General features: G+C 38.3%; 5 protein-coding genes, 2 long non-coding RNA genes and 1 other non-coding gene across 10 annotated transcripts; 4 read left to right on the top strand and 4 right to left on the bottom strand.

Moving 5' to 3' along the window:
- Nucleotides 1-35,336: 35,336 nt before the first annotated feature.
- Nucleotides 35,337-40,166, bottom strand: LOC132141902 (uncharacterized). Its single transcript, XR_009433960.1, has 3 exons — nt 40,028-40,166; nt 36,382-36,462; nt 35,337-35,812 (listed from the first exon to the last, which is right to left on the bottom strand). It is a non-coding gene; the product is annotated as an uncharacterized LOC132141902 (long non-coding RNA).
- Nucleotides 40,167-43,605: 3,439 nt separating this feature from the next.
- Nucleotides 43,606-45,454, top strand: LOC132141901 (uncharacterized). Its single transcript, XR_009433959.1, has 3 exons — nt 43,606-43,743; nt 44,961-44,997; nt 45,319-45,454. It is a non-coding gene; the product is annotated as an uncharacterized LOC132141901 (long non-coding RNA).
- A 4,052-nt stretch (nt 45,455-49,506) lies between these two features.
- LOC132142466 (uncharacterized) lies at nt 49,507-110,888 on the bottom strand. Its single transcript, XM_059552357.1, has 2 exons — nt 110,062-110,888; nt 49,507-49,627 (listed from the first exon to the last, which is right to left on the bottom strand). Exon 1 carries the CDS (start codon nt 110,713-110,715, stop codon nt 110,065-110,067), a length of 651 nt encoding a protein of 216 aa, XP_059408340.1. The 5' UTR covers nt 110,716-110,888; the 3' UTR covers nt 49,507-49,627; nt 110,062-110,064.
- dnajb14 (DnaJ heat shock protein family (Hsp40) member B14) lies at nt 105,339-206,274 on the top strand. The gene is made up of 8 exons (XM_059552361.1): nt 105,339-105,517; nt 164,241-164,421; nt 183,579-183,724; nt 183,808-183,996; nt 192,942-193,027; nt 197,318-197,427; nt 201,896-202,068; nt 206,085-206,274. The coding sequence occupies exons 1-8, from the start codon at nt 105,382-105,384 to the stop codon at nt 206,207-206,209; spliced, it is 1,146 nt and encodes a 381-aa protein (XP_059408344.1). The 5' UTR covers nt 105,339-105,381; the 3' UTR covers nt 206,210-206,274.
- Nucleotides 206,275-230,606: 24,332 nt separating this feature from the next.
- LOC132142467 (large ribosomal subunit protein eL24) lies at nt 230,607-239,513 on the bottom strand. The gene is made up of 6 exons (XM_059552359.1): nt 239,435-239,513; nt 239,234-239,309; nt 238,188-238,298; nt 232,825-232,961; nt 231,013-231,076; nt 230,607-230,742 (listed from the first exon to the last, which is right to left on the bottom strand). Exons 1-6 carry the CDS (start codon nt 239,437-239,439, stop codon nt 230,662-230,664), a joined length of 474 nt encoding a protein of 157 aa, XP_059408342.1. The 5' UTR covers nt 239,440-239,513; the 3' UTR covers nt 230,607-230,661.
- On the bottom strand, nt 230,815-230,949 carry LOC132142939 (small nucleolar RNA SNORA17). The gene has a single exon (XR_009434131.1). It is a non-coding gene; the product is annotated as a small nucleolar RNA SNORA17 (small nucleolar RNA).
- Nucleotides 239,354-277,886, top strand: LOC132142468 (centrosomal protein of 97 kDa-like). Its single transcript, XM_059552360.1, has 12 exons — nt 239,354-239,478; nt 239,603-239,721; nt 243,960-244,105; nt 244,204-244,362; nt 244,470-244,571; nt 244,732-244,845; nt 264,267-264,433; nt 265,886-266,050; nt 266,135-266,253; nt 272,621-273,248; nt 273,466-273,541; nt 277,111-277,886. The coding sequence occupies exons 1-12, from the start codon at nt 239,414-239,416 to the stop codon at nt 277,537-277,539; spliced, it is 2,289 nt and encodes a 762-aa protein (XP_059408343.1). The 5' UTR covers nt 239,354-239,413; the 3' UTR covers nt 277,540-277,886.
- Nucleotides 277,887-279,487: 1,601 nt separating this feature from the next.
- Nucleotides 279,488-287,004, top strand: LOC132142464 (NF-kappa-B inhibitor zeta-like). Of its 3 annotated transcripts, none has more exons than XM_059552353.1 (12): nt 279,488-279,749; nt 280,000-280,097; nt 280,225-280,258; nt 280,349-280,443; nt 280,942-281,303; nt 281,466-281,571; nt 281,746-281,892; nt 284,415-284,478; nt 284,593-284,762; nt 284,841-284,951; nt 285,037-285,204; nt 285,939-287,004. In XM_059552353.1, exons 1-12 carry the CDS (start codon nt 279,554-279,556, stop codon nt 285,981-285,983), a joined length of 1,596 nt encoding a protein of 531 aa, XP_059408336.1. In that variant the 5' UTR covers nt 279,488-279,553; the 3' UTR covers nt 285,984-287,004. The 3 variants fall into 3 exon arrangements, with proteins under 3 accessions (XP_059408336.1, XP_059408337.1, XP_059408338.1); XM_059552354.1 differs by having other exon boundaries at nt 279,614-279,749; nt 279,985-280,097; XM_059552355.1 differs by lacking the exons at nt 280,225-280,258; nt 280,349-280,443 and having other exon boundaries at nt 279,614-279,749; nt 279,985-280,097.
- The last annotated feature ends 1,354 nt before the right edge of the window (nt 287,005-288,358 follow it).

Below are 288,358 nucleotides of genomic sequence, written 5' to 3'. Positions count from 1 at the left end.
GATCTGACCCGGTAATAATAACATATGTTGGTTTAGCTTGTCAGTGTGAATGAAATGTGTATTTATTTGTCCGATCGCGCCCTGAAACGCGGCTGTCTTGTGACTTTTTTTCCCTTTGCGATGTCAAATATTGCATTTTGCACACATACACGGCTCAAAAACCCCTGGATTTTGCTTTTGTTGTGTTCTAATGGGTGTATTGTGTGCATTCGGAGTAAAATTGTATTTTAAGAAGCTCTTAAAAAATATATATTAATGACTTAACCATGTTATCCAGCGCCGAGCAATCGATGTGACGTTCAGCTTAGTCTGACAGAGAAAATCTCACAAGCATATATAAACACTCATTTTCATGTGTATAATATATTCTTCTAATTGTTTTGTCCCGTTTCGCTGCAGTGTTTTAATGTGAAAGGCTGTAAATTCTCTATGTGGACTTCAAGTGTTCAGAGAAATACATGGCGAGCTCGCGGCCAGTTGGCTGCCGCGAATATATCATGTTTCTACTTTAAACAGTTCAGAAACATCTGAATTTTGCTTTTGGTGTGTTCTAACGTGTGGATTGCGTGCAATCGCCGTTTTAAAAGGTCTTAAATAAGAATAAATTCGCTCGTTGTGAGCTCCGTGGAGACAATGCATGAGCTGACCAGCCGTGATTCTTCTCTCGTCTTTCTGACTGCTCTCTGCCCAGAAATCAATTATTAATGAGCCCTGACCCCTGTAATAATCAGATATGTTGGTTTAGCTTGTCAGTTTGAGGGAAATTGTATTATTTACTTGTATTTTTAACCGGTTTAAAAGTGAAACGAAACCGGACTCCTCCCCTTAATCTGGGGATCCGGGTATTGCAACTGTAGGGGCGCAATTTTTCTCAGACAATGTAAGTCTATGGGTAAAGTATTTTTACATTAAAAAATTAATTTAAAAAAAACTTTAAGTCTGATCAGTCTGAAAAGATATAGCAACAAGCACTGCTCTATCCCGCAGGTGTCTGCCGAGTTTGGGGCTTGTGGCTTTAAAGCCCTAGGAGGAGAAGCGTTTAGAATTTTTAGTCTCAGAAAAATAAGAAGAAGAAGAAGGAGAAGTTTAAATAGCATAACAGTATGTTGGCTTTGCCAAGCCAACATAATAACTAGAATTAAAAGTTAGTGAACTAACATTGATGTTGGCTTGGCCATCTTGGCCATGGGGCAAAAGAGCCACAGTACTTGTGTGCCCAACATTCTTGAGTTGCCCCGCTGCCAAAAAAAATAATAATAATACCATAAAAAAATACAACTGCAACAGTCGTTTTCCATGGTCCCTTGCTGTTTTCCTTTTTAATAAAAAGCCTAGGCTATGATAACAGCTAGGACAGGGTTGTCTAGCTGAATGCGAAATAAGTCATGCAAAAACTATAATCTCCTAAATACCATTCAATTTGATCTTATTTTAATAGTACTGACAACATATTTAAGTTATCACACAGTACTGAAAAATTAAAGAAGGGACATTATATATAGTATACTTCGGCGAGTCAAGAGCTAAACAAAAAGTCCTGTTTCATTACAAAATACTGTACCTTTTATAAACTTTATACTATCACCACAAAATTTTAATTTATATTTATTAAAAAAATAAATATTTCATAAAACTGAAACTTAAATATATTATTTCTATAGGCTATACAAAAAAGAAAAGAAAAAAGACTAAATAATAAGGCTGAATAAGCTGATCTATAGCATGTTAAATGGTTGTTGCCTGTCTATGAATGGTACACCCCTCTAAGCTCACAGAAGTGGTTTGACCCAAGTCCTCAGCAGCCAATGACATTGACCCGTTCAAACTGATTTTTAATGCGTACTTCACGTGTATTGCACGTGTATTTAACGTGTATTTAACATGTGAAATACACGTTAAATACGCGCTGATTTTTCACGTGTTGTCTACGCGTGAAATACACGTATTTAATACACGTGTATTTGACCCTCTTGGCCTTCCATACACATTAGATATAATGAAGGGAGACGTGAAAAAAGGACATCGCGTTGTTTTGATATGGATTACTTTATCACAGAATATTTGTTCGGCAGCACTTGTTTAGTTTAAAAGTAGACATGTCAAGCTTTCTATAGGTATATCTCTCATGTCTCTTCGTTGAGTATTCATGGAGTTACAGTTCATTTTAATGACGTGTTTGTAAATGAAGATCAGCGCAGACAAAGGCTGCAGACAGCACACCTTGTTTGTTATCTTTATTTTATAAGTGCACAAAGTTTTGTTATTATGTTTGTATCCAAAAAAAAGTAGACCCTTTACAGATTCGATTGATGTATTTCTCTTATCTGTACGATTAAAACCGAAGGTGTAATTTAAGTAATTAAATTAAAAATTAATTTAAGAAGCTCTTAAAAAATATAAAAATGCTTTTATTCTGAGCTCGTAGTGATAACTGGGCTGGCTGATGAAGCGCTCATTTCTCTCTCGTCTTTCTCTCTGTTCTTTGGCCAGAGACATAATTTATTAATGAGATCTGACCAATCAGTGTCAGTGTGAATGAAATGTGTATTTATTTGTCCGATCTCGCCCTGAAACGCGGCTGTCATGTGACTTTTTTCCCTTTGCGATGTCAAATATTGCATTTTGCACACATACACGGCTCAAAAAACCCTGGATTTTGCTCTTGTTGTTTTCTAATGGGTGGATTGTGTGCATTCGGAGTAATACTGTATTTTAAGAAGCTCTTAAAAATATATATAAATGACTTTACCATGTTGTGCAGCGCCGATCAATCTATGTGACTTTCAGTCTGACAGAGAAAATCTCACAAGCACATATAAACACTCATTTCCATGTGTATAATATATTCTTCTAATTGTTTTGTGCCGTTTCGCTGGAGTGTTTTAATGTGAAAGGCTGTAAATTCTCTATGTGGACTTCAAGTGTTCAGAGAAATACATCGCGAGCTCGCGGCCAGTTGGCTGCCGGGAATATATCATGTTATTACTTTAAACAGTTCAGAAACATCTGAATTTAGCTCTTGGTGTGTTCTAACGGGTAGATTGCGTGCAATCGCCGATATAATTTAATTTAAAAAGGTCTTAAATAAGAATAAATTCGCTCGTTGTGAGCTCCGTGGAGACAATGCCTGAGCTGACCAGCCGTGATTCTTCTCTCGTCTTTCTGACTGCTCTCTGCCCAGAAATCAATTATTAATGAGCCCTGACCCCTGTAATAATCAGATATGTTGGTTAAGCTTGTCAGTTTGAGGGAAATTGTATTATTTACTTGTATTGACCGATTTAAAAGTGAAATGAAACCTTAGACCGGGTATTGCAACTGTAGGGGCGCAATTTTTCTCAGACAATGTAAGTCTATGGGTAATGTATTAAACATTTAAAAATTAATTTAAAAAAAAACTTTATGTCTGATCACTCTGAAAAGATATAGCACACACCACCGCTCTATTCCCGCAGGTGTCTGCCGAGTTTGGGGCTTGTGGCTTTAAAGGCCTAGGAGGAGAAGCGTTTAGAATTTTTTAGTCTGCAACAGTCTTTTTCCATGGCCCGTTGCTGTTTTCTTTTTTAATAAAAAGCCTAGGCTATGATAACAGCTACGACAGGGTTGTCTAGCTGGATGCGAAATAAGTCATGCCTATTTTTCTCGTGTTTGCTATTTCACAGTCCTGTCACTGTTGCGTTGTGGGCAATGACACACATGATAACTGAGACAATGCAGTTTAAATCAAGGTGATCATAAGGGGTCCAAGCACAATGATTTGTATAGATGATGCAGTTACACAATTATATTTTCAAGGAAATTATGAGTCCTTTTGTGAGTACTATTATATGCACAACATGTCCCTTCTTCACTTTTTCAGTAATGTGTGATAACTTGATAAAAATATTGGCAATACTATTAAAATATGATCAAATTTAATGGTGTCTAGGAGATTATTGTTTTTGCATAATTACTATATTGGGTTTTATGAAAGTTTATAAAAAATTATGAATATTTATTCTTTTTTTATTTATGCACATAAATGAAGCATTTTCAAGTCTTTGAACAGATGAGGTGTGCTTTATCTTTTCTAACTTATTGGACTTACGGTTTTTATAAAAATAAATATTAAAAATCATAAAAATCCCATAGACTTTAATTGACAGGATGTTCAGATGAGCCAAGCTCCAAATCCCATTAGACTCAATCAAACTTTGCTTCTATGAACTATTTCTAATCAATTTAAACTCATTCAAACTCATGTAATATTTCTAATTTATTTATGTGCATAAATAAAACATTTATAAATATTCATAATTTTTTAAATAAACTTCAACAAGGCCCAATATAGTAATAATGCAAAAACTATAATCTCCTAAATACCATTCAATTTTATTTTATTTTAATAGTACTGACAACATATTTCTCAAGTTATCACACATTACTGAAAAATTAAAGAAGGGACACTAACATAAGTTATCTATTTTCATGTTGTGTATATAAAAGTACACACCGAAGGAATCATAATTTACTTGAAAAAAGGATATTTATGTATTCACTTGCAGTGTTTGGAATAACGGCGTTTAAAAGAACGGCGTTAGGTAACTACGTTATTTTTTCAGTAACGTGCAGAGGTGGGTAGAGTACCCAAAAACTGTACTCAAGTAAAAGTAAAAGTACTTCTAGAAATATTTACTCAAGTAAAAGTTAAAGTACTAGTCTTGAATAGTTACTTGAGTAAGAGTAAAAGAGTATCGGATAAAAAATCTACTCAAGTAGTTAGTTACTAGTTACTTTGGGTCATATATACTGAGCCTATTTTTATTTAGATAGATAAATTATATAGATAAAATGTATGTAATGTATGTGTGCATGTATAAATTTATATATTTCATCAGCCTTTACTCCAATTTATGTAATTTATTATAAAACCCTGTCTGTTTACTTAAGTAACAGATATAGGTGTCATGCCATAACATATTTTTAATACGACTGACTTTATATTAAATGTGAATTTAACATTGAAAGTTAATGTGATATAAATATTGCTACTAATCTTTCATTGTTCAGAAAGAGAGCAAATAACATTTACAATATCAAAGATCATTTTCACTGACAGTCTAGATTTCAAACACTCTCAGAAACTCCCATTAAAATCACTGAAACTGTTAACACTGTGAAATCAATATCTTATTTACAGATTCGTACACACATCTGCACTTTGTTGTTTCTGACGAGAGAATTCGCCAGAAAGAGGTATTCAGTCAGCGAGCGAGTGAAGGAAGGACCGGCATTTTAGCGATGACTCATCGGAACGCCTCTGACTGGCCAATGCTTTAATCAGCTCAAAAGAATCATGTGTGATTTGTTATAATGCGCAGTGCTGTAAAAACGCGTCTGTCTCTGGCTCAGCACCAGCAAACAATCACAGATCTGAATTTAGCAGCTGGACTTGCTGAACGTATTCGCACCGGTGTGATTGTATTAAAATTAATAAAATCTTAATCGGCTATTTTCTGTCTTTTGGAAGCTGCATTCAACTTGACTCCCCTCTGTTATAAGCCACACACGTACAATAAAATAATGTCACAGTGGTGAACTGTAATCGAATGTAGCCCAAGTTATTACCTGTTGAACAGTAGACAGCACACGCGGTGTTCATCTAATAAGGATCTCCATCGCTAGCAAATAATAGCCTTTGCAGATTTGCTTTCAATTCAATGCAGTTCCAGCCACGTTTTCAACGCTGCTAATGTTCTTAAACGTTAGAACTCTGAGTGAACCGCTTCAGACGCTCAGCGCGCGTGGCAGCGAACTGAACGACTCATTCAAACTGATTCATGAACCAATTCACTCGTTTGCCAATTGGTTTGATCAAGCCTTTGAAGAGAATTGACTCAAAAGAATGAATAATTCGCGAATGGGAATCGCTCATTGCCCAGAGAAAAGTAGACGGCGCGTTTGGAATAAACTGAAGCATTTATAACATTTATTGCATTAAGATAAAGTAACAAGAGGAGCGTCGCCCACAGTAACGAAGTAAAAGTACAGATTTTTCCCCAAAAATTTACTCAAGTAAGAGTATAAAGTACCCATTTTTAAATATACTCCGAAAAGTATTAGTTACCCCAAAAAATTACTCAAGTAAATGTAACGAAGTAAATGTAACTCGTTACTACCCACCTCTGGTAACGGGGTAATCTAACTAATTACTTTTCCCGTCGTTACAACGCCGTTAACGTTACTGAGCGTTAAATGCGGTGCGTTACTATGCATTGATTTAATATGCAATCCGAACGCACCCCTGGCTCACACAGCGAGTGAGCAGGTGGGTTAATAACGAGATAAGCGATTATGATTGGCTAAGGCAGAGTCATGTGTTTCATGGTAGCCAATCAGAGCCATTTTTTTTTACACACGCGCCAGCGGCGCCAAACACACACAGTCACACACACCTAACAGCTACACAGAGATTCGCAGCAGCAGGAGAAATGGCGAGTCAGGAGCAATCCGATGAAAAGTTAGCATTTTCAAGGTGGAGATATAAGCACTACTTCAAATTCATTGTAGTCAAAGGCAAGAACGTGCATGAAATGTGTGACACACGCATCTACAAAGCTAGTGGCCAAAAACACTTTTCTTACAAAGAGTGCAGGATAAAACTCTTGCTGTCTGTTGACGTGCAATAAATCTCGAAATTTATGTACGAACACCTGTCTGTTCTACTTATTTCAACTGACTTGTGAAAACTGCTAAAAAAAAAAAAAAACATTCTTTGACATATAGCAACCTTTTTTTTTTTTTTTTTTTTTTTTTTTTTACAGTAACGCAAATAGTTACTTTCCCTGGTAACGAGTTACTTTTACTTTTAGAGTAATTCAGTTACTAACTCAGTTACTTTTTGGAAAAAGTAGTGAGTAACTATAACTAATTACTTTTTTAAAGTAACGTTCCCAACAGTGTTCACTTGTATGAACTGCTTTGTCTCTGAATATAGCTTGAAGTATTTAGTATTTATCCTGTGGCGCCATCGTGTGGACAACATACTGAAAGCAGCTGGTAAATGCAGCCTCTTTTAATATTCAATCCATCATATTTAATAATCGATTTTTTTCTCAACAGTTTATGTTCACGTGGCTGTTTTCGTTTATATTCGCCAAGCTATTATGAATTTTGAAATAATCGTGTACTTGATTTGTCTGATCTACCGATGAAAAGCCAGAATCACTGTCCTCTGAAGCTGGGGAGATGGATGTTATTTTCACCTAAGACAAAAAGATCACACAAGCACTCATTTTGATCTCTATAATATATTCTTCTAATTGTTTTGTGTTGATTCGCTGCACTGTTTTAATTTAAAAGGCTGTCGTGACTTTTTTTCCTTCCAGTATTCATAAGCTGTGTTGCGCTGATATTTCATTTTGCACACATACACAGCTCAAAAACACCTGAATTCTGCTCTTGTTATGTTCTAATGGGTGGATTGTGTGAGACATAATTTATTAATGAGATCTGACCCGATAATAATAACATATGTTGGTTTAGCTTGTCAGTGTGAATGAAATGTGTATTTATTTGTTCGATCTCGCCCCGAAACGCGGCTGTCATGTGACTTTTTTTCCCTTCACAATGTCAAATATTGCATTTTGCACACATATACGGCACAAAAAACCCTGGATTTTGCTCTTGTTGTGTTCTAAAGGGTGGATTGTGTGCATTCGGAGTATATATTTTATTTTAAGAAGCTCTTAAAAAATATATAAATGACTTTACCACAGGGAACTACACTAACTTTTTCCACTGGTGGCTCTTGTGCTAATAACTTTTTCAGTTACTGGCGCATAACATGATTTGGTCGCACAAATTATTTATAGTAATTATTGGATAATAATGAACAATAATGAAACTGTATTGCATACAGATGTGCTTTTTGTTTTACTTTGTCATCTTTTAAACCACATGCCTTGTTCTATTTCTTACAGTACAAACAGTGCATTGCTCCGTCTTGTAGCTGGGGTTAGAGGGGCCCTGGTGCAGGTTGTACAGTGGGCCCTGTTTAAAATTGTTTAATTTGTACTGTATGTTCATTCTATTTATTTATTTGTGCTATTTACATAATGTTTACTTTTTTTAAGTTTGTTTTTGTTAATTTAAAATAGCACTGCATAGTCTTCACTGTAAAATAAAATACACAATCAAACCAAAATGTATTCAGACACCTTCAACATTTCTCACATTATCACAGTTTATTTGCTGTAGTTTAGAAATTGGTAATAAAATATGACAATAACTCAGAACAAATTCATCTTGATCATTTCGGATAACTTTGATAAAAAGATATGTAATGGAATCAACCAAAACTTCAGACAACTGTCAGTATGACAATATTTACACAACTATCAGTACTTTGTTGAACAGTTACCAAGCAAGCAATGCTTAATTTGGTTCAGTCTGTGGTGTGAAAAGGTTGCATTAGCAATTAAAGAAAGAAACACTTAAGCAAAACATGGTCAGGTCCCCAATTATTTATTTATTTTTAATCAATTTCACTGGTAGCCTACAGTATGAAGAATTTTTGGGTATAATATTTCACAGATCACTATTTTGCCATACTCACTTACATAAATGAACTAGTGGCCTGCACCCACTAGTAAAACAATTCTATCTGATTTTTGGATTGACTTTGGATAAATTCTTGTTAAAACTACAAAGTAATTCAATCAAGAGCAGTGAGTGATTTACTTTCATTTTCATACATTAAAGACACCGACAGCAGAGCTAGTAAATTAGGCGCGGTCCCCTTAAGAGACAAACGCATCCATTATAATGATACACATCCGATTTTTTTTGCAACTCTTTACTTTCACTTAAGACATAACCACATACTTTTTCGAACACACTTTCCAAGATGGGTATTTCAACATATTTTGTATGTATTTGTTGTCGGTACAAATGCAAGAAGACTTTAAGACGCGTCTTTGCTTGCTCGCTCTGAACACCAGAACACCGCGGTGCTGAATTGAGCTCTTTCGCTTTTCGCTCTTTTTTTCTGTTTATTTAAACTGCGATTTGTATTTGTTCATTCAGGTCCAGGAGGACGTGAACGTCCTGAACGAGAGCTCGGTTCAGTGTTGCTGTCCGTGAGACGCGGCTCTGTCTCTCGCACGAACACAGCGCGAGTCACCAGCTGCTCAGTTCAGCTTTCCCGCAACGCGGGGCTGAAGCCAACTTGATGTTGTGTTGAATGCTCGGAGCACGTTATAAAACGTATTCTTAAAATACACATTTCTGTTTTAATAAATGCTCATATTAAATCATAGCATAACACATAAGCAGGTACAAAAATAATCAGTGATGCATATGCGACCATTTTTGTCGCAGTGTAGTTCCCCGCTTTACCATGTTATGCAGCGCTGAGCAATCGCTGTGACGTTCAGTCTGACAGAGAAAATCTCACAAGCACATATAAACACTCATTTTAATGTGTATAATATATTCTTCTACTTGTTTTGTGCCTTTTTGCTGCAGTGTTTTAATGTGAAAGGCTGTGAATTTTCTATGTGGACTTCAAGTGTTCAGAGAAATCACGAGCTCGCGGGCAGATATATCATGTTATTACTTTAAACAGTTCAGAAACATCTGAATTTAGCTCTTGGTGTGTTCTAACGGGTAGGTTGCGTGCGATCGCCGTAAAAAATATTTTTAAAAGGTCTCTTTAAAATAAGAATAAATTCGCTCGTTGTGAGCTCCGTGGAGACAGCTAACCAGCAGTGATTCTTGTCTCGTCTTTCTGACTGCTCTCTGCCCAGAAATAAATTATTAATGAGCCCTAACCTCTGTAATAATCAGATATGTTGGTTTAACTTGTCGGTTTGAAGGAAATTGTATTATTTGTGGTGTGATCTATAATATTGTTACATTGCCTGGACTCCAGGGGGCGGTAGAGGGGGTCACAATGTTGTTATGGGGGGGAGAGTTCATGGGTGAATAAACGAGAAGCCATGTGAAAGATATTCGGCTCTGTCTTGATTCGAGGCAAAAGAACCCAACGCGACATGGTGTCAGAAGTGGTGCTACACTGAGAGAAAGGATAGTGGGTATTATATGAGAAATAACTTAAGTGGAGAATAACTTAAGTGGAGAAGCTTAAGCAAACTTTGCAAGCATGTCACTCTCGCAACGAGGACAGCACGCTGAACAGAACGACCCTCCGCAGCTTCCTGCTAAAGCATCTGCGACGTTCTCAATAAACCCGCCGGAATCCTTCGACTTTTCGAAGCCACAAGATTGGGAAAAGTGGATAAGACGGTTCGAGCGCTTCAGAGTGGCTAGCGACCTGGATAAGTCATCAGACGCTAATCAGGTGAATACGCTGATATATTGCATGGGGGACGAGGCAGATGACGTGCTAAAAGGGCTAACATTAACCGCTGAACAGAAACTGATATACAGCTCCGTCAAAGACGGCTTCACAAACTTTTTCGTGCCGAAGAAAAATGTGATTTACCAACGAGCTAAATTTAACCAGCGAGCTCAGGGGCCGTCTGAATCTGCAGACTCGTTTATAACTGCTTTATATGCACTGGCTGAAGATTGCGAGTATGGGACACTGCGCGATGAACTGTTGAGAGACAGGATCGTAGTAGGCATTAGAGACAGTGTGCTTTCGCAGAAAATGCAGATGGAGAGCAGGCTGGATCTGGCAAAAGCCATTAACATGGTCAGACAAGCAGAGGATATGAAACGGCAACAAACAGATCTGAGAGGTGATGCTTCACATGCTACAAAAACAACAGTGGATGCTCTACACACTTAGAAAGCAAAACAGCAGGCATGGAAAAATAAAAGACTGCCATTTAAACAGCATAAAGACAAATACGAAGCACAATCAGGAGCAGAGCATAGGTCATGCCCTAAATGTGGTAAGCTGCACGCTAAATTCCAGTGCCCTGCAAAGAATGCAGACTGCCACAATTGTGGTAAGAGAGGGCATTATGGCAAAGTGTGCAAGTCTGCTAAAAGCGTGAGTGCTGTCAGGGAAGATGATGATATATTCCTGGGAACCATTGATGCAGGAGAACATGCATGGACAGTAGACTTACAAGTTAGACATACTAATGTGAGGTTCAAGATTGATACAGGGGCAGACGTTACTGTCATACCAGAGCAGGTGTACAGACAGATATGCAGAGGCACCGCATACAACCTTACCCCAGGTAATAAAACGCTGTTCGGGCCAGGGCATGTACCTCTCTCAGTAGTCGGTGTAGCCAGAGAAATACTGAAATGTGGTGACAAATGCACCACAGAGGACATTTATGTAGTGGAGCACCTGAACACAGCTCTGCTGAGTCGACCCGCCTCAGTTAGCCTCAGACTGGTAGCCAGAGTAGATAGCATCGACCTGGACTCCGTAAAACAGCAATACCCAAAGCTGTGCGGGGGGCTAGGTCTAGTACAGCAGCAGTACACAATTAAGCTCAGACCAGATGCCAGGCCCGTGTCTTTGAAAGTACCTCGCCGTGTCCCACTGCCCTTGATGGGAAAAGTAAAGCAGGAACTACAGCGCATGGAGCAGCTAGGAGTCATCAGCCGGATTGAACAGCCGACAGAGTGGTGCTCTGGCATGGTGGTCGCACAAAAGAAATCTAAGGATGAAATCCGTATTTGTGTAGACCTCTCTCCCCTCAACGAAGCGGTGTGCAGGGAAAAGTTTATCCTCCCGTCTGTGGACCAGACACTAGGCATGTTGTCTGGTGCAAAAATATTCACAAAACTGGACGCCAATATGGGGTTTTGGCAGATCCCATTATCAAGAGACTGTGCCCATTACACCACTTTTATCACCCCATTCGAGCGTTATTTCTTTAACCGCTTACCTTTTGGTATTGCCTCAGCTCCAGAACATTTTCAGAACCGGATGGTGACGGAAGTGACAGGAGGCTTAGAAGGAGTCGTCTGCCACATGGACGACGTCCTTATATGGGGTTCCACACAGGCAGAGCACGACACACGGTTGCATGCGGTTCTGCAGAGGGCACAGGCGGCTGGCATCACATTGAATTTAGCCAAGTGCGAGTTCAGCAAAACCCAGGTGAAATTTCTCGGGTACATCATTGCGGCAGAGGGGATAAGCCCAGATCCAGAAAAGACACGTGCTGTACGTGAGATGGATCCGCCACACAACATCAGTGAGCTCAGGAGCTTTCTGGGCATGGTAAATCAACTAGGCAAGTTTGTGCCCAACCTAGCTGAAAAAGATAAAGCTCTCAGAGACCTGCTTTCAAAAAAGAACCTGTGGTATTGGGGGCCTGATCAGCAGAGGGCGTTCACCAGCCTCAAACAAGAGTTAGCGTCCACTCCAGACCTGCAGTTGTATGACCCAAACAAAGAGCTTAAAATATCAGCCGATGCCTCGTCATATGGGTTAGGCAGCGTACTTCTGCAGAAATGCCAGGGAACCTGGGCGCCGGTGGCATATGCGTCCAGGGCACTCACAAGCACGGAGCAGCGCTATGCTCAAGTGGAGAAAGAAGCACTGGCCCTCACTTGGGCATGCGAAAGATTCAGTGACTTCATTACTGGTCTCCATTTTGAGCTGGAGACAGACCACAAACCCCTCGTGAGCCTGCTGGGTGGACAAGCGCTGGACTCCCTCCCACCTAGAATACAGCGATTTAGAATGAGACTCATGAGGTACAGATACACAATCATGCACTTCCCAGGGAAAAGCCTCACCACAGCAGACACACTGTCACGGGCGCCGCTGAAGAATGGCGTGACCGATGGAGACGGTTTGATGGAGGAAACTAACATATATGTTGACTCTATAATCTCAAATTTACCAGCAAGTGAGACTTACCTGTCCGAGCTGCGAAAACAGCTGAGTGCAGACAGCGTGTGCGCGGAAGTGATGAAGTACTGCATCGAGGGCTGGCCAGATCGCGGCAGACTGGATGTGCTGGTAAGACCCTACTGGACTGAAAAAGCTGTTCTCAGCACTCACAATGGACTGTTATTGCGGGGTACTAGGCTAGTTATCCCTTCAGTAATGAGGAATAGAGTGCTAGAGAAAATTCATGAAGGGTACCAGGGAATTGTCAAATGCCGTGAAAGAGCCAAACAGTCAGTGTGGTGGCCTGGATTAAGTAGCCAAATTGGAGAGCTGGTGTTGAAATGCACGGCGTGCGTTAAAGAACGTGCCAATGTGACTGAGCCTCTTATGCCTTCCAAGCTACCTGAGAGGCCATGGCAGAAGCTAGGGGCTGATTTGTTTACTTTGAAAAACAAAGACTACTTGCTTGTTGTAGACTATTTTTCCAGGTATGTGGAGGTGGCCCAGCTGAGCCCGACAAGAAGTGTGGATGTGATAAAGCACCTCAAGTCAATTTTTGCCAGGCACGGCATACCGGAGATTCTAGTCACAGACAACAGGCCCCAGTTCGCAGGGGCTCACATGGCAGCTTTCGCCACTGAGTATGAATTCGAGCATGTAACGAGCAACCCGAGATACCCTCAAAGCAACGGCGAGGCCGAGCGTGCCGTCCAAACCATCAAAAATCTGCTAAAGAAAGCAACAGACCCCTACCGTGCGCTGCTGGCTTACAGAACCACTCCTTTGAGCAATGGCTTCAGTCCGGCCCAGCTGCTCATGGGTCGCCGCTTGCGCACAACTGTGCCATCTTTCCCAGCGGTGTTGAAGCCAGCCATCCCAGACCTTCGGTCGGTGCAGTGCAAAGAAAGGGAGAGGAGATGGATGGACGCATGCAATTATGACCGCAGACACAGAGTGAGAAATCTCTCTGACCTGTCACCAGGAGATCAAGTGTGGATCACAGATACAAGGTCTACAGGTACTGTGTCATCTGCACATGAAACACCTAGATCTTACTTGGTCAGTGGATCACAGGGTACCGTAAGGAGGAATCGCCGCCACCTTGTGCCCATGTCAGCAGACAACAGCAGTAAAACATTAGAGCATGCTGCAGGGGTTGACCTGCAGGATACTTCGACAGACTCTGGTCAGGTGTCTCCGGAGGGGCCTGAGGGCACTCCCCAAACTGTGAGAACCAGGTCTGGCAGGTCTATCAAAAAGCCGGATCGACTGGACCTGTGAGAACTCAAATGCAAAAAAAAAAAATGAATGAAAGAAATGCAAATGTGAAAAGGAAAAAAAAAGAAAGAAATGGAAATGTGAAAAAAAAAGAAATAAAAAATGTATTGGGGGCAAAGCAGGGTGGTTTGTTAATGTGGTCTTATAAGGGTTTAATAGGGGTTGAATCCTGTTGTGGGTTAACTGTTTATTGTGGCTACGGTGTGTTCATTTGTAGCTTAAAGAAGCCTCTATGAGTTCATATTCTTTAGTGTAAGCCGGTTTAAATAAGAGTTCTCCGGAAGGAACAGGTTAAATAAGCACTGTTAAGGGAAGTGTTATAGTAGACCAAATGTTTCACAGTGATACAAAAGTGAGATTTAGAGTTTGATGCAACTAGGTGATAAATAATGTAGGTCACAGTCTATTGCTTTTCAGAAAGGGAGATGTGGTGTGATCTATAATATTGTTACATTGCCTGGACTCCAGGGGGCGGTAGAGGGGGTCACAATGTTGTTATGGGGGGGAGAGTTCATGGGTGAATAAACGAGAAGCCATGTGAAAGATATTCGGCTCTGTCTTGATTCGAGGCAAAAGAACCCAACGCGACATTATTTACTTTATTTTTAACAGATTTTAAAGTGAAACCAAGCCAGACTCCTCCTCCTGTCACGGGTATTAAAACAGTAGGGGCGCGATTTTTCTCAGACAATGTTTATGGAAGATTGATGTTTAAAAATTAATAAAACAAAAACTTTAAGTCTGATCAGTCTGAAAAGATATAGCATAAAGCACCCCCCTATGCTGCAGGTGTCTGCCGAGTTTGGGGCTTGTAGCTTTAAAGCCCTAGGAGGAGAAGCGTTTAGTCAGTAAAATAATAATAATAAAAAGAAGTTTAAATAGCATAACAGTATGTTGGCTTGTTGCCAAGCCAACATAATAATAACAATAATAAAAACTAGAATTAAAAGTTAGTGAACTAACTTTGATGTTGGCTTGGCCATCTTGGCCATGGGGCAAAAGAGCCACAGTACTTGTGTGCCCAACATTCTTGAGTTGCCCCGCTGCAAAAAAGATAAAAATAATACCATAAAAAAATACACCTGCAACAGTCGTTTTCCATGGTCCCTTGCTGTTTTCCTTTTTAATAAAAAGCCTAGGCTATGATAACAGCTAGGACAGGGTTGTCTAGCTGAATGCGAAATAAGTCATGCAAAAACTATAATCTCCTAAATACCATTCAATTTGATCTTATTTTAATAGTACTGACAACATATTTAAGTTATCACACAGTACTGAAAAATTAAAGAAGGGACACTATATATAGTATACTTCGGCGAGTCAAGAGCTAAACAAAAAGTCCTGTTTCATTACAAAATACTGTACCTTTTATAAACTTTATACTATCACCACAAAATTTTAATTTATATTTATTAAAAAATAAATATTTCATAAAACTGAAACTTAAATATATTATTTCTATAGGCTATACAAAAAAGAAAAGAAAAAAGACTAAATAAGGCTGAATAAGCTGATCTATAGCATGTTAAATGGTGGTTGCCTGTCTATGAATGGTACACCCCTCTAAGCTCACAGAAGTGGTCTGACCCAAGTCCTCAGCAACCAATGACATTGACCCGTTCAAACTGATTTTTAACGCGTACTTCATGTGTATTTCACGTGTATTTAACATGTGAAATACACTTTAAATACGCGCTGATTTTTCACTTGTAGACAACACGTATTTAACTCGTTAAATACGTGTTGTCTACGCGTTAAAATACACGTATTTACCGTGTTGTTGACGCGTTAAAATTCACGTGTATATGACCCTCTTGGCCTTCCATACACATTAGATATAATGAAGGGAGACGTGAAAAAAGGACATCGCGTTGTTTTGATATGGATTACTTTATCACAGAATATTTGTTCGGCAGCACTTGTTTAGTTTAAAAGTAGACATGTCAAGCTTTCTATAGATATATCTCTCATGTCTCTTCGTTGAGTATTCATGGAGTTACAGTTCATTTTAATGACGTGTTTGTAAATGAAGATCAGCGCAGACAAAGGCTGCAGACAGCACACCTTGTTTGTTATCTTTATTTTATAAGTGCACAAAGTTTTGTTGTTATTATGTTTGTATCCAAAAAAAAGTAGACCCTTTACAGATTCGATTGATGTATTTCTCTTATCTGTACGATTAAAACTGAAGGTGTAATTTAAGTAATTTTCGGGTATATCAGGAGAAAATGACTCAAAACGCATATATGCGTTAATCACTGCAGTCAAGCCAGCCGCGCTTTGAAAATACACGGTCAAGCCAGCCGCACTTTTTTTCGCTTGCGCGTTTAATCATGCACTTACGGTACGGGTGCTGAGGGCAGTCAAAATGCATGAAAAGAAGCTGTCGTACACAGGTTTCCTTTTATACTTTTGATTATTTTAAATAATTTGAACATTTTCGTTTTTAAATACTTAATTTTTGTATATAAACGTTTGTATTGTACATTAATTATTATAAATCGTTTATTAATGATTATAAATGATAAGATTAATGATTTTCATTCATTGTTTTCTTATTTAATGTTTAAGTGTGTGTGTATATATATATATATATATATATATATATATATATATATATATATATATATATATATATATATATATATATATATATATATATATATGTGTGTGTTTAACAAAATAAAATTCATCATAGCAATTGCACTGTCCCAGTTTCCTACATACATAAGTGTTCCTTTATATGTTAGCTAATTCTTTCAAATCATATGTATTCAGAGTGACCCTGACTTTCACTGTATTCATTTTCAAGGCATTTTACTGTATAGTTTTGGGAAAAAAATAAAAGCAGAATCACCCAAAACATCAAACTCAATTGTTGTACTTGTACTTTTTCACAATTCCAACATTCATAAAAAGGGTTCCTTTATAGGTTAGCTCATTCTATCAAGTTATATGTATTCAGAGTGGCACTGACAATCACTGTATTCATTTTTAAGGTATTTTACTCTATGGTTTTTGAGAAATTTAAAAGCAAACTCACCCAAAACATCAAACTCAATTGTTGAACTTGCTCTTTTTCCCATATTCCTGCATTCATAAAAAGGGTTCCTTTATAGGTTTGCTCATGCTTCCAAGTCATATGTATTCAGAGTGACCATGACTATCACTGTATTAATTTTCAAGGCATTTTACTTTATAGTTTTTGAGAAAACTAAAAGCAAAATCACCGAAAACATTGAACTCAATTGTTGCACTTGCACTTTTTTCCATTTTCCAACATTCATAAAAAGGGTTCCTTTATAGGTTTGCTCATACTTTCAAGTCATATGTATTCAGAGTGACCCTGACTACCACTGTATTAATCTTCAATGCCTTTTACTCTATAGTTTTTGAAAAAACCAAAAGCAAACTCACCCAAAACATCAAACTCAATTGTTGCACTTGCACCTTTTCCCATTTTCCATCATTCATAAGAAACGTTCCTTTATAGGTTTGCTCATTCTTTTAAGTCATATGTATTTTGCGTGACCCTGATTATCACTGTATTAATTGTCAAGGCATTTTACTGTATAGTTTTGGAAAAAAATAAATGCAAACTCACCCGAAACATTAAACTCAATTGTTGCACTTGCACTTTTTCCCATTTTCCAACATTCATAAAAAACATTACTTTATAGGTTTGCTCATTCTTTTAAGTCATATGTATTCGGAGTGACCGTGACTATCTCTGTATTAATTTTCAAGGCATTTTACTGTATAGTTTTTGAAAAATCCAAAAGCAAACTCATCCAAAACATCAAACTCAATTGTTGCACTTGCACTTTTTCCCATTTTCCAACATTCATAAAAAGGGTTCCTTAATAGGTTTGCTCATCCTTCCAAGTCATATGTATTCGGAGTGACACTGACTATCTCTGTATTAATTTTCAAGGCATTTTACTGTATAGTTTTTGAAAAAACTAAAAGCAAACTCACCCGAAACATCAAACTCAATTGTTGCACTTGCACTTTTTCCCATTTTCCAACATTCATAAAAAAAAGTTCCTTTATAGGTTTGCTCATTCTTTCAAGTCATATGTATTCAGAGTGACCCAGATTATCACTTAAAAAAATCAAATATTTTTATTGTATAATTGTGGAGAAAATTAAAGGCAAATTCACAATTTCCAAGTGTCTAAGTGAGTAAACACTTATACACTATGTCCTTGTTGCAATGAGAGTCAGAGACGTTCGGATCCATATGCAGAACTTTATTATAAGAACTGTCGGACAGGCAGTAATCAGGAACGGTGTCAGGTATGTCAGGGATATCCAGAATCAGTAACAGTCACAAGCAGAGGTCGGGGCAGGCTTCATAGAATCAGAGTCGGTATAAACAATCCAAGATCAGACACGGAAGGAACAAACAAAGGGAAATCGCTCGGAAATGCAAGACAGAACTAAACACGACTTCCCTAGACTGAGATTGATTGTGCTGCTTATATTTGTGTCTGTATATTAGCTGCAGGTGTGTGTGTGTGCAATCAGTCCCAGGAATGAGGCAGGATAGGAAATGGAGTTCGAAAAAGGGGATGGACACAAAAATGCCTGAGTGGAGTGCCCTCTATTGGAGTTTATTGACACTCCAGCTAATGATCGTGACAGTCCTATTTTCAAACACTCATATAAATCTTTCCTTTATAGGTTTGCTTGTTCTTTTAATTTTAACTCTGTTCAGTCACCCTAACTATTATTACTGTATTAATTCAAATAATAATAAGTAATTAAGAGCACAAAAGAAGTCAGGAAAGTTCTATTTGATGACATTTAAAATAAGACCTGGCTAAACTAATTTAGCTCTTGTATCCTGTTAAATGCCCTAATTTGAAACATATACATTATCTTTCGATACACATTGTAAGTGTAACACTATTAAATCTTCACAATCCCGGGAAGGAGGAGGCGGGAACCGTCAGACATTCAAATTAAGCTTTAATAATGAAATAAACACAAAACAGCACGATAGCCCCTCGCGGACGACTGCCGTGCACAAACAAAAACTAAACACAAAATAATGCCCAGGCCTGGTCCTCTCTCGTCCTTCACTATCATCGCTCCTCTTTTGTATCCTTCCGATGTCGAGACCGGTGAGTGGAGCAGGTGTCGCTCATTTCCCAATCACTCCACCGGCCTCGCTCTGTTCCAACGGCTTTCGGCACCCTTCGCACTCGTCACAGTAAGTATTATATAACAAACATTATTTGCTATTATTATTATTATTGTTTCAGTGTGAATTGTAGAAAACAGTCGTGTTAATGTTTTGATGGGAAAAATTGTTGAGGTTTCCTTTCCTTTATTTTTATTTGTTGTTGTTGTTTTTATTGTACAAAAAGCTAAAAACAAATTATAGTCCTCATGCCTCTGCAGAACTCCCTGTCATTCTTCCACAGCTTCTGTTGCCGCTTACTCCTATGATAATTTAATGCTAATAATAATAATACAATTTATTAGGCACCTTTTAATTCTCGATGACACCTTGAAATAACAGTAGGCTATTGACTGATCGACTGCAATACAACCTAATGGAATTTAAACAAGAGTTTTATTAAGACTGAAATACAGAAATAAGATGTGATAGGAATTATGTAACCTGTGTTATGACATTTCACAGATACAAGTGCAAATATGTAATTTTTTTATGCAATGAAACAAAAGCCTAATATAAGAAGATGATTTAAGGTGTATGCATCAGTGTGCAGAAGACAATCAATAATTGTTCACAGGTGTTGAAGCCACATTAGGCACTGTTGTGCAGTCTGATGGTATATACAACAGTATGCCCAAAGTGCTATTATTCCTTAAGATGCACAAATTTGTTTTCTGAAACAAGAAGGCAAAAAAAAAAAAAAAAACACACAAATAAAATAAAGGTATAATATATATAAATAGTATGTATTTATATAAAATGCATAATGTTTTTAAAAGTACATAGAATACGATATAATAAAGTTTAGTAAAGTCAAAATAAAAGTTTGATCATTTTCAATCAAGGGCACTCATACTATTTTACTTATTTTTAATTTGTGTTGTCAACCATCTTACCATGTGTAATCTTGTTGTACAGTATCTGGATTTTAATTGAGATTGATTATTCTAAAATCCGTTTTAATACAATTGTAATTGATCAGTTACAGGTAAGGAAACAAGAAATTGCAGCTAAGCAAACCTATTCAACAGACTTATGATTATGGTAAACTAACACAGCAAAACAAATAATAGCATTTCAAGCATAACAGCCTGATCTCACAATCAAAACGTACATATTTAGACGTAAATTAAAACTGTCCAATACGTATGTGCCTTTACGTATTTACAGTGTCATTTACGTATTATCTGGACGTAATTACAGGTTCGATACGTATCGAAATTTACGTAAAAACAACCTCAAATACGTACAGATAGAACGTGTTCTCTGACCAGTCAGTTATCCATAGAAATTTGCTCATGAAGCTGCTTTTCAATGAGTATCGAATAATTTTTTTTATATTTATGTATATTTTCCCTTTTTATAATTTTTTTTTGATAAATGTAAGATCCCTATACCTCACCCGGACCTAAACCTACCCATTTTATACAAAATGTTAAAAGAATAAAACATAATAAAACACCATTTTAGTAAAAATATAACATTAAAACGTTATTTTGAGCCACTAACGTTAATCTTACACCTACCCCTAAACCTACCCATAACCATTTCTTAAAACTACATAACGTTATTGTTATAAATAAACAAATAACAGACAAACAAACATAATGTTAATCATTTATTTTTTGCGAAAAAATATCAAAAGTGGTACCAAAAGTAGTTCAAATGATAATGAGTTCCAGTCGCAGTCCTCTCTGGAGGTAATAGTTTTTATAGGGTACAGAGCAGAATTTAATTTATTAATCCGTGAAATTATGAATCTGTCTTCTCTCCGTGAAGGCGCACTGGCGCAGTAGCAGTACTGATTTCAAATGTCTATCAACTGAAACACGACATGTCGCAATCTGTGACGAATTATGTGAGAACCAATGAGAGTTCGATATTAGTGCCGTAAACCATGTCGTAACGTTCCTGTGGCGCACTGGCGCTATTTTCAAATTCGAATCATAACGAGCGCGGGCTTTGACTGTGACGGACGCTGTTGCTGAGAATGAAGATGAAGATCGATTGATATGGATATGTTCCTTGCAAACATCTGGATTCTAATGATATGGAGTACAACAAACAAATAAAATGGATGTGATTTGAAATTTTATGCTGTGCTTTTGTGTATCTATGGTTTGCAGCATGCACAGAAATGTTATTTCCTATTAAGTAGATGAGTAAACTGCTTTCAATGAATTCAATAAAAACATTTATTGATATGACAATTAAATACAACAGATTTAAATCATTAAAGCCACGATTTTAATATTAATACATGGGAATTCATATAAATTCACACTTTACGTTAGATTATTTACGTTTTTTTAGCTGCTAACACGTAAGTATTTGTACGTTTTACTGCTATAAATACGTCTAAGTTGTACGTTTTTATGTGCATGAAAACGTAAGTAAATGTACCTGTGGTAGAACCACATTTAACGTAAAAATACACACGTATTCTCATGAGATCACGTTGAGCATAATCACCATTAACAAATACATCAATCTCAGGGCAATAAAAGCAGAGACATAAGAAATGTAACTAAAATTATAATCCATGGACACAAATAAGGACTGATCAAAGAGTTAATTAACCTGATAATTTCCTACGGTTAAAATTAAGATTTTAACTTAATTAAATGTGACACACAATTAAAATGTAAGAAGAGGTTGAGTCTATGACGTCAGAACGGTATTTCCTAGCAATTTTGACCAATACTATTTATGAAATAAGAGTCAGTTTCATGTGGTTATAAGCATGTTATATTTGCATAATAATTCCTTCAGAAACTGAAACTTTACGTTGGAAAATGGGATATGAGTGCAAAAATACACTCTATAAAAACATTTTTGAAGTGATTTTGCGTTTTCTCGAAACTGTAAAGTAAAATGACATGAAAATGAATGCAGTAATAGTCAGGGTCACTGTAAACCGGAATCAATAAAAAAATGAGCAAACCTATAAAGGAAAGAATTTTATGAGTATTTGAAAATGAGACGTGATGTAATAATGCAAAGGTGCACATAGATACTTGGGGTGAATTTGCCATAAGTTGTCACCCAAACTTTACAGTAAAAATATTTGAAAATGACCACAGTAATAGTCAGGATCACCATGAACAGTAATCAATTGAAAGAACGAGCAAAGTTACAAAGAAAATATTTTTATGGGTGTTTGAAAATGGGTAATGGTGCAACTGGTAGAATGCACAGTTTTTTTTTAAGTGATTTTGCCATAAATCTTATTCAAAACCATAGTCAAAAAAAAGAAGAAGAAAAAAAAGAAAAAAACGATCTTCCCACCCCTATCAGGAATGCTGAATCCCTGACAATTTTCAAGTGACAGCTGAAAACTCATGTACTTATTTGAACAATGTCTAAAACTTGGTATTACAAGCACTTACTGTGTCTGTTGTGCCTCTAAGAAGAATCAGTTTATGTATCCCACAATTGTAAGTCGCTTCGGATAAAATGCATCTGCAAAATGACTATATGTAAATGTTAAATAATAATAATGATAATAAAGTAATAGTCAGGGTGACTGTAAACAGGAATCAATCAAAAGAACAAGCAAACCTGTAAATGTGTAAATGTGTACATTTATAAGTGTTTGAAAATGGGACATGGTGTATAAAGGGTGAATTTGCCAGTAATTTTCTAAAAAACCATACAGTAAAAAGACTTGAAAAAAGAATGAGCAAACCTATAAATGAAAGATTTTTATGAGTGAAAATGGGGCGTGATGTAAAAGTGCTTACGCACTCAGATGCTTGGAGAGAATTTGCATTACATTTTCTCCGAAACTGACTTGTAAATGAAGAAAGTGATAGTCTGGATCACTCTGGATACATATGATGTGAAAGAATGAGATAACCTATAAAGGAACCCTTTTTATGAGTGTTGGAACATGGGACAGTGCAATTGATAGGATGCATTTTGTTATTTAGAGTGATTTTGCTTTTCATTTTCTCAAAAACTTTATAGTAAAAGGCCTTGACAATTAATACAGTGATAGTCAGGGTGACTTCAAATACATATGACTTAAAAGAATGAGCAAACCTATAAAGGAACGTTTTTTATGAATGTTGGAAAATGGGAAGAAGTGCAAGGGCAACAACTGAGATTGATGTTTTGGGTGTTTGCTTTTAGTTTTTTCAAAAATTATACAGTAAAATGCATTGAAAATGAATACAGTGATAGTCAGTGTCACTCTGAATACATATGACTTGGAAGCATGAGCAAACCTATAAAGGAACCCTTTTTATGTATGTTGGAAAATGGGAAAAAGTGCAAGTGCAACAATTGAGATTGATGTTTTGGGTGAGTTTGCTTTTGGTTTTTTCAAATATTATACAGTAAAATGCCTTGACAATTAATACAGTGATAATCAGGGTCACGCAAAATACATATGACTCAAAAGAATGAGCAAACCTATAAAGGAACCCTTTTTATGAATGTTGGAAAATGGGAAAAAGTGCAAGTGCAACAATTGAGATTGATGTTTTGGGTGAGTTTGCTTTTGGTTTTTTCAAAAACTATACAGTAAAATGCCTTGAAAATTAATACAGCGATAGTCAGAGTCACTCTGAATACATATGACTTGAAAGTATGAGCAAACCTATAAAGGAACCCTTTTTATGAATGTTGGAAAATGGGACAAGTGCAACAACTGAGATTGATGTTTTGGGTGAGTTTGCTTTTAGTTTTTTAAAAAACTATACAGTAAAATGCCTTGAAAATTAATACAGAGATAGTCAGGGTCATTCTGAATACACATGACTTGAATGTATGAGCAAACCTATAAAGGAACCCTTTTTATGAATGTTGGAAAATGGGAAAACGTGCAAGTGCAACAATTGAGATGGATGTTTTGGGTGAGTTTGCTTTTGGTTTTTTCAAAAACTATACAGTAAAATGCCTTGAAAATTAATACAGTGATAGTCAGGGTCAGTCTCCGAATACATATTACTCAAAATAATGAGCAAACCTATAAAGGAACCCTTTTTATGAATGTTGGAAAATGGGAAAAAGTGCAAGTGCAACAACTGAGATTGATGTTTTGCGTGATTTTGCTTTTTTGTTTTTTCAAGAACTATACAGTAAAAGGCATTGAAGATTAATACAGTGGTAGTCATAGTCACTCTGAATACATATGACTCAAAAGAATGAGCAAACCTATAAAGGAACCCTTTTTAAGAATGTAGGAAAATGGGGAAAAGTGAAAGTGCAACAATTGAGTTTGATGTTTTGGGTGATTTTGCTTTTGGTTTTTTCAAAAACTATACAGTAAAATACCTTGAAAATAAATACAGAGATAATCTGGATCACGCAAAATACATATGACTTAAAAGAATGAGCAAACCTATAAAGGAACGTTTTTTAAGAATTTTTGAAAATGGGAAAAAGTGCAAGTGCAACAACTGAGATTGATGTTTTGGGTGAGTTTGCTTTTAGTTTTTTAAAAAACTATACAGTAAAATGCCTTGACAATAAATACAGAGATAGTCAGTGTCACTCCGAATACATATGGCTCAAAATAATGAGAAAACCTATAAAGGAACGTTTTTTATGAATGTTGGAAAATGGGAAAAAGTGCAAGTGCAACAATTGAGATTGATGTTTTGGGTGAGTTTGCTTTTGGTTTTTTCAAAGATTATACAGTAAAATGCCTTGACAATTCATACAGTGATAATCAGGGTCACGCAAAATACATATGACTCAAAAGAATGAGCAAACCTATAAAGGAACCCCTTTTTCATGAATGTTGGAAAATGGGAAAAAGTGCAAGTGCAACAATTGAGATTGATGTTTTGGGTGAGTTTGCTTTTGGTTTTTTCAAAAACTATACAGTAAAATGCCTTGAAAATTAATACAGAGATAGTCAGAGTCACTCTGAATACATATGACTTGAAAGTATGAGCAAACCTATAAAGGAACCCTTTTTATGAATGTTGGAAAATGGGACAAGTGCAACAACTGAGATTGATGTTTTGGGTGAGTTTGCTTTTAGTTTTTTAAAAAACTATACAGTAAAATTCCTTGAAAATAATACAGAGATAGTCAGGGTCATTCTGAATACATATGACTTGAATGTATGAGCAAACCTATAAAGGAACCCTTTTTATGAATGTTGGAAAATGGGAAAACGTGCAAGTGCAACAATTGAGATTGATGTTTTGGGTGAGTTTGCTTTTGGTTTTTTCAAAAACTATACAGTAAAATCCTTGAAAATTAATACAGTGATAGTCAGGGTCAGTCTCCGAATACATATTACTCAAAATAATGAGCAAACCTATAAAGGAACCCTTTTTATGAATGTTGGAAAATGGGAAAAAGTGCAAGTGCAACAACTGAGATTGATGTTTTGCGGGATTTTGCTTTTTTGTTTTTTTCAAGAACTATACAGTAAAATGCCTTGAAAATTAATACAGTGATAGTCAGGGTCACGCAAAATACATATGACTTAAAAGAATGAGCAAACCTATAAAGGAATGTTTTTTATGAATGATGGAAAATGGGAAAAAGTGCAAGTGCAACAATTGAGATTGATGTTTTGGGTGCGTTTGCTTTTGGTTTTTTCAAATATTATACAGTAAAATGCCTTGACAATTAATACAGTGATAATCAGGGTCACGCAAAATACATATGACTCAAAAGAATGAGCAAACCTATAAAGGAACCCTTTTTATGAATGTTGGAAAATGGGAAAAAGTGCAAGTGCAACAATTGAGATTGATGTTTTGGGTGAGTTTGCTTTTGGTTTTTTCAAATATTATACAGTAAAATGCCTTGACAATTAATACAGTGATAATCAGGGTCACGCAAAATACATATGACTCAAAAGAATGAGCAAACCTATTAAGGAACCCTTTTTATGAATGTTGGAAAATGGGAAAAAGTGCAAGTGCAACAATTGAGATTGATGTTTTGGGTGAGTTTGCTTTTGGTTTTTTCAAAAACTATACAGTAAAATGCCTTGAAAATTAATGCAAAGATAGTCAGAGTCACTCTGAATACATATGACTTGAAAGTATGAGCAAACCTATAAAGGAACCCTTTTTATGAATGTTGGAAAATGGGACAAGTGCAACAACTGAGATTGATGTTTTGGGTGAGTTTGCTTTTAGTTTTTTAAAAAACTATACAGTAAAATGCCTTGAAAATTAATACAGAGATAGTCAGGGTCATTCTGAATACATATGACTTGAATGTATGAGCAAACCTATAAAGGAACCCTTTTTATGAATGTTGGAAAATGGGAAAACGTGCAAGTGCAACAATTGAGATTGATGTTTTGGGTGAGTTTGCTTTTGGTTTTTTCAAAAACTATACAGTAAAATGCCTTGAAAATTAATACATTGATAGTCAGGGTCAGTCTCCGAATACATATTACTCAAAATAATGAGCGAACCTATAAAGGAACCCTTTTTATGAATGTTAGAAAATGGGAAAAAGTGCAAGTGCAACAACTGAGATTGATGTTTTGCGGGATTTTGCTTTTTTTGTTTTTTTTCAAGAACTATACAGTAAAATGCCTTGAGAATTAATACAGAGATAGTCAGCGTCACTCTGAATAGATATGACTTGAAAGTATGAGCAAACCTATAAAGGAACCCTTTTTGTGAATGTTGGGAAATGGGAAAAAGTGTAAGTGCAACAATTGAGATTGATGTTTTGGGTCAGTTTGCTTTTGGTTTTTTCAAAAATTATACAGTAAAATGCCTTGAAAATTAATACAGTGATAGTCAGGGTCACGCAAAATACATATGACTTAAAAGAATGAGCAAACCTATAAAGGAATGTTTTTTATGAATGATGGAAAATGGGAAAAGGTGCAAGTGCAACAATTGAGTTTAATGTTTTGGGTGAGTTTGCTTTTGTTTTTTTCAAAAACTATACAGTAAAATGCCTTGACAATTAATACAGAGATAGTCAGGGTCACTCCGAATACATATGACTCAAAAGAATGAGCAAACCTATAAAGGAACCCTTTTTAAGAATGTTGGAATATGGGAAAAAGTGCAAGTGCAACAATTGAGGTTGATGTTTTGGGTGAGTTTGCTTTTGTTTTTTTTCAAAAATTATACAGTAAAATGCCTTGACAATTAATACAGTGATAATCAGGGCCACGGAAAATACATATGACTCAAAATAATGAGCAAACCTATAAAGGAACGTTTTTTATGAATGATGGAAAATGGGAAAAGGTGCAAGTGCAACAATTGAGTTGTTTGCTTTTGGTTTTTTCAAAAAACTATACAGTAAAATGCCTTGAAAATTAATACAGAGATAGTCAGGGTCACTCCGAATACATATGACTCAAAAGAATGAGCAAACCTATAAAGGAACCCTTTTTAAGAATGTTGGAATATGGGGAAAAGTGCAAGTGCAACAATTGAGTTTGATGTTTTGGGTTATTTTGCTTTTAGTTTATTCAAAAACTATACAGTAAAATGCCTTGAAAATAAATACAGAGATAGTCAGTGTCACTCCGAATACATATGGCTCAAAATAATGAGCAAACCTATAAAGGAACATTTTTTATGAATGTTAGAAAATGGGAATAAGTGCAAGTGCAACAATTGAGATAGATGTTTTGGGTGAGTTTGCTTTTAGTTTTTTCAAAAACTATACAGTAAAATGCCTTGAAAATGAATACAGTGATAGTCAGTGTCACTTCGAATACATATGACTTGGAAGCATGAGCAAACCTATAAAGGAACCCTTTTTATGAATGTTGGAAAATGGGAAAAAGTGCAAGTGCAACAACTGAGATTGATGTTTTGCTGGATTTTGCTTTTTTGTTTTTTTCAAGAACTATACAGTAAAATGCCTTGAGAATTAATACAGAGATAGTCAGGGTCACTCTGAATAGATATGACTTGGAAGTATGAGCAAACCTATAAAGGAACCCTTTTTATGAATGTTGGAAAATGGGAAAAAGTGCAACAATTGAGATTGATGTTTTGGGTGAGTTTGCTTTTGTTTTTTTTCAAAAATTATACAGTAAAATGCCTTGAAAATTAATACAGTGATAGTCAGGGTCACGCAAAATACATATGACTCAAAGGAATGAGCAAACCTATAAAGGAACCCTTTTTAAGAATGTTGGAATATGGGAAAAAGTGCAAGTGCAACAATTGAGATTGATGTTTTGGGTGAGTTTGCTTTTGGTTTTTTCAAATATTATACAGTAAAATGCCTTGACAATTAATACAGTGATAATCAGGGTCACGGAAAATACATATGACTCAAAATAATGAGCAAACCTATAAAGGAACGTTTTTTTATGAATGATGGAAAATGGGAAAAGGTGCAAGTGCAACAATTGAGTTGTTTGGTTTTTTCAAAAAACTATACAGTAAAATGCCTTGAAAATTAATACAGAGATAGTCAGGGTCACTCCGAATACATATGACTCAAAAGAATGAGCAAACCTATAAAGGAACCCTTTTTAAGAATGTTGGAATATGGGGAAAAGTGCAAGTGCAACAATTGAGTTTGATGTTTTGGGTTATTTTGCTTTTAGTTTTTTCAAAAACTATACAGTAAAATGCCTTGAAAATAAATACAGAGATAGTCAGTGTCACTCCGAACACATATGGCTCAAAATAATGAGCAAACCTATAAAGGAACATTTTTTATGAATGTTAGAAAATGGGAATAAGTGCAAGTGCAACAATTGAGATAGATGTTTTGGGTGAGTTTGCTTTTAGTTTTTTCAAAAACTATACAGTAAAATGCCTTGAAAATGAATACAGTGATAGTCAGTGTCACTTCGAATACATATGACTTGGAAGCATGAGCAAACCTATAAAGGAACCCTTTTTATGAATGTTGGAAAATGGGAAAAAGTGCAAGTGCAACAACTGAGATTGATGTTTTGCGTGATTTTGCTTTTTTGTTTTTTCAAGAACTATACAGTAAAAGGCATTGAAGATTAATACAGTGATAGTCATGGTCACTCTGAATACATATGACTTGGAAGCATGAGCAAACCTATAAAGGAACCCTTTTCATGAATGTTGGAAAATGGGACACCGTGCAATTGCTAGGATGCATTTTGTCGTTTTAGGTGATTTTGCTTTTAAATTTCTCAAAAACCATACAGTAAAATGCCTGAAAAATGAATAAAGTGATGGGCAGACTAACTCTGAATACATTTGATTTGAAAGAATGAGCTAACCTATAAAGGTTGATATATATATACACACACACACGCTTAAACATTAAATAAGAAAACAATGAATGAAAATAATTAATCTTATCATTTATAATCATTAATAAACGATTTATAATAATTAATGTAAAAAAAGTGCGGCTGGCTTGACCGTGTATTTTCAAAGCGCGGCTGGCTTGACCGCAGTCGTTAATCGACTCCAGAGTGTTTTAAAAGGCTGTCGTGACTTTTTTTCCTTTCAGTATTCATAAGATGTATCACGCTGTCAAATTATATTTCATTTTGCACACATAAACAGCTCAAAAACACCTGAAATCTGCTCTTGTTGTGTTCTAATGGGTGGATTAGTGCATTCGCTGTGATATTATTTTTGGAAGCTCTTAAAAAATATAAAAATGCTTTAATTCTGAGCTCGTAGTGATAACTGGGCTGGCTGATGAAGCGCTCATTTCTCTCTCGTCTTTCTCTCTGTTCTTTGGCCAGAGACATAATTTGTTAATGAGATCTGACCCGGTAATAATAACATATGTTGGGTTATCTTGTCAGTGTGAATGAAATGTGTATTTATTTGTCCGATCTCGCCCCGAAACGCGGCTGTCATGTGACTTTTTTTTTCCCTTCGCGATGTCAAATATTGCATTTTGCACACATACACGGCTCAAAAAACCCTGGATTTTGCTCTTGTTGTGTTCTAATGGGTGGATTGTGTGCATTCGGAGTAATATTGTATTTTAAGAAGCTCTTAAAAAAATATATAAATGACTTTACCATGTTGTGCAGCGCCGATCAATCTATGTGACTTTCAGTCTGACAGAGAAAATCTCACAAGCACATATAAACACTCATTTCCATGTGTATAATATATTCTTCTAATTGTTTTGTGCTGTTTCGCTGCAGTGTTTTAATGTGAAAGGCTGTAAATTCTCTATGTGGACTTCAAGTGTTCAGAGAAAAACATCGCGAGCTCGCGGGCTGGCGGCCGCGAATATGTTATTACTTTAAACAGTTCAGAAACATCTGAATTTAGCTCTTGGTGTGTTCTAACTGGTAGATTGCCTGCAATCGCCGTAATATTGTATTTTTAAAAGGTCTTAAATAAGAATAAATTCGCTCGTTGTGAGCTCCGTGGAGACAATGCCTCCAGCAGCTGACCAGCAGTGATTCTTCTCTCGTCTTTCTGACTGCTCTCTGCCCAGAAATAAATTATTAATGAGCCCTAACCCCTGTACTAATCAGATATGTTGGTTTAGCTTGTCAGTTTGAAGGAAATTGTATTATTTACTTGTATTTTTAACCGGTTTAAAAGTGAAACGAAATCCGACTCCTCCCCTAAATCTCTCTCGGCTATTGCAACTGTAGGGGCGCAATTTTTCTCAGACAATGTAAGTCTATGGGTAACGTATTTTTACATTAAAAAATTAATTAAAAAAAACTTTAAGTCTGATCAGTCTGAAAAGATATAGCACACACCACCGCTCTATCCCGCAGGTGTCTGCCGAGTTTGGGGCTTGTGGCTTTAAAGCCCTAGGAGGAGATACGTTTAGAATTTTTAGTCTCAGAAAAATAAGAAGAGGAAGAAGAAGGAGAAGTTTAAATAGCATAACAGTATGTTGGCTTTGCCAAGCCAACATAATTAAAAGTTAGTGAACTAACTTTGATGTTGGCTTGGCCATCTTGGCCATGGGGCAAAAGAGCCACGTGTGCCCAACATTCTTGAGTTGCCCCGCTAAAAAATAAAAATAAATAATACCATAAAAAAATACACCTGTTTTCTTTTCTGATAAAAAGCCTAGGCCATGATAACAGCTACGACAGGATTGTCTAGCTGGATGCGAAATAAGTCATGCCTATTTTTCTCGTGTATGTATTTCACAGTCCTGTCACCATCGCGTTGTGGGCAACGACACACAAGATACCCGAAACAATGCGGTTTAAATCAATGTGACCATAAGGGGTCCAAGCACAATGATTTGTATAGATGATGCAGTTACACAATTATCTTTTCAAGTAAATGATGTCCTTTTGTGAGTACTATTATATGCACAACATGAAAATAAATAACTATCATAGTCCCTTCTTCACTTTTTCAGTAATGTGTGATAACTTGATAAAAATATTGGCAATACTATTAAAATATGTTCAAATTAATGGTATCTAGGAGATAATCATTTTTGCATAATTACTATATTGGGTTTTATGAAAGTTTATAAAAAATTATGAATATTTATTCTTTTTTTATTTATGCACATAAATGAAGCATTTTCAAGTCTTTGAACAGATGAGGTGTGCTATATCTTTTCTAACTGATTGGACTTACGGTTTTCATAAAAATAAATATTAAAAATCATAAAAATCCCATAGACTTTAATTGACAGGATGTTCAGATGAGCCAAGCTCCAAATCCCATTAGACTCAATCAAACTTTGCTTATATGAACTATTTCTAATCAATTTAAACTCATTCAAACTCATGTAATATTTCAAATTTATGTGCATAAATAAAACATTTTTTTTAATAGTACTGACAACATATTTCTCAAGTTATCACACATTACTGACAAATTAAAGAGGGGACACTATATAAGTTATCTATTTTCATGTTGTGCATATAATAGTACTCACAGAAGGACTCACAATTTATGTATGTAATGGAATCAACCAAAACTTCAGACAACTGTCAGTATGACAATATTTACACAACTATCAATACTTTGTTGAACAGTTACCAAGCAAGCAATGCTTAATTTGGTTCAGTCTGTGGTGTGAAAAGGTTGCATTAGCAATTAAAGAAAGAAACACTTAAGCAAAACATGGTCAGGTCCCTAATTATTTATTTATTTTTAATCAATTTCACTGGTAGCCTACAGTATGAAGAATTTTTGGGTATATATTTCACAGATCACTTTTTTGCCATACTCACTTACATAAATGAACAAGTGGCCTGCACCCACTAGTAAAACAATTCTATCTGATTTTTGGATTGACTTTGGATAAATTCTTGTTAAAACTACAAAGTAATTCAATCAAGAGCAGTGAGTGATTTACTTTCATTTTCATACATTAAAGACACTGACAGCAGAGCTAGTAAATTAGGCGCGGTCACCTTAAGAGACAAATGCATCTATTATAATGATACACATCCGATTTTTTTGCAACTCTGTGCTGAATTAATCTCTTTCACATCCTTTTCTGCATGTTTAAACTGCGATTTGTATTTGTTCGTTCAGGTGCAGGAGGACGTGAACGTCCTGAAGGAGAGCTCGGTTCAGTGTTGCTGTTCGCGAGACGCGTCTCTCTCCGCACAGCGAGTCACCAGCTGCACAGTTCAGCTTTTCAGCTGAAGCCAACTTGATGTGTTGAATGCTCGGAGCACGTTATAAAAGGTATTCTTAAAATACACATTTCTGTTTTAATAAATGCTCATATTAAATCATAGCATAACACATAAGTAGGTACAAAAATAATCAGTGATGCATATGTGACCATTTTGGTCGCAGTGTAGTTCTCTGCTTTGTTGTGCAGCGCCGATCAATCGCTGTGACCTTCAGCCTGACAGAGAAAATCTCACAAGCACATATAAACACTCATTTTCATGTGTATAATATATTCTTCTAATTGGTTTGTGCCGTTTCGCTGCAGTGTTTTAATGTGAAAGGCTGTAAATTCTCTATGTGGACTTCAAGTGTTCAGAGAAATACATTGCGAGCTCACGGGTATAGTTGGCTGCCGCGAATATATCATGTTATTACTTTAAACAGTTCAGAAACATCTGAATTTAGCTCTTGGTGTGTTCTAACGGGTAGATTGCATGCAATCGCCGATATAACTTAATTTAAAAAGGTCTTAAATAAGAATAAATTCGCTCGTTGTGAGCTCCGTGGAGACAATGCTTGAGCTGACCAGCCGTGATTCTTCTCTCGTCTATCTGACTGATCTCTGCCCAGAAATAAATTATTAATGAGCCCTGACCCCTGTAATAATCAGATATGTTGGTTTAGCTTGTCAGTTTGAGGGAAATTGTATTATTTACTTGTATTGACCGATTTAAAAGTGAAATAAAACCTTAGAACGGGTATTGCAACTGTAGGGGCGCGATTTTTCTCAGACAATGTAAGTCTATGGGTAATGTATTAAACATTTAAAAATTAATAAAAAAAAAAAAAAAGGTCTGATCACTCTGAAAAGATATAGCACACACCACCGCTCTATCCCGCAGGTGTCTGCCGAGTTTGGGGCTTGTGGCTTTAAAGCCCTAGGAGGAGATACGTTTTGAATTTTTATTCTCAGAAAAATAATAATAAAATGAAGAAGTTTAAATAGCATAACAGTATGTTGGCTTGTATAATAATAATAACTAGAATTAAAAGTTAGTGAACTAACTTTGATGTTGGCTTGGCCATCTTGGCCATGGGGCAAAAGAGCCACAGTACTTGTGTGCCCAACATTCTTGAGTTGCCCCGCTGCCAAAAAAAAAAATAATAATACCATAAAAAATACACCTGCAACAGTCGTTTTCCATGGTCCCTTGCTGTTTTCCTTTTTAATAAAAAGCCTAGGCTATGATAACAGCTAGGACAGGGTTGTCTAGCTGAATGCGAAATAAGTCATGCAAAAACTATAATCTCCTAAATACCATTCAATTTGATCTTATTTTAATAGTGCTGACAACATATTTAGGTTATCACACAGTACAGAAAAATTAAAGAAGGGACACTATATATAGTATACTTCGGCGAGTCAAGAGCTAAACAAAAAGTCCTGTTTCATTACAAAATACTGTACCTTTTATAAACTTTATACTATCACCACAAAATTTTAATTTATATTTATTAAAAAATAAATATTTCATAAAACTGAAACTTAAATATATTATTTCTATAGGCTATACAAAAAAGAAAAGAAAAAAGACTAAATAATAAGGCTGAATAAGCTGATCTATAGCATGTTAAATGGTGGTTGCCTGTCTATGAATGGTACACCCCTCTAAGCTCACAGAAGTGGTTTGACCCAAGTCCTCAGCAGCCAATGACATTGACCCGTTCAAACTGATTTTTAATGCGTACTTCACGTGTATTTCACGTGTATTTAACGTGTATTTAACGTGAAGTACACGTGAAATACACGCTGATTTTTCACGTGTAAACAACACGTATTTAATTCGTTAAATACGTGTTTTCTACACGTGAAATACACGTATTTAACGTGTTGTTGACACGTTAAAATTCACGTGTATTTGACCCTCTTGGCCTTCCATATACATTAGATATAATGAAGGGAGACGTGAAAAAAGGAAATCGCGTTGTTTTAATATGGATTACTTTATCACAGAATATTTGTTCGGCAGCACTTTTTTAGTTTAAAAGTAGACATGTCAAGCTTTCTATAGATATATCTCTCATGTCTCTTCGTTGAGTATTCATGGAGTTACAGTTCATTTTAATGACGTGTTTGTAAATGAAGATCAGCGCAGACAAAGGCTGCAGACAGCACACCTTGTTTGTTATCTTTATTTTATAAGTGTACAAAGTTTTGTTGTTATTATGTTTGTATCCAAAAAAAAAGTAGACCCTTTACAGATTCGATTGATGTATTGCTTTTATCTGTACGATTAAAACTGAAGGTGTAATTTAAGTAACCCATACAGAAATGTAATATATGTCAATATATGTAAATTACATATATAATATCAGTGCCCATGTATGTCTGCTGCATATATGAGAATATATGCAAAATTCATATATGTAAAACACATAGACATATATGAAACATATATTTCAAAATATATCAAAAATGGCCGTTTTCATGTAAGTGCCATATATTTTCGCATATATGCACATATATGTGAAATATATGCAAGACGCATATATGTATATATGCATATATGTATTTATTTCCAGAGTACATACTTTCACTTATATTAGGGATACAAATATGCTTCTAATATGATGACACCATGTACTTTCACTTATATTAGGGATACAAATATGCTTCTTATATGATGACACCATGTACTTTCACTTATATTAGGGATACAAATATGCTTCCTATATGATGACACCATGTACTTTCACTTATATTAGTGGTACAACTATGTTTTTTATATATCCTGCACATATATTTATACTCATTCCACAGAACACACAATTCCAGGTCTTTTCAAATACAAACTTTAATGCATTTTGTTCAGTACACAAACTTTTCAAGTAAAAACTTTAATTTCAACTTCAGATTTTTTTAGACTCACTCGGGAAACACTCATTTTTAATGAACATTTTTCCTGGACATTGCCAGTCTTAGTTCTGCCATCTTCCCATTCAGGGCTGCTCCGATCTGGCCAGTCGAAACTGAGTGTCTTGACATAACAGCATCTGAAAAGGTAGATTTTAAAGAAAAAAAGTTTTAGGTATAAAGCAGACAAAACACTGGTCAAAAATCAAAAACAAAAATCTTTATCGCAGTTTCTTCTAGTGCAACACACTGCAAACAGTGTGTAAGCATGGCAGCCAGTTTTGCACCAATTTAATTTGCAGGCGAGATAGGATCATAGTGCCAAACACCACCACCACCTCTCATCGAAACTAATTTTTTTTTTTTTGCAACGCCGAATGTTAATTTGAACAAATACATTGAAAATTCTGGGATGCAGTACCTGCAGCCCCATGAATGATTGTCCATTTTTTTGCAAATATTTCTATGGGTGTGGTTCGGACGCAGGCACGAAGCCAAAAGGGGTGGTGGTAGCACAGCAGTAAAGGAACCTGGCTAGTATGCTAGTAGCCTGGAATTTGGAGTTCGAATCCCGGTCACCACCGTTGTGCCTTTGAGCAAGGCACTTAACCCCAAGTTGTTCTTGAGGAGATTTGACTGAGTCAAGGCTCACAACACTTTACATACAGACCTGTGGCAAATGATCTCAAATAGCAAAATCATAACTTACCCATTATAGCTTTCACTTTTATTTCATCCAGGGCGCTTCTTTTCTCCCCATCTCCCCCCTTTGAAACATTGGATTCCCCTCCTGAGGAAAAAAGATGTTTTTCAGTATGAAAAATAACCAGTATATAGTTTACGTTTTCATTATCAGCAGAATGACAATCAAAATGGCTGAATTCAGACACATACTGTCGGTCCATTTACATGCACAGCTTAAAGGTGATCTAAGTAACTTTTTTACCTTAAAGCTATGGTCTACGATTTCAAAGATTGTTCATTATTAATAACCTCATTTAGATGCTGGTTATGGTTCTACAGTACAATCCTAACAATATGAAGAGAAAGAATGAAAAAAATCCATTCACTCTATTGGGTGTACACCCGCAGAGAAATTGACCAATGTAAGCTGTCCGGCCGGACAGCTTACATTGGTCAACTGCTCTCATCCAATCCCCCGCTCCGCTTGAAACTCCACGTGGCGCTCGCGTCTCCACCCCACCGCACCCCACCCCGCCCCCCTCCTGCGACATGAAATTTCGCGGGCAAGCAGCTGACAGTCTATGGTAGCTAGCAAAGTAGCATCAGCTCAACAATGGAGAAAAAACAAACCGAAAGCAGCAAGCGGCCCCTGCTTGCCCTTACAGTCACGGCTGACTTTTTGTTGAGCAGGAAAGCATTTATTTATACTTTTATGGTGTGAGGTGTTACATAAATAGCTTTTTATCAGTCTGACAACATGCTCATGCTGCCGGTCGGCATTGGAATGTTAGCCGTTTAGCATCGCCTATCACGGGTCAAAGTAATTATATTTCTTGAAGTGCTTGAATATATCTTAGTAGGCCTAGCGGGTTCTGTTCGAGCCGATCGGAATTTGAACAAGATGAGCTGTGTGCTGCTATAACAATTACTCAACCTTAGCAACACTAACTAATAATTATTGTGCAATTAATGTGCGCTAGGTAGCACTTTTGACCAGGGTAAACGAGGCTCAGGAGGGGAAACGTTTGCCAAACGTACCCTCCTAAGACGCCAGCTGTAATACAGTATTATTTATTTTATTTATTTATTATTGTTTGTGTTTCGGGGGGTGGTGGTGGTAGGGGGTTTAGAACATTGCATGTGTTGCTAATCTTGTGTGAGCGTGAAATCAAACGTGTGCCTCTGAGCTATTTTGACATTGCACATGGTAAATCTCTGTTCCGATGTTTACTACTGGTGATCACAGCTTGACAGACTGAGTGACGTTGTTCAGGTCGTTTCCCGGTAGGAGGGATCAGGTAGCACAGAGGGGAGGGGTGTGTGTGTGGAGGGGTGGGATGAGTTTTTTTAAAAATTCCCAACCGTCTCAGGCTTTCTCGACCGATTTTCCAAACATCGTAGACTACAGCTTTAACTGAACAGCTTTGGAGTCATTGGAATGGTTATATTACTTATTTCTGGTTGAATGGTGGTCGTTTTGCACCCCCCTGCTGCCCGTGAGCGGAAAATCCGCACTTGCAACTTTGAGCCGACGGGTCGGGAAGTCTCGCAATGTAAACAATTGCTTTATGCCCAAAAGAAATTGGCTAAAATTCTGTCATTATTGCGCTCCCTCACGCTGTTAGAACTGGAATGAAGAAGACGTTTTAAAGAATGTCCCATCTGCTTTGATGTTGTTGATCTACTAGCCTCTGGTGTCTTAGAATCGCCAACGAGTTTTTACAACAGTGTTGTCAAATGTCTATTCCGAAGCTGTGGGGGGAGCTCTAGAGAGAAACATGTGAGCAAAAAGCGAGAATACAGCGAAGAAATCCCGAAACTACTGAGCCCTGCTTTAAATGGTAAATAGACTGCATTTATATTGCGCTTTTCTACTCCTACGAGCACTCAAAGCACTTTACAATGTATGCCTTTCACGCTTTAATGCCAGGGGGAGATTAGTCTACTCGCGACTGCCGGCAGATTTGAAAGCCTGTTGAAGATGGATGATCACACCTATTCTCGAGGACGTGAAAAGTAGTCGCAATGGAAGCGAAAAAGAGAATTATAACGGCAACGCGACAGGAAAAACAACAAGACCAAAGTCTATATACGAGTGGCTTTTCCAAGATGGAAAGAGCTTGTGAGGATTTTAAAAGGAACTTTTATCTTGACCGTTAATTAAGCCTATTTGTGTAAATCTATACAGTCTTTGGTGTAAATTCGAAGTTTTATAGTTGCTTGACTAACTATAGCATGGTTGTGCATAACGCTAGAATGACACCTAGGATACTTTTTCTCGCATCGATGAAAAAGAATTGTCTAGGGTATGTTGTAGCATAAATCTGTGTGACGGATCACAGGCAAAGGACACTCTGAATTGTAGTTATTAGGGGTTCAAGCACGAAGTGCTGAAACCCTATTGTAATTGTAAGGATTTTTATTATTATTTTTCTTCCGCCGTAAAACACATCGTGCAGCCCAAACCTTAAGAGCTGGAGCCTTGAAACTTTGCCAGATGGTAGTACAAAAATCAAGGAGAGGTTATCAAAGTATGACCCCGATTGGAGTGCACCTATGGGGTGCTATAGCGACCAAAAGCGTGAAACTGCTCATAACTCCTAGACCATATGTCATAGACTCAAATGTCTTATATCAATGGAAAGCTGGACTCCTGAAGATCAAAATGTACATCTCCAATTTCATTTCTGGTGTGCACATTTTTTCGCCATTTTGAATTTTGTCAAAAACCTACTTTTGCGAACTAGTCCTAGGTTTTTTTGCCCGATCGGAACCAAACCAGTGCAGAAATGTTCTCTGGAGTCTGATTATCAATAATTATCGAAAAAAAGTTGAAATTTCGATTAACGGTCGCTAAGAGGTGCCAAATACGTACGTTGTGGGAGGGGCCTATTTTACTAAAATGGCTATAACTCCAGAAGTAAATGAGGTATCTTCACCAAACTCAGTACACATGTGTAATAGGGCAAGCTGAGGTCACAGTTAAACAAAAGTGGAGATTGGCCACATGGTGGTGCTATAACATGAAAAAAACATAAAACAGGCTATAACCACCTGACCATTAGTCCGATTGACTTGAAAATTGGTATGCAGTACGACGCCCCTTCGCTCTCTTCCATTCATGAGAACTGAAGCCGCCAGAGTCCCGATATGGCGCTGACATATTGGATCTTGAGTTCTTGAGAATTTTTGAAACAGACACGATCGAGACGTTTTGGATTCACTTTTCGGGGCTTGTGCGGCACGCTTGGTCCAAGGTGTCATGTATGTCTATGGACATCCAATACAAGTCAATGGAGTTGGATAAAAACTACGATAAAACCTATTGGAAGCATCTTTTGCAGCGATTTTTGTGTGAGCATATCAGTGAACACCCCTGACCACTCTGTGAGTTTCACGTCTTTGTAAACGAAAGTTTAATGCGTTTTTAGGAAGGATTGTTCCAGTGCTCATATGCAGCCATTGTGGAGGTGGGGGGGGGGTGCTACCACAAAAACCAGGCCAGCAGCATTTGTCCAAATTTAAGTCTTAACCATTCTATTTCATCAGAAAACAATCTGAAAACAGGGCTTTAAGTGTAAAATAACGAACTTGTCATTTAACATAACAAATGTGACTATGGAATAAGCATTTTTAACTACACTCTACACTACTGTACAGACAATACTAACCTCTCAAATTACTTTTGATGAGTGTTTCAATGTCAAACACCCCAAGGAGCAAAATCCTTGCCATTGAAGTCCCACTAGATGCCTGGCAAGCAGAGCGCCACACACTTCATGATACGTAAACACCTGAACCTGGGACAATTTCTTCCTGTTGAACAAAATAAAATAGATGGGCTTAAAAGTTTCAATTCAGTGTAGTAAACAAAATATCCAGCATTCAAGATTTATGTACAATTGTCAAACATTCCTGGTCCCTACTGTCAATGTTGAAGATGTCATATTATCAATAAGTAGTGTGAAAAAGAGCCATTGCCACAAGGTTTGTTTAAAAAACAAAACATTTCAGCGCTTGGTATTCGTGCCGCGAGATTTTTTCAAAAATGGTGGGAACAAAATCTACCTTAGGAAATAGTGGTGGGGACATGTCCCGCCCGCAAATTATGCCTATCTCGGGGTTGCGGCGCGCACACTATGGTTAACCGAGTATTAACCGCTAAGGGCCTCGGTTAACGGTTAATGAAAAACTTGAAAACGTGCAGCCCTAGCGAAAACCCAAACTATTGTTTGCGCATACTAGAAATTAGACGTTCTCTGACGTTACGCTAAACCCTGTTGAATTTTCACGTTGTTGTTGTTTCCCCCATTTCACCTTGCGTTGCAGTCTGGTTGACTTTGAATAAATAGGCTAGTATAATGAAATTTAAGACCTTTGTTCAAAAAATTAAAGACTTGGACAACGGAATTTAAGACTTTTTAAGGTCTTAATTTAGGAGCATGTCATTTAAGACCTTTTTAAGACTTTTAAGACCCCACGGCTACCCTGATATAGAAGATAAGGTGATTGCAAGCAGTTCACATACGTTCCAACAGCACTGCATAAAAAAGTACTCACTATTTGAACAGGGTTTGAAGGGCTGGGGAGAGACCCTGGACTGCCGAGGTGAATGGAGCTTCTATTGAGCATTTCTTTTATCTGAGGTATCTCTGCATCAACAGGAAAAACGGGTGTGAAAGACTGTAGCCAAAAAGTATAAGAATAGAAGTATACTCTTTTGATCCTGTGAGGGAAATTCAGTCTCTGCATTTATCCCATCTATGTATTAGTGAGACAAACTGTTGAAAACATCACGCTTCTTATCAGTCCTTTTAAAATAATGATGTGATGATGTAAGTCCCCATAAACAATTTACACCAGCCAATTTTACTGTGTGGGATGGCAGGCCAGCAGTCTGGTCAATGAATAAGAAACATTGGCAGGTCGAGTTTTATGATCTGACAAAATAAAAGCCCCCGGTATTTAAGTTTTACTGTGTGTATGTGTGTGTGCAGAATGGAAATATAATACGTTTAACTGTAAAGATGAATTTTTTTATTTCTAGCAATTCTTGACGCACAAGTGAGAGCTCGTTGTCACTATTTTCTGCTTGTTCTTCCAAGGAAATGGAAGCTAGGATTACAGCCCCTTGATTGTGAATGGCAGCCTGTGGAAACATATAAATGAAATAATTTTTAAATTAAACATACAAATTATTGCCTTAGTTATATATATATATATCATTATGGGGTAAACAAAAAACTCACTTTGGTTCCACTGACTGTGGCCACGGCAGTAGGGGGGTCATCCTCATCCTCATCCTCCCACAGACGTTTGGCAACACGGATTCTCTTTCCCACAATGGCGTTGTCTTCGGAATCTTTCTTCGAACGTTTGTCCAACTTTCGCTCCAAAGTATTCATGTCTATTGCAGAGAAATATCAGTCATCATTGCCACTAACACACTGATAGTACCAACAAGGGTCTGAGTTAAATGCTCCACTTTAAAATGAAAATACTGTCATCATATACTCACCCTCATGTTGTTTTAAACCTGTATGAATTTCTTTCTTCTGCTGAACAGAAAGGAAGATATCTAGAAGAATGTCAGTAACCAGACAAATTCTGGTCTCATTGACTTCCATAGTAGGAAAAAAAAATAACGTTATACTATGGAAGTCAATGTAACCAAAAACTGTCTGATGACGTTCTTCTAAATATCTTTCTTTCTGTTATCTGTTTAGCAGAAGAAATTCATACAGGTTTGAAACAACACATGAAATAATGTAATGCCCACTCAATATGATATCATCACAATTTTATTAATATCACAAAGTGATCACTCATATCGGTAGAACGCCGTTCATTAACGTTATCCTACATAACCTCGAGGTAGCTTTAGCAAGTCAAAGTAACCTTTTTGCCTCAGAAAAATGAAACACATGTAACATAACGTTAACTAAACACATTCCTTGACAACGTGGTTTCGTAATAAGTTATCTATTTATGTTAATATAGCTTATTACATGGCTTGGTTTAGTATGCGGCCTGTTATTTATTGATAACGTTAACAAACCACTGCAAAGTAACGTTACGCCGTTGCCATGAAAAACAGAGCATTGGACGCGGAACGGACTATTTTCTTTTGCGGAATACAACATTTTTTTAAATCAATATTTTGTGTCAAATTATTTATTTATTTTGTACGTAACGTTAGCCAAGTAATAAGAGGGATAATGTAGCCTATAGCGAGGCGGTTATTATTGAGAATACAAGCCTTCAGGCTGATTCAAGACCCCTCTGCATTCAGCCTGTCGGGGTTGTTAACGTCTAACAGTTATAAACCGCCTCGTATTACATTATCCCTTACATTATATCCCTGTGTAACTAATACAAAGCAGTAAAAAAACGTTAGGGTTGAACTTACTTACCTCCAACTGATTGAACGGTAGCCATATAAATGGGGAATCCACCTTTTGGTCGTTTTCCCACACCCCACTCGACGGCAAATTCGTCTTCGTAGGTAATCACGCCGTTTAAAAACTTTCCAGATCAAAATTTCGTATGTATTTAATGTGAACAATACTAAATTTCCCCTCATCAACCCCGGCACACCATTTCACAAGCGCATACATGTCTTACTTCTCCTTGTCGTGTCTTCTTCGTTAACGTTCCTCAGGTTTACGCGGGTGTTGCTATAGTGACAGAACTGGTTTCCATCGAAATACTGAAAAAAAATCTCAATGAGAAAAATGTTAATGTTTTAAAAATCAAAACCAATATGTTATTGGTATTGTTATTGTTGTTATTATTATTATTTTTATCTTAGTTTTAAAAATCAGATGGCCGTTACCAGAGGTTAAGTAATCCACCAAGTAAATGTGCTCCAAGAAAGCAAGGTCAGGCTTAAATTTGTCTCTGATTATGTATATGTATTTTTATGTCTGTTTATTTGCTTTACTTTTTGTACCCCCTAAATGCAGTTGTAATTTCTGAAAGTCAAATAAATATAAAAAAGAGAAAAAAGGAAAGCAAGGTCAGGCAGGTTCAAATATAGATGAAGAGATACATTTGATATTAAATTATATTTTCCAAATGAATTCTGGAGATTTAGGTTTTTCTTTTTTCTTTTTTCTTTTTTTTTAGAAGAACTGGTTTAATAAAGATAATTTAAGTGTAGGTGAATATATTATTCTGACACACATTTCAGAAGGTGGTGGCAACCAGACGCTGTGTGCCAACTGCCATAGAGAAGAAGAAGAAGGTTCAAATAAATATTAGCTTGGGTGATTTCAGAGTCAATTATGGAAGACGGCATTTTGATTTTAAGTTCATAAATGGAGTATCGAAAATACCTTACCACGGGTGCAGCAGTTCCTGCGCGAACAGCATGTCGATGGAAAAGGTAAGTGCACTATACTGATAACGTTAGCTAACTTTAAAAGACAATTCCGTGCGTGCATAAGACATAGCGTTAGTTACCTTAGCAATTATCTCTAGCAGCTACCTAACTTGAACTATACTGTCTATGTGAACTAGCAAGCAAGCATGCTTCGATTATTATTATCCGTTTCTGTTAAATTTAGAAAGCTTAAGAAAAGGGAAAACTTGAGTAATATTGACCTTTTCCGCATTTCATTCATGAGAATTGTTTATGTATAACCAGGGGTGGTCCGTGTAAAAGAAAAAAGAAAATCACTTTTTTTTTTTTTTTTCATTTATTTGTTAAAAAAATAAAAAATAAATGAACGAAAAAGTACACGGAACTTTAGGTAGGTTCAGAGCCATAGAAAGATGATTCTGGGTAGGTTTAAGTTTATTGTAGCCATGCAAAGAAAGGAGACATGATTGACATGTAAGTTAATGTAACCCCTGTCTCCCGGGTCCTCTCTGACGCTCCTCGCACTCGCTCCGAGTGGGGCTCGAACCCTGGTCTCCGGCATGGGAGGCGGACGCACTAACAAGGAGGCTAAATGGCTACAGCCACTAGCTCAGTCGCCAGTGCGTCTCTTGAGATCGGGGAGTGAGGTTTACCTGCACAGCACTACTCACTGGCCTCCATTACACTCACCCCCCTAAACCTCACTCCCATCCGGGTCACGGCACCAATGTAACCCCTGTCTCCCGGGTCCTCTCTGCCGCTCCTCGCACTCGCTCCGAGTGGGGCTCGAACCTGGGTCTCCGGTATGGGAGGCGGACGCACTAACAAGGAGGCTAAATGGCTACAGCCACTAGCGTCTGTCGCTAGTGCGTCTCTTGAGATCGGGGAGTGAGGTTTACCTGCACAGCACTACTCGCTGGCCTCCGTTACATTAACGTTAATGTTGGAGAACAAATGCTGCTGAATCTAATGATTGGGGGAAAATAACAATTATAAAGTATAAGTTTGTAAGTGTGTGTTTTGTACTGAAGTTTTAGCAACCTCAAACTGATGTTTTTTAAAAATCCGATTATAAAAATATCTACATATGTGTAAACTGGACCTTAAAGAAAATAATAATAATAAAATCACTTGAGAAATTGCAAAAAAAAAAAAAATTACATAAATTGCCAAACCCTGAAGAAATGGTCAAGCTTAGTGTTAAAATACAATTCTCATTTTTTCTTATTTTCTTCTTTCAGGTCAGCGGCATGTTCAGGCTCCCCAAGGAGAAAAAAAGTAAGTCACTTTACATGTGAACACAATGAAATTCTGTCTAATTCTACACTGATCTGTGTCAGGATTGCAGGCTACCTGCTTCCATTTTTACCATTTTACCTGCACCAACTTTATAAAGTCTAACTTAGTTATAATGTTATATTTGTAGTGTTTTAGCTCTAGCTCGTGTTTATTCATTTTAAGTTGGTAAGTTATTGTACAAAAAAATCATGTATTATCAGAGATTAAGGAAACATGTTGAATTGAATACTGCCTTGAAGAATTTAATACCGCCTTGAAGTAATATTTATTATTTTCATAAATATTAGTTTCCTATTTCAGGTATGTGTTTCTGCTGTTACCCTAAGTGATCCTGCACGCATCTCTTGTGGTCCTGCACTCGACTCCTGTCATCCTGGTCCTGCACTCGACTCACTTAATCCTGATCCTGCACTTGTCTCCTGTGGTCCTGCACTGATTTCACATGGTCCTGGTCCTGGTCCTGATCCTGATCCTGCACTTGTCTCCTGTGGTCCTGCACTGAACTCACATGGTCCTGATCCCACACGCGTCCCCTGTGATCCTGCACTTGTGTCGCCTGATACTGATTCTGCACTCATTAGTACTATATCGTTAAATGTTAATAGCTGTCTCTATAAATACTATAAATATTATATAAAATAATATTATTATATTAAATTCTAAAAACTACTCCCGGTCACATATTAAGGCTAATTTTTGCTTATTTGTGAAATCTCAACAAACCGGAATGTTAATTGTTATGCAAGTTTAACTTTATAATAGTAAGATTAATACACATACTTTATCATTGCTATTTGGTATCGTTGGCTGAAATAAAATAACATTTTAAATTTCTTTGTGTGTTGCAGGTCTGTGAAGAACCTCCACTCTCATTCGTACCACCAGTCCACCAAACTACTACAAACACTTCCTGTGCATATAACTCTGAATACCTTGACATGAATTGTTTGTACTTGTCAAAATGTCATATAATGAAATGCCAGTTAATAATAGAAATGTTGTATTTACTTGTCTGAATAGTTTGAAAAGATGATACTTAATGTCTGAATACCTCAAACGCCAATATTTAAAATAATCAAAATGTACTGTTTTATATATTATATCTGAATGTCTATAGTTGGAGATATTGTGTCTGTATTGTGTGAATACAAATATAGTAGTTTTAGTACAATAATTCAGTGTTTTCTTTGTCATTTTTGACAAATACATCCACAAAGTACCATAACCATATGCCACCACTTTAAAAATGCATCAGTATCACATGCATGTATGTTTACATACATATTTGTTTTCCACATATTTCAAATGTATGTAACATATTTATACTTAATGTTGTCCATATATGCGAGAAACCAATACTATACTGTAATATATGCAGATATATGGTATCATATATGGATGAACTCAAATATTTTCTTCACATGTTTGGACACATAAATGTTCATATATGTGGCGGGCTTATATTGTGTTTTCAGATAAGTCAAATATATGTATAGATATATGTTGAACATATATTGTGTTCTCAGATAAGTCAAATATATGTAGAGCTATATGTTGCAGGCATATATTGTGTTCTCAGATAAGTCAAATATATGTATACATATATGTTGCAGGCATATATTGTGTTCTCAGATAAGTCAAATATATGTATAGATTTGATTGATGAGGGTCATAAAAGCCATCTGTTCTGGACACCTGTTTGTACACCCCCCTCCCCTCCCTGTACACCCTCCAGTGACCTTAATATGAACTTATGAACCCAAGGAGGAATTTCGGAGGGGTGAGAAGTTGTGGGAAGCTATGTGTTTTTTTTTTTTAACTTTGAAAATTGCGAAATCATGAAAATGGTGTAAGGGAAGATTTTATTAAGGTTTTAAATACACAAGGCATTTCAAGAAAAAGGTTATAAACACATAGCAGCAATGGAAACAATGTAATGATCATTTTCTAGTTGGAAAAGTGTAAAAACGTTGTTAAAGTTGTTACAAATGAAATAAAACTAGGTTACTGGTTATTTATCTGATACAACCAAATGAGTCAAAACTATCAGATATGTTTTCGTTAAGCAATACGTGAAAAAAGATGTGAGAGCTTGTAGCATTACAATTTAAAAATGGTGTTTTGTTACCAGTTAGAAAATAAAGAAAACTAGGTAATAGAGTTTAAGCATTTGTACCTTACCTCAAACTGAAAAAAAGAAACGAACGTAAAGCAGCGATACAAACCAGAAAAGTAGGAGTTTTGTCACAATGTTAGAAAAAGTTAAAACAAAAGAAAAAGAGGTAGGTATTACGCGGATCTAAAGACCCCGTCTTTAAAACACCAGCACAAGATACTTGTCAAAACTATGTTGTACTTTACCACTAACTAAAATTTTACTGAAAAGAGTTAATCAAAAGAAAAAAAAAGATCTCACAGCAAAGTGTTATGATGTCTCCGGTAACGTTAGCTCGACTCAGAGCCATAGAGAGAGAGAGTGGCGACAACGGAAGTTCGAAACGTTTGGTTGTCACGTGATTCATGTAGACTTCAGATAGTTCCAGGAAGTGCGTTGGCGGCCATTCAAACTGATAAGAGTAGAGTGACAAAACTGCGATTTCTGGTAATAATGAGTCAATAAATGCATTTATTTTATATATTTATACAACACACCGACATATGTATGTAGCATGAATATGTAGTTATAGCGATGTTGTTTTTAAAATATCAAATCAGTTAATTTTTGAGGATTAGTGTTCAATTAACTTACCGTTATTTTAAAAACTTATTTCAGGCTAACGTTAAGTTGTATAAACACGGGTTGCGGTTGCCTTTGTCGGTACATATTGTTCTTTTTTTCACTGATCTCATGTTAACTAATGTCATATTGATGACTTTCAGATAGTACAGATTAGAGGTGTCGCGATATACCGGTATTGGCGATAACCATGATATTCAATGCAAAAATTATAGATATCGTGTTAATTTAGTGCGTGATGATATACCGGTATTAGTGATAACCGCAATATTTAAAATGAACAGTTCTCTTATGATAACACCACATGTAAATACTCCAGTGCCAGTACCTGGTTGAGCTCCCAGGTGGCAGTACTGTGCCTTAACGTTGACACTGTCACACAAGAGGGAGACACAGCGCTCGCTGCTAGTGGAGCCGTGTTCATCAGAGTAAGTTGCCATTATTTTAATGGTCATAGAATGGGAAACGTTATATTAACCTGTTAACAGCAGTTTTCTGTGTTCATATATTTGATTAAAGGCTGATTATTTTAATAAGTAACGCGTTTTCTTTACTCGTCTAGTTTTTGTATTTGCAATCAATACGGCCTGTGCGTAGTCACACTTTTTTTCTTTGTTCAAATCTATTAACAGTTACACGATTAAAACTGATCTTGCTGCATTAAACTCTATAAAATGTTAAGTTGGTCGCAGTGCCATGCACTGAATGCCTCATCTGCGGTCATTCTTCATTTAGGTTCATTAGTTAACATTAGTTAATTACATTAGTTAACATATATAAATAACATTAATAATAAACAATATTTCCACAGCATTTATTAATCTTAGTTCATGTTAATTTCAGCATTTACTAATGAATTATTAAAATCGCAAGTTGTGTTTGTAAACATGAATGCACTGTGAACTTACATGAACAATTACTAAATTTTTATTAACATTAACAAAGATTAATAAATTGTGTAATGTATTGTTCGTTGTTCATTCATGTTAATACATTATTGTTAATAAATGACATCTTATTGTAAAGTGTTACCATTAATATTTATTCATCATACTGTTGAACTTGACAGTATTTTCTCTCTTGTTATTTTATAGGAGCTGCAAAGAAGACAGAGAAAGCCAGAGTCTTGTGCCCTGCATTTATCAGTATCAATATTATGTTCGTTGGGTGAAAAAGAAAAAATCTTAAGTAAAAAGTAACAAAGTAAAAAATAATTTGACTTATCTTTTCCCCTCCAAGGTTTCTATAGATATCACGATATATCGATATCGTGAATTCTTATGGCCACAATAACCGTGATATGAAAAATCGAATATCGTGACAGCCCTAGTACAGATACAGGCTGGTGACAGGTGATTTTCAGCTTGCACTGCACTATACTGTTAGCAGCAGTAATTAGCATTTTAAGTAAATGTAAAATGAAGCTTATAGTTTACAATTCTTACAATTACATATATTAATATAGTTATGTACTTATTCATATACACAATGTATTCAGGCATACTCGTATACAAACATGTACACTGCCATTCAAAAGTAATGATGCTGAAAATTCAGCTTGGCATCACATGAGTATATTACTTTTTAAAATAGAAAACAGTTATTCTAAATTGTAATTATATATTACGAGATTACTTTTTCTTTGTATTTTTATTGAAATAAATGCAATTAACTATTTACAGCAATTCATGAATACATTTTTAATAAATTTAATAGCATTCCAAGCATTTTGTATGTGTCCTTTCCTCCACCATGGTTTGCTGTGCTGCATGGGGATGCTCCACTCGGTCAGAGGAAGGTGTGCAAATGTATGGCTTCCCCGCTGACATGGAGAGGAGAAAATAATGGTTGGCTCAAGTCAGCAGCAGCAATCTAAATATAAATAAAAATTACAACAACAACAAAAAATTGTTAGGTAATTATACATAAATTTATTTAAACCCAGGGAGCTGAGACATTGCAGGGAGTCATCAGTGTTACCTGTAACTGTGCATTTAATATGTGGGTAGACAAAAAAAAAAAAAGTTTTGTGTGGAAACTAAAGTCACTCTGCAGGCACATTTTGAGGAAAACCAATTCGTCATGACCAAAAAATGAAAGAGTAGGCTGAGACCAGATGCTATTCCGACAACCTTTGTGGTCAAAAAGAGGAGTGCCCCTGCTCCACGATGCACCCCTAGACCTGTAAACATACAGCAAATTGCTGCTGATTACAGCTATATTATTTCAGGTGATACATATATAATAAGTACAAACTCGTACTAGTTGAAGTAATATTTCTAATTTTGAAGTGATGTGATATTTTCAATATTTAAAATTAGCAATTCCATGTATTCTGCCTCTATCAGTTTCAAAGGTTGTGGAACAAATGAATGAGGACACTTAGAGAAGGGAAAGTGACAGTGAAGAAATAGAGGACATGGCTAGAGAGGAGAGACAGGGACAGCTGACACTACTCAGTCAGCAGCCAGTGAACCATCAGCCAGTTACCTGGGTCTATTAAAAAAATTAAAGAGACAAGAAAAAAAAATCAAACAATGCAAAGGCAGCACTAAGAAAAATAAAGAATGAAAATGCAGCTATCAAAAAAAAGGTCCCCTCAGCACTCCTGACCTGCATCCTCACTGATGCTCCATCACAGAACAGTCCAGTGGCACCACTAGTCCTCCACCTACCAGCACCTACAGAACGTTACAGTATGTTACCTTTATACACTAACAAGTTTAAGTATATAATACAGTAGTATTATAATATAGACAGGTAATAGTCAATGAATCACAATGACTAAAAACACTCCACCCATGTTTTTGCAAACTCAATTCACTCTAAATTTATATCAATAGGGTGCATTTTGTTATTAAGGAATTTAATTATTTAATACGTGTAATAAGGAACAAACTTTATAACCTCATTTTACCACTTCCAGTTACCGCTGTCACACGCGGTCAAACGTTAATATTGAACTAATAGGTTATGTAACGTTAGCTAACTTTCCCCACCCAGCAAAAAATGTTTAGACTCCTTTTCTCTAATTCCAAACACGATGGATGAAACTGAATTAAGAGAACAGATTTTACAATTAATAGGGTGTTCGTTACTAACTTTATTCAGCTACAATCCTAGCCTAATCTGTTAGTTATCTGATAACATCCTTTAAATCTACTCATTTAATGAGTTATAATCTACTAGAAGGTTTTTACTTACAGTTTATTGTTATTAAGATGTACTAATAATTTACAATCGTATTATTTAAACATCTTACCTTTTAAAAGTGCGTTGCAAACGGTTTGTTCTGCTGCATTTCTACGGCGCGGCATCGGTTTGCTGCTACTTCCGGGAACTATTGAGAGGCTCCATGAGCCGCCATTGCTGTAAAAAAAAGCGTTCCATTGGAGTCAATGGAGTTGTCGCAACTCTCTCTCTATATGGCTCTGGCTCGACTCAAACAAAAACAAAAAGAAGCGAACGTAAAGCAATGTTATAAACCAAGAAAGTAGGCGTTTGTCACGTCGGGTGAAAAGTTAAAACAAAAGAAAAAAAAAGGTAACTTAGGCATTTACGCTGATCTCAAAGAAAATACATCGGACCCGTCTTTAAAACACCAGCACAAGATACTTGTCAAATCTATGCAGTACTTTACCACTAACTACAATTTTAAAAAGCGAGACTGTTAGACGAAAGAAAAAAAAAAAGATCCTCCGGCAGAGTTGTGAAGCGTCCGTAAGGGTGTACTCACACTAGGCACGGTTGCCATGAACCGGGCCCGAGTACGATTGTCCCCCCTCCCCACTCCCCCTCTGGCCTGCACTCACATAGGGTTTCAGCATTCGTGCCGGAGCACGCTTACGTCATTATGGTGCGCGACGGTTTCGGGATAAACAGGAAGAGCGGCGCTCTCTGAACACACTGGAGTCCATCGCTCTGTTTTCTTTGTGGATAATTTTTTGTTGTTTGGTCCACAGCCCTCTCACAGCCTGTTGTTATACAGATGTGTCGCCTTAGTGGCGCGAAAATTTTCACGTAATCGTGCTGCTCGTATGAGGAGGTTTGCAAGGTACCAGCTGGAGCGTCGCAAAACCGTGACGCCACGCGTCCTGTTCCGTGCTCCAGCACGGTTAGCCATAGCGGTTAGCGCTCACACTGCATGCGAACCGCGCCCGAGTCCAACTGAACCGTGCTCTGGCGCACCTCTTCCAAACGGTCCAGGGCCGGCTAATCGAGCCGCGGGCACGGTTCGGAGCACTCACACTAGTCAAACGAACCGCGCTTTGGTGGTCAAACGCACTCGGGCACGGTTCAAACTGGCTAGTGTGAGTACACCCTAAAACAACCGACCACCACCGCAAACACAGTTAGAATGAGGCTCGGGAATGCTCCGGAAAAAAAACACGCCTCCAGCGCTAGAGAGGGCCGGGCAGGAGGCGTGATAGCAGCATTAAATAGATTTAAATGTTACAATAATTAAACTAAGTAGTTTTTAATAAATAGACATCAGTCCTTTATTAGTGAAAACTTTATATCCGTTTAAACATATGGTCAATTTTTACTTTTTAAATGATGTAGGCCTATACAATTTTTATTTACTTTTAGGCTAGTCTTAAAAAAAAAAAAAAAAAAAAAAAAAAAAACAGTTGAAGAGGCGTTATTTGTTTTTAATGTGTTAAGTTAATTACTTTAATCTATGACTAGTCTAAATCTAGACTATCTCCGTCGATATATCTTTTATTTTTGTCAAGCTTAATTTCTCAAGCTATGTCAATTAACACGCACACACACACACACACTCACACACACACATTTTCCTTCTGTCAAGCTTGTGTCGCGTTATCTATTTTTATTTTAATTACATTTATTATTTTTATTCACAAGGTGATTTTTTAAACACCGATGCAAACATTAATGCACACAGGTCATACAAACAAGCGTAGTCTACCTTATTTTTTCAAGCCTCAATACACACACACACACACACACACACACTTTCCTTATCCCATGCTTATTCTGTGAAACATTTCTATAGTCACACCTTTATTTAGCAAAATCTAAAACGAGATCTGATTTATTGTTATATTAAATGTTTCTGTAGGTCGTAATCTTTCGTTGTCATATCTTTTACATTTTATTAAAATAGGTTCAACTGTTTCACAATATCACATTTAACACAAAGTCCAGACACATGTATTTCATCTTATAAATAATGACTGATTAAGTGCAATGTGTCCAATTCTATGGCGAGATCTTCTCTTCTATTCCCAAAAATTCTCCTTTCATTTCCAACTGGTCTTTGAATATTATATAAATGCTGGCCTTTATTCTAACCAACCCATTTAATTTGACACGTATCTTTTTATTTTTATTTATTTTTTAACTAGACCTTTTATTTCTAATTTACTCATTGGACTATTAAATACGATGTCTGACATTTTAAAGCTTTTATCTGGTCCACAACTTTCATCACCTATATGTGTGGGTATCCATACAAAATAAATCTTTGTTTTTGCTTGTATTCTGAACAAACTCTTTAAAATGCCTGATAAGATGACTTGTCTAGTAGAAGCTTCACCACTCTTTAAACTTGATAGTACTGAAAAAAATGAGTCTGAGCATATGACTACTTTAGGTATATTAATGTGTTCAACCCCACTGAAGAGCCAAAAATATGACAATCATTTCTGTAGTATAAACAGACGGATGATTAGATGTTCTTTCTGGTATTCTATATATATGCTCTTTATTTTTAATCTAAACAAAAGACCTTGATGTTTTATTTTATTTTAATAAGCCACTCACACTTACTTTAGTAGCCTTAATCATTGAATATGTGTTTTATTTTGTTAATATTAACTTCTGGCAAGAAAATTCTAGATTCATAAATGTATGTTTTTAAAAATTCCCCCCACGTTTAGTGGTGTTTAAAGAGGAATTTGTGATGTATTTGGAGACGTTAAAAGGCATGAAAAGTCCCAAAGCAAGACTTTTGTATTCTTCATTAGAGGAATTTGGTTTCTTAATGTGAAAATCTGTTACACCCCACTACATTTTCTTTATCATTATATTTTTATTTTTTCTTAAGTGTTGTTTTATTTATTTTACATTTATTTTGTTTTATGATGTACAGAGTGTGAACAAAAATTGAGTGTAATCTCAGACCGTATTTGTAAATCTACCAGTAATGTACGTCTTTATGTTTTTAATGTTTAAAGCATCGAATAAAAAATAAAAAACACACTCTAACACTTCCCCAACCACCCTAATAACGTTGGTCGCAAAGGTTTAAATGTATGTTAAAAGAATTAAACAAAGTAATGTTTTTAATAACAACACATCAGTTCTCATTTGATTAAAACATTCTACCTGGTTTTAATATTAGACCGATGTTTTACTTTAAAATTAGGTTAACCTATACGATTTAATTTTTTCATCTCAACAAAATTCCTTGTTGGAAAAAAAGTGTTGTTTTATTTAATTTTAATAAGTCACTCACACATACTTTAGTAGTCTAAACCCTTGAATACGTCTTTTATGTTGTCAATATTAACTTCTATCATTGCTATATCATTGCTATATCAATTAAAACATGCGTTTAGGCAAACACAAATATTAAACAGGAATGAATGTGATATGTCAAGATGGGCTTTTCTTGCCAAAGAAACTTTTACAACATTACAGGAAAGGCTAAATATTTCAGCTCTAGTAGTGCGTAGAAACGCGTCTGGTGTCTTTGTGTTTACTTTTACGACCATGTCAGCGAAGACTGTAAAACATCTAAAGGTTTTTGGGGGTTTGCAACTCAACTGTAATCTAATTAGTTTTCCGGGGATCTGGTGTTGTAAATGGTGTGCTGCTGGTCAGCTAAAGTAAAAAAAATTAAATTGTTTGTGTATTCCGTGATCAAAGGGTGACAATTTCAACTTTATGACTTGGGATCGCAAGGTTAGCTGAAAGTGCATTTACTGGTCAAAAGGATGTGAAATCTTTTAACAAGTCAGACCATAGAAAAATGTAGTTTAATTCAAATTAATTTAGTTTTGTTTTAGTTACATTTATAATTTTTATTAACCCATAGATCTTTCAACCTCAACATAGATGTACTGAGAATGCAAACAAGTACACAAACACAACCATACAATCATAAACACACACACACACACACAGATACAAATGTAGACATACAGAAAACATGAACATGTAACCAAACAAATACAAATATACACTCAAACAGGTACATAAATACACAAACAAACAAACCAAATAGGTAACAAACATGAAAATACCTATATTAGATTGAAAATTAGTTGTCATAAGTTTTCTTTGAAACCAAAAGTGTTTGTTGCGACAAATGTCTCACAGAACTTTATACAATAGATTAGACGTCCTTTCTCACTTTCTTTCCAAATGGGGTTGTTAACCATGATGTTTAAAATAGTTTAAAAAAAGTATTATTTTTTTGCTTTCATGTAGGATTCATGTCAGCACTCAAATTTTTTTAAGCAAGAGCTTAGATTGTTTAAAACAATTGAGTTTATGCATTTCTCTTGAATGTGTGTACTGTAACCGTTGCATACATGAAGCAGAAGAAATACATAAATGCATTGAGGTTGATGTTAAACAATAAAAAAAATATTATTTATATATCATAACTTATTTTCTTTTCAAAACACAATAAACATTCTTATGACTTTTTTTTAACTGCGAACAACTGGTTTGGTTGGAAAATAAAAAATAAATAAAAACATTATGTTTCTTAGTTAGAATGCTTATAGTTTGTAGTAAAATCACATATATAAGCTAAAACATTTTTCTTTCAAACCACGCGGTTTTCACACACATTCCTCACAAAACTGCCAACAAGGACCTTAAGTTTTTGTTTTAACGTTTAGCTGTAACTGAGACCTTGGGGGAATTATTTTACGCACAGTTTTGGGGAAGTTACTATGAACTTTGCAATAGGTTATAGATCACAAATGACCCTATTTAAAATCTAAAAGGTTGTGCAACTATATAAATTTCTTTTAAAAAAGTAATGTAACTGATAACATTTTATTACATGTTTTAAGACTTGTAATGTTTTCAACCGTTAATCTTTTGAAACGTGTAAACAGGACGGGTTAACATTAGAGCGCTCAACAGCTAATGACCGTCAGACTTTTCAAAATCCTTCATCACTTAAATTAGTATTGTGATCGTGATTTCATTTTAAAGCACAACCACCACAAAATCAGATTTGCTTGGAGATTAAATACATAGAGTAGTTAGAGTTAGTTAAGGTGGTTTATGAAATATATCAATTAAATCTGTACGTGTATGAAAAAATATTCAGATGTAACATTTTCATAATTAACCGCAATTTAATTATTGTTTCTGTGACTGTAACTGATTACATTTTATTTTTGTAATCAAATGATATAATTTAGCTATATGTAACTAGTTGACCCCTAACACTGATTATGCATTCTGACAATAATAGATTGTGAAAGTGTTCATTATCCTCTTTAACTTTAAAAATGCGGACAGTGTCGCTTAACACTAGTTGGCAAACAAGGGTTTCCTCTTAAAACAACCACCAGACCCCGACTTGAAAGCACCGTGACAAGTATAGCCATTGCAGAAATTTATTATAGAGATGTAGTAAGATAAACTCTGGATGCACGGTTGACCGACTTATCACATGTTTACCATATTATTACAAGGCCCTGCTTACCTAGTTTTATGATGAAATATGTCTGTAAAATAAACAAACATACACACAATCTCCAGAACGGGGTCTGATGATGGGTGTTCATCATTTCCTGATGAAGACAGACTGGATATTCAGACCACAGCAGCAGGACACGATTGTCTTTTTCTAAAGATACAGACAATTATTTGGTTTCAGGACACACGAATCCTAATGGTTCACAAGATAACATAACAACGGTTGCTCCATTACAGCATAGCCAACCCTATTTTAGCCTGTTTTAGCACATGTACAGTATATCGTATTATTCTTGAATATAGTCGTTTAGTCTAAATATGTGTTAACAGTTATTTATTGTTATTATTTCAATTTAATACATTTAACTAATACCTCATTCAAGCTATGTAGATCTACAGGTCAGGGAACTACAATACCCATCATACACCTTTGCAAAGATTTCTACACTGTTTGTGAAGTATACGCTCCTTCCATGTTGTGATGTTACAAATCTCTTTTTTGTGATCTGTTTTAGCGCTGTAAAGTCAGATTCACTTCTGAAAAATGATTCATTTGGACAGTTTGGTTCAATGATCTGATTCATAGAGCCCTTAAGTCATTTTCGCAGTTATGTCAGTACACATTTTCTCTTCTAACAACTCAAGAGTCATTTTATTTCCTTGAATCATCTAAATAAATTTATTGTGTGAACACATATTGGTGGTCATTATAATCTGTTCATTTAAGTTAATGCTGAATCATCTAAATAAAGTTAACTGTGTGAACACATATTGGTGGTTATTGTATTTTGTTCATTTAAGTTAGTGATGTTTGTGTTCGCAGTTTTAGGCACAGTGCCTCTGTCATTTGTTTAGCTTAAACATCGGTTTTTAGTCAGTTAAAAAAAAGGTGTCAGGCATTAAATTTTTGTATTTTTAACTAACCTAATTATGACAGAGTTACAGGTTTCAGGCGTTTTTGGTGAGTGTAAGCGGTGAAAACTTAAATGTGACCGTCGAGTAACGTTAGCTACTCAAACGAAGACAAATTGTGTAAGTGTTCATTAAGATGCCGAAATGAAAATAAGCGTACAAATATCCATAATGACAATAAGTACAATATACCCTAAAGACACAATAGCCCCTGCTAAGTACACCTAAAATTATCTAGAGTGGTGAGATATTTAAGTTTACCTTTATTCATTTAGCAGACGCTTTTATCCAAAGCGACTTACAGATGAGGACGGTGGAAGCAATCAAAACAACAAAAAGAGCAATGATATATAAGTGTTATAACAAGTCTCAGTTAGGTTAACACAGTACACGAAGCATGGGCTTTTAAATAATATAATAAATAAAAAGAAAACAGATTGAATAAAAAAGGATAGAGCAAGTTAGAGAACTTTACACACACACATATAAATAGATATAAACCGCAATGTTTTTCATAGCGTTACACTTTGAAACCAGAACGATATGTTTCCATGATTTTGTTAGCTCTTTCTGTTTGAAGCTGTTTACCGTAGTTTTCACCATCCTAATTGCAATGGTTTGGTCTTGCGCTTAGGGCCTTATACGACTCGTTTTCCCAGTTTTTGGTCTCGTGTAAGTGGGTCTCTTTGTTCATACAAAGCAATATTTCTGTGAATTTGGGTATTAAAATATTGCTTTAAAAAAGAAAACAGATTGAATAAAAAAGGATAGAGCACGTTAGATAACTTTACACACACACATATAAATAGATATAAACCGCAATGTTTTTCATAGCGTTAAACTTTGAAACCAGAACGATATGTTTCCATGATTTTGTTAGCTCTTTCTGTTTGAAGCTGTTTACCGTAGTTTTCACCATCCTAATTGCAATGGTTTGGTCTTGCGCTTAGGGCCTTATACGACTCGTTTTCCCAGTTTTTGGTCTCGTGTAAGTGGGTCTCTTTGTTCATACAAAGCAATATTTCTGTGAATTTGGGTATTAAAATATTGCTTTAAACATCGTATTCATTTGAGACGTTTACTTAACATCATTATATTATCCTAGTTTATATCAGATATAAGATATGTTGCTTATTATTATTGAATTGTTAACAAACAAACAAAAAAGTTTCTGAACTCAGAGAACAGAATAGCGAGTGAAGTGGATCAATCTTTTATTTCAACACTATATTGTTGAATATACATCGATGTAGTGAAGAAAATGATCAAATTGTCATTAAAAACAAATATGACATTACAGGCAATCTAACCAGAATAGAAAATCTCTGCAGATTAACATGTTTTGCTCCAATATAAAATCAACCAACGATGCAACAATTTCATAGGTCATAGAATCATAATTTTTGGAAGCCAACAGCACACATTGATCTGTTACAGATGTACACAGATAGAGAACGTCATTAACGTCCATCTCATCTTCACATTCAGACATCACTTCCAGAATTTTACGTGCAGAAAGATACACCGGGTCCATCCCAGTTAAAAATATGCTCGTCAAATCAGGCCATGTATATTTCAGACTTCTTACAAGTTTCATTTGGCTACTGAGATTTTTTCCCACTAGCTATCGCCCGTACAATCGTGATTTGGGTCGCATTCCGCCGTGATGATCTTTTGCATCAGACCGATCATCTGTCCTCTGTAGTGTAGTTTAAAAACAGGGTCGATAATGTCTTTTACAGAACAAGTGTTTCCCGCGGCGCACTCCAGTTTTTCGACCTCAACAGCGCTACTCCATTTACCCTCCATGGGTCTTTGTGCAGCGTCAGACGACTTTTTCAGAATTCGATTCTTTCCAAGGCATAAACTTTGCCCCTAATCGATATAGAACTTTGTCGCCGAATGCGGATGTAGTGTTCTAATTCACGATGAATTTCCGGTTTATAGATTTATTGTATAGTTTATTGTTCACAGCAGGCAACTGTAGCGTAGTAGGCTTTGTTGGTTTTAGTGATTGGACCCACCCTCAACCCCTTGTATGATGTACACGATGTGGGGGATTGTCATCAGGAAGTCATAAACATTGGTCACGCCCAAGATGGCTCCGCCCAAGATGATCACTCGAGTCGGCCGTGATATTTTGTTTGTTTGTTAACAATTCAATAATAATAAGCAACATATCTTATATCTGATATAAACTAGGATAATATAATGATGTTAAGTAAACATCTCGAATGAAGACGATGTTTAAAGCAATATTTTAATACCCAAATTCACAGAAATATTGCTTTGTATGAACAAAGAGACCCACTTACACGAGACCAAAAACTGGTCACCAAAAAATTGGTGATAATGATCACCAATATGTGTTCACACAGTTAACTTTATTTAGATGATTCAGCATTAACTTAAATGAACAGATGATAATGACCACCAATATGTGTTCACACAATAAATTTATTTAGATGATTCACGGAAATAAAATGACTCTTGAGTTGTTAGAAGAGAAAATGTGTACTGACATAACTGCGAAAATGACTTAAGGGCTTTATGAATCAGATCATTGAACCAAACTGTCCAAATGAATCATTTTTCAGAAGTGAATCGGGCTTTACATCGCTAAAACAGATCACAAAAAAGAGATTTGTAACATCACAACATGGAAGGAGCGTATACTTCACAAACAGTGTAGAAATCTTTGCAAAGGTGTATGATGGGTATTGTAGTTCCCTGACCTGTAGATCACCATAGCTTGAATGAGGTATTAGTTAAATGTATTAAATTGAACCCCTTTGTAAAACAAAAACATATAATACATATAATAACAATAAATAACTGTTAACACATGTTAAGACTAAACGACTATATTCAAGAATAATACGATATACTGTACATGTGCTAAAACAGGCTAAAATAGGGTTGGCTATGCTGTAATGGAGCAACCGTTGTTATGTTATCTTGTGAACCATTAGGATTTGTGTGTCCTGAAACCAAATAATTGTCTTTATCTTTAGAAAAAGACAATCGTGTCCTGCTGCTGTGGTCTGAATATCCAGTCTGTCTTCATCAGGAAATGATGAACACCCATCATCAGACCCCGTTCTGGAGATTGTGTGTATGTTTGTTTATTTTACAGACATATTTCATCATAAAACTAGGTAAGCAGGGCCTTGTAATAATATGGTAAACATGTCATAAGTCGGTCAATTGTGCATCCAGAGTTTATCTTACTACATCTCTATAATAAATTTCTGCAATGGCTATACTTGTTACGGTGCTTTCAAGTCGGGGTCTGGTGGTTGTTTTAAGAGCAAACCCTTGTTTGCCAACTAGTGTTAAGCGACACTGTCCGCATTTTTAAAGTTAAAGAGGATAATGAACACTTTCACAATCTATTATTGTCAGAATGCATAATCAGTGTTAGGGGTCAACTAGTTACATATAGCTAAATTATATCATTTGATTACAAAAATAAAATCTAATCAGTTACAGTCACAGAAACAATAATTAAATTGCGGTTAATTATGAAAATGTTACATCTGAATATTTTTTCATACACGTACAGATTTAATTGATATATTTCATAAACCACCTTAACTAACTCTAACTACTCTATGTATTTAATCTCCAAGCAAATCTGATTTTGTGGTGGTTGTGCTTTAAAATGAAATCACGATCACAATACTAATTTAAGTGATGAAGGATTTTGAAAAGTCTGACGGTCATTAGCTGTTGAGCGCTCTAATGTTAACCCATCCTGTTTACACGTTTCAAAAGATTAATGGTTGAAAACATTACAAGTCTTAAAACATGTAATAAAAGGTTATCAGTTACATTAATTTTTTTAAAGAAATTTATATAGTTGCACAACCTTTTAGATTTTAAATAGGGTCATTTGTGATCTATAACCTATTGCAAAGTTCATAGTAACTTCCCCAAAACTGTGCGTAAAATAATTCCCCCAAGGTCTCAGTTACAGCTAAACGTTAAAACAAAAACTTAAGGTCCTTGTTGGCAGTTTTGTGAGGAATGTGTGTGAAAACCGCGTGGTTTGAAAGAAAAATGTTTTAGCTTATATATGGGATTTTACTACAAACTATAAGCATTCTAACTAAGAAACATAATGTTTTTATTTATTTTTTATTTTCCAACCAAACCGGTTGTTCGCAGTTAAAAAAAGTCATAAGAATGTTTATTGTGTTTTGAAAAGAAAGTAAGTTATGATATATAAATAATATTTTTTTATTGTTTAACATCAACCACAATGCGTTTATGTATTTCTTCTGCTTCATGTATGCAACGGTTACAGTACACACATTCAAGAGAAATGCATAAACTCAATTGTTTTAAACAATCTAAGCTCTTGCTTAAAAAAATTTGAGTGCTGACATGAATCCTACATGAAAGCTAAAAAATAATACTTTTTTTAAACTATTTTAAACATCATGGTTAACAACCCCATTTGGAAAGAAAGTGAGAAAGGACGTCTAATCTATTGTATAAAGTTCTGTGAGACATTTGTCGCAACAAACACTTTTGGTTTCAAAGAAAACTTATGACAACTCATTTTCAATCTAATATAGGTATTTTCGTGTTTGTTACCTATTTTGTTTGTTTGTTTGTGTATTTATGTACCTGTTTGAGTGTATATTTGTATTTGTTTGGTTACATGTTCATGTTTTCTGTATGTCTTCATTTGTATCTGTGTATGTGTGTGTGTGTGTGTGTGTGTGTGTGTGTGTGTGTGTGTGTGTGTGTGTGTGTGTGTGTGTGTGTGTTTATGATTGTATGGTTGTGTTTGTGTACTTGTTTGCATTCTCAGTACATCTATGTTGAGGTTGAAAGATCTATGGGTTAATAAAAATTATAAATGTAACTAAAACAAAACTATATTAATTTGAATTAAACTACATTTTTCTATGGTCTGACTTGTTAAAAGATTTCACATCCTTTTGACCAGTAAATGCACTTTCAGCTAACCTTGCGATCCCAAGTCATAAAGTTGAAATTGTCACCCTTTGATCACGGAATACACAAACAATTTAATTTTTTTTACTTTAGCTGACCAGCAGCACACCATTTACAACACCAGAACCCCGGAAAACTAATTAGATTACAGTTGAGTTGCAAACCCCCAAAAACCTTTAGATGTTTTACAGTCTTCGCTGACATGGTCGTAAAAGTAAACACAAAGACACCAGACGCGTTTCTACGCACTACTAGAGCTGAAATATTTAGCCTTTCCTGTAATGTTGTAAAAGTTTCTTTGGCAAGAAAAGCCCATCTTGACATATCACATTCATTCCTGTTTAATATTTGTGTTTGCCTAAACGCATGTTTTAATTGATATAGCAATGATATAGCAATCATAGAAGTTAATATTGACAACATAAAAGACGTATTCAAGGGTTTAGACTACTAAAGTATGTGTGAGTGACTTATTAAAATTAAATAAAACAACACTTTTTTTCCAACAAGGAATTTTGTTGAGATGAAAAAATTAAATCGTATAGGTTAACCTAATTTTAAAGTAAAACATCGGTCTAATATTAAAACCAGGTAGAATGTTTTAATCAAATGAGAACTGATGTGTTGTTATTAAAAACATTACTTTGTTTAATTCTTTTAACATACATTTAAACCTTTGCGACCAACGTTATTAGGGGGGTTGGGGAAGTGTTAGTGTGTGTTTTTTATTTTTTATTCGATGCTTTAAACATTAAAAACATAAAGACGTACATTACTGGTAGATTTACAAATACGGTCTGAGATTACACTCAATTTTTGTTCACACTCTGTACATCATAAAACAAAATAAATGTAAAATAAATAAAACAACACTTAAGAAAAAATAAAAATATAATGATAAAGAAAATGTAGTGGGGTGTAACAGATTTTCACATTAAGAAACCAAAGTCCTCTAATGAAGAATACAAAAGTCTTGCTTTGGGACTTTTCATGCCTTTTAACGTCTCCAAATACATCACAAATTCCTCTTTAAACACCACTAAACGTGGGGGGAATTTTTAAAAACATACATTTATGAATCTAGAATTTTCTTGCCAGAAGTTAATATTAACAAAATAAAAGACATATTCAATGATTAAGGCTACTAAAGTAAGTGTGAGTGGCTTATTAAAATAAAATAAAACATCAAGGTCTTTTGTTTAGATTAAAAATAAAGAGCATATATATAGAATACCAGAAAGAACATCTAATCATCCGTCTGTTTATACTACAGAAATGATTGTCATATTTTTGGCTCTTCAGTGGGGTTGAACACATTAATATACCTAAAGTAGTCATATGCTCAGACTCATTTTCAGTACTATCAAGTTTAAAGAGTGGTGAAGCTTCTACTAGACAAGTCATCTTATCAGGCATTTTACAGAGTTTGTTCAGAATACAAGCAAAAACAAAGATTTATTTTGTATGGATACCCACACATATAGGTGATGAAAGTTGTGGACCAGATAAAAGCTTTAAAATGTCAGACATCGTATTTAATAGTCCAATGAGTAAATTAGAAATAAAAGGTCTAGTTAAAAAATAAATAAAAATAAAAAGATACGTGTCAAATTAAATGGGTTGGTTAGAATAAAGGCCAGCATTTATATAATATTCAAAGACCAGTTGGAAATGAAAGGAGAATTTTTGGGAATAGAAGAGAAGATCTCGCCATAGAATTGGACACATTGCACTTAATCAGTCATTATTTATAAGATGAAATACATGTGTCTGGACTTTGTGTTAAATGTGATATTGTGAAACAGTTGAACCTATTTTAATAAAATGTAAAAGATATGACAACGAAAGGTTACGACCTACAGAAACATTTAATATAACAATAAATCAGATCTCGTTTTAGATTTTGTTAAATAAAGGTGTGACTATAGAAATGTTTCACAGAATAAGCATGGGAAAAGGAAAGTGTGTGTGTGTGTGTGTGTGTGTGTGTGTGTATTGAGGCTTGAAAAAACAAGGTAGACTACGCTTGTTTGTATGACCTGTGTGCATTAATGTTTGCATCGGTGTTTAAAAAATCACCTTGTGAATAAAAATAATAAATGTAATTAAAATAAAAATCCTATATATATATATATATATATATATTAAAATTAATATATATAATATATATAAAATATAATATATATATATTGAAATTAGTTAGTTTCACAAGCCAGTTACAAGCATTTTAAAACCTGTTAGATGTTTTTACAACCGCTTGATGTCTAACTGATATGCATGCGTCTGTAATCACACAGACACATTCAGGTTTCGGTGCTTGAGATGACCGAGATGACGTCTGGTTTATTTACTAGAAAACGCGACACAAGCTTGACAGAAGGAAAGTGTGTGTGTGTGAGTGTGTGTGTGTGTGTGTGTGTGTGTGTGTGTGTGTGTGTGTGTGCGTGTTAATTGACATAGCTTGAGAAATTAAGCATGACAAAAATAAAAGATATATCGACGGAGATAGTCTAGATTTAGACTAGTCATAGATTAAAGTAATTAACTTAACACATTAAAAACAAATAACGCCTTTTCAACTATGTTTTTTTTTTTTTTTTTTAAGACTAGCCTAAAAGTAAATAAAAATCGTATAGGCCTACATCATTTAAAAAGTAAAAATTGACCATATGTTTAAACAGATATAAAGTTTTCACTAATTAAGGACTGATGTCTATTTATTAAAAACTACTTAGTTTAATTATTGTAACATTTAAATCTATTTAATGCTGCTATCACGCCTCCTGCCCGGCCCTCTCTAGCGCTGGAGGCGTGTTTTTTTTCCGGAGCATTCCCGACTGTGTTTTGCGGTGGTGGTCGGTTGTTTTACGGACGCTTCACAACTCTGCCGGAGGATCTTTTTTTTTCTTTCGTCTAACAGTCTCGCTTTTTAAAATTGTAGTTAGTGGTAAAGTACTGCATAGATTTGACAAGTATCTTGTGCTGGTGTTTTAAAGACGGGTCCGATGTATTTTCTTTGAGATCAGCGTAAATGCCTAAGTTACCTTTTTTTTTCTTTTGTTTTAACTTTTCACCCGACGTGACAAACACCTACTTTCTTGGTTTATAACATTGCTTTACGTCGGCTTCTTTTTTTTTTGTTTCAGTCGAGCTAACGTTACCGGAGACATCATAACACTTTGCTGTGAGATCTTTTTTTTTCTTCTGATTAACTCTTGTCAGTAAAATTTTAGTTAGTGGTAAAGTACAACATAGTTTTGACAAATATCTTGTGCTGGTGTTTTAAAGACGGGGTCTGGTGTATTTTATTTTAGATCCGCGTAATACCTACCTCTTTTTCTTTTGTTTTAACTTTTTCTAACATCGTGACAAAACTCCTACTTTTCTGGTTTGTATCGCTGCTTTACGTTCGTTTCTTTTTTTCAGTTTGAGGTAAGGTACAAATGCTAAAACTCTATTACCTAGTTTTCTTTATTTTCTAACTGGTAACAAAACACCATTTTTAAATTGTAATGCTACAAGCTCTAACATCTTTTTCACGTATTGCTTAACGAAAACATATCTGATAGGTTTGACTCGTTTGGTTGTATCAGATAAATAACCAGTAACCTAGTTTTTTTCATTTGTAACAACTTTAACAACGTTTTTACACTTTTCCAACTACGAAAATGATCATTACATTGTTTCCATTGCTGCTATGTGTTTATAACCTTTTTCTTGAAATGCCTTGTGTATTTAAAACCTTAATAAAATCTTCCCTTACACCATTTTCATGATTTCGCAATTTTTAAAGTTTAAAAAAAACACATAGCTTCCCACAACTTCTCACCCCTCCGAAATTCCTCCTTGGGTTCATAAGTTCATATTAAGGCCACTGGAGGGTGTACAGGGAGGGGAGGGGGTGTACAAACAGGTGTCCAGAACATATGGCTTTTATGACCCTCATCAATCAAATTTTTGGAGACAAGGTGCACATTACCCTCTCTATTGTGTTCTCAGATAAGTCAAATATATGTAGAGATATATGTTGCAGGCATATATTGTGTTCTCAGATACGTCAAATATATGTTTACATCTATGTTGCAGGCATATATTGTGTTCTCAGATAAGTCAAATATATGTATAGATATATGTCTTGCTATTTAAAATATAAGTACATATATGGCCATATATTACATTTTTGTATGGGTTAGAGTACACTAACTTCTCAAAACAGCTTTACAGAGAATGCATGTCTACATTACAATTTAGCCTGATCTGTATTATAAATACTATACTTTTCAACTTGAATAGTGTTGTATCGTGTGATTTGGGGAAGTCGTGGCCTAATGGTAAGAGAGTCGGACTCCCAATCGAAAGGTTGTGAGTTCGAGTCCTGGGCCGGCAGGAATTGTGGTTGGGGGGAGTGCATGTACAGTTCTCTCTCCACCTTCAATACCACGACTTAGGTGCCCTTGAGCAAGGCATTGAACCCCCAACTGCTCCCCGGGCGCCGCAGCATAAATGGCTGCCCACTGCTCCGGGTGTGTGCTCACAGTGTGTGTGTGTGTTCACTGCTCTGTGTGTGTGCATTTCGGATGGGTTAAATGCAGAGCACAAATTCTGAGTATGGGTCACCATACTTGGCTGAATGTCACTTCACTTCCATTTATAGTGATACATGGGTGTACTCACTTTTGTTGTATGCTGTATGTTTAACTAATACACTGGATGCAATATTGATGTGATTTTTCTGATACAATTCCTCACTGCTAATCATGATGTTCATTTTGTTAAGTAGTATGGGTTTAATACAGAATATATAATATTTTAATAGTTTCCACTAGGGTTGTAATGGTATGAGATTTTCACGGTATGATAGTCTCGGAAAATATCATGGTTTTACGGTTATCTTGGTATATATTAAACAATAATTCTTATCAGTAACAGTGACTCTTAAAAGAACAAGAACAAGTTATTTGAGTGAACAAATCCTTACTTCAGTTAATAGTCAGTGTTGGGAAGGTTACTTTGGAAATGTAATAGGTTACAGATTACAAGTTACCCTGTTTAAAATGTAATAGTAGTGTAACTTTTTCAATTACTTTATTAAAGTAATGTAACTAATTACTTTTGAGTACTTTTTGATTACTTTTCTAAATTTGTGAAAATTAAAGAATAATAAATAAAAGCATATACATCAACTTAAATACAGTTATCTAATAAGCATGTGACGTATTCTGTGTACTAAACTCCTGAAACATTGGTGTTTTTTTAAACTGCTGTTTCTTTGTATATGATGATAGTGTTCTCAAAATAAGTAAAATGCACATGAAGTGACACAGAGCAGTTCTAGAAATTGTTTATGTGCTCGTGTACTCCTATATTAAGATGGCAGAGGTTGAAAACACTGCGAGCTTCAGCAGGCCTATGTGTAGTAAATGAAACCATAATTTACAGCAGGGGCGGACTGGGAAAAAAAATCAGACTGGAAAATTCAAACTCATACAAAGAAATTCATGGACAAAACTATTTTTTTGTATGAACCTGACATAAAAAAGGTTTAAATCTTTAATTTGGGGACATGCAAAATAATTAAAAGTTTTCTCCTTAACTGCACCTTCACTTCCATTTTTCTCTTCAGTCTCTTTATTTTGCCCTGTTATCCATCTCTCTCATGACTTTAATACTCAAGATTGAACAAAACTACTTTACAATACAATACCCTACAATAGTACAATATTTTTATAGAAAAATCCTTATACTGTACACGAGTCATGTTTTTCCCTTACAAAAAATTACCATGCTTTTATATAAAAGTAAAATAACCTTGTTTTTTTTTTTTTTTTTTTTTTTTGCAAATGGATTTGTATTTATTTTTAAATAAATACATTTGTAAAATAATTTTACATTTTTGGTTATCACAGTTAAACAATAGTAACCATTTTCTCTGGATTTATAGTTAAATATTAAAATGTTAATTTTCGTAAGGGTTGTGTTGTTGTCTGTCGTAGCTCCCCCCATGGCTGGACTGGCCATTGGGCATACCGGGCATTTGCCCGGTGGGCCGACGTGCTTTTTGGGCCGATATCTCATACTCATACTTTTTTTTTTTTTTTTTTAAACGGCCCATAAAATTTGTACATCGGCCGCCCATTCGTTTTGTTTTGTTTTGCTTAATTGGCGGCGCTGGGTTTGTGCCGGTGTAATGCATTGGTCAAAGTCAGTGTTAGTTTTTTTTTCTGACAGACCAGCCCATGAAACACGTAGATCAGCGGCCCATTGGCTCTTTTCTTGATTGACACTGGGCTGGCCCAATCACAACTATAAACGAGTGAGCGAGCGGCAGCAGTGTCAGTGTGTATCTGTAAAAAAAGATGGAGAAGAAACGCAATGAATGTGCAGATAAATAGCGTGAAAAAATAGAACCAGGCCCTTAAAGGAGACACTGTAAACTGTGTCAAAATATATCTTTATTTTTTTGTGCATTTGTTTTACAAAATATGGCTATTACTGTCATCGGATTAATATTATAACTATTATTATGTATAGGTGTAATGTAAATAGACACTGTAACTAAAAGAGGTTTGAATTTTTCTTTGTTTAATTTGCACACTGAATATGGGTTGGAGCTTTTAATTTTGAACTCTCAAAGTGCACCAGATTAATGAATTTAACATTAAAATGCACAAAACTTTCTCACGGGGGGGCATGCCCCCCAACCCCCCTAGAAGGACCGAGGAACCACCACCATAGTTTTAACAAAAATCCTGTAAGAAACACTGGTATTGCTATGCCAGAGCCGCTTATAGCTTGTTTTAGGATTCAACGCTGTGGAGTATAGTTCAACTGTATTAATAAATATAACATTTTGACTTATTTCATCTGTTAACTCTCACTCGTTCCTATACTCACTCATTACATGGCATTAGTGGTTTTAATAAATAGGAGTTGGTATGCATATAATTAAGGGCGTGCAAAGATGGATGGTGTTTATGATCATATAGTGGACCGGTCTGGGCAAAAATGCCCGGGCCGATTTTTTGTCCCAGTCCAGCCCTGGCTCCCCCTAAACCTATAAAAAAAATCAGATTTTTTTTTCAGCTAAATTACTTCTGTAACATTACAACAGATAATAATGATGTCCTTTATATAGTATTTTGAGTGATGACTGATGAGCAACGTGCTGCTGCTTGATTAAATAAATAAAAAAACAAACTTCATGACTTATTAGAGATTTAATTATCAAATGGCGGATTCGCAAATGATCGCTTTAGTACATTCGGCAGGCAATTATACAATAATGATATTAAATAGTGGGGCAAAATCGGCTCCCAGGCCACCGGGAATTGTCCCGGTTCTCCCGGTGTCCAGTCCGCGCCTGATTTCCACAGACACGCAGAATGTGCAAGTCATATATTGCATTTTTGGGGCTTTATATTCACAGACACTAGTCGATGTCATGTTTTGATTCAAGTGTACTGACCTACTTTTGATTTAGTCATCCAAAATTTGGCATATTCCGTCCGCGTTAGGCATTCCGTTTTTATGACTGGATTCTACGAACCAGACTGTATTTCCGCATCCCGGAAATTATTAGGGCGGTATGTCTCAGAATAGTCAGTGCAATTTGGGAAAGAAATCAGTTAAATCTGTATGTGGATGCGTGTAAACATTCAAATGTAATCCACTTTGTAATCGTTAAAAATTTCATAAGTAACTGTAATTTAATTACTCATTTTTTCTTAGTAACTGTAACTAATTACAGTTACAATAATTTTGTAATTAAATTACGTAACGCCGTTACATGTAACTAGTTACTCCCCAACACTGTTAATAGTAGATAAAATGGCACCACTCAGAGACATGCTGTCTCTTTGCGCATAAATATTCACCAACACATCATCATATCTACCTTTGATTTATCCATCCATCCATGCATGTTATATGTGACATACTCATTATACTGTAAATTCCATTTTCACAACTGTTCACAATGGGATTCCCTCTGCATCATGGAAATCATAAAGCCTTAACTTAAGTAGTAGAGCATTGCATTTGCAACGCAAAAGGTTTTGTGTTCAATTCCCAGGGAACACACATACTGGTAAAAAAAAAAGTAAAAAAAAAAACAATTTATAGTGAAAGTGACGTGACATACAGCAAAATATGGACCCATACTCTGAATTCGTGCTCTGCATTTAATCCATCCAAAGTGCACACACACACCGCAGTGAACACACAGACACCTATAGCAGTGGGCAGCCATTTATGCTGCGGTTCCTGGGTAGCAGTTGGGGGTTCGATGCCTTGCTCAAGGGCACCTCAATCATGGTATTGAAGGTAGAGAGAGCACTGTACATTCACTCCCCCTGCCTACAATTCCTGCTGGCCCAAGACTCAAACTCACAATATTTGGATTACGAGTCCAAATCTCTAACCATTAGGCCACGACTTCCCCTAAAAATATAGCATAGCCTAAATCCATTGTCACTTTTTCTGCTAAATGTATAAATTAATTAAATTATATATAGTTAAACCCCTAGTTTCCACACACAAGTACATCTTATCTGCTAGCAGCCAATTCTTTATAGAATTGCAATATTTTTTGGCCATGTATAATTTAAAAACATTTTGTATTGTGTTGTATTGTTTTGTTTTATTTTATTTATTTTACATGTTTGTTCAGCAAAGAAGTTACGGTTGTGTGTTGCTGCTGTTATAAAATGTTTTTTTGTTTGTTTTGTTTTTTATGTTTGTTTCTTTCAGGATTCTTTTCATTTAAGAACATAGTTGGTGCTTTTTATGTTTTGCAAATGCTAAAACCATTTGAGGTTTAAATAAACAGTTTGAATTGTTAATAATTTGTGTCTTTCTGTCATTGAAGTTATGTATTTATTATAATGTGTAAGGGTCAAGGCCGGAAAACCATACTGGATGCCCTTGATCTTCGGGCCCTTAGACGGCACTGCATCACATACAGGAATACTACTTTAATGGAAATCACAACATGGGCTCAGGAATACTTCCAGAAAACATTGTCAGTGAACACAATCCACTGAGCCATTCGCCATTGCCGGCTAAACTCTATAGGTCAAAAAGAAGCCATATCTAAACATGATCCAGAAGCACATGTGTTTTCTCTGGGCCAAGGCTCATTAAAATGGATTGTGGCAAAGTGGGAAAATGTTCTGTGGTAAGACAAATCAAAATTTGAAGTTCTGTTTGGAAAACTGGGATGCCATGTCATCCAGATTAAAGAGGACAAGGACAACCCAAGTTGTTATCAGCGCTCAGTTCAGAAGCCTGCATCTCTGATGGTATGAAGTTGCATGAGTGCGTGTGGCATGGGCAGCTTACACATCTGGAAAGGCACCATCAATCCTGAAAGGTATATCCAAGTTCTAGAACAAGATATGCTCCCATCCAGACGTCATCTCTTTCAGGGAAGACCAAGCCTGTTTTAGACAAGAATGGGACAACATTCCTATTCCTAAACTTGAGCACCTTGTCTCCTCAGTCCCCAGACGTTTGCAGACTGTTATAAAAAGAAGAGAGGATGCCACACAGTGGTAAAAATGGCCTTGTCCCAACTTTTTTGAGATGTGTTGATGCCATGAAATTTAAAATCAACTTATTTTTCCCTTAAAAGGATACATTTTCTCAGTTTAAACATTTGATATGTCATCTATGTTGTATTCTGAATAAAATATTGAAATTTGAAACTTCCACATCATTGCATTCTGTTTTTATTCACAATTTGTACAGTGTCCCAACTTTTTTGGAATCGGGTCTGTAAATAGGCATATACTTAAAGGGTTAGTTCACCCAGATAACAAAATTATGTCATTAATAACTTACCCTCGTGTTGTTCCAAACCCATAAGACCTCTCAGTCCTTCCATTGAAGCTGTGTGTACGGTATACTATCCATGTCCAGAAAGTTAAGAAAAACATCATCAAAGTAGTCCAGTAGAATTTTTTGAAGCATCGAAAATACATTTTGGTCCAAAAAATAGCAAAAACTATGACTTTATTCAGCATTGTCTTCTCTTCCGTGTCTGTTGTGAGAGAGAGTTCAAAACAAAGCATTCTGGAAAACCGGTTCGCGAACGAATCGTTCGATGTAACCGGATCTTTTTGAACCAGTTCACCAAATCGAACTGAATCATTTTAAATGGCTCCAATACGCATTAATCCACAAATGACTTAAGCTGTTAACTTTTTTAATGTGGCTGACACTCCCTCTGAGTTCAAACAAACCAATATCCCGGAGTAATTCATTTACTCAAACAGTACACTGACTGAACTGCTGTGAAGAGAGAACTGAAGATGAACACCGAGTCGAGCCAGATAATGACTCATTCACGAGTCAAGAAATGTTTCTGTCAGATGCGTCCGATTCGAGAACCGAGGAGCTGATGATACTGCGCATGTGTCATTCAGCGTGATACACCGCCTCCAGTCTCTCTGTTTTATCAAGGTCTGGAACCCAAGCTCCGCCTCTAGTTGGCCACATTTAATGATTCTCAGGGTCTAGAAAGTTTTATCCAGCACGTCACCAGATGCTCTAATTGCCTTCGAGCTTGCCTCCAGGAATGCTTACAAGCCAGTCAAATTCCATGATACCACCAAACGGACACCCAGAACCCTCCTGAGACTGACCCAGTACCCATGCAAACTGATACCAACCGTCTGACACCTGCTGAGCGGCAGAGAAGGATAACCCTGGGTCTATGCCTCTACTGTGGCGCGAGTGGGCATCACATCCTGGCCTGTCCTCCTCGCCCATTGGTGAATTATATAAAACCATATCCTATTAAGATGAATCCAACTTGCTGCTGCCCACATCACTCTTCCAGTTACCGCCATCCTCGACTCTGGGTCAGCCGGGAATTTCATCTTGGGGGACCTCTGCCGCCAGCTCCACCTACCGACCGCCACCACTGAAACCATCTACCAAGTAATCTCTATTATGGGAAGGCTATTAACCTGTTGGCCAGCACCCCCCATTATGGGACTCACAGCTGAAAGTGCCCTACCTAACTTAAAATTGTAACAGTTCCTTACTTCAAAGTGTTACACACATAATTTTGGTGTCTTTGGAAAGAAGACCCTTTGGGCTGTACTTTTTAGAGTTGATAATGCTCAAAAATATTAAGTTACAGACACTGAAGTCCTGGAGCAATCTAGAAAAGTAATGGGTTGAAAAGTCCTGTGTCTGGTCATTCTGGTGCTCAGTGGTCTGTAGCGTCGACCAGATGGCAACAGTTCAAAGAGGTAGTGTGCTCGATGTGAGGGGTCCAGAGTGATTTTGCCAGCCCTTTTGCTCACTCTGGATAAGTACAGTTCTTGAATAGAAGGGAGGGTTGTACCGATGATTTGAGCGATCTGAGAGCAACTCTGAGTAAGGAAAAGACAAAAACTTTCATCTTAGTGAGGAGGCGGGGTTGACCCCGTTGCTATGTATGACACAATCTTTTGAAGACTGTAATTGGTTGGTTGTCCAAGAAGGAAAAAAAGATTGATTTTAAGTATAGGGTCTATTCTAATTCTCACTTTGAATTTACATGTGTAATTTTTCCTATTTGACCGTTCTCTCTCTCTCACACACACACACACACACACACACCCACACATTATATGTGTGTATATAAATCCTTTTTTATTTACCATGCTTTTAATTTCCTATAAGGTATTTGATTGGCTTAGAATGATAAAAATTGTTCCACTCATTCCAATTACAGTGATTGCTGTCCTATTTAAGTGGCGGTTTGAATGTTGGTTTTAATGTATCAAAACCAAGAAGGGCGAGAAAGCCAACTGGACAGAGGAACAGTGTTTGCTGTTAGCCCAGTAAGTGGATGAACACAAGGCCATTCTTAAAGGAAAATTCGGGCCCGGTGTCACAGCAAGGGACAAGGAGCAGACATGGGAGCGTATAGCACAAACTATTAACGGTTCATTCCCCCTGCTTGTGCGCACCTATAAGCCTGCTATATTCATAAATGCAGTTTTTTGAGCCTGCAAGGTGGGAATGTCCAGTGGAAACTAAATGAACTGCGAAACAATAAGATGTTCTGAAAGTGCTGTAATTGTTTGTGTGATCACTCTGCTCACAGAAGGTTGTGACAGACCCAAATCATCACTATTGCATTGTTGCATTTTCCCAGTTGCCAAATATCATAATGTAGTGATTACTTTAATTTCTGGCGCTATAGCATTTCTGCACTGTGTCGGAGATGTTAGCACATCTCTAATAAGATCAGTCACAAACATGATCCCTGCACGATCTAATCTATAGCGTCTTATTAACTCACTGTCATCTATTGTCTGCAACACATTTCTTCTGCCTTTTCGTCTTTTTGCCATTTTCTCCTCTGCTAAAGAAACTCTTAAGCCTCTTAAAAGTCCTCGTCTGTGCTCCTAACAAGTTTGACCTTAAGACCTCTTTTATGGGTTAAGATCCTTTCTGAATTACTTTTTTCTTTACTAGAATTTTTTCTTTAATTTTAAGAGTAAACGCCCACATTTCTAAGAATTTTCTTAGAATTTTGTCACTAGGAGCTACTTTTTTGCATTAAGATTCTTTATGAATACGGGCCCAGGTTGTTGAGAGTGCACCAGACAGCCAGCTATTTAACCTCCTGTCTGTAAGCAGACTAATCACCATCCTGAATGAGGCCAATGAGTGTGGTGTCATTTGCAAACTTCAGGAGCTTGACAGAGGGGTCCTAAGATGTGCAATCATTAGTGTACAGGGAGAAGAGCAGTTGGGACAGAATGCAGCCCTGGGGAGCTCCGGTGCTGATTGTATGGGCACTGGATTTGTATTTTCCCAGCCTCACTAGCTGCTGCCTGTCTGTCAAGAAGCTGTTGATCCACTGACAGACAGAGGTGGGCACGGAGAGCTGAGTTAGTTTGGGCAGGAGGAGGTTTGGAATGATAATGTTAAAGGCCGAGCTGAAGTCCACAAACAGGATCCTCACATAAGTCCCCGGTCTGTCTAGGTGTTGCAGAACATAATGCAGTCCAATGTTTACTGCATCGTCCACAGACCTGCTTGCTCTGTAGGCAAACTGAAGAGGATCCAGTAAGGGCCCAGTGATGTCCTTCAGGTGGGCCAGCACCAGTTTCTCAAATGACTTCATGACTACAGACGTAAAAGCCACAGGCCTGTAATCATTTAGTCCTGTACTTTTGGATTTCTTTGGAATGGGGATGATGGTGGAGCATTTGAAGCATGAAGGGATTTCACACAGCTCCAGTGATATGTTGAAGATCTGTGTGAAGATGGGGGCCAGCTGGTCAGCACAGGATTTCAGACAGGCTGGTGTAACACAATCTGGGCCTGGTGCTTTTTTCCTTTTCTGCTTCCAGAAGACCTGGCGCACAACTTCCTCGCTTATATGTATTTCAGGTGTGGGGGAGAGGGGGGATGCAGGAGGTGTGAATGGTGAGAGCGGTTGTTTGGAGAGGCTTTCAGGGCGGGTTGCAGGAGTTGTTGATGGTGTGAACGGTTGTGTGGAGAGGTGTTCAGGTGTATTTTGGCAGTTCACAGGAGAGATTAGCTTTATTAAAGTCCCCGAGAATGATTAAAACAGAGTTTGGGTGTTGTTGTTCTGTCTCTGTGATCTGATCAGCGAGTTTCTGTAAAGCTAGGCCTACGAGCGCTTACGGAGGAATGTAAACACTCACCAGAATGAACGTGTGAAACTCCCGCGCCGAATAGAATGGCTTGCAGTTGACAAACAGCATTTCTAGATAAGTACAGCACAGTTACATCTGTACACCACCGTTCATTGATGTAAAAGCATGTCCCGCCGCCGCGCGCATCATTCTGCATCGTGATCCGCTCTAAACAGCTGAAAGTCTGGCAGATGGAGCGCATTGTCCAGTATGGCGTAATTCAGCCAGGTTTCCGTGAAACACAGAGCAGCAGAGTGTGAGAAATCCTTATTTGTCCGAGAGAGCAGAAGGAGTTTGTCCGTTTTGTTGGGTAGAGAGCAGAGATTTGCCAGATGGATGTGTGATGGGAGGAGCCAACGACAGACACAGTGGGCGTGGCGTCATGCCTCGGAGAGGCTTTCATTAACAGAAGATCAAATAAAACAGGGTATAAAGGTGGCCAAAAGAGGGGAGTGTCCAAAACAACAGGAAATCTGGTGTCCTTGTCGTGCTGCAGGGTTTGTGTGGGTCAGGCAGTGTTCATGGAGGAAGGGTCCATGTAAGGGGTAGAGTCCGGCAGCATGTGCTCCCCTCGGCTTCCTCTAGCGGCCGCATCGCTCTCTCCGCGGCGCTGGCAGGGGATGGACGGCCCGGCATCCTGGCTCGTCGGCCGTGTAAACGGGTGCGGTTCTCATCCGGATCGCGTTCTGGCAGCTCACGTCTCTGGTGGCGGGGAAGTTCCTCAACGCACCCTTCCTGGACCCACGAGGACACCAGTGTGCATGCATGGGGAAGAGACCGGTCTCCCGAGGAGAGGAGCTTTGGGCTTTTATTTCCTTCAGGTGTGCCCCATCACACGCCTCCAGCCCTGACTCGTCCAGCACCCCTCCTCTCACACACCCACTCCAATCCGGAGCCTGGTGAAGGGCGGCGATTTAGGACGGGGTGCCGATGATAATAAGGGAGGAGGCAGCTGACTCGTCACAGATGCTAGGCAACGGCATTCGAAATCCGCTCTTCCTGAGTCTGACGAGCGCTCCCGCTCGCTTTCCCCTTCTGCGCATCCTGTAGCTTTGATCAGCACTGCTACTCCTCCTATAACAACATTCAGTAAAACGTCTGAATAAATGAAATCTGGTAAAAGATCTTGTGGTTTGTTCTGCCGAATGTTCAGTAGTTCAACCTTGGTGAAACTGATTGCAGGAATATAACTAAAGACAGGACAAACTAACAAAAACACAAAACGGAGGCAGCCATCCTATATCGGTGCCGGCGGCACTAGAAAAATACAATAAGAATAATTTGAGTAAGAAAAATAAAAAGATTTAACTTGGCCTACCAGTTACAGAACATTCTGAGATTGCTAGAAATGCAGCATTTACAATGAATTACAATGAAAATACGTGCTGATGGCCAATTAAAGAGATGGTAATCAAAGAGAAGAGCCATAAAGTCAATAAATTGCACTCTATTCATATAGACGCGTTCACATTGATAGCCGTGATTACACAGTTATAGCGAGCTGATGTGCACTCAAATAGATTGTAATCATGCAGATACAGGCACATTCAACTTAAAACACACTCACACATATATAAAAAATGTTGAAAGATGTAAAGAATGATCGCTGTGTTCCGCCTCCATCAGATGATAGGTGTGTCAGAGCGCGTGTCACGAGCCGTCACGAGAGAGCGCCAGAATTCAAATAAACTATCTTCCGATTTTCTTTCACTTTTTTTGCTGGATCATCTCATTTCTGTTTGTGACACTGTACGCTGCAAAACCATGCAGTTTTTTTTACTACCAAGATGCAGTTTCTGAGTGTGAGTTATTCCATAACGGACACAAACAGTACTGTCCCTGAAGAACTGAAATGTAAACAAAGGAATCGTCATCCATATTACAACCTTATTGCTTCGTTGGACTAAACGTGCTCCATGAGATTTTGTTCAGTGGACCCTTACCTTCCTAACTAAACCAGGATTTACAGCTGTGGAAATGTTAATGACTAATTATTACGAGGAATTCTACATGTTTTGATGTGTAATGCTTACACAAATCCAGCAAATATATTCTTTCTAAGCTTTCCATTGAAAAACAGTGATCTGTCGTCGATGCTTGAGGCTTAGATCTTTATAGTGATATATAGTTTGTCAAGATTAAATTTGTCCCATTTCATTTAAGCTATTCATAAACATTGACACATGCGAACATGGGGAATTGAGGACGCCCACGTAGGGTTGCAGCCTAAGAGGTTAATGTCCGTTTTACTGTGGGTACAGTCCAACTGACTCTCGGCCTGTTGCATACTGAGTCCATCAACTTCCTAGTCCTTGAAGGCTCTATGGCAGATATCATTCTGGGTCGTCCCTGGCTGGTGCAGCACATTCCAATCGTCCCCATGTCGTCAGGCGAAATCCTCCGGTGGGGTGACCAGTGTTTCCCATCATGCTTCCCCAACCATCCAGCTCCACTGAAGCCACCTCCAGAGACCTTACCTCTTAACGGTACCTCCATTTCTGAAGACATCCCCTCCACGATGTCTTCTGCCCTCACAAAGCCTCACAACTACCTCCTCACCGCCCCCGAATGATCTGATTCCGGGTGAGCCAGTGCTTTGTGGAAAAATCTATCCCCTATCCTTACCTGAACAGAAGGCAATCGAGGAGTATGTGGAGGAAGCTCTCAGACAAGGCTACATTGTCCCATCCACTTCCCCTGCAGCTTCAAGCTTTTTCTTCATGGTGAAGGATGGAGGCTTTCGGACCTGTATAGATCATTGAGCATTTAATCAGATTACTGTCAAATTCCATTACCCTCTTCCCCTCATCCCAGCTGCCCTGGAACAACTTCGAGGAGCCACCATATTCTCCAAACTAGATTTAGGGGAACAAATATGTTTTCACGGATGCTTGGGCTGAACACATGGCTACAAAAATCTTGCAATATAAAAGGAGTGAATTTCATTGACAACTTCAATCTTTTCTGGGGCCATAGACAATTGTTTAAACCAGATGGCCTCCACCCAAACAAACTTGGTGCTAGAGTGTTTAAGGACAATATCTACTTTTCCCTTACTTCTCATCCTTCAGCAGATTGTGTCAATCCATTCAGCACACACACACCGGGTCCGAGTCATCATTTGGTTGACATATCCCACAAGGACACTGATAACTCCATGCAGCCAAAATAAGCACTGCTGATAGACACTATCCCGGCTGAGCCCTGCCCACAGAACTCCTCACAGACAGACTGTGATGTATCAAAACAGCTATAAGATTCAGCACCCAAGGACGACTTTCTGGAAAACAGCCAGGGAAGCCAAGACAACATATCACAGCCACCGGAAACACCAGAGACACAGCCCATCTCACCAGACACATTATCCCTCTCTCCAGCATCTCCACTTCTGTGCTTTTCACAGAAAATGGAGGAATTGATGTATGCTGGGACTAAACTCTTTCACTCATTTGCTGCAAGCCCGCAAATATCAACAAAAAAACGGCGGGCCCTTCAACCACCAAAGCCTGTGGGCCCTGCTCCTGTGAGAGCCCTCCGACCGCTGCCACAACGCCAGGGCCCAAACCCTCTATCTGCTGAAGGTGAACCAAAAACAACTGATAGCAGCTCTCAGTTATATGTGTCGGGTCCCCGCTATAATAACAGCAACATTCACAAATGCCTACAGAACAAGCGGGAACCCAGTGTGCCTGTAGCTTTCTCTATTTTTAGTTTTATCACGTGATTGAAAGTCTAAGGCCTTTTCTAACCGAAGGGCAAACTCATCTAATCTGCGGCCTATTATGCATCAAACTAAGATTGATGTAAAGACACAAAGCACTGCCATCAAGCTAGCACTTTTAAACATTCGCTCACTAAAAAATAAATCATTTCTAATCAATGACTTTATAACCACAAACAATCTGGATTTTATGTTTCTAAACGAAACATGGCTAGAAGACAGCTAGAGTGCAACAATCCTTAATGAAGCAGCGCCTCCTATCTTACATGAGTGTCTGCAGGACTGTTAGGAGAGGTGGAGGTGTAGCTGCTCTATTTAAAGATGTCTATCAATGCAAGCAAGTGTCATTTGGTCAGTACTTGTCTTTTGAATATCTAGGGATTGTGCTGAAAGGTGCTCCACGCATTCTGTTTATTATTATTTACAGGCCTCCAAAATACTCTCCAGCCTTTGCTGAAGAGGTCACAGAAATGTTATCAACGATTTCCTCAGAGTTTGACTGTTTTGCTATTGCAGGTGTGGTACCCATGAAAAATGAGTACACAATATGGTTGTGTGAATAATAATATCTTCCTTCTATGCCTTTCATATGGACATTCATGAATGTACTTTTTTTTTTTTTACTTTGCACGGACACTTGAAACAGAGACTTTTATTTTGACACGGGATCGCGCTTTCGGGCTATCTCTGCAGCTTCCGCTCACACGATACAGAGGAGCTGGCAGAGAACAGACGCGATTCCCAACTCTCTTCTTTCTTTCCTGTATTTTCAGTAATTTGTCTGCTAGGTCTCCGGAGGCGGGGCCTGCAACAGATTCTTGGGGGCTCGTCCAGGATCCACTCCATGTGACGCTAGGAGGCGGATCCAAAGATTTCCAGGACGTGGGACCAGGCAGCGTTGGGGCTAGAGGCCGGCGGCTGCTACATCCACGGACAACGAGGCAACAAGGCGTGTACCAGGTGATCTGCTGGTGGCTGTCTTTTCATCCTGAGGTTGAGGCTACAACCGGAGTACTGAAAAAGCGACATAATGGCGGGTCGTGCAAGGAAACAGCTGGTGTGGGACGTAAAGAGAGATTTAATCAATTGACCCGCTGACGAACTGTTCCGCATTGCCAAGGGCATCGGGCCAGTACCTGGACACCACACAAGTGAACTGGATCTGGAGGATAGTGAGGTTTGTTTCAAGTACATTGACGATTACATGTCCAGTGAACATTTGCTTGAGGCTGAGGACCAAGGGATGGGCGAACTGTTGACATTACAAGATACTGTAAAATCAGCAAAACAGAGTGGCGCTGCTGTATCTACACCTGATGTTGATATAAACACGCACTTTGCACATGTGTTACACCCATCCACCACTGGTGACACTTACATGACTCCACCTCATGTGGCATCTGACTCAGGGGGTGTTAAGGGGACTGAATCTGAAACAAACACAAACATACAGAAAATGCTTGCAGAATATGAAGAGATAAGTAGAAAAATCCACCAGTACATGACACTTACCCAGCACACGGACTCGACTCACACTGTAGCGCAGGGAAACACCACTACAGCACACGTAAATCACACTGAGCGACCTAAACATGTAGCTCATGATTTTGCTTTTCCTACGGGGTTACAGTATATTCAGCCCCGTGAGTTTAAGATACACGGAGGTCAGATTGGGGACCACTCGTCAGACATCACGTATAACAACGTATGCAGGCAAATAGACAGTGGTCTGAAAGAGAACTTCAGCAATGCCGACATTGTCAGAGGGGTGCTGCGAATTATCAAGCCGGGCATTTTTAAAGATATGCTAATGAACAAGGATGATATGACTGTAGCTGAGTTAAAAGGTTTCTTACAATCGCACTTGGGGGACCGAAATAGCACTGAGCTGTTCCAAGAACTAATGTGCACCAAACAGAGTGAGCATGAAACCCCTCAGCAATTCCTGTACAGAGTAATGGGGCTGAAACAGAAGATACTTTTCGCAGCAAGACAAGCTGATTCAGAGAGAAAGTATAATGCAGTCACCGTGCAGGACGTGTTTTTACATACAGTGTACCAGGGCTTGAGTCACCGATGTAAAGACATTCGCAGCGAACTGAAGCCGCTGCTTGCGGACAGTAATGTGACTGATGATGCCATCCTCCGACATGTAATGAAAGTCACAATCGACGAAAATGAGAGGCTGCGACGGTTAGGGCCACCAACCAGAACAAAACAGTCCACAGCGAGTAGTGCCCAAGTCCATAGTGAACCGGGCAGTGATGTGGGAGGAAGGACAGAGGCTGCTGTAAAGAAAAGCCAGGACGACCCAATCAAACAACTGACTGCAAGGATCGACGCTCTAACCAACATGGTCGATACACTACAACACTCGATGGCAGCACAGGTCGAGCGGGGCTGTCACTGCTGCACCAGTCATCCAGTCTCCCACAGAGTAAGCCGGTCACGTTGCTGTTCACAGTGTACAAGAGAAGGGCGACAGGACTGTCCCCATTGCTTCATTTGTGGTGAGGAAGGGCACCGGGCAGCTGGGTGTTTGAGACGACCTCAGCGGCAGGGAAACGAGAACCGGCCACTGTAGAGGGGCAACCAGTGACCGCAGAGCGAATGTCCCACACTTATGCAACCTGCTCAGAGCTGGGCAGGCCCGGACACAACAATCAGAGACAAAAAAACAAATCAACAGACACAAAAGTGGTGCATAGGAGCCCAGGAGCCAATGATCTGGATCCCTGGCAGAAAAAGAATGACACAATAATTAAGCTAATTGGAAGCAAAGCTTTAACCCAGTGCAACTTAAATGGACTCACTGTGAGAGCACTACTTGATACAGGTGCACAGGTCAGCATAGTGGATCGAATGTGGAAGGATAAATACCTACCCAATATTGAGGTGAGGCCACTGCGAGACTTACTGGGATGTGAAAATTACCTGGAGGTCTATGCTGTGAATGGGAATCCAATTCCATTTGACGGATGGACAATCATTACAGTTAACTTGCTAGGAAATGAGGATCCCAACCTGTCCATTAATGTCCCATTCTTAGTGAGCAAGATGCCGATTGAGAGACCACTTCTGGGCTTCAATGTAGTAGAGGAACTGATTCAGGGACAGCCTGAACGACTCATGCCAACACTTACCATGCTACTAGCTGGAGCCATTAATGTTCCTAACGAGAAGGCACAGACCCTAGTCGAGGTGATACGGACAGCAGATGAAGATGAGGAAGGTGGCAGTTTAAAGGTCGGCCAAAGAGGAGTCATCATTCCAGCAGGACAGGTCGCCTGGGTTCAATGTCGAGTTTCACCAAAGTTAGCACAGATGGACGCTGTAGTCTTGTTTGAACCACAAGAGGATAATGCCCGCTTAAGACATTTGGATATTGGGGAGGGACTCTTGGAGATACCAAAACAACGTAATCCATGCATCTCCATACCCATTGGGAATAACACAGGATGTGACGTAGCTCTAGAGCAGGGTACGCTCCTCGGAACACTGCAGCGGGTAGAGGAAATAGTTGATTCTGGACGAACAAGTGGAGCAAGGCAGATGGCAAGGGTCCAGACTGCAGCGACACAAGAGGGAGGAATGAACACAGCCGGGTGGTATCCTCCTGTTGACTAAGAACATCTGAGTGAGAGCCAACGTGAAGTCGTACAGAAGATGTTATATGAGGAGTCTGGCGCCTTCAGTAAGGGCGACGACGACATCGGAAGTATCCCCAGTCTGCAGATGTCAATAATCCTTCAGGATGACATTCCTGTTCAGAGGGCGTATTCGGCAGTTCCAAAACCCCTGTTCAGTGAAGTAAAGAGCTATATACAAGATCTCCTGGCAAAAGGATGGATTGTCAAGTCCAAGTCGCCATATGCCGCTCCAGTGGTTTGTGTTAGGAAAAAGGATGGCAACCTCCGGCTTTGCGTGGACTATCGTCTCCTAAATAAGAAGACTATACCTGATCGACACCCGTTGCCCAGGATACAGGAGCTATATGGGGGGACACTGGGGGGATATTGTTGGTTCAGCATCTTAGACCAGGGTAAGGCATACCACCAGGGCTTTATCGCTGAGGGTTGCAGACATATGACAGCATTCACTACACCATGGGGGCTGTATGAGTGGGTCCGTATCCCTTTCGGCCTGTCAAACGCACCTGCTGCCTTCCAACGTAGCATGGAGGAGATGCTTGACTCATTAAGGGATGAGTGCTGCATACCATACCTAGATGATGTCCTATGTTACGCAGAGTCCTTTGATGAACATGTAGAGAGCCTAAGGAGAGTATTAAAAGCCCTTCAGCACCACGGAGTCAAGTTAAAATCTGGAAAATGTGAGCTGTTCCGTCAAGAGGTCAGGTAGGTGGTGCGTCTGGTGTCGGCTGAAGGGGTGCGGGTAGATCCAAAGGACCTGGAAGCTGTCCGGTCTCTCACACGCAGGATTCCTCAGACGGTGGGGGATATACGAAGGTTATTGGGGTTTCTCAGCTACTATCGAACATTCATCCAGGACTTCTCCAGAGTCGCAAGACCCCTGTATGAATTGCTGCAGAGGAAGCCAGGGACTGAGCAGGATGTACACAGCCGAAGAAAAACTAAAGGGCCACAAGTTCCTTCAAAGACTCCAGTGGAATGGAACCGAGACCACCAGCAGACTCTAGAGAGACTAATTAATATGCTTGAGAAACCACCAGTTCTGGCATATCCAGACTTCAATCAACCCTTTACACTCCATACCGACGCATCGGAAGAGGGTTTGGGGGCTATCCTGTACCAGCGACAGGAGGGAAAGTTGAGGGTCATCGGGTATGGGTCCAGGACACTGACGATAGCTGAGAAAAACTATCGATTACACAGCGGAAAACTCGAGTTCCTGGCGTTGAAGTGGGCAGTATGTGAGAAATTCCGGGACTACCTATTCTACGCCTCACACTTCACAGTGTATACCGACAACAACCCACTGACATACGTGATGGGCACAGCGAAGCTAAATGCAGTGGGCTATCGCTGGGTCGGGGAGCTATCCGACTTCCGGTTTGACATCAAATACCGGCCAGGCAGGGTTAACATCGATGCAGACACTCTGTCCCGTCTCCCCCTGGATATTGAAGCATTTGAGTCAGAGTGCACAAAACAGTTGCCTACCAGTGTAATACAAGCAGCCTGGGAGGGAAGTCGCGTATCAGAAGATAAAGATGTGGCCTGGATCGCAGCATTGTACCTGTCTACGGGGGGAGGCGAACTACAGCCATTTACCACTTGGTTGCCGACAATTGGACTGGAAGAGCTGGTTACCGCCCAAAAAGAGGACCCAGTGATTTCACAAGTAAGACAGTGGAAAGTCGATGGGGTCATACCAACGGAGGAAATGAGACGAAGCATGACAGGGACCAGCAGAAAGCTCATGTACGAATGGAAAAATCTGTATCTGGGAAGGGGACTCCTCTACCGAAGGGCAAGGGAAAGAACACAACTAGTCCTACCAAACATGTATAAGAAGTTGGCTCTCGAGCACCTCCACGACCGGATGGGACATGTGGGTACGGAGAGAGTACTCAATTTGGCAAGGGATCGATTCTACTGGCCGTACATGAAGAATGAGATAGAGGGGTACGTGACTAGGAGGTGCCCATGCATAAAGCAGAAGAAACCCACCGCACACGTCCGAGCACCTATGGGCAGTATCACAACGCACTCACCTCTGGAGCTGGTGTGTATAGACTACCTCCACTTGGAGCCGAGCCGAGGAGGATATGAGTATATCTTAGTGGTCATGGACCATTTCACCAGGTTCGCCCAAGCCTATCCAACAAAAAACAAGTCAGGGCGGACTGCAGCAGAACGCTTGTTCCAGGACTACATCCCACGGTTTGGATACCCGGCCAAATTACATCACGATCAAGGCCGTGAGTTCGAAAATGAACTGTTCCGGAACCTCAGACAACTTGCTGGCATCGGTCACTCCCGCACTACTCCGTACCACCCCCAAGGGAACCCAGTGGAAAGGCTCAACTGGACCCTTTTGCAGATGCTGAGGACACTAACAGACAGGGAAAAGGAGAGATGGAAGGACCACTTACCTCAAGTGGTGCACGCTTACAACTGCACACGACACGAGTCCACAGGGTATTCTCCCTTTTATCTGTTGTATGGACGGCATCCTCACCTTCCAGTGGATCTGATCTTTGGCCTGGTGGAGCAAGAGGAAGAAACAACACCAAACGGGTATGCGGAGCAGTGGGCACACAGAATGACTGAAGCATACAAAATCGCAGAAAGTCACAGCCGTCAGGCAAGCACCAGAGGGAAAGAGCAGTATGACCGGAAAGTGAGAGGAGTTGTGCTGAAGGCAGGGGATCGAGTACTGGTCAGGAACCTCAGGGAGCGTGGAGGCCCAGGAAAGTTGCGGTCCTACTGGGAGAAAGCAGTATATGTGGTAAAGGAACAATTGACTGACAACCCCATATACGTGATATACCCTGAGAATGGTGATAGCAGAAAAACCAGGACGCTGCATCGAAACCTGTTGTTACTGGTGAATGACTTACCGGTGGAAGCTCCAGCAATGACACCTAGATCCATGCGGCTTGAAAGACAGAGAAAGACAGTTAGACGAACAGTCAACCAAGAGAACGTCGGAGATGGTGATCTGACTGACTCAGATGCCGAGAGTGGAGTAGGAGGATACTGGTTGAGAGCTCCAGTCAGCTGGCCAATAGTGGGGAACAACCAACTCCCAGAACGAGCACCTGTAAGGGAAAACATTCAGTTAGTAGCTACAGATACCTACCTTGATGACGCTACATGTCCAGACAATGCTGATGAAGGAAACTGTGCGAACCCCGAAAGTGAGTCTGAGGACATAGATGGGGCTGTGGATCTGAGGATGGAAGGAGAAACCAGTGTGAGAATGTCAGCCAGGGAGCGGAGGCCAAAGCAGATTTATACATATGACATGTTGGGTCAACCTGCAATCCACCCCTATCCCACACTGAACTCAGTTACTGCCTACCCCATTCCACACATGCCTGTTTGGGGTTCACCTACTTACACCACACCTATCACTCACCCTCACTTATACTTACCTCCAGTACACACACCTTATGGGGTTGCTACTGCTGTTTATTAAGAGTGGTTGGTTATGGGATTTTGCATTTCCTTTTGTCAGGGAGAGTGTGGTACCCATGAAAAATGAGTACACAATATGGTTGTGTGAATAATAATATCTTCCTTCTATGCCTTTCATATGGACATTCATGAATGTACTTTATTTTTTTTTACTTTGCACGGACACTTGAAACAGAAACTTTTATTTTGACACGGGATCGCGCTTTCGGGCTATCTCTGCAGCTTCCGCTCACACGATACAGAGGAGCTGGTAGAGAACAGACGCGATTCCCGACTCTCTTCTTTCTTTCCTGTATTTTCAGTAATTTGTCTGCTAGGTCTCCGGAGGCGGGGCCTGCAACACAGGGGATTTTAATATTCACATAGACAATGCAGAAAACAAAACTACAAAAGAAATGATAACGGTTCTAAACACTTTTGACCTGATTCAGCATGTGCATGGACCCACACACAAAGGTGGACACACTCTAGACTTAATCATCAGTAGGGGTTTAAACATTTCATCCACTGTTATTAAGGACGTAGCACTATCTGATCACTTCTGTATTTTCTTTGATATTTTGATCTCTGCTACAACTGAATCTAGATCGGTCTCTGTCAGAAGGAGATGCATAAACGAGAACACAAGTGTACTATTTATGGAGGCTATACCTTTAACACCAAGCATTTCTGCAGACTCTGTTGATATTCTCCTTGATTCCTTCAACTCAAAAGTTAAGAATGTTATTGATGATATTGCTCCAATAATAGTCAGTAAGAAAACAGACAGAAATCAATTTGCAGACAGAGATCAACAGCAGTTCAGACTATGAAAAGACAATGCAGAAAAGACGAGCGGATGTGCCTTCATGCTTTTAATGTGAAACTAGCCACAGCTAGACAGAATTTCTTCTCAAACCTTATAAACAGTAACTTAAATAACACTCATACTCTTTTTGCCACTGTTGAGAGACTGACAAACCCCCCAAGTCAGATTCCCAGTGAAATGCTCTCAGACAGCAAATGCAATGAGTTTGCATCCTTCTTTTCTGAGAAGATCATCAATATCAGGAAGGCGATTAGCACATCCTCAAGTAAAGCAGAGGTCAGACAGATTAGGCCACAATATCAAAAAGATACTAAGTCTATTTTTTAAGCAATTGATAGCAAAATTCTGGAAGACATAGTGCAGCACCTAAAATCGTCAACCTGCTATCTTGATCACACTTCCCACATCTTTTTTCAAAAGTGTGCTTAACTGCTTGGAAGCAGATCTTTTAGAAGTGGTGAAAACCTCACTTCTCTCTGGGACATTTCCAAACTCCTTAAAAACTGCTGTTGTTAAGCCCCTCCTGAAAAAGAGCAATCTTGATAACACCATTTTGAGCAATTTTAGACCAATATCTAATCTTCCTTTTACAGGCAAAATTATAGAAAAGGTAGTTTTTAATCAGCTGAACAAATGCTTAAACTCAAACGGATACCTGGACAATTTTCAATCTGGTTTTTGACCGCATCACAGCACAGAGACAGCACTCATTAAGATAATAAATGATATTTGCTTAAATTGTGACTCTGGCAAAATATCAATGCTGGTATTGCTAGATCTCACTGCTGCATTTGACACTGTTGATCATAACATACTACTAGAGAGACTGGAAAACTGGGTCGGGCTTTCCGGGTTGGTTCTCAAATGGTTCAGGTCATAATTAGAAGGGAGAGGGTATTATGTGAGTCTAGGAGAGCATAAGTCTAAGTGGACGTCCATGAAATGCGGAGTCCCACAAGGATCAATTCTCGCACCGCTCTTGTTTAGCCTGTATATGCTCCCACTAAGTCAAATAATGAGAAAGATACCCAGATTTACCTAGCCTTATCTCCAAATGACTACAGCCCCATTGAGTCCCTCTGCCAATGTATTGATGAAATTAATAGTTGGATGTGCCAGAACTTTCTTCAGTTAAACAAGGAAAAAACTGAAGTCATTGCATTTGGAAACAAAGATGAAGTTTTCAAGGTGAATGCATACCTTGACTCTAGGGGCCAAACAACTAAAAATCAAGTCAGGAATCTTGTTCCGTGTGATTCTGGAGACAGACCTTAGTTTCAGTAGTCATGTCAAAGTACTAACTAAATCAGCATACTATCATTTAAAAAACATTGCAAGAATTAGATGTTTTGTTTCCAGCCAAGACTTGGAGAAACTTGTTCATGCCTTCATCACCAGCAGGGTGGACTATTGTAATGGCTCCTCACCGGCCCTCCTAAAAAGACAATTAGACAGCTGCAGCTTATCCAGAACGCTGCTGCCAGGATTCAGACTAGAACAAGAAAATTTGAGCATATCAACCCAGTCCTCAGGTCCTTACACTGGCTTCCAGTTACATTTAGAATTGATTTTAAAGTACTTTTACTCGCATATAAGTCACTAAATGACCTAGGACCGAAATATATTGCAGATATGCTCACTGAATATAAACCTAACAGAGCACTCAGATCATTAGGATCGAGTCAGTTGGAAATACCAAGGGTTCACACAAAACAAGGGGAGTCCGCCTTTAGTTACTATGCCGCCCGAAGTTGGAATCAGCTTGCGGATCAGATGTGCTAAAACACTAGTCACATTTAAATCTAGACTTAAAACTCATCTGTTTAGCTGTGCATTTATTGAATCAGCACTGTGCAATGTCCGAACTGATTGCACTATATTTTCAGTTTTTTATTTTATTTTATTTATTTATTCATTATTTATTTATTTATTTATTTATTTATTTATTTTAATGCATAAAATAAAATCTAACTGTTTTAAATTCATTTTAAATGCTTTTTTTATTCTTGTTATTATTTTTCTTCATTATTATTTTTAGGTTCTTTTATGTAAAGCACTTTGAATTACCATTGTGTACGAAATGTGCTATATAAATAAACTTGCCTTGCCTTGCCTTGCCTTGCCTTACACAGTGCATACAATCTCATCCGTATCCGCAAGTGAGATGAGTGGAAGACGGCATTTGTGAGCCCTACTGGCCACTATGAATTCCGGGTGATGCCGTATGGCCTAGTCAACGCCTCTTCAATCTTCCAAGATTGCATGCACGCAGTGCTCCGGGAGTATCTCAACCGCTTTTTTATTGTGTACATCAACATCATCCTCATCTACTCCAGGAGCCTTGCCAAACATTGCATGCATGTCAGAACCGTCCTAGCCTAGACAATTCCAACTCTTCCTAAAGGCCAAAAAATGCAGCTTCCACCAATCCTCAGTGCACTTCCTAGGTTATGTAATAGATAATACAGGAATCAACATGGACGAGGGGAAGATCGAAGTAGAGGGTGACACAGGAGTGGATTTTTAAATCTGTTCCATCCCACTCCCGCAAAAAAACAAATCCCGTCCCAATCCCATAAAAAGAACTGGGGGGAAAAATCCCATCCCGTTCAATCCCGGAAGAATGAATCCCATTCCCGCCCACTCCCGAGTTGTTTATTTTTTGGTTACAGTAAAAAAATAAAATAAAAATACAGTAGGCTACAGATCACAGCATGCCATTCTTAGTAAAATAAAAAATGTAAATGTATTTTTTTTTGTTATTTTAATGAACTGAAAGCCATCTTAAACAATGCACATTGTTCATTGCACACACATTAAATTTCATGTAAATCATCCATGCTAACCTGGGTCACGCTCAAGTTCACGTGACCCAGACGGCAGAAACTGCATCTTGTTTGCTTTAATCATTTTACAGAAGCACAGCATTTCGTTGTTATTCGGAGTGTACACAAATAAACGTATACGGATTCGAAAGATTGATTACTTTTATCTGTATGACCAAAAATGACGTAGTATTTTAACAATTTCCCTCTGCTCCGAGCATTTAATAATCACTCCACTCTTCGCTCACTGATACCCGAAAAACCGCTCCGCCTTCACTCAGTGGATAAAGTGTTTCTTTATGTTTGTATTTCAATGTTATGTTCATAATGTAGCCTATATTAAAATAAAAAAATTAAATAAATAAAATAACAGGAGAGTTTCAAAGGGCTATTGTGTGAAAACTTTTTTCCTACCACACGCCAAACTAATAACATTGTCAGCATTAAAAGATATAATTCCTGCTTTCTGCTGTGCAAATTTTGTTTGTGAGGAAAATAACAGTACATTTTCGGCAGTTATTTTATCTACAGATCGATGCATTTCTTACAGATTTCTGCTCATTTAAAATCTGATACAGATGAAGAGACACTATAAGATTACTTTTTTAAATCCATTATTGCGAAAGCGACTACGTATGAATGTGCTGAATCTGTTTAAATCATGCTTTAACCTAAATATATTCTTTAAAAGGAACATACAAACTCCTTGAGAACTAGCCTGTAACCTCCCGCTCGGTAATTGCCGTCATTATAACCTTCTGATCGGAGAGATCCAACTGTACTCATGATGGAGCGCTTGGAGTGAGTGAGAACCACGACACTCTGACTTTTAAAAGATCTGCTCCTCGCTCCAGTCCGAATCACACCGCTCCACTCACTCGGGTGAATGCAGTGCTCAGAAAAAGCACAGGTCAGACCAGTGCACGAATGAAACATTTGAAAGCACATGTAAATCAGAGAGTAACTCTAGCGCTGAGTTAACACTGCCGTGAATGCATGTGGTGTTGTTCAGTATATGACAGAGGAGACAGAACTGCAGCTGATAGAATGTGCGCTGCAGCACAATACTACCATATTTCTTCAAAAGCAGATCGTGGAGACATTTTTATCATCTATGATCAAAAATGGTCATATTGCACACCCCTAGTTTATAGTTTATTTATATAAAAGGTAGGCTATATTTGTGTTTAAAGTTGGGGATCAAAGTGTATTCCCGGTCCCACCCACTCCCGCTGACATTTTTTCCTGTCCCGTCCCAATCCCGTGATTAATAGTGATTTTGTTCCCAATGCCGCGGGATTCCCTGGAGCGGTTCTTTCCGTATATGGAGTCCCTTCCTCGACTCCATCCATGCGTCTTCTTCTCCTGGAAGCTCAGCCCAGCAGAAAAGAACTACGACATTGGGAACCGAGAACTGCTGGCAATCAAATTGAGACTAGAAGATTGGCGACACTGGCTAGAGGTAGCGGCTCATCGATTCACAGTACTTACTGATAACAAGAACCTGCAAGAGAAGCAAAATGCCTAAACCCCCACCAAGCTAGATGGGCACTCTTCTTCACGAGTTTCCACTTCACCATTTCGTATAGACCCGGTCCTCAAAACATCAAAGCCGATGCCTTATCCCGAATCCATGCCTCCGAAGAAAGTACGGATGAGCCTGAGACCATCATACCCACTCACCTCATCTTTAGCCCTATTCAGTGGACCTCCCCGCCAGTCGCTGCTGAAGTCCCTCCTGCTGCTTCGCCGGGCTACCCCCCAGGATGTCAGTATGTCCCACGGACACAACGCACTCCAATTCCCAATCCCGCGGGATTCCCTGGAGCAGTTCTTTCTCAGCTCTTTCTCTTTTCTTTCCCATTACTTTTCTTTTCAAACAGATGGTAATCATGCAGATACATTCACATTCAACATAAAACACACTCTCACATATATAAAAACTGTTGAAAAATAAAAGAAACAAAGAAAAAGGCGATCGCTATAAGTTCCGCCTCCATCAGCTGACAGGTGCGTCAGAGCGCATCACGAGGGAGCGCCAAAATTCAAATATACTATCTTTCGCCTATCTTTCAGTCATTCTTTTTTCCAGTGGATCGCCTCATTCTGTTTGTGACACTGTAAACTGCAAAACCATGCCGTTTTTTAACTACCAAGACGCAGTTTCTGACCGTGAGTTATTCCATAATGGACGCAAACAGTTCTGTCGCTGAAGAACTGAAACGTAAACAAAGGAATTATGTTCCATATTAAAATGTTATTGCTTCGTTGGACTAAACGTGCTTCATGAGATGTCATTCAGTGGACCCTTACCTTTCTAACTAAACCGGGATTTACAGCTGTGGATGTGTTTATGACTCGTTATTACGATGGATCTGGTATGTACAGCGTTTTCATTGCTCATGTTTTTATGTGTACTGCTTACACAAATGTAGCAAATACAGTCTTTATAAGCTTTCCACTGGAAAAACAGCGATCTGTCGTCGATGCTTGAGGCTTAGATCTTTATAATGATACATAGAATGTCAAGATTAAATTTGTTCCGTTTCATTTAATCTATTCATAAACACTGACACATGCAAGTTGAAAGGCATTCAGGACGAGGGCGTCTTTGTGCTGGCTAACAGGTTAATTCACACCATATTTCTGATATTATCGATCAATTTTATCAGATTAATTTTGATCGTTCACTTTTATTTTATATCCGTGAGTGCAGTACACCTGCATTTCGTTAGCACTCGTTAGCTTGTCATTAGCGTTTTCATTCAAACCTATCGCTGTTTTCTTTTCTCCTCTCCTCTCTCTCGCTCCAGTTTTTCACAAGTTCATCAAACAACTGTGGTAAGAATATTTCATCAAGCACGGTGAGTAATGTCTTCTCCTGCTATTGTTATTTGCATCTCTTGCCACATGTACAGTTTAACTATCGCTGTCGGTGATGAGGGATTCACATGTGATAAATGCAGGGAAATAGTTAGGCTGACAGAGAAGATTTCAGAATTAGAAAAATGCATCCAAACTTTAATTGAGGACAGTAAGTATGTTAGGGCTCTAGATACGGCTTTGGATGCGTCTAGCTCAGGGATTCCTGTACATTGTTCGGTTCCGATCAAAACATTAAAAAGGTTCTCCCCACTCAGTGATGCACCCACTGAGAAACCTGATGAAAGTGCTCTAGTTATAGGCGACTCTATTGAACAGAATGTGAATATAGAGACAACAGCCACCATAGTCAAATGTTTACCAGGAGCCAGAGCAACTGGCATCTTGGCAAATTTAAAAGTGCTGGCTAATGCTAAACGTAAATACAGTAAGATTGTTATTCTTGCTGGCGCTAATGATGTTTGACTTCGCCAGTCGGAGATCACTAATAATAACATTAAAGAGGTGTGTGAACTTGCAAGCATGATGTCAGACACTGTAATATGCTCTGGTCCCCTCCCTGCTTACCGTGGTGACGAGATGCATAGCAGATTGTCATCACTCAATGGCTGGATGTCTAAGTGGTGCCCACAGAATAACATAGGTTTCATAGACAAATGGAAAAGCTTTTGGGGCAGACCTGACCTGTTGAAAAGAGATGGTCTTCATCCCTCCTGGGGTGGCGCCACTCTTCTCTCTAGAAATATGGCAAATAGTCTAAGAATTTATACTTGACTAACTGGGGCCCAGGTCAGGAAGCAGACAGACTGGCCAAATTGACCGTCTGCTAGCTGCCTCACTTCACAGAGGTCAGTTAATTCTCAGCACATAGAGACTCTTTCACCTAGATATCACACTATAGAGACTGTGTCTGTTCCCCGAACTAGAAAATACAAAAAACGTCCAAACCAAGTTAAGAGTAACAATTTAATTGAGGTTCAACAAATAAAAAACAGATGCAATACGGATAAACAAATGATAAAGCTTGGCTTATTGAATATCAAATCCCTTTCTACGAAAACACTTTTTGTAAATAATATGATCACTGGTCATAATTTAGATGTGCTCTGTTTGACAGAAACCTGTTTTAAATGAGTCCACCCCCCAAGATTACTGTTATAAACATGAGTCGTGTCTAAAAGGCAAAGGGGGAGGTGTTGCTTCAATTTATAACAACATTTTAAGGATTTCTCAGAGGGCAGGCTTCAAGTATAACTCGTTTGAAGTAATGGTGCGTCATATGACATTATCCAGAGAAACAAATGTTAATGATAAATCCCCTGTGATGTTTGTACTGGCTACTGTATACAGGCCACCAGGGCACCTTACAGACTTTATTAAAGAATTTGCTGATTTTACATCCGAGTTAGTTCTGGCTGCAGATAAAGTTTTAATAGTTGGTGATTTTAATATCCATGTTGATAATGAAAAAGATGCATTGGGATCAGCATTTATAGACATTCTGAACTCTATTGGGCTTAGACAACACGTTTCAGGAACTACTCATTGTCAAAATCATACTCTAGATTTAATACTGTCACATGGAATTGATGTTGATAGTGTTGAAATTATGCAGCCAAGTGATGATATCTCAGATCATTGTTTAGTTTTGTGCATACTTCATATATAGCCAAAATTGTAAATTCTACTTCTTGTTACAAGTATGGTAGAAAAATCACTTCTACCACAAAAGACTGCTTTTTAAGTTATCCTCCTGATGTATCCGAATTCCTTAGCATATCCAAAACGTCAGAACAACTTGATGATGTAACAGAAACTATGGACTCTCTCTTTTCTAGCATTTTAAAGTGTTGACATTTCCCAACATCACAGCAGTAATGACTTTATGAACTACCTTACTTCTAAAATCGATAATATTATCGCATCAGCCAGTGCACTGTAGACCCCCTGAGGAACAGTTCCACTCATTCTCTACTATAGGAGAGGAAGAATTGTATAAACTTGTTAAATCATCTAAACCAACAACATGTATGTTAGACCCTATAACATCTAGGCTCCTAAAAGAGGTGCTCCCAGAAGTCATAGATCCTCTTCTGACTATTATTAATTCCTCATTGTCATTAGGATATGTTCCCAAAACCTTCAAACTGGCTGTTATTAAGCCTTTCATCCAAAAAACACAACTTGACCCCAAAGAACTAGTTAATTATAGACCGATCTCGAATCTCCCTTTTCTGGTATCCTCACAATTATATTCCTTCTTAGAGAAAAATGGTATATGTGAGAATTTCCATTCAGGATTTAGACCATATCATAGTACTGAGACTGCTCTCCTTAGAGTTACAAATTACCTACTCTTATCATCTGATCGTGGTTGCATCTCTCTATTAGTTCTATTGGATCTTAAGTGCTGCGTTTGACACAATTGACCACAACATTCTTTTGCATTGACTTGAACACTTTGTTGGCGTTAATATAAGTGCATTAGCATGGTTTAAAGGTCCCATTTTTCGTGCTTTTTTGGAGCTTTGATTGTGTTTACAGTGTGCAATATAACATGTGTTCATGTTTCGCGTGTAAAAAACACAGTATTTTTCACACAATTCACCTATCTGTATACCGCTGTTTTCACTGTCATAAAAATGGGCTGATGACTTCCTTGTTCTATGACGTCCCTCCTTCAGAAATACGTAACAAGTTCTGATTGGGCCTGTGTTGTGATTCGACACCAGCTTAGCGCACGCTGCCCTCCTGGAAATGCGATTGGCCAGTTTTGGACTAGTTTTGAGAAGCAAGTGGGCAGGATTTGTTTTGAAAACCTGGCAATCCTGATCTGAACCATAGACAGTAAAAGAACGCACGTGCTGGAGATGTACTTATAATCACAGGAGCGTTTTTACTGACGAGATGCACATGAAAATCGCATTCGATTTTTTTTAAACAGCCCTAACATCTAGTTAACAAAGCTAAACAGCGTTGCCCTTTGTGTAATAAGTTACAGAAACTGTTAAACGCACCAACTTAAATAATAAAATACACTTACCAGTTGTGGTCCATAAACAATGCCTTCTCCAGACAAAGAGGGATCTGCTCCATCTTTCAAGAATAATCTTTGTGCGAATCCAACATTAAACTGATTGAGATTGAGGAAGCTCGCTGTCCTCAGCAAAATGTGCTGCACATAGTTTTACATGTGGATTATAATTTTCAGGAACCGAGTTAAGCATAAATTGTAAACATTAATCTCCAAGTACAGTGTCCCTGGGAAGGCCAAACAAAGGTGATTGGACTCCGAGATGAAAATAACAGCGTTTCGACGACATGGTGACAAACACAAGCGCAACTCTTCCTCTTCTCCGTCTGAGCGCAACAAGGCCGCGCCTCCTTTTTTGTGTTTTTCTGTGGGTGGAGGTTAGTCAAAAAACTGTTTTAGTGACGTCATTACTGCAGGAACTAGAGGGATGTAGTCCAAACGAGTCGTTTTTTGTAGACAAATTCTGTTAAATAAAGTATCTCGCTTGGCATTGAACTTTGAGCTTTGGAATTTTACAGATATTATTTATACTCTAACAACAACATTACACTCTAACTAAAGTTTAAAACATGGGATCACAAAGAACGGGACCTTTAAATCATACTTATATGACTGCCATCAATTCGTAGCATCAATTCAATATTGATCACAAGTACAGTATGTAGTACCTCAAGGCTCAGTACTAGGGCCGATACTCTTCACGCTCTATATGTTACCCTTGGGAGATATCATCAGGAAACATGGTGTTAGCTTTCACTGTTATGCTGATGATACTCAGCTCTATATTTCCTCGTTGCCCGGTGGAACACACCAATTTGAAAAACTAATGGAATGCATAGTTGATATTAAAAACTGGATGACTGAAATCAACTGCGGGCGGCAGATCCTTTTCCTATTTGGCGCCTAAACTCTGGAATAACCTACCTAACATTGTTTGGGAGGCAGACACACTCTTGCAGTTTAAATCTAGATTAAAGACCCATCTCTTTAACCTGGATTACACATAACATACTAATATGCTTTTAATATCCAAATCCATTAAAGGATTTTTAGGCTGCATTAATTAGGTAAACCGGAACCGGGAACACCTCCTATAACACCTGATGTACTTGCTAAATCATTAGAAGAATGGCATCTACGCTACGCTTGACTTGGAGACAGCAGAGCTACTGTTTAATTGGGTATTTCGTCAGTTTGGACCCCCCGAGGACATCGTGTCAGACCGTGGACCCCAGTTTATATCACGGGTATGGAAATTATTTTTCTCGCTCCATGGTTTGACCGTAAGCCTCTCCTCCGGGTACCACCCTCAATCCAATGGCCAAACGGAACAAAGATACAGGAGGTGGGTCGGGACCTCAGGACCTTCTGACCCCTCCGATGTCCCTGCAGTTGATTACTGGTTCCGGGAGAGTGAGAGAGTCTGGGACGAGGCTCACCATCATCTCCAATGGGCAGTGCGCAGGCAGAAGATGGCAGCCGACCTTTGCAGAGTACCCAATCCTACCTTCCAACCTGGACAAAAGGTCTGGCTGTCCACCTGAGACATCAGATTGTGCCTGCCCTGCCGGAAACTTAGTCCCAGATTCGTCGGCTTCTTCACCATCCAGCAATAGTTCAATCCTGTCACCTACAAACTTTAACTCCCTCCTCAGTACAGAATTCATCCCACTTTCCATGTTTCACTGTTAAAACCTTTTCACCCTCCTGTCTCCACAGAGCCTGACAGAGAAACACCCTCTCCCGTTGCTTCTGGAGGAAGGATCCATCTAGGTGGAGGTCAAGGTCAAGGAGATTCTGGAATTCCGGAGGCGTGGTGGCAGACTGGAATATCTGGATGAATGGGAAGAATATGGCCCTGAGGAGCGCTCCTGGGTCCCTAGAGACGATATTCTTGATCCCACACTCCTAGAGGAATTCCACACATCAAACCCGGACTCGTCCAGCTCCTCCGGGCAGAGGGAGACCACCACGTCGTTGGGGTGTTCGGCCCTCAGGAGCGGGCCCTGGAGGAGGGGGTACTGTCACAAGTCAGTCAGGCTCAACACTCAGCCACTCACAGTGCACTCCCTCACCTGAGTATTAATCACCAGCACCTGATCACAATTATGTAAGCAACTCACCACCACATAAAAGCACACACCTCAGTCAGCCAGTTGTCTGATCTTTTAGCTTCACAGCAGAACTTTCCCTGTCTTAAGTTACCTGCATTGACTCCTCAAACTTGAAGTATACTGACAATTAGTCTGGCTGCAAGTATATTTTGTATACTTTTTTCACTAAGGAACCTATTGAGCGTGATATTAATAAATAAAATGCAACTTAAAAAAATAATTTTTACTTTCACTCTTGGTAGTATTATAGCTAATATCGTAACACAAAGCCCTGCAAATAATAATAATAATAAAGCAGGTAGCAAACGCATGTTTACCTTATACTTGAAACATTATAAGCCAAATAATTATTTTGTATTTATTTCTTGGTAAGCTAGTGTTGTTGTGTTGTGTTGTTCTGAACGGTCAAATTGGTGTTTGTCAACTTGTAAAATTATGGAAATTATGAAAAAGTGGCAGAGTAGTTGGGATGAAGAGGAGAAAGGGAGACATTTATACAGAATACAACAAAAGGTTCAGACAGGGAAGATCAATGGAAGGAATCAATGGGAAGACATAATTTTCACTAGGTTAATGACTGGACATTGTGGGTTAAATAAGTGCTTACATATCTTAGGTAAGCATAAATCAGGAAGATGTGAATTTTGTGACAGTATTGAATCTGTTGAACATGTGGTATTTGAATGTCAAAAATATGAGAGAGAAAGGATAAAGATAATTCCTTGCATTTTATATAGTGCTTTTCTAGGCTCTCAAAGCGCTTTACATAGTTAGGGGGTATCTCCTCATCCACCACCACTGTGCAGCATCCACCTGGATGATGCGACAGCAGCCATAGTGCGCCAGAACGCCCACCACACACCAGCATACTGGTGGAGAGGAGACAGAGTGATGAACCCAATCAGCAGATATGGGGATTGTTAGGAGGCCATGATGGTAAGAGGCCAATGGGCAAATTTAGCCATAAAGATGAAAGAAAACATGGAATTTGGTGAATCAAGGGAATTTACTTAAAGGCGCAATATGTAATTTTTCTGCTTTAAAAATAGCAGATATCACTATATCTATGTTATATATATTTTTTAGTTGTGTACCTACATTATCCCGACAGTTTCCACGAACTTTCAAATCCGGAGAAAATTATAGTTTAATTAGAAAACACGGCACGTTTCTTTATTTCCGCTTTGTCGCCCGTCTATGACGTCATATAAACTTTGACCCCTCTAGTTTATCTTACTTCCTGCGGAACCCGGCGGAGCCGCCAAATACAAAGGTGAACAGAAGCAAAGACGAGACGAAGAAGAAAAAGTAGTAGCTAGCCTTGACTATTATATTTTATATTTATATTAGTATTTATACCTCAATCAATAACTTAGTTATGGATCATGATTATGCTTTGCCTGCACGTTCTGTGAAGCGCAAATGTACGGGTGAAATAAATGACCCGAGAAGGTTTTGGGACGAAGAAGAAACGAGACACGGGTAAATATTGGAGTTGCATTTCCAAGATAGAGAGAGCTTCGTGACAAGCTGAAACTACAGAGAGATGCTTGCATTCTAATAAACAGGTATGCATCCATTCATCTAACTATATCTATCCGTATATTTTGTGAAACGATGATGTCTTGTGTAAAACGCAGAGGGACTAGCTCTCATGTAGAGTATAATGTAAATCTACATGTGTTCTATATCTACCTGGATAAAGTAGCTTCAAATGCAGTTCACTATCTTGTTCGATATCATAGTATAAACATAATTATAATTATTAACGAAAGGCAACCGTGTTTTTTTAACATATATTACTACTAGCTAGATGGAATATTGATTTGATAGGGGTCTGATAATTCATATATCTCTCCGTTCGAAAGTACGTGATTGTCAAAATACTAAGGCCGGTGACACACTGGCTGTGTGGCGGCTGCCTCGCGTTTTCTGTGTCTTTACACACCAGAACCGTGCTGCTGCTGCTGTAGGTGACATAGAGGGAGACCGCTGACAGACCAGGCTCTTGTCTTCATGACAAAGTCAAAGTCAAAAGTCACCTTTATTTATATAGCGCTTTAAACAAAATACATTGCGTCAAAGCAACTGAACAACATTCATTAGGAAAACTTAGTGTCAATAATGAAAAAATGATAGTTAAAGGCAGTTCATCATTGAATTCAGTTATGTCATCTCTGTTCAATTAAATAGTGTCTGTGCATTTATTTGCAATCAAGTCAACGATATCGCTGTAGATGAAGTGTCCCCAACTAAGCAAGCCAGAGGCGACAGCGGCAAGGAACCGAAACTCCATCGGTGACAGAATGGAGAAAAAAACCTTGGGAGAAACCAGGCTCAGTTGGGGGGCCAGTTGTCCTCTGACCAGACGAAACCAGTAGTTCAATTCCAGGCTGCAGCAAAGTCAGATTGTGCAGAAGAATCATCTGTTTCTTGTGGTCTTGTCCTGGTGCTCCTTTGAGACAAGGTCTTTACAGGGGATCTGTATCTGGGGCTCTAGTTGTCCTGGTCTCCGCTGTCTTTAAGGGATGTAGAGGTCCTTTCTAGGTGCTGATCCAGCATCTGGTCTGGATACGTACTGGATCCGGGTGACTGCAGTGACCCTCTGATCTGGACACAGACTGGATCTGGTGGCCACGGTGACCTCGGAACAAGAGAGAAACAGACAAATATTAGCGTAGATGCCATTCTTCTAATGATGTAGCAAGTACATAGGGTGTTATGGGAAGTGTTTCCGGTTCCGGTTTACCTAATTAATGCAGCCTAAAAATCCTTTAACGGATTTGGATAATAAAAGCATATTAGTATGTTATGTGTATGCCAGGTTAAAGAGATGGGTCTTTAATCTAGATTTAAACTGCAAGAGTGTGTCTGCCTCCCGAACAATGTTAGGTAGGTTATTCCAGAGTTTAGGCGCCAAATAGGAAAAGGATCTGCCGCCCACAGTTGATTTTGATATTCTAGGTATTATCAAATTGCCTGAGTTTTGAGAACATAGCGGACGTAGAGGATTATAATGTAAAAGGAGCTCATTCAAATACTGAGGTGCTAAACCATTCAGGGCTTTATAGGTAATAAGCAATATTTTAAAATCTATACGATGCTTGATAGGGAGCCAGTGCAGTGTTGACAGGACCGGGCTAATATGGTCATACTTCCTGGTTCTAGTAAGAACTCTTGCTGCTGCATTTTGGACTAGCTGTTGTTTGTTTACTAAGAGTGCAGAACAACCACCCAATAAAGCATTACAATAATCTAACCTTGAGGTCATAAAAGCATGGATTAACATTTCTGCATTTGACATTGAGAGCATAGGCCGTAATTTAGATATATTTTTGAGATGGAAAAATGCAGTTTTACAAATGCTAGAAACGTGGCTTTCTAAGGAAAGATTGCGATCAAATAGCACACCTAGGTTCCTAACTGATGACGAAGAATTGACAGAGCAACCATCAAGTCTTAGACAGTGTTCTAGGTTATTACAAGCGGAGTTTTTAGGTCCTATAATTAACACCTCTGTTTTTTCATAATTTAGCAGTAAGAAATTACTCGTCATCCAGTTTTTTATATCGGCTATGCAATCCATTAGTTTTTCAAATTGGTGTGTTTCACCGGGCTGTGAAGAAATATAGAGTTGAGTATCATCAGCATAACAGTGAAAGCTAACACCATGTTTCCTGATGATATCTCCCAAGGGTAACATATAAAGCGTGAAGAGTAGCGGCCCTAGTACTGAGCCTTGAGGTACTCCATACTGCACTTGTGATCGATAGGATACATCTTCATTCACTGCTACGATGGCGGTCATATAAGTACGATTTAAACCATGCTAATGCACTTCCATTAATGCCAACAAAGTGTTCAAGTCTATGCAAAAGAATGTTGTGGTCAATTGTGTCAAACGCAGCACTAAGATCCAATAAAACTAATAGAGAGATACACCCACGATCAGATGATAAGAGCAGATCATTTGTAACTCTAAGGAGAGCAGTCTCAGTACTATGATACGGTCTAAATCCTGACTGGAAATCCTCACATATACCATTTTTCTCTAAGAAGGAATATAATTGTGAGGATACCACCTTTTCTAGTATCTTGGACAGAAAAGGGAGATTCGAGATTGGTCTATAATTAACTAGTTCTTTGGGGTCAAGCTGTGGTTTTTTGATGAGAGGCTTAATAACAGCCAGTTTGAAGGTTTTGGGGACATATCCTAATGACAATGAGGAATTAATAATAGTCAGAAGAGGATCTATGACTTCTGGAAGCACCTCTTTTAGGAGCTTAGATGGTATAGGGTCTAACATACATGTTGTTGGTTTAGATGATTTAACAAGTTTATACAATTCTTCCTCGCCTATAGTAGAGAATGAGTGGAACTGTTCCTCAGGGGGTCTATAGTGCACTGTCTGATGTGATACTGTAGCTGACGGCTGAATGGTTGCAATTTTATCTCTAATAGTATCGATTTTAGAAGTAAAGTAGTTCATAAAGTCATTACTGCTGTGATGTTGGGAAATGTCAACACTTGTTGAGGCTTTATTTTTCGTTAATTTAGCCACTGTATTGAATAAATACCTGGGGTTATGTTTGTTTTCTTCTAAAAGAGAAGAAAAGTAATCGGATCTAGCAGTTTTTAATGCTTTTCTGTAGGATATGTTACTTTCCCGACAAGCAATACGAAATACCTCTAGTTTTGTTTTCCTCCAGCTGCGCTCCATTTTTCGGGCTGCTCTCTTTAGGGTGCGAGTATGCTCATTATACCATGGTGTCAAACTGTTTTCCTTAACCTTCCTTAAGCGTAAAGGAGCAACTGTATTTAAAGTGCTAGAAAAGAGAGAGTCCATAGTTTCTGTTACATCATCAAGTTCTAAAGTTTTGGATATGCTAAGGAACTTGGATACATCAGGAAGATAACTTAAAAAGCAGTCTTTTGTGTTAGAAGTGATGGTTCTTCCATACTTGTAACAAGAAGTAGAATTTACAATTTTGGCTATATGAAGTTTGCACAAAACTAAATTATGATCTGAGATATCATCACTTGGCTGAATAATTTCAACACCATCAACATCAATTCCATGTGACAGTATTAAATCTAGAGTATGATTTCGACAATGAGTAGGTCCTGAAACGTGTTGTCTAACACCAATAGAGTTCAGAATGTCTATAAATGCTGATCCCAATGCATCTTTTTCATTATCAACATGTATATTAAAATCACCAACTATTAAGACTTTATATGCAGCCAGAACTAACTTGGATGAAAAATCACCAAACTCTTTAATAAAGTCTGTATGGTGCCCTGGTGGCCTGTATACAGTAGCCAGTACAAACATAACAGAGGATTTATCATTAACATTTGTTTCTCTGGATAATGTTATATGAAGCACCATTACTTCAAATGAGTTATACTTGAAGCCTGCTCTCTGAGAGATCCTGAAAACGTTGTTATAAATTGAAGCAACACCTCCACCTTTGCCTTTTAGACGCAATATCTATACTTCATGTTGAACATAAATATAAAGCCTACTGATAAAGGACACCGTCAACAGTATTGACTGCAAAATAGACTATGTTTGACAGGTGCAATATTTGAAAATCGATAATTATTTATTTATTTTTTAAATTACATTTATATCTGAATTTATGTCTTACCTATTGACTTTCAAACATCAAAATGTCATGAATTAATATGTATTTGTGTACAAAATTACATATAAACATATTTTCCTATTATATTTTGCCTGGAAACGCTTCCAACACGCATGCGTGTCGCGTGAAAAATAGGTGTCGGTTCTATTTCTAGCATGTACGCGGTTTCCGCGCGGCTCGAGCCGCGCCTGAGACACGCGTCTCACGCAGGCAGTCTGCAAGCTCTAACCTATTAACATGGGAGCCGAATTAAAAACTGACACGCCACGCAGCTGAGACGCTTGCGCCACGCATCCAGTGTGTCGCCGGCCTCAGTTAAAATGTGGGGAGCGACAGAGCGCGTGTTCCAATTGACAACAACTTTTTTTTTTTTTTTTTTATTATTGAATACAAAATTATATACACAACCAAGGCAAATGTAATCATACTACAATATGTAAAACATTCGAAATGAAAGGCTCGACACAAATTAACTAAAAATTACTTAAAAGACAAAGAAAATAGACATGCATGAAATTATATCTTACATCTCAGATAGGGTATAAAAAATAAATAAATAAAATAAAATAAAAATAAAATTAAATTAGATTATAATATTAGATAATATAGAATATTACACCAAATCATATGAAATCAAAAGATCAATCAGTTTCATCGCACTCCTACCTCTCATTCTCTCAAGGGCTTTAGAAAAACACTTTAGATCATTTTTGAACACAATAAGTAGTGGGAGGGATTTAAAAAATCTACATTTGTGAATGAAATATTTTGCCAATATAACAATGTTATTGATCAAATAAAAATGAGCACAGCAGTCTTTGGGAATTCCAAATAAGATATGTTGTAAAGTGCCAATGAACAACAACTCCCATGAGCCTACGCTCTTTCCCGACGTCATCAAAGTACGTCTTATGTTATTATTTTGATTGAGTAACCCCTGGTGGCCAAAAATTCCATACTATACGTTTAGGGAAAATTTTTTTTTAAATGATATTAGTACTCATATATTTAGCTTCCTGGAGAACACTTGTATAGCAAATAGGATACAGAATACAGTTTTGGAAATCATTATTATTAATTAAAGAGAAGAGAGTTGTCTAGCTCCGGTTCACACTCCAGTACAATAGATGGCGATAATACACCATTGAAGTTGGATGCCAACTGCCGTTAAACATCAATGAGGAAGAATGAGGAGGAGAAGAAAAAGAAGAAGAAGGTAAAATGATGGAAGGAAACCGGGACGAGGCTGAAAAATGTTTGAATATCGCTATCAAAGCCCACGAGGACGGCAATAAAGACAAGGCTTTGAAATTCCTCAACAAAGCAGAAAAGCTCTATCCAACCGAGAAAGCAAAAGGTAAATGATAAATTTCTTATTTACAAGTGGCACACAGGCTAACGTTATTCTAACAAGGAAGCTAGCAAAAGATGTGTTTATCTGTTTTAAAGGTTATTTTAAAAAGCAGAAATTACATAAAAGCTATTACTACACAACACACAGAGAACATAAACGCATAACGTTACATTATAAGACTTGCAATTAAAACACTAATACACGTTAACGCACTTAAATATAGGCTAACAGAGGGTATTAACATAAATACCTATTTCAGCAAAGTCTTTTTCTACAATGACAGGTCGAATGACTAAATACATATTTGTGATGCTACTGTGTTTAATGAACATAAAGGACACAAACCGGTATACTGTGTTTTGGTGTGTGTTTCCCATGTGCATATGTAGCCGGTGCAGTAAAGTTGGTTTTACGTTCGTTAGACATTCGCCGAGTAAAATAAGGGACTGTTTTAAAAGTGCATAAAAAGGCAGACATTCCAAGATTCAAAAACATGCAAAGAATCATACAAATAAAATGTAAAGCTGTGAATTAAGTGGAATACCATTAATACACAATTTAAATCATAACAATTCATTATGAATTGTTACTTTATTACATTGTACTCCAACATTTTCTTTTAACTGATAGAAACAGGTGTTGTTATGGCACTCGTAATACATTCAGTAACACATACATACATGATGTCTATTTTGTAATAAAAAAATTGAATGCAACTTCCTTTTTGTATGACCCAAATATCTCACACCAGTTGTGATATGTTCAAACAAACCTTTCACAGATTATATATGACTTGGATGTTAAAATCTATAAAACGTTCTTGTCATGTTGCCTCACCCACTGTATATTCATTTGTCAAATACCTCTCATGCAGTTTTTTGTGGAAATATGTCTTTGTTTATTAAAAATATTTGTTTTTGATAAAATGTATCTTTGCATTTAAATTTAATGATCATCACCTGATATATAAACGTTACTGTAGGGAAGTCAGATTTTTGTATTCTTCTCGGTGCTTGAAAAAGTCAAATTCAATTCAATTCAATTCAAGTTTATTTGTATAGCGCTTTTTACAATACAAATCGTTACAAAGCAACTTTACAGAAAATTATGTTTCTACAATATTTAGTAGTAGCTAGTAGTTTGTGCACGTTTGACAGGATTTTAGAAAAATAAAAATAATAATAATAATAATAATACAAGACGTAGTCAGCTAGATGATGAACTATCAATATTATTAATTAATAGTAATTATAGGATGCAGTCACACATGTAGCAATGTTTGTTGATTCAAGGTTAGCATAATCTGGGGTCCTCTGAGGGTCAGCATCATCTCTTCTCAGGTGTTCTGGATCCAGACTGGAGCTTGTGTAAATCCTAGTCGTGGCAAAACATAGAAACAAAATAGAGACATCATTAGCATAGCTGCTGATCCAACAAAGTAAAATTAGTTTAACCCAAGCTAAAGAATAAAAATGCAGATGCAACTACACTCACAATTTAAGAGATACATTATTCGAATGCTTGGCGAAAGAGATGCGTTTTTAATCTAGATTTAAACAGAGAGAGTGTGTCTGAACCCCGAACATTATCAGGAAGGCTATTCCAGAGTTTGGGAGCCAAATGTGAAAAAGCTCTACCTCCTTTAGTGGACTTTGCTATCCTAGGAACTACCAAAAGTCCAGCGTTTTGTGACCTTAGGGTGCGTGATGGGTTGTAGCGTGGTAGAAGGCTAGTTAGGTACGCAGGAACTAAACCATTTAGGGCCTTATAGGTAAGTAATGATAATTTGTAACAGATACAGAACTTAACAGGTAGCCAGTGCAGAGACTGTAAAATTGGGGTAATATGATCATATTTTCTTGACCTGGTAAGGACTCTAGCTGCTGCATTTTGGACGACCTGTAGCTTGTTTATTGACGAAGCAGGACAACCACCTAGAAGTCCATTACAATAGTCCAGTCTAGAGGTCATGAAAGCATGAACTAGCTTTTCTGCATCAGAAACAGATAACATGTTTCGTAGCTTGGCAATGTTTCTAAGATGGAAGAATGCGGTTTTTGTAACATTGGAAATATGATTTTCAAAAGACAAATTGCTGTCTAATATAACACCCAGATTTCTGACTGTAGAGGAAGTAACAGTACATCCGTCTAGTTGCAGATTGTAATCTACAAGATTCTGTGTGGTGTTTTTTGGTCCAATAATTAATATCTCTGTCTTATCCGAATTTAATTGGAGAAAATTATTTGTCATCCAATCTTTTACATTTTTAACACACTCTGTTAGCTTAGATAATTGGGAAGTTTCATCTGGTCTCGTTGAAATATATAGCTGAGTATCATCAGCATAACAGTGGAAGCTAATTCCGTATTTTCTAATAATATTACCAAGGGGCAACATGTATATTGAAAATAGAAGGGGACCTAGGACGGATCCTTGTGGCACTCCATATTTTACTGATGATAAATGAGATGACACCCCATTTAAGTAAACAAAATGGTAGCGATCGGACAGGTAGGATCTAAACCATCTTAGAGCCTGCCCTTGAATACCTGTATAGTTTTGTAATCGATCTATGAGTATGTCATGATCTATGGTGTCGAACGCAGCACTAAGATCAAGTAAGACTAGAAATGAGATGCAGCCTTGATCTGACGCAAGAAGCAGGTCATTTGTAATTTTAACAAGTGCAGTTTCTGTGCTATGGTGGGGCCTAAAACCTGACTGAAATTCTTCATACAGATCATTTTTATGCAGGAAGGTGCTCAATTGAGCAGACACAACTTTTTCTAAAATTTTAGACATAAATGGAAGATTTGAAATAGGCCTATAATTTGCCAGTACACTAGGATCTAGTTTTGGTTTCTTAATAAGAGGCTTGATAACCGCCAGCTTGAATGGTTTTGGGACGTGACCTAAAGATAACGACGAGTTAATGATATTGAGAAGCGGTTCTTCGGCTACAGGTAACAGCTCTTTTAGTAATTTAGTGGGTACAGGATCTAATAAACATGTTGTTGGTTTAGATCCAGTGATAAGTTTATTTAGCTCTTCCTGTCCTATATTTGTAAAGCACTGCAGTTTATCTTTGGGTGCGATGGATGAAACTGAAGTGTTAGACGCTGTAGAATCTACATTCGCTATTGTATAATGTTATCTATTTTATCAGTGAAGAAATTCATAAAGTCATTACTATTTAACGTTGGTGGAATATTTGAATCAGGTGGCGTCTGGTAATTTGTTAATTTAGCCACTGTGCTAAATAAAAACCTTGGATTGTTTTGTTTATTTTCAATGAGTTTGTGGATATGCTCTGCCCTAGCAGTTTTTAGAGCCTGTCTATACTTGGACATACTGTTTTTCCATGCAATTTTAAAAACTTCCAAGTTAGTTTTTCTCCATTTGCGTTCAAGACTACGAGTTACTTTCTTGAGAGAGTGAGTATTACTGTTATACCATGGCACAGTACGTTTTTCTCTAACCTTTTTCAATTTGATGGGGGCAACAGCTTCTAATGTATTAGAGAAAATAGTGCCCATGTTGTCAGTAATTTCGTCTAATTCATGTGTATTTTTGGGTACAAATAGCAGTTGAGATAGATCAGGCAGGTTATTTGCGAATCTGTCTTTGGTGGCTGGAACAATAGTTCTGCCCAGACGGTAACGCTGAGACATATAGTTAATATCAGTTATACGCAGCATGCACGATACAAGGAAATGGTCTGTAATATCATCACATTGGGGTACAATATCTATAGCAGTAAGATCGATTCCATGCGATATAATTAGATCTAGTGTATGATTAAAACGATGAGTGGGCCCGGTGACATTTTGCTTGACTCCAAAGGAGTTTATTAGGTCAGTAAACGCAAGTCCTAATGTATCATTTGCATTATCAACGTGAATATTAAAATCTCCCATGATTAGCGCCTTATCAACTGTAACTAGAAGGTCTGAGAGGAAATCTGCAAATTCTTTTAGGAATTCTGTATACGGCCCTGGTGGTCTATACACAGTAGCCAGAGCAAGAGATACATTAGACTTCTTTTGCATGTCTGACAGTGTAACATTTAGCAGAAGTATTTCAAAAGAGTTAAACCTGTATCCTGTTTTCTGGGTAACATTGAGAATATCACTATATATTGTTGCAACACCTCCTCCACGACCAGTCTGACGGGGCTCATGCTTATAACAGTAGTTTGGTGGAGTAGACTCATTTAGACCAAAATAATCATTTGGTTTTAGCCAGGTTTCAGTCAAGCAGAGTACATCAAAACTATTTTCTGTGATCATTTCATTTACAATAACTGCTTTGGGTGTGAGTGATCTAATATTTATGAGCCCAAACTTTAAAAATTGTTTTTGTTCATTTACTTTACATTTTTCTGGTTTAATTACGATAAGATTTTTTCTAGATCCTACATTATATTTTGACCTCACTATTCGGGGAACAGACACAGTCTTAATAGTTTTTACAGCACAAGTACTTTTATCATTTAAGCGGGTGGAACAAAACTCATCATAATAGTTATTAGAGAATTGTCTTACTAGTCACATGGAGCGAAGTGTCCTGGAGATGTTGTCAGAGAGCAGCTCCGCTCCGATTCTGCTGGGGTGTAATCCATCAGCGCGAAACAGCCTAGGACGCTCCCAGAAAAGATTCCAGTTATTAACAAATAGCAGTTTCTGTTCTTTACACCATGACAACAGCCATTCATTTAAAGCAAAAAGTCTACTGAACCTTTCGTGTCCTCGTCGATACGTGGGCAGTGGTCCTGACACGACGATCGTCGCCGCGGGCGTCGTGCTGCGAACCGTCTCGATCAGGCTGCTGAAGTCCCTCTTCAGCGTCTCCGTCTGCCGCAGCGTGGTGTCGTTAACCCCGGCGTGAAGCACGACTGCTCTGGGGCTCTCGTCGACCTTCAGGATCGCGGGTATCTGCGCAGAAACATCGAGAACACGAGCACCAGGCAAACAATGAGTGTGCACTTTACCTTCGGCTAACGTAGCACTTACGTGTCGGACGATGGAGTCTCCGATGATCACAGCGTCGCGTCCTGTCTCGCGGAGGGGAGCGAAGCGGTTCCGGATGGAGATGTCGAAGGCAGGAGGGGGAGAAGTCGTCGCCCGGGACCCGGCTCGCGTCCTCCGCTGTGGATGCACCCAGGGTCCGTGGTGTCCCGGCGTCGCAGTGAGGGACATCTGGGAAGATCGCGTCCTGGGTGCACCGGGCCTGTGCAGAGAAACACACGGAGTAGACGTGGTGGGACTGTTAGCAGATCGCTGTATACTTACCCCGGACTTGTGAGCGTCAGCCCGGGATGATTCCAGCGCGGTTCTCCGCTCTCTCAGCTGGGCCTGCCTCACCTCCAGGTCGCGAATCTGCTTTCCCACGGCCTCGAGCTCGAGCTGCACAGAGTGGAGACATTCATCCGCCATTAAAGAAAGTAACAGTGAGTACAGCAGTGGTAATGTGTGTGAATAGAGTATTAGCAATGTTAGCAAATCAATTATATTTGAATGGTCATGTGATCTAATGATGTCATTTTGTCTGCAAATGATGGTGTCACTTCATCTGCAAAAATGTCAAACCATCAAAAAATGCTTTACAAAAAGGTTAACTAAAGTCCTATTTGTATGGGACTTTTTTTCCAGCGGGATGTTAAAGAATTATGCATTTCACAGAAGTATATTACAGATGTAATCCCACATAAATCTGCCAAATCTGTGTTTTTCAAACACAACCTCTGTAAATATTTCAGAGAAAGGTCCTACTCTTTTTCGGCAAACTCAGTGGCTACGTTTACATTTACAATTTTTGGTTCAATCGGACTGAATTCATTCCAATTGATGAATCCGAATGTAGTGTTTACATGAACACTAAATAAAGTGATCAGGTTGATGTGCACATTTATATTTCACAAGCTTCAAATCGGAATAGATTTTTTTTTACATGGGCACACTGCACAAATATAGAGTTTATCACTGTTTGCACATAATAACCATTCTCCTACATGGTTTCTTTATTTGTTTTTAACAGCAGAATTAATATTTATCCATTTGTGGGCAAATATACCAGTGTTTACCACAGGATTTTGTGAGACTTGTGGCGGCAGATGATATCACATTAATTAGCATATTTATGTCATCATGTCGTCTGGTTTGCATTCGCACTTCGGATCTTCTACTTTCTCAATTCCAGTCCTCGTGACCCCCTGCTCTGCGCATTTTGTATATCTCTCTTATTGCTTCAGATGTTTGTTCTATTGGAATGAAAGTGCCCTGCTAAGTGGACATCACAGAATATTCTGCCATGATTCCAGTTCGAGGTGAACGAATGTTCCATTCAAAGTGAATTTACGTGAATTTAAAATGTATTTATTTACCCAGGTTTATGATGTCACACATGTCCGCAGCTCACGTCCTGCATCTTGAGTAACAAACTGTGCTCATTAACAGACAAATTATGTTCATATTTATAAGCCCAAACAGTCAGTAAGAGGCAGATGCTTGGAAACTGATGGCAGGGCGGTGGATATTTGTGGTGGTCAGTTTTGATATAGTGGCAGGCCGTCACAAATAAATCAATCCATGGGAAACCCTGTATACATATAAACGACTTTGATGTGAGCTCATATTTATCACGCAGTAAAAATGCTCTGATTGCCTGTGGATGAGATTCCAAAATAAGGATTGGTGGGAGGTTGTCCTGCTCCACTTCACAGTTGCCAAGTGAAAGGAGAGTTTTATAATGACAGGACACGCATTTATACAACACTATTCAAAAGTAAGAGTCACTCATTCTGCACATCATATGTCATTACGCTATTTCTGCGTCATTGCACATGCGCTGTACTTTCAGTTTCGTGGTTCAATCCGATCGAGTGTTTACATGCACTCTCAATCGTATTAGAAAAGGAATAAACCACCCTTTTCAATTGGATCGAAATTTTAGTCCGAATGAGCTCAGTTGGATTGATTAAGGTGTTTACATGAAGGCTTTTCAGTCTGATTGAGCCGTCCATCCGATTACAAATGGATTAGTTGGTTGCATGTTAATTTAGCCAGTGGTCCTCTGAGAAATCTAATCCCATCCAAATGCAAATATCTGTGATTGCTGATATTGTATTAATCCAAAGCTTCTCTCTCCTTTTTCAGCCTCCCTGAGCAATTGTTTGCACACATCTTCCGCTTGTTATACTTTTCAATATGGTAAAATGGTTAACAGGGGTGTGATTCTTCCGGAAAAATCCGGCTTTTCCAACCTGAAAATGATGCTCTCGTAAATCGTGCAAAAAAAAAAAAAGTGCGGGGGTTGGGGGGTGGGTTCGGGTATTGGTATTGTCCACGCGCAGTATTCAAAACAAGCAACAGATAAAGGTGAAAAGTTCAACCAATCATAGCGTTTTTTGTTTGTTTTGCATTTAAATAATTTCTGCGTTTATTTCTCACCTAGTAGCCTATAGTTTATAGTTCCAGTTCAAAGCGGCTTGCGCTCGCCCCGTTAGAAGCTCTGACAGAGAAAGGCTGCGTGTGAGGCTGACAGAGACGCGCTGTTTAATGTGTTTGAGATGTGCTGTTTTCCTTAATGCTTGACTTACATTGCACAGGTATATTCTGTAAATGTTAAAATCCAATAGAAAATTTCCATTTTGCTGTCAGAAGTGAATGAGTTTCAGCTTTAGCGATTCTCTAAACTCGCTAAACTCCACAGACTTCATTTAGAAAGAGCGCCACCGCGCGCATGCGCTCCAATGAAATAAGAGCGCAATAACTCTGACTAAAGTATACATTTTGATGAAATACTTGTAGCTGGACAATAAATGTGACATGTAGAATTTTAAACCTACAAGTAAGTGTATTTGTATGATAGCACAAGTGTAATGGGTTAATCAAAATAGCCTTTTTACTCAATTAGTCTGTGATTTTTATTATATTCATTTTTAGTTTAGTAACTTTAACTTATGCTTTAATATTTTTTTTTTTAGATTGCAATGTTAAAATGTAATGTGACTTTAACCCTTTTTGCACATAATATATGCCTACATGCTTACATTCACTTTGTTTAATCCAAATACAAAATACCAAGATATATAGGCTACAGCAGGGCTATTCAATTGGCGGCCCGCGGGCCACATGCGGCCCGCCAATCATCTCCATGCGGCCCGACGGCACCAACCTCCCTCCTCCTCTTTTCGCTCCGATTGACCTGAGAAACGTTTTACGTGTGAATATTTCAGCAGTTATTATATGTGTCCCGAATTTATGTCGACTGAACCAGCGATAGGCTACCAATCCTTCGTGAATGAATCATTCTTTTGGTTCGATTCTTTCTAAACGCGCTTGCATAACGGTCTAAAACTATTCGGATTCATTCGGACCGCTCCGTAACTGAATCATCTGAAGCGGTTTCTCGTTCAGTACAGTTACAACAAATAGCGATGTTTTCAGTTGTTTCACTAGTTGTTTAAACACGGCCCAGCGCGGAGTTGCGTTTACTCCCGGTCCCGGACACACTAATATTAAACAGCGTTGCGACAACCAGTGGAAGCGTTTCAGTTCGACAGAAACATTTCTGTTACAAACCACAAATCACTCGATGATTTAATTAGTATTAAATCGGATGAAACAGCCTCAACATTCCCAACAAGACTGATGAGGAAAGCAGGAGAAACATTGTGGCATGACCGAAATTAGAAGACTTTAAATCCCCTAATCACCCTTACAAACATTTACCACATTTACTGTAGTAATTTACCATGGTTGGGCAGAAATGTGCAATATTTATATTGAATACTATGTAGTAATAAATAAATATAGTAAATGTATACTATAATATTATATAGTTTAATAGTAAATATAGTGATTTATATTGCATTAGTTTTATTAGGTGGGTAGAGGAATATATATTTAATGCTTGTTATGAAATTGTCAGTTTCTTTGTAAAGGTGCGTATAGTTTTTAACTTGTGTTTAGGCATTTTTTATACAGTGGGAGCCTGTGGTTAACAAGTCTCACTGTCAGAATATTTTCATTTAAGCATAACAATTATAAATAAAATAATTATTATTTCTCACCAACAGCTATAAGTTTGTATAAATAATTTATTTGTTCCAAGGAAAATAGTTGTACACAGCTGTAAATTATCAAGTTTTTATTTATTATGGTTTTATATATTTGCATACTGTTGGGTACCACATTTCCAAGTAAATACCACACTTCTTTAGGGTTACTTTAGCTTATTTATTGAAACTGTTATGTTTCAATAAATAAGATAAACCCCCAAACCAACCCACCGGCCCACCTCAACTTTTCGATTTGATAATGCGGCCCTCGAATGAAACTAATTGAATAGCCCTGGGCTACAGTATACCGCAAATCAGCTAAAAAATACAGAGATATGAATTTTTGCTCATATTGCCCAGCCCTGTACAGAAGTGTACTGGAGGTTTTTTTCTTTTCTTTTTTTTAACAGTTAAAAAAAAACTAAATAGCAAAAAGTAACTAAACAGTTACAGTAAACAGTAAAAAACTGTAAGAATTGAAATCGTAAACTCGAACCCCCCCCCCCCCCCCCCCAAATCATTGACAGATTTTTTGGAATTCATCCCTATTTTTGCTCCTTTTATGATTTTTTTTTTTTGTTCAATCATTTAATTTAGATGTGTATTTAATTTTTTCTTCCCTTTTTAATTATTTAATTTATAAATTCATTTAAACAAAAAACAAGTACAATATTTTTTTATTAATTTATTATTAAACTATATAAATTATGTCACTGTGTGTGTGGGTGGAGGGGGGGGGTCGCCATGTCATGGTAAGTGCACCATATAGTTTCCTGCTTTTTTGTCCTTTGCCAATCACACCTATGGGTTAAATGCACTGCAAGCCATGCATTATCCCTTAAATACATTATTAAAAGACATATCATGCGTGATGCACAAAACCACAGCACGTCTAAAAACACACCCACCTTTTTAATAAACATTGAGAGGTTAGTCTAGTTTGAATTGGTACATAAAATCACAGATGTAGCATGATTTAAACTGAAACTCAAACGTAGTTTAGAAAACTAGTCCTGTCCAAATAGGGCTTAAGCAAAAAATAGATTCTGTACATGGATGTGTAGTTGAGCTTTCCATTTATTTAAAGTTGTCCATGGCTTTTAGTATTTTAAAATCTTATGAAAATTACACATATTGATCAAAATTTCACCTGGTGTGTGCATGATTATGGAGTCTTTAAAATTATATTTTCTCACACAAACAGAAAGATGACACCATACCAATGAACATTTTTACTTACATTTTAAATTATTAGACACATTTTAAAATGCCCTTACAGACAAGCCGATGTAATGTTTTTAGGAATTAATGGTACAGTGGACTATAAACTAGTTTATTATACTAGTTTATTAACTAGTTTATTAGATATTTGAGGCATGTTATTCTTATTTTATGCATTACTCAGAAAATGCTAATTACTTAAGTTAATTACTAAAAAATTTAAATAGTATTGCTTAAATGTTTGATAGGAACATAATGTAGCAATTTTATAATATTATATAAATTACATAAGTCTTGATGTCTCATTTATTAAAATTGCCCTTCCCTATCTTCTGTATGTTGTAGTAATATGTGAAAGTGTGTTGGACCTCAAAATGCTGTATTGCAAGACTTTGCTCGCAAACTCTTGGTTTCTGGATGATCCTGTCTTCAAAACAGGAAAATACTGGAATGTTTTCTCTTGACTTTATAAGGAGCGCACAGGTCGGCATTTGGTAGTTTATTTATCTTAGTAAAACAGTGATCGTTTGAGATTTGTCTGTGTCTTGGAGTGTTTATCTGTTCATTTGTCCACTATCCGTTTATCCAGGTCACGGCAAGTTTAAGGGGGAAGCTGTGGCCTAATGGTTAGGCAGTCTTGTAACCCAAAGAGATTGTAGGTGGAGGGAGTGAATGTATAACAGTATCTTCCACCTTCAATATCATGACAGAGGTTAGACCCTTGAGCAAGGCACTAAACCTGCAACTGGTTCCCGGGCACCGCAGCAAAACTGGCTGCCCACTGCTCCAGGTGTGGGTTCATGGTGTGTGTGTGTATGTTCAGTACTCACTGCTGTGTTTGCACTTTGAATGGGTTAAATGTTGAGCACAGATTCAAAGTATGGGTCACCATACTAGTGTTGAATTACATACCCGTGAGAGTCTGATCCTAGGACTGTAAATAGACTCATACATTTACATTTGGCTGGTTCTTTGTATGTGGTATTTCCTACTGAAAGCTTGTGTCTATATGGTATTTTCTTTCCTCTTTATGCAATTATTTTCAAAATGGGATGGTCAAACACCTATTATAGTGTAGCCTCTGCTGGAACCTTTTATCTGCATGGTACATAGTGGTGGCTCATAAGAGGATGTTGTCACAATTTCCAGCTGGAATGCCCATGAAGTCCACCAGAGGGCACTCCATTCCTGACTCTTGCCACTCTGCCTCAGACTACATTTCCCATGATCCTTTGCCTGAACTCATAAGCACTCACCAAGTCAAGTCACCTTTATTTATCATTTATAGCCCTTTTAACAAAATAGATTGTAACAAAGAAACTGAACCGCATTAGATAGGAAAATAGTGTGTCAATAAAGCAAAAAGGCAGTTCATCATTGAATTCAATGATGCCATCTAGCATCGTTGGAAATTAAGTGTCCCCAACTAAGCAAGCCAGAGGCGACAGCGGCAAGGAACCAAAACTCCATCGGTGACAGTGACGGTTATTTTTAACTGTTTTAAATTCATTTTAAATAAGTCAATTTTTGAATCATTTCCAAAGTTTTAAAAATGTCTTGTTTTTATTTTTGTATTATTTTTCTTCATGACTATTTTACTTTCTTTTATGTTTAGCACTTTGAATTTAGCCTGGCTCCGCCCTCCTACGTACTTCCGCTCAATTTCATTTCCCTTCACTACTCCGTCTGGGTTTGCAGTATATTCTTAGGTTTCCAGAACCAATTTTTTTGTAGGACCAATCAGCGAACAGAGGGAGTGGCTGAGAACGATGATGTTGATGTAGTGCGTCAGTTTGAGTTGGAGTAATGGCAGCGGAGATAAACGTGAGTAATGCTATTTGGTCCGTTGTTGCAAAACTGCCGAATATACAGAAGTTAAAGCCGGAGCAAGAACAATGTTTGCAAAGTTTTGTTGGTGGCCATGATGTTGTGGCCCTCCTTCCCACGGGGTTCGGGAAAAGTTTGATTTTCCAGCTCACTCCGCTAGTGGTGAGTGAGTTAGCTAAGGCGAACGATAGGGATGCAAAGCCGATAGTTGTTGTCGTCTCCCCCTTGTTGCACTAATGGAGGACCAAGTGAAGGAGGCAGAAAAGTTAGGAGTTAGTGCTGGGCAGCTCGGCGTGCACGATGACTGACATTTTGGACGGACGCTTTAGCCTGGTGTTCGGAAGCCCCGAGTCCTGGCTGTTAAACAACAAATGGCGTCAAATGCTAGCCTCGACAATACACCAGGACAACCTCGTTGGCATCGTTGTGGATGAGGTCCACGTTACATACAAATGGTAAGTTAACACTTAAATACGTTTAAACAACATAAGGGCTGTTTTTTGCATAATCGATAGCTTAGACAATGTTGTAATTTGAGAATATGATACAAGATTCATGAGAAATGTTGCACTCTCTATTTCGTTTACCTCAGGGGCGAGGCTTCCAAAGGCGAGTCGGCATTCAGAGAAAGTTTTGCCAAGCTCGGAGAGCTGAGATCGATCATCAAGGAGGGTAAGTTAAATGCACTGACCCCTGTGTTGCTTCTGCCCAAGTTGTTGTGGAATATCTCATTTGTTGGCTATTGTAACGTCAATAGTTAGTTTATGTATAATCTCTTATTGCACAGATTAATTACTTTCCCTGTAATAAAAAAGGATTGCGTGATTACATGGATTTAGTGCAGTACTGTTCATAGTGATGTTCATTAAGTCCTCCCTGCCATAGCCTATAACACAAACACACCTGACAAATTGTTTGGTACGTTATAAAATTGTGCAAGTGTGTTTATCTTGTATTTTTTATTCTCCCAGGTACACCTGTTTTGGCTCTGACTGCCTCAGCTGACATCAAGTCCAGAAGCAGAGTCATCAGATTACTCCATATGGACAATGCCGTACAAATCATTGCTAGTCCCAACAAGACAAACATCCGTCTTGGATTGTGCAAGGTGCCCAGCCATAACATGACCTGCCTAGACTGGATAGTTCAGCATGCTAAAAACAAGGGCTCAACCATGCAACCTGTTTTAATTTACTGTCAAACACTTAAATCAGTGGGGAGAGTATTCTCATACCTAAAGGCTGAACTGCAAGGACATGCCTGGGAAGACTGTGATCCGTCCTGTACAAGTGAAAACCTCCTCATTGGCATGTTCCACAGCAAAACCCTACCCCAAAACAAGCAGAGAGTGTTGGCTTCACTGAGGGGGGAAGGGAAGTGCTGGGTAGTTGTTGCAACTACAGCTTTGGGGATGGAGTTGAATTTCCCTAATGTTTCACATGTGGTAATGTATGGGGCTCCAGGGGACATAGAGGCAATTTTACAACAGGTCGGCAGGGCTGGAAGACATGGTCAACTAGCACATGCCATCCTCTACAACACCGGACGGTATTTCAAGGTGGATGAAGAAGTAAAACAACTGCTTGATCTTGGAAAAAACACATGTCTTAGGAAATGTCTCTATGCACATTTTGAAGCAGAAACCAGTCATGTAGAGCCACGCCATCTCTGTTGTACAAACTGTCAGAAGGTTTGCTCTTGTACGTCTGGAACATGTACAGAACCAACGCCTAATTATGAACTGATTGAAGATGAACCAATCACTCTGAGATGTAGGCATGTGGATGCAAAAGACAAATCTTTGATTGCAGAATTGTTCAAGGAGTACAGTGATAGTTTATTCAAATCCTGTAATCGACTGTGTACACCTCACATGCAGCTTGCACTGGATTCAGTCAGCAACTGGTGGACGCCGTTTTGGACCATTGTCAACACATATTTGACCTGACATACATTACTGCTAACCTTCCTGTGTTTAGACTGGACCATGCGAGAGAGATTTTAATCATCATTAATGATGTTTTTGGTGATATTGATGTGGATCTGCAAGATGATTCAGGGGGGTATTTAACTGATCCAGATCTTTATTACAGTAACCACTTTGACGATGATGATGATGCTGTTGTTGAAGATGCACTCAGGAGTCATGTCAGTAGCTCAGATTCTGAACAGTAAATTTAGTGATTCTTGTTGAATAGAAAACTTTGAGGCCCTTTGTGTACTCGTGCAGGAGCATGGTTGGTGTGTCAGTTTTACATGTTGTAAATAGTTAAAATTTGTTTTACTAAATTTTTTACATGTCATAAATAAACATGTGAAAACACACTCTGAAGACTAATTTGTTTCATTTTCAGTTTTACTTGTTGTAAATATTTAATTTGTTTTAATAAACTAAATGTCATAAATATGTACAAAACTTTGAATACCCTAGTTAAATAAGGTAATTAAAAAAATAAGACATAATATGAAAATCTTTTGTTTATTACACATCTGCAGATAGAGAGTATGCACTGCAAATTATTTAAACTATTATAAAATAAAATCATTATATACAGGGACACTTAGTGTACAGATGTTATTTCAATATTTATTCCTTGTCTGTACATAACAAAAAAACTATTTTAAAACGCGTACACAAACATTCAAAGTAGCCATTCTATGACAGCTTCAAAGCTGGACCATTATAAACCACGCAAGTAACTGGTCAAAGTGCTACAGCTCTCCAGTCTTTCAGCCTGGCATGCATCCATTGCCATAAGTCCTTGTAATTGAGCTTGGACAGAATGTTTCTGTCAAAGTTCGGGAATGCAGAGAAATGTCTTCCCGGTTGGTGTTTGAAAACTTCTGTCTTCCTAAATACTTCTAGTACAGTTGAAATGTACGAGAGTCTGGTAGAACCAGGCTAAACGACCGCAGCGGCATATTACTAATGATTAGACCCAGCTTCGACAATTGACTGAATACACCACTGTCCTTTTTGTCAAATATACATTTAGAATGTTTAATTGTTCCTTGAACTCCTAAATTCAATGCACAAAACCTGCAGCTCTCGTTGACAGACATCTTATCTTATCCAACAGACTTGTTGTTTCCGGCCGGTTTCGGCGCATGACATACGTCACGACCACACGTTAGCGATTGGCTATATGGCAGATCCTGAGTGACTCTGGGCAGATCCAATAGTTTAGAACTTTAACAGAGAACCCGCCTACAAGGAAGTATACGTTTCTCAGTGGAGCGAGACCAGACTCTCTGTACAAATGAAATGTACGAGAGTCTGGTAGAACCAGGCTACTTTGAATTACCATTGTGTACGAAATGTGCTATATAAATAAACTTGCCTTGCCTTGCCTTGATGAGACATTAAACCGAGGTCCTGACTCTCTGTGGTCATTAAAAATCCCAGCATGTCTTCCGAAAAGAGTAGAGGTGTGACCTCGGCATCCTGGCCAAATTTGCCCATTGGCCTCTGACCATCATGGCCTCATAACAATCCCCAAATCTGCTGTTTGGCTTTATCACTTTGTCTCCTCTCAAGCAATAAACTGGTGTGTGGCGGGCGTTCTGGCACAATATGGCTGCCTTTGCATCATCCAGATGGATGATGCACACTGGTGGTGGATGAGGAGATACCCTCTGACCATCTAAAGTGCTTGGAGTGCTTAGAAAAAGCGCTATATAAATGTAAGGATGTAAATGTAATTATTATTATTATTATTAATTAAAACATTACAATAATCTAACCTATTTTTTCTTCTGCCATTAGAAGAAAAAAAATATTGATTTCAAATGATTGATTATTGTCCAGTAGTGTATTTGATTTCTTACAGCTAATTAAAAGTAATAAAAAAATAAGAAAATTCCTTGTAAAAATAAATAAAAATAAAAATTAGAATAATTATGAAAATACATAGGCTACATACATAAAATTATTGTGTTTGATATTTCTGGCACTTCTGAAATGATGGCTATGCCCCTGGTGTGACAAAATGTTAGCCTATACATAATACTCTTTAAGCTCTTTTTTTAAATCTTGCATTACATAAATTTTTACGTATGCCATTTCGCACCATTAAACCAGCATTTAACAATGGACAAAAGTTTTTTTTTTCCCTATGGTTCTCTAACCATAAAGGCTGCTGTAATTTGCCACCTGACTAAGCATTTATAGATTTTAGGGGAAACATTTAAATAATCCTGTGAATGAACTTAAAAATGCAGAATCAAATCGTTATAATCGAATCGTATCTAATTTAATTGTGAATCGAATCGAATTGAATCGTTCTAAATTTGCAAAAATCGAATCTTGAATCGAATCGCATCGCTGCCTTCCCAAAGATTCACAGCCCTATAATTTATATATATTTTTGAGATTGAAAAATTTAGTTTTAAAAATGCTAGAAATATGGCTTTCAAAATAAAGATAGCTATCAAATAACACCCCTAGACTCCTAACTGATGACAAAGAATTGACAGAGCAGCCATCAAGTCTTAGACAGTGTTCTAGGTTATTGCATGCAGAGTTCTTAGGTCCTATAATTAACACCTCTGTTTTTTCAGAATTTAGCAGTAAGAAATTTCTCCTGATCCAGGTTTTTATATAGACTATGCATTCCGTTAATTTTTATAATTGGTATGTTTCTCTGGGCCTCAAAGAAATATAGAGCTCAGTATCATCAGCATAACAGTGAAAGCTAACAACCATGATTCCTGATGAAGTGTGAAAAGTAACGGCCCAAGTACTGAGCACCTTGAAGTACTCCATATTGCACTTGTGATTGATATGTTACCTCTTCATTCACTGCAACGAATTGATGGAGGTCAGATAAGTACGATTTGAACTAGGGCTGAACGATATATTGTTATCGTATCTATATCTAGATATGAACTTTCAAGATATTACTATCGAAAAAAGCAACGATATAGACGACATAGATTTCCCCTCTCCACGCTCGCCCTGCATACAACTCTGGCAGTCACAACTAACATCAGTTTTACGAGTGCCCTCGAATGCACCGCTAAAGCCAGCGCGCACACACTACCAGGGACGTGGGAACTATATTGTGAGAGGGGGGGCGGCGTTTCCATGGTGACGCATCATTGCTTGTCACGTGACACAGCAACAGCGCTGAATGATGATCTGCTTTTATGTCATTTTTCCTTTTTAATTCAGAATATTCACAAATGTGTTAGCTATGGCATGAAATATCTGATATTCCGAGAGTCAAATACATGCAAGTGGAAGTATATTGTTGTTTAAACACCTTTATAACGATCGCGTTAGTTGAGCATGCTAGTTGAGTATGCGCGATGGCCGCCGCCGTGTTAGTTTGTGCTGCAGACGCAGTTCAGAGAATCGGATCTGTTGGATTTACAACCTCTATGTTTACAACACGTGAATTCATCCACTTCTCCCGAAATACTTAAAAGTGGCTGGTGAACTGGGAATAGAATAGAGTAAACATTGAAGTTACTTAGACAATGTGTATCTGATATGAATAAAACGTGTCGAATTATAATGGAAAGGATTATTATTACCTCTTCCATAGACATCAGTGTGTATTTTACAAACTCTAAATGCATTGTTTTTTAGTACTTATGTACGGTGGCCCAGTAGTGCACAACACAACGACATTAAAAAAGCAAACATAAGCTCACAACACAACGACATTAAAACACAACACAAATACATTAAGCCACAACACAAAGAAATAAACCCACAACACAACAAAATTCTCACAACACAACGAAATTAAGCCACAACACAAATACATTAAGACACAACACAACGGAAATGCTCCCGACCACTAGGGGGCAGATTGTCTGCAGGAACGGGCAATAGACTACGTATTTCCTGTGAAATCTTAGGGCGAATAAAAGGTTCCTGTCTTTATTCTGCCGTAGTGTGAGTGCATTACCAGCTGCAAACTTTTATCCATAAACGATGAATATTAAATAATATTTATACATTTTGCTATAATACAACAAATTAAGTATACCACAGCAATATAATTATTTAATGAACATCTGTGAGGGTGGTTTACACAGCTATTGCTGTGACCCGTTTTGTGAGGCTCCTCAAAGGTTTTTCACACTTCTCCCCTGGATGTAGAAACTCGAAATAAGTGGATTCAAATTAGTAATGTAAGATTTAAGGATTTCAACATCACTTCTGAAACTTCAGTCTGCAGGCGCCTGTTCAAGAATGACAACAGCATGTGAATCTACACTAGGTAAGATCTAAACCTTTATTACTATATTAACGAGCACAATGTAGGCCTATTGTGAATTTTTTAGTTGTCATTATTTATTTTTTGTCGCTGTTTTTGCCTGTTTAAAAACCTCTTCCGTGGATCAAGGCAATACGTGTTAATAAATGATTAACCCAAAAATAAAATAATAAAGCTGTCATCATATACTCAACATTATCGCTGTAAACCCATATGGCTTGCTTTGTTCATTGGCATACAGAAATGTTGTAAATAATGTTACCGTCAGTCAGCTATCTAGATAGACCCCACAGAATAAATTCAGAACAGTTTAGAATGACACGAGGGAGAATAAGCTAAAACCCCAGCTAAAATCTTTTTACTGACCTACCTTTTTTCCACTTGTATGTCAATACATTATACATTTTTAAGTATCCTTCAGGTTCAGTGTAGGCAAACAAACTTTTTACATTGTTTGGTGTGTATTTTCTGAAAACATGTCTCATCCAATCTAGATTTGAGAAGTAGATCCATTTAATGGCCTTTTGGAGAGTTATTGAACCTGCATTCCACATGGTTCGTGTGACCAGAGCAAGGACAGCTAAAGCGAGGAGAGAAGTTGAAATAACAAGCAATGCAATGGTAAATATTGATATTGTATTGTTTGTGACAGAGAAAGAAAATGTAATATTTATTTTCACTTTTTGATGCACACGTTATGTATCATGTATCACACATGTATCATAATTATTTAACATTTATTTTGACAGTGTCAGTCTCTGCAGCCCTTCGATGAGTTCCTCCTCTTCATGGTCCACCTTTCAGTCGATCTTCCACAGAGAGATCTGGCCTTACACAAAAAACTTGGGATGGATTCATTTGGTTTTATTTGTACAGACTACAATATAAAATGTAAATTAAATATTATGTAAGTGCAAATATATGTAACTTTAAAATGTTTTCTTGCTCACCAGTGTAATGTAAACATGTAAATATCCACACTTAAATTTTTTAAACTTTGATAGTTTTAATAGTTATGTAAAATACAAATACTAATAACTATGACAGTGTAATGGTGTGTTACTATATTTTTTATAACACTACTATATTTATAACACTTCTGCCACTTGAAGGACTGATAGGTGAGGCAGATCACTGGTGACATCACTGTAAACATTCTCCAGAGATGAAAAACAAAGGTATAGTGTAAATTGACCATTAAGAAAAATAAAAAATTTCCACCATCATTACAAGTTGCATGCATAATGAATAGAGCCATAATCATTGTGATTGTGTTTTTGTCTTTTTTCTGTTAGGGCTTATCAAATAGGCATGTTATACATTATGAATAAAAGCAAGATATGAATAGATGATCAATATCAATATTAGACACTTTACTACTACCTTAACCACTCAGCGAGTTTCCTCTCTTGAAAACAGGACCACCATCCCACTGACAGGACCTGGCTTGACTCTCTAGGCATACCAATGGGGCGTGTTAATATTATTAATCAAAGTTTATTAATTATGTCATACATTAAAGAATTTGATAATTCTCTTACTTACCATTGTTCTAGGTTTGTGCCAGCTCTGCTCCCTTCAGTGCAGCTCTGTACAGGAGGAACTTCACTGATTCTCAGTTCTGAATAGTGTGCTGTCTGCTACAGTGCTGCAACAGTATGGATGGGAGTCCGTTAAAACAATCTGTGAAGATAATAACATTGGTTTACATATTTAATTGATTTCAGACACATTTTGAATTACTTTCAGTTGCATTTTAAATTATTACATTGTAAATTACTCTGTATTTGAAATAAATTATGACAAATAATTAATATTTTATATAATGTTACAAACATGCCAATAGACTGTAAAGAGATCAGTAATATTTCAAAGGATGTCCCTATCTCTCTTAACCATTTCTGATCTTGTTTGCTTTTTACTGAATAGCTTTATCATGCTTGTGTTGGGGATCCCTGGAAAACTGCTATATAAATGTGAACAATTAATTCAAGCTTCAGTTTACAGATAATACAATTTGAAAATATAACAGTAACTGTCAGACTAAAGCCCCGTTCACACAATGAATGATAACTATTAAGATAACGATAGAGTCCACAGCAGCGAACGATATAATCTGTTTATTCTAAGCGCGCACAAGCTCGTCCGCTGCTTTACATTCTCGAGCTCGTTATAGCAGGATTCTGATTGGCTGTCAATGTTTTTAATCATTCATCAGCTGGAAAAAAAATAGTTCTTAAAGTGATTCCAATGATATTGTTTCTCTTTGTCTTTATCATTATAGCTGTGGTGTGGACTCTTTCTTTTAAACAGTGAGAACGATTTTTAAAACTAAATATCTTTATAGTTTTCTTTATAGTTTGGTGTGAACGGTCCTTTAAGATTTATTACGATACATGGCAATCTAAAAAATGGCAACAGTATTTAAAATACTTTATATCAAGTGAAGAAGTTCCTATCACAGCAAACACCTATCAGAACCACCGATGCAAATCAACGTGGATTACCGGGAGTCCTGCTGTTATTTCTACTATCTGTTACGAGTTATAAAAAGATGAAGTGGACGGAGTTTAAAGCTAAACTATAACTTAGCCCTGCTATTTTTGAGCTGATCAAGTCAGTGCAGCAGCGTTATCCAGCCTTATTACCTAGATTTGCTAGAAGACCATAGAACAATACTGACCCTAAAGTTGTTGATGTAACTTGAAAAGTTTAATGCCCTTCTCCGCGCGATGAAATTCATTTACAGTCATCAAGGGAAGTTCTTGTAAGATGAAAAATCTTCTCCTCTTGTCAATTTGAAAGCTCTACAGAAAGAGCAATGGTTTCCCCACACAGCACCAGATTTAAATAAGCCCCCTGAGGAAAAACATTGTGTACAAGAGCAGAACTAAACGGTCCAAATTGAAAATATTATCAATTTATTTTTTGCTCGATTCATGAATCGAGCATTAAGATTATCAGGATATCAAAACATTTAATAAAAAAACGTTTTTCATTTAAAAAATCGATTACACATATTAAGTTACACATATGTCTCGATGAAATATCGGTGTTTAACTTTCAACACTGCCCCCTAGTGGTCGGGAGCACTTCCGTTGTGTTGTGGCTTAATTTAGTTGTGTTGTGAGAATTTAGTTGTGTTATGGCTTAATGTATTGGTGTTGTGGCTTAATTTCGTTGTGTTGTGAGAATTTAGTTGTGTTGTGGCTTAATGTATTTGTGTTGTGGCTTAAAGGGATAGTTCACTCTCATATTAAATTTTGGTATGTTTTAGCTTACCTCAAGGACATCCAAGATGTAGGTTTCTTTGTTTCCTCGGTATTTCCCATTTTGATATTTTTAGGTCCAACTGTTCTTGTCTGTGACTCACATAATGGATGTCTATGGTCACCACCTCAAATAGCATGCACAGAGGAGTCAAAATTAAACAATTCCCCATCATAAGTACACATTGATGACCTAATACACGAAACGAGCGGTTTGTGTAAGAAAACTAACAGTATTTATATATTTTTTACCTTTTGTACACAACCACGTCCAACTGATCTGAGTTCGCGAGTGCTTCCCGACGTGACGTGCACGCGCGCTCAGGCTTAGTCTGCGCAAGCGCGGAAAGCCCCGGATGTGATGTCTCGCGCATGCACATCACTCATTGTTTACCACACGCTACGCTTTCAATCTGCACTGTCTGAAATATAATGCAGTAATTGTAATAAATTAATGTTTATAATGCACCCTATAATCGTTGCGTTTATAATAAAAATACAACACATTACTCACTCTATTGACAGCGTGCCATTGGGTCCCTCTGGCATTGGATGTCGCCACCAGTTTATACGTGGCACACTAAACACAACGTGCAAAACGCTGCGTCTCAACAGCGGAGAAAAATCAGGATCTTCAGTCAGGCAGGCGTGTGATGTGATACTGTCAACGTCCTCGTCGTCATCTTGTAGTTGTTCCATTCGTGACAACATACGCTCTCCGCTTCTGTTGGCATCTCACAACACTTGCTACACCACCAATTTTGAAGAGATCTCTGTCTCTGAGGTTTGAAGACGTGTTGCTGCAGCGGATCACTCCTGAGTACTTGGTCTGTGTATTCTGTTTCAAATAAATATGGTTGTGAAAAAAATTCAACGTTGTCTATGAATATATTGAAATCGTCTTCCATTGCAATTTCCTGTACGTCTAAATATGTTTAGATCTTCACAGTGAAAGGTAATACTTCCGAAATCTGTGTAAACCATAGGTAGTAAGTGTAAACAATGAGTGATGTACACGCGCGAGAGATCGCTTCCGGTGCTTTCCGCACTTGCGCAGACTAAGCCAGAGCGCGCGTGCACGTCACATCGGGAAGCAATCGCGCACTCAGATCAGTTGGACGTGGTTGTGTACAAGAGGTAAAAACGATATAAATACTGTTCGTTTTCTTACACAATCCGCTCGTTTCGTGTCTTAGGTCATCAATGTGTACTTACGATGGGTTTAATTTTGACTCCTCTGTGCATGCTCTTTGAGGTGGTGACCATAGACATCCATTATGTGAGTCACAGACAAGAACGGTTGGACCTAAAAATATCAAAACAGGAAATACTGAGGAAACAGAGAAACCTACATCTTGGATGTCCTTGAGGTAAGCTAAAACATACCAAAATTTAATATGAGAGTGAACTATCCCTTTAATTTCGTTGTGTTGTGAGAATTTGGTTGTGTTGTGGCTTAATTTGGTTGTGTTGTGGCTTAATTTCGTTGTGTTGTGAGAATTTCGGTGTGGTGTGGCTTAATGTATTTGTGTTGTGGCTTAATGTCGTTGTGTTGTGAGCTTATGTTTGCTTTTTTTAATGTCGTTGTGTTGTGCACTACTGGGTCACCGTACTTATGTGAATTTATATGTTTGAAACCTAAAATAAACAGTATGTGGTTGAAAACACTGAAAAGTTGTGATATATGACTGCTCTGAGCGCGCCTGTCTCTGGCTAAATTGAACATTTGAATTTAGCAGTGGATCATGTGATGCACTTGATCGTACACTCCAGGGACCAGCCTAGACTGATTACACCTGTGTAATCGTACGTGCGAAAGGCTTAAAAACAATACTTAAAAACAAGGCTTAAAAACAATTTTCTGACACAAAATTGTGAAATGTAGGCTTAAATCAAACACATTTTAATTCAGATTCTGTATTTATATATTATTAACTAATATATATATATATATGAAAAACAACGGAAAATAAAAACAACGAACAAAAACCCCCGCCAGCTGCCTGACCACGAGAGGGGTGGGGAAAGGGGGAGGGGGGCGGCCGCCCCCCCCTGTTCCAACGTTTATGCACACTGTACAGAGACAGCGGATAAATTAGAAAGAAAGAAAATGAGTGCGGGAGATAATGCGGCCGGTGGCAGTGCAGAATCTGACTAGGTGCCAAAACATAAATCATCTTCCATAATTTGGAAGTATTTTGGATTCAGAGAAGACGATGTATACCAGAGTGATGTGTTGTGCAGGTCGTGCTTAGCAAAAATTGTGACTAAGCAAGGTAGCACAACAAACATGTTTCACCACCTGAAACAACACCATCGCATGCTGCATGGAGTGCATGACAATGAGAGAAACACCGGGGACTTCTCAGTCATCCCAAAATAAACCAAAGCAATGTTGGATTGCTGATGCATTCAGTAGCGTTACGCCGTACGAGTCGACGTCCACCAGACATAAAGAAATTACAGTCGCTATAACATACCACATTGCAAAAGACATGGTACCTGTGTACACTGTCTCAAAAGAAGGCTTTAAAAAAATGGTTCGGATGCTGGACAAGTGTTATAAAATACCATCCTGAACACATTTTAATCAAGTGGCCATTCCAAAACTTTATAATGAGTGTAAAATGAGTGTTGAATCCGAGCTCCGTGAAATCGATCATTTCGCCACCACCATGGACCTGTGGTCGAGCCGGACAACCAAACCATACATAAGTTTGACAGTCCATTTTATTACAACAAACTTCGAACTCAAGACCCGCTGTCTGCAGACATCATTCTTCCCCGGGGAGCATACTGGGGATAATATAGCGGAGGAGATGAGAGGTGCGTTAGGCAGACTGGAACTTGAAGGAGGACCAACAAGTTTGCGTGACGACTGATAATGCATCGAACATGATAAAGGCTTTGGAGGTGAATGGCTGGACGCGCCTTCAGTGCTTCGAACACAGGCTACACCTGGCAATAGGTACGTTTTGCTATGTTTATTTTTAATAACTTTGAGACAGAGAGAGGGAGAGAGGTCTGTGTGTGTGTGTGTGAGAGAGAGAGAGAGAGAGAAAACAATCTGCATTATTATGTGGTTATTTAGCTGTTGTAAAATAATCATGAATTATTTTTGTACAACTATTTTTCCAAGAAAACGCAGTGAAAGGTGACAGCCAGATCAGCCGTGCAACAGGTGTCTGCAAAAAGTTGGTGTGCCACTTCTCACACAGCTGGAAAAAGAGAGTGGCACTTGAGCAAGCCCAGAAGCGCCTCAACCTTCCAGTCCATGGACTCATCACTGAGTATCAAACTAGATGGGGGTCTAGGGTGCTCATGATTAACAGGATTCTGGAGCAGCAGAAAGCACTCCATGAGGTCCTCTCAGAGGACAGAAACACCCGGCACCTAATTCTTGGATATCAAGATCTGGATGTGTTGGAGTCAGTCAGCAAGGCACTGGGACCACTGCTTGAATTCACAGATGCTCTGTCGGGAGGATTACGTTAGTGTTCACACATCAAACCAGTACTCAGCCTGTTTAACACAACCATCTTGGCACCAGAGGAGGGTGATACGGACATGACCAAGTCCTTAAAAAAGAAAATTTTGGAGTACTTGAACAGCAAGTATGAAGAGAGAGTTACACAAGAGCTCCAAGATACAAGACACAATACATCAGTGTCAACGACGTCCCCATCATCAAAGCCAGACTGGTGTCAGAGATGAAGATGATGGAACACAAGGTAAAAATAATGGTTAGAATGGAGTAAATGAGAAGAGTTCCTTCCATTTAAATGCATTATCTTACATTTTAGTAAATATTTAAGTTTAAATTTAGCTGAATTGTGTTGTTCATACAGTAATGATCATTCATATATAAAACTAATTAAAATCTTTTTTCCTGTTTTTTTTTGTTTTTTTTTTTACTATTTTCTAGCATTCTGTTGAGTGCAGAGAGACCAGAGTGGAAGAAGTTTCACCCCCACCCACCAAAAAGGCTAAAAAGTCATTGGGAAGTTTCTTCAAAAGATCCACCGCAAGTGCAACAGTACCAATTGATCCCACTGCTGCCATAGAAGCTGAGCTGAGTGCCTACATGCAGTCCCCCACAATTGACAACGACGAGGACCCCCTTCTGTGGTGGAGATTAACTCACAAAGTCAACTTTCCCCGTCTCAGCAACATGGCAAGAAAATACTTGTGCATGCAGGCCACCAGCTCTCCCTCAGAGAGAATTTTTAGTGCATCAGGCAACATTGTGAGTTGTCAGAGGTCCTGTCTGAAGCCAGACATGGTTAACAAGCTAGTGGTCCTGGCAAAGAATCTGTAGAAGTTGTGCTGCCTGTAACTACCTTTGTTCTTTTAGTAGCAAATGCATGTTCTGCATACAGTTATGTGATCTTTTGAAGAATATAAATGTTGTTGCACTTCAATGCAATTTCAATGTTCCACCAGCTGCTGTATTTGTTATTTATTGTTAAAGCAGAGCTGCAGTAAAAGGTTTGATTTGTAATTCATTTTTTGGTAATTTATGTTAATGTTGATGACTTGTTCTTAAAAATAAAACTATACTTTCCAAATTTTTTTGTATTATGATCTTTTTATTTTTCTGAGAAATGCTTGGTTTTCACCGAACTCGTAGTCATATCGTATTGTATCGATATCGAGATATCTGGCATGAAAATCGAGATATGAAATTTTGTCCATATCGTTCAGCCCTAATTTGAACCATGCTAATGCACTTCCATTAATGCCAGCAAAGTTTTCTAGTCTATTTCACACTGGCCGATACGGAGTAATTAACCAGTAGTTTATTAAAATGGATACTGAACAAAAACTAAAATAGTGCTTTATTTATAAAAAAAATAAAATAAAAAAAGTTCTGACCCGTATTACAAGTAGTAGTAATAATAATATAATTAATAATAATAGCAATAGTAATAGTAAATGTTGAAATTAACACACTGTAATAGGGCACTCATAATAGTGTGATATTTAGGTGAAAGACCGGCACCACCCCAGGAGGGATAAAGACCATTAACATTAATAAGTTATTTTTAGTGATGTCCAACTGGATAAGTCGAACATCATTAGTGCTGGCATGAATAACAACTTTATTGAATTTACGTTTAGCATTAGCCAGCACTTTTAAATTTGGCAAGATTTCGGACGCTCTGGCTCCTGGTAAACAGTGGACTCTGGTGGCTGGTGTCTCTAGTTTCACATTCCATACACTAGAATCGCCAATAACTAGAGCACTTTCATCAGGATTCTCAGTTGGTGCATCACTGAGTGTGTTTAAATGCATGTTCTTAAAGGAAAATGCCAACGTTTTTCCATATTCCACTATGTTCTTCCCTCAACTTTTGAGGACGAGTTGATACATACCTCTCCTGTCTCAGTGCATTTACTCAATCACTGTAGTGCATGTCTCCACTATGCTAGCGTTTAGCTTAGCCCCATTCATTCCTTAGGATCCAAACAGGGATGAATTAAGAAGCTACCAAATACTTCCATGTTTTCCCTATTTAAAGATGGTTACAAAATGAACAGTTTCATAAAAATGATGACTATAATGTATGGCGAAAGAGCACTTGAATGGTGCCTAGCTAAACCCTAGCATAGCATGCTACAGTGATTGGGTGTACGCACTGAGACGGGAGAGGTACGTATCAGCTTGTCTAAGTTGAGGGATGAACATAGTGGAATATGGAAAACCTGTGGTGTTTTCCTTTAAGCCGATTAAGCTTAATAAGCATGCACTTGGTCATGTAAACGCGGTAACCTGTCTTCTTTTATCAGAGTAAGGTCATAAATGGCATGACAAGTTGAAAGCTGTACGCTTACTTACATGTTGCAAGTTGGTATGTTGCAAGCTTAATTTAACATCACATCTGAGTCAGATAAGAAATTATTATATTTTGACGTCACTTCAGGGATATAACCTGATTTATTCATGAAGTCATGTAAACGCAGCCTACTTGCATTGTCAGGTTACTGATGTGCATGTAAACAGGAAAATTGATCAATTTCATAAGCTGATATTTGTGAGTTATCAGCTTAATGGTGTGCATGTAAACGTGCTCAAGTGGGGAAAACCTGTTTAATGTTTTGATCGGAACAGAAGAGCAGTGTTTTGACCTGCGACAATGCAGCCTCACAGTCACCCAATCACCCTGCTTCAGAGGCACTGTAACCGGAACTTAGCTATGTACAGGACACCCTGGGCTAGTCGCATCCAAATCCGTATTTACAGCCCACATATTCTTACTTTCCTCAATGAAAGTTTGGATGCGTGTCTCTAATTCTGAAACCTCCTCTATCAGCCTAACTATTTCCCTACATTTATCACATGTGAATCCCTCGTTGTCGACAGAGAGAGCTAAACTGTACATGTGGAAAACGGAGCAAACAACAATAGCAGGAGAAGTAGCCATTACTCACCATGATTGAAGAATGATTCTGACTTACTACTATTGTTTGATGAACTCGTGAAAAACCGGTGCAAGAGAGAAAAGAAACGAGGCAAAAGAAAACTGTAGTAGATACGAATAGAAATGCGGATGGAAACGTGAATGTCAAGTTAAGTGCACTGCACTTGCAATTTATAATTTAAATCAAATGGTCAGATTAGTCAAATTAGTTTGATAGATAATATCGGATATATGATGGGAATTAAGTTTGTTTTATCACTTTAGACAACAGAGAGTGATAGAAAGATAGAGATTCGACAGAAAAGCGGGGCTACAATCACAAACCACTCTGCAGCATGCAGACAGCTCCAGTCTTCAGTGTCCAAACAGCAGCAGGTCCATTTTTCAATAGACAAAATCCAACCGCTGAAATTACATCAATGCCCTGTTCACTGTATATTTTGGATACTGATGAGGATGAGGATTAAAGTTTTTTAATTAATGTTAATGTGGTTCAGACAATGCAATCAGACATAGTCTGAAAGTGGCCCTTAGTTCAAAAGTGCAGTCAGTTGAAAACGACTTGACAATCAGTTGAAAGCTCCCTTAATCGTGAAAGAAAAGTTTCATGGAGGCAGTGGACACTAGCCTAGCGGAGATGGAGGAGTACAGTAGGTAAAATATTTATTTGATCTCCTGCTGATTTTGTAAGTTTGCCAAATTACAAAGAAATTAATGGGATGTAATTTTGTTTATGGCAGGTTTATTTTAACATATAGAAACAGAATACCAACCAAAAAAAAAAAAAAACACTTTAAAGGTTAGAAATTGATTTCTATGGTCCGGTTAGATGGATTTAAAGGTGCCATAGAATGCATTGATACAATATTTTAAATTGTTCTCTGATGTCCCCAGAGTGTGTACATGAAGTTTTATGTCAAAATACCCCACGGATAATTTTTTATAGAATGTTGAAATTGCCACTTTTAGGGTATGAGCCAAAACACTCACACAATAAGTCCGTGCTGCGGACTGCATATGCACCGCAGGCAGATTATGCATATAGCCTATAATATCCATTTTATGCAAGTGCTGTCGGGCTAAAACTGTCGCCAAAGGCCGCAACATGAGCAATTCGCTCCAGCACCTTAGCCGCAAGCACTTCTTGGAATATCAACCAGCAGAAAATGCATTGTACACCTTATTATGCATGAAAAAAAAAAAAAGACGTTCAAAACCGGTATAATTTTGAAAAAAAACGGTATATACATTTTTGGTCAAACCGCCAAGCACTACATTAAAGTGATGTTTAGCCCCTAAAATGCAACTTTTAACAGGGGAATCCCACCAAAAACATGTATTTTACCCCACCGGGATGCGCTTTTTATTGGCGAACCCCCCTCAAAATGTGACTGGCCTAGTTTCGAGTAGCAAGTGGGCAGGTTTGTTGTGAAAACCTGGTAATCCTGGCAGAGCATCCAGAGCTAATGCTCGCAGGCATATGGGTGTTACGGTTTAACTGTTGGTGAATGTGTTAATGATTTCACATTGCTTCCAAATGCAATTTTTTAATTACACATTCCTATTTACAAGCATTTTTGGTAGCACATGAATGTAGTATTATTGAAAACAGGCAGAGACAATGGTAGCTTTAGCAACATTAACCTAACAGAGAGACAAGAAGATCTTTTGGAAAACAAAATATGATGCGTGATTCTTACTTTGTCTGGAGTTTGGATGTTTGCACACAAAGCGTTGGTTTTGATCCCTCTTTCAGAAGCAATCTTTGCACAACCTGAACCTCGGTTGTGAAGCAGTCTAGTGTAAAAAGTTAGCTCAAATGTATAGGACTTTTCCGGAGACATTTCCTTCAACAATGAATTGTAACCACTGTTTCCTCAGCGTTCTATGGAGACTTCTATGTCCGTTGGTGCATCCCAACACACAACACTTTTAATGGCTCTTTGGTGCTGACATTTTACCTCCAGCAGCTTCAGCAAGAGAACAGTAATGGCGGACCGCTGCTTCTCACTCAGGGCTGTGTATATGCTAATAGGGCAGAGAGAATCACAAATGGGCGGGACTTTCAACGACTATGTCATCATAGTAGTAAGAAACCTGGAACAGCTAGTGTGGAGAGACTGTTTATGAATTATTGGGGTTATAAAACAATACGTGTGTGGATTTTTACCATTATAGGCTAGGGTTGGGTATCGATTGGGTTTTATTCGATACCGGTGTCGTTTCAATACTTTTAAAACGGTACCAGTACCTAAACGGTGCCTGAATCGATATGTTTATAAAAAGAAATAATTAAATAAATAAAAAAGCCTTAAAAGGATAACATTAAAGAGAAAGAGATAACAAAAAAGATTTAAAATAAATCCATAGCATTCACACACTCCTTGGATGCTCTCATTTCCCAAGATTCCCTTACTCTAAGGCTATTAAATGTATATCATGATCTGGGTCATTATTTAATAGAGGTCGACCGATTTATCAGTTTTACCAATTAATCGGCACCGATAGTTGAATGTGGGAACAATCGGTTATCTGCAAAAATCCATGCCGATAGTTTTCCACGTTTTGTCCTTTGCAGGATCGGCTGATAGTTTTCCGGTTTGGGTCCATTGCTGGAGCGGCTGAGAAGGCTCTGTTTTCATTATACAGTGCGAGAGCGGCCTCTAGTGGCTGAAATCACTGACAGCACATGCTTTGTGTTTAGACACGTGATGTTGAACAGAGAGATCTTCAGACAGAAAATACTGCCACACCACAGAGTGCCATTCACATAGTTTTCCATTAAATTACATCATATTCGCCCTGAATCATTGTTAATGTACATAATGAATTGTATATTGAGCATTTCCATTGAAACGTTTGTCTTTCCGTGACTCTAATAAAGTCTCTATGCTTCATTTATAGAACTATAATATAGATGGCTCTTTCCATTTGCTCCATTTTTTAAACACTGAACTTCAAACGTATCTATGCCTCATTGTTCACTCTTGAAGTCAACTTGTGTCCGTTTGGTGAAAAAATAAAACATTTCATAGGGCCCTATAATCATGTAATTTTTGTTAAAGTTTTATTAAATTGATTTGAAAATGTATAAGTTTCATGATTTTATTTAATTAGACTTACTATATGATTAATAAACTTTAACTATTAAAAAGGAGTGGAGTAAAATTAAAATGGAGAAAAAAAACAGAATCCAGAAAATTTTGGAAACAGAATTTGGAAATGCAAATGGAATTTAGGAAAAAAATTAACATTTCATAGGGCCCTATTAGTGTGGTAATTTCAACATTTACTATTACTATTACTGTTATTATTATTATTATTATATTACTACTACTACTACTACTATTACTACTAATGTAGTATGGTTCAGTCATTTTTTTCTTTTCTTTTTTTTTTGTAAATAAAGCACAATTTTAGTTTTTTTTTTTTTTCAGTATCCATTTTAAAAACTATCGGTTAATTAATCTGTATCGGCCAGTGTGCTCCAACCTAGCTATCGGTATTGGCAAAATCCAATATCAGTCAACCTCTATTATTTAATACAAAACCACACATAATGTTTATACTGTATTTCTGTCAATCACTCTGATATTTAGTTAAAATGAGTGCTGTCTGTCACTGTCTTTAATCAGTTCTGTGAATGACTGTATGGTCATTCTTTATAAAGTAGCAACAATGTTGTTTGTGAAGTACAGTCTTAGGCACATTAGTATTTTCATACCAAAAAAGGGTTTTAAGCCAGTTATTTATATCTTTTGCTGTAGTATGTCAGTAGAAAATATCAGTTTACATTTCCAAACATTCATTTTGCAATTAATTTTAATAAGCTAGTGAGATTGTTGAATGCAGAAGCAGTCTGACAACAGACTAAGACTTTTGCACAGTAGTGTATGTATAAAGTACGTATGATTAAATTAAGTATAAATAAGTATAATTAACGTATGCGTTCATATGTGTTGAGGGCTAGATTTTCACTGGAGGAAACAGCTGTGGTGTGATCAGCAGTGAAAACTTTACAGTAGATGAGAAACTGATTGCTCCCTCGTGACCTTTTGTAAACTGTATTTATGACAGAGAACTGCACAGATACAGATATTCTAACAATCTATCGAAAAACACACGCCTCGTGTCCTATGTTTGTGTTTGAGTCCACTCGCGCTACTCCACCACGTTCAGTGGATTGAAGAGCGCGCTGAAAGATGGAGAGGAGACCGGTCTGCCACTGTTTTATATGACATTTAAGAGGACTGACTCTGAGGTGATCGCAAATTTGAGTACAGTTTATGGAGCTAAATGCTTTAGCCCCGCTAAAAAAGCCTAGCGATGCCCATGCTTCTTGTGTACATTTTGGAGAACAAATCAATCGCTCAGGCATTTAAGAGGCACTCAAATCTACAGTAAGTACCCATTTAAAAAGCCCTTTTTACCGCCGCGGGAACCGCCGCCGCGGCGTTTGTAATGTGCATTTGCAGCTTTTGACCGCTGAGTGGCGCTTTAACCACAAGTTACCAAACAAGCGCATCAAAGCACATTTTCTCAAATAGACTTCAGTTTTGCCTCGCTGATGTGTTACATTTGACTGCTTCAGTCACTGAAAATGAAAGAAAAACACTATAGTTTAAATATTTAATATATTTAATATTCACCGATGAAAGTTTGGTATTTATGAAGTATGTGTATTTCTTAGAACGAATTCAAGCAGGATATATGTCAAGCCTGTGCCTGAGTCTGTGCTTATATTTTCTAAGCTACATGGTATTAAACCATATTTTAGATTTGACACATTTAAAAGGTGTGCAGTATTATTTATATTATGCGTTATATTATTCAAAAGAAGTTGTGGTTTACTTTGCATCGGAGCATTAAAAGTGGTAGCCTATTTTAGGGGGGTAGGCTACATGGATTAATATGCAAAATGTCAATATTTTCATATATTATGCATATATTTTAATTTATATTTTAAATATAAATATATTTTTTCCTTTAATAAAACAACATGCATTTTTGTTATTCGTTACCTGTCCTTTATTTTGACATAACTTATTGGGAAAAAGACATTTGTCTGTAAACTGATTTAGAAATTGTTGCATGTTTAAATGTGAAGCACTGTATAATTTCGTTCCCATTATTTGGGCCTAATTTGCCTAAAACAAGAAACGAATAAAAATTAAACCGGCACGATTAAATCTTTGAAACGCTAAAGAATGGACGGATTAATAAAACTTCCTCACAAAATTCACACAATGTAAAAAAGAGCTATAGTAATTGACAACTTAAGTGATTTTAATGGGAGCCTTCTTTACTTGCTTTTCAAGTAGGACAATAGCATATGGCTAAAAAAAATCCCAGATTTTTTTTTATTTTAGAAAAAAAAATCTGATTTATGATTTAAACCGATTTTTAAATCAATATTCAAATGACGAAGAAGTTTTACAAAACAAGTTTTAATATAGTTCTTTATCATTCATTTAGCAGTCAAATTTATAACTGCAACAAGATGATTAAAAAAAACAGTAATGTTATTACCTTAATGCTGGAAAGACCTTTATTTTTATTTATTTATTTATTTATTTATTTAATACTAGCCCATCATGCATCTAACCATCCACTCAGCTTTAAGAGCTGTTCAGATTAAAACTGGCAGCTCAGCAGTGAGTCAGTGTAGGGTTGTGCCGATAGACGATAGTATCGAGTATCGACGATAGTCAGAGATATCGACATAAGCAGATTTCTCTGTCGATAATCAAGACGATATTAGGCTCATTTTCCTATTAATGTATTAGATTATAATAATAATAACTATTATTTTTATTAGGCTGCTTATTAAAATAAAACTGCCCAGCTATTTCACTTCAGCATCGCATTTCACACACACACACAGCGCGTGCGAGCGCAGGAGGATTAGAGCCTGTAGTCACTGAAACTGTCCGCCTTGACTCTGATAACTCGTTAAATCCATGAAATGAAAGAGATAGAAAACGAGGAGTTGGTGTCCCACACATTTAATGGCTGCTACACGACAACACGCTCTTCTCATACATGACAGATTCGCTCTTTCTTGGCGTTACAAATAAAGTAAAGACAAAATATTAACAAGGCGGCAGAGCGAACTTATCATCCATAGTGGTTCTCACGTAGACCTTCTATTAGATTTATCACTTATAACACTCACTATGTGGTGATGACGTAGAAGGACTACGTGAGAACCACTATGGAAGATAAGTTTGCTCTGCAGCCTTGTTATTATTTTCATGCACACCGCACTATAATGTGATGCATGCAAAATACAGAGTTTTGGCCGTTACTAAGTCACCATCCACAAACAGACGTACATCGTCTGCAGATATAAGGTATTTCATTGCACTTTAACAAGTAATCAGAACAGCCTATATATGTGCACTATTTTAAACGAGCCCTCACTGAGTTTAATGCCACAGTTATGTTAGAATGCATCTCATTCTTGTTTCTGTTGCGGTGCGTCGAGCTCGTCATGAGGCGCGCGGTCCGGAGCGCTGTATGACTGATGTATCAGTATAATTCAACTTTACTCCAAATATATGAACTTACCTGTTTTAAATACTTTATATTTAACTTGTTCGTTTATGCCCAATATTAGTGTTAAACTGTTGGACTTTAAATTAAATCTAATATTGATTTTCACCGTTGACTGATTATGCAGAACATTTAGACTGATAACTTCCGCACACAGATGGGGCAGATTGTCACAGGACGCACGATATGACAGTTGTGTCCGACTATATATATGAACGTAGCTGTTTTAAATACAGTATTTTTATATTTAACATTAGTTTATCAGTATGTTTTAAAGTATATTTTTTCAATAATTGGTGATTCCATAGGCTCTCTCACGGACTGCACGGTTTAAAACACAAGAACAAAGAGTCTCTCTCTTGCTCCACCCATGCACGATAAGATCGTGTATCGTCGATCTCACGGGCTGACGATATGACGATTTGAAAAATGACCATATTGCACAACACTAAGTCAGTGTCATGGACGGAGGACCTGTTAATATATTTTCTAGTTTATATTTCCATCTCATTATGCCGCTGGTTTAGTGTTTTTTTTTGTGTGTTTTTTTTTATATAGAACTTATTTGTAAATAGAGCAGACACTTTCTGTGTGTCTACACCTGACGCGAGAGTTGTCATCTGTGCCCCACAGCGAAAAGTGTGTCTAAACTTGATGACATCACACTATAGTGTCAAATCATCTGAACACAGTGTCAGAACATTTTGTCATAAACAGAACGAGCATCAGTTCACTGATGGGGATCGTTTCCAGTGTATCCATAACTGGGTTTTGTTGTCTTTTGTTGGATCGCTCCACTTGTGTCCGGTGTAGACCTGGCGTGCGTTTTTTATTGTTTTATTTTACAGCCCTGCTTGTTTTAATGTTTTTATTAAATATCTGTATTGACTGCATGTTCATATTATCGAATTATTTACTGCCATGCGACCTACAAAAGTAAAGCTTTGCGAGTCGATGAACGAGCATTGCTGCAGGTTGATTTTTGGCGGATGTGCTGTGCTTGTGTTCCCGCGGCCGTCTTCATTTCGTCGGGTGAAACATCTCTCTCACTTGCAGCAGAGTCTGTGAGCAGCAACAAATTCCCCTCCATGCGCACTGATACCAGAAACATGCTCCGCCTTCACTCCGTGAATTCAGTATGTTTGAAATGTTATGTTTATAACGTAGAATATAAAATAATAATAATAATAAAAAAAAAATAACAGGAGAGTTTCAAAGTGGCTTTAAGCTATTGTGTAAACTTTTTTTTCCCTATATCACATGCCAAACTAATAACATTGTTAGCATTACATCTTTAATTGCTGCTTTCTGCTGTGAAAATTTTGTTTGTGATGAAAATAACAGTACATCTTTGTCAGTTATTTTATCTAAACAGATCGATTAACTTCTTTAAGATTTCAAAATTAGATAGCATGCTGATAATGTAGTAGCACTGTAACATTACATTTGTTTGAATGCATTATTGCGAAAGCGATTGCGTGTGAATCTGTTTAAATCATGCTTTAACCCGAAAGTAATCAGTTAAAGAAACAGACAAACTCTTAACATCCCGCTCGACTCTTGCAGTCATTGTTACCTTCTGATCAAGCTATAGCTAAATATGTTTAACATGAATTCTTGTTGAATATGCAGTTATATTATGGGCTGTTGGCTTGAATTGTACTTATGATGGAGCGCTCTTGGAGCGAGTGAAAACCACAACACTCATATTCAAGTGTTTGTGCAAAAAATATTAATGTTCATTTACGACAGGGAGGCGCTGTCTGATCACTTTAATTTTTCCTTATAATGAATTTATAATTTTTTAAATAACATAATATCGTGGTGTCTCAAATACATTAAAAATATATCTACAGAAAGCTTGAAATATTTTTTTTATTTTCACACGACCATAATAACAAACATCAATTAATAATGAATCATTATTTTACAAAAATCATTGTTATTTGTGATTTTGGGTGTTTGGGGAAGGCTTTAAGACCAAGCAGAATCCTCTGTTCCCGCCTCACAGCGCGCGGGACTCGAATACAGTCGAAAACAACTTATTGATCACAAGCCCAACATTTAGCAAGGCAGGAAAACATTCATTCTAACGGAAGGAAGACGTTTTTCATTGAGCTAATGCTGTTAAATAGAGAGAGAGAGAGAGAGAGAGAGAGAGAAACTAGTCTAGGGCTATTCTTGGAGCTCATTCTAATGAAGTACAAATCCAAACACCAGAAACGTTATGCATTTTATGAATAATGAAATGTTATGAAAAGTATACATTTTATTTATTCACATGCTGTATGGTTGAAATAATATTTTAGTTCACAACTTAAATACCATGGTTAAAAAAAAATGCTTTATTGGCTAATGTTTCATAAACCTTCAGTTGTTATATGCTCTAAAACCCATGCCATTAGTAATTTCACAGTCTTTTCACCTCCTAAATCACTAACCTTTAAAAATCACAATTCAATAATGGTCAAAATTACTCAGGCCAATGGTATTTTTTAATGACATTATTTTATTATTTTTTATTTTATTTTTTTGAATAATTGTAGCCTACATAAATAGGTAAAGCAAAACAAATATTCAGATTGTGCCTTATTTTTTCCCTTATTTTCTTAAAGAATAAACACGTATTTTCTACAAGAATAAACATGATAACATATTATTAATTAATAAAAATAATTTAAGCAATTAAAACCTTTTTTTTAACTTGAATTTAAATACTATTAAACTAACTTTAAATTCTCAAGGAGTTTATAAGTAAAAATGGTAAAATGTCACAGTGCATGTTAAATAGCCTAAATGAACTTGTGTTAACAATATAATTAGAACTAACAATATAATTAAATTTTTTTAAATGAACAAATCCTGTATAAAATGGGACAGCAACCTTTTATAACAAACATTTTTAAATCGTTAAGCTGAGCATCGCGGGAGGCTGATCAGCGCCAGTGCGCGTGAAGTAAATGTGATGGACGAAGTCATTTTCAGATGCAATGAGAAAAAAAAAAAAAAAAAAAAAACACTGGATAGCCTATATTAGGCCCAGGCTCTGTTCTGAAGTATAAAATAATTATAATTACTGTTAACCCAGAGTAACACATTTTAACGGATTAATCGCCTATTTACATTTGCTGGATGTTTTCTTTATTTTGTATTTTTTAAACACGCTAAAATATTAATCAGATTTTGTGAGAGGAAAAAATATAAGTCAGGTATAAGTTGAATTATATTACATTTAGAAATGATAACGGCTGGCCTAATAATGTTATAATGTACCAACAGGATATTTTTAGTTCCCTTCACTTTACAACAAATCCTTTAAATTTAACAAATTTATCAGAACAAAACAAGAATTAAAAATATATAATTCTAATGGATAAATATAATTGCAGTATATAATAATTAGTGCTGTCAATCGATTAAAAACTTTAACTAGATTAATCACACATTTTTTCTGTGATTAATCGCAATTAATCGCAATAAAAAAAGAAATGTTTTTGTACGTTTTTAATATATTTTTTAATGTAATAATTTCACAGTTAAATTTAAATACTTGTTTAAATGACATCTTTTTATGAATGAAGGCCAGTATTACTGATATTAATACAGCTACTGATTTTTTTTTTTTACATTTATTATTAGGCTTCAAAAATATAACAGTTTTTAATTTAAGTAAACTTAAAACAATGCTAACATAAACCCATAATAAATGTCATGTTTACTCCTGCCCTTCCTGTCTTAACAGTTAGGAAATATACAGAAATTTAATAAAGTTATCGAAGTTATATGCAGTCTGCACTGCATAAACTATAAATTAAATAGTTAATCCTTATTAAAGCTACAAAAGTTATTTAGTCAAGAGCAGCGAGTCATTTTCTCTGTTCCCTTTGTTCTTTAACTTTACTGACAGGAAGCTTTATTGGCTGCTGTCCCTTTAAGAGCAGACAGACACGCGGATCTCACCGTTTATATACTGTCTATGGATCTCGCCTCATTCTCTCACAACTCTTTTTGTTCATTTTAGACTTTATATAAATCATTTAAGATTGCTCTTATGAGGATAATCGACAAAACTGGCACTTTGGGATGTTTATTGTTAGTTCAAGCGCTTAAGAGAACTGGATTCTGGCGCCCTGTCTATGCATTGTGTGTGTGTGTGTGTGTGTGTGTGTGTATGTGTCACATAAGGGCATTCACAGCCAGCGCATTCTCTTTTGTCTTGCCGCGCTTGAAATGTTTAAAAGCATTTAAATGAATAAGAGTGTGATCATATAATGTAAAGCTAGCCAACGGATGGCAGAAAATACGGAGACTGCGTTAATTGCGTTAAATATTTTGACACGTTAAACCAGACAAAAATTAATCACATGCGTTAACGCATGTTAACGTTGACAGCACTAATAATAATATACGCTTAGTAATAAAAAATAATAATAATAATAATAATTTAAAGCTAAGCATAAGGTAAGGTTGGCCTTTCTCATTCCGGAGAAATCCAAACGTTTCCATATTCGTGATGTTGCCCATTTGAAGCTTAACTATTATTCATGAGGTAAATAGGCTGTGTAGTTCACACGTGTTTCAGTATCGATGGAAAAAAAAATCATAACAATATGTCAAAGTGTTTAAGCTGAATTTCTGGTGAACGACTGCTGTTTCCAGTGAATATGTGCGCGAGGCACCAGCGCGATCAAACAGCTAAAACAAATAATACTTAATTTTTGGTCACACATAAGGCATAATTAAAAAAAAAAAAGTGTTGGTAGTTTGAAAAATCAAGAATAATAACAGACTTAATACTAATTATAGCTAAATGCTGGACCGTTCCCATTTCGCTCTGCATATGGAACCTGAAATTTTTTTTTAAATCAAGAATGAACCAAAATGAAAATGAAATGAAAACATTTAGCTTTTATATATATGTATGTATATGTATATATATATATATATATATATATATATATATATATATATATATATATATATATACCGTAATTTCCGGACTATTGAGCGCACCTGAATATAAGCCGCACCCACTGAATATAAAAAAAAATATTATTTTGAACATAAATAAGCCGCACATGTCTATAAGCCGCAGGTGCCTACATTGAAACAAATGAACTTTACACAGGCTTTAACGAAACACGGCTTGTAACAAAAATAAATAGGCTTTAACGAAACACGGCTTGTAACAAAAATAAACTGGCTTTAACCAAAACCGGCTTGTCACAAAAAAAATAATAAAAATTAGCAGTAAACAGTAGCCTACCAAGAAAGTCACTGGTCACTATCTTCCTCCTCCTGTGCACTGAAACCACTGAAGTCATCTCCTTCGGTGTCGGAGTTGAATAGCCTCAGAATTGCTTCATCCGATATTGGATGGTTTTCATTGTCGCTCTCGTCACTTTCATCCGGAGGCAAATCCCCCGCTGAGCCCTCTTCAACACGCAGCAGTCCAGCCTTTCGAAACCCGCTGATGATAGTGGATTTTTTGACAATGCTCCACGCTGTCAGGATCCACTGGTAGACTTGACCATAAGTTGCTCTTCGCATGCGGCCCGTTTTAGTGAAGGATTTCTCCCCACTTGTCATCCAAGCCTCCCACTGAACACGGAGCGCCACCTTAAATGCACGATTTACACTGATGTCGAGTGGCTGCAAATACTTTGTTGTGCCTCCAGGAATCACAGCTGGAATTGAGTTTGTTCTCTTGATGGCTCCTTTCACCGAATCTGTTATGTGGGCCCTCATGCTGTCCAAAATGAGCAATGCCTTGTTCCTGTGAAAGAATCCTCCCGGTCGCTTGCCGTAACACTCCGTATGCCATTCATGCATTAGGCTTTCCGCCATCCATCCTTTCTTGTTGACTTTCACAACAATTCCTCTCGGGAATTTTTCTTTCGGCATCGTCGTGCGTTTAAAAATCACCATCGGTAGAAGCTTTTCTCCCGATGCCGTGCAGCTCAGAACACAGGTGAAATGCGTTTTTTCATGCCCAGTTGTTTTCAGCGTGACGGATGATTCGCCTTTCCTGTTGACAGTCCGAGTGAGAGGCAGGTCAAACGTCAGAGGAACCTCATCCATATTTATGATGTCGTGCGGGCCAATGGAATGCCCCGCTATCTTTGCATCAGTGAATTTGCGGAAGTTTGAAACTTTCCTCGTAGTCGGGAGGGAGCTGCTGACATTGACACGTCCGTACCCTGATGGACAGGCCTTTACGTCTCATAAATCTGAGACACCACGATGGTCCACCTCTAAAATCCTCAAACTTCATTGCGGTGGCGATTGTTTTGGCTTTCAGTCGGATCTTCACAGTTGAAACACCTCGGCCATCTGCTCTCTGTGTGTTGACCCAGTCTTCGAGCTCATTTTCTAGTTCAGGCCATCTGCTTTTCTTCCCCCTGAAAGCTTTAGTTGTCTTTTTGCACTGAGTCAATTCCTCACGCTGCTGTTTCCAACGTCTTATCATCGACTCATTAAGACCAAGCTCCCGTGCAGCAGCTCTATTTCCTTTTCCAACAGCCAGATCAATCGCCTTCAACTTGAAAGCTGCATCATATGCATTTCTCCGTGTCTTTGCCATGATGAGGGTGACAAAATGACTACCGTAATCAGAATGATGGGAAGTTTGAGCGCGCTCGATTTAATCTAAATAGTAAACAAAAAAAGTTGTTTGACCTTAACCCGTTCGGCAATTTTATTGGTCTAATGAAAGCTTCATTCCGCCAAAAAACTGAGCACGTCACAGAATGTGTTTTTTAAAAAAAAATTGAAAGCAGGAAAAATCCATATATAAGCCGCGTCGTTGTTTAAGCCGCGAGGTTCAAAGCGTGGGAAAGAAGTTGCGGCTTATAGTCCGGAAATTACGGTATATATATATTAGGGGTGTAACGGTTCACAAAATTCACGGTTCGGTTCGATACAATCCACTGGTGTCACGGTTTGGTTCGGTACTGTTCGGTACGTTTTAGATACAGCAAAAAGAAAAAATTAGCAGATAAATTTCCTTGATTTTTATAAAAATGTTTTATTTATTAAAACTAACAAAGTATGTTTTTTTTTTTACATTGAACAATGATGGAGCTATTCTTTACCCATCTTCTATGGTGTTTTCTTAGCAGCATACTGTATAAAACAAAAACAGCTCCTTATAAAAAAAAATGAAAATGTTATATTAGTTGAACAAATACAAAGATGTAACTTTTTATATGGAACTCTATAACTCTTTATATTGAGTGTGTTTTTACTCAATTGGTTCTCTATAGGGCTTATGTTTTGTGGAACAAAGCAGGAATTACGGTCTGTCTGAAATGAGCTCGTGAAGGAATATTGTAACGGGGCTCAATTACATTAAGCATGTTCTTAAAACCTACGTTTTCCACTACAGCACAGTTACTCATTGCGCGGCTCGTCAAGCTATAACTGGCGGCTCGCATAGTAGCTTACAGTATCACACTGCCACTTGTCTTCAGAGCATGTGAGGCGGGAGCGAGCGGGAAGCGAGCGGGCGGATCTTGGACAGAGCGCAGAGCGGCAATTTCAAAAGGACGGTGGACGGAGCGTCGCATTTCCCGCTCCAATTTCGCTCTGCTCACACCACGAGTCTGAAGCATGCTCATTCAAGCCTGACCCTGAATCCATTAGTCTTGCACAGTCATCAACAGTAGACTATTTTCAAGCAAAACTCGGCTCAATAATGGAGTTCAAAAAGTAAAATGAGAATTCATACAGGTGTAGCCTATCAATATAAGTCGCACTAAGACTGCTTTAAACCTTTCACTGAGACCTCAAACAGAAAGCACAAAGCCTGTCTTTAAATTTGATTTCGTTTTGTATTAATTGTATCTTAATTTTAATCAAGGTTTCATCAACCAATTGTCTGGATTTAATAAGAAATAAATAGAAAATAGATAACCACGATACGGAGGAACCGGTGTTAACCTGGTGTTTGTCTCATGAATGAACCGAAACTCAGCGTATAGCCTACTTGCCTCACAGACCCGACACATAGGCTATATATAAAGCTTGAAATGTCTACTTTTAAACAAAACAATTCAAAACGAAAGAAAACAGACTGCTCTCCCTCCCGTATGAAATGTGCATTTCTCTCAGGCGCGTTCACTACTGCGAAGATCACGAGTCAGCATCTTTCTAGCCGACAGACATAAAAAAAAATTAAATGTCTTCTGCTATATTTTACATATTCATAATCATTAATTTTGCCGGTTCGTTGTGACAGCTTTTAGGTGCCCTTAAATGTTACATGAATGCATCAGCACTGAAAACATAGCGATTTTTTTTTCTTTTGGGGGCATTTTGTTTGACATGCATGCCAGCTTTCGCTCATCCCACTATTAAAGTAAATCTGTTCTTAAACGAAAATGTATTGGCCGTGTTATTTCTTTTTTTGTGGGATGTCCAATTTATATGTAGAAATGCACATTTGCAAAGGTGACTTAGTATGTTGTCGTAAAAGTGGCTTGCCTTTTGATTTTGCTCTGCCAATGTGGCTCTTGTGAAAAAAATAGTGAGGATCACTGCACTACAGAGTAAGGCGCTCGCTCACTCAGTACACGCTGAAGGCTCGTTGCAAAATGGCTTATGCGTTTAACAGACCAGAAATAAAAGATCCTCCAATAACCAACAGGTCTGGTGTTTGGGTGCACTTTGGATTCCCTGTTAAACGCATTGGCCATTTTGCAACGCGCCTTCAGCGCGTACTGAGTGAGCGAGCGCCTGACTGAGTAGCCTAACATAAACACATAAGTTGCTGTTTTTTTCTTCTTCGGGGGGGTCAGGGGCGTTGCCTGTTACGTCGTTTGGGTTATTGGGCTACCTTGTTGAACGCATATCATTATATTTCACAATTTTTTTTATTTTCCAATTATAATTAATTAGTCCAACGAACCGTTCTGTCCATAATGCGTACCGCGTACCGAACCGAAAGCCTCGTACCGAACGGTTCAATACGAATACGCGTATCGTTACACCCCTTATATATATATATATATATATATATATATATATATATATATATATATATATATGAAGAGTTCAGATGCAAAAGCCTCTAAGTGCCATTTGAAATTTTCATCTAAAATTTGGATTTTTATCAGGCTCCAACATTTATGTTCAGTTATTTCACTTTTATAGCCTGGAAAAGGACCTGCACATTGCCATTAAAGTAAAATGACTCAACCTAAGCATAGGAGTGCCCCTTTTGGATTTATTGCTTGATTGGACTGATGTTTGTGTTTGACCTGTTCGCCTGCCTACTCGTCTCTGTCTACTGGATAACCCCTGTGTATGTTGAAAGATCGGACTGCCCTTACGGTATTGACACACTGCCTGGTTACACGACTCTGATTGTAAGATCTTCCTTTAATAAACTCCTGCAAATGGATTCACATTCTGCCTCAGCCTCTTCGTTACAGAATACTTCGCCTCAACTGAATCCAGTAGAAGTTACTAACATGCAAGCGGCATTTGCTTATCAAAGTGAAGTCTTAAAGGGGTACCAAGATCAGTTGAGTAAACTTCAAGCAGTCAACGAGCACTTGACGAGTTACATCCAGTCACTTCCATCAACCACGCCTAGAGCGGTGAGTTTTGCACTACCCGATAAATTTGATGGTTCAGCTGATAGATGTTGAGGCTTTGTTCGTCAAGTGAAGATTTATTTAGACAATCAGGAAGACAAGTTTAACTTTGACGAAAAGAAATGTGCCGTCATGATGTCCTTGTTGTCTGGGAAGGCGATCGACTGGGCTGCAGCTGTTTGGGATACTGACATGAGATTCAGACAATCCTTGGACTATTTCCTGCAACAACTTCGAGAAGTGTTTGAATATCCCGCAGGGGGCAAGGATATATCAACTCAACTTCTCCAAATGTCGCAAGGAAACACTATGGAACACTTGTCAATACCAAATAATCAATCCTTCAAACTCCCCCTTACCTTGAAAACTGAAGAACTGTCCATCTCATTGACAGCAATTATCGACTCCGGAGCTGCATTAAATCTCATTCATGAAGATATCGTCAAGAAGTATAACTTACCCGTCCAACCATGTAACCCACCCATTAAGATCAAAGCCATCAACAACACAGCAATCGGAACTGGAATAATTCAACAAACCAAAACACTTACATTGCAAGTGGGGTTATTTCACCAGGAGTCCATGTCCTTCTATGTCGTTTACTCTCCTAAGCATGAAGTCATCCTTGGATTCCCATGGCTGTCCATTCACGACCCCGTCTTGTCCTGGCATCAGGGTGAGTTGACCAAGTGGTCCGTCTTCTGTGAAAGTAACTGTTTCTCGTCAGTGCCCCAGCCTTGCTGTATCACTAATGTGGAAAGCCCTTCAAGTACCAAGACTGTCAATATTCCCCCCTGTTACGATGACCTAGCAGAGGTCTTTAGCAAAACTAAGGCAACACAACTACCACCTCATCGTCCCTGGGACTGTAGTATTGATTTACTCCCCAATGCCATGTGTGACGTGTGGGGCGGGGCCGAGGGACGTGGGAACGAGGAGTGAGGCCGTTGGAGTAATTGGAGATGAGCTACACCTGCGACCCACCACCGGTCTCGAGTCCCATGTAGGAGATGGAAGGATATAAAACTGGAGCGACGACAGTGAAGGACGAGAGAGGACCAGGCCTTGAAGACTGCCTTCCTCACCACTAGAGGGCACTATGAGTATCAGGTCATGCCGTATGGACTTGCCAACGCACCCGCTGTCTTCCAGTCCTTCATAAACGAGATCTTCCGGGACCTGCTTAACCAGTACATAATTGTTTACATTGATGACATTCTCATCTACTCCAAATCTGAGGCAGAACACGTTGACCATGTCAAGACTGTCCTCACTCGGCTCCTGAAGAATCACCTGTACGTCAAGGCAGAGAAAAGTGAGTTTCACGTCAAGCAGACATCATTCCTGGTTTATCACATTAATCATCAAGGCGTTAAGATGGACGGGGCTAAGGTCAAGGCAGTAACGTAATGGCCCCAACCTTCCACTATCAAGAAACTTCAGAGATTCCTGGGATTTGCTAACTTTTACCGAAGGTTCATTAGAAACTACAGCATGGTTGGAGCACCACTGACATCACTTCTCAAGGGGAAACCTTCCAAACTCAGGTGGAGTGAGGAAGCTACTCAAGCATTCAATATCTTAAAAGTTAAATTTACTACAGCTCCTATCCTCAAGCACCCTGACCCCAACTTACCCCTGACCCCTGGAGTACATTAAAAGTGCAAAACGACTCAACCCTCGCCAAGCTCGATGGTCCCTCTTCTTCACACGCTTCCAATTCTCAGTGACCTTTACGCCCAGGAAGCAAAAACAGTAAGGCAGATGCTCTATCCAGGCAGTATGATCTCCTCATGGACAACAAAACCCCAGAATACATTCTTCCTCCATCAGTAACCATTGCCCCAATTACTTGGGATATCATGGAGGAGATTCAGCTCCTACCAACTGCTCTCCTAACCTCCATTACGTTCCACAAAGTCTGCGCCCCAGAGTCATTCAGTGGGTCCACTCCTCAGTCAGCTCTGGCCACCCAGGTATCTCTCGCACTCTACACCTGGTACGTAACTCATTCGGGTGGCCTTCAATGTCCAAGGACGTCACTAATCACGTCAAAGCTTGTCAGATTTGTGCTCAATCTAAGACCCCCAAGGAATTACCCTCTGGACTCCTGCAACCTCTGCCCATTCCACAACGTCCCTGGTCTCACCTATCAATAGACTTTGTTACTGATTTACTGCCTGATTAACTTGGCACCGTAACTTGCCCCTTTGCCAGACGAAACAGCACCCGCTGTGCTTAATGGTCAGTACAGAAGCCAGTGCAGGCCTTTCATACATGATGGGCATAGAGAGCCATCTTTAAAGTGATTTCTAATACAACAAGTCATGATTGGCTGATTGATGTAACAGCTTATTCTTAAAGCCTGTTTACAGCACGGATGACAGCTATAACAACAACAATAACTATAAAGTTTAATTATACTAGAACAGCGAAGTCCACACCACAGCTGTCCCATGGTTTCACGACAATCCTTGTTATCATTGACAGATTCTCCAAGTCCTGCCGGTTAGTCCCCTTGAATGGACTCCCCCACCTTCATGGAGATGGCACAGGCTATGTTCCACCACGTATTCAGGAACTATGGAATACCGGAGGATACTGTCAGTGACAGAGGTACTCAGTTTACATCCCAAGTATGGAGAGCATTCTTCAAACAACTGGATATTAATGTCAGTCTCACTTCTGGTTATCATCCCCAAGCCAATGGTCAGGTGGAAAGAATGAATCAGGAATTAGGCAGATACTTAGGGTCATATTGCAGCAGAGAACAGCATCGATGGTCAGAATTCGTCCCATGGGCAGAGTATGCACAGAACTCGCTAACTCACTCATCAACAGGTTTGACCCCTTTCCAGTGTGTCCTCGGATTTCAACCCCCTATGTTCCCGTGGTCTAGCGAACCATCATCAGTCCCCGCTGTGGATGACTGGATTAGTCGGAGAGAATCAATGAAGTCACGTACCAATTAGAGCTTCCTGCTAACTACCTTATCTCTCCCTCCTTCCATGTCTCACTGCTGAAACCGGTCCACATGGATGCTGACCCAAATCATGAGGCTCAAGAGCCACCGCCGCCACTGGACATTGATGGAGCACAGGCTTACAAGGTCAAGGAATAACTGGACTCGAGAAGGAGAAGGGGTCAGCTCCAATATTTCGTGGACTGGGAGGGCTATGGACCTGAGGAGAGGTCATGGGTAGCCACCAGCGACATTCTGGATCCGTCTCTCACGGCGGACTTCCATCGAGCCAGACCCGATCGACCAGCGCCACGACCACGGGGACGTCCGCGCCGAGTGCCAGGAGGCACTCCTAGGGAAGGGGATTCTGTAACGCCACGCCAGCAGAGGGAGCCCTCACCGGAGTATTAACTGTTCACCACTCCCCCTGCTTCTATAGTCATTTCCGGTTTGGGACTATTTAACTTGTGTCAGCATGTCACTTCACTGCGAAGTATTGCCAGTTTACCTGCCTTACCGAGCGTTTTCCTTGTGAGTATTCTGTCTGCCTGTTTGATCACGATTCTGCCTGTTACCTCGTTCACGTCTCTTGGATTGCCCCTTTTGGATTTATTGCTTGATTGGACTGATGTTTGTGTTTGACCTGTTCGCCTGCCTACTCGTCTCTGTCTACTGGATAACCCCTGTGTATGTTGAAAGATCGGACTGCCCTTACGGTATTGACACTCTGCCTGGTTACACGACTCTGATTGTAAGATCTTCCTTTAATAAACTCCTGCAAATGGATTCACATTCTGCCTCAGCCTCTTCATTACAACTGTGTGCATATGCTTATCTACGGTATTGAGAGAAAATAACAGACACAGATTCTCACCTGCGCCTAGGCAACAACTTTCCACCTAAGGGGCTGTTCACATATCGCACCTAAAAACTCCTTCGGGCACTTGCGCTCTTGAGGCATCTGCCGTTGCTATGCAACCATGACCTGCTCTCTCCATGACGACGTGGAAATTTCAGCAAAGGATAAATGGATTTGAAGCACTAAAAATTGCTTGCAGTAGCTCTGCTACTAAATTAATTAAAAAATGGCAATCCATATACAGCTATGATCAGCTGTTCCTTCATCTTGGCTGAGCTTTCAATGTTGTTACGGAAAAGGTGAGGAAGCTACATGACCTGCGGTGTGCTTGCGGCATTCTGAAAAGCTGAGATGTTTTTAACTCGACGTGGTGTGAACGCACCTGGAACAAAACGAGCGCGTCGCACCGCGTGCGCTTTGCTTCCGTTATGAGCGCGCATACCACGCGCCTACATTTGAAATAACGAACTTGAGTGCGCAAAAGACGCGATATGTGAATGGCCCCTAACTGTTCTCTTGCTCCACCCACACGTACAGAGGAGACAACATCAGAGACAGAGGCTGTTATCTCTAATCTCTATCCCACGTCAAAATATGAGTTAAAATTGGCACTAGTATGGGAATTATTTTTGTATAGAAAAGACGAATGCTTATTTGTCCTTGAAGGTAGACACAGTTTGCAAAAACTGTGGGTGGAAAGCGGCTGCAAAATGAGAAAACGCATCGAACGTGTTTACCTATTCAGAACATCATCATCATCCCGTGCAGATACAGCTGTGTCCCATTTATGATTTAAGGTTAATGTATTATGATTTCTGTGATGCGGAGTGAAGCACAGATTCCAGTCATGAAAATGAATTTACAGTAGCTAGCTATGTCACATAAAATGTGCGATTTGATAGATTGATGAATAAATCAAAAACAAAACTGTAAAATGACAAAAGCACTGCTATATAAATATATAGGCTAATCTGTTTGTTTTGCATGTCGCTCTGTGAATGAGCATCATTGTCATGTACTTCATACTCAAGAATGCGTCAGCTTAAAGTGCCATGTTTAACAGTGCCTGCTTTCTCACTATCTGAGGACGTGAACACAAACAATGAGAGCTTCACTGAGAGAACAATTAATAATCATTTCATCATTTTATTTGAGAAAACCACTGTCAAAAATAAATACATTGAAACTCAAAGCTCTTCAATACAACCCATCCAAATGAAAGTCTGCTTTTTAACTCGAAGAAATTGACAGAAATTACGATTGTACTATAATGTAGCCTACTTCTAAAATAATTATATTAATTTACATAAACATTAGGGAATACAATTTTTCCCTCATTTTAATTTAGTAAATATCTGTTGTGCAGCCCTTTGCGAAAACATATAAAAGAATAAAGGTTTTAAAACATCAATTAAATTGTTAAATTTGTATGCATTTTCATTTCCACTATTTTTGATACTATATTTGTATTAAATCATATAAGTACAGAATCCAGAAAAATTAAGTCAAACCAGATTTTATTAATTTGTATGAATTATTAATGATACATATAAATTATTAAACTAATAATCAATGGTAACATTTTCTTGTTTTTGATTAATGAACTTTGAATAAACACATGCTTTCAAACATTTGTTCAACTCATACCGTTACAACAATATATGCTTATTTATTATGCACTTTTCCAAATGCGACATTTGGTCTGAAAACAAAAGATTATAATTGCCTCACATATATATTGACCTTTTTGTGATTGCATGTAAACAAAAATCCCAAAAATAAAAAAATTATAATAAAAAAAACTATATACACTAGGTACAAGTGGATAAAGTCTCATATTGTGCTTCATTTACGCAAAGCTACAAACAAACTACCAAACAAACAACAGTTTATTTCAGTCCTCTCTCGCCTGTTGTCCAACTTTGTGTCATCTGCCCTCGCTGCTCAGACCTCAGACAAGATCCATTCTTATTACTCTTATATACACAATTCACTGCGACCATGAACCAATAAAATTTTCTAATCTTAAGGTCATAGTAAGTCTCTCAATATATATATTTGGTTTATAGTGTTGTACCTTTCATCAGTACCTGGTAGATCTGGTTTTCTTGTCAGTGCCTTTCTGGCTTACAATAACAGAAACCTAAACAGGTACTTAACTGCAGTTGAAGTCAGGTTTGGGGTTTCCAGACCTAGGTACATGTGTAAGAAATCAAAAGGGATCTTTTTTTATTTTTTATTGTGAACTTTTTTTTTTTGCGAAATTCGAATATCATTTTTATTATCGAATAATTAGAGCAGAAGGAATATTTGAATGTTTGACTATCCGTGCACACCCCTAGTAAATAGGCTGGCAACATGCTAGATACATAGTAATACATGCTAGCAACACTTAGCTAAGTGCTAAAGCATGCTACTAATGCAGTGAAACAGGAAGTTACTTCAATTCAGGCATATAATGTCCAATCTGCCCCAAATTGAACAAATTTAATAAGAGTCCTCTCCTGAACACATCAATATGCCAGTATTCGATGATAGTGCCACCTGCTGGCAACAGGAAGTGACATGTTTAAAACTGTTATGGACTGGCAACAGATCTGCCCCAAACTTCATACGTTTGACAAGAGTCCTGTCCTATACACATCAACATGTCTGTATTTGGTTATAGCCATGGCGCCATCTCCTGGCAACAGGAAGTGTCATGTGTAACACTATTATGGACTCCTAGCAACATATTAAAAAGCGTCAGCAAGTGTTAAATGTACTGTCAACATGTTAGAAACATACTAAAGCAAGCTAGCAGCACTTAGCTAAAGGCTAAAGCATCATATTAATTCAGTGAAACAGGAAGTTACTGTAATTCAGGCATATAGTGGCCAATCTGCCCCAACTTGAATAAATTTAATAAGAGTCCTCTCCTGAACACATCAACATGCCCATATTTGATGATAGTGCCACCTGCTGGCAACAGAAAGTGGCATGTTTAAAACTGGTATGGACTGGTATGGATTCTAGAAGTATACTAAAACTATAACTCAGGTAAGCAATGTCCGATCTGCCCCAAACTTCACACATGAGTGAAAGTGACGTGACATTCAGCCAAGTATGGTGACCCATACTCAGAATTTGTGCTCTGCATTTAACCCATCCGAAGTGCACACACACAGAGCAGTGAACACACACACACACTGTGAACACACACCCGGAGCAGTGGGCAGCCATTTATGCTGCAGCGCCCGGGGAGCAGTTGGGGGTTCGATGCCTTGCTCAAGGGCACCTAAGTCGTGGTATTGAAGGTGGAGAGAGAACTGTACATGCACTCCCCCCACCCACAATTCCTGCCGGTCCGGGACTCGAACTCACAACCCTTCGATTGGGAGTCCGACTCTCTAACCATTAGGCCACGACTTCCACATTCGACAAGGGTCCTTTGCTGAATACATCAACATGCCCATATTCGCTTATATTCATTGCGCCACCTGCTGGCATCAGGACGTGTCATGTTTAACACTTTTATGCACTATTTGCAACACAGTAAAATTAGCCATTGTGCGCTAATCATGCTAGAAATATTTTCTGCAGTGCAGTGCGAGGACCCTAATGGAATTGCTCCGTTTATTATTAGGGCCCGAGCACTGTAGTGCGAGGTAAGAGTCCTGGCCTGAATTGCTCCGTTTATTCTTCTTCTTCCTATCCGAAATGAATCGCATTTTTGAGGGCCTAAACATGCTCAAAAACTCACAAACATTTGCACACGCATCAGAACTGGTGAAAGTTTACAAAAGATTTAGGGTTCAGAAGTGGCAAAAAGTGTGGCAAAAATGCTCGATAGCGCCACCTGTTAAATTTCAACGGAGTGCGCCACGAGCTGTGTTTCACGTACATTCATGAAAATTGGTACACACATGTAACACACCATTATCTTCAAAAAAGTATTTTAGTACAAAATCCAAAACCCAACAGGAAGTAAGTTATTTTGAATTTCCTGTATGATTTTTGTGCAGTTTTTGCCATTTCCATGCCTCGTACTTTGACAAACTCCTCCTACAGTTTTAATCTGATTATCTTCAAATATGGTGAGGGTCATCATAAGACCTTTGTGATGTTAAATTGCGAAGGTTTTGAGTTTTCGTCAAGGGGTGTGTCCCTGGCGGCCTGACAAAGTTTGATGTTTCGCCGTGAAACAGGAAGTTGCTGTAACTCAAGCAAGCAATGTCCGATCTTCCCCAAACTTCACACGTGTGATAGGTGTTCTGTTCTGAACAAACACCCAAGACCAAATTTAGTTATAGTCATACCTGCTGGTAACAGGAAGTGACAAGGTTAACACTGTTATGGACTCCTAGGAACATATTAAAAAGCATCAACAAGTGTTAAATTGGCTGGCAACATACTAGAAACATAATAAAACATGATAGCAACACTTAGCTAAGTGTTAAAGCATTCTACTAAGGCAGTGAAAAAGGAAGTTGCTGTAACTCAGGCAAGCAATGTCCGATCTTCCCCAAACTTCACACGTGTGATAGGTGTTCTGTCCTGAACAAACACCCATGACCAAATTCTGTCATAGTCATAGCGCCACCTGCTGGTAACAGGAAGTGACATGGTTAACACTATTACAGACTCCTAGGAACATATTAAAAAGTGTCAAAAAGTGTTAAATAGGCTGGCAACATACTAGATAAATACTAATACATGTTAGATAACACTTAGCTAAGTGCTAAAGCATGCTACTAATGTAGTGAAAAGGAAGTTGCTGTAACTCAGGCAAGCAATGTCCGCTCTTCCCCAATCTTCACATGTGTGATAAGTGTTCTGTTCTGAACAAACACCCATGACCAAATTCAGTTATAGTCATAGCGCCACCTGCTGGTAACAGGAAGTGACAAGGTTAACACTGTTATGGACTCCTAGGAACAAATTAAAAAGTGTCAATAAGTGTTAAATAGGCTGGAAACATGCTAGAAACATAATAAAACATGCTAGCAACACTTAGCAAAGTGTTCAAGCATTCTACTAAGGCAGTGAAAAAGGAAGTTGCTGTAACTCAGGCTAGCAACGTCCAATCTGCCCCAAACTTCACATGTTTGACAAGAGTCCTGTACTGAACACATCAACATGCCCGTATTTGGTTATAGTCATAGCGCCACCTGTTGGTAACAGGAAGTGTCATGTGTAACACTGTTATGGACTCCTAGCAACATATTAAAAAGTGCCAGCAAGTGATAAATACACTGGCAGCATGCTAGAAACATACTAAAACATGTTAGCAACACTTAGCTAAATGCCAAAGCATCATATTACTGCAGTGAATTAGGAAGTTACTGTAATTCAGGCATACAGTGTCCAATCTGCCCCAAATTGAACAAGTTTGATAAGAGTCCTGTCCTGAATACATCAACATGCCCGTATTCGATGATAGTGCCACCTGCTTGCAACAGGAAGTGGCATTTTTAAAACTATTATGGACTCCTTGCAAAATAATGAAAAGCATTAACATGTGTTAAATAGGCTGGCAACATTCTAGAAGCATACTAAAACATGCTAGCAACACTTAGCTAAGTGCTAAAGCATGCTACTAATGCAGTGAAAAAGGATGTTGCTGTAACTCAGGCAAGCAATGTCCGATATGCCCCAAAGTTCACACATTTGACATGGGTCATGTCCTAAATAAATCAACATGCCCATATTCGGTTATAGTCATAGCGCCACTTGCTGGCAACAGGAAGTGTCATGTTTAACACTTTTATGCACTATTTGCAACACATTAAAATATGCCATTGTGTGCTTATCATGCTAGAATTATTTTCAAACATTCTAGCAACACTTACTATGTGCTAAATGATGCTATTAATACTATGAAACAGGAAGTTGTTGTAACTCGTGCATACTAAATTCATACATTTCCCAATCTGACCCAAACATCACATGTTTTATAAGAGTACTGGCCTGAACACAACTAAAGGCCAATATTCAAACATAAGTATAGCGCCACCTGCTGGCAACAGGAAATGACTTTTTTTATACTAATTTAAACATGAGATGTCTGATCTGCCCGAAACTTTGCATGTTTGGTAAGAGTCCTGGCCTGAAGACATTTACATGTCGATATTCAGTTAATATCATTTTCAAAATGCTTTGAATACAGCATCTTATTTTTACTTGATTTGCTTCAAACTTCATCAGAATAATGACAAAACACGGCCGATGTAAATCTGTTGTGGAGATATTGATATCTAATGTAGTGTTGCCATGGCAACGTGTCAAACTTGAATTCTGTTATGGTGATTGTGAGGCAGGTAACAAGCTCAGATTTACATGAAACTCAGAACACTGAGTTTCAATCTATATATATATCTATATATATAAACTATATATATATATATATATATATATAAATAATCTATATATATAAGATTAATCTTTATATATATAAATATATTTATTATTATTATTATTATTATTTTGCTCTAACAAGAATTAATCTATATTTAATTAAATCAACAACATTTTATTTTACATTTGATTTGTCCATTTCTGCATCTAAACGCCTAAAAACCTAAAACTCTATTATACTATTGTTAGCAATTTCTTTATCGTCCAGTTTGTCTGCTGTACACACTGTTATTTTCATAATAAGCTTGTTTGTTAGATTATAGACAGTTACAGTGGTCTATAATAAATATTAACGGGTTTATTCAAGCTGTTTAGAATGAAGTAGGCTAATTTTTTTTATGTAAATCCAAAAATAAATAAATAAATAAATACAAATAAATAAATAAACATTGGAAAACAATAACTGTTGTACTTTTTATACATTTTTGTATAATTTCATAGTTTATGTATTAAAATTATAAAAACAAAAATAAATTTAGCCACTCACATAGAAATCTCTTAGGCCTTATCCTTTTCTGACAGTTTTAGGGATTTTTAAAAATCCTAAAAATCCTTATTTGTGCTGCAAATAATAATTTCAAACTCATTTGACACTGACCTATGACATCCTGTGACATGCTATTTATCTGAATTTACATAATCTCATGGATATAACAGTAAAACTGTTCAGCTCACAGATGAAGACTAAGCTGTAATGCAAGCAGAACTTTCACAAATGCTTATAGGTCAATAAAATCATTACAAAACACTTATAAATCATTTAAGGGTTGGATAACATTGTAAAATAATGTCTAATTTGTTAACATTAGTAAATGCATTGGTAACAATTTATAATAGCTGCACTCATTATTAAATAGTCAGTTCATGCTCTATAAAGTCTTGTCCCAACATTAATAGTCATTAGTAAGCAGCTTATAAATACAGCTATAAATAACTTGTTCTTGCAAAGGAGAGTAAAGGGTCAGTTATCTTCATAAGAAAAATAAAAATAAACAAACACAACACAGATTGATACAGAACAAAGAAATATTTATTTCAATATGCAATAATAGGAAACCGTACACTTGAATTTCATTTGATATATATATATATATATATATATATATATACCATACTTTCCACACTATAAGTCGCACTTTTTTTCATAGTTTGGCTGGTCCTGCGACTTCTAGTCAGGTGCGACTTATTTATCAAAATTAATTTGACGTGAACCAAGAGAAATGAACTAAGAGAAATGAACCAAGAGAAAACATTACCGTCTACAGCCGCGAGAGGGCGTTCTATGCTGCTCAGTGCTACTGTAGCCTACACTGAGCAGCATAGAACGCCCCCTCGTGGCTGTAGATGGTAATGTTTTCTCTTGGTTCTTGGTTCTAAATAAATGCGACTTATAGTCCAGTGCGACTTATATATGTTTTTTTCCTCATCATGACATATTTTTTGACTGATGCGAATTATACTCAGGTGAGACTTATAGTCCGAAAAATATGTTTTGTATATATATATATGTATATAGTAGGAGCCATTTTAGGGATGGTAAAGGTTTTGTGTCCACTGGGTGGTGCTGTGGCTATGTTTGATTAGAGAACTTGAGCAACAAGTGTGTGTATTGGTATTTGGGAAGCACAGTTTTTGAGCATACGGCAGAGTAGCTCGCAAGGAGGATTCTAGTTGTATGCGGTCCATAATGTATGGCTTTATGTGTACATGTGAACAAGGAGAGGCCACAAGAAGTTTGAGATCATGTTAAATGGAGCTCAAGTAATAAAGAAAGACATTTGTTATGCATCTACATCCGTCTGCATGGACTCTGTTTCTACATGTTTTAAACTTGCTTACTCCTATTATCAACGGCATTGGAAAGCCAGTACACACACACACACACACATACATATATATACATATTTTCTGGACTATAAGTCCTATAACTTTTTTTCATAGTTTGGCGGGTCCTGCGACTTATAGTCAGGTGCGACTTATTTATCAAAATTAAGTTGACATGAACCAAGAGAAATGAACTAAGAGACATGAACCAAGAGAAAACAATACCCTCTACAGCCGCGAGAGGGCGCTCTATGCTACTCAGTGCTCCTGTAGCCTACACTGAGCAGCATAGAGCGCCATCTCACGGCTGTAGACGGTAATATTTTCTCTTGGTTCTTGGTTCTAAATAAATGCGACTTTTAGTCCAGTGCCACTTATATATGTTTTTTTCCTCATCATGACGTATTTTTGGACTGATGCGACTTATACTCCGGTGCGACATATAGTCCAAAAAACCATGGTGTGTGTGTGTGTGTATATATATATATATATATATATATATATATATATATATATATATATATATATATATATATATATATATATATATATATATATATGTAGTTGAAAGTCCAATTCAAAAGGAGATATTTTATTTCCCGCTGGGCACAGTTTACCTGATGCCACCAGGGTAGCGTTGCACTGATGGCTTGAACCCGCCATCGCTGCTTGCAGCTATATTATTTGTTTTGTAGTTCTCTAGGAGGTTCAAAGTAAAAGGTCAGAACCTGAGTTTTTTGTATATTTAATTTATAATAATGATCTCCCCCTTTGAGGGCCCAGTCACAGACTGCATGTAGCCTTGGAGTTAGTTGTTCTCTGAACATCTTATAATATTTGGATGTGAAGCCGTCCGTGCCTGGGCTCTTATGACCTTTTAGTCTACTTATTGCTGCGTTTATTTTGTTATCTTTAATTTCCTTCAATAGATTGCTGTTTTCTTGTTCAGTCACTTTTGGTAGGTTCAGTGAGTCTAAGAATTGTTCCATCAGATTGCCATTATCCAACTTTGGCTGGGAGTATAGGTCTTTATAATAAGTTTCAAAGCTCTCTTGTATTTTTCCTATATCGTGGTGTATTAATCCAGTTTTTGGATGTTTAATCTTGTAAACTGCGCTGTCAGATTGTTGTTTTCTTAATTTAAATGCCAGCCATTTTGTAAGATCTATCCCATCTCATAATATCCTTGCTTTATATATAACAGCGTTTTCTGAGTTTCTTCAGTATAAATTGTAAATTATATTGTCTGAGTTTTATGCTGCTTTTGTAAATCCTTAAGATTGATCTGTAACTTTTCAAGTTTCTCTTTTCTTTCTTCGTTTTTTTTTTTACAAGGTGGTGTAGGCAATTACTTACCTCCTTAATACTGCTTAATAAGCATCCCACAGAATGGATCAAGTAAATTCTCCATTATCATTTTCCCTTAAAATATAAATACATTTTAGTTCTTAGTTATTCTTTAATTTGAGGATCATTTAATATACTTGAATTGAGTCTCCAGATTGTTGATTTAGGTTTATTGTTAGTGTAGATGGATAAAAGTACAGGAGAGTGGTCCGATAAATCAATTGTGCCAATGTTGCACGTTTTAATTCTGTGTCTGTCTTTACTAAAGGTAAAAAAGTAATCTATTCTAGAATACGTAGAGTGGCCTGCAGAATAATGCATGTAGTCTGGACCAGAGGGGTAGAAGTCTCTCCAGATATCAATAACTCCAGTTTCAGTCATGATACGGATTATCTTTCTGGTGAGTGATTTTTGTTGTGGTAAATTTGTATATAATCTAGTTTGGATAATCTTATATTCATATCACCTCCACATATCAACATTCCCTGGGTTTCTGATGTCATCATTTCAAATAATTGTTTGTAAAATACCCAGTCGCTCCCATGTGGTGCATATATGTTAAGAATAGTGACCAGTAAGCCATCAATTCTCCCCTTGACCAATAAGTATCGACCTTCTTTATCTATCTTTTCAGATAAGTGCTCATAGCGGGTTTAGTGGGAAATTAGGATTGCCACCCCCCTTCGATATCCTGACTTGTAAGATGAGGAGAATACATGCTTATATGGGCATCTCTTTAATTTTTTGTGCTCCTCGTCCAATAAGTGTGTCTCCTGTAGCAGGGCTACATAAGCCTTTTCCTTTGTCAATTTAGCCAATATTTTGGTTCTCTTTTGTGGATTTACCACCCCATTTACATTAAAAGGAGAGGATATTCAATAATTGATTAGTGTCTGTCATTATTATTCTGTGAAATATGGTAGGTCATTTTCAGGGGAATTTTTACTTTACAAATGACAGACATGGCCAATTCAAATGGGATTAAGATCAAAGACAACCTCCTCAATTATTACAAATGATACTAATCCCGTGCGAATATTTGAAAATGAAAATGTATGGAAACATAAATTTATTTAAATACTAAGAAGTGAAAAAATGTGGATTCATATCTTCTATTTGTGCATTTAGTTAATTGTGTTTTTCATTGACAGTATTGTTGGAAGCCTTGCTGAGGAATGGTACTTCGACCGGGAACAGCACTGCATTTTGTAGGAAGGCATCAAATGGAACTGACCCCAGATCCCAAACCCGGCATGAGTCACAGAAAAAGGACTCAGCAGCTGCAGACTTAACAAAAGGATTTACCAAGGAGCAAGCAGAAGGGGTACAGAGGCAAGTGATCTTGTATATAAATATTGGTGCCCAAGCACAGAAAGTACGATGATGGTACCTAATATTTTCCCAATGATTGTTATTTTTTTTATTTTTTCAAGGTTTTGGGGCATTAGGGACCTTTAACTGCCTTAGGGACCTTAAAGCAGTTTAAAGCAAAGTCGGCATCAAATAATTTTTTTTTTGTGATTTAATTAGGGGTGTGCGATCTGATGATTTTTGATCATGGACGATAAAAATGTCTCCATGATGGCACCTCTGGCACTGTCATATACTGTACAACACCACATGCATGCACAGCAGTGTTAACTCAGCGGAAGAGTTACTCTCTCATTATTTACATGTGCTTTTAAATGTTTAATTCGCGTGCTGGTCTGACCTTTGCTTTTTCTGAGCACCACATACACCCGAACAGAGTATGTGAGTGGAGCGGTGTGTTTTTAACTGGAGCTAGGAGCGGATTTTTTAAAAAGTCAGAGCATCGTGGTTTTCACTCGCTCCAAGAGTGCTCCAGCACCGCTTCATCACGAATACAATTCATGCCAACGGCCCGTAATATAACTGCATATTCAGCAAGAATTCACGTTACTGGTTTTTAATGATTTTGAAATCTGTAAGAAATGCATCTATCTGTAGATAAAATAACTGACAAGAATGATATATTTATCACAAACAAAATTTGCACAGCAGAATGCAGCAATTATACCTATTAATGCTGATAATCATGTTATTAGTTTGGCATGTGGTTATTTTTTTAATATAGGCTATGTTATGAACATAACATTTCAAACATACTGAAATACTTTAGCCACGGAATTAAGGCGTAGTGGTGCGGGAGAAGGAACTGGTGATATATAGGCCTACGTGTCTGTATATTAGTTGCATGCAGGTCTTAAAGGGACAGTAGGCCTATTAAACCTCGAGCCTACTGTCATTACTACCAAGGGATAGATCACCCTAAAATTTCATTTCTGTCATTATTTACTCAGTCACATTGTCCCAAACCTGTATTAATTTATTTCTTCTGCTCAACACAAAAGATATTTAGAAAAATGTGGGTAATTTGGTTTGTGCCGATAGACGATAGAATCATGTATTGACGACAGTCAGAGATATCGACATAAGCAGATGTCTCTGTCAATAGTCAAGACGATATTAGGCTCATTCTCCTATTAATGTATTAAATAATAATAATAATAATAATAATAACTATTATATATATATATTTTTTTTTTTTATTAGGCAGCCTTTTATAATTCGGCTATCAAACTGCCCAGCTATTTCACTTCAGCACCGCATTTCTCACACACACGCACGCACACACACACATGTGCATGTACGCGCGTGAAAGACGATAGTCGCTGAAGAAGTTACTTTGACTACTTTGACTCAAAGCGTTACTTTGACTCTGATAACTCGTTAAATCCATGAATTGAAAGAGATAGAAAATGAGGAGTTGGTGTCCCACACATTTAATGTCTGGTACACAGCAACATGCTCTTCTCATGCATGAGAGATTAACTCTTTCTTGGCGTTACAAATAAAGTAAAGACAAAATAATAACAAGGCGGGAGAGTGAACTTATCCCACTATGGATGATAAGTTCGCTGAACTTATCAAAACTTACATCGTTTGCAGATATAACGTATTTCATTGCACTTTAACAAGTAATCTGAACGGCCTATATATGTGCAATATTTTAAACGAGCCCTCACTAACTGAGTTTAATGCCAAAGTTATGTTAGAATGCATCTCATTCTTGTTTCTGTGGCGGTGCGTCGGTCTCATCATGAGGCGCAGGGTCGGAGCGATGTATGACTGATGCATTAGTTCAATTCAACTGTACTCCAAATATATGAACTTACCTGTTTTGAATACTTTTATATTTAGTGAGTTCTTTTATGTCCAATATTAGTGTTAAACTTTTGGACTTGATGAAATCTATTATTGATTTTCACCGTTGACTGACTTTGCAGAACATTTAGACTGATAACTTCTATGCGCAGATGCTGCAAATTTGTCACAGGACACGCGATATGACAGTTGCGTCTGACTATATATGAACTAGCTGTTTTAAATACAGTATTTTTATATTTAACGTTAGTTTAGCAGTATGTTTGAAAGTATATTTTTCAATTATTAGGGTTTCCATAGGCTCACTCTCTTGCACCTGCGCGGTTTAAAACACCAAATAGTTATGCTATGACAAGAACAAAGAGTCTCTCTCTCGCTCCACCCATGCACGATAATATCGTGTATCGTTGATCTCACAGGCTGATGATATGACGATTTATAAAAATGACCATATCGCCCAACACTAGTGGGTAACCAAAAAGTTGCTGATCCACATTGAATTTGATAGTAGCAAAATATACTGTGGAGCAGCAACTGTTTGGTTTTCCACATTCCTCAAATAGCATTTATGTTCAGAAGAAGAAAGAAAATCATTCAGATTTAAATCAACTTTTGAGTGAGACAGAATTTTTCTTTTTGGGTGAACTATTTAACGTTAATAAAAACAAAACACAGAGAGAAAAATCACTCACTGCTCTTGACTGAAGGAATTTAATACAGTTGCTTTAGGAATCAGTTAATATAGTATTTTATTTTTATATTTGTTCATTCAATTTCTTCAATGCTCCTGCTAAAAACACCTTGGAACTAGGGACTTTGGGCTGGTACTTGGTGTGTTTCCACTGCAAGAACCATGAACTAAATAAAGTTCCGGGTAAAAGAATGCCCCTCAGAAAGTCCCTTCTGGTGAGGTCGTATTTTTCAAAGTTCCAGAACTTTTGGGGGCGGGACTTGGGGCGCTAAAAATGCTGATTGGTTGAGTTCACGCAGCATTGTGATTTCAACCACCTGTCACGTTTATGAACTTTTGTTTCCTTATTTGGTCATCTTCCTTTTCTTGTTTTAGTTAATTGATTGATCCTCACCTGTCTCCAGTTCCCTCATCACCTGTGTGTTTAAATACCTGGTCTATTTAGTTCTCCCTTGTCCGTGATTATCGTTGTTGAATATCGTTACGTTGATGTGTTTGTATGTAAATGTATTAGAACCTAACCTAAATGTCTTGTTGATGTGTTAATGCTAAATGTAATCTTGTATATTGTCTGTATTCTCCGTCATCAACAGTAAACTCCTTATTTGTTCCAGATCCTCATCTCGCACTTTGTTTTACGTTTAGCACTAGCATAATCTGTAACAGAATCACGGACCCAAACAGTATAGTTTATTTAGCGGCGTTTTTCTTTCTTTTTGGTTTTTTTATATATTTTTTTCCCTCTCCCGGAATGGCCATCCCAGCAGTCCGTCTCCTGTGCCTGGAGCAACTGGACCGTTCGCTGGAAGACCATACCAGGGACTTTCTCGATCTGGCATGCCTTACCCACTTCCCCGACTGCTCGCTCTCAAACTTCTACTACACCGGCCTGAGCGAGCGGAGTAAGGCACGCCTACCAGCGAACGGTCCCCGAGAGGATTTCGCCGCTTTCGTGGAGTGGGTGCTGGAGAAAAATGGATCTTCGTCTACCATCAGAACCGCCGAAGAGGATATCTCCAGCCCCACTCCCGACCCAGAGACCAGCCAGCAACCATCAAGCCACACGGAGCCAGAGCCCACCGCAGCCGCAGAGCCCGAGCCAATTCAGGACATCGAGAGCGCGACTGACCAGGTGTGTGAGCCGGCAACAACGTGCATCGTGGGAATCCTAGTGGAGATCGAGGGCGTGGAGGAACGCCCTGCCCACACTTCCGTGACTGAGGGTGAGTTGTATTCAGTCTCGGGAAAGAATATGGAGCAACTTATGGACCTTATGGACTGGTCTATGGAGGTAATCCCTAATTTTCCTGTCTCTCCGCTGGTTCCGTGCAGCCCTGATTCCCCTGTATACCCTCTCAGTCTCCCACTCCTACCTCCTCCAGTCAGTTCCTCTGCTCCATTTCCGCTGGTTCCGCCCACCCCTGAATTTTCTGTTTCTCCGCTGATTCCGCCCAGCCCTGAATTTTCTGTTTCTCCGCTGGTTCCGCCCAGCCCTGAATTTTCTGTTTCTCCGCTGGTTCCGCCCAGCCCTGAATTTTCTGTTTCTCCGCTGGTTCCGCCCAGCCCTGAATTTTCTGTTGCTCCGCTGGTTCCGCCCAGCTATGAATTTTCTGTTTCTCCTCTGGTTCCGCCCAGCTATGAATTTTCTGTTTCTCCACTGGTTCTGCCCAGCCCTGAATTTTCTGTTTCTCCGCTGGTTCCGCCCAGTCCTGAATTTTCTGTTTCTCCGCTGGTTCCGCCCAGCTCTGAATTTCCTGTGTCTCCCCTCGTTCCGCCCAGCTCTGAATTTCCTGTGTCTCCGCTGGTTCCGCCCAGCTCTGAATTTTCTGTGTCCCCGCTGGTTCCGCCCATCTCTGAATTTTCTGTGTCCCCGCTGGTTCCGCCCAGCTCTGAATTTCCTGTGTCTCCGCTGGTTCCGCCCAGCTCTGAATTTCCTGTGTCTCCGCTGGTTCCTCCCAGCTCTGAATTTTCTGTGTCTCCTGTACTCCCTCCCAGCCTCCCTCTCCCACCTCCTCCTAGACCTGCCAGTTCCCCTGCTCCACTTCCGCTGGTTCCGTCCAGCCCTGATCCTCCTGTGTTTCCTCCCATCCTTCCTCTCTCTCCTCCTCCTAGACCAGCCCGTTCATCGACCTCATCTCCGCTGATGCCAGTCAGTCCTGCAGCTCACCCTCAGTCCGCGCCATCTGGGCGCGATGGTTCGCCGCTGGACTGCCAGTCTCTAGCTCCGCCTTGGCGCGTTAAGGCCCTGTCTCCGCCTCCAGCCTCCGAGCTCTGTACTCCTCCTTGGTCCTTCGACCCAGCGGTTCCGCCTTGGCTCTAAGCTCCCTCGTCTCCACCGTGGCCTGTCATCCCACCTGCTCCACCGGGCTCCCTCGTCCCTCCGGCTCCACCTTGGTCAGTTGTCGACCATCCGCCGCCTCGGGACTCCACTCCTCTTGTTCCACCTCGTCACTCCATCCCTCCGGCTCTGTCAGGCTCCTCCTTCCCTCTGGTTTCACCTCCATCCTCGGTCGCTCCGGCTCCACAGCGGTCTCCCAGGACCCCGCCGCCGCCTTGGTCGCCTGAGCCTTCTGCTCCACCTAGGCCCTCCAGATCCTCGATATCACCCTGGCTCTGCGGCTGTGCTGCTCCATCTTGGGCTCCTCACCCACCGGTGCAGTCTCCGCCTGTCGGCCCCCTGGTGTCGTCGGCCCCTTCACCATGGCTCTTCCCGCCGTCGACTCCACCATGGATCTTCGTACTGGCTGGTCTCTGGTGGACCATCTGGCTCCTCCTGCTCCGGGCTCCTCCCTGGCTCCTCCCTCCATCCACTCCGCCCTGGTCCCTACCTCCATGCTCCCTCGTCACCTGCTCCTGGCCTGCTCCTCACCCGCCTCCAGAACCCCCACCCTCCCTCCGCTGGTATTCCTCTTGCGGTGTGAGGACGCACCGTTCCGGGAGGGGGCGAACTGTCACGTTTATGAACTTTTGTTTCCTTATTTGGTCATCTTCCTTTTCTTGTTTTAGTTAATTGATTGATCCTCACCTGTCTCCAGTTCCCTCATCACCTGTGTGTTTAAATACCTGGTCTGTTTAGTTCTCCCTTGTCCATGATTATCGTGGTTGAATATCGTTACGTTGATGTGTTTGTATGTAAATGTATTAGAACCTAACCTAAATGTCTTGTTGATGTGTTAATGCTAAATGTAATCTTGTATATTGTCTGTATTCTCCGTCGTCATCAGTAAACTCCTTATTTGTTCCAGATACTCATCTCGCACTTTGTTTTACGTTTAGCACTAGCATAATCTGTAACACCACCATTTATTCAGATAATTTTAAAAATATTACTGTTATTGTGTCATGAAATGTAATTTAAAAAATATTTCAGGTGAGAATGTTGTTGTTTAAAACTCAAATCTGTGGTTTATTTATAAAGATTTTTATCTTCACCCTCTTTGTCCTAAATATCTGCCATTCTTTTTTTTTGTAACCTTGAAATACTTTGTCTATATAATATGGACATTAGTTAATTCTGCAATGCTCAGACAACTTGCAAAATAGCAAAACCAACATGACAAAGAATTGGGATAAAATCATGAATTGTGATATTTCTATAAAACAATTGTGATATGATATTTTTTCCATATGGCCCACCACTAGATTTAATATACATTAACCCTCTGATGGTCTTCGTTTCTGTCCACACTCGTGTTTTTTGGGGTCTCCAGAGACCCCAGACAATAACATTTAATTTTGTAACAAGATAATAGTTTTTTTTTTTACAAATGTAATTTTACTCTGTTTGTTAATGTTTTTACTCAACATTTGTGCAGTTTTTAGAGGATTTATGATATCTTTTAAATGTCTATAAATAAATAAATAAATAAATATTTAATTAGGCTTTTTACAAAAAAACAGCATTTGATGTAAAATTCACTGTATAAAAGACCCAGATTTCTAACTTTCATTCATGGGGATAACATGGATAATTTTAAATGATTTAATGTAACATTTATACCCATTTTTTTGGAAAATGCAGTTTTAAAATAAATAAAATCAATAACCACTAGATGGCTATAGAGCTCCACTATATGCTAGTTGCTATTTGACTACCTGAAAGATATATTTTCACAAGTTGGATTCAGTTGGATTCATATCTAAATATTATAAAATCACAATTATAACAAAAATAAAATAATTTTTGTCAAAGTTTTTATTTTTTTACTATGCATTGTCAATGCATTGCAAATGTCAATGCATTGCAGGCAGTAAGCATGGTAAACCGCATGACTTCTGTAGACAGGGTTGGAGCAGGTTTGTGTGTGTGTGTGTGTGCGCTAAATTGTTTTGTCCCATCCTGTCATCTCTCTCTCACTCTCTCTCACTCTCTCTCCCTCTTTGGTGGTTCTGCATTTTGCATGATTTTTTAAAAATAATTATAAGAGAGCAGTTGTTTTATATCCTCACAAGTGTGTGTGTGTGTGTGTGTGTGTGTGTGTGTGTGTGTCTACACATTGTCGGTGTCAGTGTCACCACTTTATATTTGTGTTGGTTCTGCATTTTGGATGATTTTATTTGACAAATGATAAGAGAACAGTTTTTATAATCTCAAAAATGTATTCCTCTATGTGTGTGTGTGTACGCATGTTGTGAGCAATATAATTTAGCATTAATTTGTGCATGTTTTTTGCATTGGTGGAAGTGTGCCACTTTATTTGTGCCATTTCTGTCAATGTGTTCTGCGTTGTTTCTGATTTTGATGATGAATTTAGTCTTATTTTGATTGCGGGGTCTCAAGAGCACGGGTGTCACAAATTTTGTCACGCTAACATAAAAACAGATAGGCCTATCATTCCAATTTTTTTTGTTTTGTTTTTGTAGATCTAGAAAGTGTTGAGAGCCGTAGAAGGTTTCATACCATTTGGACAAAGGGAACATTTTTTTTTAATTTGAGCAAAAGTCTTTTGGGGTGCAGAGCGAGCCTTCACCATCTTGGAATTACAGTTTTAGTCACTTCCTTTTTGGCTTCACGAGAGAGAGCGGGAGATTAGCGCTCGGTCTAAACAAATAGCACATGCTGTCAGTGATTTCATCCACTAGAGGCCGCTCTCACACTCTGTAATGAAAACAGACCTTTCTTAGCCACTACAGCAATGGACGCTACCCGGAAATCTGGATCAACATGGATTTTTGCCATTACCCCAATTGTTCAAGCAATCAACTATCAGTGCAATAGTAAATGTTTAAATTACCACAGTCTAAAAGGGCCCTAAGAAATCTGTTTAATTTTTCTTTCTAAATTCAATTTTATTAATTTTTTTCTATTTATTTAATTTTTCTAGATTTAGTTTTTCCATTTAAATTTATTTTAAAAGTTAAATTAAAGTTTATTAATCAAAAAGCAAGTGTAATTTATTAAAATCATAAAACTTAAACCTTTCCACATCAATTTAATAAAAGTTTAACAAAAATTACATGTTTAGGAGTCTATGAAATGTTTATTTTTTCACACCATATTTTTTATTGTTACCAAATTCCGTGTTTTAGCATGTCTAATTATTTGAATGCATAAAACAACTCAAATAATTTTTTTCTTAAAGAAGCCTTATGATTTTTTTCCTAAAAAATTCTGTGTGTATTTTTAATTTTTATTGTTATCAAATCAAGGCATGAAATATACATTTAATTTCTTTTAATTACTGAAAATTAAGTTTTAAAATGAACTTTTTTGGCAAATAAAGGGGATTTACTATTAAAATTAAAAAATGGAAGAAATGTTGTGTGATTATTCCTTACAAAATAATGTTTGTTTCATTTTAGTAGTAGGAGTAGGCCATGTACATTCAACTAAAAATAGACTTTTTTGACGGGTTGCCGTGAATACCTTTACAATTCTGTGCATTAGTGTTGTGCCGATAGACGATAGCATCGTGTATCGATGATAGTCAGAGATATCGACATAAGCAGATTTCTCTGTTGATAATCAAGACGATATTAGGCTCATTTTCCTATTAATGTATTAGATTATAATAATAATAACTACTATTTTTATTTTTATTAGGTGGCTTATTATAACTCTGATATCTAACTGCCCAGCTATTTCACTTCAGCACTGCATTTCACCCGCACGCACGCACGCACACACACACACACACACACACACACGAGTGCAGGAGGATTAGAGCCTGTAGTCGCAGTTGTCCGCCTTGACTCTGATAACTCGTTAAATCCATGAATTGAAAGAGATAGAAAATGAGGAGTTGGTGTCCTACACATTTAATGACTTGTACACGGCAACGTGCTCTTCCCATACATGAGAGATTAACTCTTTCTTGGTGTAACAAATAAAGTAAAGACAAAATAATAAGGCGGCAGAGCGAACTTATCATCCATAGTGGTTCTCACGTAGTCCTTCTCTTAAAGACTGATCACTTAACTTATAACACACACTATGTGTTGATGATGTAGAAGGATGTGAGAACCACTATGGATGATAAGTTCGCTCTGCCGCCTTATTATTTTCATGCACTCCGCACTATAATGTGATGCATGCAAAATACATAGTTTTGACCGATACAAAGTCTTCATCCACAAACAGACGTACATTGTCCGCAGATATAAGGTATTTCATTGCACTTTAACAAGTAATCTGAACGGCCTATATATGTGCAATATTTTAAATGAGCCCTCACTAACTGAGTTTAATGCCAAAGTTATGTTAGAATGCATCTCTTTCTTGTTTCTGTGGCGGTGCATCGGTCTCGTTATGTGGAGGCGCGGGGTCCGGAGCGCTGTATGACTGATGCATCAGTTCAATTCAACTTTACTCCAAATTTATGAACTTACCTGTTTTCAATACTTTATATTTAACGTGTTCGTTTATGTCCAATATTAGTGTTAAACTGCTGGACTTCTAACTGGGAATCTACTATTGATTTTCACCGTTGACTAATTTTGCAAACATTTAAACTGATAACTTCTGTGTGCAGATGCGGCAAATTTGTCACAGGACGCGTGATATGACAGCACACATGACTATATTTGAATTAGCTGTTTTATATATATGGAATTACATTTGCTTCAATAAAAATGAACGAAACTTTATAAAACTGAACGTAACTTTTTCAGAAACTATCAAAAATATGCTATTACAAAAGAAGAAAAACAATGAAAATGAAAAAAATTAACATAGTTTCACAAATGTAACAGGCTCTTCAAATATGCTTCATTTTTGTTAATGTTTTTCAAAGATTCGTTTTCGCTGATCGTGGATTCTGAATGCATTGCCACCGATTTCGCTTTTGCTTCGCAGTTTTTCATTTGGTGTTTTGACACAAACTTCTCATGGGGGCGGGGTTAACAGTGATCTACTCTGATTGGATAGTGAGCTTTTGATGGACAGGTGCTCTCTGTCCGGGAAGTACAGACGCCACTCAGTGGCGTCAGAGAGTGGCACGCATATTGGAAAGCTCTCGCTGTGATTTGTATTACTAAATATGTAAATAGTATTTGACATTCGATCGTCTCGGTGTGTAAAGATGAGCTCTTGTCCTTCAAGGCAGCTTGAAGCGTGTGTTACTGAATGACAGTAATAACCCGCAACAAACTGTAGCACACTGTAACATGAAAAACTTGTATCGATGTTATTGGTTACTTCAGTAACACAAGCTTACTTCAAGCTGCCTTGAAGGACAAGCGGAGGAGGAAGATGATGCCGCTCCGTGTCTCTCCTGAGAGCTCATCTTTACAGACTGAGACGATCTAAGGTCAAATATTATTTACATATTTAGTAATACAAGGCACGACGTGTTGCATATAAATCACAGCGAGAGCTTTTTTTTCTTTTTCTTTCTTAATGCAGAAAACAAAAACATACAAAAGTATAAACATACATCACATAATATCAACCACAAAAAAAAATTAAAATTAAGAATAAAATAAAACTAAAGAAAAGAGGGCCTGAATCTAAACAAAATTACACATGATCAAAGGTGGAGCAAATTCTAACAGTCCTTATAGCTTTCTTATTTCTTATTAGACACACCAATGTCATCCCAAAGTTTTGAGTGTAGTGACATGACCAAAATAAGTGTAGTTTCTTCAGAACTCGAACAAAAAGAACATGTAAGATCAATGTCAGATTTCAATCTTTTTATAAACTTCTTTACAGGATAGAACCTGTGTATGAGCTTAAAATAAATTTCTTTCACTTTGTGAAAAAAAATTTTTGCGGTAGAGACCAGATTTAATCACCACGAGAGCTTTCAATATGTGCGGCGCGAGCCACTGAGTGACGTCTGTACTTCCCGCAAGAGCACCTGTCCATCAAAAGCTCACTATCCAATCAGAGTAGATCACTGTTAACCCCCGCCCCCACGAGAGGTTTGTGTCAAAACTCCAAATGAAAAACGGCGAAGCAAAAGCGAAATCTGTGGCAATGCATTCAGAATCCACGATCAGCGAAAACGAATCTTTGAAAAACATTAACAAAAATGAAGCATATTTGAAGAGCCTGTTACATTTGTGCGACTGAGTTCACTTTTTTTTTTCATTTTCATTGTGTTTTTCTTCTTTTGTAATGGCATATGCACTCAAAAAAATTACTCTTTAAACTTACTTAAGTCAATTATGGACAGTGGTTCCACACAACCAAATTGTGTTTTGATAACATTAATGGAATTTGTTGAATATATGCAAACTCCTTGTGTTGTGACAACACAACTGAATGAGGTAGAATCTATGTGAAATAGTAATGTCCAACCAAATCAATTTATTCACTTTGCTTCAACTTAAACCGGTTAAGTTAACTGAACATGTTTTGGTTTATTACAATCTAGCCAATTTTGTTTCACTCTATCAACATAAGGAGGTTTGTTTCAAATTACTCATTTCAATTATGGACAGTGGTTCCACACAATTAGTTCTAGTTACTTTAACTAAATATTTTCTATTTAAAGTTACTCACTTCAACAAAGCATTTTTTGTGTGATTTGTCTTGTAATGAGTCAAAAGTCACAAATGATCAAAGTGTATTTGTTAAACAAGCAATAAATAATTACACACAGTTACAGTAAATACAGTTTAAACCACATTACAGAATTACAAAAAAATTGCACAAAATAGCAGAAATATCAAACTACTCATTTTCTAATTGGCATTCATGGGTAACCAATCAAACCTTATTCCAGGAACAGGAACTGGCTCCAGAAATAACTTCTTCAGTATTCCAAATGTGTACCTGAGTTCAGGAGGGTTGCTCAAGTTCAGTCCATATATCAGTCCCAGCAACATGGTTTTGCAGACTGTAAACTGTTAGGTCCTGAAGAACTTTATCCTTTAAAACTCCAACTTCTGCTGAACTGTCTTCAATGATGCAGCTTCAAATAGATTCCCACGAGTCTTCCGGATCACCTACTGATTGCTGCCAGCGTCTGTATCCTAGAAGTATTTAAAAGGGTGGAGAACTCAAATTCTTGTGTATTAACTTTAACAAATCATTTATTAACCTTGAACTCACCATATACTCCATACTGCTAGGGTCTTTATTTGGATACTTCAATTTCAATAGTCTGAAGATGAAAACAACCAAATTTAGCCTTTGTTTTTTTTCCTCCTAAAATTACATGAAAAAAAAGTCAGTCATTCATCTCCTTATGGGAAAAACAGGCAAGCAGAAAATGGTACATACATCTGGACCCTGCACGGTAAGCAACAGAACTGGAATGTTCCCAGACCCAGAAACATAGTAAAGACATTAGTAAAACAGTCCATGTGACATCAGTGGTTCAACCATAATTTTACAAAGCTACAAGAATACTTTTTTGTACAAACAAAACCAAAACAGCGACTTTATTCAACAATTCTTCTGCAAATCGCATCTTCCACCATTATCAACAGCACGTAAATAATTCATGCGCATGGTGCTGCTAACCTAGAACACGCATGCACTGAGCCTTGATTACACGCAGAAGAAAGCAATGTTCATGCCTCTTGTTACTCTCCATAATGGCGGCATATGTGATTTGGAGAAGAATTGTTGAATAAAATCGCTATTTTTGTTTTCTTTGCAAAAGTAGCTTTGTAAAAGTGTGGTTGAAGCATTGATGTCACATGAACTGTTTTACTGATGTCCTTACTATGACTCTGGGAACATTTCAGTTGCATTGCAGCCTTTATGGAGGTTCAAAAATCTCTCGCATTTTCATAAAAATATTAGGGATGCACCGATTGACCCGCCATCAATCGGAAACCGGACGGTTTTTGCTTAAAATACGCGATTGGTAATCCGCCGGTCTTTGGCCTTTTTTTCGGCCGATTTTTCCGGAAGTGCGTCCGCGTGCTCAGACTACATCTACATGAGGGTGAGTAATTAATAGGGCTGTCACTTTTGTGAAAAAAATCATTTTCGATTTTTAAGACATAAGTGTTCATTGAATCGATTGTAAAATCGATTTTCCATGTCAAAAAAAAAAGACGTTTCCTTTTTCAATGTCAAATAACGCACAAACATAAAGAGAGTGCTGGAAACGCACAAGGCAGCAATATTTCTTATTTATTGGCATGAAGTTTCGTGCAGAATAACAAACAGCAAACAGCAAAAAATATATGTGCAGAGGGGACGGCTGCCATGACAAAAGAAAAACATCAGTGCAGGCTTCAACCCGGCTGCATTTATGATTTAGGCAGTGTTGGGAAGGTTACTTTGGAAATGTAATAGGTTACAGATTACAAGTTACCCTGTTTAAAATGTAATAGTAGTGTAACTTTTTCAATTACTTTATTAAAGTAATGTAACTAATTACTTTTGAGTACTTTTTGATTACTTTTATAAATTTGTGAAAATTAAAGAATAATAAATAAAAGCATATACATCAACTTAAATACAGTTATCTAATAAGCATGTGACGTATTCTGTGTAATAAACTCCTGAAACATTGGTGTTTTTTTGAAACTGCTGTCTCTTTGTATATGATGATAGTTTTCTCAAAATAAGTAAAATGCACATGAAGTGACACAGAGCAGTTCTAGAAATTATGTTTATGTGCTCGTGTACTCCTATATTGAGGCAGCAGAGGTTGAAAACACTGCGAGCTTCAGTAGGCCTATGTATAAAAAATTCAGACTGGAAAATTCAAACTCACACAAACAAATTCATGGACAAAACTATTTTTTTGTATGGACCTGACATAAAAAAAAGGTTTAAATCTTTAATTTGGGGACATGCAAAATAATTAAAAGTTCTCTCCTGAACTGCACCTTCACTTCCATTTTTCTCTTCAGTCTCTTTATTTTGCCCTGTTATCCATCTCTCTCATGACTTTAATAATCAAGATTGATAAAAACTATACTTTACAATACAATACTCTACAATACTACAATATCTTTATAGAAAAATCCTAATACTGTACACGAGTCATGTTTTTCCCTTACAAAAGTTAAACATGCTTTTATTAGCCTATATAAAAGTAAAATAACGTTTTTTTTTTTGCAAATGGATTTTTAAATAAATACATTTGTAAAATAATTTTACATTTTTGGTTACCACAGTTAACCAATAGTAACCATTTTCTCTGGATTTATAGTTAAATATTAAAATGTTAATTTTTGTAAGGTTTGTGTTGTTGTCTGTCGTAGCTCCCCCTAAACCTATTAAAAAAATCTGATTTTTTTTTTCAGCTAAATTACTACTGTAACATTACAACAGATAATAATGATGTCCTTTATAGTATTTTGAGTGATGACTGATGAGCAACGTGCTGTTGCTTGATTAAATAAATAAAAAACAAAGACAAAAAAAGCATCTTTACAGATGAAACTGACCTGAAACCCTGAACAGGAGTTCTGCTTCTCTGCTCCAGCAGTCCACTGTCTCTCTCTCTCTCTCTCTCTCTCTCTCTCTCTCTCTCTCTCTCTCTCGCATTGATTACTCTGAGTCTGATCCAAACCGTTTGGCGGAGGCGCGGAGAGCGCGCGAGTCATGACTAACACTTCATGACTTCTCCGAGATTGAATTATCAAATGGCGGATTCGCAAATGATCGCTTTAGTACATTCGGCAGGCAATTATACAATAATGATATTAAATAGTGGGGCAAAATCGGCTGCCAGGACTCCGGGAATGGTCCCGGTTCTCCCGGTGTCCAGTCCGCGCCTGATTTCCACAGACACGCAGAATGTGCAAGTCATATATTGCATTTTTGGGGCTTATATTCACAGACACTAGTCCATGTCATGTTTTGATTCAAGTGTACTGACCTACTTTTGATTTAGTCATCCAAAATGTGGCATATTCCGTCCGCGTTTTGTTTTTATGACTGGATTCTACGAACCAGACTGTGTTTCCGCATCCCGGAAATTATTAGGGCGGTATGTCTCAGAATAGTCAGTGCAATTTGGGAAATAAATCAGTGAAATCTGTATGTGGATGTGTGTAAATATTCAAATGTAATCCCCTTTGTAATCGTTAAAAATTTCATAAGTAACTGTAATTAAATTACTCATTTTTTCTTAGTAACTGTAACTAATTACAGTTACAACAATTTTGTAATTAAATTACATAACGCCGTTACATGTAACTAGTTACTCCCCAACACTGGATTTAGGCAATTAAAAAATCTCCAAGATTATTTTAAATAATGATTCAATCCATTTCAAACAACTGTTCAAAAAAATTTAACTTTAAATGGACTTGAGAACAGGCCATGTGTCCAGAGCAGAGCGTTTTTTATTCACTATATGTCCAGCTGTTGAGAAGACACGCTCCGACCGCACTGATGTCCCAGGGACACTCAGGTACAGCTGCGCAATTCTCCACCACAGAAGCCGGTCACTGTCAGCTTGCTATATCATAACTCAGAATCTCCTGTAACTAGAAGCGCGAATGAGGCGAATTCGCGTCTACCGCGCCGCGAGACCTCCAGACGCTCTATTCGCGTTTGATGTGAACGCAGCATAAGAGGTCGCTTTCGACGTCACTGGGTCTTATAGGCGCGTAAAATTGCTGGTATTTTTTGTCTAGCTTTCACAACGCATACTGCACTTTCGGAATTCTTTATTTTCTTTTTCTGCTTGTTTGTGAGTTTTGTTACATCTATATTTTTAATTGTTTAATTATTTTAAAATGAATAGTTTACATATTTGGTTAAAATCGATTCCCTATTTTCATTTTCGAAACTTTTTTTGGTTGGTCCGATCGATTGTGCAATCGATTTTCGAAAACTAAAAGTGAAAGCCCTAGTAATTAATGACATGTTAATTTTTGGGTGACCTAGCCAGTTAAACACACCTGAACCAGCTAATCAAGGTTCTTGGGAATTTTAAAACAATAAAGTATTACTAGAAGTTCCAGGCAGGTGAGTTAGAGCTAAACTCCACAGAACACTGGCTTTCCTAGAGCAGGTCTGGACACCCCTGCCTTGCATCAAAATGAATTGTTTTTGGGAGGCAAATTCATTCATAATCTGTCAGTTTAAAGTAATACCACATATTTTGTATTTATTGTATTAATAAACCTAATCTTAATCTATCCGTCTTTTTTTTGTCAATTTCCAGTGGCCAGTGAGAGAATAATGTTTTAATACAAGGTTGTGTTGAGTGCAGTTGTTCTTACCTTTGTAGTGGGCACCAAGAGGGTTTCAGTATTTGTCCAAGCACTCTTCTTCAGAATGCAAACATCTTCATAAGTTCTGTAGTGCGGATCCAGTTTGGCAAAGACTGTTGATTCTAATGGGCCTATGGTAATTCTGTATGTCTCAAATTCTGCACAAATCTGTAAACAAATGAAGTGCAATGTGTTACAAAAAAAGAAAACGGTTTAACAGCAAAAACCAATTAAATTATCAAAATATTAAGTGATTTATTTGTGTGAGTGATGAATAGTATCATGTTTACCATTCCAAAAGGGTGAATCCGATTACATATCTGGAGCATTTGTATAATGTGAATAGCTCAGAGTAGTGTCCGGTTTAAAGTCATTGTATGACCACACCGCCATGTTCATAAACAAAGCTTCAAATACTTTCACTGTGCTGAGCCAGGGCTCTCCAAACTCGGTCAAATTACATGGTTAGACATTTATTTATTATTTAGCTTTTTGCAATTAGTTAAAATATACATATTCTAACAAATAAAGGGAATTACTTCCACTTTTGAAAGTCATTATGTATTACTAGTATACAATTAATTTATACAAATAAATATATTTTGCACACAAAATGAGAAAAGAGAGAAACTCCTGTTCGCCATTTGATTAGCTATGGGAGGAAGTAGCTGAATGACAAATCATTCTGCCTCTTAACATCTCTTATTGTAAGCCATATGTATAATAAAAGTAAAGGTAAGTGATAGGACGTTTTATTTTTGGATAAACATTTTACTAATAAATACAATCTCTCTTAAAATACCTTATTGGGTTATGATATTTAAAACAGTTTGGTTTGATCTAGCGCAGAACTAAAACTTTAATGAAATATTTCCCCCAATTATAAAATAAATTTATGATTAGCTAGCTCCACACTGGAGAGCTGCTTTATAACAGGAAATCAAGTTATAATTCTAGCGACACTGACTCTGTATTTTCATGTTTAATATTGAAAAGCTATCTATTGCATAAGGACTGTTATATAAATAAACGTGACTGGACATTTCTTTACTGGAGTGGCTGGAGAACCTCAGAGTTCGTGCAAACATCCACATCGCTGTAATCAAATATGTTCTTAAGAGCTGCTTTTACATCACAGTCAGTTTTTGTTGTGTTTATGCAGTTATTGAGAGCAAGGCGTGCAGTATATATTTACATATTCATCCAAGGTTCGGATCGGCTTGGTTTGCTCAAACAGAAGTGCTATCTTCTTCTTTTGAATTGAATCAGGAGAGTGTATTACAATCTTGCGCTACAGCGCCACACTGCTCAAACTGCATTATTGGAGGCTTTCACATTAGGCATACGAGATCAAACAACTAACGTTACTCAAAAACATTTGCCGACAATTTTTTTTTATCGTCGACGTTGTCGATAATGTCGACTAATTGTTTCATATATATATATATATATATATATATATACTCAAGTCAATACCTTACAGAGAGTCGTGCGCTTTCACATCTCCCAACCGCTCAAAATCATCTATTAATGGTGCAGTAAACCGATTACACAATACTAGACTGCAAAACAAAAGCACCCCAAAACAGAAACTCTAAGAGAAATTAAAGACTTTGACTTAACACAAGAAAAACTTTAGATTTTCTTACCTGACTGGTACCTCTTGCTCTCCTTCGCACCGTCATCAAATGCGTTGGAAATCGTCACTTCCGGGTTTTTTTTTAATTACAAAATTAAACACTTTACGTAAGTTTAACGATTGATAATTATGTAAAATTGAAAATGAAACATTTTAAGTTGATTAAGCACAATACAATTGTGTTTTGGCGGAAAACTAAATATACTTGTGTTGTTTTAACAAAACATATCTGTGTAAAACGAACAGTGCCACAAATCCATTTTTTTGAGTGTGTTTGATAGTTTCTGAAAAAGTTATGTTCAGTTTTATAATGTTACATTCATTATTATTGAACTAAATGTAATTCCATATAAATACAGTATTTTTGTATTTAATGTTAGTTTATCAGTATGTTTTAAAGTATTTTTTTTTTTCGATTATTGGTGATTCCATAGGCTCTCTCTCGTGCACCTGCGTGGTTTAAAACAACAAATAGTTATGCTATGACAAGAACAGAGAGTCTCTCTCTTGCTCCACACATGCACAATAATGTTGTGTATCGTTGATCTCACGGGCTGATGATATGACGATTTGAAAAATGACCATATCGCCCAACACCACTGTGCATGTTATATGATGCTAGTTTTACTCAAATCAAATGGTAAATTGCTCATGATGTGACTCTCAGAGCAGTTCAGGAGTTTTCATCCTCATTTAGTGAGACGGCAGATAAGTTCTCATTCAAGTGAATGAGAACTTAGTTTGGTACTCTTATGCTGTGACAGGCACTTTCTCTATGTGCACGCTCAGAAAACCGTTTATCAGAAGTTTAAACTTATAAAGTTTAAAAATGCATGATTTAAGCCCAATGAACATGATAATCACAACCAAAATAGATATAATTTAATAATTTTAGCAGGTACGAGCTGTAATGGTGCAGCCAGTGTTGCAAAGAATTGGGCTACTTTAACACTGTTGCCACGGGTTGTTTTTCGTGTCTGCTGGTTGAAGCAACCCAAATAATTTGATATTTAACCCCTGAAATGTGAAGTTTAATGGGGGACCCCCCTCAAAATGCAGTTGGGCTAGTTTTGAGTAGCAATTGTATGGATTTTGTTGCGAAAACCTGGTGACCCTGGGAAAAGGGGCGGGGAGCAGTAGCTCATTTTAAAAAGATTTAAAGAGACTCCACGAAAAACAGCGAGTTTCTGCCTCCACTCAACATAAGCATTTTCAAAATTATACAATAAATTATCTGTGGGGTATTTTGAGCTGAAAATTCACAGACACATTCTGGGGACACCAGAGACTTACATTACATATTGTAAAAAGGGGCATTATATGTCTTTTTTTTAAGATAAAATAGTTTCCCTCATAAGATTAACCATTTAAACTGCTTTTTGTTGTCTGTAGGATAAAGAAGTGTAAGAATTACTATGAGGTACTGGGTATCAGAAAAGATGCCAGCGATGAGGAACTGAAAAAGGCCTACAGAAAACTTGCTTTGAAATTCCACCCTGACAAAAACCATGCACCAGGAGCAACTGAGGCTTTTAAAAGTAAAGCTGCCTTGAAACACCATATCCAATATATTGATGTACATAAAATATAAAACAACAAATGCTGTTTTTTTTTTCTCCAGAGATTGGAAATGCTTATGCAGTGCTCAGTAACCCAGACATGAAGAGGCAGTATGATGTCAGTGGAGCAGAGGATCCCAACAGCTCAAGTTACAATACTCATGGAGGATTTGATTTCCACAGAGGTTTTGAGTCTGATATTACACCTGAAGAACTCTTTAACATGTTCTTTGGAGGAGGCTTCCCCTCATGTAAGCACTTTTGTATAGATCATAAGCAGATATGCATACTTTGCACATATATATTTTCTTCACACAGATGGAGAAATCTGCACAACATTCACTTCTAAAAATTCTGGTTCGTAGGAGGGACTTTCAAGTCAAGTCACCTTTATTTATATAGCACTTTAAACAAAATACATTGCGTCAAAGAAACTGAACAACATTCATTAGGAAAACAGTGTGTCAATAATGCAAAATGACAGTTAAAGGCAGTTCATCATTGAATTCAGTGATGTCATCTCTGTTCAGTTTAAATAGTGTCTGTGCATTTATTTGCAATCAAGTCAATGATATCGCTGTAGATGAAGTGACCCTAACTAAGCAAGCCAGAGGCGACAGCGGCAAGGAACCGAAACTCCATCGGTGACAGAATGGAGAAAAACCTTGGGAGAAACCAGGCTCCTCTGACCAGACAAAACCAGCAGTTCAATTCCAGGCTGCAGCAAAGTCAGATTGTGCAGAAGAATGATCTGTTTCTTGTGTTCTTGTCCTGGTTGTCGTCTGAGACAATGTCTTTACAGGGGATCTGTATCTGGGGCTCTAGTTGTCCTGGTCTCCGCTGTCTTTCAGGGATGTAGAGGTCCTTTCTAGGTGTTGATCCACCATCTGGTCTGGATACATACTGGATCCGGGTGACTGCAGTGACCCTCTGATCTGGATACAGACTGGATCTGGTGGCTATGGTGACCTCGGAATAAGAGAGAAACAGACTAATATTAGCATAGATGCCATTCTTCTAATGATGTAGCAAGTACATCGGGTGTTATGGGAAGTGTTCCTGGTTCCGGTTTACCTAATTAATGCAGCCTAAAAATCTTTTAACGGATTTGGATATTAAAAGCATATTAGTATGTTATGTGTAAGCCAGGTTAAAGAGATGGGTCTTTAATCTAGATTTAAACGGCAAGAGTGTGTCTGCCTCTCAAACAATGTTAGGTAGGTTATTCCAGAGTTTAGGCGCCAAATAGGAAAAGGATCTGCCTCCCGCAGTTTTGAGAGTTTTGAGAACGTAGAGGATTATAATGTAAAAGGAGCTCATTCAAATACTGAGGTGCTAAACCATTCAGGGCTTTATAAGTAATAAGCAATATTTTAAAATCTATACGATGTTTGAAGCTCTGATTGTGTTTACAGTGTGCAATATAACATGTGTTCATGTTTCGCGTGTAAAAAAAACACAGTATTTTTCACACAATTCACCTATCTGTATACTGCTGTTTTCACTGTCATAAAAACGGGGCTGATGACTTCCTTGTTCTATAAAGTCCCTCCTTCAGAAATACGTTATGAGTTCTGATTGTGCCAGCGGTTCCTGTGTTGTGATTCGACACCAGCTTAGCGCACGTGGCCCTCCTGGAAACGTGATTGGGCTGGTTTTGAGAAGCAAGTGGGCAGGAGCATGTGCTGGAGATGTACTTATAATCACAGGAGCGTTTTTACTGACGAGATGCGCATGAAGATTGCATTCGATTTTTTTGCACATCCCTAACATCTAGTTAACAATGCTAAACAGCGTTGCCCTTTGTGTAATAAGTTACAGAAACTGTTAAATGCACCAATTTAAATAATAAAATACACTTACCGGTTGTGGTCCATAAACAATGCCTTCTCCAGACAAAGAGGGAACTGCTCCATCTTTCAGGAATAATCTTTGTGCGAATCCGGCATTAAACTGATTGAGATTGAGAAAGCTGTCTTCAGCAAGCTGTCCTCAGCAAAATGTGCTGCACATAGTTTTACATGTGGATTATAATTTTCGGGAACCGAGTTAAACATAAATTGTAACCATTAATCTCCAAGTACAGCGTCCCTGGGAAGGCCAAACAAAGATGATTGGACTCCAAGATGAAAATAACAGCGTTTCGACGACATGGCGACAAACACAAAGGCAGCTCTTCCTCTTCTCCGTCGGAGCGCAACAAGGCCACGCCCCCCTGTTTGTGTATTCATGTGGGCGGAGGTTAGTCAAAAAACTGTTTTAGTGACGTCATTACTGCAAGAACTAGAGGGATGTAGTCCAAACGGGTCGTTTTTGTAGGTGAATTCTGTTAAATAAAATATCTCGCTTGGCATTGAACTTTGAGCTTTAGAATTTTACAGATATTATTTATACTCTAACAACAACATTACACACTAACTAAAGTTTAAAACATGGGATCACGAAGAACGGGACCTTTAACATTTCTGCATTTGACATTGAGAGCATAGGCTGTAATTTAGATATATTTTTGAGATGGAAAAATGCAGTTTTACAAATGCTAGAAACATGGCTTTCTAAGGAAAGATTGCGATCAAATATTTTTGACATGGAAAAATGCAGTTTTAAAAATGCTAGAAACATGGCTTTCTAAGGACAGATTGCGATCAAATAGCACACCTAGGTTCCTAACTGATGACGAAGAATTGACAAAGCAGCCATCAAGACTTAGACAGTGTTCCAGGTTATTACAAGCAGAGTTTTTAGGTCCTATAATTAACACCTCTGTTTTTTCAGAATTTAGCAGTAAGAAATTATTCGTCATCCAGTTTTTTATATCCACTATGCATTCCATTAGTTTTTCAAATTGGTGTGTTTCACCGGGGCCGCAAAGAAATATAGAGCAGAGTATCATCAGCATTACAGTGAAAGCTAACACCATGTTTCCTGGTGATATCTCCCAAGGGTAACATATAAAGCGTAAAGAGTAGCGGCCCTAGTACTGAGCCTTGAGGTACTCCATACTGCACTTGTGATAGATATGATACCTCTTCATTTACTGCTACGAACTGATGGCGGTCATATAAGTATGATTTAAACCATGCTAATGCACTTCCATTAATGACAACAAAGTGTTCAAGTCTATGCAAAAGAATGTTGTGGTCAATTGTGTCAAACGCAGCACTAAGATCCAATAGAACTAATAGAGAGATATAACCACGATCAGATGATAAGAACAGGTCATTTGTAACTCTAAGGAGAGCAGTCTCAGTACTATGATACGGTCTAAATCCTGACTGGAAATCCTCACATATACCATTTTTCTCTAAGAAGGAATATAATTGTGAGGATACCACCTCTTCTAGTATCTTGGACAGAAAAGGGAGATTCGAGACTTAATAACAGCCAGTTTGAAGGATTTGGGGACATATCCTAATGACAATGAGGAATTAATAATAGTCAGAAGAGGATCTATGCCTTCTGGAAGCACCTCTTTTAGGAGCTTAGATGGTATACAGTAGGGTCTAACATACATGTTGGTTTAGATGATTTAACAAGTTTATACAATTCTTCCTCTCCTATGGTAGAGAATGAGTGGAACTGTTCCTCAGGGGGTCTATAGTGCACTGTCTGATGCGATACTGTAGCTGACGGCTGAATGGTTAAAATTTTATCTCTAATAGTATCGATTTTATTAGTAAAGTAGTTCATAAAGTCATTACTGCTGTGATGTTGGGAAATTTCAACACTTGTTGAGGCTTTATTTTTCGTTAATTTAGCTACTGTATTGAATAAATACCTGGGGTTATGTTTGTTTTCTTCTAAAAGAGATGAAAAGTAATCGGATCTAGCAGTTTTTAATGCTTTTCTGTAGGATAGGTTACTTTCAATACGAAGCAATACGAAATACCTCTAGTTTTGTTTTCCTCCAGCTGCGCTCCATTTTTCGGGCTGCTCTCTTTAGGGTGCGAGTATGCTCATTATACCATGGTGTCATACGGGTTTCCTTAACCTTCCTTAAGCGTAAAGGAGCAACTGTATTTAAAATGCTAGAAAAAGAGAGAGTCCGTAGTTTCTGTTACATCAAGTTGTTCTGAGGTTTTTGATATGCTAAGGAATTCGGGAATACATCAGGAAGATAACTTTAAAAAGCAGTATTTTGTTGTAGAAGTGATGGTTACTTCCATACTTGTAACAAGAAGTAGAATTTACAATTTTGGCTATATAAAGTTTGCACAAAACTAAATAATGATCTGAGATATCATCACTTGGTTGCATAATTTCAACACCATCAACATCAATTCCATGTGACAGTATTAAATCTAGTGTATGATTTCGACAATGAGTAGGTCCTGAAACATGTTGTCTAACCCCAATAGAGTTCAGAATGTCTATAAATGCTGATCCCAATGCATCTTTGTTATATGAAGCACCATTACTTCAAAAGAGTTATACTTGAAGCCTGCCCTCTGAGAAATCCTGAAAGCGTTGTTATAAATTGAAGCAACACTTCCCCCTTTGCCTTTTAGACACGGCTCATGTTTATAACAGTAATCTTCGGGGGTGGACTCATAATGTAATCATCAGGTTTTAGCCAGGTTTCTGTCAAACAGAGCACATCTAGATTATGATCAGTGATCATATTATTTACAAAAAGTGTATTGGGTTTAAAGAGGGCTGGGTGTTATAAAGTGGTGCACTGCACTCAATATACTTGTAGAAATTTGAAAACTGGTATAAATTTTGGATTATTACCTCAACCATGGTTATACATAGGTGATGTTGCAGTAATTAGAGATGTTCCGATACCCTTTTTCTCTTCCCGATACCGATACCTGGGCTCAGGGTATCGGCCGATACAGAGTACTGATCCGATACCTGGGTGTGTATCTGTATATACAGCTGTATTTATACTACTAGCCCTGTGTAAATTGCTAGAATTATTTTATGGTGTGCTTCAGACTTATCCCTTAATAAAACATGAACAAATACATGGTGAACTACTGTTTTTATTACAGTATTTTTATTATCTGACATGAATTTGACAGTAATATTATTTATTTTCTTAAGCGAAAAAGAACTTCAAATGCAGCCAAAAATCTAACCCCGCAAACTAAAAGTGGTATTTTAGTTTTACTATATAACTGTATAAAAAACTGCAACAAATAAGTCTAGGAATATAAAAAAATGATATATTAAACAGATAATCTCTTTACAACAAAACAAGTAAAAAAACAAGCAACCTTCTAGGCATAATTATTATTATTAATAGAGATGTATTATTATTACTATATAGATACATAGCTAAATCTACTGTAGGCTACAACAGTAGCTTAATATATTTTCAATTTACTCACGTTAAACTGAACATTTATTTTGATGGGTTGCCATGAAGATCTTTGAGTGTCTGTGTTTATGATATGACAGTTTTCTCAAATGAAACGGTAAATTCTCATTAAGTGACAGTTTATGTGTTCGTGTTCTCATATAAGTAACACACGGCAGAGGCTACAAAACAGTGAGCTCCTGCGCATCTGCGCCCGTCACCCACAGAGATGTAGAATTTGCAGGAGTAATATTTAAATAGTATTTTGCGGTTTAATATTCACAGACACTAGTATATATTCGGCTACAGTCTGGAGCCCTGCACTTAGACTAACACGGAAGCGACTGAACGTAGCTGCGGGTACCGAATATACTCGATACCAAAGAAGTAGTTTTCCACTCGAAGAAAGTATACCACTCGAAGAAGTTTTCATTTCTTCTTCACTGCTCTAAACAGGGGTTGCTTGTGGCAACACAGCACAACGTCCTGTTTTTGCAATGCATTCTGAGCAGCGAAGAAGAACCGTGCAGCGGTTAGGCAAAGACCAATAACTAGGTCTTGTTTAAGAAAATGGTATCGGATCGGTATATGGGTTCATGTACTCACCGATATCGATGACAGAATTTGTTGTGGTATCGGTGATATTTCCGATACTAGTATCGGAATCGGAACAACTCTAGCAGTAATGCACACACCTGAATCCCCCACACAGAAAGTTGTGAAGAACTGTAACAGTAACAACAGCTGAATAGTAAATAGTGTATACTGTGCCGAAGAAGCCTCTGAAGCTGATTTCAAAATATGGAGGTTGGTAGATCAATAGACTGGGCCATCAGACCATCAGAGAGACCAAATCCTTGTACCTTTACAGACTTTGAGAAAAGGAGGTGCTGCAATGTACATTAATGAGGTCATCGGATGCTTCATGCACTTTTGCAAGTTGTTTGAACTGTAATGGCAGTGTGTGTACACAACCACACTATAATGATATAAATCCACCCAGTGTTTTTTTTTTTAATCTACTAAAATTTTTACCTCTTTCTCAAACTGAGCTGATCTCAGATGACTGTCATTGTGATGTCATACAGACAGGCATTGCTACTAAGTTATGTAATTATTGGCTGGTTGGTAAGTGTTAAATGAGTCCACCTTCAACTCTCTTTGACATTCCGATCCGGAGATATGGTGTTATACATTTCTTTCCAATTTTAAGTTTATGGGATTTTTTTTTTTTTTCATAGCACAGCACACCTCTCCTCAATAAGCTGTATGACACCACATCCATGGTTCTGATACAGGGAATTTTATTATTTTACTCCATAAGGATGCATTAAATTGTTGTTATTTTTATGATGAAAATAGTATCATAGAGATGTCTCTGTGATCAGATGCTGACATCAGTCTGAAAGGGTTTTTGTTTCTCTTGCTTATTCTATGCACTGACATTCTCTAAGCTGTGGTAAACTATAAAGTTTGTTTGTAATGCACTGACTCAAAACATGGGTTTGTAGAGCATACTTGTCCTTTCATTTATGAATTGTTATTATTATTTTATTTACTCCTGCCCTGGTGAATGTAATGGGGAAAAAACAAATGTTTAGCTTACCTGTCAAGAAGAAACTCCGCAATTGATCTGAAGATGAATTGAATCTAGGGATGTCCCAATCCTATCTCAAGGATCATTATTTTAACTGATTTATTGGCTCTCCTAAATCTGCTCTTTATTTGACATCAGCTATCATGCAGGTGTTGCGTAGTAGGTTGTGTTATGCACCTTTAAGTGGGTTTGAAAACCACCATTAAAAGGAAAACAAAAAGCTCAAATTTGCATGTGTGACATGAGAAACAGGGAGGTCTGTTGTAGACGATTAAACGTTTGAGCTTCTGTGTTTAGTATATTTGATGCAATTTTTTGTAACGATCACTCTTTAATGTATTGCTTACTTTTATCTGCCATCTTATTATCTGAGATATTATAACACATAAAGCATTTTTGGCAACTCCAAATGTGATTTGATAACTGTGCATAATGTAAAAACTGCACATAATGTGATAAAAGTATTAATAATTAATAAGTAATGTAATAATTTTCTTAAAACGTAATAAAAACTTGAGTTCATAATGTAATAATCATTTTTAAATGTAATAACAAATGTTCACATAATGTAATAGGTTATTCTATGATAAATTATTTGATTATGAACAAACTGTGGTAATTTATAATGTAATAACAGTTTATAAGGTACCAGCACATAATTTAAAACATTATTATGTTTACAATATCATAATTATCTTTCAATATAATAAATTTAAGCACAAAACAATCATAGTTTTTTAAAAAGAAAATTAGACTTATTAGGCTACATTGTGAACTTTTTTTATAAAAAGCTTACTAATTTTGTGATTATGACATGCTTAATTTTTGAGACATCAGGCTTTTATACTGATCATTTCCCTGGTTAAAACCACTTATAGGCACAGATTTAATGCATGATTGTAAGATGTACTTTATTGGGTGGTTGTTCTGCAAGCTTAATAAACAAACTCCAGCTAGTCCAAAATGCAGCAGCTGGAGTTCTTAACAGAACCAGGAAGTATGACCATATTAGCCAGGTTCTGTCAACACTGCACTGGCTTCCTATTAAACACTGTATAGATTTTAAAATCTTGCTTACTACTTTTTAAGCCTTGAATGGTTTAGCACCTCAGTATTTCGCAGTGATGTAGTGAGCCCCCACTCCCATCGGACTCAGCAAGACTCCCCCATTTGATGTCTTGCATCATGCTCCTCATCCAGTGGCAGGTAGGGCTTGGCCGTTTAACAGTGTGAGCCACAGCTCCCATCGAGTGTTGTATGGGCTCTTCTGGTTGCCCTGCCTCCTTCTCGCAAACTCTAACCCATCTCCCTTGATGGCATGCATATTTTATGGGGCTATTAACCAAATTTACTCTCAGGCTGCTGTCCCATGCCTCTTTAGCTTCTTTTGGGGGAGTTCAGGATTAGGCTATATTCCAAGCATGGAGCCCTCCTTCGGTACAGCACACCAAATATGCTTACTTTGCTCAATCCAATTTTATATACAGTAAGTGCAAACTTGTTAAGCTGCTTTTATTAGTAATTTTACAAAAAAAAAACATAAAGCCAATTTTCAGTGTACCCAAACTCTTGGTGTACACATCAGCAGCAGTTACATATGATACCTCTTTGTCACTTGGCTAGGCAAAATCTTTGGTGCAATAAACGGTTTATTTTGATTAAATGACAGTATTTGTCTGTTCGAACTGTCATGAACATACCAATGCTAGTGTTTCCATTGCACTGTGCATGAAAATGGCTGACCATTCAGATGTGCTCTTAGGTATGTTCCCAGAAATGCTGTGACTTGGTGGCACTGATGCACTAACTATTTTGCCAGTGACAGTGAATAGAAGAAAAAGAATCCAGACCTGGCTCTCTTTCTCTATACTATTTTAATGGGTATTGTTTGAAAATCATCATAGCAGATTGTTTGGCCTCATTTACTTTCCTTGACAATGGGTGTCAGAAATCATAATTAGGGTTATTATGACAAATAAGTAAAATGCAAATCAAATAATGAGACAAAAATGGGAATATTAATAAAAAAGGGATATCAGCATTTTGGTAAGCAAATAGAATATTATACCACTCATTGTGCACCACAGTATTCCTGCTTTTGCATGAGCACCACCTACTGTCAGAATGTAATCCCCACAGGGACCCTAAACTACAGTAGTACCAGAAGCTAGGAAAATTTCCAGTGGTGGAAATAGAGAAAAAAAAATCTGATTAATTTGGAAAAACTAAAAAATATTTTATCACGTCTGGTTAGGTGTGTATGGAACTGAATATGGGATTTTGTGTTTCTTCAGCGAACACACATGAATTCACTAATGGCCGAACATACAGTCACCATACGGATGAAACCAGAAGAGCGAGAGCAGAGGAGAGTGGAGATGTATGTATTTTTTTTTCTTGCTCAATCTTCATGAAAAAGCTTCCTCAAATTTCATCTGAGCGATATTGTCAATAGTGCTGATATTTTTTGTATTAGTATGAGTGACTGTATTCACAGAAATTACAACTATTTGTTTATTTCTGAATAGTGTCTGGTCAGAAGAGTTGTCTGTGTTTTCTCAAACTCCACAGAGTGTTATCTCTCACTAGTTACTACTTTCTAACTACAGATTAAGTGCTTTTCACTCTTAAAATAGTAAATCCTGGGTCATTCTAAACCCCGGGTAAGGAATCCTGGGTTGTCTTGTTTCACGTTTCACACTGCTCATAAATTGCTTGGGGTTAACAATTAATCCTGGCTAATTATAAGATTACATTTCTTACGGTACACTTCTAAACCCCAGGTTAACTTTTTTCATATAAAAAAAACAAACCAATGTCTTGGCAGCAAAGCTGTAACCATGAAACACGCCAGAATCGGCCGGGACATCTGGCTATATTTGAGTGAATGATTGCATTCCCTTTCGATACTTCACTCGTACTGCGTCTCTGAAATGCTTTGGGGAACTAGCACAATTATGCTGTGCTGTGGTAGAGGAATGACTTATTTGTAAACTTTCCTTAAGCACCCAAGGGGCTCGGAGGGACAAATATAGTAGGCTAAGCCCTTCATGTGGCAACGGGTAAAACTCAGAGGTCAAGCCCGTCCTGGGCAATCGTTTCAACAAAAACTCCTACAGTATCGGCGCATTGGGAGGGCAGAGAGCGTACAAGAAGTAAAGCTGTACTAGTGAGTTTGAGCGTGTTATGGCCAAACTCTACTCAAAGCTAGTCCCGCCTTCTAGCAGGTGCATGCCAACTATGCAGAAAAGACCCTAGCCTGTTGCCTCCTAGCCTCCTGGAACCCATCAAAAAGCAGTCAACCAAGTTGTTCCTGCCCACCAACTGGCCAGCTATACTGTAGGTGCGTGAAAAGCTGCTATAGCTGCTACATAGACCTTGAGAGTGGATGGGAAACAACCCTTATCCAGCAACTCTTGGAGAAAGGACAGTATCAATGATATGTCACAGGAGTTTGAGCAGGCCGAACATTTAAGTGTTTAGACGTCTCGTAGATGGGGCCCTAGCCTGAGAAATTTAGAATGCTCTTATCAAGAGGCCAAAGGTGCAGAGCCCAAAGCTCAGGCTGAGGTTGCCATAGCATTCTGTTCACCTGAGAGAGGAGGTCCCATCTCAGGGGAATGGGCCATTAGATTAGATTAGATTGCATTGACTTTATTGTCATTGCACATGTAAGGATCAAGGCAACAAAATGCAGTTAGCATCTAACCAGAAGTGCAAAAGCAGTAAGTTACGGATATACATTGTCTACAGTATATTACAAATGTAGAATAAAGATACAGATAAGGCTATGGACATAATTTAAAGATTTTTAAATACTATCAGCATGAAATAAAGATGGGTGTACTATGAACATTCAGATGGAATATATAAGTGTATGTAAACTATAAGCAGAAAATATGAACATCATTTACACTAGTGCAATGGACAGTTATAAAAAGTGCATAGAAAAATATTCCATGGGGCTGTAATGAGCAGCCAAGGCAGCTCCTTGTATCAGTGTTGGTTCCTCCAGAGCCAGGCCACTAGGAAAAATTTGTGAGCATGTCTGCTCCTTGGTTCAACCTGCCCAGCACATGCGTTGCTCTTAGAGAAAACAAGTTGAGCTGTGCCCATTCCAAAAGGTGCCCCACCAGAATGAAGTGGTGCTTTGAGGAAAGCCCTCTAATATGAGCCTGTCATCAAGGTAATTTAGAATGCAAATTCCCATATGTCTCAGAGGGGAAGGACCCACATCCATGTGCTTCGTAAAAGTGTGAGGAGCCAGGGACAGTCCAAATGGAAGGACCGTATATTGATATGCCACTCCTTCAAAAGCAAATCTCAACAAACGCCAGTGATGAGGGGGCTATCTGGATCTGAAAGGAGTCAAAGAAAACAACCAATCCCCTGGGCATACTTGTGAGAGGATATGTTTCATTGTAGTCATCCTAAATAGAGGTTTCAGTGATGGGATGGTCCAGGTGACCATGGGGACCATCCTTTTTGGGGATGAGGAAGTAATGGCTTTAAAGCCTGACTCACTCTGGGTTGGAGGAAACATCTCAGCGGTTCCTTTTGCCAGTAAATTCATCACCTTGGAGTGCAGAACATGTGCGCCTTTGCTCTGTACTGAGGTGGTAAGCAGAGCAATATCTTGGGCCTGGAGCCCTGATGTTTAGGAAATGGGTAGCACTGTCGAGGCTCAGGCTTTGGTGAAGGATGCGCCATAGGAGGCACAGGCTTCAGGGATGGCTGAGTCGACGCTGCTGGAGCTCTTTGGCAGGAAATGCGTGCTGCGCAGCAGTGAAGTGTTCAGCAAAGCCTTCGACTGCACATCCAAACAGGCCAGTAAGACAGACCGGGGAGTCAAGGAAGGGGACTTTATCTGTGTCTTTAATCTCTGACAAGGTCAACCATAAGTAGAGCTCAAGCACCACCATCAATCTGGCGATTGAACTGCCAATTGCCTTAGCTGTGGTCTTTGTGCCGCATAGGGCTAAGTCAGTTGCACTGAGCTGTTCCTTGAAAACTGTGGAATCTGGCCCAGACTCATCCATGCAGTGGAAGAGTTTGGTCTGAAAGACCTGAAGGACCGCCACTGAATGAAGTGTGGAGGCCATCTGACTGGCAAATGCGTACGCTAATCCAGCAGCGATTGGAAAAGTTTTCCTGCACAGTTTGGAGGGATGAGTGGCTTTTTGCTTTCCATCTGATGGCCATGGGCAGGGAGAGGTGCGTAGCCACACACTTGTCCAAGGGAGGCAGCTTCTTGTAACCTTTTGCTTCAGCACCATCTACGAAGTGAGGGCAGATGAAGTTGAAGTTTGCAGGTGGGCTGAGTAGGAGGCGCACCACAATCTGGTGACCTCATCATGGACCTCCAGGAAAAACGGAAATATTTGCTGATGAGGGGCTTGATGGTGCCCTGATAGGAACCATTTGTCCAGGCAGCTGCGAGTGGGCTTTTCCAGATGGCCAATGGGGAAAAACCTTGACCACTGCTGCTGCAATGCTAAAGGCAGTGGGAAGAAGCGGCGAATCTGCTAAACAGAAAGGTTGCTGGCCGGCTTCAAGTCTCGTTTTTTTTTTTTTTAAATGGCCGTGCAGTTACACTGTTATTAAAAGAGGCTTTAGTAAACTGAGAAAAAAATAAGTTTTCTCCATATATTCTTAGTGACGCAGTTTGAGTTAAGTATCGAAAGGCAATGATTGTTTATAGAAAATACAGGGTTTTTGTGACTAATGACACGTCATTATGTCATTACGTCATTATATTTTTGATTAAGTGTCTATTGGTAAGCATCTAGCCACATTGTTTCACACTGCACATGTTTGTCAGTAAGGTTTCAGAACCCTTGTTAAAAGTGTTGCTAACAACCATTCTAAATTACAAGTGTGAAACATTTCTCTACCTGGGGTTAAAAGCAGGGTTTAGAACAACAATAACTTGGTCTAAAGGGTTGTGTGAAAAGCCTACTTACTGTAGAATAATTTTATTATTATTATTATTATTTAAAACTATTTATCATGCTAGGGTTTGTTTGAGTTGCTTGATATAAGGGTTTGGGTATTAATACACATTTCCTAATTCAATACAATTCCATTTCAAATGTTTTTGTATATATTTCAGTGTCCAATATGACTACAGATGGACAAATTCTCTTTCTGCTTACACTGTAAATATCCCAGGGTAGTGTTTAAGACCTATTCAAACCAGTAACTCATTTTAATACTCATTAAATAACCAACTTAAAAGAGTAATTTAAGAAATTGGATTATACGATTGCATTGTTTTGTTTTGTGTATACAATTTTTTAACATGTCACTGAAGATTTAGTTCTGCTTAGAAACTTCAAAAAAATGATAAACAGAACCTTCTAACATTATGAAAGCATTAAAAAAATGAACAGCACGGCCTATCCACAAGTAAGTTAGCTCAGCAGTATGAAGGAATATCTGCAGGGCATAAAGTGTTGTTGAAAAATATTTTCACACAGCCACTGATAATAGCCATAAAGTAAAATGTTGACCTTGGGATTTTTGATTTCTGTATTAGGATATTTAAATAAAAGGTTCAATTAAATAAAGATCACAATTAAACTGAAAATCTGTATTTTTTACACAGTCCTATATGAATTTTCATTCTGCTATTCTTGTGTAATGACTGATGCTGGTGTCTGTTCTTTAGGGTGGGTTCTCCATGTTTATTCAACTTATGCCAATCGTTGTGCTGGTCTTGGTCTCAATCCTCAGCCAGCTGCTGGTGTCCACACCACCTTATAGCCTGTACTCCAGACCGTATGTCATAATACCTTATTATACATGCCTCACAATACCTTACAGTATACACTTTAGATAATGGGTAATTATGCCTTATGTTATATGCCTAACAATTTGAATGAATTTCACATGATTATCACAAATAACTTATAATGTAAGTCATTACAGTTTATGGACCCCACCTGCCTGTATGCACTCCTGACAAAGCTAGGCATGCTCCTGACAAGATGGCAGATGTTGTCCTTGGGATCTCCTGTCAGACCTGGATCAGGGCATCAGTGAGACCCTGGACAAGTCTGTGGTGCTACTTGGTGGCTTCAGATGCTCCATTACACAACATCCCAAGAGTTTTAAATTGGATTTAGGTTTGGGGAATGTGAGGGCCAGTCAATGGCATAAATGTCTTTATCATCCAGAAACTGCCTACACACTCTGGCCAGATGAGAACGGGATTGTCATGCACAAGGAGGAATCCAGGGCCTGCTGCACCAGTCTAAGTTCTGACAGTGGCTCTGAGGATTTTATCCCAGTGCATGACAGCAGTAAGGGTACTGTTGGCTAGCATGTGGTGGTCTGTGTGATCCTCCAAGGATATTCCTCCCAAGACCATTAGTAATCCACTGCCAAAACCGGTCATGCTGGATGATGTTGCAGTCAGCTAAATGTTCCCCATGGAATCTTGAGACTGTTCACATCTGTATATTAAAAAGTGTAATTAATAATTTTTATAAGCGCAGCACTGTTTCTGCTGTTCCTTAAGTACCACCTAACCAGCTCAATTTAACAATACTGTAACAATAACTGTGATTATTTTGATCACTATAATCATGATATGTAATTTACATGCAGCTTTATCACTAATAACAGTAGCTATGTAAAAAGTATTCTGATAAAAACTTCAAAACGGATATAAAAAAAGAAAGTGGTTACACTTTATTCTAAGGTCCAAAAGTGGTGGGGGTCATGTTCTAAAAGGACTAGAATCCTTAAAAAAAACAAAAAAAACCTAAAGGATGTTGGGCCCCTGTGCCACCTTCCTAGAGTCTGTTTCTGACATTGTGGTCAAAAACATGCACACCAGTACCCTGCTGGAGGTCATTTTAAAGGGCTCTGGCAGAGCTCCACTTGTTCCTCCTCACAAAAAGTCCTGGTGCTGGTTTGTTGCCCTTTTATGGCCCATCTCCCAATATCACCTCTATGGTTTTGATATTTAACTGCCGGGAGACACAACAAACCACCTTGCAACGGCACATATGGAAACTCCATCCTGCAGAAGCTGGACTACCTATGCAGCCTGATTTGGTTGCAGATACTGCCTCGTGCTACAAGTAGGGACAAGGACCTTAACAAAACACATAACTAGAGACAAATCAGGATAAAGAAAGAGCTATTGCCTGTGACCTGCAAAACCATTCCCTTTTTTGGGGTTTGTCTGGCTGTAGCCCTCTGTAGTACACCTGTTGCCACTTTCATTTGCACCAAAGCAGGAGAAACCGATACACAATCACTTATGCATTCTAACAGAATCATGTCCCTGAAGTTTAACTGACTTTCTGTTATACAGTGCTGATTAAGTGTTCCTTTAATTTTTTTTGCAGCTTTTGCTTCAGCTTTTAATTAGCTGATTTGAGTGTTGTACCACGTCTTTAATATTGAACCTTTTCACAATTTTCAAATTTTCTGAGATACTTGAATTTGGGATTTTCCTTAGTTGTCAGTTATAATCATCAAAATTAAAAGAAATAAACATTTGAAATATATCAGTCTGTATGTAATGAATTAATATAATATGCAAGTTTCACTTTTTGAATGGAATTAGTGAAATCAACTTTTTAATGATATTCTAATTATATGACCAGCACCTATGGGGAATATATGTATATGTGTGTGTGTGTGTGTGTGTGTGTGTGTGTGTGTGTGTGTGTGTGTGTGTGTGTGTATATATATATATAAGTGGTGGGCATAGATTAAAATTTTTAATCTAGATTAATCTCACTGTAATCTTTGAATTAATCTAGATTAAAATTTGAATTCTGCCAAAGGCATTCAGAATATGTGTGCTACCCAAATAAAATAATGACTAAAAGTAACGTTAAGTCTTTGAGAATGGGTTTCTCAAGACAGGTGGTGCATTAGACCAGGGGCTCATCTCCCATTTCCAAAACGCATCACAAACTGCTTGAGAAAGCTGTAAACGAATTCCACATTGCACAAGGTGCAAACAACCTTACGCTTGTTTCACACATAATCCGTCTGCAGTGCGTATGCGTTTCGTATTTTTTATACACACATGTTAACGGATTCCAGCATTAACGCGGTTGCAGTCCGTCAGTGCATTCCAGGAGCGTTGCGTCTGCAGCAGTGCAGCGATTGTTCACGTTCCGAGTAGCAGACTGCAAACGCGTCCTGTGTGAAAGCACAATGAGTAGGAGTCTGTGCTGCTTTTGCAACATATATGAAACACACACAGACTGCATACGCACTGCAGACAGAGACGGAGTATGTGTGAAACGTGTGCGTCTTGTCAAGGTTTCTATTGGGAAGCTTCTTTATTTTACCAATGGGCCAGTTCCTATAAGCAAGGGAAAACCAAAAGAAAATGAACTACAATATACCCACAAAATTAAACAAATTTATTGACAAATAAATCGATAACAATACATATCAAATCAAAATTAAAGAAACTACATCGTAGAACAAAACCTCATTCCCCCCATGAAGGATGTAAATAACCAGCCAACCTCTTATGGACCCCTATACAATCCCAACTTTAGCACACACCACAATTCAAAATAAAGTAAATGACACAAACCCCAAAATCATATTAAATAAAAATAAAACATACTCAGACCAACACCAAGAAATCAACTCCACTGCAAACTTAAGTCTCATGCAAATAAATAGTTTGTGTGATTTAAAGCATCAGTATAGTACAAAGAGTACAAGAGTTGGCTGGCAACACGAGGCTGGGAAGTGAGATTCAAACAAGAAAAATATAAAAAGAGAAAACACCCCACTAGCCAGTATGATTCACAACATCTATACACTCATATCGCTGGAGGCATACAGCGCACACCTATCGGTACTGGCTAGATGGGGAAATCAAAACAAAAACTCAAGAAGAACAGCGATCAACTAAACCTAATACAAAAACAAAAACATAATTAGCAATACAAATTAACAATACACAAAAATAACCACAAAACATATTTCTTTAATCTTTTAAGAAAATAAAACCAAGACACTTACAAACACTATAAAAAAACTCAAATTACCTGCAACACAGCCACTAATCCTGGACTAACTTCCCAGATGGAAACGGGCCTGACCAGCGGCCTACAAATCCACACTGTTTGGCGTCTGCATTAAAATAATTCCCCAATTAAATAAAAGTCTTCATAAATATGAAACGAGATTCATACAAAAACAACAATCAATATTTGCTTGGCCTACCTTCTCAACCAGACCACATCTGTGGACCAACACACAAGGGAAGGCTACCAAACAGCACAATTCCACGCAGACCTCCTCTCTAGGCCTCCCTAGAGGTGCCCGCTTAAAAACCCTCTACATTTAAAAAAGAAAAAAAAATCCCTGAAGCAAACCCGGCAGCATCTTAGCTGCATCCATGTTAGCAAGTCACGTTTGATGTGGTAATTTCACAGTAGGCATACACACAGGTTTAAAGACTCATTCTCGCGCCCTACAGATTCGGCTAGGTATACATCTGCACTAAAATATCAAGGTGAAAGTTATCATAGCTCGCGTAGTATAGACCCAGCTCCCAACCCAACTTTGAGAATAGATTATTTCAAAGTATATTATACCACTAGTATAATATATATATATATATATATATATATATATATATATATATATATATATATTATATATATATATATATATATATATATATATATATATTATATATATATATATATATATATATATATATATATATATATATATATATATATGTGTGTGTGTGTGTGTGTAGTCAAGTCACCCTTATTTATATAGCACTTTTAACAAAACAGATTGTGTCAAAGCACTTGACAGTATTAAATAGGCAAATAGTGTATAAACAATGTAAAATGACAATAGTAAACACTTAATTTTCAGTTAAAGGCAGTTCATCATTGGTGTGTGTGTGTGTGTGTGTGTGTGTGTGTGTGTGTGTGTGTGTGTGTGTGTGTGTGTGTGTATGTGTATATATATATGTATGTATATATACAGAACATGTACAGTATGTGTGTGTGTGTGTGTGTGTGATCTTAAATATTATTATCTTTTGGCCCCTAATAAAAATAATCCTAACAAATACAATAGGATTTCAACAGTGGGGCTTGGCCCACAAATACTAATATAAAAAAAAGAAAATCTGACTAATAAAATAAGGTTCTAGAGCTTTTAAATTCCAGAGTGTTTTTTCATACTGTGTATTAAAACTGTGTAATAGATGTAATCTCTGCTCCTTCACATCCAGGTCCACAGGACAGACTGTTAAAAGACAAACAGAGAACCTGCATGTGGACTATTTTGTCACCAGAGATTTCAAATCAGAATATAAGGGATCAGCTTTGCTAAAGATTGAGAAGAGTGTAGAAGAGGATTATGTTTCTAATATACGAAACAACTGCTGGAGGGAAAGACAGACAAGTATGTGCCATTATTTCATCTTTATCATTACTAACTTATTGTTCTATTGGCTGTTTATTTACACACATTAAAAAAGATGGATACGCTTGAGTAAGTTCTAAGGTCCTAATTAAAAGTATATTAAAACGATGTTTCATATAAACTCAACAAAAAAAAAAAAAATGCCATACTGGATATTAGGTTCTGGGCCAAATCCTGTCTAATGGCGATCCATTCTTGCCTTATTAGTTCTCGAAGTTGAACAATTTGTGGGCTACTGCTTGTCCACTTGCCTTTTGAGGACTGACCACATTGGATTGAGATCCGGGGAGTTGTCTGGCCATAGATCCTACATTTCAATGTAATGATATTAGGAGCCACTTCTTTATCACTCTTGCTTTGTGACATGGTCCTCCATCATGCTGGAAAATGCACCGATCATCATTCCAGATTGCTCATGGATAGTGGGAAGAAGTCACTCTTGCAGGGCGTTTTGATACCATTCTTTATTCATGGCAGTAATTTTGGGTGGAGACCAAAGAGCCCACTCCCTTGTTTGAAAATCAAATCCCACACATGGATGGTCTCAGGATGCTTCACTGTTGGCACAACACTGGACTCATGGTACCATTCACCTTCTCCGAACAATCGATTTCCAGATGTCCCATACAGTCGTAAGGTAGCTTCATCACAGAAAATAACTTTGCATCAGTCTTATGCTGTCAAGCTCTTGTACTTCCTGCAGAATTTCAGTCCGTCCTTGATGTTTTTCTTGGAGATAAGTGGCCTCTCTGCTGCCCTTCTTGACACCAGGCCATTGTACAAATGTCTTTGCCTCACTGTGCATGCAGATGCTCTCACACAAACCTGCTGCCATTCCTGGGCAAGCTCTGCACTGGTGGTGACACGATTCCATAGCTGAATTTTCAGGAGGAGATGATCCCTGGCACTTGCTGGTAGAGTTGTGCAATTAATCACATGCGATTGTCATACACAACTAATAATTACTACTAATCATGATACCGGCTTTACTGACAAGATGCGCATGACAATCGCATGCGATTAATTGCACAGCCCTACTTGCTCGACACTCTTCCTGAGACTCTCCTTGAAGTTCTTGAGGATCCGTTAAATGGTTCCTTTAGGTGCAATATTCTTTGTAGCAATTCCCTTGCATGTGAGACCATTTGATGCAAAGCGATGATGGCTGCATTTTAAATAAAATGATGATGGCTGTATTTTTGGAGGTAACCATTGCTAACAAAAACCTGATTGAAAGCACTTCTTCCCTTCTTATATCGCAATCAGTATGCTCTTATAATCTAATTAGTATGATTTGACCTGCTAGTACTCATTCACACTTTCACATGTGCTGCTGATATTAGTCTATTGATGTTAGCTCGTCATTTTGTGTCAGGATCCAAAAAACAGTGAAATAGTTTTTTTGTTTTGTTTTTTTTTTTGCGATGGATTTCTGTCAACTGGAAAAAATTAGGGGAACAGAAACATTCTGCCAGCACACCAAAAATCACCCCCGACATGGCTGAAGCTTCTCAGTGACAACATATGCCGTTCACATCATTTACAGTCGGGTTATTAGCAGAGAACACAGAGCAGGAATTCTACTCATTCCCGCAGGTTCTGTGCTTATAACACGATGACAGATGATGGAGTCTATCATTTGCAAGTGCTTTTGAGTCTTGAGAACTCACTCACACACTCTTGTTATACATATATATATATATATATATATATATATATATATATATATATATATATATATATATATTACACTGGACTACTGGTCAAATGTTTGGGATCTTTTTTTTTTTTACAGGTGTTTCTCATGCTCAACAAGGCTACATTTATTTCATAAAAAATAAAGGAAAACTTTTAGTATTTTGAAATATTATGATGAAAAATAAAGTTTTTCTAATTTATTATACATGAAAAGATTACAGATTTATTCCTGTGATGCAAAGCTGAATTTTCAGCATCATTACTCCAGTCTTTAATGTGACATGATCCTTCAGGTGATTTATTATCAGTGCTGAAAACTGTTGTGATGCTTAATTTTTTTTTTTTTTTTTTTTTGGGAACCTGTAATACTTTTTGTCAGGATTCTTTAAAAGGATGAGCATTTATTTAAATAATTATTTTCAACAATATACACTAAAGTTTAAAAGTTTGGAGTCAGTAAATTTGTATTCTTTCTTTTTTTTTTAAAGAAGTTAAAACTTTTATTCAGCAAGGATGTGTTAAATTGTTAAGAAATGATAGCAAAGATTTATATTGTTAGAAAAGATTTATATTTTGAATAAATGCTGTTTTTTATTACTTTTTATTCATCTGAGAATCCTGAAAAAAGTATCACAGTTTCCAAAACAAATTTGGCAGCACAACTGTTGCTAACATTGATAATTCTAATAATAAATCAGCATATTAGAATTATTTCTTAAGGATCATGTGACAATTTAGACTGAATAATGGCTGATGGAAATTCAACTTTGCATCACAGAAATAAGTTACATTTTAAATTACATTAAAATAGAAACCATTATTTTATATTGTAATAACGTTTTTTTCTGTATTTTTGATCAAATAAATGCAGCCTTGATGAGAGACTTATTTTTTTTTAAAAATCCCAAACTTTTGACCGGTTGTGTGTGTGTGTGTGTGTGTGTGTGTGTGTCTGTCTGTCTGTCTGTCTTATCTATCTATCTATCTATCTATCTATCTATCTATCTATCTATCTATCTATCTATCTATCTATCTATCTATCTCTCACTCTCTCTCTCTCTCTCTCTCTCTATATATATATATATATATATATATACATACATACACATATACGTATATATATATATATATATATACATACACATATACGTATATTTATATATATATATATATATATAAATATATATATATACATATGTATGTATGTATGTATGTATATATATATATATATATATATATATATATATATATATATATACATATATATGATACTGTATTTTAAAAAGCTTTATAGATCTTTATTGGAATGGGATTAAATAATTTTCATACAATTATTGCACATGCACCTATGTAACAGTCCTTTAGACACTTACGGTTTACAGGCAATAAGCAAGTAAAGTCACATTTACAATACCTATAGTAAAGAGACCTTTCACACTGAAAAACAGTAGAATTAAGAATAGCCCTGCTGCTGTGAGGCATGAGGATTGCAGATGTGACCAGAGTAATACATTTCAAAGTCTATAATATAACAGCTGCAGGGAGACAGGAAGGAAATCTGATCATAATTGCAGTATCAAACCACCTGTAACGATGTGTCCACCCCAGCAATGTTTGAGAACTTGCCTTGATGGAGGAGTGGGATAATATCTATATTTCTTTTTTGATTTTTTTTTTTGTGCTGAGTTTATATGGGAAACCATTGTTTAAAAGAGTAAATAAAGTACATTAAATGGCTAGTTTATACTTTTTCAGCATATAAAAGTAAACTTTAAAAAATCAGATATCGTTCAACCCCTAGTAAGGACATTGTTAAAATAGTCCATGTAGCATCTGTGGTTCAACCGTAATTTTGTGAAGCTATGAGAATACTTTTTGTGCACAAAGAAAACAAAAATAAACACGTTCCCGAGAGTAGAACAACATGTGCATTCTTCTGCTTGTAAACAAGGTGCAGTTACTCAGGAAGGTACTCTCATGAGTGGCAGAAGGTAGACTGACACGGAAGAGAAGAAATTGCTGAATAAAGGTGTTATTTTTGTTTTCTTTGCACAAAAAAGCATTCTTGTAGTTTCATAAAATAACGGTTGAGTCACTGATGTCACATGTCAATAGACTATTTTAGCAATGTCCTTACTACCTTTCTCTTCAAAAATATCTTAATTTGTGTTCCGAAGATGAGTATTCGGAACAACATGAGGGTAAGTAATTAATGATAGAATTTAAATTTGTATATGAACTATCCCTTTAATGTACATGTAAATGTAATATTTTGTACACCATGTCATCATTTTCAGAAACAGACCTACTGTATGCTGCTAAGGTTTACAGAGACGAAAGACTACAGCGGAAGGCTGAGCTCATGACCATGGAGAACTGCAAAGAGCTGGATAGATTAAATGATCTGTTCCGTGGAGGATAAACCTGAAACTAAAATTAATGGACATTTATGAAAATAAAATACCATAGGTATAAATGTAAAAAAAAAAAAAAAGTCCCTCATCTTCCACTGGAATATACTTTGCTTCAAGGTTTTTCAAATCAACTTGAGAAAAAAAATATAATTTTTACCTAGCAATCCATTTTTAATCTGTTTTTCTTTTATGCCTGACTTGACTAATTCGTGAGAAATGATCTTAGATGTTCTACACTTGAAAATAACCTTTTTTTCTTTCTTTCTTCATGCCTTCTTGAACCCAAACATTTGACTTTTATTGGCTATATTTCATTGTAGCTCTCCTTGTTAAGATCTTAAGTGCTACTAACTTGAAGTGACCACTATTTTGAATCTTGATGAAACTTAAATTGTACAAATAAAATAAAAACATTTAAACAGAGGACTACTCTTGTTTCTCTTTGGAACACAAATAAAGGTATTTTTAATATTCTCCTTTTGTCCATCGACTGAAACAATAAACAAAACACCAATACACAGCAACCACAATAGTCTTATGCTTACACTGCAAGGTTTTAGGAAGGCACCCCTAAAAATAATCTGATACTTTTATCAAACATGGACTTGAATATTTTACATCAAAATTAAATAGCAACGAACATTTGTTTATTAAGTATTTCCTTCTCAAATTCTGCCTAAACTTTACTCACTTACGTGTGCCACTTTAAATGTACTGCAGTGTCAATGTGAGAATTGCTTTTACCTTGAAATGGTTAAAAATGTAGTAGTGTTTTAGTGTAGTAACGATTTCTTCATTAGGTTATGTAAGATATTTTAAGAGGGGGCTATTCAATTAGTTTCATTTGAGGGCCGAATTATTGAATAAAAAATTTGAAGGGGGCCAATTGGTGGTTGGGAGCCATTCCAATTTATTTATGGGGGATCTATAAAATAATGAATTAAAATTAAATGCATATTCAGGAGTAAAATGTATTAATTTACTAATAGCAATGTCTATGAAAGGTTAACATTTGTGTTGTCTGTCAATAATAAAGAAAAAAAATTAATCGCACATTTTCTTTAATCGTGACTAATTGATTATTAATATATTGTCATAATTTCACACTGAACCTCCAAATGAATGTAGAAACAACATAAAAATGTAATATTTTAAATATATGTTTAATGACATCTCTTTACCAAGTTTTTATTAAAAATTTTGATAATACTGCTGATGATGCCTCTATGAAACCCCTCTTCCTCTCAATTTTAGCCATTAATTATAGCCTTTCAACATTACAGTATAATTGAAAAATGTTATTTTTTTTACATTTATGTAGGCTTTGAAAAAAATATATCAACTATTAATTTAAGTAAATGTAAAACAATTTTCACATAAACTATAAATTATATATGCATAAACTATATAGATTAATCTTTATTCAAGCTACAAAAGTCAATCAGTGACTAGAACAGTCGAGTGATTTCTCTTTTTCATTTCCGTGACTTCCATCAATGACATATTTCAGCAAGTTTCACTTTAAAAGCAGCACTGTCTCTTTAAAATCTGACGCGCATGATCCATATCTGACACATATTCGTTCCCTTCTCGAGGTGGTAACTCGACATTACGTCAGCTTTGACTTATATGGGAACTCCTCTCTTCTTCACTTTTGCTGAAATCTTATGGGCTAACGCCAGCTGGGGACAGCTGGCCAATAGGGCTTGGGCGTCGTGACATCATTACTTGGCGTGGCCGCCATGTTGATGGCCTCCTTTACTGCTACTCAGGCTACTGCGCAGTGTTTAGACGTACTCCCTCTCATCCGTGTGTCCTAATTTGATTAATTAAAAATCTATTTCAACCATGGTAAACTGTTGCTGTATTGTCGGGTGTAATAGTGCAAAACATAATCGCCATGGGGAAAAAATTAGAATGGATTAACTTTCCACTGCTTTCCTGCTTGGAAGCATGACCACGCAGACCATAACATCTGAATATTAATTTATATAGCCTAAGTCAACATTGAAAATAAGGGAAATTTCCTGGGTTTCTCATCCAAAATAGGGGAAATTTAAGCATTCATCTTTCTGTTGCTATCCCTCTGCTGACAGCAAAAATCCGTACTACAAAACTGCTGCATTAACTAACATTAAGCGATTTGTGAAGCTAGGTCTAACATGATTTTGCTTACAGATTGGCATGAAATCGTGCTCTCACAACAACCACGCTATCTTAAAAAGCCCAACACGCTAAGGTTGCTTTCAACTAAGCCAAACGATGCTTTGAAAACATCTGTTTCACTGGAAGGGTAAGGGGGTAGCAACAGGACAACAGTACAGAGAGTAACAGGTCCGATGGAAGGGCTCACGGGATATTTTACACGAAAATACTAAAATGGGAAGACAGCGGGAAAAGAGCTCAAATACGTAAGAACCCCTGAAAAAACGGGAGGGTTGACAGCTACTAACTACACTTTTGAGACACATAATTAAAAGTCCATGTGTGAATGGTTGTTAGCACTACTGGTTACTAAACTAGTAGCTAGGAGGAGCGCAGCTTACCTTTGTCCATGTTACTGTATACTTTTTGCCGGTTCTATGATTTGCAGCTCCTGAACCCATCCATTTGTGAACTGCACATGAGACTCCAATGACTTGTAGCTTCGGAACTATTCTGAAGTGTAGGCACTCACAAAACAAACAAGGTAGCCGAAGATATCTGTAACGCAAAAGTGCGGCAGCAAGTCGTCGTCGGTGCTCCACTCTTTGTTGGGAATTTCATATGGATCCAAGCCGTTAATAGTGCCGATGGCACCCAACGCGGCACCCAAGTCCTATGCAAATACTGACAGGTCAGCGGGCAGTATAAAATGCATGGGCGCGAAAATTACATCTCTTTCTTCACGCAAGAAGTCTCATCTAAGTCATTGTGAAAGTTGCAACAGAGGACTACTCACCCCTGTTTTCCTCTCAGTATCCGATGGCTGCTACATGCCAGACTCAGACCTTCACCAGTTCTGTGTGACCTGCCTGGGCCTCGCATGGACGACACGTGCACCCTACTGCGCCTAGCTGCCAGTGTGCGCCCTCAGAGCCAGAATGGCTCGGACAACAGCGAGAATGAGGCCCACTGCTGCCAGCGAGCCGCTGGTGGGCCCTCCCCCGTCCGAAGACGAGTTAGCTTGGCGGATGAAAGCTTCCGCCCCGTGAACTTCGTCCTCTTCGGAGCTGGCGAGGAAGACAATTCCTTGTCGCTTTCGGCGTCAGAATAGGATTGGGTGTCTAAGTCGGACCTCCCCCGACCAAGAGAGCCCTGCAGACCTCCAGGAGGAGCTCGTCAGGGTATTCAATAAAGGCCGTCACAGAGCTGGGTCTCACTTGCCACGCACCTGATGAGCCTGTGAAAAGTAGCTGGACTCGTGGCTCCTCCAGTCGAGCCACTGCCAGGCCGCATCGAGGCATACGGCATTTCTCCAAGACGCAGAAAGCGCACCAAGGCGATGAGCCACATGATGCACTGTCGCTCATTCCAGTCAACATCTGCAAGGTTCTACTCTTCTGCCCCTCGCCAGACTCTAAGACCAGCTAGACAGCCCGCCGTGGCACCCCGCTCCGAACCGGATGTTTGCACGAGCTCAAGTAAAACATTCATGTCATGTCTATAGTATTTTTATGCAATACCTTAAATCAAGCAGCATTACAGTATTAAACATTATTATTAAATATTTGATTAATGTGATAGTTTGGTTTGCAGAGATCAAAGCTTAATCTAGCTCAGGACTGTTTTGAATATCATGACCCAGTAAAGTAGTTTAAGAGAGATTACTTTACAGTCAAAAATTTTTTATGGTAACATTAAGATGCTTTTTTTTTTTTAAAGAAGTCTCTTCTGCTAACCAAGCCTGCATTTATTTGATCCAAAATACAGCAAAAGCAGTAATATTGTGCAATATTTTTACGATTTAAAATAATTGCTTTCTATTTGAATATATTTTAAGATGTAATTTATTCTTGTGATCAAAGCTGAATTTTCTCCAGTCTTCAGTGTCGCATGATCTTCAGAAATTCTAATATGATGATTTGCTGCTCAAGAAACATTTATTATTGTTATTATTATTATTATCAATATTCATAACAATTGAGTAAATTTTTTCAGGATTCTTTGAATATAAAGATCCAGAGATCAGAATTTATCTGAAATAAAAAGCTTTTGTAACATTATATGCAATACCATTCAAAATCTTGGGAGTCAATATCATTTTTTTTTATTATTGGAGTGGGGGGGGGTTATTCTAGAAATTAATACTTCTATTTAGCAAGGATGCCTGAAATTGACAAAGACATTCATAATGTAACAAAAGATTTATATTTCAGATAAATGCTGATCTTCTGGACTTTCAATTAATCAGAGACACCTGAAAATATTATATTCAGCTGTTTCAATAATAATAATGATAATAATTAGGATTTTTGGAGCAGCAAATCAGTATATTAAAATGATGTCTAAAGGATCATGTGACTGGAGTAATGATGCAAAAAATTCAGCCTTGAAATCACAGGAGTAAATTACATTTTAAAATATATTACCAGTACCGGCAGGCCAAGCGGACTGCAGCTCGGGTGGTTGTGGAGGCAAAAACTCGGGTCTGGGAGGAGTTTGGTGAGGCCATGGAGAAAGACTATCGGTTGGCCTCAAAGAGATTCTAGCAAACCATATGGCGCCTCAGGAAGGGGAAGCAGTGCCCTGCCAATACTGTTTACAGTGGAGGTGGGCAACTGTTGACCTCAACTGGGGATATCGTTGGATGGTGGAAGGAATACTTTGAGGATCTCCTCAACCCCACTGACATGCCTTCCGTGGAGGAGCTTCTTGGTGGCAAAGCACCAGGGGTGGATGAGATCCGCCCTGAGTACCTCAAGTCCCTGGATGTTGTGGGGCTGTCTTGACTTGTTCCCGGTGCATGTTGGACTCCGGCAGGGCTGCCCTTTATCACCGGTCCTGTTCATTATTTTTATCGACAGGATTTCTAGGCACAGCCAGGGGCCGAAGGGTGTCCAGTTTGGGGACCACGTGATTTCGTCTCTGCTTTATGCAGATGATGTTGTCATGTTGGCTTCATCAGGCCAGGACCTTCAGCATGCACTGGGATGGTTTGCAGCTGAGTGTGAAATGGCTGGGATGAGAATCAGCACCTCCAAGTCCAAGGCCATGTTTCTGAGCCGGACAAGGGTGGCATGCCCCCTTCAGGTTGGTGGAGAGCTCCTGCTTTTTGGGGTCTTGTTCACGACTGAGGGAAGGATGGAGCGGGAGATTGACAGGCGGATAGGTGCAGCTTCTGCAGTGATGCGGTCGATGTACCTGTCTGTCGTGGTGAAGAAGTAGCTGAGCTGCAAGGCGAAGCTCTCGATTTACCGGTAAATCTACGTTCCTACTCTCACATATGGTCATGAGCTGTGGGTCATGACCGAAAGGACAAGATCCCGGATACAGGCGGCCGAAATGAGCTTTCTCCGCAGGGTGGCTGGGCGCTCCCTTAGAGATAGGGTGAGGAGCTCTGCCACTTGGGAGGAGCTTAGAGTAGAGCCGCTGCTCCTCCACATTGAGAGCAGCCAGCTGAGGTGGCTCGGGCATCTGTTCCGGATGCCTCCTGGACGCCTTCCTGGGAAGGTGTTTCGGGCACGTCCCACCGGGAGGAGGCCCCGGGGAAGACCGAGGACACGCTGGAGGGACTATGACTCCCGGCTGGCCTGGGAATGCCTCGGTATCCCCCCGGAAGAGCTGGAGGAAGTGTCTAGGGAGAGGGAAGTCTGGGCATCTCTGCTTAGACTGCTTCCCCTGCTACCCGGCCCCGGATAAGCGGAAGATGATGGATGGATGGAAATATATTCAAATAAAAACTGTTTCTTTAAATAGTAAAAAATCTTTCAAAATGTTACTGTTTTTGCTGTACTTTGGATCAAATACATGCAGGCTTGATGAGCAGAAGATACTTCTTTAAAAACAATGTTACTGTTCAAAAATGTTTGACTGGTGGTGTATATTGTGAATAAAATGGTTTATCCAAAAATAAAACATCTAATCACTTAACTTTATTTTGTTTCTTATCCATATTATACATTTACGAAAGGAGATGTTAGGCAAAATTATGTGTCCTTCAGTTAATTTTCATATAGTAACTTAATGGTAAATAAGGTTTTTCTATCATCTCATTTTGTGTTAAATATATTTATTTGTATAAATTATTTGTATAATAATTGTAATTACATAATATTATTTCCCAAAGCTGAAGTGATTAGAATATCTTTTATTTATTTGTAATGTAAAACATTATTTTAACTTTTTAAATTGCAAGAGCTGAATAATCAAATCATTCTGATTAATCAGCAAAATAATTGACGATTAGTCGATTAATCATTCTAATAATTAGATTTATAGACTATCAAAATAATTGTTTGTTGCAGCCCTGTCCTCGGCCACCGAGCTGTCTCCCTGGCGGACCGATAAAGTGGAAGAGAAAGTGCGGGAGGCCCCGCCCCCCAAGCGCCATGTTCAAATGCATCATGTCCCCCGTGTTCCTACGGGCAACGATTGCTATGTGTGTTTAAATGCTGTTTGTGTGAGTTCCACAATAGGGCTTGGGTGCCGCGTTGCATTCTGGGACGTGGCGGCCATGTTGATGGCCTCGCGAATGTAAACATACAGCAAGTCGAATGAGAAGTAGCAGAGTTGGGAGAAGAAAAAAAGATGTTAAAATCGCGAAAAGGTTGTGGGATTAACAGGGATGGGCTAAATAGGGATGCCACGGACCGGTATGTGGAAAAAATCGGCACTATTAACGTTTTGGATCCATATGAAATTTCCAACAAAGAGTGGAGCACCGACGACGAGTTGCTGCCGCACTTTTGCATTACAGATATCTTCGGCTACCTTGTTTGTTTTGTGAGCGCCAACACTTCAGAACAGTTCCGAAGCTACAAGTCATTGGAGTCTCATATGTGGTTCACAAACGGATGGGTTTAGGAGCTGCAGATCATAAAAAACAGTACAGTAATCCGGACAAAGGCCCAGAAAAATTACCTTGGAGGGTCCCCTGGTTTTTCATTAAAACTAAAATAGAAACAATATTTGACATAGCCTTGTCTATTTTTTATCAAAGTATTGCGCTGCCGCTCCCATAAAAAGTTACTTCAAATTAGATGTGCGTCTGAAAATACGCTCAAGTGCGCCACACACTGTTTTCTGAAGGAATTTACAGACTGTGGGCGCGACGTCGCTGTGTGATTGGCTGGCAGAGTGATCCTTCCTCATTATTTTACCTCACGATGACGGTAAGATAATATTTCTTTGTTTTATGATTGTTTGGTACACCTAATTTACTGCTACTGAATAAGTGTTTATCTTAGAATCGGACAGTCACTTTTATTATAATCTTTGTCTGTCAATAGTTGTTTTTTTTATCTTATGATACTAGCTCACTATCGGATTGTTAGTTGTAAATTAGCCATCTAACGTAGTTCTGAGAAAAACTATTGATCTGTTCATCTTCAGTTCTCTCTTCACAGCAGTTCAGTCAGTGTACTGTTTGAGTGCATGCATTACTCCGGGATATTGGTTTGTTTGAACTCAGATGGAGTGTCAGCCACATTAAAAAAGTTAACAGCTTAAATAATTTGTGGATTAATGCGTATTAGAGATGCGAACCGTTTAAAACGATTCAGTTCGATTTGGTGAACTGAATGATTCGTTCGCGAACCGGATATCCAGACTGCTTTGTTTTGAACTCTCTCACACAACAGACATGGAAGAGAAGACAATGCTGAATAAAGTCGTCGTTTTTGCTATTTTTGGACCAAAATGTATTTTCGATGCTTCAAAAAATTCTAACTGACCCTCTGATGTCACATGGACTACTTTGATGATGTTTTTCTTACCTTTCTGGACATGGACAGTATATCATACACACAGCTTCAATGGAGGGACTGAGAGCTCTCGGACTAAATCTAAAATATCTTAAACTGTGTTCCAAAGATAAACGGAGGTCTTACGGATTTGGAACAACATGAGGGTAAGTTATTAATTACATAATTTTGCTATCTGGGTGAACTAACCCTTTAAGGAAATCTGAGGAAAGCTGTTCTCTGCATTTCCAAGAGACAAGACTATACCTCCACAGACTAATGTTGTGTTTGAACTAAACCCTAGGGCTGGGTATCGATTCAGATGTTCCAGATCGATTCGATTTCGATTCACAAGCTCTCGATTCGATTTTCTTTACTCGATTCTCGATTCAAGTCAATGAATATAGATTTAATACAAATACTATATGTATAAAAAAGAACAGTGAACATGAAGTTTACAATTGGGTAATTACTAAAAAGAAATTAAGAGCCACAAACCTGTATATTAAACTCTTTTATTTTAGGTACACATGGGTACATTAAAACAACCCATCTCTAATTTTCAAATGCATACAATTATGTTATATAAATAAAATACAATTTTGATGCAAGATGAAAAATGCTTTATTCTTGTCCACAACACTATCGTCGCCAACTTGCTTACGAAATCTAAAATGCTTCTATACCTCTGACTTTTTATGTGAAGGTGGCATTAACGTCGACAAACCACCTGAAACTGCCATTTTAAGCACTGAATGAATGAATGACAGGTTCGCCTCTCGCTCCTTGGTAACATCGCACAAGGCAAATAAGAGGGTGACATCTAGTGGAGAAGACTTATAATTAGATTAATGTTAATCTTCCGTTCAATGTTTGCAGAAATAAATTTGAAAAAAATTGATTCATGGCCTTCGAGAATCAATTTTGAATTGACCACATTTGAAAAAACGATTACCGTATTTTTCGGACTATAAGTCGCACCTGAGTATTAGTCGCATCAGTCCAAAAATACGTCATGATGAGGAAAAAAAAACATATATAAGTGGCACTGGACTATAAGTCGCATTTATTTAGAACCAAGAGAAAACATTACCATCTACAGCTGCGAGAGGCTGGAGACGGTAATGTTTTCTCTTGGTTCATGTCTCTTAGTTTATATCTCTTGGTTCATGTCAAATTAATTTTGATAAATAAGTCGCACCTGACTATAAGTCGCAGGACCAGTCAAACTATGAAAAAAAAGTGCTACTTATAGTCCTGAAAATACGGTAATCGAAAAATCAATTTTTTTTAACCCAGCCCTACTAAACCCAGAGCAGCCCTGAATGAATCGACAGAATGACCCTGCTCATATTCTAATACTATAGACTGCATTTAAAAAGCTTTGCACAGGCTGTTTAATGCTGATCATGTACTGCGTGTGTCTTTACACAAAAACTACATGATGTAAATAGCCTAGAAATGAAAAACACAGGAACTCATAGTGAGTTCAGGTGCAATATCATGATGAACTCATTGTGATGTTGTTTTAATGATTATTAATTTTGATTAATATAGTTTTTTGAGGGGAGCATCTCATATTCTGGTCTGTGATAAACATAACTATACTTTGATTTTGTTGTGCAAGGTAAACCTCACACACTCACACCCAAACATTCATATGTGTTAACATACATGGAAAAATTAACCACTGTTTCAAAATGTGTGTGTTTTCTGCATGAGTGTGTGTAATGTGCATTATAGAACAAAATGTCAAGCATCATCAAGTTTTTTACATTATTTGACTCATTAATTGAATAAAATAGAAAATCTTGAGGGAAGCAGCGGAGAATTAATCTTTATTAGTCAGGTTTTGTCTTCACAACTAAACCACTCTATTCCCAGAGAAAGACAGAACTAAAAACTGAAATAAAATGTGTTTCTTGAGCTGAGATTTATTCAGAGGATTTTTTATTATATATATATATATATATATATATATATATGTATGTGTATGTATGTATGTATGTATGTATGTGTGTGTACATGTATATATTATACTTAAGGAGCTCATTAATTAAACACAATTTGGAACTCATGTCCACAATTTTTTTGTGTTGTGTCATAAGTTGTGTTTTAATTGATTAATAATTATTACACAAATAGTATTTTAAAATTACATTTCAAATTTTTTTATTTTACTCTTTAATTTACTATTGATCTATTATTTTTGTCTATTCTGTATTATTCCACCCTTGATATTACATATTCTTCTTGTTATTGTTAACCTATTGTTGTTCAGTTATTTATTATGGTATTATTCATATTATACATATAATTTTATGCTATTATAAATCTATTATATCGCATATGTTAGTGTACCGTTGTACTCACTTTTCATATTATTCACTTTACTTTAAGTTGTACTACATATACTTTTTAATATAACATATCACTTTTACTATATTTGTACTGTGCACTGTATCAGTGCATATTTTCATTTTCACTGGATCCATAGCCTCATCAGTTACATGTGTAATTATTTGTTGTGGAGTTCATCTGTAGGCTATAGTGCTATCAAAATGAAAAGCAGACTACAAGTGTGCACTTTTTGATTTGTATTTACTTGTTTTATTCAATTTTCTCAACGATAGTAAATTATTAGTGTTTAAAGATGTATTAATTAGATTTTATCCCAGTATTTCAAAGGGAATGAGCTGTGTTCTGACCTGAGAGAAAAAAAAGAAACAAAAATGTTGGGATCGAACACAGAGAAAGCAATAAAACAACTACATTTCATTTAATGTACATTCAAATTACATTACATCCAAATGTCACAGTTATACTAAATTAAAATTAGAATTGTAAACTGAAAAAAATCAACGAAATCAAGTCGAGACAAATGTGAGCTTTCACAATTCCTTACGAAAATTAATAATTTTCCAAACCTAACTAAATAACTGGAGGCAAAGTTTTTTTTAACTGCATGTAGATCACAAACCTCTGAAATCGGTTGATAAATGTGAACGTTATCGTGTTTTTATTCAGAAAAAAACGCAGCTCCCCCGTTTACTTTCATTTGTTTTTAAGTCAGTCTTGCCCTCACTAACATGGCGGACGCATTGACGTATCGCGGCAACGGCTCAAAGCGGCCAATGAGGCGTCTAGTTATTATATGTCTATGGTGTACAGTATATCGGTCTGGCTCAGGCGGCAAGGAAGTTGACCGGAAGTTGAAGTCGGCCGGGAGCTGCCATCTTGTAGCAGAACTTCACTTGCGTTAGCATCCCATTGACTTTGCATTCATTTTGGCGTCACTTTGACAGCGAATAACTTTACATCTGAGGCGTTTAAAGACTCCATTTGTCCATTATTTATTTCTAAAGATACACGACAATGTATAAAGGGCTCCATTACCTTCTATGTTACATTATGGCCCCGTAGAAACAGTTTTTGTAAAAATAGGCTAACGATTGCGTCATAACCACTCGACTCTCTGTCGCACAGTAGAGAAATTACCATACAGACAGGAGGAGAAGCTTGCAGGCAATTAACTTAATATGGCGTACTGGCATTACATTTTAAAATACTATAAAAAATAATTAATCAGAATACTTACTCCTGCTCACTCACGCCAAAGAACTCCCCGCTCAAGCTCGCCATCTCTGCAAGATTAACGATGGCAGTTTTCACGCACAGCTACTAGAAGATTTACATCTGTCAGACAGGTTGCTGACGTCATCAAGCTTAGTTTGAGTCTGAGCGTCAGAAACGGAAGTGCAAAAAATTGCTAAAAATGGGCTTCACTCGTCTCAATTGAGTTCCAATGGGGTCGCTGTGTCCATTTCTTTTACTGTCTATGGTCTGGCTGCAGTGCCTTCTACAAACTCAGTTAAAGTTAAGGTGATGAGTAGACTGAAGTTGGGCTCAGGTGGTTGTGCTGCGGGATGTGTTTCCCATACATTTATTTATTTTGGGAGACTCGCCACAATTTTAAAACTGATCGATTTTCAAAAAGGCTTCGTTGAATAAACATGAGTAACGTTACATACTGCACTTTAAATAATAATAATTCCTTACATTTATATGTTTAAACATCAAAACGAGGCACAGGTGTTTTTATATCGCTGTATTTCTGAAGGAAAACTTGCATGTTATATGCCTGATAATAAAGCAGCGTGTGAGCGTACCAGCTCTGCTTTGTTTACAGCTGTTACTGGGGAAACCTCTATTTCTCGCGCTTTATGTCTATGTTTTAAAACATCTCCTGCTGGCAAAGAATGAATTTGCATTTTCATTAAGTCCGCCTGATCCACGCAGCAAACATATTTTGTTTGTTATAAAAAAAATATCTACTCTAGAGGGACTTGGCTGATTCTATTTGGAAGATTACCGGAAGTTAAGTTAGGTCCACAAAAGCGCGCATGCGCAGTAACATTTGTTTATGTTGTTGCCATTGAAACCCTCTATAGATCAGTGGTCTCAACTGAAAAAAACGCAGCCCACAAAAAGCGTTCTCAAGCGCTCACACGTGGGCATTTTCAGCAGAGCGCCTGGCTTTTTCAGCTGCCTAAAAACGCTTTGGTGGACACGAGGCCTAACTGCTCAAAAACAGAGTTAATTTAATTAAGGACATTATTACTGATGAACATGTTCACCAGGTGAAGGCTTTTTTTTGTGTCAACGATGACAAAGCATGGTTGCTAACTCTAACAAATTGTGCATGAGACACACATGCATTGATTATTACGCCGTAGATAAACATGCAGATCAACCGTTTTTGTTATGAATTGTATCCTATTTTCCGTTATTATGTATAGCCTAATACAATTAGTGTAGTATTTAAGGCTAAATGGAGAAAAGGGTTTTAAATTCAATGCAAAGAGGCATATTAATTAATGCAAGAAAATACTGAATTTAACCCAAGAAAAGTAAGTACAGTAGGCCTATTCATGTGAATTGATAGTGAATCAAGAGATCGAAATTGATTAATGGTCATCAGCATCGTAATCGTATCAAATTCTTTCTATTTTTTTACCCTCTTGTAGAAACACTATTGTGACAAAACATTTACATTTTTTATGTAGTCTCTCATTCACCACTATAGAAGTTTACCCAACTATGACAACTTCCGCTAGAAAATTTGAAAGGGTTATGTAACTACATTCAAGATAAATTTGTTTTTTTATTAAATAAAATGCATACATGTGCACTGTTTAAAATATATAGATTTTTATTTAATTTTACATATAGTAAATGCTCAGCTGCAAAAACATGTTCTGAAACACACAAAGTAAATTAAATTCACAAGTAAAGTAAATGAAATTATATTATTATATGAAATAAATAAATACAAATATATATTATTAGTTTTTTTGTTGTTGTTTTTTTTGGTGGGGGGCTCCAAGAGCTTTGACACAATTCGAACACTGTCACCACTGATATTCTCTCCAGTTCAAACGCAGACCTCCCCGCTTCAATGGCATGGTCCCGTCAATGACTTTGCCTCAAAACCCTCCTGTTCTGAGACAGGAAGTTCTCAGTCTGCCCAAGAAGGGAGCAATAGAGCGAAATCTCCCCTCAGATCGAGCTTAATGCGCATCTAGAATTATCTGGACGATTGGCTGATTTTAGCCCACTCAAGAGATGTGCTAATCAGTCACGTGGAAACAATGCTTCACCATTTGGATACGCTGGGACTGCATGTGAATATGCAGAAGAGCGTTTTTCTACAGAGTCAGACTATAACATATCTGGGAATATGTTTGGACTCGATGGCGATGCGAGCCCATCTCTCTCTAGAGCGTATAGAGGCAATTTCATCGACTTCGTTTCCACTGAGGGAATTTCAGAGGCTTCTGGGACTGATGGCACGTGTACTTTCGGTGAGTTAAGTTTTATTCATGATGTTAAAAACAGTTATACAGTAGTTACCATGGCTGTTAACTCTGTGTTATGGTTTATAAGGTTTATGCAGTTGTCACCGCAAACGCTGTTGACTCTGTGTTTAACTCTCATGCTTGAGTACTTATTGCGTTGTGTCTGCCCTGTTCAGTGCAGCCTTTGAGTTATTGCATGAAGATATGCTAATTTTGTTAGGGTCGGAGCAGATCTCATAGGTCTAGTTCCACCTATCAGACGCGAGCACTCTTAGCGACACGGCCATTGGCTAGAACTGTCTTGCTTATGTGTGGGGGTGATTGACCCCGTTCAGGGCTTATCTCACTGCTCTCAGGCGGGATTGAATACAGTTCCCATATACGTCATAGCTGACATAATGTCGAGTTACCGCCTCGAGAAGGGAAAGTCTCTGGTGACTATCGTAACCTTGGTTCCCTGAGAGGCGGGAATGAGACATTACGTTAGCCGCCGTGGTCGCTGTTTGACCAGCTGTGCTAGCGCTCAGTCTGATTCTGACGTAATTTTCATGCCCATGCATTTCAGACGAGCGCCAACCTCCCGCTCTCTCTCTTGAGGCCAATAAGGAAGTGACTAAAACTGCAATTCATCGACTGGCCGCTTGAGGCTGGCTGCAAAAGGGAGTCAGTCCCATAGACTCCCCATGTTAAAATGCCCAACTTTACAGCAGGAAAAAACATGTTTACAGCCTGGTTCAAAAAATTATTTTGGTCTAAATAGCTAATTTTGCCCTTCATGACAACTGTGAGGGGGGTGAATTTTTTTATAACTCATCCGTTTAAATTATATTAAGACTTAAAGCTCTGCATAATTAAGGGCGTTGCCACTTGAGTGACAGGTGGATTGCCGCTGCTGACACTGCCGTCGTGCTAGGTGGGTGTGGCTTCAGCAACTAGCTCCCGCCTTTTTGCCCATTTTTGATTGTCGGGGAGAGTCGCGCGGTGACACGCTGCCAAGATGGCGACGGCCCACTCTACACACTTTAGGCTTCAAAAACACACTTCAGGAGTCTACGGGTGATGTCACGGACACTACGTCCATGTTTTTATACAGTCTATGATTTCAGACTGCCCGCTGACCTGTCAGTATTTGTATGCTTCGCATCAATTGGCTAGCTGTCCCCATGAGCTGTCAGCCCATAAGATTTCAGCAAAAGTGAAGAAGGGAGGAGTTCCCATATACGTCATAGCTGACGTAATGTCTCGTTCCCGCCTCTCAGGGAACCGAGTTTACGATAGTAACTGGAGACGTTTTTTCTACCAACTCTTTGCAATTGTTTTGAACTTTATAACTAATTTAAGGCCGTGCTTACAAAATCACTCGCCAAAACAGTGTGTTTTGACCAGGAGCATCATTAGGCCCTTTTTAGGGGGGCTTAAAATATATTTTTGAATAATTAATTTGTGATCGCTTCAGTCCCCTATAAAAACTCATTTGAAATGGCGGCAAGCTGCGTCAAGTTCCGGCTCCTCACCTGATCTGAGTATGCATGGATTCAGTGCGTTTTTCAATCCGCAGGGGTGCCGAGCAGAGTGAACATCATAGAGTACAAGGTATGTGTGTGTGCATTTATTGATAGATTGCTATGATATGACATCTACATCGGTGCAGTTCTTGTAATTGCAGTTTACATTATGTTACTGGACCAATACACGTTTCGGTTTCTCATCCAATTCCAATACATCTTCGCTGCGTTCACCTTCAGCCCTTATGACAGTGTTGTTTTTTCTTCCAACAAAATTGAAGCGATTAACACCCATGAAAACATACATTAGAAAAAGTTCATGATTTATTTTAATTTACTTTTTAAAATGTAAAACATATTGTGTATTTCGGCATTATATTATGCAGCCATGCATGGAAATGATTAAAGACACACATTGTCTGAAAGCACTAAATGGCACAGAGAGAAACATCATGTGGAGTTATTTTGTTTTGTATTATTAAATATAAAATAATGAATCATTAGTGTATCATGATACATATAATAGTTGTTTTTTTTTAACCCTTGTGCGTTGTTCAAATTCACTACCCAGTTTATTGTTGAGTTTTTGAAAATTCTCAAAGCATTTTCCCAAAATATGTGTCAAAATGAGATGTCACCAAAAATAATTCCATTTGGTGAGAAACAGAGTAAGTTGTGGCCAAAATAAGACTCAACTTTACCCCCTATTGGACGAAAACGTCCCCAAAAAAGGGCGACGTAACAGAACATAACGTAACATAAGGGTTAAAGGGATAGTTCACCCAAAAATTAAAATTATGTCATTAATGACTCACCCTCATGTCAAATATTTTAGATTTAGTCCGAGAACTTTCTGTCCCTCCATTGAAAGTGTGTGTATGGTATACAGTCCATGGTTAGAAAGGTAATAAAAACATCTTCAAAGTAGTCCATGTGACATCAGAGGGTCAGTTAGAATTATTTGAAGCATCAAAAATACATTCTGGTCCAAAAATAGCAAAAACTACGTCTTTATTCAGCATTGTCTTCTCTTCCGTGTCTGTTGTGAGCGAGTTCAAAATACTGCAGTTTAGTGATATCTGGTTTGCGAACGAATCACTCGATGTAACCGGATCTTCTTGAACCGGTTCACCAAATCAAACTGAATCGTTTGAAACAGTTCGCCTCTCCAATAAGCATTAATCCACAAACGACTTAAGCTGTTAACTAGAGCTGAAACAACGAATCGATTTAATCGATTAAAATCGATTATTAAAATAGTTGTCAACTAATTTAGTCATCGATTCGTTGCTAAATAACTTATTTGCCGTAAGCGGCTCATTTCGTGCATATTTCAAATCTGCGGTGACCAAAGTGTGGCAGTAATGAGCCACCGGAGGTTTTACTCAGCCAGTACAACAGGAGAAGTAGCGAATAGCCAATAGCTGGCCTCGTTTTATGTCACGTGCTTCCCGAACAGCGTCTCTGCAGCAGTCAGCGGGATGTGGGAGTACTTTACTTTGAGCCTTCAAAAAAGATTAACCTGTAAACTCTGCACTACTGAACTGTTTAAGGGGCCGTTCACATATCGCGTCTTTTGCGCGCTCAAGTTCGTTATTTCCAATCTAGGCGCGCAGTATGCGCGCTCCTAATGGAAGCGACGCAGTCGCGACGCGCCCGTTTTTCCAGGCGCGTCCGCACCACATCGAGTTAAAAACATTTCAACTTTTCAGAATGCGGCAAGCGCACCGCAGGTCATGTGACAAGAACTAAATAATCAGCTTCATCCTTTCCCATAACAACGTTAAAAGCTCAGCCAAGATGAAGGAACAGCTGATCATAGCTGTATATGGATTTCCATTTTGAAATAAATTTAGTAGCAGAGCTACAAGCGATTTTTTTGAGCTGCAAATCCATTTTGCTGAAATTTCCGCGTCTTCAAGGAGAGAGCACGTCATTAGCAAATGCTAGGCAAAGGCAGACGCCTCAGGGGCTCAACTGCACGAGCGCTTTGGAAAGGAGGAGAAAGCGGTGCGCCTAGCGTTTTACACGCGTTTTTAGGCGCGATATGTGAACGGCCCCTAAGACTTTTATTTGTGCAGATTCTCCAGTACAATGTTGTTTGCAAATGTTTAGTCGTAAAAGCTGATAACATTGCTTTTTAACAGTTAACATTTAAAGCTTTACAAACATGTTCTGTGATCAGTTTGTCGTTTACCAGTTCATAATTCAGTCATGCAGCCTAATTATGACTGAATGAGAGAGGTAAATGTTTAAAGATATTTAAAATGCACTTTTTTTCTAAGTATTCACTGCTCTTTTTCACACAGCAGGTTTTTTTTGTGTGTCCAATTTTTTTTTCTGGACAACCTTCTGATGGATTTTACTTTAAATTGTGAGTTCCATTCAGGTTTCAGGCCATTGGCACTTTATTCGAAGGATTGTTTACAATTTCACAGCAAAAGCTATAAAGCTGTTTCCCAGAAAATAATAAAATACAACGCACTGCAATCTTATTCTGTTTTATCCTTATTCTTTGTGAAAATATGTTCTGAAAGATTCCTTAAGCTTTGTTCGGGATGTTAAACTACTTTAGGTGCTCTAAGGACTGCCATGGTGAAAACATTATTTGAAATCTCTTTGTGAAATTTGCTAGAGTATGGGTCAGTGTTTTGATTGCAGAAGAGTTCGACTAAGGATCACTAACACATAATAAAACAACTCCAGGTATATTTTTGATGAGGATATGACAATGCAAAATGGGTAAAATCTCTTAAAAATCTATGCTGAATGATAAAGACCCGTTATTAATAATTTACTTGGGGAAAAAATGTAAAAAACTAAAATATAAGTACATAAACCGATTAATCGATTAATCGTAAAAATAATCGGCAGATTAATCGATTATCAAAATAATCGTTAGTTGCAGCCCTACTGTTAACTTTTTTAAGGTGGCTGTCTCTGAGTTAAAACAAACCAATATCCTGGAGTATTTCATGTACTCAAAAAGTACACTGTACACTGACTGAACTGAAGATGAACACCTAGCAGAGCCAGATAACGAACGAAAGATTGACTCGTTCTCGAGTCAAGAACCGGTTGCATCGGTGTTCGGATCACCAGTAGTGATGGGAAGTTCAGTTCTTTTCCATGAACCGGTTCTTCCGGGCAGTTCGATTCAATAAACCGGTTGAAGAAAACGGTTCACCGGTTCTTTTGCGCTACATTCCATTGAATTAATAGTAAATCATACTAATTTAATTAGAAAACATCACATAAGTCAGCGTTTTAAAATCTGAATTATCTATGAACATTCTTACAATGCAAACGCCCTCGACATGTAAACTGTTATTTGTGTAATGTCATGAATTTCCCCTACTTATTAAAAAGCCATGTTCATTACAGTAGCGAACATCTTGAACATGATAAACATAAGATGGACATGACCTCAACATAACAAACAAAGTGCTCGTTCTGAAATCTGAAGATGTATCTTCTGCCCTCGGTTGAGTGTGTGGCTACTCAGCCTATGCAGCGAGCTAAACATTCAGTAAGAGAAGGTGTGGCTCCAGGAATGACAGAACACAGTTTTCTTCTTAGTGCCTTTACTGAAGACCTCTCTTTTCTGATTTGTAAAACTGTAAACATACAAGCAAATTTTATAAAAAATAAATTATTTAACAAACCAAGACACATTGCTGTGGATTTAAATGCTGGAAGTGATCAGAACTCAAGATTTAAGAATCACAAGATAACATTTTTAAACAATTCAGTTTGTGTCAATTTGCCACCATGTGGTTGCAGAATATACAGCAGTCAATTGCAGTTTCAGTACACAGATTAAAAGGCAGTTCAAAATACTGTTCGACATATTTATAATGCCAAAATTTATTTACTGCTACTATAGAAGAAAGTTATACATTTGTTTCTTTTTTTCACCGTTCTGTAAAAGTATAACAGGTCTTTCCTCTTTAGTTAAATTTAGTAGAACATGAACTCAGCAAGCCTTGGTCAAAGCTACACAGGAAAAACAAAAGCTACTTATTTTACTTTGACAACCTATATGTACAACTTGACGACCTGAGTTGTGTAAAAACAGAGCTGACATTAACTTATAAGAAACTTTGCAACCACATACCAAACAGAATCTAGCAACATTAGCTTGACTTAGATCACAAACATCTTTTGCTTGTAAGAGTCAAAATAACCTCTTAAGTAAAATAACTTTTAGAAAAAACAAAATTGGCCATTTATTACTTACAGATTATGGGATTTCAAAGCTTCCCAAAGATGTAAGGGGTCTGAGAGGAGTGTAGCATGTCAACACCTCTGGACATTTTCTCACACTGCATGTAACAAAGCTTTTTCCTGCTGCCTCCACACATCACCAACAGAGCGCAGTCATAGGCTGTGTCCAAATTCAGGGTCTGCATCCTTCGGAGTACTCAATTGAAGGATGTTACGTCACAGCGCCGCGACGAAGGCTGTCCAAATTCGTAGGATCCTTCAAATGCGGCCCACAAATACGTCCTCCTTTTCCCCGAATTGGAAGGATGGATGTGGTGGATCCTTTCCCGTCCTACCTATCCCATAATTCTTTTCGGCAGAGCGTAATGGCGGACGAAGCGAGCGGTAGCGGAGTGGGAGAGGAGGACGTTTTTTAAAAACTGGCTTTTCAAAAAAATATTTTTTTTCAGTGGTTGTCTAGTTAGGCATTTTGTTTTAAAACATAAATGAAAATAGGCTATAATGGCTTACCTGGATATGACTGTCTTGTAGTCTGATATAAAAAAACTCTCCGACAACGAGCAAAGAAAGTATTTGATTTATTTAATTGCTTTATTCCTTCAAAAAGATTTAAAATGAGGAGAATAACTTTGTTTGTCCATTTTCCCGCTTCTTGCTTAGCGCTGTCACGGTTGCTAGGCGACAGGATATGAGCAACGGGTAAGGGAGGGAACTGAAAGAAGGGTAGGCTGTCCAAATTCACAAACACCGACTTTCAGGTTTCGCGGTCGTCGGAGGACCCCTCCTCCTTCAACCGGGTAGGAAGGATCCTAAGGAGGATGCAGACCCTGAATTTGGACACAGCCATAGTAAATGCAAAATATAATCGAAGAAGAACCCCCCAAAAACACTACAAGAGATACTGACCCCTAGTGGGAAAATAAAGAAATGCACTAGCGAACTAATACAATTCTATTGAACATTGAGGGACAGAATAATGTATGCTTTCTATACACATACCTTTATTTCATTGTAAATACAATTTTGTTATAGTGTTTTTATTCGTACAATAGGCGCTAACTGCAATGTTTCAACAATGATCTCATTAACAGCATTAATTGAAGCAGGTAATAATTTAAATGGTGGTTAAATCATTAAATTAAAAGACAACATTTTGCACGGAAACAGTATACTAGTATATGCTAGTAAACATTTGCGCGATCTGAGAGACTGAAATAATGTTGTTCAGTCAGGACATTAAAAATATACAGTTTATTCAGAGAAATAACTGAGATACAGTACATCAAGCTTTATTTCAAGATGGTAAGTTGAGCTTTTCATTTCAGTATAGAGCAATAGTAGCATAGGTTATTGTATTATTCATTGTAAATTCAAATCAATTTCTAATACTAACAGTTTCATGTTTAATAATTCCTGAATAATTATGTTCATAATGAAATTGGCTATATTTTGTGTTGGATCAGTTACCTGTGTCAGCAGTGCGCAGCAGACACACCCACCTAAACTGTTTAAATATATCCCTTATCCTGCCCAAAAACACCATAAACATTGCAGATAACATCTGGGGCCTGTTTCACTAAGGAGGTACAACCAACTCTGAGTTTAAACTTGAACTCTGAGTTGACTTGGGGAAACTCGAGTTTTCGGTTACAGAACAGCTGAAATGAGTTGGTTTAATCAACTCTAAATTGAGTGACTCTGAGTTAAGCGCGTGCACCACAACTATAAAAAGCCACTATCAATGGAGCGCTGATATAACGATTCACCATGGCAACAGCTCCCGCCAAAAGTACGTCTGCATACTTAAGACTCGATACAAATGTAATTCTTATCAGTGTTATAATATCACAGGTGAAAAATATATATAAAATAATATTAATTATATTTAAAGTGCATTTTTCTTACTTTACAAATGATATGCCAATAGATTAAGAAAAATATGGCAGTGGCTATTTACACTAAGTGGAATTAACATACCTTCTTAGCGATATATCCTATTTACAGTAGGACAAGTGCAAGTAACTCTAGATGCTATTTACAGAAAAAAAAATGTACAGTGAAAATCGTGATATATTCTATTTACCATGTAAAAGTAGCAGTTCTTTGCAAATAATAATTAGATGCTAGTTATACTTTATACTGACAGATAAATCTGCACCTCATTGTTATACATTAACAGGATGCAATAATAACATTCTAAATGATTATATTTATTTCAATTATAAAATCGTTGTATCATTATTAAACACTCATTGGGCACTTTCACTTTAAGAATATTTTGTTAATTTTTATTGAAAATAAATTCTAATGTGAAGTGATGGGAAAAGCGAGAAGAACGAGCTCTGCAAAAATCGCGTTACAAGATAGTTTTCCGTGCCCAAAACATTACTGCCTACACCATTGAAGCCATTATTCACGTGTGTATATAACCTTATGTGTCGATGGAGGGCAGAGCTACAGTAGTTTTGCTAGTAATGGACACTCAGAATAATCTCGTTTTCCATTTGCATTAAGATTATTTTTATTACCACACTGGAACATAACTTTACTTAAAGGGATAGTTCACCCAAAAATCATAATTATGTCATTAATAACTCACCCTCATGTCATTCCAAACCAGTAAGACCTCCATTTATCTTCGGAACACAGTCTAAGATATTTTAGATTTAGTCCGAGAGCTCTCAGTCCCTCCATTGAAACTGTGTGTTTGGTATTGAGAGTGAGGAGTAACGTGCCGATTTGGGTTGATTTGGGCGGGGTCTGAGCCGGTCGGCCATGATGGTAGGACACGCTATCGGTTGCCAGGGGCAATGCCTTCAGAACGTCACAGAGGCGCGACTAAACATTCCAGAGCACTTTAATTTTTGCGCATTTATTATGTCGGCGGAACAGAGACGGATCTACGAATACGAGAAAGAAATGAAAAAAGTAAAGCAATGCAGAAAGATAAGGCGAAAGAAAGGGACCTTACAGGAACAAGCTCACACAAAGCACAAAACAGCGGTATTTGGACAAGCTCTCAGGCATCCAAAATATTGACCCATACTAGCTCCCTGCAGCGACACAGAGAACTGGACCATTTGCCTCCATGCACACATATGGCCATTGTGAATTATATTGTTTACGATGTAAGTCACCTTGCATTTACGCTGTTAATGGCTTTAATCTAACCAGGACATTTACATCTTGCAATCACACATTCAACTACCCTAGCCAACCCAGAACTGGTTTGTCCACTTTGCAGCCGCCAACACAAAAACCTGGTACAATATGTGTCATTGGGCTAAAATCAAATTATAACTAAACATACACAGCTTTAGCCTACATCAAAACATGTTGGAAACGTCCGTGTACATTGAACATCTCGTTACAATCTAGTCTTTACGAAACAGTGGAAGTTATGTTACTTTGTCATTTTGGTCAAGAAGTGTCTGCTAAATGCAATGTGTAATTACAACACGCTAAAACGCATGTGAATAAACTTACTTTGGCCAGTACAACGCTGTTTCATCACCTGGAGGCTTGTAGATGGACCCAGCCACAGCAGAAAGCCTCTTAACTTTCCAAAGACTTGTTTTAAACTCCTGAATTGTGTAGTAACATACACCAAAAACTAGATGATTCACAATGTCCATATGTGTGCGTGGATGTATGGTCCAGGTCTCTGTGCCATTCCGCTGCAGGGAGCTCGTATGGGTCAATATTTTGGATGCCTGAGAGCTTCTCCAAATACCACTGTTTTGCGCTTGGTGTAACCTAAAAAAAAAAATATATATATTTCATTGTTCCTATGTTTTCCATATGTATCGCGTGAATCACTGGAGCAGTTTTTAACGCAACAGTAATTTCCAGGCATGGTAAAACAGCGCAGAATTGCGAGAACCTCCTCTACTACCGAGTTAACAACAAATGTAAACAATCCTGTTTTCGCTATCCGTACTTTTCGGACTATAAGTCGCAATGAAGTATAAGTCACATTTATTTAGAACCAAGAGAAAACATTACGCTCTATGTTTCCAGGGAGAGGCTACAGGAGCACTGAGCAGCATAGAGCGCCCTCACGCGGCTGTAGACGGTAATGTTTTCTCTTGGTTCATTTCAAATTAATTTTTATAAATACTGAGAAGCTGCGTGAATCCACGTTCATTTTCAGCGTTTATTTGCGCATCTCAGTTAACAACGGCTCTTTGTAGTAGCAGGTGCTCTATGTGAAATCACGCACCTGATGGAATTTACCGCTGATTAGAGAACCGGCTTTACTGACGAGATGCGCATTAATGATCGGCCGATCGTGATCGGAGCAGCCCTAATATTCATCCCAGATGGATCAGCACCTAGAATGCCCTGAATGTCAGCGAACACCAGGACAACTAGATGAGCCGCAGAGACAGATCCACAGTCAAGACCTTGTCTCCTAGATGGCAACAGATGATTCTTCTGCACAATCTGACTTTGCTGCAGCATGGAATTGAACTGCTGGTTTGTCTGGGTAGAGGAGAACTGGCCCCCTGACTGAGCCTGGTTTCTCCCAAGGTTTTTTCTCCATTCTGTCACTGGAGTTTTGGTCCCTTGTCCAGATGTGCAATAATTCTGGATAATTGTTTGTTGTTGCGGAGCAGACAAACAGCGTCCACTTCTGGTAGTATAAATATTTCATAAGTCCGGATTGTTCAGACAAAGTTTAACAGGCTTTAAGGCGAAAGTTTACTTCAGCCGTACGTGTCTGTGAACAAGTCTTCACTTTTGACTCGGGCTTCACTACAGTGTCAGACTCAAGAGTATTTACACTGGAAGCCCATGTACAGTGGCTCCAAAGCAACATTTCTTCACAAGGACAAATATAATTTAGTTTTTAGAAGTCAGTCAGTTATAAACTTGAAAGTTTTAAAGTCTTTAAAAGAACATTGAAATCAATACTTCAAAAACTCAAGGTTTATAGTAAAACTTTTATTAATACACAAAACACTAAATCATTCACTTTAAATCATTAACGCTTGCCACCAACACGAGGAGCGCTGACCTTCATGGGCTTGGCAATTTTCTGTTTGGATGCAGCTTTTACAGGGGCCTAAAAACAACACAAACATGTTACTGACTATGAAAGATATTCAAACTAGGATTTATATTCGTTTTGCAATCATGTGTAGGACTATAAATGACACTGAGCACCCATTATTAAAAGGGTACTAGGTGTAGACTTAGTCCAACTGCTCTATGCCACCTTATGACACAGAAGCGACAGAATCAGTCACACTGCAACGCCTCAAGGGGCAAAGAACAATCACACCTACCTCATAGACTTATGGTTTTGAGTTTTTGCACAAAACCCTCATCTTACCTTGGCGCTCTGGGTGGGTTGTTTCTTAGTTGCCTGCTTAGCTTTCTTGGCCTCTTTTGCAGCTCTGAAAGATCAGATCAAAAATACGGTTAGAAAGAAAATGTTCAGTTTTTGTTGCACTTGTCTCAATGTGTAACAGTTACAATGCCGTTTAAGGCTGAAATTAGGGCTGGCCGATAATCTGATAGCGATAATTATCCTAATATAATTTTGATAAACATTATCAAACATTTATCTAACTCTTCAAATCGTTTTATGCACCAAAAAAACGGAACAAAACGAAACTCCTTTGAATCGTGCCACATGGACCGTTTATCTGCTCAGATTACATTTCAAACTACTACGCTACACAAGCTTACTAGAGAAGGTGCGTTTACTTGGTCATCCAACACTAATGGCGCTTTTCCACTACACAGTACCAGCTCACCTTGACTCGACTCTGTTTGGTTTTCCACTGTGTAAAAGTTGTACCTATACCTGCTTCCAGGTACTTTTTTTCGTATCACCTCCGGCGAGGTTCTGAGCGAGCTGAGGCGATACTAAAGTGTGACATGAAAACACGGCAGACTGCTGATTGGTCAGAGAGAATAGTCACTATTCACTGCGTCATCATTGCACACGCCAGACAGAGTATCCTGAATAACCAGCCAGCAGGGTTTCGTTTTGCTGCCCTCTGCCTCTCCAGAAACAACGTTTGTCTTCTTGCTGTGAGAAACGGCCACATTCCAAGATTTTTCCAGAAGTGCGCCTGCGTACACAGACTACATTGTAATCATTCGCTGTCATGTCATTTGTGTGGAAGTATTTCGAAATCTGTGCGCAGGACACGGACAGCCGTTCAGCACTGGAAGTGCAGAGCTACACGTCTGAGGCACAGATTGCAGGAAGCGAACAGCCGACTGCACAAAATAAGAGCCCCTTTCACTGCGCGAGCGTACTGTACCCATCCACGCCTCCACAAGCGGAGACAGTGAAGGGATGTTTAGCTCAACTTCTCGCGTGTTGGATGAGAAACGAAGCAGACTAAACTGTGACAAAACTGAAATGCTTTTTTTTTTTTTTTTTGTATAAAGTCAAACTTGCATACACGTTTGAAAAGCCAGAAGTAAACGTCAGTTCTATATAGAATTCATATTTTTATTTTACCTTAAAATTACATCAACTTAATTTGATTTAAAAATCACCTGCTGTAGCACACTGAAAAAAAGTGTTTCATTCATCCAATTTAAAAAAACAAAAAACAAACAAGCAACATCAATTCAGTATCTACTATTTCCTGAATATTATGAAATTTGATATGGCCACCCCCGATGACATCATAATGTGTAAACTAAACGAGTATATTTACACCTCACATAAACATTTGGCAAACATTTTCCTAATTTACAGTACATCTCCATCTTTAAGCCCTTTCAAGCCACAAGCTTTTGAAATCTTGATGTCAAAATCTAGCATTTTTTCCAAAACAAAACCTGTTGCCTAAAGGGTTAAACTAGAAAAATAAATTTGACATTTAACGTGAAAGTATCTTAAGAAGTGTAGGTCTTCTAAAATAAATTTAATAACTGATTGAAAAGTTTTTGATTTTGAAATCTACAGCCAAAACCCTTTTGTAACTTATTCATATATGACCCCACAATGACATCTGAAGAGTGTAAAAAAACAACAACTTGAAATTAACGTATTACATTTGAAAAATCTTTAAAAGTTAATTGAAAGTATTTTTACCGAAAAGGTTATAAAAAATATAATTGTACCCTGGTGGTCCAGGGTCCTCAAAGAAAGGAAGGGCAGAGAAAAACTGTTGATCACCTGATGGCCTGCTCCCTCTGCGCTTTACGCACTTCTGGCTTCTGGTTCCTCTTGGCCAGAATCTCAGCCAGTGAGGCACCAGTGATGGCCCGCTGGAACTTAACTGCACGACGGGAGCGCTTCTTAGCCACCTCTTCCTAAAGGAGCAAAAAGCCATTGGAAAATGTTCAATTAAATGTGATTTATGAGTGATGTAAATGACGGCTGCACTTGTGAAAGAACAGAGAACTCCTCCCCACACACTCTCTCGGTCTCCAAACAAAGCACTCTTTCCTTCCCTCGGACATATGAATAAAAATCAACTAAAATGATGGTTTAAGGTCAGAAGGCCGAATCCTTATTTCATGTGGTGCATTTGGAGAATGTTCTTTCTGAATTCTCTCAAAAAAACCTTTTCTTCTGACAAACGTTCTTTGTGACCATTATTGACCAAGACTTGCACAAATAAAATACCATATGACACTGTCAATGGCAATGTGTAGTTCCATATTAAACGGTAAAATTACCGTAAAAACCATAATTTACAGTTGAGATACAAGTTTTAAAATAAACTTTACATTTCAGCCTTTAAACCACTGTTAAGAAAATGGATGTCAAAAGTATTTATTATTAATTTAAACCATTATCATCAATAATCATATCAATTAAATTAGGGTTGTGCAATATTGACAAAAATATAATAATATTTTGGGATTTTATCAATAACGATAATTAAAAAATAGTTTGCTGAGTGTATTATTGTGCTGATATCTCAAAGGAACACTCCACTTTTGTTGTAAATAGGTGAGTTGTAAAATGAGCCTAGAGTTATACAGTTTGAGTTTTACTGTTTTTGAATCCATTCAGGCAATCTCCGGGTCTGGCAGTAGCACTTTTAGGTTAGCATAGATCATTGAATGTGATTAGACTGTTCGCATTTCGCTCAAAAATGACCAAAGAGTTTCTATACATTTCTTTTTCTATTTGAAACTTGACTCTTCTGTAGTTAAATCATGTACAAAGACAGACAGAAAATGAAAAGTTGTAATTTTCTAGGCCGATAGGTTTAGGAATTATACTCATTCTGGCGTAATATCAAGGAATTTTGCTGCCAAACCACGTGTGCAGCAGGCGCAGTGATATTACACAGCACCTGAAAATAGTCCCTATATAGTCCCCAATATTTTTTTTAATAGTTTAATAAGTAGGTTAAGTAAAAAAAAAAAAAAAAAAAAAAGATTGCTTTTATTTAAAATTTATTGCCAGTATTGGGCTCACAGATAATGTTGGTAGGATACTTTTTACTGTGTGTGTGTGTCAGCCACCACCGAAGACCATCTTTGACCCAGGAAAACTCTGAAGCATAAAACCATTGTCTTCAAAGTTAAGGAATCAAGCCATGTCCTAGTTCAATTTCATTCATATGAGTTTGAGATGCCTTCACCTAGGAAGTTACTGAGGGCTAATAGATGTTTCCCTGCATTACCTATTAGATCCCACAACCAGGCACATGTACTTGGTGGAATCAATAAAAATTACATCTGAATGAGCGGCTGAAAGTTGTTAATTTATAAGAGAATAACCACTGTATTCATTAAATATTTTTATTTAAATATTACCAAAATTTCAGTATTCGGTACCGATACCAGTGAAAATCCATGGTTCTCGGTACCAAAGCAAAACACAAAAATATGCTAATTTAAAAAAAAAACTTTTCAGCACTAAAAATAAAACCAATGCCATTCTTTATACTTATTTACAATTATGTTTAAAGTTTTTCTACAAGTTATATAATTATGAAAAACAGTAAACAAGTTTCACCCAAATTTGTCTTTTAATTAATGAAATTTAAACATTTTATTTTTGGTAAATAAAGGGGATTTGCTATTAAAATTAAAACATGGAAGAAATATTGTGATTTATTTCTTTAAAAAATAAAGTTTTATAAATTTTTTCAACAGTAGTAGCAGTATCACATACATTTTACTAAATAATAGTAATATTTCTAGCACAATGCCTTTATGTAAAAATGAACTTTTAGGCCTAATGAATGCATATTTGTCATTTTAACTGAACTTAAGACTGGTGGTGATGCTTAAGATATTTTTGGTCATTGAGGGTTTCTGTAAAAAAATAGTAATAGATCATATTATTATTAATAGATAATACTACTACTAATTCTACTATCATACTAATGTATATACAATGCACTATGAATTGATGAGCTGCTGGGTTCATGAATATTAATCACGTTGTCTGCGTTCGGTCAAAATGATTTGCTGAAATCAAAACAGGGACGGTAAGAGATCAGCGCCAGCCAATGAAATTGCCATTTGCGCATTAGCTCAGTCCACTACCGGAGAAACCGGTATGTCTTCTGCTTGTTCGAAAATGATTATGAATAATTCTAAATGAACTCCATTATTTTGACAGGAAAAGACAACAAAGAATAGTTTACATATACAGGTCCTTCTCAAATTAGCATATTGTGATAGTTCATTATTTTCCATAATGTAATGATAAAAATTTAACTTTCATATATTTTAGATTCATTGCACACCAACTGAAATATTTCAGGTCTTTTATTGTTTTAATACTGATGATTTTGGCATACAGCTCATGAAAACCCAAAATTCCTATCTCAAAAAATTAGCATATCATGAAAAGGTTCTCTAAACAAGCTATTAACCTAATCATCTGAATCAACTAATTATCTCTAAACACCTGCAAAAGATTCCTGAGGCTTTTAAAAACTCGCAGCCTGGTTCATTACTCAAAACCGCAATTATGGGTAAGACTGCTGACCAGAAGGCCATCATTGACACCCTCAAGCAAGAGGGTAAGACACAGAAAGAAATGTTCCCAGAGTGCTGTATCAAGGCACCTCAGTGGGAAGTCTGTGGGAAGGAAAAAGTGTGGCAAAAAACGCTGCACAACGAGAAGAGGTGACCGGACCCTGAGGAAGATTGTGGAGAAGGACCGATTCCAGACCTTGGGGGACCTGCGGAAGCAGTGGACTGAGTCTGGAGTAGAAACATCCAGAGCCACCGTGCACAGGCGTGTGCAGGAAATGGACTACAGGTGCCGCATTCCCCAGGTCAAGCCACTTTTGAACCAGAAACAGCGGCAGAAGCGCCTGACCTGGGCTACAGAGAAGCAGCACTGGACTTTTGGACAAATTTTGCATGTCATTCGGAAATCAAGGTGCCAGAGTCTGGAGGAAGACTGGGGAGAAGGAAATGCCAAAATACCTGAAGTCCAGTGTCAAGTACCCACAGTCAGTGATGGTCTGGAGTGCCATGTCAGCTGCTGGTGTTGGTCCACTGTGTTTTATCAAGGGCAGGGTCAATGCAGCTAGCTATCAGGAGATTTTGGAGCACTTCATGCTTCCATCTGCTGAAAAGCGTTATGGAGATGAAGATTTCATTTTTCAGCACGACCTGGCACCTGCTCACAGTGCCAAAACCACTGGTAAATGGTTTACTGACCATGGTATTACTGTGCTCAATTGGCCTGCCAACTCTCCTGACCTGAACCCCATAGAGAATCTGTGGGATATTGTGAAGAGAAAGTTGAGAGACGCAAGACCCAACACTCTGGATGAGCTTAAGGCAGCTATCGAAGCATCCTGGGCCTCTATAACACCTCAGCAGTGCCACAGGCTGATTGCCTCTATGCCACGCCGCATTGAAGTTGTCATTTCTGCAAAAGGATTCCCGACCAAGTATTGAGTGCATAACTGAACATAATTATTTGAAGGTTGACTTTTTATTTGTATTAAAAACACTTTTCTTTTATTGGTCGGATGAAATATGCAAATTTTGAGACAGGCATTTTGGGTTTTCATGAGCTGTATGCCAAAATCATCAGTATTAAAACAATAAAAGACCTGAAATATTTCAGTTGGTGTGCAATGAATCTAAAATATATGAAAGTTTAATTTTTATCATTACATTATGGAAAATAATGAACTATCAAAATATGCTAATTTTTTGAGAAGGACCTGTAGCGTGTCGATTCAGCGTGGTAAGACTATCGCTCTCTCTCTTTTTGCATGTGTGAGAAACAGCGCTATCAGTAAAGCGACGGCGAGTCGTGCGCCTTCACATTATGGAAAATAATGAACTATCACAATATGCTAATTTTTTTAGAAGGACCTGTAGCGTGTCGATTCAGCGTGGTAAGACTATCGCTCTCTCTCTTTTTGCATGTGTGAGAAACAGCGCTATCAGTAAAGCGACGGCGAGTCATGCGCCTTCACATTATGGAAAATAATGAACTATCACAATATGCTAATTTTTTTAGAAGGACCTGTAGCGTGTCGATTCAGCGTGGTAAGACTATCGCTCTCTCTCTTTTTGCATGTGTGAGAAACAGCGCTATCAGTAAAGCGACGGCGAGTCGTGCGCCTTCACATTATGGAAAATAATGAACTATCACAATATGCTAATTTTTTTAGAAGGACCTGTAGCGTGTCGATTCAGCGTGGTAAGACTATCGCTCTCTCTCTTTTTGCATGTGTGAGAAACAGCGCTATCAGTAAAGCGACGGCGAGTCATGCGCCTTCACATTATGGAAAATAATGAACTATCACAATATGCTAATTTTTTTAGAAGGACCTGTAGCGTGTCGATTCAGCGTGGTAAGACTATCGCTCTCTCTCTTTTTGCATGTGTGAGAAACAGCGCTATCAGTAAAGCGATGGTGAGTCGTGCTCCTTCACAAAGAGTTTTACAGAGCATCAAATACAGGTGCGCTGTGCGTCCATTGAGATGAACTGAAAAGTTCAGATCGCTTAATGAAGAGAGAACTCTGAAGCTCAGATGCTGAAATTAATGCAAGCATCATGCGCTTCAGTCTATGTAGTAAACAAACCCGCACGTCTCTGCCATTTATTAATTCACATGGAGACGCGCAGAACACGGATTCATATTTCAAACAACTTTTGTGGCTTAACATTTACAGATACTGGTCCATATGGAGATTTAATTTGATTAATTTATGCTAACTTTGACAAATTCCATAACTGTCCATATTAAAATGTAAGTTTCATTTTCATGACTGGATTTTGAGATTCCGTCCTTGTTTTCTGCTTCGTGGAAATCAAAGAGCTGAAACGGTTTTGAACGGGACCTCGGTACTACCGGTACTTAAAGAAACCTGGTACAGTCACATTTAAATCTTTTTAGTACCGAAGTACCGGGTCTTTTGACAACACTCTATATACCTGTCTGTCTCTAAAATCTCTAAAGCAATACATTTTATCATTAGACACAAGATACCATTATACGGAAAAACACTGCCAGTAACTGAACTCTTCTGACAGGATGCAGCATGTGACTCTTTGCTGAAGGGTTAGAGAAGCATGTATTAGTCAAACTTACAGACTGGCCCTTCTTGTGTTTGCGCCGGTACAGAACGGTCCAATTGATCTGTCTGGGGTTCCTCTTGGACAGGAAAGCAGACTCACATTTAGCATTCAGGAACTGGAAAACCTGCAGAAGAAGAGGATTTACATGAATTAACAACATTAATACACTAATAAAACCACACTGATGTTAGATTTATTCAGTTCATACAGTCAAATATGTGACCCTGGAACACAGAACCAGTCTTAAGTCGCTGGGGTATATTTTTTAGCAATAGCCAAAAATACACTGTATGTGTCAAAATTACAGATTTTTCTTTTATGCCAAAAATCATTAGGATATCAAGTAAAGATCATGTTTCCATAAAGATATTTTGTAAATTTCCTTCTGTAAATATTGACTTTTGATTAGTAATATGTATTGCTAAGAATTCAAAAGCTAATTTATTCAGCTTTCAGATGATGTATAAATCTCAATTTTGGAAACTTGACACTTAAGACTGGTTTTGTGTGGTCCTGGTCACATATCATCTCAGACTATAACACAAAACAAAGACATGTTTCTTGCAGCATTGTAATCCCCACTGTTTTGGTTTCAAACACGAGCTTAAACCAAACACACAGGGTTTACAATCACGATCCAATAATTTACTCCGGTCAGGACAGTAGTTAAGTCAGCAGGAAAGCAATAAGTTGAAAGTGATGTGTATCCAATTATTGTATCCAGTATGCAGAATTTGTGCTCTGCGATTTACCCATATAAATACATAGACACAGCAGTGATCAGTGAACAAATACCCGGAGAAGTGGGCATCTATTTTTGCTGTGGAGTCTGGGGAACAGTTGAGGATTAAGTGCCTTTGCTTGGTCGTGGTATTGAAGGTGGAAGAGAGAGCAGTACAATCACTCCCTCCTCTAAGCATTAGGCCAAGACTGTCCCCGTAAATAACCAAACAGACGATTGCCGGACATAAATATTCACATCGCAACATGTTAGGAACCCATACAACGATCGACACAGAATAACAGTAAAATAAAATTCACCTAACGTTATAGTTTTACCTTTCCGTCGATCCTGGCGTACCGCCGACCATGGCCGGGATAGATTTTATATCCACTAAAACTGCACAGCTCGACCCTACACATCAAAAATAAGAGTTATTATATATACATCATATTTATTATTAACACGTGAACGCTTTTACAAGCGCTTTCCCCAGATAACTTCAAAGATGTTTATGGATGGACAGAGACTACACTCACTTCATGGCGGCGTTTCTGATAGGGAAGAGAAAAAGGAATTGTGGGTAAGCGGTTTATAAAGGAGCTAGTTTTCCAAATGCAAACTATTTTTTCAAGCTAAACACAGACTTCATATAGCAATACAACCAGCGTTCTTATCAAAATATCTTAAATTATTATAATTTCCAGATTATTTTATCCAATCAAACAGACGATTGGTTGCCTGGCGGTGACACAAGCGGGAAGTATGGCGGCGACTGACGAAGATATCATCGCTGATCCATTGTTCCAGATGTCAAATTACGAAGGTATGCTCAATAAAACCCGATTATTCCAAACGACTGATTCGATGGACATCTTACACTGAAATATTTAAATTGCAGACATACACCATGTTGCCGTTGTGTGTGCGAAATGTAATTTTTTAACATGCAGGGTGTAATGTTGAGCTCGTGACGAACTTGACAGCTTATCTGTCATAATGTGCAGAAATCTGCTGTCATATCACTGATTAGCTGACATGATTTCATTTACAAATATGCTTTTTACAAGACCTGATCTGTCAGTATGGTGTTTATTCGTACTGGAATCTGTGAATGCGCGTTATTTTGTCTGTCAAGATAAGCTCAGATCCAGGTTCTAGTAGACAAAAGCAGATTTGAGTTAATACACAGAAAGGCAAGTCACCCTGTCTCTTTAATACGTATAACTGACATTAATAAACCTCTGTACATTTTATTTGGCTCTTCCTTTGGATTTCTTTTACATTTAAAGTGTGTTGTAAGTGCAGATATCTCTTGTTCAGAGGTGGGTAGAGTACCCAAAAACTGTACTCAAGTAAAAGTAAAAATACTTATAGAAATATTTACTCAAGTAAAAGTATAAGTACTAGTCTGAATAGTTACTTGAGTAAGAGTAAAAAAGTATCAGATAAAAAATCTACTCAAGTAGTTAGTTACTAGTTACTTTGGGTCATATATACTGAGTCTATTTTTATTTAGATATATAGATAAAATGTATGTAGTGTGTGTGTGTGTATATATATATATATATATATATCATCAGCCTTTACTCAAGTCTTCAATGTCACATAATCCTTCAGAAATCATTCCAATATGTTGATTTACTATCAATGATGTTCTTTTTATCTTTCTATTCATCAAATAATCCTAAACAAAATCTCACAGGTTCCAAAAAAATATTAAGCAGCAAAACGGTTTCCGGCACTGGTAATAAATCAATATATTAGATTTATATTTTGAAAGATCATAACTCTGAAAACTGGAGTAACAGCTGATGAAAATTTGGATTTGCATCACGAAATAAATTATATAAGTATGTATTATATATGTATAAATAACCTCTGACACAAAGAAGAGTGAAAACTCCTAACATAACAGCTAAGTTACTGAACATCTGAACATAACGAACCAAATGCACATTGACGGATCTTCTTTCATCTGTTCTGCAAAATGTAAACAAATGTATATTTCTGCAAGCATAAATATTGTGGAAATATCATTATTAATTGTGTCTAGGCTTGGGGGGGGGGGCCGTCATGTGACACACAGCAGCCACAGCATATTGGCAAATTATTATAAAGCATTATTATTATTATCATTATTTTTTTTTGCATTTTTATTAGAAACATTCCCAGAAGCATGAACTATATAATGAAATATCTCGAGTCTCACTTTTCATAAATTGTTAATAATGATAATATGCGATGGTCAAAGTAGCCTAATTTTGTAATTTATTATAAAAACCTGTCTGTTTACTTAAGTAATATAGGTGTCATGCCATAACATATTTTTAATACGACTTTCTTTATATTGAATGTGAATTTAACATTGAAAGTCAATGTGATATAAAAACTGCTACTAATCTTCATTGTTCAGAAAGAGAGCAAATAACATTTACATTATTAAAGATCATTTTCGTCTATCAATCACTCTCAGAAACTCCCATTAAAATCACTGAACCTGTTAACACTGTGAAATCGATATCTTATTTACAGATTCGTACACACACATCTGCACTTTGTTGTTTCTTAATAGAGAATTCGCCAGAAAGAGGTATTCCGTCAGTGAGCGAGTGAAGGAAGCAGCGGTGGAACACAGATGATGACTCATCGGAACACCTCTGATTGGCCAATGCTTTAATAAGCTCAACAGAATCTTGTGTGATTGGTTATAATGCACACTGCTGTAAAAACGCGTCTGTCTCTGGCTCACCGCCAGCCAGCGAACACAGATCTGAATTTAGCAGCTGATGATATGACTCGCTGAGTTCTCACGCCGGTGTCATTGTATCAAATATAGAAAATATTAATCGGCTATTTTTTGTCTTTTGGAAGCTGCATTCAACTTGGTTCCCCTCTGTTATAAGTTACACGTACAACAAACTAATGTCATAGTGGTATCGTGTACTGAGTGTAGCCCAAGTTATACCTGTTGAACCGTAGACAACGCACGTGGTGTTCATCCAATACAGATCTTCATCGCAAGCAAATATTAGCCTTTGCAGATTTGCTTTCAATTCAGTGCAGATCCAGCCACGTCTTCAACGCTTTTTCTGTTCTTAAACGTTACAACTCTGAGTGAAGTGAACCGTTTTAAACGCTCAGCGCGTGCGGCAGGATGCTGAACGAATCATTCAAACTGATTCATGAACCAATTCACTGGTTAGCCAACTGGTTTGATCAAGCCATTGAACAGAATTGACTCAAAAGAATGAATAATTCGTCAATGGGAATCGCTCATTGCCCTGAGAGAAGTAGACGTCACGTTTGGATCAAAGTAAAACATTTATAACATTTATTGCATTAAGATAAAGTAACGAGAGGAGCGTGGCCCACAGTAACGAAGTAAAAGTACAGATTTTTCCCCAAAAAATTACTCAAGTAAGAGTAAAAGTACCCATCTTTAAATGTACTCCAAAAAGTATTAGTTACCCCAAAAATTTACTCAAGTAAATGTAACGAAGTAAATGTAACTCGTTACTACCCACCTCTGCTCTTGTTCATGTAACTTAAAGGGTTATTTCACCCAGATAGCAAAACTATGTCATTAATAACTTACCTTCATGTTATTCCAAACTCGTAAGACTCTGTTTATCTTTGGAACACAGTTTAAGATATTTTAGATTTAGTCCGAGAGCTCTCAGTCCCTCCATTGAAGCTGTGTGTACGGTATACTGTCCATGTCCAGAAAGGTAAGAAAAACATCATCAAATTAGTCCATGTGACATCAGAGGGTCAGTTAGAATTTTTTGAAGCATCTAAAATACATTTTGGTCCAAAAATAGCAAAAACGACGACTTTATTCAGCATTGTCTTCTCTTCCGTGTCTGTTGTGAGAGAGAGTTCAAAACAAAGCAGTTTGTGATATCCGGTTTGCGAACGAATCGTTTGATGTAACCGGATCTTTTTGAACCAGTTCACCAAATCGAACTGAATCATTTTAAACGGTTCGCGTCTCCAATATGCATTAATCCACAAATGACTTAAGCTGTTAACTTTTTTTAATGTGACTAACACTCCCTCTGAGTTCAAACAAACCAATATCCCGGAGTAATTCATTTACTCAAACTGTACACTGACTGAACTGCTGTGAAGAGAGAACTGTTGATGAACACCGAGCCGAGCCAGATAACGAACAATAGAAGAACCGGTTTCATCAGTTTTCGGATCACCAGTAGTTCTTTCGGACAGTTCGATTCATTAAACCGGTTGAAGAAAACGGTTCACCGGTTCTTTTGCGCTCGACGTAATGGCGTCATTTGCGATGATTGCCCTTGATTCAAGCCTTCGGTTTACCCGCGCTCATAACATTAGCACAGAATCAGTTCAGAATCAATCACCAAAAGAATCAGTTCGGTTCAGACGCTCTGTGTGTTAGTCTGCTTCACCCTGAATCACACATGCCCAGTATCATCAGCTCCTTGGTTTTCGAATCGAACGCGTCTGACAGAAACGGTTCTTGACTCGTGAACGAGTCATTATTTGGCTCGACTCGGTGTTCATCTTCAGTTCTCTCTTCACAGCAGTTCAGTCAGTGTACTGTTTGAGTAAATGAATTACTCCGGGATATTGGTTTGTTTGGACTCCGGTGATCCGGTTACATCGAATTATTCGTTCGCAAACCATATATCCAGACTGCTTTGTTTTGAACTCTCTCACAACAGACACAGAAGAGAAGACAACGCTGAATAAAGTCGTAGTTTTTGCTATTTTTGGACCAAAATGTATTTTCGATGCTTCAAAAAATTCTAACTGACCCTCTGATGTCACATGGACTACTTTGATGATGTTTTTCTAAACCTTCTGGACAAGGACAGTATACCGTACACACAGCTTCAATGGAGGGACTGAGAGCTCTCGGACTAAATCTAAAATATCTTAAACTGTGTTCCAAAGATAAAAGGAGGTCTTACGGGTTCGGAACATCATGAGGGTAAGTTATTAATGACTTAATTTTGCTATCTGGGTGAACCAACCCTTTAACGTGAGCATATTTGTGTTTTGTTCTTTGCTGTTATTATTCAGGTCCAGGTTTATTAGACCTTTCCAGTCAGAGCCTCCACAAACTGGATACGAAGTTTTTCAGTCACGGGGAGTCACACACTCTTATTCTGGACCAAAACCACATTATTAAGCTGGAGCACCTGGAGTGTAATCAAGTTCTTAAGCAGGTATGTTGGATTCACGCCTACAACCACACCACAACTTACACCTCTCATTAGTATAAATGTTTTCTGTGAAATGTCTGTAACCTACTGTCTGTCAACAGCTGTCTGTGGCAAGCAACCGTCTGGTACGCATGATGGGTGTCTCAAAGCTGATTCACTTACAAACTCTGAATCTCCCAAACAACAGTATCGGCTATATTGAGGGACTGAAGGACATGGTTCATCTAAAATGGCTCAATCTAGCTGGAAATAACATAAAGGTGTTTTTCACAGTACATGCATTTATCATATATTTAATTGAAAATGAGGCTGAAAATGTTTCCTGGCCTCATCTGACTCCGTTTCACATCTGTCTTTGTTTGTCCAGGTCATTGAGCAGCTCAACAATTGTGTTTCCCTTCAACATCTTGATATGTCAGATAATAATATTTCTCACATAGGAGACCTCACAAAGCTATCAGCGTTAAAGGTATTTGCCATTTGTCTTGAAAACAATTCATTTGTAAGTCTCTCTATATGTTATTTATAAGTTTAAATGTAATGTGTAAATTTATAAGATTGCTGACCCAACTTACAGAAAAAAATCTTATTCTGTGATTGATATTTAAGTCCTGTCTCACCCTTTTCAGACTCTTCTTCTTCATGGAAACATCATCACGACTCTACGTACTGTTCCTGCCCACCTGCCAGCAAACTTAACTGTCCTGTCACTAGCAGAGAATGAGATCAGAGACCTGGCTGAGGTAAAGTGCAACAGAAAGACAATGGAAACAACTTAACAATTGTGCTAACAAAGTACTAGCAACACAAACTACCCTACATTTTCTTTCTTTTTCAAGAAGCATTTTTACTTGGATTATATATATATTAGGGGTGTAACGGTTCACAAAATTCACGGTTTGGTTCGATACAATACACTGGTGTCACGGTACGGTTCGGTACGTTTTAGATACAGCAAAAAGAAAAAATTGGCAGATAAATTTCCTTGATTTTTAAAAAATGTTTTATTTATTAAAACTAACAAAGTATGTTTTTTTTTTTTTTACATTGAACAATGATGGAGCTATTCTTTACCCATCTTCTATGGTGTTTTCTTAGCAGCATACTGTATAAAAAAAAACAGCTCCTTATAAAAAAAAAAAGGTGATGTCGGCGTAAATGAGTTGACGTTTCAAGTATTCCCGCTGGTGTTTTTTTTTTTTTTTTTGTATTCCCGCTGCTGTACCCTAGATGCGACATATCGTTGTTTTTTTTATCCACCACTCTCTTGCCATCACCATTATAGCTTACAGGGAATCCAAAGTGCACCCAAACACCAGACCTGTTGGTTATTGGAGGATCTTCTATTTCTGGTCTGTTAAACGCATTGGCCATTTTGCAATGAGCCTTCAGTATGTATTACTGAGTGAGCGAGCGCCTGACTGAGTAGCCTAACATAAACATATAAGTTGGTGTTTTTTTCTTCTTCGGGGGTGTCAGGGGCGTTGCCTGTTACGTCGTTTGGGTTATTGGGCTACCTTGTTGAACGCATATCATTATATTTAACAATTTTTTTTATTTTCCAAATATAATTAATTAGTCCAACGAACCGTTCGGTCCATAATGCGTACCGCGTACCGAACCGAAAGCCTCGTATCGAATGGTTCAATACGAATATGCGTATCGTTACACCCCTAATATATATATAACAATATGGAAGAAATGATAATTTAATGTCTAATTTATTTAGTGTAATTTTTTTTGTGTATTAAATTTTTTTTTAAATGTTCACGATTAATCATGACCATTTGTGTAAATCCACACATAAATTATTTTCATGAGAATCAAAGCAATTTAAGAAACCACCTTTATATTTCTGAAGCACAGTACTACCATGTTTTATTCAGATTCAGCTTCTACTTGCAGGAAGAACAGGATGAGTTAAGGTGGGCGTACACGATGCAATTCTGAAACTCAGAACGTTGTGAGCCCTTGTGCATGTCACGATTGAGTTTATCCGAAAATCATACGGGGACAGTCACACACGACACAAAATTACTATGATTTTACAAACTCTGACATCAGCATTACGTTTCACACCATTCATAAAAATATGGATTCTGAGGATGAAATAGTTTTCTTTTCATGGCTTGTGACGTCCAAAAAAAAGAAACAAAGACATGGATAAAGACAAAGAGAATGGCTGAAAAGCATCGACTTTCTGTTCTTCATAAACAACTCGAGGTTAGAAGGCTATTTCTGAATTTCTGCTTGTTTTGCGGAAATACAACAGGTATATCACTCATAAAGCTGAACAGCAAATTTGGCACAATTTGAAATAACAAATAAAAAATAGAGCTGTATAATTAACAAAAAATTCTATATACATTATTTTTTGTCATCTTCTGATTGGTCAACTTCAGATGGATCACCAAATCATCTCGTTCAACCGCACATACGGCACGAATTTAAACCGACGGTGTCCAATTTTTTTTTTTTTGACATGTTTGAAAATTATCGTGAGGTTTGGAGGTGCTCATAACGTTCTAGGATCAACCCATAATTATTTTCACACAGTACGAGCCGTGACCATGTTGTCACGGTTGGTAACTGTGGCCTCGGGCTTTGCACTATGTGGGTGGAGTTTGTGTGTGTCTCGAGTCAGCACTGAATGTTCATTGTGGGCGTCTCCGTTAATTGTTCATCTACACCAGCTGCTACTCATTACCCGATTCCTACTTATTGCCCTGTCTTTCGTCTTGTGTTTGTCAGAGCATTGTTTGCAGTCCCTGTGTTTATGCCTGGTCTCTCGTTCCTGTTCTCTATGTTCTTCTCGTCGTTGGATTGTCTTTGTCTTCGGAACCCCATCCACTCCTGCCTCGGATATCACCCTTCACCTCCACGACTCGCTCATCTCAGTCCCTGTGTCACGCTCTCCTGCTGCCTCTCCTCACCGCCACTTCCTGGATCACCATTGGACATTGTCACTCCCCGGATTGCTATCAGACTTCACCGCACCTACCTATCATCCTGTTTTATGTTACTTGTTTGTTTGATTGCTTCATTAAATACTATTGACTTGCACTTGCTTCCTCCCCTTCTTCCGATGTTACAGAATGCTCTGACCCAACATGGAAGCAGCAAGTTCCACATCTCTCTCGGATTTTATTTACCACAGCGTCACCTGCCTGGATCAGCAGCAGGAGAGCATCGTCAACACCGGACGCGCTTATGTTCCTGCATGGGTTGGCCGACCGTGTTCACAAGGATATCTTCCTTCTCGAGTTGCCAGCCAGCCTCAACAGACTCATCGACTTGGCGCTCCGTGTGGATGCTCGTATTGACCGACTGGGGGCGCAGGCCTGTCATATACGTATTCCAGGCACCCCTGAGACTGGCAACTTGAGCAGGGAGATCACGAACCCATGCAGGTGGGTAGAGCTCGACTGACCCGGGAGGAGAGAGAGAGGCGGAGGTCCCGAGGACTATGCCTGTATTGCGGTGACTCTGGACATCTGCTTTCCTGCCCGGTAAAAGAGTCAGGCCGGTAGTAAGATTGAGGCTACTATCGGGTGGGATCTCTACTGGGTAGTCCTCAACATCATCAATTCTCCTTCCGGTGTAACTGAGGTGGGCCAACAACACTCACACCTGTCATGCTTTTCTGGACTCAGGAGCCGAAGGTAACTTCATGGACCTGAGACTTCCTATCACTTTCACACCAGATTACCGTCAGCGCACTCAATGGCCAGGAACTGCCTCACATCACCCACACCACAGAACCCGTAACTCTCCTCACCCCCGGCAACCACACCGAAACCCTCCCTTCCTCCTCATGGACTCCCCTTTGGCACCCATCATCTTAGGTCACCCCTGGCTAGTCAAACACAACCCACAAGTGGATTGGGGTTCCAACACCATCACTTTGTGGAGTGAACGTTGTCATGAGTCTTGTCTGGTTTCTGCTTGTCCTGCTGTGTCTGTTTCTGTTTTTCAGGAGGAGGCTACTGTTCTCTCAAACATGCCCGCAGAGTACCTGGACCTGAAGGAAGTGTTCAGTAAGTCCCGCGCTGCTTCTCTCCCTCCGCATCGTTTCTATGACTGTGCAATAGAGTTAGTTCCAGGTAAGTCCCCGCCTAAAGGCAAGCTTTACTCTCTTTCCATTCCAGAGAGGGAGGCCATGGAGAAATATATTTCGGATTCTCTAGCATCGAGGTCCATCCGCCCTTCCTCTTCTCCAGAAAGGGGGCAGGATTCTTTTTTGTTGGTAAGAAGGATGGTTCCCTCTGACCTTGTATTGATTACCGAGAGCTGAACAACATCACAGTAAAGAATACGTATCCTTTGACGTTGATGTCTTCAGCATTCGAGAGGTTACAGGGAGCATCCGTCTTCACAAAACTGGATTTACGCAATGCTTATCATTTGGTCCGCATTAGGAAGGGGGAAGAGTGGAAAACCACTTTTAACATCCAACTCGCCAGGGGTTTTCCAAGCACTCGTTAATGACGTGTTGAGAGACATGGTAGATCAGTTCATATGTTTACCTGGATGACATACTGATTTTTTCCTCGTCTCTCCAGGAACACATGCAACACGTCAGACGAATGCTCCAGAGATTACTAGAAAATGGGCTTTTTGTCAAGGCGGAGAAATGACCTCCCCCAGTACTGCGTTCAGGTGCTCTAATACAGCCGAAACTGTATTTTCCAACCTCAAGAGCCGCTTTGTTTCGGCTCCCATCTTAGTAGCCCCTGATCCCACACGTCAGTTCGTGGTGGAGGTCGACGCATCACAGGTGGGAGTAGATGCAGTTTTTTCCCAACGCGCTGCCTCAGACGACAAGATGCACCCGTGCGCGTTCTTTTCTCATAATTTATCTCCTGCCAAATGTAATTATGACATTGGTAACAGAGTTGTTGGCCGTCAAATTAGCATTGGAGGAGTGGTGTAATTGGTTGGAGGGGTCAGGGTACCTTTCATCGTCTGGAATGATCACAAGAACTTAGAATATATTAGAACTGCCAAAAGACTCAACTCCTGGCAGGCTCGGTGGGCACTTTTTTTCGGTCGCTTTGATTTTTCCCTATCGTACCGCCCAGTTTCCAAAAACGTCAAACCTGATTCTTTGTCACTTCTTTTTATCCTTCCGAATGCCCGGTGACTCCCGAGTGTATTTTACCTGAGAGTACAGTCATTTCATCACTCATATGGGAGGTCGAGTTGAAGGTCAAGACAGCCTTAGAAGGGGTAACGCCTCCGCCCGGGTCCCCACTGAATCGGTTGTTCGTTCCGGAGGAGTTACGGTCCGACGTCATTCAGTGGGGTCACTGCTCCAATGTCGCTTGTCATCCAGGGATAAGCCGCACCAAGTGCTTAGTAAAGCAACAATTCTGATGGCCACTTATGGCTCGCGACATTCATGATTTTGTTTTGGTCTGCTCAGTTTGCGTCGGTGGTAAGACGTCTAACCAACCTCCAGATGGGCTTCTTCAACCGCTGTCTGTCCCTTTGAGACCCTGGTCCCACATCGCTTTAGATTTTGTTACCGCCCTCCCGCCCTCTAATGGTATGACAGTCGGTTTGACCGTAGTGGACAGACAGCAGTTACTGTAATTGATCACGTCTTTCGGTTACATGGCCTCCTGGTAGACTGGGTTTCTGACGGGATCCCAATTTGTGTCCAAGTTTTGGAAAGAGTTTTGTAAATTATTAGGAGCGATGGTTAGTCTGTCTTCTGGTTATCATCTACAGAGCAACGGTCCGTCTGAGCGGGTCAACCAAGATTTAGAAAGAACGTTGCGATGTTTAGTCTCCAAGAATCCTTCTTCCTGGAGTCAACAACTCTGTGGTTGAGTACGCTCATAACTCGCTACCAGTGTCAGCTACGGGCCTCTCCCCGTTTGGGTGTAGTATAGGTTACCAGCCACCTATTTTTCCTAGTCTGGAATCTGAAGTCGTTGTCCCCTCTGCCCACACTTTTGTCCAGAGGTGCCACCGCACGTGGTGAGGGTGCGCACCAAGGCCAAGGCCGATCGCCACAGGTCTAAGCCTCCCGTATACGTTGTGGGTAAAAAAAAGTGGCGCCTTCTACCAACAACATTCCGCTACATTTCGTCTCTAATAAGTTAGCTCCCAAATTTATTGGCCCGTTCCTGTCACCAAGATTATTAGTCCAGTGACAGTCAAACCTGTGTTTTATTCACAGATTAACCCACCCGCCTCGGTTCCCCCACCGCCGCGACTTGTAGATGGGGAACCCACCTATTCGGTCAATCGTATTCTGGACTCGAGACGGAGGGGACGAGGATTCCAGTACTTATTGTGATCCCTACTTATTGCCCTTTCTTTCACTCTTCTGAGTGTCAGAGCATTGTTTGCAGTCCCTGTGTTTATGCCTGGTCTCTCGTTCCTGTTCTCTTTGTTCTTCTTGTCATTGGATCGTCTTTCGGAACCCCATCCACTCCTCACCTGCAACGCATATCATCCTTCACCTCCACGACTCGCTCATCTCAGTCCCTTTGTCACGCTCTCCTGCTGCCTCTCCTCACCGCCATTTCCTGGATCACCATCGGATATTGTCACTCCCCGGATTGCTATCAGACTTCGCCGCACCTACCTATCATCCTGTTTTATGTTACTTGTTTGTTTGATTGCTTCATTAAATACTATTGACTTGCACTTGCTTCCTCCCCTTCTTCCGACATTACACATGTGAGCATCTGTGATTGTCACCCGAGATAAAAAAATTGTCTGCGAACTCGAACCTCAGCAAAAATCGCACCATTTTCGCCTGCCTTAAAAGGAATAGACAAGCAGTTAGGATTTTTTTATTTAACCCCACTTAAAATTATCAGTTCTACCAGAATTTTTTTTATTTCCTCCAGTAATATTATTAGAGAAAAAAAACTTCACAGGACAGTCATACATTTACAAATAGATATTTGCTGGAAAACAGTGCCATATGAGAAAAAAACATAATTGATAACCCTCACATTAATGGATACTATGAGTGCCAGTCTTGCAGTGTAAACAAAATCTAGATTACATTATGTGATTTAAATCAACTCTCATCAGCATAAGAGACAGACTCATTCTCAGGTATAATTAAAAAGAAAGCTTTTATTCTTTGCAAAGAAGGTCAGACAGTCATACAGCAACACTGAGTTCCTGCAGAGTGAAACTGACCCAGGAAGAGGGCAGTCCTCCACCTTATATCCCTATGCTGCTTCAAGGTTACAAGTCTTAGCAGCTGTAAATTTCCACACATAACAAGGAACACTCTCTATGGGCGGTTTCTCACACATTTAGGACTTAGGTGACCCCCTCAGGTCATCCTCAGGCATTGTCCCCCCACTATATGGCCCAATGACCCTCTCAGGTCATTCTCAGACATCCCCCCCCCAGGTGTCATCCTTCTGAACCCACACGTCTCCGTGAACCACCTGTTTGCCATTACTCTTAGGCCATAAAAGTTCACACAACAATTCTAAGAAAACACATGCATATATAGGCATACAACAATTCTAAGAAAACACATGCATATATAGGCATACAGAAATAATGTTAAATGAATTTTTCCACCACATGATGTATTTCAGTTAGAGTAATTCTCAATATCAATGTTCCGTACATTAAAAAGTACCAGATGTTTAAGTTTGCTTGGCATACAACCAGATTAATAAATGCAAGGCTCAGTGACAAACAATAGAGCAAGTGAATGTTATGTCAACTAGCCTGATCATCTCACTTGGGTGCGGGACTATTGTTAAAGAGTTAGTTCACCCAAAAATTTAAATTAGGTCATAAATTACTCACCAAGGCATCCTAGGTTTATATGACTTTCTTCTTCTTCTGAAATAAAAAGTGCCCATTCATTAAAAAAAAGGGTCTCATATGGCTCTAGTGGTAAACAAAGGCCGCTTGCAGCGAATCGATGCATTTTTTTAAGAAAAATAACCATATTTAAAACATAATAATCAATTTAATCTAGCTTGCGCTCACTGTTGCAAATGGAAGCAGTTCTGGGCGGATGATGTACAGTATGAGGTCGGCTTTGCCCATGTGCTGCTCAGAAGTGACAAACATGGAAGTGCAGGGGAGAGATCAAAACAACTCTAATTAGAAGTACAAAACAATGATTTGTAAAGAAGAATGTCAGAGGAGAGGCCAAGAGGAGACTGATTTTCCTTTGCTAAATTAAGGAAACTTTGCTACCTTTGCTCCTGTTAACATACGTTGGTTTTCACGAGACTCGCTAGTGCATGCACAACACTGACCTCATATGTTATCTTCCCGGAGCTGCTTCCATGTACAAATGTTGGCGAAAGCTACATTTCAGTGATTCTTACAGGTGCAAATTAGAATGTAGTGGAAAAGCTCAAATTGTGAAACTTGTGTATTAAATTCTAGGGATGCACAATATCTCGGCCACCATATCGGTTTCGGCCGATAAATGTAAATTTTTCTGTTAACATTATCAAACCGATGAAAGAATTTGGCCGATATCTTAGAGCCGATAAATAATGCATTATTTCCTGCAGTGACACTTCAGATACACACTATTCACCATGATGGTTTTTAATTGCTTGAAATGTTATTGGAATTACTTCGAATGAAAATACAATGAACTGCAACATGTGCAGGGCAAGTCTGTCATATTATAATGAGATCATTAGCTACTATAAAATAATTTAATGGAATCTTTGTTCGCCCATGTTTTAGCGCGTTGTTAAGGAAAGAGTGCATCACCAACGGATCAACACATGACTAGCACAGTTAAGTTTGTATGTGCATTTACAGTCTTTTGTGCAATTGTACGTTGTAATAATGTGTGTTTATTTTATGCATATACATTTTTCTCATAAAGAATGTGTTTGGTTAAGCTATATAGAGGGTTAACAGAGCACGCTTCAGTTTGATGGTGATCATCTTTAGTTCAGCAGATGCAGATTACAACAATAACTATGATTGAGATTGTCATATATATATATAAAACATTATAATGAGTATTATTATCATTCCGTGTTTCAGCGCGTTGTTGCGGGAAGAGCCAAGAGCACATCCACAATAGAAGTTACACATTCTGATTAGCACGTAATATTTATGTTGTATAAATATCTGAATATATGGTGCATTCCCCTGTGTTAAATAAGCTGGCAGCACTTCAGTTTACCGGTGTTCATTCAGCTCTTTAGCTTCAGCACACACAGCTTGTGCACAACAGCAATGCACAACATTAATAACTATAATTGGGAATGTCATAAACATAATAGAATAGAGATTAATACCGTAATTATTATTATTATTATATTTTTTTAATTATTTGGGTTTATTTGCCATGTTTCAGCACATTGTTACAGGAAGAGCCAAGAGCGTGTCCATGACACATCTGACTATTCAGGGTTTTGTAGCGTGGGTGCATTGCAGTATTGGAAATAGGCTACTTCTGTTTTCCTCCTTCTCCTCACTCTCAGAGATGGACGTCTCCAAACTTCTCCTGTCCAATCATCCTACTACTTGTCCAATTGATCCGATCCCCACTCACCTCCTTCAAGCGATCTCTTCTTCAGTCATACCTTCGCTTACTCACGTTATCAACTCCTCTCTTCACTCTGGAACATTTCCCTCAGCATTCAGGCAGGCTCGGTAAGCCCACTGCTCAAGAAACCATCTCTAAATCCAGCGCTTCTTGAAAACTACAGACCGGTATCCCTTCTTCCATTCATTGCAAAGACACTTGAGCGAGCTGTGTTCAACCAGTTTTCTATGTTCCTTGTACAGAACCACCTCCTGGACAGCAACCAATCTGGCTTCAAAAGTGGCCACTCAACTGAGACTGCTCTGATCTCGGTTACTGAAGCCCTGCGACTAGCAAGAGCAGCTTCAAAATCCTCGGTACTCATCTTACTGGACCTTTCTGCTGCTTTTGACACTGTTAATCACCAGATTCTCCTGTCCACCCTCAGAAAGATGGGCATCTCTGGAACAGCACTCCTGTGGGTTAAGTCCTACCTCTCTGACAGATCCTTCAGTGTGTCTTGGAGGGGTGATGTTTCAAAGTCACACCACCTTGCTACTGGGGTTCCTCAAGGCTCAGTACTTGGACCACTTCTCTTCTCCATCTACATGACATCATTAGGATCTGTCATTCAGAAGCATGGCTTTTCTTATCACTGCTACGCTGATGACACCCAACTCTACTTCTCATTCCAACCAGATGACCCGACGGTAGCTGCTCACATTTCAGCCTGTCTGAGTGACATCTCTAGCTGGATGAATGACCATCACCTTCAGCTTAACCTTACGAAGACAGAGCTCCTGGTGATTCCAACTAATCCATTGCTTCATCACAACTTCTCTATACAGCTGGGCTCATCAACCATTACTCCTTCGAGGACAGCTAGAAACCTAGGAGTTGTGATGGATCATCAGTTAAGCTTCACAGACCACATTGCTACAACTACCCGGTCCTGCAGGTTTGCCTTATACAACATTAGGAAGATTAGACCCTTCCTGTCAGAGCAAGCAACCCAACTTCTTGTCCAAGCTCTTGTTCTCTCCAGACTGGACTGTTGTAATGCTCTCCTGGCAGGCCTTCCTGCATGTACTGTCAAGCCTCTGCAATTGATCCAGAATGCAGCAGCGAGGGTTGTCTTCAATGAGCCAAAAAAAGCTCACGTTACTCCTCTCCTCATCAGGTTACACTGGCTACCAGTAGCTGCTCGCATCAAATTCAAGGTACTGATGCTAGCATACAAGACGACCACTGGCACGGCACCAACTTACCTAAACTCATTGGTTAAATCCTATGTGCCCTCCAGAAGTTTGCGCTCTGCAAGTGAACGACGCCTTGTGGTACCATCCCAAAGAAGTTCAAAATCACTCTCACGGACCTTTTCCTGGACTGTGCCCAGCTGGTGGAATGACCTCCCAATCTCAATTCATACAGCTGAGTCTTTACTCATTTTCAAGAAACATCTAAAGACTCATCTTTTTCGCCTGCACTTAACCAACTAACACTAGCACTTTTCCTTTACTTGTCTTTTCATTTTATAAAAAAAAAAAAAAAAACCTGCCTATGCGTTCTATACTAGACTAACTGAGACTTGTCACGGCACTTGTATACTGTTGTTGTTCTCTTGTTGACCTGACTGCTTCTATTGTTCTCATTTTTAAGTCGCTTTAGATAAAAGCGTCTGCTAAATGATTAAATGTAAATGTAAACCGTGAAGGCGAGCCAGTGAATATCATACAAGTAACGAGCAAATTTTATGCAAGTAAAACTTATGCTGGGGAACGTCTTTACCCATCATAGTGAAAGTAAAAACTGACGCCGCTTGAGGGCATCTGACGATGCACACATTAACAGCGTGTATTCTCTCAGAGATGACGACAGACGAATCTCCTAATCTGGTATATAGATTCTTTATAGGGTTCAGGTTTGGTGAGTTTGCTGGCCAGTCAAGCACACCAACACCATGGTCATTTTGATTTTGGCAGTGTGGGCAGGTGCCAAATCCTGCTTTAAAATAAAATCAGCATCTTCAAAAAGCTGATCAGCAGAAGGAAGCATGAATTGCTTCAAAATTTCTAGGTAAATGGTAATAGGTGCAGTGACTTTGGTTTTCAAAAAACACAATTAAACTAACACCAGCAGATGCCATTGCACCACAAATCATCACAGACTGTGGTAACTTAACACTGGACTTCAAGCAACTTGGGCTTATGAGCTTTTCCACCCTTCAACCAGACTCTAGGACCTTGTTTTCCAAATGAAATACAAAACTTGCTATCATCTAAAAAGAGGACTTTGGACCACTGGGCTGCAGTCTAGTTCTTCTTCTCCTTAGCCCAGGTATGATGCCTCTGATGTTGTCTGTGGTTCAGGAGTGGCGTAACAAGAGGAATACAACAACTGTAGCTAAATTCCTTGACATGTCTGTATGCCTTGACCCCAGCCTCAGTCCATTACTTGTGAAGTTCACTCAAATTCTTGAATCGATATTGCTTGACAATCCTCATATGGCTGCATTTTTTCTTCCACACTTTTTCCTTCCACTCGACTTTCTGTTAACATTCTTGGATACAGCTGTGAACAGCCAGCTTCTTTGGCAATAAATATTTGTGGCTTACCCACCTTGTGAAGGGTGTCAATGATTGTTTTCTGGACAGCTGTCAGATCAGCAGTCTTCCTCATGATTGTGTAGCCTAGTGAACCAAACTGAGAGACCATTTTGAAGGCTTAGGAAACCTCTGCAGGTGTTTTGAGTTGATTAGCTGATTGGCATGTCACCATAATCTAATCTGTAGAGATAGTGAATTGATGGGCTTTTGTTAAATATGAGCCAAAATCATCACAATTAAAAGGACCAAAGACTTAAACTACTTCAGTATGTGTGCATTGAATTTCTTTAAAAGCTCAAATGCTATTTTGGGGATTTCCGTCTGCCATTTTCCTACCTAAATTAAAAAGCTTCCCATTCCTACATGCAGAGGTGCAAATACATAAGTTTGGTATCATTTTAAAGGAAACCCTTTGAAATGACATAAAACACTGTTGAAATTGATAAAAATGATTATATATGCTGCCTGTGTTATAATAAATAGAGAAAAAAACAAGGCGCTTTTTTATTTTATTTTTATAAAGTTTGAAATAGTATAGCTCAGGCAATGAAGGGCCTAGCAGCTTCAGACCTATTGTATGTGTTTCCAGCACATGTCAGCTAATAGAGGAAAAAGGAAATTTGTTTCTATCATAATCTATGCAAAAGTTATTCCATTCCAACTGAAGGAAGGAATAATACACTTTTTGTATACAATTTCTGCCTACACAAATATGAAATGTTCCCATACTTACATGCAGAGGGGAAACATGCAATATCTGTATATTATTTTACAGAAAACACTCTGAAGTTACATAAAAAGCTGCTGTTTGTGACAAATAGTATTATTTATGTTGTTTCACATATGATGAACCACCTCAATACAATGTGCTTTTTTTGTGTGTGTGTTTTCTGAACAGTCTTTGAAAGAGGATAAGTCAAACTGCAAACTAGAAAACTACATTAAATTATTAAATATATATGGTCTATCACAATCTAAAATAGAATCCACAATCTCCAGATTTATATCACTTCATTTATGTCCATTCTGTATTGGTCTAATGATTAGGAGATCTGACCTGTCTCCATCCTCTGTATCTTTCATCTTCCTGCATCACTTTGTTTGTTTTGACGCATTATCAGCACAAATCCGCGAGCCAGACGCTGCTACACGACCTTCAGAACGCCAACAAACGAATATATGTTCATCCACACAGTACTGTAATAATCCATGTGTATTTAATGTACTTTCACTGAGATGCATCATGTACTGTACTTTTCTGTCAATAAACAGTTTACCATATTGTTAATATATGGTATTAAGCGGAGCTTCCACGCTTCAAAATAAAGATTCGAAGAAATAAAAGTAACTAACACGCGTATAGCCTCACCAGATGCGCGTCCTGTCCTCTCCACGGCGACGGTGGTCATCCCTAACTTGTAGTATGATTATTATTCATTTGATAATCACCGCGACGCGTCTCCTCAGACCTTTCCGCGTGTGATCTGTGTTTACAAACAGCCGAGAACGCAATATCCCATCGGCCAGCGCTGACCCGGCGGAGAAGGAAATGGGCACTCACTGCCCACTCCCTCCCCCCGCTGTTGACGCAGAAGTGTCAAATTCAGCAACTCTGACTGGAGCACACAGCTCAGACTGACAGCTGAAGGGACAAATAGTGCTTCACAAATGAGATCCGATCGATATATCATAAGACTGCCGCTCAGGCCCTTCTTATGAGATAGAGAGCGGGTCTTGCACAAGAGCGCGTCTGTCCCCCCTGATGCGCACTTGGACAAAACGCTTTATATCTCACCGATGGAAGCACGCAGAAATTTTCAACTGTATGACCTGCTGACTGCAATGATAGAGCTTGAAATAGCCAGGATAATTTTTACTATAACTTTGACTGGATTCTTCTGAAAGAAGAAAGTCATATACATGTCATATTCATATACAGTCATATAAAGTCATATAAATTTTACGATGCCTTGAGGGTGAGTAATTTATGGACTAATTTTCATTTTTGGGTGAACTAACTCTTTAATAGGACCGCACCCAAGTGAGATGTTCAAGCTAGTTGACATAACATACATTTGCTCTATTGTATGTCACTGAACCTTGCATTTATTAATCTGGTGTATGCCAAGCAAGCTTAAACATCTGGTACTTTATAATGTACCCAACCTACACTGATATTGAGAATTACTCTAACTGAAATACATCACATAATGTTATCTAGATTTTGTTTACACTGCAAGACTGGCACTCAGAGTATCCGTTAATGTGAGGGTTATCAATTATGTTTTTTTTTTTCATATGGCACTGTTTTCTTGAAGTGCTTGAAGTTCGTGAATTATTATTATTTTATTTTTTTTTAAAGGCCTGGGAAACCCTTGAAAACATCCATATTTATGAAAAGTTACTTGAAAAGTCCCTCAATGTTTAAAAGGCAGTATATATAAAATTAGTGTTCATTTTGTTTTCAATAAAAACGTTTAGTTTTCTCTCAAAATGAATCATTTAGCGCGTCTGATATAAATACAGAGCTGTTTCTCCTGGCTTTTAGCAGTGCAAGTGATCTCACAATATCAGTAAAAAGTTGATTTTGTGGTGAAACCTTTGATAGTGCTTGCATTATATTGTTCAGTCTTTTACTGCATGTGCTATTTATTTGGGTTTCATTTGGGAACTCAAATAAAGTCTGAGGTGCTTTGTGTTGCACGGTAGTGTTGGGCGATATGGTCATTTTTCAAATCGTCATATCGTCAGCCCGTGAGATCGACGATAAACAATATTATCGAGCATGGGTGGAGCAAGAGAGAGACTCTTTGTTCTTGTCATAGCATAACTATTGGGTGCTTTAAACCGCGCAGGTGCGCGAGAGAGAGCCTATGGAGTCACCAATAATAAAACAAAAATTACTTTCAAACATACTGACTGATTTAACTAACGTTAAATATAAAAATACTGTATTTAAAACAGCTAGTTCATACATGGTCGGACGCAACTGTCATATCGCACGTCCGCATCTGCGCTGGGAAGTTATCAGTCTAAATGTTCTGCAAAATCAGTCAACGGTGAAAATCAATAGCAGATTTCATTTAAAGTCCAACAGTTAAACACTTATATTGGGCATAAACGAACATTTAAATATAAAGTATTTAAAACAGGTAAGTTGATATATTTGTAGTAAAGTTGAATTGAACTGATGCATCAGTCATACAGCGCTCCGGACCGCGCGCCTCATGACGAGTCTGACGCACCGCAACAGAAACAAGAATGAGATGCATTCTAACATAACTGTGGCATTAAACTCAGTTAGTGAGGGCTCGTTTAATATATTGCACATACAGTATATAGGCCGTTTAGATTACTTGTTAAAGTGCAATGAAATACCTTATATCTGCAGACGATGTACGTCTGTTTGTGGATGGAGACTTTGTAACGGCGAGGTGTGTGTGTGAAATGCGGGAAGTGAAATTAAGTGAAATAGCTGGGCAGTTTAAAAGCCAAATTATAATAAGCAGCCTAATAAAAATAAAAATAATAGTTATTATTATTATAATCTAATACATTAATAGGAAAATGAGCCTAATATCGTCTTGATTATCGACAGAGAATTCTGCTTATGTCGATATCTCTGACGATCGTCGATACACGATACTATCGTCTATCGGCACAACCCTGTTGCACGGTTATCATTTAAAAGTCTGGAGCGCTGCATCTCAGCAGTTCAGTCCACAAACTCTCCCTCTGCATATACTGTGAGTGTGGGTTGTTTAATGTTCATCTGGGAAAACGTGTGTATTATCTCACATAAATAAATAATATAACCATGCAAACACAGGAGAATACATCAACATATTTCTATTAAGCCTATGTGATTTGTTGTACATTGCGATTTTAAAATAAAAGTTAAAAACCCCAAAACAGAGTTTGCATGTGTCAAAATATTCAAATTACATGGATTTAAACATCTTTGAATCACACTGTAAAGTGAAGCATGGCCAGGCCATTGGTGCCCTCTGCAGGTATTTGTTGTAATACAAAATGTACTTAAAGGTGCTTTATGTAAGTGTTTGACTCTACTAACGCATAAAAATACTGTGGCGGGGTGAAGAAGGACACGATGCGAGGATGCAGGTAAGTTCCCCAAAGGGTGGATTTTATTAGTGAAAAGGGGGTTGGCGTGAGGCGGTTTGGTGCTTGGTGCTCGGCTTCCTCTTCAATTCCTCTTCACCGCTGTGCAGTGTGGGTCCGTGCTCTCCCATGTGCGGTGGGGCTGGCGGTTACACACTGCTCTCTGTAGAAACTATAGAAGATGGGGTTAGCCGAGTCTTGTGGAGACATCTCTCACCTCTGCGTTCGTTTGCTGGGTTTATGTAGCCAGAGCTTGATGGGGCGCAGGTGTGGCCACTCAGCCCGTGACACCTGCTCGGTTTCAAGGGCGACGCTGATGAGAGCTCGGGACACGTATCACACTCGTCCTGTTCCTGTGGAGAAGCGGGGAGATCGGGGGAGGGTGGAGAGTGGACCCTGACAGACCTGCGAAAGCTGCCCATATTCGGGAGAGTCCGTCGGCATTTGCGTTGGCCGTCCCTGCTCGGTGTTGCGCGGTGAAGTTGAAGTCCTGGAGCGCGAGGAACCACTGATTCACCCTGACATTTGTCTCCTTAGCTCGGGCCATCCACTGTAGGGGAGCGTGGTCGGTTACGAGGGTGAAGTGGCGGCCGAGGAGGTAATACATGAGCTCCAGGACTGCCCACTCCCTCTACTGTGGCGTATCGTTCCTCTGCGGGGGTCAGCTTTCGGCTTATGTAGATCACCGGGTGTTCTTCACCATTGTGGCCCTGGGATAGAACGGCTCCCAACCCGGTGTCGGATGCGTCCGTCTGCCGCAGGGCAGTTGAAGTCGGGGGCTCGGAGCACCTGCTCTGACGTGAGGGCTGACTTTATCCGTTGGAAGGCCGCCTCTGTCTCGGGCGTCCAAGGGATCTTCTCCGGCTGCCCCTTCCTGGTCAGGTCTGTCAGGGAAGAAGCTAAGAAGGAGAAGTTAGGGATAAAGCAGCGGTAGTACCCCGCCAACCCCAAAAAGGCCTGTACCTGAGTTTTGGAAGTAGGCCGTGGCGTGGAGAGGATAGCTGCCACCTTCTTCTCTTGCATTCTTATCAGGCCGCGACCCACCTGGTACCCTAGGTACTTAGCTTCAGCGAGGGCCATGTGACACTTCCGGGGGTTGGCGGTCAGGCCAGCCCAGCGTTGTTCCAACAGCACCCTCCGCAGCCACTTCAGATGGTCTTCTCAAGTCTCCGAATGTATGACGACATCATCGAGGTAGGCAGCCGCGTATGCTTGGTGCGGACGCAGGAGGACGTCCATCAGTCGCTGGAAGGTGGCCAGAGCCCCGTGTAGGCTGAAGGGAAGGACCCGGTACTGCCAGTGACCACTTGGGGTCGAGAAGGCCGTCTTGGTAGTTTTTTACACTATCAGTAACATTTTGTTTTTCTAGCAAGAATAAGCTGGTTGGCCAAATAGTCCCTTGAGGGCTGAGACACTCGTTCATTTCCCTAAATGACTGAAATATAAACTGTTATACTTGTAACCTTGAACACACACACACACACCATAAAGACCCTATTTTACATATAATAATGTAGTCAGGAGATGGTGTGATGCAGTGAGTGCTTTCCACATTTTTAAACATTTAAACATAAAATATTTTCTATTACTTTGTTTATCACTCTTGAAATTACCTGTACATTAAATAATATAACCCTCATACTTGCATAACAGTAGCAATTTATTTAGTTTAGTCTATTTATTTAGTCTATTTATTTAGTGGTCGTAGTTGAAGTCAGTATGTATATTAATTACAGTAAGGGACAAATATAATGTAATTTAGTGGCGGCAGGTGCTGCGTTCTGCCGGTACATGTACAGTCAGACAGAACGACGTGCACAGTTATTAGAGGCGCAAGTGTGCATACAGTCGAGGGAAACGATGTGTTCGTTAGTTAAAGACACAATGCGACGCGGCACAGCGCTTCTGTTGAATGTGCGTCATTGGAATCAATGTGCTCATTAATTAAAGAGGCAGGGTGGCGTTTCTGTTATTTGCTTTGTGACATCCTTTACGGCAAACGCTGAATCGTCAGAACACCGGCGGATGGCTGCTCACAGGACTTGGTCACGTGTCACACCAGAACCGTTTTCAGAACCGAAACGTAGAAATTGCTCACGGTTCCAGTTCTTTTCAAAGAACATAACCGGTTCTGAATAAGAACCGGTTCTCGGTTCCCAACCCTAGTCAGCAGCACTAAATTCTTAAATGTGCACATCACAGAGGAACTCACCTATACTACCAACACCATGTCACTCTCCAAGAAGGCACAACAGTGCCTAACTTTCTCCGCCGGCTGAAAAGAGCAAGTCTCCCTCCACCCATCCTCACCACATTCTACAGAGGAACCATAGAGAGCGTGCTGACCAGCTGCATCACTGTCTGGTATGGGAACTGTAGTGCAGCAGGCAAATGCTCCAGTAAAGCAAACAGTATCGTGGGGGACCCCACCCATCCCTCCCACAGTCTCTTCTAACTCCTACCATCAGTAAGACGGTACCGGAGCATCAGAGGCAGCTCCGTCAGACTGCTCAACAGCTTTTTCTCCCAGGCAACTAAACTCAAATCACCCCACCATCCTCTGAAACCCCACACAAACCCCCTACCTCCTGAAACATGAACCATCTCACCTCCTCCAGCCCCCCAAACATCCCCCAACCTTTCCACATCACGGAAAAACTGTCTGAAACATTCTTTTTGTGTGTGTGTAATTCAAACCATTTTAGTGAAATTCTCCTCTATGCAAACTAGACACTTTTCATACACTGCTGTAAGTACATAATCCCACAAAAGACTTGTCTTTTCTCACAAAAGTAAAATGTCTGTTTACATGCTCATGTACTACAAATCATCTTGCACTGTTCCCCAGCCAGCTTCTTGACTTACAATGTTTCTCTTTGCACAAGTACAGTATTATGTGAAGCATTCTGTGGCGAGTGGGGCGGGGCCGAGGGACGTGGGAACAAGGAGGGAGGCCGGCAATGATTGGGAAATCAGTGACACCTGCGACCCACTGCCGGTCTCGAGTCCCACGTAGGAGATGGAAGGATATAAAACTGGAGCGACGACAGTGAAGGATGAGAGAGGTCCAGGCCTGGGCTTTTAGTTGTGTTTTGGTTTTTATTTGAGCGCACCAGTCGTCCGTGAGGGGCTGGTGCGCTGTTTTGTGTTTATTTTGTATTATTAAAATGTCATGTTGATTGTCCGCCGGTTCCCGCCTCCTTCTTCCGGATGAAGATGAAGGTTTTATCATTACACATTCGTATAGTCTATTACTTATATATATTATTCAGTATATGTACAGGTAAACAATTATATATAGTATATTCATATTCAAAATCTGTTAGTAGATTAGTTGTGTATAGGTACAGTGTTTATGTGTTGCATTTGTACAGTTTGTATTTTTTAGTTTATGTATAAGTAAACATTTATATATAGTATATTTAAAGTCAAAATCTGTCCGTAGGACAATTGTGTATAGGTATATTATTATGTGAAGCATTCTTATAGTCTGTATTTTTTTAGCTTATGTATAGGTAAACATTTATATATAGTATATTTATAGTCAAAATCTGTCAGTAGGTTAGTTGTGTATACTGTTTTACTAAATTGTTGTATGTCTGTATTTATGTAGCACCTTGGTCCTGTGAGCCACAACATTTCGTCAAACTGTATGTCCACACATGTAGCAGAATAACAATAAAGCTGATCTTGAACTTGAACTCGAACTTGAAAATGTCCTTCATTTTGTTTCCACTATTAAATGCTGCTGCCTGCCAGCTGCAATCACCAATAAAACGTTCCATATTTTTCTATATCATCATAAATATCATTATCGCAAATATTCTTGAAATATCGTGATATAATTTTGAGGCTATATCGCCCACCTCTACTAATCATTAATTTTGTTAAGTAGATTTTGGTGTTTATTTGTTTTCTTTGTGTATCTCATGTCCAGGTGTCATATTTAGCTCCACTGCACAGTCTAGAGCATCTGTCCATCATGAGTAACCCATGTGTCATGGCCACACCGTCTCTGCCCGGCTGTGATTATCGCCCGTATGTGGTGAGCTGGTGTCTCAGTTTGAAGGTGCTGGATGGATTTGTGGTTTCACAGAAAGAGGGGTAAGTTAGATTACTTTTTCAGTACAAAAAAACAGTCCATGTTTAAATCTGTGTTTTACTGTTGTGCTACAAATCATTTTGCACAGATTGTCACATCATTTTGCATTTGACAGTACTTTAAGAAATGTACTCTTCTAATCTTACAGGGTTAGCATTAGCTGTTTACTTGTCTCAAACCTTTTCAGGTAGTGGACCACATCAACAATACAACAAAAACTTGCAGACTATATAATATCTTGGTTCTGAGGGATTTCACCAACATCTAAACAATTATCTAGCATTTCAAGTAGTGTACAAATTATCCTCAGTTTCTGTTGCATGTTTATTCAACCCCATTTTCACCAACACTTAAATTTCTAAGACTGTCCAGTGTTTCCCATACATTTATTTATTTGTGGTGGCCCACAAATAATTTTCAATTGGATTTTTCAAAAAGGCTTTGACTTCATTGAATAAACATGAGCACTGCATGTTTAAAAATTAAAATACGGTGTGGGTGTTTTTATATTTTCTTTTCATCTTTCCTATAGACCCTTTTAGTGCCGACATCACAATTACGTCACAGCATTATCTGGAAGCAAAATAATGGGATAACTGGAGACAGCCAATACAAACGAGCACAGAGTCAGCTACATAGGAGCTTAAAATGTCATCTTTAAGTGTCAGAATGGATGGAGTACACACTCAAAAAAATTTGAGCACACATTTAATTGCATACCGGTTGCCATTGTCAGACAAAAAAACTACGAAAGCTGTGGTTAAATGCAGTAAAACAAGCAGACTGGACAGAAACAAACACCAAAAATGCTCACGTTTGCAGTGCACGTTTAATATCAGTTAAGGTTAAATAAACTATTGTCTTTTGTTGGTATGGATTATGGTTTGGTTCTGTGTCTAAAGATTTCTCTTTAGATGCATGCCCACCTAATCAGGAATTGGGGAACGAGTTAAATAACGACCAGAGGCTAAACATAAAGGAAACCGTTTGTGTCGTCTCACTTTCTGCAATTGCCATAAGTGCAGGGAACAGTGAAGGCCCATTTTATGTGTCAATTGTGTGTTCAAGTAGTTGCATTTGCTTACAATTGGCACTGTTAGTATAAGCATCTAAAGATTTACATGCTCTCAGTTTCTGTTTATTATACATACTCTGATCTGGTAGGTGTATCAAGCCATTCCTGTCAGATTGTCTATCCATTGAGTGAGTGTGTACGAGAAAGCAAATCTGGTTCCTTCTGTTAAAGTTAACATTTTCAAATAACAATTGTGGTCGCAGACAGTGTGTGACATTACATATTCAGATAAAATAAAAATTTCTGTGCCGTCGCAAAGTATATGTCTGTGGGAAACACTGACCACCGCTTGAAATCCACTGATTTATGTGATATGGAACCTTGGGAAAGCAGCTGCATTACTACTAATGACAACACTGTCTGTCTACAATGTCTCTAGGCTAAAAGGAGAATGGCTTTACAGTCAAGGTAAAGGCCGTATGTTTCGCCCCGGACAGCACGCACAGCTGGTCCAATATTTGGCATCCACGTGTCCCCTGACAGCCACAACTGCCTTGGAGTCAGCAGAGGATGCTAAACTTGATAGAATCCTCAACAAACAAAGGTGGCATCCAAAACAAACCATTTAAACTACAGCAAATTCTGGTTCGTGGAGCTACACTAATCATCAGTATGTGTGTGTCTACAGACAGCATCAAAAACAGCTGCAGCAAACACATCACTGCTGCTCGAGTCCATCCAGCCTCACACATCTAGACGTACGGCGCATCCTTAAGAACAAAGAAGGGGATGTCATCGCTCAGGCAGGTCAGATGACAGACTCAAGGAGGAATTCACTAAAGCCTTTGTCAGCACAATTGTCTGCATCTCTTTCACCAGCAGACTGCAGTCCAGTTTGTGAGTGCAGTGCTGACGTGGCACCGTGTCTCCAATGTTTAATTGAAGTCACAGATTCCTTTCTGTAGGCATTTTTCCACATACAAAATGATTCAATTTAGGCCTGGGCAATAAATCGATTTGGCTGCCGTAGTTCGAAAAGGGGCTCAACCCTACCCCACGCGTAAAGACATGCTGCCAAGCAGAGCATGTGAGAGAAATGGAGTGGTGTGACACTCCGCTACGTTTCCGCTCTATGGATGTGCGCTCCACTCAGTCACTCAGCTGCACAAGCAAGCGCTCCGTTAATATACCACTCACCCTCGCCATAAACCAATTCACGCTCAGATCCTGCTCCGAAATAAAATGTCTCTAGTAGGCCTAATTGTTTACTGTTTGTACCAAAATTCTTGGAAAATTGTCTAAAATGATGCATGCTGATAAATAGCAATTTTTCAAATTCTTACATTCTTCTTAATTTTATTAATTAATATGTATTCAATATATTAATCTAACCTTAGTAAACATAGTTTACCTAAAATGCAAAAACTGAAAAAGTGCATTTGATTTTCGTTCACTTTATTTCTGAGAAAATAGCTGCCGTTGTTGTGCAATAGAACATTCAAAACAGGCTCGTTAAAACACAAACTCACATACACACACAAGATGAAATGTGCGTAGATCTTTACAAAATACACCTGGATTATAAAGCCTGTGAAAAGCACACACAAGATAAAATGCACTTAAAGAACGCTTAGATTATGGACTGGGTTGAGCGAGCGGCTGAGCGGAGTGGAGCGGAGCGGAATCTTCAGAAAGGTGCTCAGCGCTCTTATGGAAATATTACCGCTCTGCTCACATGCTCTGCTGACGAGTGAGAGAGATGTTTCGCCCTACGAAATGAACAAGACCACGGCAGCACAAGCACAGCTGACAAAATGCAACCTGCAGCAGTGTTACTCGTTGTGCAACTCGCCAAGCTTTACTTTTGTGGCTCGCCTGGCAGTAAATTATACAGTTATATGATATTGCAGTCAATACAGTTATTTCATAAAAAAATTAAAAACAAGAAGGACTATAACATAATCCATTAAAAAACACACGCCATGTCTACAACAGACACGAGTGGCGCGATCGGACAAAAGACAATAGATGTACTGACACTACGTTCAGATGATTTGTGACTTTAGTGTGGTCATCAAGTTTAATGCACCAAAGCTCAAATCATCTCAGACTGGTTTCTTGAACATGATAATGAGTTCACTTTACTCAAATGGCCTCCACAGTCACCAGATCTTAATCCAATAGACCAACTTTGGGATGTGGTGGAACGGGAGATTCACATCATAGATATGCAGCCGACAAATGAATGCCACAAAGTATTAAGGCAGTTCTGAAGGCAAAAGGGGGTCCAACCCGGTACTAGCAAGGTGTACCTAATAAAGTGGCCAGTGAATGTATATTGTACTGTTCACTCATAGTTCCATACGTTACTGTGTGGAGGTATGGGGTCATGCATATAAAACCTACATAATTCCAATGTACATTACAGAAGACAGCAATAAGGATTGTAACACGGGTTGACTGTTGCAAACCAACAAATATATTATTTATTACATTAAATACTTTAAAAGTTGTTGATTTGGTTGATTTTTAAACTGCACAGATAATGTATAATTTATACAATAATTTGCTTCCAAATTGTTAATCAGAGGCTGTTTGAAATGAAAGAAGGTCAGTATAAACTAAATGGAATGTACAGGTTTTAAAAAATAATAATAAAAAAATAGATGCATATCTCTGAAATGGGTAAATCGATTAAATAATTGTGACAAGGAATTAAAAATGTATGGTCTACTTTGTAAATTCAAGAAATTGTTTAAAAGTGAGGTGATGATTAGGGATGTAACAATTCACTCAACTCATGATTTGATTCGATTCACGATTTTAAGCTCACGATTCGGTTCACAATTAATTAATTTATTTTTTAAATAAGATTTAAGATAAGTTATGGGGAATTTAAGATAAGTTATTTATGGGGAAGTCGTGGCCTAATGGTTAGAAAGTCAGACTCGCAATCAAAGGGTTGTGAGTTCGAGTCTCGGGCCGGCAGAAATTGTAGGTGGGGGGAGTGCATGTACAGTGCTCTCTCCACCTTCAATACCACGACTTAGGTGCCCCTGAGCAAGGCACCGAACCCCCAACTGCTCCCCAGGTGCCGCAGCATAAATGGCTGCCCACTGCTCCGGGTGTGTGTTCACGGTGTGTGTGTGTTCACTGCTGTGTGTGTGCACTTTGGATGGGTTAAAAGTCGAGCACAAATTCTGAGTATGGGTCACCATACTTGGCTGTATGTCACTTAAACTTCACTTATAAGTTAAATGTGTCCTTTTATTATTGCTTGGACAAAATGCTGCACATTTCTTTGTGAAATTGAAATATAATACTATAATAATATACTAATATAGCACTTGCATATCATTGCTCTTTTGTTTGTTTTGATTACTTCTGTTGTCCTCATTTGTATGTCGCTTTGGATAAAAGCGTCTGCTAAATAACAAAATTTAAATATAATGTAAATAACAAAAGTAAATTGAAATTTTATCAATCACCTAAATCAATTACATAAGTAACACAGATCTCTTCATATAAACAAAATAAGGCTTTGTCTGTGTTCTTTCCATTTAAAATTAGATGCAACCAATGAATTTTAATCATGATCCAAACAAAGATGCTGCATACTAGAGGTCTTCACGGGTCCAAAAATTCGTGCCCGAACCCGAAAGAGACCCGTAATGTACTACACCGAACCGACCCGGACCCGTCTAATATTTCAAAAGCTGGACCCGGACCCGTGTAGATCCGAGAAGTGCCTACCTGGACCCGGCCGGACCCGTCTATTATTTGAAAGCTGGACCCGAACCCGCCAGGAAGACACAGACCCGACTGGACCCGATTGTCACATATTCCACCTTAAATTGCTATTACAAGTCAATAAACCTGTTGCGAAAAATACAACTTTTTGTCTTACCTAATTTAAGGAGCCGTAGTCTCTCTTCCTTGTACCTGACGTGCCTGTGATGCATTACAATCCTCCAACAAGAAAGTTATCCATGTTATTCCGCCCGTTATTCCAAGTCCAAGCTTAATCCACTCATTATTTCAGCTTCAAAAGTCCACTTGATGTCATGGTTTGGCGTGTCCCTCACTGGTTGCCATAGAAACATGAAACGCGCTCAAAATATGCTTTAGCATACATTATTACCGTGCGTGCACTTGCATTAACTGCGCGCTCTGCATCTAACGGCAGAGAGAGAGAGAGATTGCTTTTTTTGGCTCACACTTTTCTTAATTTTACAAGTTGCAAGTTACAAAAAACACAAGCAGTGTCTGATCACGGCCGGGTATTCTCCGAGTCCGATGACTCCGATCGCACGGGTATTACACACAATGTTAAACAGACCCGGGACCCGAGGTAATAGATTCGGACCCGACCCGGACCCGGCTGATCATTTAAAATATAGACCCGAACCCGTATGGGTCGACGGGTCTCGGGTGCACCTCTACTGCATAAATGCAACATGTACAGTTTTTATTTTAAATTAGACTGTATAATTTCGAAATTTGAAGCAGAAACAGAATGATTTGACTTCAGTTGTGTAAAACTATAAATAAAAATTAGCCTAAAGCGATATATTTAAATCGTTTAGGTGGGTGTGTCTGCTGCGCACTGATGACACAGGTAACTTATCCATCCCAAAATATACCTTATATCTTTATGAACATAATTATTCAGTGTAGCAAGGTTCAGTGATCAAAGAGGAAGGAGACCGGGGTCGGCCTTCTGAGGCTCGTGGGTATTTATTGAACAACATAAAATGACATAGAAAATAAAGTCGCGCCACATGCGCACACGTTCAAACGTCTTTCCACTCTACGTTACTGCTGTCTGCTTCGAGGCTTCTCCAGCTCGTCTCTGCTCTGATTCCCCACGAGTCCTCAGCTCTCCCGCCCTTCTCCGGATGTCGTGCGGCTTAAATACCGGTTCCCCACGCCAATCACTGCAACGAGATCCAGCTGTTACTTGTCTCTCACCTGAACCACTTACCACCGCTCGTCTCTTCATTCGCTCTCCCGTTGCAGACTTCGCTAAACCACGCTTCCCCCGCCACATTCAGGAATTATTAAACATGAACGTATTAGTATCAGAAAAGGATTTTAATTTATTACAATGAATAATACAATTATGTTGTTAATATTGCTCTATAATTAAATGAAAAGCTTAATTTACTATCTGGGAAATAAAGCTTTATGTCTTTAAATCGGTACTGTATATACCTTATTTTTCGGACTATAAGTCGCACCTGAATATAAGTCGCATCAGTCCAAAAATACGTCATGATGAGGGAAAAAACATATATAAGTCGCACTGGACTATAAGTCGCATTTATTTAGAACCAAGAACCAAGAGAAAACATTACCGTCTACAGCCGTGAGAGGGCGCTGAGCACTGAGCAGCATAGAGCGCCCTCTCGCGGCTGTAGACGGTAATGTTTTCTCTTGGTTCATTTCTCTTGGTTCATGTCAAATTAATTTTGATAAATAAGTCGCATCTGACTATAAGTCGCAGGACCAGCCAAACTATGAAAAAAAGTGTGACTTATAGTCCGGAAAATATGGTAGTTAGTTATTTCTCTGAATAAATTCAGACTTCAGAACGAACACTTTGTCGTTTGTTATATGTGTTGAGGTCGTGTCCGTCTGATGTTTATCATGTGCATCATGCTCACTACTGTAATGAACGTAGCTTTTTAATAAGTAGGGGAAATTCCCGACATTTAAAAAATAACCGTTTACATGCCTAGGGTGTTTGCATTGTAATAATGTACAGAGATACTTCATATTTATAAACGCTGACTTTTTAGGTGATGTTTTCTCATTACAATCATACAAATTCCTATTAATTCAATGGAATGGCGGCTTCACTTTAATGACGTCATGAGCAATCCAGTTCTATATTATAGATCAGTGGTCTGTGCATTAATTTGCTATCAAGTCAACAATATCGCTGTAGATGAAGTGACCCCAACTAAGCAAACCAGAGGTGACAGTGGCAAGGAACCAAAACTCCATCGGTGACAGAATGGAGAAAAAAACCTTGGGAGAAACCAGGCTCAGTTGGGGGGCCAGTTCTCCTCTGACCAGACGAAACCAGCAGTTCAATTCCAGGCTGCAGCAAAGTCAGATTGTGCAAAAGAATCATCTGTTTTCTGTGGTCTTGTCCTGGTGGTCGTCTGAGAAAAGGTCTTTACAGGGGATCTGTATCTGGGGCTCTAGTTGTCCTGGACTCCGCTGTCTTTCAAGGCTGTAGAGGTCCTTTCTACATAGGTGCCGATTCACCATCTGGTCTGGATACGTACTGGATCCGGGTGACTGCAGTGACCCTCTGATCTGGATATAGACTGGATCTGGTGGCTACGGTGACCTCGGAATGAGAGAGAAACAGATAATATTAGCGTAGATGCCATTCTTCTAAGGATGTAGCAAGTACATCGGGTGGTGTGGGAAGTGTTTCCGGTTCCGGTTTACCTAATTAATGCAGCCTAAAAATCCTTTAACGGATTTGGATATTAGAAGCATATTAGTGTGTTATATGTTAAAGAGATGGGCCTTTAATCTAGATTTAAACTGCAAGTCTGTGTCTGCCTCCCAAACAATGTTAGGTAGGTTATTCCAGAGTTTAGGCACCAAATAGAAAAAGGATCTGCTGCCCGCAGTTGATTTTGATATTCTAGGTATTATCAAATTGCCTGAGTTTTGAGAACGCAGCGGACGTGGAGGATTATAATGTAACCTAAGATAATTATAACTTAATATAAATAATTTGTGTATGTAACAGTGTAAAATATCGTGTAATATTGTAATAACTATTGTATTAACCTCTCAAATATGTGCCTTCATAATTATGTATGCACATTTTGAAAAAGAAATTCTGTTTATTTTGCATAAATTAAATCCAGTGAGAAAAGTTATGCTCATTATATAAATATGTGAAAAGGGTAGGCATAAGCAAAGGCTTCAGCTTAAATCTTTTTTTTTTTTTTTTTTTTTGTCATTAGGTATATTTATTTATTTAATTAAAAAAATTGTTTGTGAGGATTGAAATAAAATTTGTTGTTGTTGAATGTACATAATTTTTTAAATGAATCAGGCACTAGTTCATCTTTAATGAATCTCCCCTTCTTTGTCTTTCATGTCACTTTCTCCTGTAGTTATTTATTGTCTATTATGATTATAGATATGGATCCAGGAATGCAGGTAAACACGTGGACGGGCTCTGTGTCTCCACCCATGGTTGCTGCTGCCAGGCTTCCACCTGCTGCTGAAGACATGATGACTCTGGAGGATGTGCATACTGATGAGGAGAAGCTTCATTGTAGTCTGCTGTCCTCCGAGTCTGCTTTTCTCCCCTTTAACACTGCTGTTCATCCTGCTTCAGCTCCTGACAGCGGTGAAGAAGAGTTTGATGATTTTCTGGCTCCTCCCACATACACTCAGTACCACGCATCCAAGGAAGAGTCAGTAGATAGAGCTGTCATCACTCTGACATATGGATCAGATAATGTGGACCACATTGACAGAACTGCCTGCTCCATCATTAACAGGCAGCAGCATGCATTAAATGCTGATGCTGTGTTACAGAACGGTACTGTAGAGGATTCCAATTTGACTGGGATGCAGAAAGCTGCTGTGCTGCAGTGTGAAGTAAAACAATGTGAACCACATGATGCAGCTGTAAGGATTCAGTCTTGGTGGAGGGGACACAGGACGCGGTACTGTCACCCACAAGCCAAAGAAGTGCGAGCTGAGATCCGTTTGCGTAGGATGCAGGATCACATTGTCCACTTGACCGTAGAACTGGAAAGGTGAAACAATTCACTGTTCAACACCTCATATGTTTGCCACTCATGTGATAAGGTGTAAAGGAAGGAAAGGGATTCAGTTTTATCTTAATGGTCCTGAATCATTCTGGTACATTTGTGAATCACTGTTTTCTGATTAGTTCAAACACTAAAACAATTTCAGCAATAACGTAAGCTTAAACTGTGTGAAGTATTTTGCTGTAACTATTATGTTTTGCAGAGTGCGCAAGCAACAAGAAGAAGACCAACTACAGAGACGTGTGCAAGAAGAAGCTGTGAAGTTCCTGTGGAAGCAGGTCAGTATGAAGATTACCATAATATATGGTCATGACTAATAATACTAATGTTATCACTGTAAGGCCAATATTATCCAGGGTTCCTACGGGGTTTGGAAAAGTATGGAATTTGATTTAAGTATTTTCCAGGTCTGGAAAAGTATGGAAAAAAGAAAGCAGAGTATATAAATATGTTTTTGTTTCCAGACTTTTGCCTCCATTTTTTTTTTTTTTTTTTATTATAGAAAATTCAGAATTCAATGAAAATAAATGTATAGTACAAGAAGAGAGGTTTCATGGCAGCTGTTTAGTGCTTCCAAATATGACTGAATGAATTCAAAGTGCACTTATTCATTGTACAAAATGCAGGTTATAAGCATTTTGGGATTCTTCACACTATATTCTTAGCACCCTATTACATAACTTCAAAATAAAAAAATATACAGACTTTTATGTGTGCAAAAGAAACCATTGAATTTAGCATACAGGACAATGCACACTGAGCCACCTATTATGCCATCAGCCCATTTTCAGGATGTGCGTTCAAATAGACCTAAGGTCTTGAAATATGACATGCTGCCCTAATAAAAGCCAATTCTTAAAGGGTTAGTTCACCCAGATAGCAAAATTATGTAATTAATAACTTATCCTCATGTTGTTCCAAACCCGTAAGACCTCCGTATATCTTTGGAACACAGTTTAAGATATTTTAGATTTAGTTCGAGAGCTCTCAGTCCCTCCATTGAAGCTGTGTGTACGGTATACTGTCCATGTCCAGAAAGGTAAGAAAAACACCATCAAAGTAGTCCATGTGACATCAGAGGGTCAGTTAGAATTTTTTGAAGCATCGAAAATACATTTTGGTTCAAAAATAGCAAAAACGACGACTTTATTCAGCATTGTCTTCTCTTCCGTGTCTGTTGTGTGAGAGAGTTCAAAACAAAGCAGTCTGGATATCCGGTTCGCGAACGAATCATTCAGTTCACCAAATCGAACTGAATCGTTTTAAACGGTTCGCATCTCTAATACGCATTAATCCACAAATGACTTAAGCTGTTAACTTTTTTAATGTGGCTGATACTCCCTCTGAGTTCAAACAAACCAATATCCCGGAGTAATGCATGCACTCAAACAGTATACTGACTGAACTGCTGTGAAGAGAGAACTGAAGATGAACACCGAGTCTTTTTTTTATAGACTCTTTACTTGGCAAATTGTATGCCATCATCCTTGATACTAGAGGTACTTCCGAAAGATAGGGCAGGGCGGTATATCGAGTTTGTATGATAAAACAATATTTTACTTATAAGCGATTCGATATGAGGCAATACCATTGATGTCAATATACAGTAGTTTGATACGAGCACATCTGAAAATAAAGAGGACACAGACTGAAATACTGTGGAGAAAGTGCATAATCCAGATTGTTCTAAACAACAAGCTTCATATTAAGGCCTTTAAAAAGTGGTAAGTTACAGTTTACAGTTTCGTTTCGCATATTAGTTTAAGCGGCTCTGCCCGTCATATGCTCTGATAGAAAGGTTGCGTGTGCTGCTGACAGAGACACTGTTTTAATGTGTTTGAGATGTTCTGTTTAAAGCATAAATTACATTTCACAGGTATATTCTCTATCTGTAAATGTTAGAAAGCCTTTGAAATATTTCCAAAAGTGCATGAGCCTTCTGCTTCGCGATTCTCTGCTAAACTGCACAAACTGCAGTGAACGAGAGCCGCCGCACGGGACAAAAAGACAGAGCACAATTAAATAAGAGTGCAGTAATTCTAACAGATTTTTGTTTTTAGATTGCAATGTTAGAATTAAACGTGATTTTAACCCTTTTTCCACATAATATGAAGACTTACATGGTTACATTTACTTTATTTGTTTTCATAGCCTTTAAAGCGGTCATATGACTTTGCTAAAAAGAACAATGTTGTGTATTTGGTGTGATTCAATGTGTTTATGTGGTTTAAGGTTAAAAAACACATTATCTTCCACATAATGTGCATTATTGTGCCTCCTCTATGCCCCACCTTTCTGAAACGCGTTGATTTTTACAAAGCTCAGCGTTCTGTATGCTGATTGGCCAGCTATCCAGTGCGTTGTGATTGACCGAATACCTCAAGTGTGTGACGGAAATGTTACGCCCCTTAATATACTGTGATGCCGTGTCCCGGTGCAATGAGAGACAAACAATAAAACCCATTTCAAACAAGGCATTTGTTGCATCCAGTAGGGACATAATTACTTATAATGACTTGTACTGTCTTTTTACGAATTGCGTATTGCGCTGCGTAAACAAAACCATCTCTGCATTTGTGATCTGAGAAACGTAAAACAACAAGCACTACTCTACACTGCTCAAAATTCATGTTTGAATCATCAGTGGCAAATTATTTAAATATGAAAATGTACTTACAGGCTGTGAGTCAGAAGTGCCAGACTGTCCTTGCAAAGTTGGAATTGCCCTACTTTATAGAAACAGACAATTGCATTGTAGGTTACTTTTACTGGAAACAGTCCTTGTCCTCTTTAAAATGCACTGTACACATCTGAATATTTGGGTTGAACTGTTCTGGGACAGTGTTGTAAATACAACTTAACCACTGATTTCTAGTTTTGTCCTGTTTTGGAAGGCCAAACAAAGTAGTTTTGCTTTCACCGCAAAGCACAACATTTGAGCAGTTATGCAGATCTTCCCACATCATGACGTAGACATGTGGGGTCATGTTAGAATAAGCCATTTTAGGTAGGCGTGGTTGACTCTTAACTTTTCCAAAGAATATCTCTTTTGGTTTTAGACTTTAGTATTTGCAACTTTACAGATCTTCTTTATGCACCAAGAGCTTGTAACACTCCAAAGAGAAAGGAAAAATTTAAATCGCATCATATGATCCCTTTAATATGTATTGTTTTGTTGGACAACATTGGGCATTAAGTGAAATATATATATTACATACAGATTTTTTTTATCCAAATACAAAAACGAAAATACCAAGAATTATACAGAGATGTGAATTTTTACCCATATTGCCCAGCCCTACCGTTAGAAAATAAAAAAATTGAGCAGGTTAATTCTGTTCATAATTCTGTAAAGAGCTCTGTTAATTCATGTGCATACATGCTATTGTCTTATTTATAGTAAGATGGCATTTATGTTATCTAAGAGGGCATGCTAAGCATTCCCATGCACATGTCAATAGTTTCTCAAGGGCACAAAAAAGGTTCTTGTGTGCATGTAAAAGTCTGTGTTTTTTATTTATTTAATTTTTTTTTATTTTAGGGACTCTGTATGTTGTCACTTCGAGAAAATCAATGTAAAAACCCTGAGAAAATAAATATTTACAGATGACTGTCCTGTATACCAAATATAAATCTGAAAATAATGCTCTATGAACCATTTATGTTAAATATGGACTGAAAATCTACTGAGAGGTTTGGAAATTTGAGTCTGGAAAAGTATGGAATTTTGAAATGGAAAATGTGTAGAAACCCTAATTGTAAAATAAATGACAAATCACATAAATGCCTATGAATCATCAAAATTTACTATTTTCACTTTTGTCTTTGTGCTCTCTCTGTCAAACAGCTCCAGGTCATGCTTGAGTGGCAATCGTCTGTTAACGAGCAGCTCAATGTGGCAAAGAGTACTGCATTAGATCCCAGCATTCGTGCAGCAACTCCTATCCATACTGAGATCTCCATCCCTGAGTCTGGTTTTCATTCCCCTGGAGAGCGACAGGCAGCACTGGACAACAGCCTGAGCAGCACAGCCACAACTGGATCTCCAGAAACAGTGCGCTCTCTTGGGCCTCTGATGGCAGCCATTGGGGACAGTCATGCTGGCAGTCTGTTAGAGCAGTATCTCTCATCTGTGCAAGGAGAGGACGAGGAGGATGAAGAGGAAGAGGAAGAGGATAAAGGACCGGGTGACAGAACAGGAACACCTCAAGAGCCATCTGATTTCTCTCCTCATGGTAAAGACAAGATATTGTCCTGCCCTTTTCCGACAGGCTAAAAGGTAGCAGAGAAGGTCTCATTGCCTGCTCTATCAGACTGATGTGTCCCAACCTTTCTTGAAGATCGTATTCTAACTTTTTTCACTGACCTTCAGTAGACACATAGACACATATCCTTTTATCTTCATATTACACATACTGTATGTTCTCACCAGTCAGACACCTATTGAACAAGGTCATGTTTAATTCAGTATTTTTTAAATGACTGGCGGCTGATGCCGCTTTTCTTTATAACCATGAAGTACAGAATACATTTACACTGTTGGGAAATCAGTATACAGCTTTCTGTTAGAGTCGTTGAAGTATTTAAATATTTACATACCCGGAGTGCCAAGGTCTTTCAGTGCACTTAAACTGTATATATGTGTTATATATTTACAAAATCTTTTTTGCAAATAAAGTTTTACTTTGACCATTGTGGTAATTTCCATCAGTACTTTAGCACACAGTTAAAAGACATGTATTTATTTGTGTTCTGCACCAAAATTTAATTTGTTTTGATTATATTTTAATTGTTCACTTTAGAAGTAATTTTATAAAGTATGAAATGCTAACTTCATATTACTTTGTGGACTATAACGATACCTTCATGTCTTGCAGCTGCTGGATCTCAAACTCGATGAAGTTGCATCATAACCAGTAGCAAATTAATGAGTAACTATTTGAAAGAGCATGCCATAAGTGCATCTCTGAAGGTTTCAAAGATACAGTCCAAGGAAGATTCTGTACAATTAGCTTAGAAGGTTGAAAAAGTACCAATGCAAGACTTGGTTTGGTTGTACAGTATTTTTAAGGAGTTCTGAGTTTGACAAAGGCAAACCGTGTTCATAAGAAACCATGTTCATTAGAAAATTCAATAGCTCAAAAAAAAAAAAAAAAAGCTTTTTTATGAAATGTTCACAATTTCGCTCATCAGTTTTACAGAATACGCACTGTATAAAAATATATATTTTAAAAAAATGTTGATTCAGATTCTTTAACAGCACCCCATGGCACAATATGCAGAGCAGGGGGTCCCCAGAACCAGAATTAAGAACCACTGCTCTTATTAAGACTAGTACCTCTAGATGGAGCTCATTATCCAAGACTACAAGTTAACAAAAAAATTAAAAAAAAAACGCACAGTCTTTTGGTTTGGTTGGATTTCTGAGTATGTCAAATGCACACCATGCTCAAGAAGCAACTGACTAACAGACGGGTAAGATGGTGGAAGAAGCCCACCTTAAGAACAATTTCCATATACTAATAAACTGTACCAAATTAACATACTTTTTTATCTAATCTTAATAATTTCATTGTAAGGCAAAAAAAAATGCCATCAATTAAATGGCAGCTTGGTAGTGTGCATCTTGGCAATTTATTTTGAATGAATCCGGTCCGTTCAAGGCGGGGGCCCCTCACACGCAATATATATTTCTTTCTTTCCTCAGATCTAAGCAAATTATTCTAACCTTAGTACGCAGTAAACAAATATAGGCTACATATAACCTGTTGATATTCAACGTGACATAACAAAAACAAAAAAAATACACACATATATATATATATATATATATATATATATATATATATATATATATATATATACTATAATATAATATATTTTATCAATATTTATAATAATAATGATAATATTTTTTACGTTTACCTCAAAACTGTTCTAATGAGATTACGTTACTCGCACAAATACCATCTCACAGATGAAATGTCAACATGAAACACTTTAAATTGTTTTAATTTGACATTTTTACTTAATGCCACACACAGAATCAAAAATACAATTGGGGAATATATTCCATAGAGTAACGTTTTCTTTTTTTTATGTACTCAAATATCAATTTTATCTTTAATACCTTATTGAGGTCTGTACGTATAATTATAGCTACTAATCTGTTTTGGTTGAAGGAGTGCCCTGACATCACGAATCACGTCACTCGCAAAGAAGTTCTCGAGTCAACGTTGCGTCGCGTCATTCAGAGCAAACGCTCGTACGTGAGTCACAGCAAGAAAAAAATGATCATTGATAGAGTTTCTGAGGGATACTCGGGTCTTCTGGACCGGGACAGCGATGTTATGACAAGTCCGGTCCACCTGTTGTCGTTCTACGGATATTCATCTCCAACAGAACCGAATCTGTCGGTCGGATCTCCGAGCTCTGATTCGGAACAGAGCTGGAGCAATGCGGGTAGCCCCCAAAACAGCGCCAACGGTAGGAAAAAAAAGAATAATTATGAGACTATTTTATTTATTTATTAACCAAACTGAATTGGTGTATTTACTTACTTGGACCGTATAAAGAAAAAAAACAATGTTGATGAATAAAATCTATGGTGTTGGATAGACGGGCAAAAGACACACGACGTGTGTAATCATTTGATAATGTTTTCAGTACATTTCAGAGGACCGTAATTAAACTAATTAAAATGACCAACGTTTAATTAAAGTATTTCCCTTCTAAGTGGAAGAGCACAGCGCGCGGAAACTGAGTCGGTATCAAGGTGTGCGCGTCAAGAACACTGTCAAAGAGCTGATCATGCAGAAACGCCAAGAGATTCAGGTACATATTATATTAAATTATGTTGTATTTCATAATGGGCTATGTCACACATGACTTGCTCCATCAGATTTTAACAAATCCACAATTCTGTATTTCTTATTATATTACATTATGTAATTCTCCACAGGCTCAGCAATGTCAAATTGAAACTGAATGTCCAGGTAACTATATGTATGCAGTTATGATTTGTATATAGTAACAGGGAGCTGTCAAAAGTTACTGGAAAGAAAAAAAGTATTGTTTCATTACAGCCATAACGCATGTGCTGCAGAGAACCAAGAGGGAAGTGGAGAATGTCTCTCTGTCTACTGTGAAACGACCGCGAGTCACAGACGCAAACGTCCTAGTATGTTTTGCTCTTCATTTGTCTGATGATTTTTATATACATTGTTTCCCACTCACTAGAGTTTCACTGGTTTCTGAGGTATTTCAATGACAGTGAGATCTTCTAGAATTCTATTTGAAAAGACTTGTGGGGATTTGTTTTTCTATGCTGTACAGTTTAATAAGAATCATGGCATTTCTCAACGCCAGTTCTTGAGATCCACCTCTCAGAATGTTTTAGAGGAGTTGAGAAACACTGGGGTAGAGCGAAGGTGATTCTAGACTTTCTCAAATCAGAAGAGATGATCTGTTGACCAAACTTACAGTCTTGTGAGGTTCTGAACCTTTCTAAAGCTACAGTCAGTCCTGAGACTCTTCATGTTATGTTTGTTGCTATTGTGCTGGGGTTTGATATAGAGTTTCCTGCTCAAATCCGCATAGAGCTTCATAACCCTTTTTCAAGAGCTGTTCAGAATACACAATACCAAATTTTAAACCACTTGTTCTATGTCTCTCCTAGTCTCTGTGTGACCAAGGTGAGAACATGTTTTGTGACACTGAGATGTTGGAGGATATTGGTGACGTCCTGTCCAAAGAGCGGCTCTCCATTGAATCTGTGACAGTGAGAGGATGCCCAGTGCCGGTGTGTTGTCCACCTCAAGATTTGTACACTGATGCTGAAAGCCCCATTTACACGGTCTGCCATCTGTTGCCGTCCATGGAGAACATGTATACTTACTCCATCCCACCATGCGCGCCCAACCTCAATATGACTGCTGCACCCCCAGTGTCCTTTTTCGAATGGCAGATAAAGCACGAGGAGGAGAAACTGGCTGCTTTGAGCTATGTGGATCTCATTACTAGAGATGAGGATGGAGACACGTGAGTACACTTTCATACATTTTCTTACATTATACTCTTCAAATCTCAACTGTTTATGGATTGATTCACAAATGGCCAAACTCAGTTAGGCTATTCTATTGGTTCACTTGAGAGTCTTGAGAGGAATATGGCATTAATTATTGATGGTTTACTGATTTGCAGGTTCTTGCACATCGCGGTGGCCCAAGGCAGAAGAGCTCTGGCGTATGTCCTCGGGAGGAAAATGGCTGCCATCGGCATGCTGGATATAAAAGAACACAACAACCAGGTATAGCCAAAAAAAAAAGTTCCCATTTGACCAGTGGGATTATCAGTGAAAGCACACCTTTAAATCTTGCTGATTTTCGAACACTGACATGAACACACCTGTGCACACTCCCTGTCATTAACATAAACAGACAAATGCGATTACTCATTTGACCTCATACTTCCTCCACTCAAGAGTGCCTTCCAAGTCAGTGTTGCTGCAGATCAACACCTGATTGCACAAGACCTGCTTTTACTAGGAGCTGAAATCAACACCATGGACTGTTGGGGCCGATCCCCATTACACGTGTGTGCCGAGAAGGGCCACACCTCGACACTGCAGGTACCATTTCCTGTTTACTCCCTTTCCCTGAATGGATTTCCTCCCTTGTTGTTGGATTTGTATGTTATGTATTGTTGTCAGTCGATCACATTGAAAGGCCCTTTTCAATATCATTTCACATCTTGAGGAGTTTTCACACTCACTGGAACCTCAACCACTAGATTTTCATATTTTTTAACTCTGAACAGGGTATCTGCGGGTCCTTAAAAAGACTTAAATTTAGTTTTATAAACTTTAAGGCCATAAAAAGTCTTAAATGGTACAAGAAAGTTATGATTTCAAGAGGTCTTAAATTTCGGGACGGAAAGAATAATTCTCACATGAAAAAATACTATAGTAATTTATAGTAAATAGTATAGTGTTTTTGAACAATACTATAGTAAAGTACTTGAATTAATTTGTTGTGGTAATTCTGTAGTTGCTGTGATAATATAACAACCATTCTAATATAAACAAATTACTGTACTTTACCCAATACTGTACTAAGTTTTCTACAACTAGAGTATAGGGTATAATATACTTAAATACTCTACAGTTTACTGTAGTAAAAACTAAAGTATATCACAGTATTACAGTTTATCAGTTCAATATAGTTGATACTACAGTATGCTGTAGCATTCATTAACAAAGTGTTGTAAATACTATAATATATACAGTATAATACACTTTAGTTCAAAAACACTATAGTATTTACTATAAATTACTATAGTATTTTTTCATGTGGCTTGCAATATGGCTTAATGTGAAAATTTAACTGCAGAAGGCTATGATTTCATTGAATAAACGCTGCACGTTTCAAAGTCAGGTGCTGCACTACTTTGTTTATTGTGGTTACCAGGGAAAACACTGTATTTCTGCCATCCAAAAGCACCTCCTGCTGGCAGAAAATGAATATTAATTTATAATAAGCTGTTTTTGTTCAGATCATTCTGAAAATCAACTCAATATACATTTAAATTAAATTAAATTAAATTAAATTATGTGTTATTTAATGAAAATAATGATTGATATTAATAGTTTGAATTAATATAATAATTTATACATTGGACTCATCCATTTTCTTAATAATGGTTTAAAAGCTGAAATGTGATTATCATTTTATAAAACATTTTGTTTTTGTTAAAAACCTGTATCTGAACTGTAAATTTAATGATTAATATGTTACCATAGACATTGCCCTACCCCACTCATATGCTATTCATTTTATGCAGATCTTAAAAAGTCTTAAATTTGAGCTTAAGATAGCCTGTTTGAAGAAGCTCCTGCACCTCACTCACTTCAGACATTCCTAATTGTTTGATTAGACATTGTGTGCAAAACATTTAATTCATGATATCCAACAATTTGATAAGTCTTTTTCTCTACTGCGACTATATTTAAACTGCCATCTGTCTAAATCAGTGCACGTGATCTCTGTACAACAGCTACTAATAAAACTAATAAACTTGTGTATTCAGCATGATAACAGCAACGAGACTCACTGCAGGAGATCTGAAGTCTACACTTAAAAATCAGACTTAAACAGACTGGATATGGCCCACGAACGTGTGAGCAGGAAAAAAAGTGCATGGATTCTGATATTGTCAGATCGGTTTCAGGCCTCATTCATATGTGGAAATAGATATGAATTGCATACATGCACTTGTGTCTGCCAGATAAGTGGACAGATCAGATATTTCCGTCAATGCGAGTAGTTCATCACTGAAAAAGCAATGGTGGTCATTGATGTCGACTCATGTGAATGTTCATCCAGGTCAGTACGCAGTGTTGCTGTTTTCCTATGGAACTGGGCTATTTTTACACTGTTACCACAGGTTGTTACAGTGATCTGTCCCAATTTTGACGGTGGGGGGAGTCAGGCTGGAGGGGGAGGACTGTGTAAAAACGTGATCGGACGAGTTTTGAATAGCAGTTGGGCTTGTTTTGTTTTGTAGACCTGGTTCATCTTTTAAAAGAAGATGTAAGCTGGTCGTCAGCAAAAAAAAAAAAATCTACACCGTTGTTGAATAACTAGTTGACTATTCACCCACCATAGCCCATCCCTGAAGTCACTAAGTTTATGTACAGTACAGTATTTCCTTGTTAACCTGGGCATGCATCTGTTAGCCACTGTTTTTCCTCTTATCATTTTCTCATCATCTATCAACAGTCCATGTCTATCAATTAATCAAATGCTCCATGTTTATTTAACCATCAGTTCACTGACTTCCTCATAACATGCTTGACTAATATGCATTTCCTCAAAAAAGAGGCACGCAACACAGGCAAAAAAAATTCCCTTAACTGGCTGCACAAAACAACATCCTTTTATAAGACTGGAAAACAAAATGCCTGTGTTTCTGTCAGCCATTAACTGTTGACAGATCATGGCACGTAACCATCTCTGCAATCGTTAACGCTACCACTCTCATGCAGAATCCCTCCCTTCTCCCAGAATGCCACAGTGTGGTACATGTTGAGATCTGTTTTCTTGTAGATCTTTCTTGGGGCTTGTAAGTACCAAACTCATTGTTTTCCTTCAGGCCATCCAGAATTCCATGCAGACTAGGGGGCGACAAGTCAACATGGAGGTGATCAACTATGATGGTCAGTGTCTTGTAGAAACAAGATAATTTGTCCTAGTTAAGGAATTATTTTATTTAATAAATTCATCAACAGTTGATGTTACAGCACATTCAAAAACATGTTTTGTGTTTGTAGGACTTACGCCTCTCCATGTTGCAGTCCTGTCCCACAATGCTGTAGTGCAGGAGCTGTGCTGTCACGGGACACCCCCCTCTGCTCAGAATCTGGCTCTGCTGCAGAAGAGGAAGCTACTTGGGGATTGTATCAGCACTTTGTTGCTCATGGGTGCATCGCTGGAAACGAAGGTGAACATTGTTCTGTTGCCACTTAAGGTGTCATTGTGTCTGGTGTTCTAGACTACATAATCACCTTGTTTCAAACAGGACCGCAAAAGTGGCCGCACCGCTCTGCATATGGCTGCTGAAGAGGCTAACATTGAGCTTCTGCGCCTTTTTCTGGATCAGACCAACTACTTCTCTATCATAAACGCAAAGGTTAGTGAGCAGTGTTGTGTGGCATGCTGACCTGATGGAAGTCAGCCCTAGGGCTTGATATGACCTCTCACTGTGTGATTGACAGGCATTCAGTGGAAACACAGCGCTGCACATGGCCAGCGCTCTACAAGGCCGCCAGGCTCAAGTAGACGCGGTTCGATTACTGCTGAGACGAGGAGCCGATCCCAGTGCCAAGAACCTGGAGAATGAGCAACCGGCCCAGCTAGTGCCCGACGGTCCGCTGGGTGACCAGGTAAGAGAACTCCAGCTAGTTTGATCTCTACAATAGAGAAGGGCATTTGTCATGTCTTCCTTTTTGAGAACTGGAAAGCTCAGTAAAGCGATTCATTTATTAACTGAGGGGATGGGGCTATGGATTTCATAGAGAAAATAATTATGACACTATTTTAATGAAAACTTTTATAACATTTTTGATGAGAATATGATGGAGAATAAAACAAAATATGCTAGTTATTAAAAATGCATCCATATTTTTTATTTTATTTTTGAAAAAAAGAAACTCATGAAAGCGTATGAAACGCATGTCAGTAATGTTGGGCATTGTCGTTTGAACTGTGAGAACTGAAGCTGAAGTGAATGTGAACTTTGGTAAACTGAGTCGCTTTTTTAGCGTGTTAATTTCCTGATCGAAATGCTTCTTATATGATATTAATCAGATAAATACACAACATAAATGTAAAACTGCAACTTTCAGTAAGTCCATTTTTACAAGATGGAATACACAAGTAAACTTTACATTCCATTCATGTGTAACTCCTATTGTGCATGTACTCTCATGGCTGCATATTAGTTCCTAAGACCTGCTTTTGAATAGTCATGTAGTGTTAAACAAGAGAGAGCAAGACTGGAGTAATGTTAATGAAACCAGTTTGAACAGTTTATGCAAAAGAGCCTCAGGCTCTCTGCATGACTCAATGATCCCATAGAGATTTCCAGTGACCCTCTTTTTCTCTGTAATTTCCACAGGTGCGTCGGGTCCTGAAAGGTAAAGGAGCACAGTCCCGGTCATGAGCGACCATCCCATTCTTCCCTTCAGAATCGCTGTCAGTCAGGCAGTCCGGTCTGTGTACAGATTCATTTGCCACTTCAGGCAGATGTTGGTTGTTTCTGTGAAACAGTTTTATCATTGTTCACTACTGAGTAGTAGACGGTACAGGAAAGTGAGAGCAACAGTTCAGAAAAGCTACCTGATATTAGAAGAGGAATCCAGTGTTATGAGGAACTTCAAGAAGGAGTATTCAGAAAGTAATAATAAATGAAAGATAGAGCGTTAAAGAGAAAGAAAATTAAGTCTTACTGTCATCCAGATTCACTGGATTGAAAAGTGATTCATCTCTTGTACAGTAGCAGATCTGAAGTGTTGCATTTGGCTGTGGTGTGTAAAAGGTTGTAAACTATAATCTCTAAACAATGTAACTACATCCGTATTGTTGTTGTTATTATTAATATTATTATTATTACTCTTATGTGTATTTTGTCAGAAGGTTTGCAAGTTAAACATTATCAACGGACTTTACCTGAGATGGTAATCAGTAACTTTAAACCTGTTAAACCAGAATGTTCGTGTTTGTTGGCTTAAGGCATGTTTCAGCATGTTATTTTGGGACTTTCTTCCATCAATAATTAACTTTTTGTGCTGTCATGTGACTCTAGAAGTCATCTAATTATCCTGAATTATTATTCCGATTTTTATTATTATTTTTTTATTGTAACTGATATTCTCAGAATCAACACTAAAACCCACTTAAAAATAGGGTTAAAGGTGATTATTTAAGAAGACATAGAGATTATTTTAGTGCATTACACCAGCTCATATTAAACAAATCTGCATGATATTGCTGATGTATATGTTTTTGTGGTGAGGGAATAAGTATACTGTATATTGTTATTGTGTGTATATATTATATAATTCCGCATTATTTTTCCATTGTGCTTCATTAGTGTTTTAGTGTTTCCTTGCAGTTCACTTGATATTCTGTGAGTTTGAATAACCAGCTGTAATTCAGTCTCAAATAAAGTTTCCTTGTTAGTGTCTGATGTTTTCATGAGAATTTCAGTCATGCCAGGAGTATGAAACAGAGCTAGAATCGTATTTCGGAATAGTGTCAAAACAAGAGCAGAAAAATTATCCAAGACCAGGAAATATCACACTGTTCAGAACAAGTGTACATCTAAGTACAACTTACAGGAACTAATGGAAAAGACCAGAAGATTGCAATAACAACAGCAGAGAAGATTGCAATAATAACAGAGTCTTTACTCATTTTCAAAAAACATCTAAAGACTCATCTTATTCGACAGCACTTAACCAACTAATACTAGCACTTTTTCTTTTCTTGTCTTTTTCATTTATATAAAAAAAAATAATTCCTGGCTATGCCTTCTATAGTCAAGTCACCTTTATTTATATAGCGCTTTAAACAAAATACATTGTGTCAAAGCAACTGAAAACATTCATTAGGAAAACAGTGTGTCAATAATGCAAAATGATAGTTAAAGGCAGTTCATCATTGAATTCTGTGATGTCATCTCTGTTCAGTTTAAATAGTGTCTGTGCATTTATTTGCAATCAAGTCAACGATATCGCTGTAGATGAAGTGACCCCAACTAAGCAAGCCAGAGGTGACAGCAGCAAGGAACCGAAACTCCATCGGTGACAGAATTGAGAAATTGGGCCAGTTCTCCTCTGACCAGACGAAACCAGTAGTTCAATTCCAGGCTGCAGCAAAGTCAGATTGTGCAGAAGAATCATCTGTTTCCTGTGGTGTTGTCCTGGTGGTCATCTGAGACAAGGTCTTTAAAGGGGATCTGTATCTGGGGCTCTAGTTGTCCTGGTCTCTGCTGTCTTTCAGGGATGTAGAGGTCCTTTCTAGGTGCTGATCCACCATCTGGTCTGGATATGTACTGGATCCGGGTGACTGCAGTGACCCTCTGATCTGGATACAGACTGGATCTGGTGGCTACGGTGACCTCGGAATAAGAGAGAAACAGACTAATATTAGCGTAGATGCCATTCTTCTAATGATGTAGCAAGTACATCGGGTGTTATGGGAAGTGTTCCCGGTTCCGGTTTACCTAATTAATGCAGCCTAAAAATCCTTTAACAGATTTGGATATTAAAAGCATATTAGTATGTTATGTGTAAGCCAGGTTAAAGAGATGGGTATTTAATCTAGATTTAAACTGCAAGAGTGTGTCTGCCTCCCAAACAATGTTAGGTAGGTTATTCCAGAGTTTAGGCGCCAAATAGGAAAAGGATCTGCCGCCCTCAGTTGATTTTGATATTCTAGGTATTATCAAATTGCCTGAGTTTTGAGAACGTAGTGGACGTAGAGGATTATAATGTAAAAGGAGCTCATTCAAATACTGAGGTGCTAAACCATTCA

The sequence above is a fragment of the Carassius carassius genome, chromosome 6 (assembly GCF_963082965.1).
Source record: "Carassius carassius chromosome 6, fCarCar2.1, whole genome shotgun sequence".
In the NCBI taxonomy this organism is placed as follows: domain Eukaryota; kingdom Metazoa; phylum Chordata; class Actinopteri; order Cypriniformes; family Cyprinidae; genus Carassius; species Carassius carassius.
Note: the sequence above shows the minus strand (reverse complement) of the source record. Positions and strands in the feature narration are given on the sequence as shown.

Excerpts from the sequence above, each read along its gene's own strand:
- dnajb14 (XM_059552361.1), top strand. The coding sequence starts at position 105,382 with ATGATGGAAGGAAACCGGGACGAGGCTGAAAAATGTTTGAATATCGCT. Across the intron at positions 183,997-192,941 it reads TGGAGGAGGCTTCCCCTCAT|CGAACACACATGAATTCACT; the intron begins GTAAGCACTTTT and ends GTGTTTCTTCAG. Across the intron at positions 193,028-197,317 it reads GAGCAGAGGAGAGTGGAGAT|GGTGGGTTCTCCATGTTTAT; the intron begins GTATGTATTTTT and ends TCTGTTCTTTAG.
- LOC132142466 (XM_059552357.1), bottom strand. The coding sequence starts at position 110,715 with ATGTCCCTCACTGCGACGCCGGGACACCACGGACCCTGGGTGCATCCA.
- LOC132142468 (XM_059552360.1), top strand. The coding sequence starts at position 239,414 with ATGGACAGAGACTACACTCACTTCATGGCGGCGTTTCTGATAGGGAAG. Across the intron at positions 273,249-273,465 it reads TTGACCGTAGAACTGGAAAG|AGTGCGCAAGCAACAAGAAG; the intron begins GTGAAACAATTC and ends TATGTTTTGCAG. Across the intron at positions 273,542-277,110 it reads TGAAGTTCCTGTGGAAGCAG|CTCCAGGTCATGCTTGAGTG; the intron begins GTCAGTATGAAG and ends TCTGTCAAACAG.
- LOC132142467 (XM_059552359.1), bottom strand. Across the intron at positions 231,077-232,824 it reads CAGAGGGAGCAGGCCATCAG|AGCTGCAAAAGAGGCCAAGA; the intron begins GTGATCAACAGT and ends CTGATCTTTCAG. Across the intron at positions 230,743-231,012 it reads AACCCACCCAGAGCGCCAAG|GCCCCTGTAAAAGCTGCATC; the intron begins GTAAGATGAGGG and ends TGTTGTTTTTAG.
- LOC132142464 (XM_059552353.1), top strand. The coding sequence starts at position 279,554 with ATGATCATTGATAGAGTTTCTGAGGGATACTCGGGTCTTCTGGACCGG. Across the intron at positions 280,098-280,224 it reads AGAAACGCCAAGAGATTCAG|GCTCAGCAATGTCAAATTGA; the intron begins GTACATATTATA and ends AATTCTCCACAG. Across the intron at positions 281,893-284,414 it reads GCCACACCTCGACACTGCAG|GCCATCCAGAATTCCATGCA; the intron begins GTACCATTTCCT and ends GTTTTCCTTCAG.